Source organism: Hemiscyllium ocellatum, chromosome 18 (assembly GCF_020745735.1).
Source record: "Hemiscyllium ocellatum isolate sHemOce1 chromosome 18, sHemOce1.pat.X.cur, whole genome shotgun sequence".
NCBI lineage: Eukaryota > Metazoa > Chordata > Chondrichthyes > Orectolobiformes > Hemiscylliidae > Hemiscyllium > Hemiscyllium ocellatum.
The window spans coordinates 27,596,912-27,840,704 of NC_083418.1; the positions used below are offsets into that span (position 1 = coordinate 27,596,912).

General features: G+C 40.7%; 2 protein-coding genes across 6 annotated transcripts; both read right to left on the reverse strand.

Annotated features, from left to right (window-relative positions):
* Window positions 1-23,331: 23,331 nt before the first annotated feature.
* On the reverse strand, window positions 23,332-25,438 carry LOC132824163 (achaete-scute homolog 1-like). The gene is made up of 2 exons (XM_060838437.1): window positions 24,526-25,438; window positions 23,332-24,325 (listed from the first exon to the last, which is right to left on the reverse strand). Exon 1 carries the CDS (start codon window positions 25,158-25,160, stop codon window positions 24,531-24,533), a length of 630 nt encoding a protein of 209 aa, XP_060694420.1. The 5' UTR covers window positions 25,161-25,438; the 3' UTR covers window positions 23,332-24,325; window positions 24,526-24,530.
* A 60,821-nt stretch (window positions 25,439-86,259) lies between these two features.
* On the reverse strand, window positions 86,260-240,787 carry zmp:0000001167 (protein phosphatase 1 regulatory subunit 12A). Of its 5 annotated transcripts, none has more exons than XM_060838777.1 (26): window positions 240,370-240,787; window positions 186,443-186,573; window positions 181,569-181,687; window positions 173,786-173,945; window positions 172,240-172,384; window positions 164,850-164,924; window positions 161,721-161,812; window positions 155,803-155,948; window positions 154,444-154,547; window positions 146,597-146,809; window positions 143,718-143,803; window positions 141,592-141,801; window positions 127,248-127,388; window positions 124,682-124,840; window positions 112,745-112,843; window positions 111,662-111,752; window positions 110,970-111,137; window positions 108,556-108,691; window positions 107,391-107,518; window positions 100,913-100,969; window positions 98,843-98,859; window positions 97,624-97,753; window positions 97,394-97,498; window positions 93,538-93,588; window positions 91,747-91,797; window positions 86,260-91,640 (listed from the first exon to the last, which is right to left on the reverse strand). In XM_060838777.1, exons 1-26 carry the CDS (start codon window positions 240,634-240,636, stop codon window positions 91,554-91,556), a joined length of 3,168 nt encoding a protein of 1,055 aa, XP_060694760.1. In that variant the 5' UTR covers window positions 240,637-240,787; the 3' UTR covers window positions 86,260-91,553. The 5 variants fall into 5 exon arrangements, with proteins under 5 accessions (XP_060694760.1, XP_060694761.1, XP_060694759.1 ...); XM_060838778.1 differs by having other exon boundaries at window positions 146,657-146,809; window positions 155,803-155,972; XM_060838776.1 differs by having other exon boundaries at window positions 155,803-155,972.
* Between the last annotated feature and the right edge of the window lie 3,006 nt (window positions 240,788-243,793).

Here is a 243,793-nt window from a genome sequence, read left to right on the forward strand (position 1 = left end):
TTGTACGGAATGTTGGGGAGGCCTCTTCTGGAGGACTGTGTGCAGTTCTAGTCACTCTGCTATCGGAAGGATATTAATAAATTGGAGAAGGTTCAGAAAAGATTTACCAGGATGTTGCTTGGAATGGAAGGTTTGGGATATAAACATAGGCTGGATAAACTGGGACTTTTTTCACTGGAGCTTAGGAGGCTGAGAGATGAGCTCATAGAGGTTTATAAAATCATTAGGGATATAGATAAAGTGAACAGCTAGTGTTTTTTTTTCCCTAGGGTGGGGGAGTTCAAAACTAGAGGGAATATTTTTAAGGTGAGAAGAGAAAGATTTGAAACGGACATGAGGGGCAATTTTTTTTATATACACAGAGTGTTTCATGTGTGGATTGAATTGCCAGAAGAAGTATTGGATGCTAGTACAGTTACAACATTTAAAAAAACATTTGGAAAGTATACGAATGGGAAAAGTTTGGAGGGTTATGGGCCAAATACAGGCACATGGGACTACTTTAGTTTGGGAACATGGTTGGCATGAACTAATTGGACCCAGGGTTTTTTTTTTCCAATGCTATATTATGCTATGATTCTATGATGATTTCAATGAAGGAATTAAATGTAATGTTTCCAAATTTCTTGATGAGACAAACTTAAAGAGGATGTTGGGACATGATGAGGCTGCAAAATGATTTCAAGGCAATTTAGACAAGTGAGTAAATGCATTGCAGATGCAGTATAACACGGATAAACATAATGTTGCCTATTTGATAGGAAAAACAGAATGGTAGAGTATTATTTAAATGGTGTTGGATTGGAAAACGCTGATGTACAAAAGGATTTGGGTGACACTAGAAGCATGCAGGTGCTGCAAGCAGTAAGCAAGGGAAATAATGCTGGCATTCATTACAAGAGGGTTTGAATAGAGGAGGAATGGAGTTTTATTGCAATTGTACAGGGCCTTGGTCAGATCATACCAAGAGTATTATGTGCGTTTAGATCTTTTAACCTAAGAGATTATGTGCTTGTCATAGAAGGAGTGCAGTGGAGATCTATCAGACTAATTCTTTGCTGTGATTGAGCTTGTATTCATTGGAGTTGAGAAGAACAAGAGAGAATTTCATTGAGATGTACAAAATTCTGACAAAATTGGACAGACTGAATGCAAAGATAATATTCTCCCTGTCTAGGAGTCCAGAACAAGCTGTCAGCATCTCAGAATAGGTCATTTTGGACTCAATGTATGACAAACCTATAGAATTTTATACCACAGAAGTTATGGAGGCCACGTCACTGAATATGTTTAAAAAGCAAGTCAATAAATTTCTAGAAGGAGAAAGTGAGGACTGCAGATGCTGGAGATCAGAGCTGAAAAATGTGTTGCTGGAAAAGCGCAGCAGGTCAGGCAGCATCCAAGGAGCAGGAGAATCGACATTTTGGGCATAAGCCCTTCTTCAGTTATGAGGAGAGAGTGGAACTGATGGCATTAAAATAAAGGGTTCAGAAAAGATAGAGATAGAGGGAACAGCCATGACCATGTTGAATGGCACAGTGGTCTCAATGGGCCAAATGACCTACAGCTACCCCCCATTTCAAATATTATAAAGGCAGTGTTCAACTGAGTATGACATCAAGGAAACCAAGTAAAGCATGGCATATTCTCTTTGCTGGTTGATGGTATAACTTACAAAAAGGAAGATGGCTGTGGTGGTCAGAAGTCAGTCATTTCAACTCCAGGACAGCTTTGCAGGAGTTCCTCAGGTTAGTGTCCGAGGCTGCTTCTTCAATGATCTTCCGACCACCATAAAGTCAAACGTGAGAATATTTGCAGATGATTGCATGATGTGCTGCACAGTTTGTGATTCCTCAGACACTGAAGCAGATGGTAAGCAGGAACACTCGCAAATATTCAGGCTTGACCTATCAGCTGGCACATAATTATTGCTCCAAATAAGTGACCATCTCCAACAAGAGAGAATGCAAGCAACTCTCCTTGACGTCCAACAGTCTTTTGAATAAGCTCAACCGGGCACCTGCCCTATTTCGGTGACCCTGTGCTGAAAACACAGTTGGTGGGGTGGGGAAGGGGTGGGGAGGGGATGGGGTGGTGGAGGGAAATGTTAAATCCAGCATGTATCACTGTTCCTCCTCCATCACAGATTCAAGATCCTGAAACTCCCTTCCTAACAGCACTGTGGTTATACTTATGTCCCAGGGACTAGAGTGGATAAAAAAGGTAACTCCCTACCAGCTTCTCAAGGGCAATTCCAGATTGGCAATAATTGTTTGCCTTTCTGATGATGTCCACAAGTGAACAAATAAATGTTTCAAAAGTGGCCTTGGAGCATCCTAAGGATGTCAAAGGGTCTACACAAATATATTTTCTTTTGTCTAAATACAGATGATGTACTGTTGATAAATCCGCTTTTTTTAATACTTGGCAACAACTGGATGAATTTTCAAATTTAGCTTCAGACATGTAGGTCAGACCGCCTTCATCTTATTCCTATGCTAATATGGGAAGCAGTGCTACAATGATTGCCAACATCAAAAGCCACAGTGTGGAAGCAAGCAGCTCCTGTAATATTTCAGAAGTATCTTAGTAAAACAAATGCCAGATACTATAATAGGCTGCCACTTGCAGGAAGCTAGGACAAGGAGTGCTGTCCTGCTGGGCTTTCCAGAGTAGCATGGTGGCTCAGTGGTTAGCACTGTTGCCTCATAGTGCTAAGAATCTCAAGTTTGAGTCTAGCCTCTTGTGACTGTTTGTGTGGAGTTTGCATATTTTCCTCGTGTCTGTGAGGGTTTCCTCCCACAATCCAAAGATGTGCAGTTTAGCTGAATTGATTATGCTAAATTGTTCAAAATGTTCAGGCATGTGTAGGTTAGGTGCATTAATTAGGGGTAAATGTCCAGTAATAGGTTTTGGAAATGGGTCTGAGTGGGTTACTCGTCAGAGGGTTGGTGTGGACGCTTTGGGCCAAAGGGCCTGTTTCCACACTATGGGGATTCTATGATAAGACACACAGCCTAGAGGATAATAGTCAGGCTTCACATTATCACTGTTACCTGTACAGTTTGAAAATAACTTTCAAAGGATTGGCAGAGTTCAAGAAGATAGGATAAGTTCTTCAAGTATTTTTGTGCGAATACAATGGAAAAACAATTTGATTTCATCCTCATAAATCTACTGGCCACAGACACACCTGCGAATGACAGTTTTGGTATGAGTGACCACTACATGATCTTGTTCAAACAATGCCCCAGCTTCACACTAAGGATGCCTTGTACAATGTTCTGTGGCATGAACACATTGCAAAATGGCATAGATTCAAAACATATTCAGCAGTTCAAATTTGAGCACACATGAGGATTTGTGAATCATCTGGATTCAGCCAGAATTTGTAACCTCAAGGCTGAGATATCTCCACTCTACCATTACCATAAAGGTAAGAGACCACCCTTAATGTTTAATGAAGACTGTAAGACAGCACACCAGGAAGAGCACCAGGCATGCCTAAATATATCAGCCAGGTGAAGTGATAACACAAGATGGCATCCACACTAACCAACAGAAACAATACACTACAGATAGGGCTAAGTAATTCTATTACTAAAGGATAAGATCAAATATTAATGGTCCGACTATATCCAGTCATGAATGCTGGTGAAAAATTAATCAACAATCAATTTGGGTCAATTTCATTGTTCCCGTCCATAAGTCTTGGTGACTATCCTTACACAATTCTTCTCTGCTGACTTTATTAAATATGCATAGCACCTCCACTGGGCTAATCTGACGCAATCTGGAAGTCAACAGAGATGGTAGTGCTCATGGGTGCTAGGACTTTATATCAGCTCAACACTGCATTTCAAATGCTGCAAGCCAAGAACTGCACTCTGTGTTACCATGTCATTCCAAATGACATGGTTGAGAGAGGCATGTTGGCACCCTGACTCACAGAAAGGGATATTGCAGGATTTGGCAGATTTAATACTGGACAGCATGACCTTCTTTCCCTAGGACCACTAGATTGATCTACAGTACAGACACTTGTCAGCCTGGTCTGAGGTCGCCAAGTGGATCTGTACAAATGGCCATGGTCCAGAAACTTATAAAACTCTGACAGCATGGACAGACTGCATGCAGTGCTGATAGATCCCCCGGCTCTGTTTCCAGATCAAAGGCTCGTCATGTTGACTTATATCCAAATGCCAAGTGGCCTGCTCCTGTTCCGAGTTTCTATGTGGAGTATGGAGCATATTCCATCAAGATAACTCACCTACTCCATTCCACAAAATTTCTAAAGCTTCATACCTCAGTAAGTCCTACACATGCACTCTGGACACCTCACCATCTCTTCTGTCTGAGGTCCAACTCCTTGATTAATCCTCTTGACTGGACTAAGATATCGCTCCCCTTATAATTTCAAACACGGCCATTTGGTTGAAGTATATGCATTCTGTTTGCTGCATAAGCTGCGGGTACTTGCTGCAGGTGTGACATTGACATAGCACCCTGCTGTACTCAAGTATACTGACCCCTTTGATTCCTCGTGCTAACAAACAGGCAATGCTATCTGGCTTTCTGCCCGTGTAAAAAGGCAAGGCAAGGCCAGTGATGCTGTGAGCGTCCAAGTAAGCATAAGGTGAGTACATAGGAAGAAAATAAACAAGGAACACTGAGATGCACCCTCTTTGATGCAGGATATGGTGCCTGTCAGTCGAAGGTTTTTGACCATGGTCAGTCAGGCACTTGTTCCTACCAGAGTCTGGAGATTTTTGTCCTTGCAGACTAAGATTGGGCCATGGTATGTCCAGCAGATCAAGTGGAAGCCATCTGGTGATGGCAGGCAAGTCAGCAGGGAACTGTGGAGACAATAGTCCAAGGGCTGGGTCATGGTCAGTCATGATTGGCCTATCAAGTCAGGATGTGACCATGTAGTCACTTTATATGATAAAAGTGGAGGCACAACAAGGGCATAGAGAATACATTGGCTCTGAGGGTAAGATGGGGATAATAATTGTTATGTAAAAAGGCTCACAGGAAATAGGGGAGAATGAAGTCTACAGTACAGGAAAAGGCCCATCAAAACACTAACTATTCTCTCATCCCTTTTCCACTTGGTCCATAGCCTTGTATGCCTTGGCATTACAACACACATCTAAATATTTCTTAAACGTCATGAGGGTTTCAACCACCCTTGCAGGCAGAGTTCCAGATTCTCAGTGGCCTTAAGGTGAAAAAGTTTTCCTTCACATCTCCTTCTGTCCCTTACTTTAAATCTATGTCCCCTTTGATGCCCTCCTAGTTGGCAATTGCAGCAATCTTCCCCACACTGATGTAGTGGTACCACCATCTGGCTTCAATTTGCACTTCATCAGTATTGTCCAAGAGTGCAGATTGTTAATTATGGCCTCAGCATTCATGGCCAATACATTGTGTGGTCATACTAATTAACTTCTTGTCACATCAATTAGCAACTGTAAGGAGAACATGGCAGTCAAAAACAGAATCTGACATTTTTATTTTGCATCTACATTCCATAGTAGGCAGTGGAAGACAACACTTTGGGGCTGTCAGATTTGCACACTGTAATTAAGGTATGCAGAATGTAGTCTGTAATGTGGAAGGGATTTCAGCTCATCTTGATGCGTGCAATTTTGTTTGAAAATGCAGCAAGTTGCTCCCATTGTTGAGAAAGGCCTCTCCCAACCTCTCATGTGATTTGTTCCGATTTCTCATCATAGCCCGTGTCGTTCTGGGCCCTGGAAAATTCCACCCAACTTAACTATTACCTGGACTGTTGGCACTAATCTGAACATTACCAGGTTTTAACTCAGTTAAAACCCATCCAGTTATCCAAGGTTAAAATTGTATCTGCCATTTCAGATTTGCACAAGGGCACACTATCCTGACTTAGAACTATACTACCACTGCAGCTGGGTCAAAGTCTTAGAACTCTCTTCTGAACATCATTATAAGTATACCTGCAGCACATAGACTGGAAGGAAGATCACTGTCAACTTCTCAAGAAAAAACTAAAAATGACCAATAAATTCTGGCCTAAACAACAATGCTCACATCCCATGAATGAGCAAAAAAACATGCTTTGTCAATTGACGTTGATTATTCTATTCAACTGCAGTGTGTTGCTAGCTATGAAAGTGGCATTTATGTTTTTCTATTCCTTGGCAAATGTTGTATTATAATTACATTTGGTAACTATCAGGCTGCAGTTACTTTCAATATGAAAAGTGATGCAAAATGTTGGCTTTGTCAAACATTCTGTCAATGTTTTTGTTTGATACAAGTGTAAACGTAACTTTTAGTAAGTATTGCAAATATTTCCTTCACTGATGACCTAGCCCAGTTACATAAATAGTGAGCAGTTTGGTCAAGTTTGTTGCCAGTGGTTGCTCATGTGGTTAAGTTAGCTGCAGGACTAGTTGAAGTAGATGCAATATACAGCAGGTATGAGAACAGCTGATATCCTTTGCTTGCCTCTTTATAGTTCCTCCTTTCTCTGTAATTGGAATTTTTAAAAGTAATTTTCATATCTTTGCTCTGAAATTAACATTTAAAACAAAATGACAGCATAACTGTCTCATCAAGTAGTAATGTCTCCAGCCTTTAACACAATTTAAATAGATGTCAGTACTGGGCAGAGCTATGCTGAAATACAGAAAAAACAAAGCTTCATCACGTATTCTCATTAGCATGAAATGCAAATATTCTTTCTTCTCTATCCAAACAGATTAGCACATTTTCTCTGAATTTTTGTCACCATTTTACAGTGCAATTATTTGTTCCTGTCCAGTTCGCTTCAAACTCAAAACATTTAGATGCCCTTTGAGTGCTAACTAATAAAGCAAACAGCCACCCACAGTGACATTTGTGGGATGTTATGTCATAAACTCTACCCACATTCATTTTTGCTGAGCAGTCAAACATTCGGAGCTCATTTTTCCTACAATCTGGAGTGTTCCAAATTTTTAGGTAAACACTAACAAGACCCTTGCCATTTACTCAATCTTGCTACATTTTTCTCTTCATCTTCATTATGTAAATTATAAAATTGTCTCAGATCAAGGTCCTGGTTATAAATGTAACAAATTACCTCAGAACAAGTAGACTCAATCTTCAGACAATGGTGAAACATCTTACTCCTCTCCAGTAGCGAACATTTCTGGTGCAATATCTCAAAAAGGGTCTGTGGCCAAATAGTGAGTGTAACTTCAGAGAAGGTCAAGGAACTAGTTCAACAATTTCAGGAATAATGTTAAGCACATAATGTGAGCACCTGAGTAATATTTAGAAGCACTATCTTTTGGAGCACTGCTCCTTCATCAGGTGGTTGTGTGAAGGAACAGCGCTCCGAAAGCTAGTGCTTTCAAATAAACCTGTCGGACTATAACCTTGTGTTTTGTGACTTATAACTTTGTACACTCCAGTCCAACACTGGCACCTCCAAATCATAAATAATATTTCCTGATCTGATGAAAACCTTTTGACCCAGTCCACTATGAGGGGCTGTCAAAGGTAATAGAGACATTTAACTGTCCTAACAAATTGTTAACAAAGTTTGAACGGTTCGTTGAAGCATTGTCACACAGGTCCTGGATGATAGTGACTCAGCTGACTATCCTCAGCCAAGTTAAGAAGGGGTACATGTTGGCACCATTCTTCATCAGCCTGTTTTTCTCTGATATGCTGTCTAATATCTTCCATGATGATGATCGTGGCATTGAAATCAGGTAATGCATCAAAGAAAAATTGTTCAGTCTGAGATGATTCCAGTCAAATACCTAATCTCTAATGACATATTTCACACTTTCCTCTTTGCTTATGACTGAATTAACTGAAACTTCAGAATTCATTACACAATGCAGCACAGACTTGTTCCCCAGTGCATGAGACAATTTGACCTTACGATCAGCATTTAGAAAATTGAAGTGATTGCCAGCATGCTCCAAAAGAAACTCTTTCTCAAGTCTACACATTCAATTCATGACTTGAACCTGTCAACAGTGCATAATTTCACTTGTCTTTCCAATACTTCACTTGATATTGACAATGAGACATATGCAAGAATCGCCAAATCAGAGATAGCCTTCAGCATATTTCAGAAATCAATCTTGAAATAAAGAGACTGACAGTCTATACAGCTGTAATCCTGCTAGCTCAATGCTAGCAAGACTTGGGCTAGATAAATTTGAGGTTCTGTATTTTGGGAAAGCAAATCTTACCAGGACTTATACACATAATGATAAGGTCCTGCGGAGTGTTGCTGAACAAAGAGACATTGGAGTGCAGGTTCATAACTCGTTGAAAGTAGAGTCACAGGTAGGATAGTGCTAAAGGTGTTTGGTATGCTTTCCTTTATTGGTCAGAGTATTGAGTACAGGAGTTGGAAGGTCATGTTGCAGATGTGCAGGACATTGGTTAGGCCACTTGTAGAATATTGCATGTAAATCTGGTCTCCTTCCTACTGGAAGGATGTTGTGAAACTTGAAAGGGTTCAGAAAAAGATTTACAAGGATGTTGCCAGCGTTGGAGGATTTGAGCTATAGGGAGAGGTTGAATAGACTGGGACTGTTTTCCCTGGAGCATCAGAGACTGAGGGGTGACCTTATAGAGGTTTATAAAATCATGACTGGCACGGAGACGATTAGTAGACAAAGTCTCTTCCCTGGGGTGGGAGATTCCAGAACTAGAGGGCATAGGTTTAAGGTGGGAGAGGAAAGATATAAAAGAGATCTGAGGGGCAACTTTTTCGTGCAGAGGGTGGTACGTGTATGGAATGAGGAAGTGGTGGAGGCTAGTAAAATTGCAACATTTCAAAAGAAACTGGATGGGTATATGAATAAGAAGGATTTGGAGGGATATGGGCTGGGTGCTGACAGGTAGGACTAGTTTGGGTTGGGATATCTGGTTGACATGGAAGAGTTGGACTGAAGGGTCTGTTTCCATGCTGTACCTATCAATGACTCTATGACTAGTTGCCTTAGGAAGGTTTAAATTGGAATCCACATCTTCAGTAGCTCAATTAATAATTATGCAGATTTATTTTGTAATGGATTTAAATATGTCATGGCAACAAATAATGTTGAAAATGAATCTAGAGTGGCAAAATAGCCTGGGTCTGGGGTGATCCGACGGATGACTGATAACTTCAACCAATATGATGATCAAGCAGGAGTTCTCGTTTTTAATGTTTGTGTCATAATTGCATGAGGTTTATTCAGAACAAATCTGTGCTGGACTGCTGGCAAAATTGTACACTGCTTATCCCTCACTGACAACAGATTTAGATTTCCTGGTCTAAAGCAGAAAAGGCAGAATGTTGGTCTCACTGCATTTATTGCCAAATCTCTAGGTTCACTTTAAAAGGTGCTTATGAATGTTTCTCTTAAACAGCTGAAGTCTATGCACAGTTTTGGAAGTGGGACTGCACAAAACCATTGCGTCTTATGCCATGTTCTATGAGGCATGGGTTGGCATCTCCCCTCTGAGTACAGTTGCAATAAATTTAAAGTTAGAGAACTACACACTAATGGTTTGCCTGTGTTTAATTTTATGACTCCTAGATCTTGCATTAGTTTAATTTTAGCTTTTTTTTATTGCTTTAACTGAAGAAAAATGTCATGTCACGCCCTACCCTTTGACCTGCTGAAACAGATGAATGTTGGCATTATGACATTTATTGCAAAATGACCTAAAGCAAACTGGAAGAAGATCAAAAATAACCTCAAAGACTTTCTTCTAGCAAGGTCATAAGTAGCAAAGAAATCAGATTATTAGTCATAGAAGGAATGAAAGAGAGAAACGTGTTTAATTCCAAGTACACAAACTGTATAAGTCCTTACAGCCAGCCGGTGTGACGTTAATTCAGGGAATCTATTGTGAAGATAATCCATTTGTTGTCCTAATTCAAATAATACAGAACACTTTCAAACTAAACTCCTTATAACTGGTTCTTATTCATTGCTGAAAAAGAGATAGCTTTTCATCTTGTACTCATCAAAACAGATGGAAAAATGTCAACTTTCAAAGGGAGCAACAATTTCTACTGCATCATGAAGGATGCTAATTGGTTGATAAAGACAACTCTCATTGGTCAAGGAATTGCCATAGAAAATGTACCAGAAACCATTGAGACCGGCCTGCACAACTTTAGCAGAACGTCTTAATATCTTCCTTTGTCCTGCAGGACAGATTCCTGTGCATGAATATATGTGAACAGTGAGGGATAATGCAGTTGTGGAGGTTGGAGGAGGTGATTATATAATTAAACTCAGATGACTGGTATACTTCAAAATAGTGGCAATCATTGAACTGAATGCAGACCTCAAGGGGCATGGCTTCAGTTCATGATGTGATAGGGGGCTGCCTTCGATGGAATTGCTCTTCATCATGAGGCCTCCCTGCTCACCTCACCAATAGATTCACTCTACAGATGGGATGGACATCCAGAAGCTCCAGCGTAAAAAGACAAGATCACAGTTTGGAACATTGTCAGTGACTGGAAGGTCTGAGCCAGTATCACAAGCAATGACCTTCCATCAGAACTGAAAAACTCAGAGATGGAGCAGGTTTTTGGCAAGTAGAGAGAATTGGAAATGAGGTGAACACACATTACCACAGATAACCAACCGAGATGCACGCCCCTCCTCTCCCCACACCAAATACCTACTCACTGAGTACCTGACCTGAACCTTCAAATACTTGACGCACTCTTACTCACATACCTACACCTGGAATTCCTTATCCATAATGTCACCTTAGCACCTCCTCATTTGCCACTTGTACCATCTTACAGTCCTGGCACATTACCCTCCCACTGATTGCCCCCCAAATTGCTTCCCCCACTTGCCATTTATAACTTCTACCCACATACTACTCTATCCCTTACCCACCACCATCTGTACCCCCTCACTCACCTGTGACCACACCCTATTTACACACCTGACATCTGAATTCCCTCACCAACCCATCTGTCACCCAATTTGCCACCCATCGACCTCAACCTTAACCCCTCACCTACCCATCTGTTACCCCACATTCTCTCAGTAGCTTTTCAAAGTGGCTTTTAACCTTTAAACTGTATTAGTTATCAGACTATAACAGCTGTTGCCATAGAAACAGGGCATAACTTTTGTAATTTCTGTCTGAAGCTGCTTGTGCAGTGTCCTGGACTGTTTCTGCTGTGATCAAGCCAGCTTACACCTCTAGCTGCAAAATTCTTAAAAAGGTAAATGGGTATTTTTTTGTCTGATCTGGGACAGAAGCAGGGAATCCAACCCAGATTAAAATATTCAGGTCATTATTTCTACTTGTGAAGACGAGCAAAACTAAAGACATTTAATCTCAGGTAATAACCAAGGAATCAAATATGACTTCAGCAGAAATATCCTTACCCAGAACAAGCCAAATGTTAGATAAAGATTTGATTTCAATGAAAGTCTTTTATTCATAAAAGATTATAAAAATTATATTCTATATCATTACAGAAAATGCGATCCAGTTCACAATTTCACCAGACAGCAAGCATTTTAATACAGTTGCAATTACACATGATATTTACAATATACTGAACATTCAATGACAAAGAAATTTTTCAATAGGTTTTGTACTGTGTCCAGCCCTTTGGTGTTCAATGGCAAGTGAGCCTTTCCATACTGAGCCTCTGTTGTCACTGTCTCAAGCTTCAGTATTTTTATATAGTCTCAGACCTCAGAATGTAACAGTGTGCAACAGTTTGTGAAACTCAGTCATGGACTCAAACATGGCTACCCCATTCTTTGCAATACTTGAGACAGATAGAGCTCAGCACATAGTGACACTTAGAATCTGTGTAGGAGGAGAAAGTGAGGTCTGCAGATGCTGGAAATCAGAGCTGAAAATGTGTTGCTGGAAAAGCGCAGCAGGTCAGGCAGCATCCAAGGAACAGGAAATTCGACGTTTCGGGCATGAACCCTTCCTGAAGAAGGGCTCATGCCCAAAACGTCGAATCTCCTGTTCCTTGGATGCTGCCTGACCTGCTGTGCTTTTCCAGCAACACATTTTCAGTTAGAATCTGTGTACACAGGGATTAAAACATTACCTTCACAATGCAAGGCCAAAACAAATAGTTTCATGGAACAATAATAGGAATATTTAGGTACACATGAAGCAAGTGATGACAGACACAACAGGATTGAGCAATATCTATAGCTGTAGATGCAAAAGATAAAAGTAGAAGTTATTTCAATACTGCAATGCCAAGTTAAATTTAAGACCATTAAAAAGTGCAGATGGTTGATATTTGTGAAGAATATAAATAGTAAATATTCTGTTTAATTCATTCTTCAATATATTTACAGATGGTGAAATAAATGTCATGAAAACGCAAGCAAAATGAGGCAAAGAAACTGAGCTTCAGCACAGATAAGATGAATTCCCAGACAAGGTGAAAGGGCTCAAGCAAATATATCCTGGGGCTATATGGTATTTATCCCAGGTTTGACATTAAGTGAGGAAGAGACTCACAAGGCATTCACCACCATTATGAAGAAGTAAGCTGACGTTAGAGATGTACAAGTTGATTGTGGATCAGGCTAGTGTGGTGAAATCTGTTTACAAAACAAAGACAGGTAATTTCAGACCAATTATTTAACTTCGGTTCTTTGTAAAATAACATAATGGATGAACAGCACTAAATGTGCACCTGGTAAATAGCAGTCACAATGCTAGTAACCAAACACTGAATGCATCTGATTTAGACCACTGGAGCATTTGGAGTCCACTGGGCACTGGGGTCTTGAGCTACCAAAGTTCCTGAAATCTAGCACTAAGAGATAAGATAGATATCTCATGCTGGTTTAATATACAAGCAAAGGGGAGGTAGTCATTGTGTCAATTATAAAGACCTTATTTTTATTTTTATAATTTTGATTATTTATCAAAAAAAACTGATGAGGGCAGAGCAGTAGACGTTGTTTACTTGGACTTTAGTGAAGTTTTTGGCAAGATTCTGCAAAGTAGACTAATTAGTAAAGTTAGATCACATGGAATTCAAGGTGAGCTTGCCAATTGGATACAAAATTGCCTTAACAGCACGACTCCACGAGTGGTGGTAGAGGGTTGCTTTTCAGACTGAAGGCCTGTCACCAGCAGTGTTCCACAGAGATTGGTCCTAGGTCCTCTTTTGGTTGTCACCAATATAAATAATTTGAATGAGAATATAGAAGGCATGGTTAGTAAGTTTGCGGAAAACACCAAAATTGAAGGCATAATGGACAGGGAAGAAGGTTTTTGAGGATTTCAAAGGAATCTTGATCAAATTGGTCAATGGGCTGAAAAATGGCAGATGGAGTTCAATTTGAATAAATGTCAGGTATTGCATTTTGATACAGCAAACAACTGTAATGTTTATATAATTAATGGTAAGGCCCTGGGTAGTGTTATACAACAGAGGGACAACAGAGGGAACAGGGGTTCAGCTGCATACTTCTTCCAAGTTTGCATCACATTTAGACAGGATGGTTAAAAAGGTGTTTGGCACCCTTGTTTTTATTGCTCAATCCATAGACTATAGGAATTGGGAAGTCATGTTGAAATTGTATAGGATAATAGTGAGACTTCTTCTGGAATACAATGTCTAGTTCTGGGTGCCCAGTTATAGGAAGGATGTAATTAAGCAGGAGGGGGCTCAGAAGAGATTTACTAGGATGTTACCGAGTATGGAAGATATGAGCTATAAAGAAAAACTGGATAAACTGGGAATTTTCCACTGGAGTTTAGGAGGTTGAGAGGTGATCTTAAAGAAGTTTATAAAATAATGAGTGCTATAGATAGAGTTAATAGTAGTTGTATTTTCCTTAGGATGGGGCTTTCAAGATGAGGGTGCACATTTTTAAGGTGAGAGGAGAGAGATGCAAAGTCACGAGGGGCAACTTTTTACACAATGAGTGGTTTCATATGGAATGAACTTCCTGAGGAAGTGGTAGATGTGGGTATGATTATAATGTTTAAAAGACATTTGGATAAGTACATGAATAAGAAAGGTTTGGATGGAGATGGGCCAGGAGCAGGCAGGTTTAGTTTAGTTTGGGATTATGGACTGGTTGGTCTGACGGGTTTGTTTCTGTGTTGTATTTTTGATTGTGGGCAGAAATGGGAAAATAACTATTTTAAAAACAATGGATGGAGAATTGCTTCACTTTCTTAAAATCAGGTTATCTGATACTCATTATAAGTGCTGTTTGTACAGCTCTTGGTTCAAGAAGCAGGGAAAGCCTAGTGACAGATGAGCTGGAGTCAGATGGCTGTGCATAAGTGGAAATTAGGCTAGCATCAAGTAGCTGATTGGTTGGTGAAATTGTGAGCAGTTATCAGTTACAAAGTCCTTCTGGCAGCCAATAATTATATGAATGGTTCACAAGTATTTGAACAGCTTGCCTCTGAGAATGTTTGGGAAAGAAGACAGTGGGCATCTGGTAGGGTAGGAGCTGTTTTGCTCTGCACTAAAGAGTATCTCAGACCTAAAGATAGCCATCTTATTTCTCTTCATCAGTTGCTGTAAGCTGTGACTTTTAATGAAAAAGTCAGAGACCTTGCACCCTGGCCCTCCTACAAATCATCTCAGCAAACCCTGTGGATTGTGGTCACTCAACTGTCTTCTCAGTCTATCTCTCTGCCCATTGCACCCACATATTATTTCTGTCTTTCTTATGCTTTTGTAGAGAAGGAAGTTTATGTGTGGTTTGGAATTTTAACAAGTAGTTATATTTTGAAAGTTCATAATTGCTTATCTGTAGTTAGAATCTATTTATTCATAATAATTAATTATTGTGTTAAGTACAGAGGCCTGGTCTACACTCTCTGTCAACCTTGGTATAAAAGACATGTAAATTCAGGAATTCTGCAAATGTTTTTAAAATCTTTGAAATTTAAAGAAAATTAAAATTGGAAATAGGGATTTATTTCTAGCATACTACCCCACTGAGGTTTAACACATTGTGCATCAGTGTGCAGGGGAACAGATTTGTTATAATTGTTGATCTTTTTTACCTTGGAGAAATTCTGAGTAAACACTCATGGACAGCACAGTGGCACAATGGCTAGCACTGCTACCTCACAGCACCAGAGACCCGGGTTCAATTCCTACCTCAGGCAACTGACTGTGTGGCTAACCCACCTAGCCTGCATATCACTGGGCACTATGGTGATTTAGCATGACCAATCCACCTAACCTGCACATCTTTGGACTGTGTATGGAAACCTGAACGCCGCCTGAAGGTGAAATCGACCCTAGGTCCCTGCTCGAACCCTGGGGGTACTCTTCTAAAATAATTTGTGGAATGCTCTGAGAGCTAATGTCTACAACGTTGAAAGAGAAGACAATTGGCAATGGAATATTTTAAATAATGACCATATATGCAATCCAAAATGAATGCAAAATATTTTACTTAATGTATTTAGATTTAACTTTTTTTAAAATATCATTTCGTTGCAGAGAAAGTACTTTATTACTATTGTCATCTTTACCAACTACTTCACCCAGCCATCATGTCAAAGCATGCTCCACTCCTGACAGCAGTGACCGGTACCAAATATAAGGCTTCTAGAGGACCATCTGGACTTCAGTAAAGCAGCATTGGACCCCACCTCCACCTCCATCTCTATCTGTGAATGAAGTATGTTGTGGAGATTATTGCAACTGGTCTAATGCCTAGGTCAGTTATAGGACATAAAACAAAATCTGTTTTGTTTTCAGTTTTATTACATTTTCATGGGATCCACCTTACCTTTGGTAAGTGACAAAGTAGCATTAGCACTGGATCTTATTTTAGGCTTTAGATGACAATGTAATCATATGAAAACAACTTTTTTTTTGCATTTAGTCATCTGACTTGGGCATCGCTGTCTGGGCCAACATTTATTGCCTGTCGCTGACTGCGCTTCAGATGGTGACGGTGTTGCAAAAGGCAGTAATAGAAACAAAGTACAAATATTATATAAGCAATAATTAAACTTTATTCTGTTTCTGGAGACAAAATAATAAAAAAGACATAGAATTATTACTATAACTATAACCATGATTATTGTTTAATGTGCTAGTTTTGCTAATCATTTTCTTGTCAGCTATATAATTCATGTGTCTTACCTTGTTCTCATTAGATGTTTCAGTGCAATAGCTTCCTGCTTGAAAGCTCAGATAAACCATGTGTTTTTGAGAAGTAGATTCTGAAACAATGGCCAAGTGTAATTAATTTAATAATTATCTGCAAAGTTCAAAAGGGATCTAATATCTGAAAAAAAATCCTATTGCATCTTTATACTTGAATTGAGTTGCTTAACTCTTCCCTTTGATGAACACCTGGGAAACCATGCAACATTTATATTTTGGTATATATTTGAATAAAATTTATTATTAAAGAAAAAATATATACATTGTCATATAATTAGAAAAGCAGAGCCAAATTAGATTTTAAATGAAAGACCTTATGTGTGGTATTTCTTCTCATTGTAATTTCAGTGTTTAAATAACTTGGTATTTGGGAAGGTGAAGTTAAAATATTTTGGCTTAAATTGAACCCTGTTATTTCGAGGTCCATCAAGCTAAACGAGCTGACTTTAATTTTTAAAAGAATTAGATACCACACTTATAAAATGCTTCAAGAATGGTGGCAGATAATCTGCAAAACGTCATGCTCTTTTTTAATTGCTCGGTCAAGATGAATTTGGTTGGATGCCTGTAAACTCGGATCTATAATTGAATCAAGGACACAGAAGGGACTTTATTAAATTGTCGATTACCAATAAATTGAATTTAGCATCCCTCATTTTAAAGTGCTCTCAGTCGTCATAATCCCATATTAATTAATCTTGTGGAAATTATCCTTTGTGCAGAACAATCTTCTTGGCAGGCCCGAGCGGTGGTACCTTACCTCGAGGTCACGAGCTCTGGGTTCAAGTCATCTCACAACAAGTGTGAACTCAGAATTCAAAACATTGATGAACAACCCGTTTGTCTGAAGGGTTATGTGATCATTCTGTCCAATGGGAAGAAATGAGGAACTCCCCTACTTTGGATCTCAGAGAAGCTGGATATTCAACTCAATTTACGGAGGAAAACGTAACCATTTTGAAAATGATTGTTTAAAACTCCATTCATTTCTAAGCCACATTCAGCCTTTCTTCACTCCAAACAGCTGCTTTCCTTCACTGAATGAATCGACAGTCTATTCTTTATCCTTGTTACAATCTTAGAAGGTGTTTTATTGAGGATTGAACGGTTTATTAAAATAAGGATTGATCGTGGAAATTTAGTTTAAACATTGCTGAACTAATTTAAATAAAACACGATCCACCCTAAATCTTTCATCTTATACATTATCTTATACAACTCTTCTGCCCAGAATAGTATAAGACACCAATCGCAGGCTGTCGAACATTATTTTATTGCAAAAGCAAACTGGGTATTTTTAAAATTGGTTTCATAAACGCAACAAAATGGAATAACGGTTATATCCTTATGCTTTATGTAGAAACACATACACTGTGCTGCGTGTTTTAGAACCGGGTTACATCAGTTGCAACGGAGGCTCGTAATTTAATTGGGGTTATTGGTGAAAGCTGCCTTTTTCAAACTGCCAACTGATATATTATTATATTCTTCGGATCAGAGAACTAGTCCAGAAATTCCTGCCTTTGTCTAACGTGGCAGTGAACGTCCAGAGATTACTTCCCCAAAGTTAGTTTTCCAACATTGTTTCTTGTTGGTGAAATAGATATTTAAATGTCAATTTGACTAACAGTGCCCTATGAAAGCATACATAGTTTGGAGGGAATAGGAGGTATGGTCAGGTATAGAAGAAACTTTGCTCACAATCCTTTCTTCAGCAAGAATTCAACCATAGTCCGTAGAATCATGCAGTGCAGAAGCGACCCTTTCTCCCATCAAGTCTACAGCAATTTAAGAAAAAACTACTCTAAATTTAGCTAGTCCCAGTTTACAGCAATTGGCCCATTGCCCAAAATGGTTAAGTGGTCATCCAAGTATGGTTTCCCACCTCAACTACCCTCCCAGCAGTACTTTCTAGATTCCCACCACCCTCCAGATGCAAAATATTTTCCTGAAATCTACTCTGAACATTAAATTATGCCCTTGTTATTGATCCTTCAACGGTGAGGAACAACTGCTTTCTATCCATAATGTCCTCGCCTCTCATACGCCTCAATCAGGTTCCCCCACCCCTCAGCCCTAATCCCTGATAAGAAAACCATTTTCTTTAAGAATTGGCAACCTCCAGTGTGAATATCTAGAAAGGACCAGGTGCTGAACTGCATCACGTTTCACCCTAAAAGGCACACCGGAAGCGAATGAATTGCATTGGTCTATCGTTTGAAAAGTCAGATCCTAGTCTTAATTAAAACAATTTTGCAGGACGAATTGAGTCCCCGCTGACAATGATCTTTGGCCACAATATGTAATCTGACGTAACAGAAACTCAGGAGGTCTGGCAGCATCTGTGGAGAGAAGGCAGAGTTAACCTTTCGGGTCCAGTTCTTCAGAACAGTAATCCAAAGTGTCCCCACATTCCTTGTCCCAATGATTACCCAATGGCAAAACGAATGCACAAACAAGAGAGTTTACACCTGGTGGTAAATCCCTACCTTAACCCCCTTTTCAATTTCAGCCAAGAAAACACACAGTCTGGCCCAACAACCAACGTTGTGATAATTCCACCCAGCTCTGCACTTTGACAGACAGCACTGGTTATCATTGCTGGGACTTGGTGTTAGCATCGCTCTGGCTGGTGGTTACAGAGTTTCGTTTCTCCTTCTATCCAGCGAGGGCAATAGCCATGTTGCCTACTCAGGGACATGACTGTGTGCGTGTTCATGTGTTTTTTTTAAGCGAAAGCATTGGAAAGGACTCTTTACCCAGCTGTTTGCACCAACTTTTACGCCCTGTTCGTGCTACTGCAGGATGAGTGAAATGTCGCCCTGAATGGGCGGACGGTCGGAATTTCATTCAGAAATGTGTTGGGCAGGTGCATGAAGTCTATAATCTAGTTGGACCTAAAAATGAACCCCCAGCCCGTTAAGTTGGTGCCTGGAGAATATAACACTCCCTGAGGTCAGTGCTGGAAAGTTGGTCGACCTGCTCCCTTATATTTTCTAATTATCTATTTTAAGAGCGTTTTCGGTCACGTTTTGTTTCAAATCCTCTCCCACCCCATTCTCCCCCTCTACCCTTGACAGAAAAGCAACCTTTGTTGACTATTGTTTAAAAAAAAGGACAGAGAGAGAGAAAGATTAACTATAATCAACGCTTGCACAATGAATATGGGAGGCTTTATTATTCAGAAAATGATTGATGGTCATACAAGGATTGTGTTACGCGCTTTACAATCGGATTTTAAAAGTTGAGGGGTGGAATACACTTAAAGGAGCTGGGCAGGGAGTTAAGACCGGGAGAGACTGGGCCCCGAGTAGGTAGGAAGGTTCACAGCATTTGACCCCAGGAAATCACACCGTGTAAACATCAAAACCCGAGAAGTGCTTGCACTACCCAGCAAGACCAAGATTTTTGCTTTGTATGTGAGTGCAGGGCAGCGAAGCAGCGAACGCCTCCCATTCTTTGGAGTGCGCTGCGGGACGCCGGTGGGGCGAAATCACAGGGCCGTTTGTCCCGCGGCAGCCGATGAGTAATTGCCCTCATTAATCACGGCTTTCAGCTCATTGTGGCTCGGGAGGGGGGGGGGGGGGGGGGAGCGGGGAGGGGAGGTGAGGAGAGGCCGAGCGGGCGGACGTGCGCCGCCGGCCAATGCGCTGTCCGGGAGCGGCGTGAGTGACAGCGGACGCGTGGCCGCCCTCCAGCTGCCCCATTGACTCCAGCCAGGGCTCCCAGGGAGACAGATCCTATCCTCCCTCCCCAGACCAGCCAGAGCCTTTCCCGACAGGTGACAGTGAAAGCAGCACTTTGCGTGTGTGTTCCTGTCCCGAGCCTCAATGTTTATTTACAATCATAATGACGATGCCACACAATATGAAGAATGAGATGAAAGAGCCTTTGCAATGGTCCCAGACAATAGCCAACTCCAAACCCTTCTTTTCTCTCTCACTCTCTTTGTCTTGGAGATTTTTTGTCCTAGACCTCGTTCTACTATACAAAGTGTGCCGGAGGTGCAATTCATTAGGGCCACGAAAACACTTTGGAAAGAACGCTGACATTTCAGTAACCAGCGGTTTGGATGGTGTTCTCACATCGTTCAGACGTCTTCACGGATATTATCATTTGTCACCCCCCCCCAAAGCTGTCGTATTTCTATAATGCCATTCTGCCAGCGTTGTGGTACTGTAGATTACCAAATATGCATCATTTTGCCTCTGGCGTCGTTGTTTGTTTAATATTGAAATCAGGACAAGTTGGCAAAAGTTTGCAGTGCTTTGTGGAATGAAATGAGTTTTAGACACAACATTGCGAGTGAATTGGTAAATGAACCCTGCTCGGTCTCGTTGAAATACCAATCCCATTAGAGCTCGGGGCAAGCCATCTATTGATTTGAGGGGTTTTTTTTGCTGAAATATTGCTGAGTTGGTTTACTTTCTGCTGCGTAGCTGATGAGTGCCAAATGTATATGCATTAATTTCATTGGCCCATCTGAACATTGTTTGGATTCCCTCCTCTCGTTATTCATCACGCTCCTCTGAAGCGTCTTGGGAATTTTCCTTCTCTGTGTAAATACTAGTTGTTGAATTATTGCTGTGAATGTTGTCCTCAGCCCGGTGCACGCAGTCCCTAGCGACCCTATGGACAGCCCCATCCCAGAATTCTCACTTTAGACAATCCATGGAGACGTTTGATTTTCACCATTGATTACTCTATTTACTTTGTCTTATCACAAATAAATAAGGAATAGAACAAATTAATTATTAGTGTGTTATGCAAATCTTCCATTACACAGAGATTTATGTCACATCTCTCCCCCCCCCCCTTCACCGATTTGCACATTACCTTGAACTGAAATTAGTTAAATCACTTGTTTACAACTCACTGTGGATGCTGGTTAACACTCAACATGGAAGCTACCTTCAGAAAGAAAACAGAAGATCAACAGTTCTTACCTTCTGATGTTGCATGCCAAATTGAACTTTCGCCCTGAATGGATATTTCCCCCCTATTTTCAAGATAAAATCTGACAGTTTAGTTATCATGAAGCAGACACATTGAGTGTTAAGAACCAATCGTGCGCAATAATTTCAGAATCACAGAATTACTACGGTGCAGAAGGAAGTCATCGGTCTATGGACTCATTAAAGGAACATCTAGTGCCAATCTCTTGTTATTTGCACATATCCTTGCACACTATTTCTATCCAAATAATTGTTCAATGTCCTGTTGAATGTTTCAGTTGAATCTGCCTCCACATTTCCAAGCAGTGCATTCCAGACCCAAGTGTTCGCTGAATGAAAAAGTTTCTCCTCACTTTGTCCTTCCTTTTGAAAATCATTTAAATCTATACCCTCTTATTCTTGAAACTTTTAGGAGCATGAACAGTTTCTCCCTGTCTACCTTATCCAGCCGGTTCATGACTTTGAAAACCTCTACCAGATCTCCTCTTAGCTTTCTTCTCTTCTCTTTGGGCGGCACGGTGGCACAGTGGTTAGCACTGCTGCCTCACAGCGCCTGTAGACCCGGGTGCAGTTCCCGACTCAGGCGACTGACTGTGTGGAGTTTGCACGTTCTCCCCGTGTCTGCGTGGGTTTCCTCCGGGTGCTCCGGTTTCCTCCCACAGTCACAAAGATGTGCGGGTCAGGTGAATTGGCCAAGCTAAATTGCCCGTAGTGTTAGGTAAGGGGTAAATGTAGGGGTATGGGTGGGTTGCGCTTCGGCGGGTCGGTGTGGACTTGTTGGGCCGAAGGGCCTGTTTCCACACTGTAAGTCTAATCTAATCAAAAGAAGAACAGTTCCAACTTCTTCGATCTCCTTTCATAATTGAGGTTCCTCATCCCTGGAACCATTCTTGTAAATCTTCAGTACATTCACATTCTTCCTATAATGTGACACCTAGAAATGTACACTATACTCCAGCTGAGCTCTAAGTGTCATATAAGGTTTGTGTAGGTTTGTAGCTCAGGTTGAGGTTTAGGGTGTAGGTTTGCTCCCTGGGCTGTAGATTTGATATCCATGGTTTGTGAAGGTTTGTAGCTCAGGTTGAGGTTTGGGGAGTAGGTTTGCTCGCTGAGCTGTAGGTTTGATATCCACAATGGATACAGCTCAGCAAGCAAACCTACACCCTAAAGTGTCATATACTTGTTTAAATGGAACTCAATCCACTAATTTAAGTGGACGTGCTCACATTCTCCTTACGGACAAGAATACGTTCAAACTTTTCCCAAACCGCAGTCAGCGCTGAGAGCGAAGTGTGATTCTATCAGTATGTGGTTTAGGCTAATAGGTGTGATCTCTGCACTATAATGCACAAGGGTACACGTTATTTAACGGGGTTCTTAGGCTGCAGTGGTAATATCCCTATCTCCGAGTTAAAACATCTGGGTTCACGTACGACTTCTTCCAGAGGTGTGCCATGGCATGTCTGAGCAGGTTGATTAAACACGAAGTTTAGCGGACATCGTAACAAATGAGCAAAACGTAAACTGCCGTCTGAAAATTGTGAGCTTCAAGACTATAACCTGCATCATTTTTGCTGTTCGTTACATGTAAGAATCAAAGTGCAAAAGCAAGAAATTTGAAAGGATAGCCTGTGTTAACTTGATAAAGTATTCCATTTTGGGTGATCTGACTTAATTCGAAATGCATATTTGCTATCAATACGATGGTGAATGTGTCTGGATCTAATTTGCATATAAGCGATTATGCTTTCAATGAATACATAAGAAGCAAACTCGAAATTAGGTAACAATTTGCATATGTTTAGGCCATTGCCATGGTTGTACTTCTCTCTTGATTGCAAATACGTGAGTTACAAAACATTTAAAAAGAATTGCAATGTGATGATCGCATTGATCACTTGGCCTCTATGCAAATTTTATATTCAAGGTTTATGTTTTTGGCATTAGTTTAACATAGCCGTCAAGGTATGAGCGACCTCGAATACTTTGTTGTACTCCACGCTACTTCCCAAATTATGTCAGAATCACCAACCAGCGTCTGTTAATTTATTCTTTCTACCCACTCATGTTCCATTTGGCATCATTCCCACCTATCAAATTATATACATTGTCTTCCTTCTACCATATAATCTCCCAATGACAACTATTTCACTCATTAGTGCAGTTTTAAATGAAAACAGCAAGTGTTATTTACACCAAACGAAAAACAGCAAATAATGTATAAATAGAAAATCTTTATTTATAGACTATTTCACATAAAATATACTTTTTTAAAAAATTGTTTATATACAAGTTTAGTAAAAACAAACAAGGTAACCACAGCAAGTGCACATACATGGTGTTTCCCATGCATCAAAACAACCTTCAATCAGACCGGAAAGGATTGGAGGAGGGTAACGGATAGGTAACTCTGCAGAACAAGATTACAATAAATGAAATGCAAGGCACACCATAGATAAGCATTATTGACAATGAGATTTCTTTTTTTTAATAAAAGGATTGTTTTGTTCTTGCACTCTTTGACACTGTGCTAGTGGCAGTGTTGGAGTAAGTCATGTTAATGATCTTGATTTTATTGGACTGCTCGTTTTTATTCTGCTTTCATTTATATACAAAAATAAGTCTTCATATAATCCTTGTAGTAAGAATAGATACAAAATAGAAATGTTTACATCAATTGGAATGAAAAAAAAGTATTTCAAAGTATTACGGAAGCATCAAGTAGTTTTCTTCTCCACTCTAAACCCCAGTATAAAGTTAGTTTTCTATAAATTGACTCCCAAAGGCGACAGGGTATATACGTATGTGACAGACGGATGTCTTTTATGCCACTCAGACATTCCCTTTTAATACCACACCCTTTAACAGCTATATTAGCTACACAAAAAATTGTAGAATACCCCTTTCAGACAAGCATCGCAAGGACTGTACCCTGTCAGTCCGCTCTCCATGGTCCCCTCCATTCACGGGGGAGAGCTATTTACATAATTGCACTTCAGTTATAATTGTTCGTGGCTTTCTCTTGGAAGCATCTTCAAAATGTGTGTTCCTGAGTAGTCTGTGGTCCCCGGTGTTCAGCACTCAGGAGGCTGGCAGTGAAACGAAACTCTTGGTAAACAGAAACGCGCCATCCTTCTCTCCTTTGCTCTGATCTCTTGTTAGACAGAAATGGTGACGCAGAGGTATTGGTATGCTTCCCTTCAAACATCTGCAACAGAAAGGCGAGGAAGAGGTGTGTCACTCAACACATGGATGCACAGATTGCACTTTTGTATTTAAAAAAGTAAAATTTTAAAAAGCGATCTACCATTGCAACTCCCTCCCCTATCAAACTCCACTTAAAAAAAGCAATGCAATGTATTGACAAGTCAGCAATCTGGGAAGGGGGTGGTCGAGAATCAGTCTTACCTGCTTCAGTACCTGTCAAACCAGCTGGTGAAGTCGAGAAGTTCCTGCTCCTCGGGGCTCAGGGCCTCGTAACTTCCTTCATCCGAGGAGTAGGTGGAGAGCGGCGACGCGGGGATGGAGTTGAGGTCGGTGGAGTAGCTGGGGGACAGGGTGGGCGAGGGCAGGCCGCACTGGAAGGCGGCCGACACGGCGTCGTGCTCGTCCAGCAGCTGCTGCAGCGCTCGGATGTACTCGACGGCCGAGCGCAGCGTCTCCACCTTGCTCATCTTCTTGTTGGCCGCGCCGTTCGGCACGTGCTGCCGCAGGGTCTGGAAGCCCAGGTTGACCAGCTTGACCCGGTTCCGCTCGCGCTCGTTGCGCCGCGCGACCGCCGCGGGCTGCTGCTGCGGCAGCGAGTAGCCCAGACCCGTGAAGCTCAGGCGCCGCTTGCAGCGCAGCAGCTCGGGCGAGCTCGACCTCGGCCGCTTCACCGGCTTGGCGACGCCTTTCCCCCCGCCTCCGTTTGTGGTGCCGCCGCCGCTGCTGTCCGGGGACGAAGCCGGGGAGCCGCCGTCGCTGTTGTAAGGGAGCGGCCGGCTCTCCAGCAGGTACTGACAGGAGGACGGCATGAGCTGCGAGGCCGCCGTCCGCTCCATGGACCCGCGGGATGAGGTCGAAGTTGGGGGTGGGGGGGGTGGGGGAAGAAGTGGGGCGAGGGGGGGGGAATGTGGGTGGGTTGGGGGGGGCGGGGGAGCGGTGTTCTGGAGGGAATAGTGTGTTAAATGCAAGCGGCAACAACGGCGAAGAGGAAAGGGGAAAGGTGGGCAAGATGTGGTGGTTGGCAGTTGGCGGTGTGCAGCGCTCGTGGCGTTCGCGTGGGGCTCGCGCTTTCCCCGCAAGGAGCAGGTCCTGACCCGCACCTCTCCGGGAGCCGATCTGCTGCAAACTTTGCAGGCACTCGCCCTTTTCAACACGCGCCTCCCTCCCCTCCCGTCCCCCACCCCTCCTGGAGGTGCACGCTCCGGACGAAGCCCCTCCCCTCCCCCAGCAGCAACCCTCTCTCCGATTCGCTGCCTCGCCTCTCGCTCGCGCCCTCTCCCTCCCTCCCTCGCTCTCCCATTGACATTCCACGCGCGTCGCCCCCCTCCATTCGTGCGCCCGGCGCGTGCCGGCCCCGCTCTAAATAAACAAATGGGAGCTTTTCAGCTGCTAGCTGCCGCCGCTGCGGCCGGCCGGCCGGCCCCCGGGAGCACGCGCTGCCCCTCATTTCCATAGCAATAGCTCACCACCGCCACCTCCCTACCTCCCCCACACCCCCACCCCCACCCCGCCTGCCAATGCCTCCCCGCCTCCCCCAGCCCTTCACACTCTCAGCTCAGAGCTGCAGCGATGTTCGCGCACAGCAACCGCGCTCCTTGCATCCGCATCAATGTCACTCGCGGAGGTTTATTTGCAAACGGGTGCGGACATTCGCGCTCTCTTTCAGGGGGTGGCCTCAGATTTAAGCTCGCGCGGATGCCGATCTTAGGTTTATTCTCCCAACTCTTCTTCCACACACAAACACGCACACACACCTCCCCAGCCAAAAAAAATCCATCCATTCCTTTCACTTTCATCACTCTCTCGCACTGGCCAACTTTTCTAGTCGCTTGCAAAGTCTGGCGGCGTTGAGATACCACGCGTACACCTGTTACAGAGAATACGTGTCGATTTTAAACCTCTAATTCGTTATAATTGCATAATTGATTTATCTCTTTTTGGGAGGGAGCAGCTAAGGATCTTCATATTGTACGTCAAGAAGAAAGGAACCCGAAGTGGGGTTGCAGGGGAGTGCTTTTGGGGGAAGGTACAGGAATCCCTAACGTCTGAGCGGTGCAATGTAGCGCCTACATGCAGACAGCAGCTGGAGCAGCGATTTTTTGCACTTTTCGCCGCTCAATGAAGGAGCCAGAATTAAACGTTTGAAAAAGTTCCACTTTGTCTTTTCTCCCCCATCCCGTTGTGGGAGACCCATTTGTGTAAACATAACCGATCCTGGTCTTTTTTTGTGTGTGAGCGCGCACTTGTGTCCCTGTTCTCGAGTAGGAACGCCCCCTGTATTGCTTTCATTGCCCAACACAAATAGCCACTTCTGCAAGTGCCGACTAACCCATGCGAAAGAGAACGGCTAATTCTCTAACAACTTAAATTGTATATTCGGATCGAGCGTGGTAAAACTGCCGAATGGCGGGTTGTGTGTGGTTGTTGGGGGGTGGGGGTGGTGGGGAGGTGGTGGTGTGGGAGGTCTGAAAGTTGAAATGGTCTTGAGTTGGAAACTGAAAACTTCTTTCAAAGTGTACAGTTACTGGAACAGTCCCTGTCTCTAAAAAGAAAGAAGCTAAATAACGTCAATAAATATCACCGAGATGATTTGGGAGCGTGCTCTAAACAACCATTTGCACAAGGAGCGATATTGACTGCACAGAGAGAGAGAGGGAGAGAGAGAGAAAGGAAATCGATGTTGATGCGTGCAGTTTGTCCTTTCAGCGAGACGGTTGCGAAGACAGCAGTATGCAAAGCGATCGATCACTTTCCGACACAAAATGGCAAAATAACATTCAACGCTAGCCTAATTTCTGAAGCTTTAACCAGTCCCTCAATATACAGCCCCGTGACTGTAATGCGTGTCTCAGACCGTACAAAATAGCACTTTTTTTCTGTTTTGAGTTTGTAGCTACAGATTTTTAGTACAAAAGCCTTTAGAATGTGCAACTTGTCCCGCTGCCGAAAATATCAGGCGGCGGAGACCCAGACACTTAGACTTTCAGTGTAGTGTCTACAAGTGGCGGTGGAAGAGAATAGGCAGTCAGTACCATTCATGCGATAGACAGTTAGCCTAAATGGAAAGCTTTAGACTGAACAATTTTGTGGAACAGAGTGACGCCCCATTAAAAAAAAGAAAGCATTTATTTCACTTTGACACTTTGATTTCTCTCTCCCAGTTTTTAGCTCGAACTATTATATAATATATAATACTTTTAAACAGTTCTCTTCGCCAAAATACCTCGACGTATTATTGGGATACAGAAAACAACATTTTTGTTGCAAAGTCCCACAAGTTTACGAGATGACAAAAGCTTTGGGATGTTGGTGTATTACAGTAGTTGGACTCTTTTATTGCGTACGATAAACTACTCCCGAATCTGGGAATAATCATTGCTCATTTATTGTTTTACGCTAGCATTGCAGCCTGAAGCAACATGTAACAAATTCAGAATCTTCATATCATTGTTAGCACTGCGTCGATAAAAGAATTTTTTTTTTAAAAAATGAGTAAAATGAAACCAAGTCCTTGAAAAGGACCGAACAATTTCAGATATATTTAGACTGCAGTCCCGCTAAAGTTCAACTCGAACCAGAGTGTATCTCAGGTGTAAAACAAAAGATGCTTTGTTTATAGTTAACAAAACACGCCAGGTTTCTCCTAAACCGGTCACTTATATTTCTCATACACCTTTGTAACTAAAAACACGATGCTTAAATTGGTTGTCCAACACTGAAATCTGAAAGTTCCCCAAAATAATGTGCGAATGTGCTGCAAAATACTGTTCCAAATCACGGGCAGCACATCAAATCTGGGAGAAAGATCGACAAGGACATCTTTAAAAAGAAACAGCTCTGTTGCAGATGGAAATAATGACACCTAGTGAAGATGTGGTGAAGCACAAGTTTGAGGAGATTTTGCGCAATACATCATCGATTGTTTAATCGTTTTTGGTGTTCTTTCCGTCATCTCCAACTTCGATATCTGAAATATTGGTGCTTTTCATTCTTCTATGAGAGAATTTTATTCCTGTATTATTGGTGATTTGGATTATTCTGACATTGGATATCCTGATACCTTTGTTTTTTTTTAACACGTAGATGTTCCTTGACACTGATACAGCTCCTTCAGAGCCAGCTCTTAGAGTGAACAGAACCTTTAACGCTCCTTTTTTACACCTGATACCTTTGTAATTGATGGTTCTGATTCCTTATTGGTCATTCTGATTCTTCTATTATCAGTGGTTCAGATTCCTCTATTATTCGTTGAGGTTCTGATTCCTCTGTTTTTATTGATAAATATTCCTTTTTTGTGATTTTGATTCCTTCACTTTTGCAAGTTCTGATTACTCCATTCCTAGTAATATTGATCTCTTTATAATTTATGGTTCTGATTAATCTCTGACTTTCGATTCTGAGTTCTCTGCGAATGGAAGTTCTGTCTTTTCTGTTATTATCATATTATTGTTGGGGTTTCTGAATATTAATGTGTGATTAATCACAATGTTAAATTTAGATTTTTATGAACTTATTTAACAGATCAAAACAGATGCTGGCTATGAATTGGTTTAACATATATAAATATGTTACTGAATATAGGGTCAGTCTGAAGAAGTTTCACCACAAATGCAAAGATAAAGGTATATTAATTTCAAGCTCCTTAACTGGCTTGGATTCTACAAAATGTTGTGGTAAAGATGACTACCCAAAGGTGGAGATTTGATGCTAAGACTTTGAGTTGCACTGGGGACATGTTCCTCAAACTAAATGCAAAATGTTGGGATATAATTTTCCATCGATGTTCTGTGGAGCTGATCGTTAAAATCAATGGGAAAATGAAGTGGATATGTGGACTCAGATTGCATCTTCAGCAAGAAAAATCCAAGGTCGCCTTGGCACTGTCATTTCCCACTGGAACCAAGATTCAGTGGTAAGTATTCTTAAAGGTAGGAACTGTAAAATTGGACACCAAGGAAGGTTTGGAATTGCATTAAAATGGTGGACAAAATGTATACACAGATGGTGGCTCAGTGGTTGGCACTGCTGCCTCACAGCACCAAGGACCTGTGTTCAATTCCAGCCTTGGGTTACTGTCTAGGTGGAGTTTGCACATTATTCCAAGTGCTCTGGTTTCCTCCCACAGTCCAGTGATGTGCAGGTTGGGTGGAATAGTGATGCTAAATTGCCCTTAATGTCCAAGGACATGCTGGCTATATGGATTAGCCTTAGGAAGTGCAGGTTTAAGGGATAGAGTAGGATGTGGCTCTAGGTGGGATGCTTTTCAGAGAGTTGATGTGGATTTTGTGGGCCAAATGGCATGTTTCCACACTATGGGAATTTTCTGACCTTTTGAATCCAAATGAGATATAGTTAGACTTTGACATAATTTAGAAAGTCAAATGAATATTCCAATAAAGAATATATAATAGAATTTAGCAAGTTGCAACATTACAAAAAGTTTACTTTGTATTCCTAATTCAGTGTTTGCTGTGAAGTCGATGGACTACTTGTGTTAACTGGATTTAGACATTCAGAAAGAAAATGCTTATGGAACAAGTGTTGGAAGCCTGTAAGATTAAATAGTCATTTCCCACAACTCTCATGGCATAAATGGAAGATTCAGCAGGATTATAAAATGGTGGAATTGATAGTAGCAGTATTTAAAAACTTCCAAAATATAGGGTGCAGTTATCAATTTGAAAAAGGGATCATCATAAAAATGAGTGATGATAGACACCTTCGGTAGTTATGGCAGACAACAGGACTTGGGGAACTGTAACAGAAACGAGGAACATCTGATAAATTGTCAGCAGGTGTTTCAGATGTGACTCTAAATATCATAATGAAATCAGTTGTCCCTAACAGAACATCAAGGTTTTTTTAAATTATGCATAACACTTTAGGCTTGGAAGAGAAGATGGTGACAACTGCAATGAATGTTCCAGCTATAGATGTATTCAATTGTGTTGTTTGATGGTGGAATTGTTTGGTTAAAATGTTGCCTAGATTAGCTACATAATAAGGACTGAATGAAGGCTATGGAGTTTGAGAAATCCATATTTCAGAGTTGTTGGTGACAACACAGTAAAGTCAATGAAAAGCATAATAATTCTATCTAAATTAGAGTTAAACCATATTATTAGAAAGATCTGTATACTTCTACTGTTGAACAGGACATCCCTGTAAAAGGCTCAAGTTAAGCTGGAAATTGAACACCAGAAAAAATGTTCTTTTTGGTAACTTAATATTTTTACAGTTTATACAAGTTGGATATTATTGTATCCCTTTAATGTGACCTAATATCACAAGTAACAAAGTTAAAGAAATCTTAATTACATCAGAAAATAGGAGCTTAAAGGAAAAGCAAATGACTGTGGACAAAATCAAGAAGAAATGTAAAGGGACTGGATTGGGGTGGTGGCTATGTTTCTAGTGAATAATAAGTGGGAGTTTGACAACAATTTAAAGGTATGTGAGAAAATATGAATATGTTGGTAATAAATATGGCAGCAAAAAATCCCCTTAGTAATGGAGTTGTGAAAAGAATCATGCAATATCATATTAGATATTTTATAAAATCTAGTGGACCAACCAAGTTGTAAACTAACATCTGCACCGATGTGCACAGTCCATATGAAAAATCTACTGCTGAATGGTTAAGGGCTGCTGTGGTAATGAGTGACAATTCTGCATCATGGAAAGGGGCTACATTTATCTCACCTTTCTCTAAGCAACTGAATGCTCTGCATGCAGGATGAATGGCATTTATTAATGTTAAGGTTTCACAAATCATTTGGTAAGACTTTATGTTATTTAAGGCTATCAAAAATGAATTTCAATCCACGTAACATGGTATCTTGTAAGAGAAGGGCTCAAAGAGTGGCAAAGACTAAGGTAATAAGTTGTGATGGAAAAGCAGTCATTTTGCAACCTGGCAATTAAAGTGTTCGGCTGCATCCCTTGAGGTTAATTGGCACAGATTACACACTTACAGAATCTGAATCTGAAAGCGATAAGTATTGTGCACTTTGCATAGACACTGTGAACAGTTAACAGGAGCAGATTATGGCAGATGAAGATATTGCTAAATATGGATACCAAGGAGATCTTGCAGCAGCAGTCCAGCCAAGGTAGGTCATAGTTTGACAAGTTCAAGGACCATTGAATTGACTAGTAATAGCAAGAGAAGTAGACATTCTTATGATTGAGAGATTTTGGTAGCTAATAACTTGGAGGTAAGTTAGTGAAGGATGTTAACCAAAAAAAAAGTTTCAAAGAACATAGTAAAGGCATTGAAGAAAGGATTTTAGTACAGATTGATATGCACAGAAAAAGTGCTTCTGATAGCATGTATAAAGGCTAAAGCCAGACCAGTGGCTTCAGAATTTGAAGAGAGACATGTTGATTGAGTATAAGATTCAATCCCTGAAGCATTTCTTTGCTGTTTTAGCAATATAGTCACCAAGATTTCTTCAGCAGTACCATCTAAGCCTCTACCAGTCTTGAGTGATTCAAAAGATATGAAGTTAATTTGTTTTTAGATACATTTTACATGCCAACCAGCCAGATAGGCATTCTATTCAGGCAGGGTTTATCATAATCTTGGTGAGTAAAGATAAGAAATGTCATCCACTTGCTAAGAAAGTCAAGACTTTTTTTTAGAAAATAGTTAATTGAAGATTGGCTGTTGGAGCACTGGCACTAGTATAAGCAATGGATTTGAGAGCCTACTTGTCTAATATTCTGAATGAAACCTTACGTCAGGAACAATCTGAGAAACAAATTACTCATAGAACATTATTTGGATAATGTTCATTCAACAAGCTGTCACAGAGAAAAGTTTGGAATTGACCTTGCTGTGTGAAGGGAAGATTGGAAAGGTTGCCAAAACAAAATGGGTTGACACAAGTTACCAAGTCAGATTCTTTTATAAAAAGAAATACCCTAAAAATGTATTAGATATATTCAAAGAGGGATATCTTGTGGTAAGATGACTATGTGGAGCATCCAGATAAGGTTATGGCATGTTATGCTTTAAGAATATAAATAACTATTTTCTTTAATTGCTCTGTAACTACTTATATATGTGAATTTTTTTAAGGAATGTAAAGTATGGAATTAGTTAATGGTTGTATCATAATGCGCTACTTAAAATATAATGAATTATTTCTGTTGTATAGTTTTGGAAAGATTGTTACCAGCAGTTTGAATTTAATGAGGAGGTAAATTGTTCTTGATTTTCATCTCTATAATGGATTTGAACTCTATTAATACAGACTACTTTGTTATTGGTGGTTCATATTCCCCTATTTCAGGTGGCTCTGTTTCTTCTATTGGTAATTTTGTATTCTCCATTTGAAGCTTTAGTTATCGATATTGCTGTGCTCTGATTTTCCCGTTCTAAATACTTCCGGTGAAGTATTCGTATTCATAGAATCCCTACAGTGTCCAAGCAGGCCATACGACCCATTGAGTCCAGACTGACCTTTAGAAAAGCATCCCATCTAAATCCAGCCCTGTACCCTATCCCTGTAACCCTGCATTTCCCATAGCTAATCCACCTAACCTGCACATCTTTTGATTGTGGGAGGAAACCCACTCAGACACGGGGAGAATGTATAAACTCCACACAGACAGTCGCTTGAGGATGGAATCGAACCCACATCCCTCGTGCTGTGAGGCAGCAGTGCTAACCACTGAGCGACCGTTTTTTGTTTGGATGTTGAAGCTGGTGGGGTAGTCCGTGTGAACCAGAGAGACCCTATTGCAGTTGTGGAAAGGGACCGAGAGAGTGTGAGGGCTGAAGTGCAGGAGACGGGTCAGGCACAACTCTGGGGACATCAACCAAAGTGGTGGGGAAACCTCGGAAGAAGGTGGGCCTTTCAGAGGACCCAAGGTTCGAAGTTGGCAGAAACGGAGCAGATGTGACTGAGACAGAGGAACAGGGAGAGGTGTGCTACATGGAAATAATCCCTGTTCTTTTTTTTATTGGGCCGGAAGAAAACACGTTTTGGAAAAAGACATGACAAGAAATTTAACCATGGTGCAATTTGTACCCATTCGATAATGTGAAGTTTCTTAAATGATTACGTTTCTGTAAAGATGATATGATTAGAAAATATGCTGCAGATGCGGGGGTGAAGAGTGCAAAGTGTAGAGGAAGGAGATCCGCCCTATATTTGCCCATGCCTGTTCTGCCATCATCTATAATTCCGGTTAGGTGTGTCTAAAACTACGTGTCAACTCAATTCCTCCAAATGATTCACACCGACTGAAGTCAATGAGCTGGAGGTCAGTTCGACGAACACGGTGGTATCCCTTAGTTAGAGAGAAAAAAAACTTCAGATGCTGGAATCCAAGGTAAACAAACAGGAGCCTGGAAGAACACAGCAAGAGAGGCAGCATCAGAAGATGAACAAGTCAGCGTTTCAGGCATAACCCTTCTTCAGGATCTCCTGCTTGTAGCCCAGCATCATTCGGTTTGTGCAACTCCGCTGTTCATTAAACTAAACGGCCAAGCACACATTTTCATCGCAGATTATTCCCTGAAATGTATTTCGAACAGCAATTGGTGCAAGTTAAGGTTGCGACCAATTTTTCGTGATCAGACTACATGCAGATTAGTCGTTTTCAAAGCAACAGGAGACAGTTAAAAGTGGTAAATTCATTCAAAAAGAACGTAACGACTATCTGTTACACAACATGATTTACTGTCCCCAAATATTAAATGTGCCTAGTTTTTTTTTAGTAAGAACTGACATTTAGGTACAAAAGGATTAAATATCTGCATTGTAAAGACACTCATTTGTCTTTTTAGAGCGTTGTTGGATGAGTTGTTATCGAGTATCGAATACTTATCACAAGAGTCTCTATTTTGTTCATTCAAAAAAAGTGTAGCTGCATTTCTCATGAAAACGTTCGATATGATCATATATCCGTCATCTACCGAACACGTCCACTTCCCGTAATATTTGAGACAAAAACATTGACTGACTGCCCTCTAGTGTAGTGAGATGTAATACAATTCCGCTGTAAAAATATATTTTATTATCTGAGAGTTAGAATATTGTAATTTTTCTGTTGTACAATAGTGTAAACCAGATATTCCAGAATTTATGATTAGGGAGATGACATGAAACCTGTGCTTTGAGGATAGGCTTTTAGGGAAAACGCTTCCTCCGTGTATATATATTCTTGTGACACCTCTAACGTGCTGTAACACGGTAATAGCTCCTTCTATCACATTGGAGATGGGTTCCATTAAACAGGTTGTTACTGGACCTCGTTTCTATATTCCTCGATTCTTAGGACACTTCTGAAAACTTACCTCTTTGGCTCCTCGTTAACTTTTGGCCGATAACGCTCCTCTGAAGTCGCTTGGGGCTTTTAATATGTAAAGAGGCTCTACAGTTCCTGATGCGCTCAGGGAAATGTAAAGGAATCCATGTGCGGTGATAGCTCCTAACTTGACGCCAGGGGACGTGGGTTCAAGCCCCAGCTGCTTCAGGGATATGTAATAACATCCCTGAACAGGTTGTTTAAAAATGTATATAAAGGGATACATCACTGATATTGGGGGTACTTTAAAGAATATTCTGCGTGTTCATTTTGAAGTAAAAGTGTGAAATGGGTTTGAGAATCCATTAACTTCAGCCCATCAACAAAAGGAATCCTGTTGAGCCGGTCGCTGACAGTTGAGAATAGGAGGGTGTGGAAAAATGGAATGAAAAGTACCCTTTGGTTCTCAAACCAATAGCTATCGGTATGACTGTTGGCAGGTTATTGGGTGAATTTTCCCACAAGGGCTGGGTACCACAAGAGTTTATTCGAAATCGAAAACACCCCGAACACGCTCTTGGTGACTGAGGAGAAAAGCTGGCGTCTCTCGATCAGCATCGGAGCTCAGCGAGGAGTTTCCAACAAGGTTTCACTCTGCTATTAGAAATGGAGCTTTAGGGACTTGGACCCAGTGTCTGTGAAGGGATTGTGATATAGTCCAGAGTGTGTTGCAGGGAAAGCACAACAGGTCCGGCAGCATCCGAGGAAGCAGGTGAATCGACGTTTTGGGCATAAGGCCTATGGACCTGGGAAGCTGAGAGATAAAAGGGACAGGGGTGGGATTGGAGGGAAAGGTAGTTGAGAAAGCAATGAGTGGATGATGGTGAGGGAGAAGGTGATAGGTCAGAGAGGGGAGTGAGGGTCAGGTCAGGAGGGCGAGTTGGAGGCTTGGGACTGGGATAATGTGGGGAGAGGGGAAATGAGGAAGCTGTTGAAATCCACATTTATCCTGTGTGGTTGCAGGGTCCCAAAGGCAGAGTATGAGGCATTCTTCCTCCTGGCATCGGGTGGTAATGGTTTGGCAGTGGAGGAGGCCCAGAACTTGCATGTCCTTGATGGAGTGGGAGGGGGAGATGATGTGTTCAGCCACAGGGTGGTGGATTTGATGGATGTGGGTGTCCCAGAGATGTTCTCTGAAATGATCTGCAAGAAGGCATCTTGTCTCACCGATATAGAGGAGACCACATCAGGTGCAATGGATGCACTGGATGACATTGGTAGAGGTACAGGTAAATTTCAGACAGATGTGCAAGGATCCCTCGGGGCCTTGGACAGAGGTCAGGGAAGTGGTGTGGGCACAGGTTTTGTGCTTCCTGTGGTGGTAGGGAAAGGTGCCAGGAGTGGGTGTGGGTTAGTGGGATTATGGACCTGATGAGGGAGTCGTGGAGGGAATGATCTCTTCAGAACACTGATAGGGGTGGGGAGGGAAATATATCTGGTGGTGGGATGAATTTGGAAGTGGCGAACATGGTGCAGGATGATGTGGTGTATGCAGAGGTTGGTGAGGTGGAAGGTGAGGACCAGTGGGGTTCTGCCCTTGTTGCATTGGGAGGGGTGGGGTTCAAAGCTAGTGGTGCGTGAAGTAGAGGAGTTGCGCTGGAGGGCATCGTCAACCACATAGGAAGGGAACTTGCCATCTTAGAAGAAGGAGGCCATCTGGGACTTTCTGAGGTGGAATTGGTCCTCCTGGGAACAGATGCAGCGGAGACGGAGGAATTGGGAATAAGGGATGGTATTTTTGCAGGAGGTAGGATGGGAGGAGTTGTAGTCTAGGTAGCTGTGGGAGTCGGTGGGCTTGTAACACATGTCTGTGATTAGTCAGTTGCTAGAGATGGTGAAGTAGAGGTCCAGGAAGGGGAGGGAGGTGTCCAAGATGGTCCAGGTGAATTTGGGATCAGGGTGGAAGGTGTTGGTGAAGTTGATGAACTGTTCAACCTCCTCGTGGGAAGATGAGGTGGCGCCAATACAGTGATTGATATAGTGGAGGAACAGGTGAGGGATGGTGCTGGTGTAACTGTGGAAAATGGACTGTTCCATGTACCCAACAAACGGGCAGGCATAGCTGGGTCCCATGCGGGTGCCCATGGCTACCCATTCAGGGAACATCTCTGGGACACCCGCACCCACCAACTGCACCACTGAACACTTCAACTCCCCCTCCCACTCCATCAAGGACATGCAGGTCCTGGGCCTCCTCCACTGCCAAACTATTACCACCCAATGCCCGGAGGAAGAACGCCTCATATTCTATCTTGGGATCTGCAACCACACAGGATAAATGTGGATTTCAATAGCTTCCTCATTTTCCCTCCCCTCACATTATCCCAGTTCCAAGCCTCCAACTTGGCACCACTCTCCTGACCTATCCATCATTCTCCCCTTTGACCTATCACCTTCTCCCTCACCTTCATCCACCTATTGCTTTCTCAGTTACCTTCCTCGCCTCACTCCTGACAAAGGGCTTATGCCCAAAACGTCGATTCTCCTGTTCCTTGGATGTTTCCTGACATGCCGTGCTTTCCCAGCAACACACTCTCGACTCTGATCTCCAGCATTTGCAGTCCTCATTTTTTTCTCTAGGTTGTGACATAGTGCCATATCCATATAATAAAAAGTAATAAATAATAAGTAAGCACCATGTTGCAAATTAGGTTTTAGCAGAGGGAAAAATCAGACAAAAACATCAAGGTTTCATGGCTGGGGACAAGGATTTTGAATTAAATCCATTAGGAAGCTATGGTAGGTCAGTGATAAGGAGGACAATTTATGATCATGGAGGGGTACCTCGTGGTATTTCTGTCATTGTCCTTCCATATGGCTTCCTCTGTGATCTTCTTTACCACATTAACAAAGCCCATTGGCTTATCTTGTTTTACCATATGCTTCTTTAGAATTTTTTTTAAAAAATCACCAACACTGCAACTTGATGTGCCCTAATGTATTACAATAAAAACACCTGAGTGCTTTTCCCCAATTTCTATTCACAGATTGACATTGGTGTCATAAGCTAAACTTTATTTTTTGAACTAACTCATTATCATCTGCCATTTCTGATGCTAATCTTGCAGTTTTAACTCTATGCTCTTCCATATGAGATCATGTTACTTCAGGAAGTTAATTTTTGAACTCCTCCAAAATAAGAGCATCATGTGTCTAATCTATTTGCAACCCCTTTATCCACCTATGAAAATTACTTTAAAATTCCATGTATGTTTGATAAGGTTTCCTCCTTCAATTATTAAAATGTCTGTAGGTTTTTGGCACTAGTTTATATGCACATAAAATGTTTTTTTTACACCACATCATACTCCCCAGACACCTCCTTTGAAAGTGATGCAAACACCTCACTAGCCCTGCCTACCAACTTCATTTGAATCAACAATACCCACATGGTCAGTGGCCATTTCATTTGTTTAGCCACTTTCTGAAATTAAATGAAAAAGGCTTCTACATCATTTTTGTCAAACTATGCAATGCCTGGAATATTTAAACAGATCCTCATCTTTGGCTGGAATGGGTTTGTTCTTCATCACTGTCCTTATCACTACTCCCACACACACACTTTTATTTTCACCTCTGCCATTTTAAGTTGATTTTCATTTTTCAGTTCAAAAGTTCTCTCTTTCTCCATTTCTTCTCGCTTTTTATCCTTTTCTTCTGCTAAGGTTATTCTTTTCTTTTTCCCTTGCCATTGCATTTAATTCAAGTCACTTCTTTTGCAATTGAATTTTAGTTTTTTTTCCAAAGATTCTGACTGCATTCTTGACAATTGTAAATGCTGAGCTATTGCTGCTACTATCTCCCCTTTCTTCATGGACATAGGGTAACCTCAATTTCAGCTTGTCTGCCAATTCTGAAAGCTTTCATCTTCTGTAAACTACTTGAAGTGACTTTTTTCACATCCAGGAAATTTGTAGCCACTGAAAGAGCCATTATTACACAAGGCATACCCTATTTAAACTAACCAAATGCAACACCTGAATAGAGAACACCAACACTCATTACTCACTGAATTTGAGTTCAATAATCCTAAACCCTACTTCGAATTATAGATTTTGATCCTAACTAAGAGCCTGCAATTTATTTTGGACTAGATCAAACTCCTTAAAATACATCAAGGACTTACTCTAAACCCTAATATTTTATTTTATTTTAAGGCAAGTGTAAGGCAATTTGTCCACTGCTAGGCTTTAAACAAAGCACACTTTATTCCTACAACATAGTTAAAATACAAACAAAAAAGAATTGGCATAACTTTAAGTCTATTGAAATACTTAACAAAATAATATATTATTTAACTACTAATCATCAACTGTTCCAATATAGCAGCATTGCATAAACACACCTTTGGCAAAGGCAATTTCAGTAAAACACATCTTCATCATGTGCTAGCTCCTTTCCAGTCTAGGAGAATAAATAAAAACAGAAATAAGTAATCTAGCAACAGAGGCAAAAGCTCAAGGTTTTTCTTTGCTACAGCAGAGAGACAGTTACATCCATCACCTTCAATAGGCAACTCCAAAACCCAACTGAAAGCAAAACTAAAACCTTGGGTCTGTGGGAGCCGGACTCCAACCACCCATGATTCCTTTGTTTAATTTTTAAAAAGTCTCAGTTTAGCCACTGCTTCTGAAGCAGACATTCCATCACCACAGTGGCAAAATCTCTCTCTGCAAGAGAAACAGAACAAATTTCTCTTAAAGGCACAGTACCACCACAGTGGTAAAGGTTACATGCTTGGAAGATGCTGTCAAAGAAGCCCCATTGAGTCACTGCAATATATTTTGCTTATACATTGCTGCCCCTATGCATCAGTGGTGGATGAAGTGCCAGTCAAGTGTGCTACTCAAGATTCATTCAGACAAATGGTTCCATCGTTCAATGGATATGCTTTTGGAGGTGAGAGGTGAGTAACTTGCTTCAAAATCTCCCCTCTTTGATCTGCTTTTGTAGCTGTAGTAGTTACATGGTTCAGTTCAGTTTCTGATCAAAGTTAATTGCTGGGATGTTGATAGTGGGGATTTAGTGATGGTATGTTATTGAATATTAAGAGGGAACAATTAAATTCCCTTTCATTTGAGACACAAACAAGAAGTGTGAGTAGGCCATTCAGTCTTTCCTGCATGCTCCACTATTTTATAAGATCATGGCTGATCTTATTGTAACCTTAAGTTCACATTTCTGCCTAGCCCTAATAACCTTTCACCCTATTTACATATTAAGAACCACCTCTGCCTTAAAAATATTTAAATACTCTGCTTCCATTGCCTTTTCATGAGATTATTCCTAAGACTCTCAATCATCTATGAGAAAATAAATCACCTCATCTGAAAGAGCAGCCCTTTATTTTTAAACAATGATCTCTTGTTATAAATTATTCCATCAGAGAAATTATCCTCTCCACATGTACCCTGTCAAAACCTGTTAGACTCATGTATGTTTCAATCAAGTCACTGCTTACTCTCCTAAATTCCAATAAATTAAAGCCGAGCATATCCAACCTTGCCCTATAAGACAACATGCCCATTTCACACATTAGGCTGGTAAATCTCCTTTAAACTGCTTCCAATACATTTATATACTTAGATTACCACAGTACATTCTCTGACCATTTAAATAATATGTTGTTTTTATTCATTCTGCCAAAAAGAACAACTTTAAACTTATCCACATTGTTCTTCATTTTCAGATCTTCAAACTATCTATATCACTTTGTAGAGTCCTTATGTCGTCTTAAAGTAAAAAATGAGGTCTGCAGATGCTGGAGATCACAGCTGCAAATGTGTTGCTGGTCAAAGCACAGCAGGTTAGGCAGCATCTCAGGAATAGAGAATTTGACGTTTCGAGCATAAGCCCTTCATCAGGAATAAGAGAGAGAGCCAAGCAGGCTAAGATAAAAGGTAGGGAGGAGGGACTAGGGGGAGGGGCGATGGAGGTGGGATAGGTGGAAGGAGGTCAAGGTGAGGGTGATAGGCCGGAGTGGAGTGGGGGCGGAGAGGTCAGGAAGAGGATTGCAGGTTAGGAGGGCGGTGCTGAGTTGAGGGAACCGACTGAGACAAGGTGGGGGGAGGGGAAATGAGGAAACTGGAGAAATCTGAATTCATACCTTGTGGTTGGAGGGTTCCCAGGCGGAAGATGAGGCGCTCCTCCTCCAGCCGTCGTGTTGTTGTGTTCTGCTGGTGGAGGAGTCCAAGGACCTGCATGTCCTCGGTGGAGTGGGAGGGAGAGTTAAAGTGTTGAGCCACGGGGTGATTGGGTTGGTTGGTTCGGGCGGCCCGGAGGTGTTCTCTGAAGCGTTCCGCAAGTAAGCGGCCTGTCTCCCCAATATAGAGGAGGCCACATCGGGTGCAGCGGATGCAATAGATGATGTGTGTGGAGGTACAGGTGAACTTGTGGCGGATATGGAAGGATCCCTTATGTCGTCTTCACAACTCACTTTCTTACTTGTGCCATCAGCAAATTTAGCTACCATACCTCTGACCTCTCCATCCAAATCATTTATATAAATTGTAAACAGTTGAGGCCTCCACACTGACCACTGTGGCACACCACTCAAAATCCTGCAAGCCTGAAAAAAGACTCTCATTCACTCTGTAGCCTCTATTCCCATCCAATGATTAAACTGAAATGGCCTCAACAAAGTGGACAATTGCAAAGGCTGAGGATTCTGCCTTCTGCGTCCCTTTAACTGCCTCATTCACAGTCACACACTCCTAATACTAAACACAGACCAAATCAGAAGACCCTATCCTAAGAGGTGTGACTGCCTTCTGGTATGAAGAATCTCTTTCCCACTTCCTGATGCAATTCAGTGTCCAGATTGAGCCTCCAATTCATTAACTGTGAACCAAAGCTGCTCAAACTTCAAACACTAACTGCAAATGAGTTTCCTTGTATCACATTGGCATCCAGAAACTCCCATATGGTGCATCTGTGACACATCGCCCATCTTACCATCCTTAATTAGTTCTAATTAACTAATCAATTATTTTATTCAATTATATCTTGTTTATATAGTCAGTTGCTGTACTTGCTTGAAGTTTTGGAATAATAGAATAAATTTTAGTCACTTCCTGGATACTCGCCAAATAACTAGCTTCTTCTACTGTAGCACAGTAATTTATAATTCTTCGAGGCTGAAAAGAAATAAAGAATGTCTGGAGACTTTCTGATGCCAGAAGACTGGAGGATAGTATGCATCATGTCCTTGTTCAAAAACAATTGTATGGATAAACCCAGAAATAAACCCACACCAATTAATTTCAGTGGTGATGAAACCTGCAAAAACAATTATTCAGAATAGAATTAGGAGCCACATAGAAAAAGGTGCAATAAAAACATTCAGAATCAATTTCTAAAGGGAAATCATGTTTAACTGATTATTTTTTAAAATTTCTGAAAGAGATAATGCAAAGTATCAGTGAGGGTAATGCTGTTGATGTGATGTACATGGCCTTCCAGAAAGCATTCAATACAATGCCATGTAACAGACTTGACAGAAAACTATAGCTCATAGACCAAAAGGGATAATAGCAATATGCATACAAAGTTTGCTGACTGTTCAGAAACAAAATAACAATCAATAAATATTTTTGAAGCTGGAGGAAGATTTGTAGTGGAGTTCCCCAAGTCTCCATTTCCTGATGTATGTTAATATTCTAGATCTTGGCATGCAAGAGACAATTTCAAACCAGGTGGATATGAAACTTGGAAACATTGTGAATTCAGCTGAAATTTAAAAGGACATTCAGAAGTTGGATTGGTGTCAAATTAAGGTCAATCTGGAGAAGTGTGAAGTGATGTTGGTTAGTAGGTATGACAATACAAAACAAGGGATATAATTCAAAATGGGATTCGGGAACAAAAGGGCTCAGGTGTATCTGTGTACAGGTGGATGTAGCAGGCCAGTTGGAGAGGGTAGCTAATAAAGCACAGAGTTTCATGGGCACTTTTTTTTAAGTACAGAGCAGTACAAGAGCAAGGAGGTTTTCTGAACTTGTAAAAGACAAGTCTAAGATTTCAGCTGGAATATTGTGTTCAGTTCTTGGTGCAGCATAGGAAGGATGTGAATGCATTGAAGAGAATAAATAAGAGATTTATTGTTCTAGGAATGACAAACTTCAGTTTTGAGGAGAGGGCTGGAGAAATTTAAACTGTTTTCCCTTTGGAGAAGAAGGCTAAAAGAAAATATGATAGCAGTTTTCAACATAATAAGGGGACTGGATGGAGTAGATAGGGAGAAAATATTCCTACTTGAAAAAAGGATTAAAAAGAGATTTAAAATGAATTGCAAAAGAAGTAAGTGTGTGAGAAAAATCGACACAAGTGGTTTTGGTCTGGAATCCACTATTTGGAAGTGCTTAGTAAAAGCATTTTCAATTGAGATATTCAAGGGAGTATTGGATGATTGTTCCAATAGAAGCAATGTGCAAGGGTATAGGTATAAGGCAAGAGAACGGCAGTCAGTCATGACTCTTATTTGGACAGCCATACAAACATGATAAATCAAATGGCCTCCATCTGTGCCACTGCAAGATGTTAGAATATTTTCTATGCTCCTAACGCAAAAGGCATATCTGATTAGTTACAGAGGAACTGGTTTCAACTGTTTCTTAACAGAACACAACTGCTCCTGTAATGAAAACCTTCTTCAGGCTGGGAACTTCAGAATTTAAGTGAAAATTAGAAATTAAATTCTAACTACAAACAAAATTGGATTTGTACAAAAATATTAATATTTTCTTACTACTAGCCATCAGCATTTAATTCTAATTGAGGTGATCATTGCCTGGTTCTTGGGTGGTTCATTTGGTATTTGCTAATTATCAAGCCAAAAGCGGTCCAGGTCTTGCTCCATATGAACATGACTGTTTCAGTAATGAAAAGTTGCAAATGGTTTTGAATATTGTGCTATTGTCAGCAAACATAGTCACTTCTGACCTTATGATGGAGAGAAGGTTAATGATGAAGTTGCTGAAGATTGTTGGGCTAAGACACCATCCTGAGCAACTCCCAAAGTGATATCTAAGGTCTGAGATGATTGGCTTTCATTAAACACAATCCAACCATATTCATTTTGCTAGATGTAATTCCAACCAGAGGAGAGCTATCACCCATTTCCCACTGACTTTAGTTTTATAAGGGCTCTTTGATGTCATATTCATTGATGCCAAGGGCAAGCACTCTCACTTCACCTTGGGTTAAGCCCTGTGGGCCAGATCTGAAACATTGACTATGTTTCTTTCTCCACAAATGTTGCAGGAGCTACTGAGTATATCCAATTTCTTCAGTTTCTTTATCAACTCCAACATCCACAGTATGTTGCTTTTGAGCAAGAGGTCAGAGTTTAGCACAGTTGTCAAAGACAATGAGTAGTTTTCTCAGGCTCTGATGAGGCAGGCAATGGTGAGGAAATTAGCAAGACATAGTGAGAATGAAAAAATTAGTTCTTTCTTTTCTTGACCACAAAGAATCTATGTTCCACTTAAAGGTTTAATGGCTAGCTGAGAATCTTACTAGTAAACAGTAAGGGGTTTATTTTCATGTATTACCATTTCATTATTATATAATTTTACCTCTTATATTCAGTTTGTTGTTGCGGAGAGAAACGGGATGGCATCTATTCCCAATTTGAAAATGATAGGAATAATCTGGCAGCTGCAGCTCACCATTGTCTTCTCCAGGCATTCACCTTGGCCAGTATTCCCTAACATATCAGGGCACACACCACGGGCAATGGCCATCAACAACCTCCATCTATTGAAGTTGTCATTGAAAAAGCACCAGCCTCACCACATCATCGTGGGCATTGCACTGATCCATGTGGCCCATTTATACCAAGCTGGCAGCATTTGATATAGTGCACAGTTGGGGTTTAATATGGCACAGGTGGCATGAACACTGTAAGGTCTTGGCATTGGTAAGTATTTCTGCTGCTGCTGCATACAAGATAACATGAGAGCAGTGCCATGGAAATGGAGTGCATACTTAATGATGTGAGCAATGGAGAATTGTATGAGAAATGTTGTCAGGATACACGGATTTAAACATTCTATGAACCTCCCCCCACACTGACGCAGCCAAAATTGAAGAAAATTGAGCCCACCATTTCAGCTTTCCTGATGGTGGAGGAAACTGAAAACAATGTCTTTTGAAATTTTGAGGACTGAGATTGATTTGATAAGCGGGTTATCAAATGCTTTGGCAAATAGGATGGGTTAATTGGAGGTACAGATCACTTGTGGTTTAATTGAATGACAGAATGAGCTCTGGGATTGAAATAGCCTACTTCTGGTCCTATAACTGTGATAAATAGTCTAGTATCATTGATTAATTTGAGAGGAATTGGTGAGACAAAAAAAAGAATTATCTGCATTTTTATAGTCCTATACTCAGGACCTTCCAGGATTTCTTACTTTTTAGTACTTTAATAGAGGGCAAACTGTTATGATGTCAGAAAGATAGCAGTTAATTTCAGCACAGTGAGGCTCCTCAGTTTGCCAATACAATAATGATGTGTTGTTTTGATGTTGGTTGAGAGATGTATCCTTGAAATGTTATTGTGGTTAGGTCTCTGAATTAGAGGTAGAGATGAATATCAGCAATATGCATTTGAAAGCTGTATCTATTTTAACAGTTGACACTCTGCAAGAGGCAACAAATAGATAAGCAGAGGAGAGGTCAAGCACAGATACTTAGAAAACCTGGAGGTAATGGTGTAATGGAGGGATGAAGATTCATTGCTGATGTTCCATTTATAGGTAGGAATATAAGGACATGAAATGAACCATATTTTCCTGAGTTAAAGAAGAGAGAGACATTGGAGGAAGGCATGATCATCATATTGCACATTGCAAAAAAAAATCAAGAGCATTATTGTGGCTATGTGCCTCAGTGCACTAAGTGTTCAAGAAAAGAAAGCAGTTAGGAATATCCAGTAGCATGCAGGTAATGAAAGAGAGTTGAGTCGTCAGGAGTTACATGGAGGAAGGATCAACTTTGGTTTCATTGATAAGATGAGCTTGGAAAAGGCCAAATGCCACTAAAAGACAGACATGTTATTGTAATCTTAGAAGAGACTTTGAGGAATTTTGTTTCTTTTTATTCATTACCAAAATCTGAGTATTACTGACAAGGTCAACACTTGTTGTCCTTAAACTGAGTGGCTTGCTAGACTATTTCAGAGGGTAGTTAAGAGTAAACCTGTTGCTCTGAAGTCACATATAGGTTAGATCAGATTTAGGGTCATAAAGATCTACAGCATGGAAATAGACCCTTCGGTCCAACTCGTTCATGCTGATCAGATGTCTGAACCTTATCTAGACACATTTGCCAGCACTTGGTCCATATCCCTCTAAATCCTTCATGCCATTTCCTACATTAAAGGACATGAATGGACCAGATGGGTCTTTACAGAATTGAGAAGAGCTATCATGGTTGCCATTTTTTATTAAACTAATCAACATGTTCAGAGATGTTGCTACACACCTCAGGAGTAGGTGGGACTTGAACCTAGATGTCTTGATCCAAAGGTAAGGATGCTACCCCTACACCCTTTTGAAGCTAGCCTTGAATGTCAAATGTGTTAACTCAAATAAATTCCACCAGCTGCCATTATAGGGTTTAAATCCATCTTTCTAGAATTAGTTTAGATTGCTGGAATATTAATCTGGTACATTGCCACTGTACCATCATCCCAGAGTCATTGTAAACTCAATTCCAATCAAAACCAGGAGTAGTGTCAAAGTAGACAACTATTTAACAGAAATTACAAATGACAGAATCAATTACACACAATATGTGGAAAAAAATAGAAAAATGGTGCATGAAAGTTTGCACAAATATATATAAATGGAAAATGGACAGTATACTCAAAAACCAAAATAAGTTCTGAATGGTGTTGAAATAGCAGAATATGGAGTCTAGGCATTAGTATACATCATGCTCAACTGAAAGAAATACACGTGAATTTTGTAATCTCATGATGTTCCAAGGTGTTTCTAAGCACTTTTCAAAATGTAGCAACTGTTCTAGTCTAGAGTCATGAACGATGGATAACTATAGGCCAGGACACATAGCTGCTCTTTTTTTCAAAATACTGCTATAGGGTTGTTCGAGTTCACCTGAAATGACAGACTAGGGTCTAGATTTTCACTACAGAGCTCGGAAATAGGAGTTGGGACTGGTTTTGTGTCAGAAATACCTGTGGAAACTGACTGAAGTTGTAAATTGAAATGGAGTCAGGGTTTTTTTGTCTAATTAATGCTAGTAGGCAGGCTTGGTGGTTCAAAACATCCAAGAAAGCTAGCACTGAGATTACAGGTTGACAGTTGCCTCCAAAGTTTTTCTGTGCACCACAGGGACTTGTGATGACACAATGGAACCAGAGGCCTGACAGACATCGAAGCTGTCTTCACAGAAGGTGACAGGAGGAGGCCTCCTAATCCAGCAGTAGGGATACCTGTTAATTCAGCATCACTTCTCTCTACCTCAAAATCCTCCATCTCTCATTTTGTCCCTCTCTCAGAGTTCTCCTCTTCTATAGCATCTCCATTCTCGAGTTTCACATTTTTCTAGATCACCATATTTTTGAAAACAGACCATTGTAGTGACAGGAGATCCTTACAGTAGGTTATTGCAGGGCACCACTGATTGGTCCAGGCACTAGACCTATTGGCTTCTGCAATTGTTCCTTGTGAATTTGATGCATTGCCTAATTTCAGCAAAGATGGCATCTATCACTTGGGTGATGCTTTGATGTGCAGCCAGTTATAAATTACTGCTAAGGTCCACATTGACAAGGACACAGATGTTTGTGACCAGCTGCCTAAAGAGTTGCAGTCTTCTTTGGAAAAGCATCATAATCACTTCTTGGTCTCCTCACCTCTACTTGTGAATCCTATCTTGCAATCACTTTATGTATCATGCCTCTTGTCCCTCTCTTCTGGCCTTCGCTCCAACATCCTGTGCAGACTGCAGCACCTGAACCACAATGGTCTTGATTTCTGAGGGTGGAATGCTCACTTCCAGCTGCAGCCTGCAGCTCAAATGTTGGAGCCCAAGCAAGACTTGCAAGGTGAATTAGCAAAGTTCTCAATGTTGGTTCCTCATCTGACTTGTAATGGGCTGTTGCAAATTTAATCCATAAGCCATAATCCATTTCCCTTTTGAAACTTTTCTGGACTACATGGCTTGCCCCTGACATGGCCCTTACCTGCCTTCAGTGGATGTGAGGCAGACAGCTATTGAATGCCCTGAATGGATTCATTGGCCTGTCTAAGAGCTTAGAAACCCATGCCAACTTGAAAGTTGAATCACTATTCCATTCTTGTTGCTGGATCAAAATCCTGGAACTCCCTACCCTAGAGCATTATTGGTGTACCAATTAAAAGAATGCCACAGAGACTGGTATCCCATCACCAAGTCACCCTTTATTTGCACAGCATCGTCAGAGCCAGCACCCAAAGTGTCAGAATTTCTGTCACTTCTCTTTTCATCTGTCAGCCAGGGCTCCCTGATTGGACCAGATTAACAGTCCTAGGGAACTCTTATCCAATGAGGTCCAGTTGGCTGAACTCACTAATCATTACACCCATAAGGACTACAGCAGTTCAAAGAGGTAGTTCAAAAGCAATAAGGATGGACAATAAATGCTGGCTTTGCTCACAATGACACACACTCTGGTCAAATAAATTGTCTTGAACAACAAAATTCAGCACCAGCAGGTCACCACTCTGCTTTGTATTAGTAGGACTTCAGCAGCAATCTAAACAGTGTTAGGACATCCCTCTCAGATGAGAGGAGTTGGAGGAAGCAGAAATGACGTCACAAATTGTGAAATTGTTTCTGCAAGCTTCATAGTCAGAGGCTTGGAATAATTTGTTTGGCATACATCATGGCCTGAGTCACTCACAAGGATATTCCCCAGAATCAATTAACGGGCAGATTTCTAGAAAATTCCAGCTGCAATAGGGAGCCAGGTTTTGGTACAAATGAATTCAGTGAGATGGGTAGTGTTCTTCATATACATTTACTAAACCATTTCATTTGCAGACAGCTATGAAAGCTAGGTAAATGACAGTGCTTGTACAGTCCACTAGATGGCAAGCTTGTAAATGTATTGTTAATCATTACCATACGAAACTTATCAAACAAGATATGGGTCTAAAATTATATTACGATAAAATAGTACATTGCTAATTGCAGCATATATCAAGATATTGTGTGGTATCTAAATACTTTTTAAAATGTCTTGACGAAATATAGAGAAGCAGCATGTACCACAGAATATGTCCATTGATGCAATGCACCAAGAAAAAGAGAAAGGCACAGTGATACAGAGTGACTATCTGGGGACAGTTGGCACCCAGTGAGTCTCTGGGAAAATATGGATTAAATGAGCGGGACAGTGTCCACTAATTGACTGTCTGAAATCAGTGCGCATTGAATGATTACCCGTGGACAGCATGTCTCCAGTGAGTGCCCCAGGCCAAAGTTCCCCCAGCGAGTATCTGGGGACCATACACCTGAATGAGTGAATGGAGATAGCATTCCTCCAGCTTGCGCAGAGAAGCCATGTGTCCTCAACAACTGTCTGGGGGCAGTGAGCATCCAACGAGTACACAGGGCCAGCATGCAGATTGACTAGCGCTGGCAATCAAACTACACAAAGTTAAACAATTTTGCAAAGTCCCCAGTTTACAAGTATTTCTTGGGAAATAAGGCAGGGCAGGTGACTGAGGTGTCAGTGGGGGAGCACTATGGGGCCAGCGACCATAATTCTATTAGTTTTAAAATAGTGATGGAAAAAGATAGACCGGATCTAAAAGTTGAAGCTCTAAATTGGAGGAAGGTAATGTTGACGATATTAGGCAAGAACTTCTAAAAGCTGATTGGGGGCAGAAGCTCGCAGGTAAAGGGATATCTAGAAAATGGGAAGCTTTCAAAAATGGGTTAACAAGAATCCAAAGACAGTATATTCTTGTTCAGGTGAAAGGTATGGCTGGTAGGTGTAGGGAAAGCTGGACGACTAGAGAATTTGAGGTTTTTTGATTAAGAAAACAGGAAGCATACGTCAGGAGGTAGACAGGAGAGATCGAGTGAATGCTTTGAAGAGTATACAGGCAGTAGGAGTATACTTAAGAAGAAAATCAGGATGGCAGAAAGGGGACATGAGATAGCTTTGGAAAATAGGGTTAAGGAGAATCCAAAACGTTTTTGCAAATACATTAGGGACAAAAGGGTAACTAGGGAGAGAACAGGACCCCTCAAAGATCAGCAAGGCAGCCTATATGTGGAGCTGCAGGAGATGGAGGAGATACTAAATGAGTATTTTGCATCAGTATTTACTGTGGAGAAGGACATGGAAGATATAGAATGTGGGGAAATAGATGGTGACATCTTGAAAAATGTCTCTATTACAGAGGTGCTGATGCTGGCTGTCTTGAAATGCATGAAAGTGGATAAATCCCCAAACACCTGATTTTGTATCCTAGAACTCTGTGGGAAGCTAGGGAAGTGATTGCTGGGTCTCTTGCTAAGATACTTGTATCATCAATAGTCACACGTGAGGTGCAGGAAGACGAGAGGTTGGCTAATGTGGTGTCCCCAATATTTAAGAAAGGTGGTAAGGAAAAGCCAAGGAAGTATACACCAGTGAGCCTGACATTGGTAGTGGGCAAGTTGTTGGAGGGAATCCTGAGGGACAGGATTTACATGCCTTTGGAAAGGCAAGGATTATTAGGGATAATCAGCATGGCTTTGTGCATGGGAAATCATATCTCTCAAACTTGATTGAGTTTATTGAAGAAGTAACAAAAAGGATTGTGGAGGGCAGAGCAGTGGATGTGATCTACATGGAGTAAGGCATCTGACAAGGTCCTTCATGGGAGAACTGGTTAGCAAGGTTAGATCTCATGGAATACAGGGAGAACTAACTCGAACGTAGAGGACAGAGGGTGGTGGTGGGGGGTTGCTTTTCAGACTGAAGGCCTGTGACCAGTGGTGAACCACAAGGAGTGGTGCTGGATCTACTACTTTTCCTCATTTATATAAATGATTTGGATGTGGACATAGGAGGTATAGTTAGTAAGTTTGCAGATAACACCAAAATTGGAGATGTAATGGACAATGAAGAAGACTACCTCAGAGTACAACAGGATCTTGATGAGATGGGACAATGGACTGTGGAGTGGCAGATGGAGTTTAATTTAGATCAATGTGAGGTACTGCATTTTGGAAAAGCAAATCTTAGCAGGACATACACTTAATGGTAAGGTCCTGGGAATGTTGCTGAACAAAGAGACCTTGGATTGCATGTTCTTAGTTCCTTGAAAGCAGAGTCAAAGGTAGATAGGATAGTGAAGAAGGTGTTTAGTATGCTTTCCCTTATTGGTCAGACTACTGAGTTAGGAGGTCATGTTGCGGCTGTACAGGACATTGGTTATGCCACCTTTGGAATATTTCCTGCAATTCTGCTCTCCTTCCTATCAAAAGGATGTTGTGAAACTTGAAAGGGTTCAGAAAAGATTTACATGAATGTTGCCAGGATTGGAGGATTTGAGCTATAGGGAAAGGCTCAATAAGCTGGGGCTGTTTTCTCTGGAGTGTCAGAAGCTGAGGGGTGACCTTGTAGATTTACAAAGTCGTGACAGGCATGTATAGGATAAATAGACAAGGTCTTTTCCCTGGGGTGGGGCAGTTCTGAACTAAAAGGAGTAGATTTAAAGTGAGATGGGAAAGATATAAAAGAGACCTAAAGGGCAACCTTATCATGCAGAGGGTGATGAGTGTATGGAATGAGTTGTCAGATGAAGGGGTGGAGGCGGCACAATTAAACAGCATTTAAAAGGCATCTGAATGGGTATATGGAGAGGAAGAGTTTATAGGGCTATGGGCCAAGTGCTGGCAAATGGGACTAGATTAGTTTAGGATATCTGGTCGGCATGTACAAGTTGGACCAAAGGGTCTGTTTCCATGCTGAACTATGACTCTCTAACACTATTAAAAATAAATACATTCTGACCATGGAGATACAGCTATGAACTGTTGGTACATAATTGTACTAATTAAAACTCTAACTCCTGCCCTTAAGCACATATAAACAGATACTGACAGACAAAGAAAAATCAGTTCTGATGAGTCACCAGGCTTAAAACACTAATTTTGCTTTCTATCCACACATACTGCCAGACCTGCTGAGTTTCTCATTTTTGTTCAGACAAATCTTCAGAATCTGCAGTTCTTTGTTTTATAATACAAAAAATATAATGCTTTGGATGGAGGAAACATCACTGGGGGAAACAGTTCAATAGCATCAGTACTCAGAATTCGATGGGGTGAGTTCTTTTATTTCCCAGTCCTTCTGTTCTCTGATCTGTTCCTTCAGATTCTTTCACTTCTTTATGAGAAGCACAGAGTGACTGGTTCACAAATGGTAACATTTTTGACTTATTTGTTAAAAGCAACAGCTCACAGCATCTGGTGGAAGCAAACAGTCAGCTTTCTTTGGACTTCAGGTATTTTTACTGCTGGGAGAAATACACCATCTCCTCTTCCAGTGATCCAAAGACTCCTCGCTGTATCATTCATACTCACTAGCTGTTCAGCTACCCAGGAACTTGGGATTTGTAGTCAGGCTGACGATATGTGGCATCCATGACTGCCCAAACCAATCAACAAGCTGTTGCTGGCTGAAACACACTTTGCGCACATACTTTGAAGCTATGCAGTTTCCTTTTACACCTTTCCTCACTGCTTGAGAAGCAACAGTGTAAACACATTTTACATTGAGTTCGAGTTACTAGACTTTTGTAAGTGAAGCAATTCCTTCCACATTCCTTGGTTTTATAACTGTTATTTTTACAATTCAGTCTACAATCAGAAATAAAATTTAAATAATATGATGTGGTCTTTACAGTTCCAAAAAGAAAAATGTGTTTTCATATGCTGGGTTTACTGTGCAATAACTGACAGTCTGGAGACTGTGATCACCGAATGAGTATTCTGAAACAACATGCATTAAGTAAGCTTCTTGGCACAGTGTGCAACAAGTGATTGGTCATGGCCAGCATACACCAGGTGGTTTGTCAGCTGTCTATGGACAATGTGCACAGAGTGATTGTCAGGGAACATGATTCATTGAGTGATGTTCCAACCACTGTGTCTCTCCAGTGGTTGCCAAAGAACAGTGTACATGAATGAGTGTCTGAGGAAAGCAACCAGTGAGTGGCCAGGGATGGTGGGCACCCAGTGAATGTCCAGGGATACTGTCCATGACTGAGTGATCAGGGGACAGGGCCACCAAGTCAGCATCCAATGACTGCATGCACTCAAAATCAAATGCCTTTGCTGTAGTGTCCAGGTGGATTCCAAAGATTGGCATAAAAGAAGTAACTCTGGCAGTTGATAAAGCATTTTCATCATCAAGATAATCCATTATTTAATAGCAGTTTTGATGGGTGGCAAAGTTCAATGGATTAGCTGTAAGGATACCTTGATTTTCTAATACTGTCACACTTGTCTTTTACTGGCCTTTTAAGTTCCAAATAAAAGTGCAATATGGAGACTTGTTAAAAATTACACCAGCACTGGGGTGATTGTTGTCAGTTCCAATCATCTTCTACAGTAGTACATCAGTTGTTAGATTACTTATTAGTGTTGTGTAACCTAATCTGGGAAGGGTACTTCTGATTGCAGTGACTGGCTGTATCCTCTATGGCCTTGGAATTGACAAGGATCTCCATACCAGAAGAGCAGTGCAGGAAGAAAGTAAAGATTTTTCAGAGTTAGAGTAATGAATATACAGGGAGATGTTGGGTGATTCTAGCCAAAGTATCCAGAGAAACTTTATTGTTAAAAACTTTCTCCTGAATTAACATTCCAATATAATTGAATATTGGGTGGTCTATAAGGTGCCTATTTCACATCAACTTAATACCTCATTGACAATGTACCCCTGACCATCCGTTCATCGCTTTCTCCCTTTCTCTCAATCTTACTCTGCACTAAAGATATCTCTATAAATTTGACATACAATCCTTTCATCAACAACCCACCTGCTTCAAAACCTTAACCTTCCATCAACATTGAGAACACATGGCACAAAGCATATGTTAAGTATATTTCCACCTTGCTCCTGATATAAATCTACTCACCTTCATACTTCTTAAAATGTGGTTGTCTTCTGTGAAGAATTATTTAGTCTCATAATTTGTCTCAGTGATTTTCTAAAGGCATAAACCAAGAAGGATGATGGCAGCTGATGTGGAACATAAGGTACTTCTTGATCTGTGTGAATTTGCCCAGAGAATGAGCCAGCTCGAAGCTTCACTTCGACCACTTCTTACAAACAGTCATTGTTCATGTTAACGCTTCTTCAGCAACTGATGATGGGTGCAGAGATGAAACTGATAGAGATCTAGTCATTTGACAAGAAAACCAACATTCATTAGTTCTGAGGAAGAGTCACTTGATCTGATTTATTAACTGATTTTTCTCCACAGATACTGCCAGACCTGCTGAGCTTTTTTCAGCAATTTCCGTTTTTGTTACTAACACCTACTACCTTGTCCTGTCTGAACTTCTTGACCATAGATGAGGTTATCAATCCTCATGACGATCCTATTACATCATGGGGACAACAAGAAAACAACATCACAAAATAATTCACGCCCTGGACAGAAGAAAATGGGCATCTGAAAGGGGAGCAAAGACAGACAACATAGCATTAGATATAAGGAATTACACAGAAAACTGCTCCAAATATTTCAATGCACTTTCAACTTTGAATGTCAGAACCTCATACAAGGTTATAACAACCTCTCTACATTTGTCACCACCTTGGCGAACCTGTAACGCACATCACCTAATGGCTGCAACAGTCTATTCTTCTGCGAAATATTCTTATTTTGGAAGCAAGGCCTCAATTGACTGCAAGTGAAGTTGATGGAGGAAAGTGCTATCATGTGCATGACAGAATTCTTTCTCTTCTTATATGCTGTCCTCCTGATCTCCTATGCACCATGATACCATCTTACTATCTAATTTAACCCCATCCCTGTAACAATCAAGATGGAAACCACTGAGTCTTGTAGCCATGCCAAGCTGCCAGGTAAAGTATTGTCTACAGATTTAGTGGAAGTTCCAATGTCTGCCAGTTATGTCAGCCCATTAAGAGGAACAATCATAACAGCTATTAAGTTTAATACGTGCTCCTGATAAATAAATCATTTTTTTTCATAGAAAATGATATTTTAATATCCCACAAAAAGTACTAGAATCAGGAGTGAGCAATAGAAAGAATTGGTTTCACAGCTTGGTGCAACAGAGGACCAAAGGGCCTGTACTGCATTGTAATGTACTATGTTCTAAAGGGAATGAAATAAACTTGTCATTTCGCCCAAGTTTAGTTATCTGCTCCTTTCCTCAAACATGCAGATTCCAGTACAATAGTTCCCGCTTGTGAGCAATAGGTATGCTTTCTGTCAAAGCTACATTCTCCTTCAGAGATACATACAACCTTCATTAGTAACAGCAGTATCTGGGCACCCTACAGTAGGAAGCTGTCATCACCCAATATTAAGAGGGAGCCACAGTGAAGTGGAATTTGCTGCTGCTGATTCTATGCAATAGATATTCTCCAGTATGGAATCTGTGCAGATTGCAACAAGGAAGATATGCCTCAGTGGGTATGAGAGTCAACAGGCATACATTGTACAGTTCAAAGGAGCACACTACAGAGCATGATACAAAACTCTAGATTGTTGCCAAGTTGCTTACAAACAGCTTTATATTTGTATTTTAAAATTCACAATTGCCTACTCTGTTCTGGTGAATTCATTTAACTTGTTTTGGCATAGTTTCCATGTCAGTTGGATATTGCTCTGCTTTTGATAATCTCTGTTGTTCCTTGCCAGCTGCACAGTGCCCTTCCTTCCTTGGTGGCAAAAGAGTTGCCCAGTGACCTCATGACCAAAGTAGGTTGCTATCAGGCTGACTGACTGTCTCAGTGATGGACTGCAATGCAGCCGCATATATCTTCCTCCTTGGCACCTACATGTTAAAAAAAAACTTCTTGGAGGTGCTCCAGGAATACAGATCCAACTGGAGACTTTCTGAATAATCCAGCTATAGTGTATCCCTTATAGATTTGTGCAAGCTACTTAAACTCCTTTAAGTAGCCACAGGCCTTGAAGCAGCACTACACCCAAAGGCCTCAACACCTGAACAAAAATGTCACAAAAATATTCACACCCGGACAGAAAACCTGGAAGACGCCTCTGGTTTTGTGCTGTTCCACTGAACGAGTCTCATTCCACCGATTTTCTGGTGGAAATAGATGGGACAATGTGGAGATACACGGTGAAAATCCAACTCCCACCGGTTTGTGGGATGGCAAACCTAGCAGAGAGACATCATCGCCTTCACTTTGTCACCTCTTTTATTTTGCTGTTTACCTGGAAACAGCTGGAAGGAAAACAACTATAATATCTTTCACAAGAGAGATCTTCCTGGCAATTGACTCTCTCCTGAGTCACTAATACCAAATGTATTTCAGACAAATACATACTCTGGCCATAATACCACTTTATTTCACTAAAAATGAATGAGATGTCTTACAATCAAATCAACAGCTGCCTTTTCTGCTTGCACCTTTCTCATTCTTTAAGCTTGTTTGCCCTATAGGTCCACTGATTATTTGTCACCATGGTGTTTCTGTTTCACCAACTCTGGCCAAGGCAGCTTCTGCAGGCTTTGCGGTGTTGCAGCCACCAAAACAGCAGTAAAAAGACAGTCACAGAAGAGGCACATCAAAATAATTATGAACAGCAGAATCACATTTTCTTCTTCTGGATTAATAGATTATGCATTAGCAGTTGATTATTACATTTAAGCTCCAAAAGCAAATAAATCAATTTCTCTCTCACACAGAACTAAGGCTAGCTCGAGAGAAGAAAACACCGCCAGGAGGTGGCAGCGGAAGCTTTTGAATTATCAAAGAAAGGCTCAGATTGAGAGAGAGAGAGCAAGAAATGAGAGAGAAAACAAGAAGATCAGGGCTATCTCAGAGAGGGAGAGGGAGAGAGGGGTGAACAGGGAATGAAAAGTGAGAGAGAGGCTTGGAAACCAGAGATTGAAAAAGGGAATGGCAGAGATCCGGGTACAGGAGCAGACTAATTGGGCAGGAAGAGAGAGTGAAAGTCAGGGAGAGAGTGAGATGAGTATGTTCATGAGTAATGAGAGAGAGTGATGTGAGGATAGAGGAAGATGGTGGTGGTGGAAGAGAGACTTGAGAGGGATAGGTAGTAAATGTGATAGAAAATGGGGAGTAAGAGATTCAGCAGATCAGGAATGACACCAGGTTGTAATTGTGAATGAGAATGAGACATGGGGAAGAGGGAATCAGAGATAGGGATTGGTACAAGACTAGGGGGACAGCACCAATTGATAGCAGTGTAATAAGGTGTGTCTTATTATTAGAGCACATCAAGAATAAGCACGTTGTCCATGGGAAATGACTGACTCACCACAGATGTGGCTACTGACACCATTTATACCACTAGCCCTAGTTTAGCAGAAAACTGCACAGTCTCATGGTTCCAGGTAACTGCACATGTACGTAAATGACAAATGTCTACCACCTTTCACTTAGCGAACTGGTAAAGCACACAAGATGACCAGAAATCATTTAAACACATATCTACTTTGGGGCAGCATGGTGGCTCAATGGTTAGCTCTATTGCCTCACAGCGCTAGGGACCCAGGTTCGAGTCCCACCTGTTTGGTTGTTTCCTGACAGCAGTGATCCCACACAGGTTACTGATTAAAATTGGAGTGGGTTCTGATCAGGAGATGCTATTGTAATGGAAGTCCTCACAGTGTTTGTTGAGGTCTCTTTGCCAGCTGCATTGTACAGTAGGTTAAAATTGAAACAGAGGGTGCCTTGGCCTTCTGCAGGGTAATGTTGAGCAATGTGGCCATTTTAACCTGATGCCAATTCTGAGATTTATTGCCAAATGCTGCTTGAGTGAATCAGAAGCGAACTTGGCTTTGAGACGAGAATTTTTTTTCTCAAACACAAACATTGCTGGCAAAACCTAGCAGTTCTAGCAGCATTTGCGGAGAGAAAGCAGAATTACTACAGTCCTTGCATCCTCCAGATGTTCACCACTGTTGCTAACATAGTCTTCCTCTGGTGTGTTATAGAATAGAATCCATACAGTGTGGAAACAGGCCCTTCGGCCCAACATGTCCAAATCAACCCTCCAAAAAGTAACCCACCCAGACCTATTCCCCCTACCCTACATTTAACCCTGACTAATGCTGGTCATTGTGTTTCACTTCTACCCCAGCATTCCTTTTTAGGTTTTTTTTTCAAACCAACCTGTCCAGAGATGTTATTACACACCTCTTGAGCAGGTGGGACTTGAAGCCAGGTCTCCTGGCACAGAGGTAGGAATGCTCCCACTTTATTTAACCTGTGGTGAGCTCTGGAACTGATTTTAATCCCAAACTGCGAATCTTCATTCTCAATGTCTTCCCCGACCTCACTGATCCCAGTGCTTATTTCCAATCTCCTTCCACACCGCCCAGTTTCTCTTGGTCTTGCTTGACCCCGGCTGCATTCTCATTTCTGCCCTCAGATAGGATCTCTTCAGCCCGTTGTTAAAGGGGCTGCAATCCCATTCCCACCTTGAATTCCCTTACACAAACATGACGTGCATCGTACTGAAAGTGGAACGCTATTCTCTCACTCCGTATTTTTGACTGCCACGGCTATTCTGTATAATTTTAATGGAATTTAATGCGGGGAAGGGGGGGGGGGTGATCATTTTAATTGGGTTATGCCGTTCAATCACATCAACTTTTCCGACTGACAAACTCTGCCACGGCGGCAGAAACTTCTCAAGAGAATGAGAGGTGTTTTGGAGGCGTGGTTGGATGGGGGGGGTTGTCTAAAAGCACATTCCCTCATGTTAGGCTGTTGAGAAAGAAAGCTCCTTACATAGTACGGAGTGTGTACAAGGAATCGCTGCACATTGCGACCCTGACGCAAGGTGGGGCTCTATTGAAACGAATGGTTCCCTTTCACTGCCGGCCTCCTGATCAATTCCAAGCTTTGTCCGTATATGGCTACCCCCAGCTCTCTCTGCTTTCATAGCGCTTGCAGCTCAGACGCCCTCGGCTGCTCCGGCCACACGAAGCCTTATAAGGCATTTGCCGACTAATATTTACAATATAAAACAAACGGTCCATAACCGCTCGAATGGGTTTGCAGCTGGAGTCAACGACAGTAGCAGGAGGTGGAGGCAACAGGAAGCAACATCCGTACACTTGCAAGCAGCCACTGTACAGCGTCGTGGTGCACTTATGCCTGGCAACAGCAAGCAGCCTGTACTCAAGCACAAAGAAGGCTTCCTTCAATATCGTGCAACGCGGAAAAGCTGCCATTCCTACAACTCAGAAGCCACCAAAGATCCTAAGCAAATCCAACCCGAAGCTAGTCCCTATCCATTCAAATACAACACGCAAAAAGAAACATTTTAAGAATGCAAACGAACTTAACATGTTGATTAAAGAAAAAATAATGGAAACCCAAAAGGCAATGAATCTGAACCATTAATATACAGGGAGAAAGTGAGGCCTGCAAATGCTGGAGGTCAGAGCTGAAAATGTGTTGCTGGAAAAGTGCAGGTCAGGCAGCATTTGAGGAACAGGAGAGTCAACATTATGGGCATCCCGAAGAAGGGCTTCTGCCCAAAACGTCAACTTTCCTGCTCCTTGGATGCTGCCTGGTCTGCTGTGCTTTTCCAGTGTCACACTTTGACACTGTTAGTGGCTAACAATAGGTAGTGCGTAATTGCAAATTGTGATAACAAGGTCTGATGTGTGGGGTAGGACGCTAGGACATGGGGGAATTCAGGCCCTAAAATTATTGAACTTGATATTGAGTCCGGAGTGCTGCAGGGCCCCCAAGTGGAAAATGAGATGTTGTTCTTCCAGCTCACATTGAGCTTCACTGGAACACTGCAGGAAACCTGAAACAAAGATGTTGTCCAGACGGCATGGTAGTGTGTTAAAACGGCAGGCAACTGGAAGCTTAGGGTCGTTTTTGCAGGCAGTATGTAGATGTTCAGCGAAGTGGTCACCCAGTCTGTGCTTTGTTTCCCTAATATAGAGGATACCATATTGTAAGCAGCAAATAAAGTAGACTAGGTGAAGTGCAGATAAAGTGCTGCTTCGCCTGGAAGATATGTTTGAGCCCTTGGGTACTATGGAGGGAGGAGCCAAATGGGCAGGTGTTACACCTCCAGCAATTGTATGGGAAGGTACCATAGGGCTGTGGAGGAGTGTTGGAAGTGAAAGAAGAGTAGACCAGGGTGTCCTGGAGGGAATGGCCCTTGCGGATGGTGGTCAATGGATGGGAGGGGAATTGTGTTTGGTGATAGCATCTCACTGGAGGTGGGAGAAATGGTGGCTGATGATCTTCTGGATGTGGATCCTGGTGGGATGATAGGGAGAGAATAAGGGGAACCCTATCGTTGTTGCGGGAAGGGAGAGAGGAGTCAGGGTGGAATTGCGGGAGATAGATCAGACCCGGTTGAGGACACTGTTGCCAACAGTGCTGGGGAATCTTTGGTTGAGGAAGCTGGTGGACATTACAGAGGTCCCCTTGTGGAAGTTGATCTCATCAAAACATATGCAATGCAGACAGAGGAACTAGGAGAAAGGAATGGAGCCTTTACAGAGAGCAGATGGGTTCAAGATGAACGCACTGTTAATATGAATGACAACTTTCCAATTTTGTGTAAAGATAGGCTCAGTATAAATTTGAGATGTGTCTACGAATTAATATAATGACCAGAACAGGAGAACTGACCTCCTCACCGATCTGTATACTTAATTGAGAGAGGTTTTCTCACTGCACCAGTCCTATCTTAACAATTCAATAGTCTGCAATTTCATTCACCACAGATACCAATTAATAAACATGCTAATACACCATGATTCAGGGGAATAATTTTACATATCCAATAGCGAAACTCTGGTTCCGTACCGGGGAATATTGCACTTGTGCTGTCTGGTTCATATGAAAAACCCAAAGAACTGCAGATGCTGAAAATCAGAAACAAAAATGAATTGCTGGAAAAACTCAGCAGGTCAGGCAGCATCTGTAGAGCGAAAGCAGGAGTTAATTTTTGGGATCTATTCTGAAGAAGGGTCACTGGATCCGAAACATTAACTTAGCATTCTCTCCACAGGTGCTGCATGACATCCTGAGGTTTTTCAGCAATTTCTGTTTTTCTTCTCTGCTACATGCTCTTTGTTCAGTTTTTGCTTTCATTTCATTGATGGAGTGATCATTTTTGGTTATTTGACAACAATTTTGACTCTAAAACCAAAAATAACTATAATATGTTCTTGAATTTTGGAAAAGCAGATTCTGAAGCAATGACAAGACAAGTGAAGTTAACTGGGAAACCTGGTTTAAAATAAAGCAGATAAATAGATGCAATATATACATGGTTCAACTGTGAAGAAATAAAGAATATTCAATGGAAAACAAATTGTTTATTAGAAACATCAGAAGGGCCATTTAAAAAAAATACTTTTTTCCCTGCACTGTCCCATATCATTTTGGAGCCAAACATTGCACGTATCTTGTAGAAGTAATTTAACTTTTATTTTGCGACCTTAAAGCAAAATAGACTGAGATACTTCACAGGATGGCTTTCAAACAAAAATTGACAGAGGCACATAAGACAGGTGACCAAAAGTTTGGTCAAGAAAAGTAGATTTTACAGAGAATCTCACAGGAGGAAGAAAAAATTTGAGAGGCAGTGAGGTGTAGGGAGAGGAATTCCAGAGGTAAAAGCCTTGGTGGTTAAAACCAAGTCTGCCAATGGCGGAGTGATTCCAATTAGATGTGTGGAAGATTAAAATCAGAAGATGCAGATACCTTGCTCCTTACAAAGGAAAGGTAAAGCCGCGGACAGATTTAAATTAAGGATGAAAATGTAATAATCAAAGCATTATTTAACTGGGTGTAAATATTGATCAGTGATTACTTAGTAGGCATAAATATTGATCAGTGACTATTGATGATTGCTAATGCAATTTCATTATTCATGACACCTGATAGTAGAGCTTTGAAAGATTGCAAACGTAAACATTATTAGTGAGGTACAAAGCCAAATCTTTTCATGTTGTACTCATCAGCTCTGAAACACAAGGAAACTTCGAAGGAAAACAACAATTTACATTCCCAGCTGACAGTAACCGTGGACAAGTTATACCCCAGAGTAAAGCATGATCTGATAGACTATAAGATTTACTTTTTGTTTGTTTACTGTGGAGGTCAGTCACTGAACAGACAAGAGGATGCCAATAACTTTTATGTACTTCTGTTAAAAATGTAAGTACAAGAAAAACATGAACAACATTACACTATGCAAGAGTTATTTCAAAAAATCCATTACAAATAATCAAACGAAAGATTTGTCCCTTTTACCTCCAGCAATAAACTTACAGACATGCAAACTTCAATGAACAGTCACCATGTCACTTGAGTATGTCTCCATGCTACAGAATAATGCTCAGCTGAAATGGCTGCAGTCAGTTTCTTTTTTGGAACATTTCTGTACATTTGCTATATTCTTCAGATAATGTCATTCCCCTAGACTTTAAACAAGCTGCTAACTCAGTTCACTATGACTTTGTAACATGCGTTCCTTAATCTCTCACTTTTAAGAGCCTTAAAGGGTGCCTTTCTCCCTGACACCCTATTTGCCCTCCACTTGCCAAGTTTTTTTTGGAGTTCTAAGGCCCTGACTGCTTTAAAGACCGTTATTAACAGCATATCATCTATTATGCATCCCTACTCATTGAAAGAATGCACTTCTGACCCTCCTTTGTTTGGATTGTAAACTCAAGTCAGCAAACATCCATCATCTCCCCTTGTAACTTTTTAGATATTTACCTAAAATCACTTGATTTCTTAAGAATTCTGAATTAACTTGCTGTTCAAAGTAACTTTTTGAACCTGAGAAAAAAAAGGATCTTCACAGCATTGAAAGATAAAATCAATTTCCCTCTACTTTAGATCCTAATTCCCATATAATAAAGGTAATCAGGCTGAGTGAAAGTGTCTTTATGAAAAGGAAATCCTAGTGAACCTACCTGCTGGAGTTCTTTGAGAAGTTCTTTGGACGTACTGTATTTAGATTTCCAGAAGACACTTAGAGTCATATAGATGTACAGCATGGAAACAGACCCCTTGGTCCAACTCGTCAATAATGACCAGATATCCTACCTAATTTAGTTCCACTTGCCAGCATTTGGCCCATGTCCCTCTAAACCCTTCCTATTCATATACCCATCCAGATGCCCAAAAAATGTCATAATTGTACCAGCCTCCACCATTTCCTCTGGTAGTTCATTCCATATACACACCACCCTCTGCATGAAAAAGTTGCCCTTATGTCCCTTTTAAATCTTTCCTGTCTCACCCTAAACCTTTGCTGTCTAGTTCTGGACTCTCCCACCCCAGGGAAAATACCTTGTTTATTTACAATATCCATGCCCCTCATGATTTTATAAACCTCTATAAGGTCACCCCTCGGCCTCAGACGCTCCAGGGAAAACAGCCCCAGCCTGTTCAGTTTCTCCCTATAGCTCAAATCCTCCAAGCCTGGCAACATCCATGTAAATCTTTTCTGAACCCTTTCAAGTTTTACAACATCTTTCCTCTAGGAGGGAGACCAGAATGGCGCACAATATTCCAAAAGTAGCCTAACCAATGCCCTGCACTGAAACTTGAAATCTCAAAGATTATGTGGAGAATTATAGTAATGGATGTAGGATAGAGGCATGCATAGAAGATTGACAGTGTAAAAATAGACAGAGAGTCGGCATAAATAGGTATTTTCTCATTTGGCAAGATGCAACAATTGGTGCATCATAGAAATCAGTGCTGGGACCTCAACATTTCGCAATTTGTATAAATGATGTGGATGAAGGATACAAAATCCAGAGGTGTTTTGACAGGATGAGAGGATGTTACCTCTTTTCGCAGAATCTAGAATTAGAGGTCACTGTTTAAAAATAAAAAAATCACTAATTTAAAACAGCCATCAAGTGATTTTTTTTTGTTCTCTCTCAGTGGGTTGAGTCTTTAGAACTCTCTTCCTAAAATACTCTGCTTCCACTGCCCTTTTTAAGTGCTGGATAGATTCTTGATAAGAGAAGGGATGAAAATTTATCAAGAACAGGCAGGAATGTGTATTTGATATTTTAATTGGATCAGTCATGATCTTAATTTGTAGCAGAGCTGGCATAAGGGGCTGAACAGCCTACACCTACTCCTTATTTGTGTGTTTGTATAAAGCTTTATCACACCTTCACTCTAGAAAAAAAGATATTTTTAAGAGGCAATTTCTATTACCGTTATCATTATATATATTCTACTTTGACAATAAAAGTATATTTATATTAAATATAGAAGGACTTTCCTAACAAAGTCAACACAAGTCCATTTGGATCACAACATTTGTCTTCCTTTAAATTTGCTCTTGATAAAGCATCGGCTATGACTATGTGTCTTTTTGCTTTATGAATGAATTTCAAGTTGTCTAGTTGTAGTCTTAAACTCCACTGAAAAAGTGTCAAATTCTAAGTGTGAGACATTTAGAGTCATAGAGATGTACAGCATGGAAACAGATCCTTTGGTCCAACCCATCCATGCCGACCAGATATCCCAACCCAATCAAGTCCAACCTGCCAGCACCTGACCCATATCCCTCCAAACCCTTCCTATTCATATACCCATCCAAATGCCTCTTAAATGTTGCAATTGTACCAGCCTCCACCACTTCCTCTGGCAGCTCATTTCATACACGTACCACCCTGTGTGTGAAAAAGTTGCCCCTTAGGTCTCTTTTATATCTTTCCCCTCTCACCCTAAACCTATGCCCTCTAGTTCTGGACTCCCCCACCCCAGGGAAAAGACTTTGCCGATTTATCCAATCCATGCTCCTCATAATTTTGTAAACCTCTATAAGGTCACCCCTCAGCCTCTGACTCTCCAGGGAAAACAGCCTTAGCCTGTTCAGTCTCTCTCTATAGCACAAATCCTCCAACCTTGGCAACATCCTTGTAAATCTTTTCTGAACCCTTTCAAGTTTCACAACATCTTTCCGATAGGAAGGACACCAGAATTGCACACAATATGCCAACAGTGGCCTAACCAACGTCCTGTACAGCCGCAACATGACATCCCAACTCCTGTACTCAATATTCTGACTGATAAAGGAAAGCATACCAAATGCCTTCTTCACTACCCTACCTACCTGCGACTCCATTTTCAAGGAGCTATGAACCTGAACTCCAAGATCTCTTTGTTCAGCAACGCTCCCTAGGACCTTACCATGAAGTGTATAAGTCCTGCTAAGATTTGTTTTCCCAAAATGCAGTACCTCGCATTTATCTGAATTAAACTCCATCTGCCACTTCTCAGCCCATTGGCCCATCTGGTCAAGATCCTGTTGTAATCTGAGGTCAAAATAAGGTAAGCATACTTTCAGAATAAATAAGTTTTTACAGTTTTGATGGATATGTAAACTTCAAAATATTGCGAAGTGAATACCAAACTCAATTTTTTTCCCACAAGTGAATATTTCTGTTGGCATGCATTTAACTTGTGTAAAAAATAACTAACTGGCGTTAAGATCCTAGCTCATTATACAACTGGACAAGTTAGATCCCAGAACAAAATCTGCCCTAATAGGACATTTTTCTAATAAAAAGTTAGTGAATATGGTGTTCATTCACTGAAACAAAGTCACAAAATGCTTCAGTTTCTTTAACAACAGAACAGAAGTTCATCAGACAATGGATGAAAATGACAACAAATAATGCAGAACACTATTAGATAAAGCTTTAAAACCCTACTTCAAAACAAATAAGTTACACTTCTCTATCAAATCATGAAGTTTAGCTTAGCTAATTCCACACAATGTCTTTCCTGTGAATTGTAGAACTGTTTTGCATGGAAATCCACAAAACCGAGAGCCTAGATGTTCTTGGCTTCCAATAAGCTACAGATTTCCAACCAAATGTTTCTAGTCTGCAAGTAGTACAAAATAAATGTCTTTTTACTGATGTAGTGCATTTTCTTAAATGCTTTGAAAAAAAAAACATATTTCTAGGCTTCTAACCCTGGTCAGGTCTCCTCTGAACTTCCTAAAACTTCTGTTCTCGAAATTTTCTAATTCAAAAATCAATCCTCATTTATTCAGAACTGAAAACAAGCTAATGGCATTTGATATTTTCTCTACCCATTGTAAATCAACCCACTATAAACAATTCTCCATTAGCACTTCAGAGGATTCTTGCTCTCTTAACACATACTGGTTTAAATCACTACCCAGAAGGAATATCTGATCAAACCCTTTACCAAGGTGACCAACACCAATATGCTGTTATTTTAAAATACAAACACTAAACATGACATAAATATGTATGTAAATTCACACATCTTAATCACACTGGTCGTTCAAACCCTAGCCTATGCTCGTGTGTTAAAATTGCTTTAACACCAACATTCTTAGCATCAACAGGCAAATTAAATAGTGTAGCATAAATTGGTTCTGCTGAAACTGGACAACAGTCAGTGAAAATTTCAAGTTATCAAGAACACTGAGATTACTGGGCTCATTCTAATTTCTTGCCTTTCTTCAACAAATGTATCGAAAGAAACACCATAGTTCTGAGATGTATAACAAACATCTTAATTCATGTAAAATTTTTAGTTTGTCTAGGTAGTCCTTATCTTTGCTTTCCTTGGTTCTACTTGAGCTTGCCCCTACTTGAGTATGGCTGTAATAAGTTATGTTTCTTTTGCAAATTCACTTTTAGCCAAGTTTATGACTAAATTGGCTCTTTATAACTGATCAAACAATTTTTTCAATTATTAATTGGAAATATTCTTGCCAGGCTTTGCTATGCAATACCAAATCATCAATATAGGCATAAACCTTTGATTACATTGTTGGTCAAACAGTGAAAAATTGCTAGTGCATTTTTCATTCCAGATGACATGATTCTACATCAATAAAATTATGAAAATTGTTACTTCTTTGATTGCAGTCAATGAAACATACCAACACCCATCTCATAGATCAATTTTTGTAATAGACCATGCTTGACTAATTCTCTCAATACATAGATTTAGATATGAATCAGCCTGTTACCACTTGATTATGATAATCTATATACAATCATTGTGATCCATCTAGTTTCTGTACCGTCACAACGAGTGATGTTCAATTCCGGCAACTCAGTTCAATTATGTAATTTTCTATCATAAAATTAAGTCTTCCCTAACTTATGTTAATCCTGCTGGGCATTGCTTTATCCATGTCATATTAACTAATGTTAACATGATGTATGGCCAAATTAGCCTACTTAGACAAATTAGTTTGAGTCTGTGATATCTTTCTTAAGTTACCTTCAGAATTTTCTGCGAATTATCTTCTTAAATTTTTATGTATTACTCAATCTGGTTCCTGGAGGGCTAATTTTAGAACTTTACATTTTTAATTCTTAAATTGCATTAACAATTTTATTTCACACCTTACTACTTCAACTACTGTAAATACAGCCCCAACGCTCAATTACTTAGGATACCATATTAAAATGATACTCTGATTCCTCCTCCTATCTGGAATACACACCACATAATTCACATCATTGAGCTTCTTTTGATTTGGTAAGATCCAATGACTCTTAATTATAATGGTTCCCCAGAGAAAGTTAACAATACTTTCTCTCCAGTAAGAAAATTCCAAGTTTTCACTTTTTATTTTTCCCTGCTCTAGTCTTCATTGTTTGTTGAGCTCTCTTCAGAAACTTTTTGAACTCATGCTTCATATTGCCATTCTTGAAAACTTGGCGTGTTAGAAATGCAATTCTGAACTGTAATACATATATCTTTCTTTAATTAATGTAAGGGGTCCTCTCATCTCATGCCAATCTATCAGTTTAAAAGAATAAAACCCTGTATGGGCCATCCATAATGGTAAACAATAACAAGGAAATATGTTTACCTCAATCATTTGCACATTCCTAACAAAAAAAAACTCAAAATATGACCTGTACAATTTTATGGCATTTTTCTATGATTCTTTGTGAATGTGGATGATAAGATAAAAATTTTAATTAATTTATTGCCAAACCATCCATTCTTTCTTTGAAATTTGATCAGTTTTGAACCTTGATCTGATTGCATTTCCTTAGGTAATCCATAGCTCACAAAACCTGAGTTAACTTCTCAGTTTCAATTTTGCTGCAATTTTCCTCAAAGACACTGCTTCAGCTATCATGTTGAAATATCCATAACTGTTAAAAGATGCTGATTCCCACTTATAGTTTTAGGCAGCGGTTCTCCATGATCATTAAGACTCTTCAAAAGCTGGTATTAGAATTAAGGTCACAGGCTTCATTGTATTTTCTCACTACCCGATATGTGTGACATGTCTGGCAAAATTTAATCACATTAATGGCCAATAAATATGATTGAGTGTTTTAGCCTGCATTTTCTTAACCCTTATACCTCAAGTGTACTGCCATTAAAATATCATAATCAACTCAAATGCTCAGGTGGAACCAATGGCCAATGGATGAATACCCATTCCTCATTGTCTGGTATTTGAGGTGATCCCCATTTCTTCATTAAGACGGTCATTTAAACAATAACAATCGGGTATTGGCTCTGAATCATAACACAAGATCTATTTATTGCATTTTATTAAAGATAAGCGAAATATGTCAATCTTATTCACTTTACCTTCTGATTTTTTATTTCAGTCTTCAACAAAATTGTGAGAGAACACAAAATTTTTCATTCATCTTTTTTAAAAACAGACTTGTTCTTTTCCTGTCTAATGCTGAGTCTGAGGTCTACTCACAAGATTAAGCAAATAATCCAGGATGTTTGCCCTGTAGCATCTCAATTCCTTTTACATATACTGATTGTTCCATCACCCTCAGTGAGACCAACATTTTTAACCAGCCAGGTCATCCTCTAAAATAAAATTAATTTCTCCTATCAGGCTTTGTTTCAATACTCCAACTGCAACTTTTCCATTTATTAGGTTACTCTTTAATTCAGCTTTACAGACTATACCATCCCCGAATACCCAAATTACCGTATATTAATGTAATTTGGCAGTGGTGGAATTCAAACCCAATCATCTGAACAGACTAGAGCCTTAATTCAGTGCCTTAGACCGCTCAACCACGCTTCCAAGCATATATGGTAATTCTGAAAATCCGGAGAGGAGCACAACAGCCAGTGAACTGGAAGACAGGGAGAGGAGCAGAACAACCGGTAGATGGGAAAGCTTGAGCAGGACACGAATGCCGGCACATTGACTCATAAATGTTGAGCTGTTATTTGTGAAGAACTAGGGTTCACTTTTACATGAGATATATGGAAAATTCCAGATTATTTGGCCAAAAATAGGGCGTCAACTTTTACGTGAGAGCGACTATTACAGGAGTATGTACTTTGGGGAGACGGTGGCCTAATGGTATTATTGATTGACTGTTAATCCAGAAACCGAGCATTATGCTCTGGGGACTTGGATTTGAATCCTGCCAGCAGATGGAGGAATTTGTCTTCAATAAATAAAATCTGGAATTAAGAGTTAACTGATGACCACAAAACTATTTCAATTGTCAGAAAAACCCATCTGGTTCACTAATATCCTTTAGGGAAGGGATTCTGCCATCCTTACCTGGTCTGGCCTACTTGTGACTCCACAGCCACAGCAATGTGGTTGACTCTCAACTGCCCTCTGAAACGGCCTAGCAAGTCACTCAGTTGTATCAATCACTAGAAAGTCACAACAAAGAAATGAACTGACCACTTGGTATCAACCTTGCAACCAGAAAAGACAACAACAAAAACACAAACAGCCCTGTAGACCAACCAAAGTCCTCCTTAGCAACATCTAGGAGCTGGTGTAGAAATTGGGAAAGCTATCTTACAGACTAATCAAGCAACAGCCTAACAGTCATTCTTCCGGAATCATACCTTACAGATATTACCCCAGATACCATCATTGCCATCCCTGGATATGTCCTATCCCACCAGCAGGACAGACACAGCAGAGGTGGCAGCACAGTGGTAGACAGTCGGGAGGGAGTTGCCCTGAGTCCCTTACATTGACTCAGAAGGACTCATGATCATTAAGCTTCATGGCTTCAGGTTAAACATGGGCAAGGAAACCTCTTACTGGTTACCACATTGTGTCCTCCTTCAGCTGATGAATCATTACTCCTCCATATTGAACAACACTTGAAGGAAGCACGGAGGGTGGCAAAGGCATAAAATGTACTCTGGATTGGGGAATTTCAATGTCCACCACAAAGAGTGGCTCGGCAGCAGCATTACTGATCATAATGGTTGGGTCCTAAAGGATATAACTGCTAGACCAGGTCTGCTGCAGGTGACGGAACCTACAAGAGGCAAAAAACATATTTGACCTCATCATTACTAACCTGCTGGCTGCAGAAGCATCTGTTCATGACAGTATAGTAAAATCAACCACCGCACTGTCCTTGTGGAGACAAAATCCCGCCTGCGCATTGAGAATAACCTTCGTTGTGTTGTGTGGCATGATCACTGTGCTTAATGGGAGAGATTTCAAACTGATCTAGCAGCTCTAGACTGGGCAGCCATGAGTGCTGTGGGCCATTAATAGCAACAGAACTGTAGTTCAGCACAATCTGTAACCCCATGGCCTCGCATATCCCCCACTCAACCATTACCAATCAAGCCAGGGGATCAATGCTGGTTCAATAGAGAGTGTGGGAGGGCATGCCAGGAGTAGCATCAGGCATGCCTTAAAATGAGTTGTCAACCTGATGAAGTTTCCAAACAGGACTACTTGCGTGCCAAATGGCATAAACAGCAAGTGATAGACAGAGCTAAGCGATCTCACTACCAATGGATCAGATCTAAGCTCTGCACTCGTGATTGGTGGTGGACAATTAAACAACTCACTGGAGGAGGAGGCAGCTCCACAATGATGGAGGAGCCCAGCACATCAGTGCAAAATATAGGGCTGATGAATTCACAACAATGTTCAGTCAGTGGATGATCCATCTCGGCTCCTCCAGTGATCCCCAGCATCACAGATACCAGTCTCCGGCCAATTCAATTCACTCCACACGATATCAAGAAACAGCTGGAGGCACTACATACTGCAAAGGCCCTGATAACATTCCAGCAATAGTACTGAAGACGTGTGCTCCAGAACTTGCCACTCCCCGAGCTAAACTCTTTCAGTATAGTTACAACACTGGCATCGACCCGACAATGCGGAAAATTGCCCAAGTATGTCCTGTAAACAAAAAGACAGGACAGATCCAATCTGGTCAATTACCGCCCTATCATCAGTAAAATGATGGAAGGGGTCATCAACAGTGCTGTCAAGCAGCACCTGCTCAGCGACATCCAATTTGGGTTTTGCCAGGGTCATTGAGCTCTTCATCTCATTATAGAGTCATAGAGATGTACTGCACGGAAACAGACCCTTCGGTTCAACCCGTCCATGTCGACTAGATATCCCAACCTAATCTAGACCCACCTGCCAGCACCCGGCCCATATCCCTCCAAACCCTTCCTATTCATATATCCGTCCAAATGCCTCTTAAATATTGCAATTGTACCAGCCTCCACCACATCCTCTGGCAACTCATTCCATACATGTACCACCCTCTGCATGAAAAAGTTGACCCTGAGGTCTCTTTTATATCTTTCCCCTCTCACCCTAAACCTATGCCTTCTAGTTCGGGACTACCGATCCCAGGGAAAAGACTTTGTCTATTTATCCTATCCATGCCCCACATAATTTTGTAAACCTTTATAAGGTCACCCCTCCGCCTCCGATGCTCCAGGGAAAACAGCCCCAGCCTGTTCAGCCTCTCCCTGTAGCTCAGATCCTCCAACCTTGGCAATATCCTTGGAAATCTTTTCTGAACCCTTTCAACATCTTTCCGATAGGAAGGAGACCAAGATTGCATGCAATATTCCAATAGTGGCCTAACCAATGTCCTGTACAGCCGCAACATGACCTCCCAACTCCTATGCTCAATACTCTGACCAATAAAAGAAAGCATACCAAACGCCTTCTTCACTATCCTATCTACCTGCGACTCCACTTTCAAGGAGCTATGAACCTGCAGTCCAAGGTCTCTTTGTTCAGCAAAACTCCCTAGGACCTTACTATTAAGTGTATAAGTCCTGCTAAGATTTGCTTTCCCAAAATGCATCACCTCACATTTATCTAAATTAAACTCCATCTGTCACTTCTCAGTCCATTGGCCCATCTGGTCCAGATCCTGTTGTAATCTGAGGTAACCCTCTTCGCTGTCCACTACACCTCCAATTTTGGTGCCATCTGCAAACTTATTAACTGTATCTCTTATGCTCGCATCCAAATCATTTATGTAAATGACAAAAAGTAGAGGGCCCAGCACCGATCCTTGTGGCACTCCACTGGTCACAGGCCTCCAGTCTGAAAAACAACCCTCCACCACCACCCTCTGTCTTCTACCTTTGAGTCAGTTCTGTTTCCGAATGGCTAGTTCTCCTTGTATTCCATGAGATCTAACCTTGTTAAGCAGTCTCCCATGGGGAACCTGTCGAACACCTTACTGAAGTCCATATAGATCAAATCTACTGCTCTGCCCTTATCTATCTTCTTTGTTACTTCTTCAAAAAACTTAATCAAGTTTGTGAGACATGATTTCTCATGCACAAAGCCATGTTGATTATCCCGAATCAGTCCTTGCCTTTCCAAATACATGTACATCCTCAGGATTCCCTCCAACAACTTGCCCACCACCAAGGGCAGGCTCACCAGTCTATAGTTCCCTGGCTTGTCTTTACCGCCCTTCTTAAACAGTGGCACCACGTTTGCCAACTTTCAGTGTTCCGGCACCTCACCTGTGACTATCGATGATACAAATATCTCAGCAAGAGGCCCAGCAATCACTTCTCTAGTTTCCCACAGAGTTCTCGGGTACACCTGATCAGGTCCTGGGGATTTATCCACTTTTAACTGTCTCAAGACATCCAGCACTTCCGCCTCTGTAATATGCAAGATGTCACCATCTATTTCCCTGCAGACTATATCTTCCATATCCTTTTCCACAGTAAATACTGATGCAAAATGAGTAGTATCTCTCCCATTTTCTGAGGTTTCCCCACAAAGGCCACCTTGCTGATCTTTGAGGGGCCCTGTTCTCTCCCTAGTTACCCTTTTGTCCTTAGTATATTTGTAAAAACCCATTGGATTCTCCTTAATTCTATTTGCCAAAGCTATCTCATGTCCCTGTTTTGACCTCCTGATTTCCCTCTTAAGTATACTCCTACTTTCTTTATGCTCCTCTAAGGATTCACTTGATCTCTCCTATCTATACCTGACATATACTTCCTTCTTTTTCTTAACCAAACCCTCAATTTCTTTAGTCATCCAGCATTCCCTATACCTACCAGCCTTTCCTTTCACCCTGACAGAAATATACTTTCTCTGGATTCTTGTTATCTCATTTCTGAAGGCTTCCCATTTTTCAGCCATCTCTTTACCTGCGAACATCTTCCTGCAATCAGCTTTCAAAAGTTCTTGCCTAATACCATCAAAATTGGCCTTTCTCCAATTTAGAATTTCAACTTTTAGATCTGGTCTATCATTTTCCATCACTATTTTAAAATGAATAGAATTATGGTCACTGGCCCCAAAGTGCTCCCCCACTGTCACCTCAGTCACCTGCCCTGCCTTATTTCCCAAGAATAGGTGAAGCTTTGCACCTTCTCTAGTAGTAAAAAGTGAGGTCTGCAGATGCTGGAGATCAGAGCTGAAAATGTGTTGCTGGTTAAAGCACAGCAGTTCAGGCAGCATCCAAGGAACAGGAAATTCGACGTTTCGGGCCGGAGCCCTTCATCAGGAATCCTGATGAAGGGCTCCGGCCCGAAACGTCGAATTTCCTGTTCCTTGGATGCTGCCTGACCTGCTGTGCTTTAACCAGCAACACATTTTCAGCACCTTCTCTAGTAGGTACATCCACATACTGAATCAGAAGATTGTCTTGTACACACATAAGAAATTCCTCTCCATCTAAACTTTTAACACTATGGCAGTCCCAGTCGATGTTTGGAAAGTTAAAATCCCTTACCATAACTACCCTATTATTCTTACAGATAGCTGAGATCTCCTTACAAGTTTGTTTCTCAATTTCCCTCTGACTATTGGGGGGTCTATAATACAATCCCAATAAGGTGATCATCCCTTTCATATTTCTCAGTTCCACCCAAATAACTTCCCTGGATGTATTTCCGGGAATATCCTCCCTCAGCACAGCTGTAATGCTATCCCTTATCAAAAATGCAACTCCTCCTTCTCTCTTGTCTCCCTTTCTATCCTTCCTGTAGCATTTTATCCTGGAACATCAAGGTGCTAGTCCTGCCCATCCCTGAGCCATGTTTCCATAATTGCTATGATATCCCAGTCCCATGTTGCTAACCATGCCCTGAGTTCATCTGCCTTCCCTGTTAGGCCCCTTGCATTGAAATAAATGCAGTTTAATTTATTAGTCCTACCATGTCCCTGCCTGCCCTGTTTGACTCACTTCTATTCTCAACTGTACCCATCTCAGATCAATCTCTTTCCTTGCTATCTTCCTGGGCCCCAACCCCCCTCAACTTACTAGTTTAAATCCTCCCAAGCAGTTCTAGCAAATTTCCCTGCCAGTATATTAGTCCCCTTCCAATGTAGGTGCAATCCGTCCTTCTTGTACAGGTCATTTCTACCCCAAAAGAGATTCTAATGATCCAAAAAAAAAATAGAAACAGGCCCTTCGGCCCAACCAGTCCACACGGACTCAGACCCATTTCATTCTAACCAATGCACCTAATTAGACTTGGTTCAATCATGGACAAAAGAGCTGAATCCAGCGGTGAGGGGATTGTGACAGCCCTCGACATCAAGGCTGCATTTGACAGAGTATGACATCAAGGAGCCCTGGCAAAACTGGAATCAATTGATATCAGGGGCAAACACTCTGCTGGTTAGAGTCATACCTGGTAGATGGTTGGAAGATGGAGGAAGGTGGTAGTGGTTGTGGAGGGTCAGTCACCTCAGCTCCAGGACATCTCTGCAGGAGTTACTTAGGGTAGTGTCCTCAGCCCAACAATCTTCAGGTGTTTCATCAATGACCTTCTCTCTGTCATTAGGTCAGAAGTGGGGATGTTGGCTGATGATTACACAGTGTTCAGCACCATTTGCAATTCCTCAGATACTGAAGCAATCGGTCCTCAAATGCAAAAAGATCTGGACAATATCCAGGATTGGGCCAACAAGTGCCAAGTAATATTCATGCCACATAAATGCCAGACTATGACCATCACCAATAAGAGGCACTCTAACCACCGTCCCTTGACATTCAACCATATTACCATCACTAAATACTCCAACGTCAACATCCTTGGGGTACCACTGACCAGAAACTCAACTGGACTCAGGTACAAGAGCAGGTCAGAGACTAAGGATAACTCACCTCCTGACACTCCAAAGTAAATTCACCGTCTCCAAGGCACAAGTCAGAAATGTGATGGAATATTCCCCACTTGCCTGGATGGATGCAGCTTCAACAACACTCAAGAATCTTGACACCATCCAGGACAAAGCAACCCGCTCGACTGGCACCACATCTACAAACATTCAATCCCTCTACTACGGCACTCAGTAGCAGCAGTGTACACAATCTTCAAGATGCACTGAAGACATTTACCAAAGATACTTCGACAGTACCTTTCAAACCCACGACCACTTCCAGCTGGAAGGACAAGGCCAGCAAGTACTTGGGAACACTACAACCTGCAAGTTCCCCTCCAAGCCACTCATCAACCTGACTTGAAAATATGCTACTATTCCTTCACAATTGTTGGATCAAAATCCTGGAATTCCCTCCCTACTGGCATTGTGGGTCAACTCACAGCAAGTGGACTGCAGTGATTCAAGAAGGCAGCTCACCACCACCTTCTCAGGGGCAAATAGGGATGGACTATCAATGCTGGCCTGCCAGAGGCACCAAGTCCCACAAATGAATTTAAAAAACTCGAACAAGAGTCAAATTCGTTTGACTACTTAAGATTAAATTTATGAGGTTGACTATTACATGAATACTATTTTTGACGGTCTGAAATTCATGCCGTCAAAATTCATACCATATCATTAGCAGAAGTCCAATTGATCTCTAAACAAATGAAAGAAAAAAAATGAATTACGGTAATTCTGAAAACCTGGAGCAGAGACAACAGCCAGTGGACTAGAGGACTGAGAGTGGAGCGGAGCGACTGGCAGACTGGAAAGCTGGAGCAGAACATGACAGCCAGCACACTGACTCATAAATGTTGATCTGTTATCTGTGAAGAATGAGGGTCGATTTTTACATGAGATATATGGAAAATCCCAGATTATTTGGCCAAAAATAGGAGATCGACTATTACTCAAGTATAGACGGTAATTTTTTTTACTTCATTAGTCTCTCAGGAAGACAAATTGTATGATCAGTGACTGACTTACTCCAGTATTTCTCAAAATAGAGTCATAGAGATGTTCAACACGGAAACAAACCCTTCAGTCCAACTCGTCCATGCCGACCAGATATTCTAACCTAATCTAGTCTCATTCGCCAGCACTTGGCCCGTATCCCAATAAACCTCTCCTATTCATATACCCATCCAAATGCCTTTTAAATGTTGCAATTGTACCAGCCTCCACCACTTCCTCTGGCAGCTCATTCCATACATGCACCACCCTTTGCCTGAAAAAGTTGCCCCTTAGGTCCCTTCCAAATTTTTCATCTCTCACCCTAAACTTATGCTCTCTCGTTCTGGACTCCCCCACTCCAGGGAAAAGACCTTATCTATTTACCCTATCCATGTCCCTCATGATTTTATAAACCTCGATAAGGTCTCCCCTCAGCCTCTGTGAAAAATAGCCCAGCCTCCTCAGTCTCTCGCTGTAGCTCAGACCCTCCAACCCTGGCAACATCCTTGTAAATCTTTTCTGAACCCTTTCAAGTTTCATAACATCCTTCCGATAGGAGGGGACCAGAATTGCAAACAATATTCCAAAAGTGACTGACCCAATGTCCTATACAGCCGCAACATGACTTCCCAACTCCTATAGTTGATGCTCTGACCAATAAAGCACAGCATACCAAACACCTCCTACACTATCCTATCTACCTGCGACTCCATTTTCAAGGAATTATGAACCTGCACTCCAGGGTCTCTTTGTTCAGCAACTCTCCCAGGACCTTAGCATAAAGCGTACAAGTCCTGCACTGATTTACCTTTCCAAAATGCAACGCTTCACATTTATCTAAATTAAACTCCACCTGGCATTCTTCAGCCCATTGGCCCATCTGATCAAGATCCCATTGTACTCAGAGGTAACCTTCTTCGCTGTCCACTGCACCTCCAATTTTGGGGTCATCTGCAAACTTACTAAATATACCTATATTCATATCCAAATCATTTATATAAATGACGAAAAATAGTAGACCCAACACCAATACTCAGGTCTCCAATCTGAAAGGCAATCATCCAACACCACTCTCTGTCTTCTACCTTTGAGCCAGTTCTGTATCCAAATGGGTAGTTCTCCCTGTATTCCAATCTTGCTAACCAATCTACCGCGAGGAAGCTTGTCGAACGCCTTATTGAAGTCCATATAATCACATCCACTGCTCTGCCTTCATCAATCCTCTTTGTTACTTCTTCAACAAACTCAATAAAGTTTGTGAGAGATGATTTCACATGCACAAAGCCACGTTGACTGTCCCTAATCAGTCCTTCCCTTTCCAAATACATGTAAATCCTGTCCCTCAGGGTTCCCTCCAACAACGTGCCCACCACTGATGTCTGACTCACTGCTCTATAGTTCCCTGGCCTTTCCTTACCACCTCTCAAATAGTGCCTCCACATTAGCCAACCTCTAATCTTCCAGCACCTCACCTGTGACTATTGTTGATACAAATATATTAGCAAGGAGACCAGCAATCACTTTCTTAGCTTCCCACAGAGTTCCAGGGTACACCTGATCAGGTCCTGGGAATTTATCCACCTTTGTGTGTTTTAAGACATATAGCACCTCCACCTCTAAAACAGACATTTTTCAAGATGTCACCATCTATTTCCCCACATTCTCTATTTTTCACGTCCTTCTCTCCAGTAAACACTGATGCAAAAAACTCATTTAGTATCTCCCCGATCTCCTGCGATTCCACACATAAGGTGCCTTGCTGTTCTTTGAGGGGCCCTATTTGCTCCCTAATTACCCTTTTGTCCTTAATGTATTTATAGAATCTCTTTGGATTCTCCTTACCTGTATTTGCCAAAGCTGTCTCGTCCCCTTTTTGCCCTCCTGATTTCCATCTTAAGTATATTCCTTCTATTTTTATACTCTTCAAAGAATTTACTCAATCTCTCCTGCCTATACTTGACATATGCTTCCTATTTTTTCTTCACCAAAACCTCAAGTTCTCCAGTCATCCAGCATTCCCTATGCCTACTTATCCCTGCCTTTCATTCTAAGAAGAGCATATGATTCTCCATAGTTCATCTTCCAGTATCTTCTGGACTTTTCAACAAGTTAAGAACTCTCCCCAGCCCTGACCGCTTGGAGACCGCAACTAACAGCAACTCTGCTGATGTGGAATTAACCCTTTGTTTTGTTAATTTTATAGGATGTCACTGGCTAATGCCAGAATTTGTTGTCTATCCCGAATTGCCAAGAGGTAAGTTAAGAGTCAACCATACTGCTGTGAGTCTGGAGTTATATGTAGGCCAGACAAGGATGCCAGTTTCCTTCCGTAAAGAACATTAGTGAACCAGATAGGTTTTTCCTGATCATTGACAATGATCATCATCAGACTCTTAATTCCAGATTTTATTGTATTCAATTCAAATTCTACTATCTACCATGACAGGATTCGAACCTGGGTCTCTGGATTAACAATCCAGCAATAATACCATTGGGCCATAACTTCTCACCTGCTCCTGGCCTCTTTCTCTCTCTCCAGATTGTTAAACTGGTCAGTAAACACATTGGCAACAACCTGCCAGGTGGCTGGCCATTTTTTTTTTTAACTAAAATCATATGACTTCACAAAAATGTTGTTTGTAACTTACCATTCAAAATTACTTCCTGATCTTTGAAAAAAGTTGGATCTTCATTGAATTGAAAATAAAATCCATTTTCCTCTACATAAAAAACTAAGTTCCTAAATATTATATTGTGAATCTTCAACACAACATCTTTTGTTTGTTGATATTTTGAATGTTTGTCAAAGTTCCATGTTCAGTACAAGTTATGCGATGAAGATGAAGGCACATTATATTCTACTCTAATTAGCTGACTGGAAAAGAACCAATGGCAGCTCGAAATCATCAACTTCAAAGCTAATCCAATTTCCAATCTTCTCAATGAACTCATGGTTGTAGAACAATTTTTTTTGTTTTGAGTGAATCTCCATTTTCTTTTCTGTCTTTTCTTCTTTTCACAACTCTTCACTGACCTTACTTATGAGTCATCTACCACTTTATGCCTTAAGAATCCGCATTTCCTTATAAATACATATTTTGCAATTCACCACCTCATTCTCCTTATTGGGCTAATTATTGGCTACTTCTCCATCCTCACCAGGTTCTACTAGTATAATGCTTGCAGGGCCCTTTTGAGTACCTCCCACCTAACAAATCTACACAATTGAGATAAGAATTACTGTTACCAAAGAGTTACCAAAGTAAGAGTTGTTTCAAGTTACAGAATGAAGAGTTCTCAAAAGAGCTGAAGAACATAATATAACTAGGCATGGGTGGGTTTGAACATGAATGATGATATAAAAATCGAGCCATTGGTGAACCAGAAGCCTGTAATATGGGAGTGATTGATAAATTTATTGAGAGTTAGGACATCAGCAGTAAAGATTTGCATGAACTTAATTTTGTAAACTGTCAAAGGATATACAGGAGTAGCTGAAACTGGAGATAATGAAATGGCAATACTACTGTATAACTCACAGGTGCTGTATGTTATAGAGTCTAATACAAACACTTAATAATATGTCATGTGAATTTTCATATTGGTATGATCTATATCTTTAAGCAATTCTTGTCGTGTAGCATCCAGGACTAATATTGTACATAATGTACATCATTGTGCTCTTATCGCGCTATAATGCATATCAAATAAGATTCATTTCTGAATAAATTGCATTGTATGATATTCCGTTTTCAGTAACTGATGCCCTTTGGTTCTTAAAATTGTATGTTGTACATGCATTTCATAATAAATACGAAAAACAGCCTTGTCAATATAAATTTACTTGCCAGCTCAGGGAATGAAAATTCACGTAACCACAAACCCAACAGCTCTGTTGCCAAGTTAAGTAAAAATTAGTGATGAGAATTGTTCTTAAACCCCTCATATGTTGTTTCATGATTGAAGCAATGGCAATGTCAATTTTAAATTCAGATCCCAAATTCACTGGGGGATCCCGATTTAAAGATGTTCATTTATTACTTATCTCTTCACTTTGGGAAACTTGGCTGTCTTAATATCCATTGTGAAAAAAAAGGACATCTTTGTATTCTCATCAAAATACACATACCTCACCATTATCACTTTAATTCCCAAAATTCTCCAGATCATCATTTGGGCCTAGGGTAGAGATAAGGTTAATAGAGACCTGTGTCTTACATTTAGGAATTCAACAAATGAACTAATGTTACATTTCCCTCTAACTACAATTGATAAATTCCCATTGCCAGTTCCGTTTAGCTATGAGTCTAGTTTTCCATAACATTTTAAATTTATGCTGATGTGCTCCTACAACAAAAGCTCAAGATTTTTTCTATGATAAGCACAGTTCATTAAAATTCTCCGTCATTTCCCTACTATATTTTCAACTATTTATGCACACATTTCAATTTCTGATGGTTTGCTTATAACTCACAAAGGCTATAATGCTGCAAATCCTTATTTAAAATTTTGCAGATTATATTTTGGTAAAATTGTTCAGCATATATTTATGGAATGGATGCTCAATTATTGTAGCTGATCGGCCTTCCCCAATCAATTCAAGTGCATGTTAGTGCTGCTTTCCTTTGCTGACTTTCTTTACTTTCACTCTTTTCATCAGTGCCATGTCTATGGCTTCCTCTGCTTGCTTTATCATTGTTATTTGCTTTCCTCATACTTACAATTTGTATCTTTATGCTTTGAGATACTCCTCTGCAGTTGAAGATCCTCTTGTAAAGAACATAACAGGAATAGGAGCAGACCATAAAGCTCCCCTGAACCCATTCTGCAAGTTAATACAACCATGGATGATTTGCTATTTTACCTCCATTTTAACCCTGCTTGTCATATCCCTAAACAAACCAAGGGACCAAAAAAGCTGTCCACCTCAACTTTGAGTATATTCAATGATGGAACATTTACGACTCTCTGGGGTAGACAAATTAATCCCTGTACAAATCTTATTCATTGCCTTTAACCTCTTGCAATAGAAAACAACATGCTATTTGCTTTCCTACATGGAGGTTGGTAACACACTATTGAAGGGCTTATGCTCGAAACGTCGAATTCTCTATTCCTGAGATGCTGCCTAACCTGCTGTGCTTTGACCAGCAACACATTTGCAACACACTATTATGATTGCTAGACTATCTAGACTGATCCAGATACCCAGGTAATATTCTTGGAACACAGTTTCAAAAGAAAACTGGAATTACGAGTTTAATGATGATCATGATGGTATCACTGATTGTCAGGAAAACCCTCTGGTTCTCTAATGTTCTTCAGAGAAGAAAACTGTTGTAACTGCATAACTGCAGATCAGGTAGAGGGAAACTGCACGGTAATGTTGGAAGGGTCAATACTGATGGAGACAAGTGTAAAACTGGCAGGAGGAATGTAGAGAGTAATGGCTTTGAGCACAAACCTACAATAACCATATTTCCCCCAGATGTATGTGCTGTGTCAGGATTGAATTTTGAAGTCATGGAGCCCAGTGTTTGTCGGATAGAGCTTTAATTATGCACAATGGAAGGAGGTGGCATTCTCATTGCTTATCAGTTCTCCAGGTGAAATCCATGAACAAGAAATTCTTATCTCATTTTCAACATAATTTGTTCAGTTTGATAGTTGGAATAACTATGGATCTCGCACAAAGTTTAAAGTTGCAGAGATGTGTGACCAATGATCCATATCATTCCCAGTATTGATTTCTGGTTTAGAAGTTAGTACCACACACATACCTTGGATGTCCACACAGAAGGAAACAAAATTAGAGGGAAGACAGATCTCATATACCCCATATTCATGCAACTACAAGTTAGAATAAAAAGAGAGCTCTTGCTACTCAAAGACAAAGGCTGTCATACCAGCTGCAGGTGAGGCTATCCTCCCAAGCAGCCATCCTGGGAGAATATTGTCGAAGGTGGGTACTGCTGTTTGGTCTTGACATTGTTCACTTGTTGTAGAGTCAGAGAGTCATAGAGATGGACAGCATGGAAACATGCTGACCAGATATCCTGAACTAATCTAGTCCCATTTGCCAGCACTTGCTCCATATCCCTTTAAACCCTTCCTATTCAAATACCCGTCCAGATACCTTCGTCTGGCAGCTCATTCCATAAATGATACTTGTTCTATTTTACCCCATTTTAGGTAATTTTTAGTTCCCTTTGCTAGTTTCCAAAACACACCCTCTATTTGCCTCTTAGGTCCCTTTTACATCTTTCTCTCTCACTCTAAATCTATGCCTTCAAGTTCTGGACTCCCCCACCCCAGGAAGAAGACCTTGTCTCTTTACCCTATCCATTCCCCTCATATTTTATAAACTTCTATAAAGTCTAGAAGGTCACCCCTCAGTCTCTGACGCTACAAGGAAAATAGTCCCGACCTATTCAGTCTCTCCCTACAGCTAAATCCTTTCTGAACCCTTTCAAGTTTCACAACATCCTTTCGATAGGGAAGAGACCAGAATTGCACGCAATATTCCAAAAATGGCCTAACCAACGTCCTGTACAGCCACAACATGATGTCTCAACTCCTACAGTCAATGCTCTGACCAATAAAGCATTCCAAACGCCTTCTTCACTGTCCTATCTACCTGCAACTCCATTTTCAAGGAGTATGAACCTGCACTCCAAAGTCTTTGTTCAGCAATATTCCCAAGGACCTTACCATTAAGTGTATAAGTCCTGCTCTGATTTACTTTTCCAAAATGTGGCACCTTGCATTTATCTAAATTAAACTCCATCTGCCACTCCTCAGGCCATTGGCCCATCTGGTCCAGATCCCATTGTACTCTGAGGTCCTCCTGCTTTTCCATGAGGTCCTATTACAGCTACATGTATCCGATGCATTGTAGGCTGAGGACAGGTTGCACCACTGACACATTTCACCCACTGCATGATCACATTTCTTTCTGCATATTGCTAGGACTTTAATGGAATTAATGTAGGAAGTAAGAAAGAGCAAGAGAGCACAAGCACATTTCTGAGTTAGCTTTCCAGGACACTTTAGCTAAAATATCTGTCTGACATTATATTTAACTCTTTCTTCATTCACTATAATAATTCTCTTTTCTGTTTTTAAGGGACCAATGTCTAGTTTAGCCACTTACCTTTTGTTTATAGATAGTTTTAATCAACCTGTTCAGATGTGTAACAACACTTGCCTGGGGCAACTGACATCACTGACACATTTTGCCCACTGCATGATCACATTTTTTCTCTGCATATTGCTAGGACTTTAATGGAATTACATAGGAAATAAGAAAGAGCAAGACAGCATAAGCACATTTCTGAGTTAGCTCTCCAGGACATTTCACCTAAAATATCTGTCCGACATTACATTTAACCTTTCCTCATTTTCTATAATAATTCTCATTTCTGTCTTTAAGGGACTAATGTCTACTTTAGCTACTTATCTTTTGTTTGTAGATATTTTTAATCAACCTGTTCTGACATGTAACAACACTTGCCTGGGGCAATTGGCACTTGACCCCAGGCTTTCTGGCTACCTCTTGTTCATATACAAGCTCTTACAACTTCTAAAAGTATACATTGCTGGCTAGTTGATACTTGTTCTATTTTACCCCATTTCAGGTAATTTTTAGTTCCCTTTGCTAGTTTCAAAAACACACCCAATCTCAGACTATTATCCTTTGTAACATAAATTTTTCACACAATCTAACACTATCCCTAAATCAATGGATCTTCCTGAGTTTTTGTCGTTTTATTAGAGTAGTTCTACTGAACATGGTTAACCACTTATAGATGAAAATAAACAGATATATTTGATATCTTTCAGTATACAATCAATCTTAGTCAGCTGTCCTCTCATATCTATAGAATTGGTATTTTGAAGTTTAGCATCCTGAAGAAGGGCTTATGCCCGAAACGTCGAATCTCCTGTTCCCTGGATGCTGCCTGACCTACTGCGCTTTTTCAGCAACACATTTTCAGCTCTGATCTCCAGCATCTGCAGACCTCACTTTCTCCTTGAAGTTTAGCATACATGAGTACATTGCTTTCAAACCTATATGGAATTGAATTGCATTATTTCTTTTCCCCCAGTTGATACTTACTACAGTATATTTAATTACTTCTCAAACCTGCCTCAATGTATGTTACAAGATTTAAAGTAGCTTTATCCCTGGTTAGTTCTCCAATATATTGTTCCTGGAAAGCTTCACTGGATCATTCTGTAAACTCATATCTCAGGCCACATTAACAAATTTGGTTTGTTCTGTTCATATGAATTAAAATACCCACAATTATTACATTACCTTTGTTATATGCCTCTGTTTTCTTTAGCATAATACTTTGTGTAACATTTATAACTACTGCCAGGTGACTTAGAAGCCAGTTGCACCAGCATTTCTAATCCTGGAGTGTCCTAGTTTCCATCCATAATAATATTCCCTGATTTCCAGAGAAAATAATCCTTTCTCACGATCAATATGGTGTCTTTTACTAATACTCCTCTACAGCATTGCCTGAAACTTAAGTGGATCGTTCTATGATCTTTTTTATCTCAACATGCCAATTCTCTCAAAATTCTGACTATGCTATATGGAAAACAAACAGCTAGAATAAATGAAATTGCCAACAGCTTGCATAATACATTCCCTCATCATAAAACCTTTGCCTTGAAAACAATTAAACTGGGTCAAATCAAAATCTACTTTTCCAGTAGAACCTCCCAATCTTGCAAATTCTGTCCCATGTTTTACATTCTGCTGGATAGAATACAAAAAGATAGAATACAAATTTTCTGATTTGTTCTCTGTAGCTTCACTGACTCCAACTGAAATGAATAGGCCAAGATAGCCACCATCTTAAAACTAGCGAATTAAAAATCATTTACATTGTTTCTCGATGACATCAGCTATATATAGACAATCTTTGTAATCCATACTATAATTTGCAGCTTCACAGAACACTATACCACCTTAGTGCTAGTAGAGTCAAACATAGGGTTTGTAGACCAGATGGTTCAGTTACATGTTGAGTTACATGCTCTCAGCCATGGGCATTAGGGGCAATATCAGATTTAGATATCATCTTTTCCCCACTGTCAACAATCTGCCAACAGTTGCTGTTTATGTCCATGCTAAGAAATTTGGCAATTTAAACCAATGCATCATGGGATGCTTTTTTGATGAATGATTTCTGAAGGTTAATAACATCAACTACAAACCTCACTCACCTCTACATCAATTTTGTTTTCTTAATACAGTACGAACTGGAAATATTCAAAAATGACAATTTCAACATAATTAACTGAGAAAGGCACTTCCAAATGTTGTTGCGAATCACGATTTGGCAATTATAAATGAAGAATTTCTTTTGTAGCATGTGCAGCGTCAGTGCCACATTTGCTTCTTTTAACCAATGTTGTTACAGTTTCTGAGTGAGACTAACGATGGTTTGTAATGTACAGCATCATCACATAGCTGAATTGAGACTGCACAAACTCAGTTGGCAACATACTCTTATAACAGGGAGCAGAGACCAAATCCATTCTTTAGTATGGTCTGGATTAAAATCTGGAATTATTGGGAGCATCTTGATGGAACCCAATTGTGGAATGCAATAATTAAGTCAAAAAACCATTTGAAATGTCTTAAGAAAATGTGCTACAGCATTCCACAATGAACAGAGTCATGTAACTTACCAGCTTTTGGAAAAACCCAAACATCTTACTTCAGTCAAGGAAATACACTTTTCCTATATTCCAGGTGGGCTCCACTCAATAACAGCACAGGATCCTTAAAGGAGATGCTTCTTTGTAATGAGTTCTGTACCCAAATATCCCTTCAAATATAAAACCCAAAAAAATGTAAATTCAAACTACAGAAGAAAGGAGAAAGAGGGAGTCTAGAAGCAGCAAGACAGGCAATAGGACATGACATGAATCTGTTCCTTTTTTTTGTAAAATATATTTTTTATTTTTGGTGCATATTGTGCTCATCAATACGAAGGATGGCAGTGCTGAGATCTGAATATATTTTCACTTTTATACCCAGAATCAATATTATCTACTCCCAGAAAAACACATGGTATTGTTGAGAAAATATCTTAATTAATGTTTTGAAATTGGGTCTTTCTCCACTCTCAAAATAAAGGCTTTTGACATTTCTATTTTTCATACCAGTCATCTCAAACAGGCAATGCCCTGTGTTAGAATTATGCGATTATGTTTTTTGGATGGCCTCTTCTCATTAAAATAAATTGACTGGATTAATTGAATTGTTCTGGTGTCTTCCTAGAGACTAAACAGGGCCCAGATCTTTTTCTGGGAAGAAGGGGCAAGTTGCTTATACTTGGAGAAAATGGCCACAGAGTGTGTCCGAATAGTGGACAAAATTAGTCTTCAAAGTCCTTGAAAAGTGTGAAGGAAGTCAGGTTGTAAACATCTGTGCTCCAAACTGTCCATTTACTTCCAATCCATTTGGTGCAAAAAAGGTCAGGTCTCAAGGTTGGCTAGTCAACATTTCCACCAGGATGCAAGGCTCATCTGATTCACATTGTCATGGAGATGGGCTAAGAGCAAGAGTCTAAACTAACCCAGGAAACTCTCAGAAAAGGTTAGTTTGAGAGGATCTGGGAGATGCAGCAAGACAACGCATGATTTGTATAGCCTGTACAAGAGAACGAATCTCTGCGGTATTTAAAAGTCATTTTGGACAGGTCCTGGGAGAACTTAATATCTGCTTAAAAGGACAGGCTAAACTACATTTTTTGCAGCATGTTTTTGGTTGTGCTAATAAAAGTGAAGTACTATCACACATTAAATCTTATGTCATCCTTTCAATGTTAACTAGAATTTCAAAACTTCTTTTTTCAGAAGAATTCCAAAAATGAGGGTCAGAACTGAGACGCAGGCCTAAATCCCAGGTTTGAGAGGGAATTCTGGTGAAGACAGTGACATTGTGTGTTAACAAGAATCAAACAAGAGAATTCAGAGGTCTGAGAGTGAAGGCTGGGTACAAAAGTGAAGGGTAAATCAAAATGAAGGCCATGATCAAATCTGATGGTAAAGCTAGAAAGCTAAACAGCTCTGGAAAATACAAAGTCACCACGACACATTATAGCGAAACTTGTCTCACTTCATATTTACCAAGAGCAAATCAAATTTTAACCAGTGGTTGATGTGAGTTGGTGAGCAACAATTTTCTTTTAAATATTAACATACAAATGTACAAGAATATAAAGTTTACATTTGAGAGGAAGGTGAAATATATAGAACTCATTTCAAACACATTTGTGGATTTTATACAATAAGACATTGTGCAATTTGTTGGCAAGCATATAGAAAAGTAACTTATACATTATTGCATAAAAGACAAAACTCAGCATTATTGCACAAGTGATGGAGCACGTGCACTGTGTTCACCCATTAGGTACACAGCATGAAGGAAGCCCCTGCCCCATTCCTGCTCCCTTTTCCTAAATGTACAAATCTATTCTCTGCTTTCAAATTCAAGAGGATAATGGCTATAAACAGGGAAGCACCAATGTATGCACAGATGTGGGAATAAATACTTCCTACTCATTCTTGGGGCATTTCATTCTCATGGCATTTCATTCTCGCAGAGCACCTTTACTGAAATACTGTTAATTTACGCAGTTTCATTCCGATATTTGGCAAGTACATAAGCACAGTCATCCTTTCACCAAATTAAATAAAAGACTAGCAAGATCATTGTTAATATAACCCATTTGCTTTGGCCATCAACATATAACTCTGGAATTTGCTCCTTCATATTGACTCAAAGAAAGACTGAGATATTGAATGGTTCAGTTCATCTCTGTTGCCTCCAAGTGTGCCAAACAATCATCATCCATTCTACCTTTTACTGAACTACTTCCTAAATCTAACTTTACAGAGTCTGGCTGTTCCAACTCTTGTTCATCTTAATGTGTACATGTGTACATGATTTGTACTTGCTGTACAAATCTAAAGACCTCTTGAATGGTGGATGTCTCAATTCTGGTCATCACACTACCAGAAGGACATGGATGCTTTGGAAGAGGTGCAGAGAAGGTTTACCAGGATGCTGCCTGGTCTGGAGAGTTTTAGTGATGAGGAAAGGTTGGATAAACTCAGATTATTTTCACTGGAAAGATGGAGGGGCAACCTGATAGAGATCTACAAAAGTATGAGATGCATATATAGGTTGATAGTCGGAGGCTTTTTCTCAAGGTGAAAAGGTCAACTACAAGTGGGCACAAGTTGAAGAGGGGGAACATTAAGGGGAGAAGTGCGGTGAAAATTTTTCACACAGAGGGTAGTAGGTGCCTAGAATTCAGGCACATTAGCAACATTTAAGGTGTATCTTATAGCCAAATGATTGGGAAGCAAACAGAAGGATAGATATGGGCAATAAGTAGCGGGTCTAAATAAAGGATTAGGAATTAGTGTAAATTTGATGGGCCAAAGGGTCAGCTCCTGTGCTGTATTACATTGTATTGTATCTGACCCTAATCTCTTGCCACTAAAATCTGTCAGCATACCATTCACAGTACAGTAACATAATGAATATTCCAACTTTCTGTGAGATCACCAACCAAGGAACAGACAAAGGATGACAACTTGTTATAGGTGATGTTGGGAAAGTCCACAAGGCTTGAGTGGACAAGTGTAGACATTTCGGTCATGTAAATGTGCTGGTGTTGCCTTGGGGCAGCAATACTCAGTCTTCCAAAGCAAAAGGACAATACTTTCTTGAGACACCCAGCCAATTGCCAAGTTCACAGAAGTGTCACAATATTGCTTGGTCACTACATTTTCAGATCAGTTAGTCACTGTTCTATTTGCAACAGCAGATTCCTCAGTTCAGGAGCAAGTGCTTGCTTGGATCCTCATCAGAAATAGACCAGAGAATCTCCCATTCAGTTGAGGGGAATGTCAGTGACTGCAGACTAAGAGCTTTCAGGTTTTTAAAGTGCAGAGAGTAACAGCAAGCATCTAAACATTTGTTCTCCAGAATCCTTGCACTTATCTACCAAAATGATTTGCTGGCTATGCAATGAGTCTGGGGTTTAGCAATGATGTAACTGTGACTTATGCAACTTCACAAAGAATAATTTAGGAAACAATATCCTTAATCAGATTGATCATCAATCTTTTGACTGGATTCCATGAACATTTTCATCAAATAACTGCATCAATGAGGTTGTGGGTTTTTTTGGCAATAGTGAGGCCTACACCAATATTAAAGAAAATCACCTAGTGGAGGCAGGTAACCAATTTGGGCAAGAGGCCACCATACTCATATCACAGATATTTGTGCATTTTAAAAAAAATGTCTCTTGCTTATATTCCAATTCATTGATTTGATCAGTAGCATTGCTGTCCAAGTCTGGAGGCTTGGGCTTCAAGCCCCACTCTAGGACTTCAGAATATGGGCTTACAATAGTGGGGGAATACTGCACTGACAAGGAGCCACCCTGAGCATGAAATACTGAACCAAGTATGTAGTCACCTATGTTGGTGGAGATTAAGATCCCAGATTCACTTTTAAAGAGGAGCAATATACTTCGCTCTGGTGCCCTGATTTGCACCCTTTCCTTAGTCAACACCAAAAGCAGAATAACCAACTAATTCTCTTGTTAATGCTTTTACTATCTCACGCTTTCAATAATAACCACAGGAATTTGAGATGTTCTGAGGGAAGTGGAAAGAGTTGTAGTTGCCTTACAAGTGGAGCAATGTAAGAGTCCAGACTGTAGCCATTTGCTCTTCAATAGCACCACAAGGAAGGGCTTTTTATCAGCACCAGTATGAAAGGCTGTATTATAAAAGGATCTGCAAATTATATACTGTTGTAAACACACATACTTCTTTGGTACCATGGTACTTTAGATTCTGACTACTTTGTTTATATTGCTCATTCTGTGTTTCTTTCTTTTGGCAAAGAAAGTGGAAAGTGCTGATTGTTCAGAATAGCTGATATTTTGGTACAGGATACAGGAAAGACCTGAGAAGATTTATTTTTGGCAAGAGAGGGGCAGGAGAGAGATTTTAAAATTGGGGGTAGTTTTTTTTCTGTTTTAGAAATGGGGAGAGATCAAAACCAACTAGTTAGCAGGCAGAAAAATATAGTGCAATTCAAACTCTGAGTGCTCACACTGAGAAACATTTCTGTGCACAGATGTAGGTGCAGCTTTTTACCCTTTCTACATCCCCCTGATAAAAAAGGAAAGCCTTGACAATTAGCAGCAGCAGCAGCAGCAGCAGCATTAACTGCTCCAGTGATAGTATCACATCTTTCACAATCTATCCATGTTAGGATGAATCCTTCAACTGTTGCTGCTCTTATGCTATTGCAGTTTCAAACCCACATACCAGAGTCTAAACAATGACTCTGACGTTCAAGCTATTTTTAAACTATACTCGATTACGTATGGTGCCACTGCCTGGGTTCAACCCCTCATGTTAAAAAGTAACCCTCAATGGCTGTCTCTTCTTCTCTTTTTCTTTTTTTGTTGCTTCTCTTATAGTTAGCAGGGCTAATGATCAACTAAGGTGGATCACAAATCTAAGTGCAGCTTATTTTTGGGAGGCAAAGGGTTCTTGACGAGGGTGTAAGGGCATCTTAACCACCTCTTCTAAGTCCACGTCTGCAGAGCATTTCATCAATGAAAGACTGTGCATGCCAGGAAAGTTACGTTTTGTGTATTAGGTCGGAAGCTTTGGTGAAGATGAATTTTTGGTAAACGTGTTCTTGGTCCAAAAAATACTGCAGGAATTTTTTAAAAATGGCTTTAAGTCTTGTTCTGTTCTATTCCCTTATAAAACAATGCAAAAAGAAGAGTCAGTCAAGCAGACCTGCCTTGCTCTGAATCTGATCCATGAACATCCATTTCTTCAACTGTTCACAAACAATGAGCAAAGTAAAGCGCCCTTTTTATAATCTCATCAGCAAAGTCAGGCAAATGTAGAATGTCCTTGTGTGGGGAGTGGGACAGTTGTATTTATCATGGGCTCCCGAAATAACCATTCCTCACTGTCCTTCAGCAGCTTGTCGATACATGTACCAGTTATGAGCATCATTTATAGACTTCATTGAACATGCCTTTCAAAACTATCCAGGGCAGTAGTCCAGGTGCTATTGTAACAGCAATAGGCGTGGCTTGATTAGCATTCCCTCCAGGTAAAGGAGGTGAGGCAAGCATCTAGACATGGAGACCTGTGGAGTACATCCCACCACTCTGGAAAGCTTTGTGCAAGTGTTGACGTGAACGCCAATTACTTGGAGAGTTTGCTGATGACACGAATCAGTGCACCATTTTCATCTTTCAGTCTTTGATTGTCAGCCCTCAAATCTGTTAAAACCTGGAAAAATATTTTTTAAAAAGCTCATGTTTAGGGTATTGACCATTAACCAAGAACCATTTGTTTCAAAATAAATGTGCAACGGTGGGGGGGGAAAACCTCAAACCTTTAATTCTTCCTCAAGTTCTGAAATTCTTCTTTCTAAAGCCTTCCGCTCCTGTTAAAAGAAGTCTGAATCAATGCAGAGGCATGAATAGCATTAAGTCAATAAATAGTCTTGTAGAAATAAAGACTTTCCAGCCCATTGTGTCTGTGTGTGGTGCTAGCTCATCAAATGGAACTCTCTATTCTAATGTCATTTCTATGCCCATGCACCATAAATTTTATATATTAGTTATGACGAATGTTTATCCAATTCCCATTTAACTTGCCTGCCAGTTTCTGTCTTGACAGCCACTTGTGGTAAAATACTATCTATTTCTAATAACCCCCCCCCATGATGATTCCATATGTTATAATGCACCAACCAATGGAATTCAAATTCATCCTTTTGTAGTTTTTCAATATTGTCAAAGGCAAACAAGATCCACCTTAGCATGTCTGCTACTGAAAAAGCAGAAAAACATCACCACCTCCCTGAATCCTGGAGCAACTCCGTTCCCTTCCCCAAACACACACACTTTTACAACAAACACGACTTTGGTGAATTTTTGGTGTACCTTTTCTATGACTCCTTTCTAAGACAGATTGTCCAGAACTGTACATATTACATTTAAACATGGCCTTACTCAATTTCTTGCACAAATTCAGCATCAATTCCCTGCTTTGACATTTAGATTTTCTATGATTTTTACATAAATGTACGGGTATTACAATGGGCCTGAGTTCAAGTCTCATCTGCTCTAGAGGCATACAATAACATCATTGAATAGGTTAGTTAGAAAATATCCATAAATACTAAATCCTATTTCTTGTTTTTCAATTAATTTTTTTTGTTTTCCAACTTTTAAAGATCAACATGTCTAATTAACTGTTTCGTGCTCTTAGAACATAATTTAAGGTATATTTATTCACTCAAAATGTGCTGCTTTTTATTTCTCCATTGCGAACTATATTTGTCATGCACCTTCTTAAATGTCTGTATCTTCAACATTTCCTTAAAGTCTGCCATGTCCCCTAACTTCTAGTAATTTGCCCAAATGATTTATGCAGATGAGATTGAGGTACTCCACTCATAACATCCTGCTAATCTAAAAATAAAATTTACTTCTGCCCTTCAATTTCCTTTAACAAGATACATGCAAATAAATTTTGAGCTGGAATCAGTTATTTGGCCCCTCAATTAAACCCCTGGGTGACTGTCTGTGTGGAATGTGCATGACCTCTCCATGTCTGTGCAGGAGTCTTCCAGTTTCATCCCACAATCCAAATGATTTACAGCTTAAATGGACTGGCCATGCTAAATTGCCCATGGTGCTCAGGAATATGTAGGATAGGTAGATTAGCCATGGTTACAGGATAGGGTGGGCCTTTTTAGAATGCTCTTTGGAGGGTTGAAGAAGACATGATTGGCCGAGTGGCTTCTATCTGCACAGTGAGGATTCTCTGATTCTATTCTAGGATTCTAGATCAGCTTCTGATGTGGATTGGAAGTGGATTCAGAGACAATTCAGCTAACAGTTCTAACAAAGTTATCAGTCTGAATGTTAATTCTGTTGGTCTTGACAGAGACTGTCTGATCTGATGAGTATTTCAAGCATTTTCTGTTTTAGATTTTCTTATTTTGAATAATCTAGTATTTTGTTTTTGTTTCTTCATGTACATGTGCAGCATCATCTCTTAGTTTATAACATTCTCAGGATCACTAATTGCCATCAGCCAGCATCCCATACCCATTCTTGTAATTACAGGTATTCCGTATCTGTTCCCAGTATTACTTTGGGGATCCTCTACTCACTTTCTTTTCCATTTCCAAGTGGACAGTTCTGTCTGCGAACCTTTCTTGCATCTATAAACCCAACAAATAAATAGACAGATTAAAAAAAGTCAGAGTGTAAGTGTGAGAACAGGGTCATCTCTACTTAACACAGACTGAGCAATAATGAGGACATAGTGTGTTTATTTAATATTATTTTTAGATTTAGTGTTCTGGATAGTAAAACTTTTGGCAAGGGAGAACATCAATGGCAGAAGCCATTAACAGCTCAGTTTGCCATTGCTGTTTTCTGCCGCTATCTTCTAGCATCATGCCATTTGCTTCTCTTCATGGGTGGCATCTACTTATAAGCAAAGAACCCATGTGAATAAGATACTGTTTGCCTTCAAAATATTTTTGAAGGAGGATAAAGATTTACACAAAGTCTTGGAGAAAAAGCGCCTTCTATTTAGTGCCTTTTATAACCTCAGGCCATCCCAAGTCAATTAAGAAGCTCTGAAATATAGTAACCCCTGTATTGCGGGCAATACAGCAACCACTTTGCAAACACAAAGCTGTAACAAAGCAACAGGTTGGTGACCAGACAGTCTTGTTTCATTGATTTGGATGAATAACAAATATTGTCTAAGCCAACAAGGAGAATTTGTCAATTCTTGTGCAAAAGTACCAAGGCAACTTGCATGTCTGCCTGGAGCTGATAGGCAGGGCTTGTTTAATGAACCATTCAAACGATAGCACTGCCAAAAGTGCAACCTCGATTGTGTTCAAGTCTCTGGAATGGGACCTGAACCAATAACCTTTTGGCTCAGAGATAAGAATGCAAACAAATAAATTATGGCTGATACCTAAAGGACTTCTGTTTCTTTCCTCTAAAGTAGTAGATTCTCAAAAATGCAAGGATTCCACCCATATGAACTCTTTTCAACAGTACCATAGTTTGTGAAAACAAAAATATTTCATTCGTTAACTTGGCAGCACCATAGGCCATCACAACTGTGTCATGTAGGTGGATGTTAAGAGGCCTGGAAGTTGGCACTGCAGGCCAGCCTTATTTCCAAGATAACTAAAAAAAAAAGGAAATGTTGGAAACAGTCAGCCAGTTAGGCAGCATCCACAAAGAAAACAAAAAGAGTCAACATTTCAGTCATTGATTTGACTTAGGTTTATCACAACTTGGACAAATTGTCAAAAACCTGTATTGGTTTCTCTATCCATATCATGCTGCCTATGCTGAGTACTTCCAGCATTTTGCTTTATTTAATATTTCTAGCATCTACAATATTTTGTTATCCCTTCAATGGCTTAGTTCTGGCTAGTCTGACAGATAGACCCAGAGCAACTGGCCCTGAATAACTAGATGAATAGATTGAGGGCAACCAAGGACACTGGTGCCATCAGTCAAGGATCACAAAATGTGTCATGTCAGAACAGCACCTAAGGAGAAAATATAATAGACGTGCAGCACTGCATGGTACTGAATAAAACACACTGCTGGATTGTTCAAATCAATTAATCAAATATCTTCTAGGAGTCTGAGAAGGGCTGCAATTCTGTACAACCCCACAAAGTTTCTACAATGGTAATTTCCTGCACGGTAAGTCAAAAGAGGTCAGAAGCATAAGGTGGAGCCTGTAAATGCACCAATTTCAATCGACAAATGGTAGATTTTATTTAAAATTTGCAAGTTTCCTACCTGCCCCTTTGAACTTTCATAAGTGGCTCTACAATTACTGTGATGCCTTACTGTATCCACCATCACAGCACATCCAGTCATCAGCTTAAATGAAAATCCAACACCAGGTTCATTGATCAGCAAATGAGTTTAAGAAGAAACAAAAAAGAGAAAATGCTGGAAAATCTCAAAGGGTCAGTTAGACTCAAAACATCAGCTTTTTTCTTTCCTTACAAATGCTGCAAGACTTGCTGAGATTTTCCAGCATTTTCTCTTTTTTTGGTTTCAGATTCCAGCATCTGCAGTATGCTGTTTTAAGAAGAAACAAGATGGGATTAGACGAGCCAGCCCTTGAGAATGCTCTGCCAACTAATAGGATTCACAACTTTAACCTCAACTCTACAATCAATCCCACGTTCCTTATTTTCCATAAATACACTGACCTCACCTGTGAGGTATATTCAATGATTGAATATCCTCTACACTTTGAGATACAGAATTCCAAAGATTCTCATAATCCTATGAGGAATTAAATTCTCCCTAACCTCAGTCTTGAACCCTGAATGTGGGGCTCCAATTTCTGAACTCTCCAGCAAGGAAACCAGTTTTTCTGTATCTACCCTGTCTAAGATGCACAGAATCTTAGAGGTTTCAATGAGGTCACTTCTCATTTCTCTCAACTTTAAAAGGTATGAGCCTCTTTTACTCTTGTATGGGTCTAGAATTGTATTTTATTCCAGTGTATTCTCTTAGTTACAATATTTCTCAACAATATCTTACTTCTCCTTCAAACGGTTGGACTTTATATACCCTCACAGTATGTGCTTTTGGCATGGGAGACATGTGATACAGGACAGGTGCCCAGCCCACCAGCTTCCTAACCACTTTTGAGCTCAGTCTCATAACAGAAGATGGTGGGCTCCAAAATCAGTACCTGCCCACTACAGGTAAACAAACAATTATTTATATATTAATCTCTATCTCACGCTCATCCATGATACAGTCGGCATGGACAGGTGGCTGGAAGTGGGGTTTCCTCTTGTTTTTACACAGTATTTAAAATCAAAGGATGGAGATACCATCCTCTAGGTGAGGGGCTGTGTGCCCTTTGTATAGTGGGGGCACAGTGACCCACACTGATGGAAATAAACCCCTTCTTTCCTTCCAACATGCAATTTAAAACCCAAAATCCCACCTCCCTCGTTCTTATATGCCAAACACCCCCCAGCGCAAACCACCCCCTAACCGACATCAGTGTAGCATCCATTGGGCCTCCATTGTTGGCCTGCCTGCCTACATCCCTGCAGTGCCCATTATGGGCATTGCTGGGCTTTCAAGAGCTGCCGGCCAATCTGATTGACCGGCAGCTCCATACAATGGGCCTTTCTCCAGCAAGGGGCAGATGTCCAACTCTGCTTCAATTGAGCATGCCTACAGCACTTTTATGGCCATGGAGAAGGCTTTTTGTTGGCCTGTCAACTTGCCAACCATTCTTCCCAGGATGGGGGTGAGTGAGCTGTCTGCTTCTGTTATTTTTTGCCCAAGGTTTTGGGGTGACAACCTGCTGCCTTTTCTTAAAGATTTCTGGATTTGTTTCCTCCTTCAGAAGGATTGAAAGTGCATGTTTTTTTGGAAACTGCGACCTCCCCTGAGTAGGATGGTTATGGGGTAAGGATGAAGTATGTCTTTTAAGAACCTGCTCTGTACTTGCCACGTCCCTGCAGATGCTTTAAATCAAATTGCTGTCAAATCCACCCTCCGTATGAGAATCAAAGAAATTGGAGCCCAACGTCTCCAAGACAGCATCTGTATCAATTGTGGCAGTACCTAAAGACTTCTTTAACCCTAGAAATTCCATATGTTCCAAAGTAGAAAGTAATTCTGTGATCACTGCACATAAAAAGGAAGTACATTCCCTCACTTTAGTATGATTCTGGGCTCAGAAAAGGAAGCTGTTTAAGTGCACAAATTAATCGGCGAGGTTGGACATGTTTCAAGCACACGCAAGTTATCAAAACTGTGTGTTGACAGTTAATAAAAAATTGGAAATACTGGTGCAAAATGACCCCCACCAATTCTGAAGATGTACATTGAAAACACAGCATTCATTAATCTCGTCCTGATTTGATTGACGATGCATTAATCACACTGACCCTTAACAATTAATTCTATCCACGAGTACATTTTAAGGGGATTGTTTCATACCTGCGTGGCCTTCTCTAGCTCCAGCTTTGTCTGTGCGATCTGCATCTGCACCTCCTGCAGTTGGTCCCGAAGTTGGACATTCTTTCTTTGAAGCTCTTCATACAGCTGTTACATAGAAAAAAACAGAGACGAGGTTTTCCAAACAACATTTTTGATCAGCAACACAGTACAACATTACATCAGGGATGCTACTTAAGCAGAATCAGATTTAGTCAAAGCTCCAGATTTACCTTTCTGTAGCCTCTTTTATCGATCTCAATCTCCCCTTGACCTATTTGAGTAGGTTGCAAGCTAGTATCCGAGTATGAAGACCCCTCTTTGTTTGCAAGATGCCCTTGGCTGCTTCCTGAGGTATATCCCCTATAAATGAAGGCAGGAGAGACAGAAATAAAGTAACAACTTCTTAAATATGCTTTCTCAACCCACATTTATATGTGTTGAGACGACTGACAGTGGATCTGGTCACCAGATTATAAAAACTGCAACAGAATCAAAGAACATTTAAGTCGCAGTCAGTCAATCGTACTTCCACTTGTTCTTCAAACAGGTATCATTACTAAGTGCCAATCTCCTGCTTTTTCTTCATTGTAGAGCTCCAAACTTTGACAACAGCAGGAATCAAAAGTTCCAATGCCAGGTGCAAACTTCAAAACTATTTATATATTTCCTACTAAAACGGGCCGTCTAAAATTGTACCATTTATTTTATTGCCATTTACATATCACCTCGGAATGTTGTAATCTGTCAATACGTGTGATATGTGCTAGAATGAACTAACTCCTAAACCTATGATCTCATTATTGACATGGCTGCTCTATTTGTTAGTTTTGTATAATGAGGGGAACTATCTGGTTCAGATCATGCTGCAGTTCCTCTATTATAAAGACTAGTCACAACAAGATAACCAAGCTCGTTGAACTTCTCATCAGGATTCAAACAACCAATGTATAAATCCCAACCATTTCAGAAACCATCAGAACTCTCACAAATCTTCAACCAAGATTTCTGTAGGCCTTCAACTCTTTGATTAATGGTCACCAAAATGGAGGTCTTCAAAGATTTGCCATCATAGACACTGAAAATATCTCCCCCCCCCCCCCTCAAGAGCTCATAGTTAAATGTACTACCCAATGTGATATTGAAATACACAAGCAGAGCAACCTATTTCAGGATAATGGACTATGTGAAAGACCACTCAGTCTACATTAGCTCATCAATGCTGAAGACCCCAAAGGCTCGCTGCTATTCAGTCCAGGTTCTCTGATGAGCCTGAGGAATCTCATCTAGCACGGCAATTGGGATTCTATAGTTAACCTGGGCTAACCTTCACTTGGAGGTGGAAACATGAGCCAGTGATCTCAACTTGATAGAATATCTGTCAGTGTTAAGTGAGGATAGAATATATCTTGGCTAAAGCAGGGTGAGGAATGAAGGAGATGGAATCCTTACCTGGTTAGATAATCAATCTGCAAAAGAAAAAGAGAATATAAACTGAGAATAAGAAAAGAAATAAAGTGTGAACAATAATTTAAGAGCAAGAAACAATCCCTCTTGAAACCCCCATTTGAATTGATACAATTTATTAAGTATCTCTCACTGTTACTGGGGTGCTATAGTTTCCAGTTCTTTAACAATTTCTTTCCTACAAATCCTCAGGAGGCCTTTGCCTAAGACTGGTTGCTGAAAATGTTACGTATTCCGAATGCACCACTGCCAATCTACATCCTGATCTGCCTGAACTGCCAAATATATGCTCATTCAGGTTGGACTCACCTTCAAACTACATTATTGCAACACTCTGTCAAAAATCCACCCTCCATATACTTCAAATGATTCAAATAAAATGCCTCTATCCTATCGTACACACTGCTATTAACTCCCATCCTAACAATTTAGCAACAATACAAAAGTAAAACACTGTGCATCTGAAATCTGAAAAACAGAAAATGATGGAAATGCATCTAGTCAGGCAGCATCTGTGGATGTTTCAAAAACCAGAGTTAACAATAATACCAAGGTGACACTCAATGCCCTTGGTAATGAGGTGGTGAGTGGATCAAGTATCAGTGGAGGAGTATTTAGAGTCAACGATCATTGTATCATCAGGTTCAGGATGGTGTTGGGGAATGACACACAATAATCCAGAGTAAGAGAAATCAATTTTGAGAGAGCTTTTGAAGTTATGCACTGTCCTTCAAAGTTTAGCATCATCTGCAAACTGAAATGTTGTCACCACAAGAATTATGCAGTGATTAACCCTGCCAATATTGTATGGACAGATGAATCTAATGCAGTAGAATGGTGAGGTTGAGGTCAATGAGTTTCTTCCCACTGATTGCTTCCTCCACCACTGCATTACACAAGCAGTAATGGCTTTCATAACTCTGCCAGCTCAGTCAGTAGCAGTGTTGCAAGGCCAGTCTTGGTGATGGGAATTGAAGTCTGTACCCTTGCTACAATCAGGGTTTCTTCCAAGTGATGTTCAGCACAGAGGACTACCTCAGCTGAAAGTTATAGGAGGTGATCAGTAGATTCCCTTGTCCACATTTGAGCTGATGCCATGAGATTTAATGGAATCCAGAATCGATATTGAAAATTCCGGAGGCCATTCCCTGCTCACCAACATTCTCTCAAAATTATGAAGCCAATAGGAAGATCCACACATACTGATCAACACACATACAGCTTTTGCTTGCTGGAACTATTGTTGAGCCCAAACGTCGGAGGTCTGCACAGCAACAGAAGACATGATTGGGAAAGTTCCTCCTGACTAGTCATCACTGTGCTGCTATCTCCGATGAGTCTGTCCTGTTGGTGAGACAGAACACAGCAAGGGTTGGTGACGTTTGGGATGTTGTGTGTAAAGTATGACTCGGTAAATATGATTATGTCAGACTGTTGCTTGAATAGTCTGGGGGACAGCACTCCCAATTTTAGCACACGTCTCCAGATGTTAGTGATAAGAACTTTGCCAGGTTGACTGGGCTTGTTTCAAAGTAATGTCTCGTATTTCAGTTGGAAAAGCAATCTGGTTTTATTCTTATGGTTCTTTAGTGGTTTGAAAAATGGAATAGCTTGCTCAGCCTGGTCAGAGGGCAGTTATTGCATAGCTGATTTAAAATCACATGTCTAATTACACCAGATAACAGACTAGACGAAATTTTATCACAATTGGATATTTCACAGACACCGTTACAGATACTAATATGAAAACAGATTTGTTTTCAACTAACTGAATTTAAAATTTCTTATGGAGACCTATACTAAGATTTGAACTCATGTCCGTGTATCATTTGTCTGTAGATTGGTCAGTCCCGTAATAATCACTGTGGTGGACAGGCTGAGCAGGGAGCCTATCAGCCATGAAATAAGACAGCATAAGATAGCGCGCGATCTTTAACACACCTCCCTATAGAGCACTAATATATCAAAGAATGGTCCAACACACAGCAGTAGCAGCTACTTTAAGTTAGTCTTGTATTGCAGTGTTAGCAGCCTGAATGGGTGCCTGATCCATACCTGCCTCTTTTCAGATTCCACCACATCGTCACCAGAGTTATCCTGGTCATTGTCATCCTAGAGAGACAGAGCATTTATATAAACATATCATCAGATCCTTGGAAACAGCATCAAGTGATTGGCCAAGTCCACTTTCAAATTCAAAACTCCTTATGTGAACAGCACTAGTGTTCCAGTACAGATATGGTGAGACATTTCAAATTTCTTCCACTCACTGAGCTCAATAGCCCAGGCAATTTTTACTCCCTTCAGTATCTCAGCAAAGTGAGGAATGATTGCCCACACAGTGGCGAAAGAATTCCAATGCTGACTCTGTTAAAATAATTTTCAAACAGGACTGAGTGTACCCTATCATTCTGCACAAAGTCACAGTAATGAGGAGTTAACACAGTACTGTTGGAATCTATGTGCGTTGGCACAGAAATCAATCATCTCCATTTTCAGAGAAGTTAACAGTATTATGAATTTTAAAGATTACATTTATCCACAGTTCAGAAACATACCATGCAGCACAGGTATCTATGCCAGCTTTCCTGCTCCACAAGAGTCAACCTTCGGAATATGTTATCTAATTCTAATACTAACCCATTCAATTATTTTGCATCTCCGTAAGTACGTTGATGCTATTTGCCTCAGTGGCTCCACATTACAGCAAGTTCCTTATTCTTAAAGCTGCAGATAGAGATGTTTCTCCTGAATTCCCTATTGGCTGCTATGTTTATGGCCTATAATCTTGATCTCTCCCACAATCTCGAACACATTCTCCACATTTGACCTATACAACCCTTAAGTTCTGACAAAGGCCTCTCCCCTGGGTCTTCTCTTTTCCCAAGCTGCATAGTCTTTCCTGATAATTATAATTTCATACTTACGAATTTGTGAACTTGCTCTATTGCCCACATATCCTTTAAGGATAGAATGGGTGTTTAATTAGTAAAATTTAACCTGTTTGAAATAAATCATTTCTCCTCTCACATGACATTTTCCAAAATTTATTCATGAATAAAGCTTTCAAACTTTGCAATCCACACTTCCTTCAAATAATTTTGAAAAATAGCTAAATACCTAAAACAAAACTGTGAGTGAATGAGGCTACAATGGTCACATAGTGGTTCTTATATTTGCAGTAAAATTAAAGAGCAGAACCTTGTACTGATGAACCTTGTGCACTTTAGAGCAGTCAAAAGGAATCTGTATGAACAAATTAGCGTTGACAAAATATTTGAACAAAGGCCTTGGAGTTAGAAGCAATTTAGAGACAAGGAGGAGATGGACTCTAATAAGGAATGGGGAAAAACAGTACCAGACCAAATGATCCTTGACTGGGTGAAGAAAACATTAATGATATTTATATCTGACCTCAAATGGGCATCTGTTTCTTGTGTTTGTATGGTGCAAAATTGGAATTTGAATAATGAGATGCCCATGTGGTAAACAAATGGTATGAATATATTGCATCTCCTGGATTCCTCTGAATTGTTCGAGCTACCCCTTCTCCCAGTGTAGGTTTGAATAAACAATTGAAAACCTGTACTCAAGACAGATTACTTGAAATAAGCACAACAAAGAAACAAAAGAGAATAATTTAATCCATTCAGCTCACGAAGTACTATTGACACACCCACGTAATTCTAAGCACTCTATCAGACCATCAGATCTGTCTCCAACTAAATAAGTTCTCAGCAAAAGTACTGAAGTGCAAGACCAGAACATCTGAAGGGGCTTGGACTTTTAGGTAAAGACAGAGAGAAAAAAGAATTGTATTTACAAAGAACCTAAGCAAGCCTTATGACATTTCAAGCAAAATATTTTTAACGTGGCCTGCTGTTAGGTTGGTGAACGCGGCAGTGATTCTAAATTGTACAAAAAGGAACCAAATCAATTACTAGAACAGCTGGTTCTGATAGGAGAGCGCGGCTACCCAGAGCATAGGCAATAGTGCAACTGAACCCTAATGTCCATATGAACATACAGGCAGAGTCTCACTTTAATATCACATCCCAAACATGATAATCAAAACTCCTTTGTGTTGCACCAAAATGGCTCTCAACCTCAACTTTCTTACTTAGAGATGACGGTGCACTGATATTGGCGTTTTGACCAAATAGGTATTAAAATGAAGAAAGGAGGGATAGAGAAAAGAGAGAACTATAGACCAGTTAGTCTGACCTCAGTGGTGGGAAAAATGCTGGAGTCAATTATAAAGAACGAAATTAAAACACACCTGGATAGCAGTAACAGGATAGGTCAGAGTCAGCATGGATTTATGAAGGGGAAATCATGCTCGACTAATCTTCTGGAATTTTTTGAGGATGCAACTCTGAAGGTGGACAAGGGAGATCCAATGGATGTAGTATACCTGGACTTTCAGAAAGCCTTTGATAAAGTCCCACATAGGAGATTAGTGAGCAAAATTAGGGCACATGGTATTAGGGGCAAAATACTGACATGGATTGAAAATTGGTTGGCTGACAGGAAACAAAGAGTAGTGATGAACGGCTCCCTTTCGGAACGACAGGCGGTGACCAGTAGTGTGCCGCAGGGATCAGTGCTGGGACCGCAGCTTTTTACAATGTACATTAATGATATAGATGAAGGTATTAAAAGTAATATTAGCAAATTTGCTGATGACACAAAGCTGCGTGGCAGGGTGAAATGTGAGGAGGATGTCAGGAGAATACAGGGTGACCTAGACAGGCTAGTTGAGTGGATGGATGCATGGCAGATGCAGCTTAAAGTGGATAAATGCGTGGTTATCCACTTTGGTGGCAAGAACAGGAAGGCAGATTACTACCTAAATGGTGTCAAGTTAGGTAAATGGGCAGTACAACAAGAGCTAGGTGTTCTTATACATAAGTCAATGAAATCAAGCACGCAGGTACAGGAGGCAGTGAAGAAAGCTAATAGCATGCTGGCCGTCATAACAAGAGGAATTGAGTACAGAAGCAAAGTAGTCCTTCTGCAGCTGTACAGGCCCCTGGTGAGACCGCACCTGGAATATTGTGCACAGTTTAGTCTCCAAATTTGAGGAAAGACATTCTAGCTATTGAGGGAGTGCAGCATATGTTCACGAGGTCACTTCCCAGAATGACGGGACTATCTTACGCTGAAAGTTTTGAGCGACTGGGCTTATATACACTTGAGCTTAGAAGGCTGAGAGGGGATCTGATTGAGAGGTACAAGATTATTCAAGGATTGGACATTCTGGAGACAGGAAGCATGTTTCTGCTGATGGGTGAGTCCCGAACAAGAGGACACAGTTTAACAATAAGGGGTAGGCCATTTAGAACAGAGTTGAGGAGAAACTACTTCACCCAGAGAGTGGTGAGTGTATGGAATGCTCTACCCCAGAAGGCTGTGGAGGCCAAGTCTCTGGATACTTTCAAGAAAGAGTTGGACAGAGCTCTTACGGACAGTGGAATCAAGGGTTATGGGGATAAGGCAAGAACAGGATACTGATTGAGGATGATCAGCCATGAACATAATGAATGGTGGTGCTGGCTCGAAGGGCAGAATGGCCTACTCCTGCACCTATTGTCTGTCTGGCTAAATGTTACTGCAAAACTTGTAATTTTAACGTTCAAAAACTTCTTTTGCATCTTAGAAATTTCAATATTGATCGAATAATGTTTGAATGATTTAATTAAGTTCATCTTTAGATTCTTTTTGCCGTAGTTATATTCTCTTGAGTGGTCATTCAGAAATGGCGGTTTTCCCCTCAGTACTCAGCAGACTTTCCAGCTGCTTACTTTGACTTTTGTTTGAGTCTGGGTTAGAGATGTACAGCAAGGAAACGGACTCTTCAATCCAACTCGACTATGCTGACCAGATATCCCAATCCAATCTAGTCCCACCTGCCAGCACCCAGCCCATATTCCTCCAAACCTTTCCTATTCATATGCCAATCCAGATGCCTTTTAAATATTGCAATTGTACTAGCCTTTGCCACTTTCTCTGGCAGCCCATTCCACACACGCAACACCCTCTGCATGAAAACGTTGCCCCTTAGGTCTCTCTTTGATCTTCCCCTCTCACCCTAAACCTATGCTCTCTAGTTCAGAACACCCCCCCACCCCAGGGAAAAGACCTTGTCTACTTAACCTAACTATGCCCCTCACGGTTTTATAAACCTCTATAAGGTCACCTCTCAGCCTCTGATGCTCCAGGGAAAACAGCCCTAGCCTATTCAACCAGTCTTGATAGCTCAAATCCTCCAGCCCTGGCAACATCCTTGCAAATCTTTTCTGAACCCTTTCAGGTTTCACAACATCCTTCCACTGGGAAAGAGACCAGAATTGCACGCAATATTCCAATAGTGGCCTAACCATTGCCCTGTACAGCCATAACATGACCTCCCAACTCCTGTACTCAATACTCTGACCAATAAAGGAAAGCATACCAAACACCACCTTCACTATCTTATGTACCTACGACTCCACTTTCAAGCAGCAATGCATCTGCACTCCAAGGTGTTTTTTGTTTAGCAACATTCCTTAGGACCTTACCATTAATTGCATAAGTCCTGCTAAGATTTGCTTTCCCAAAATGCAGCACCTCGCATTTATCTAAATTAAACTCCACCTGGCACTCCTCAGCCCATTGGCTCATCTGATCAAAATCCCATTGTACTCAGAGGTAACCTTCTTCGCTGTCTACTACACCTCCAATTGTGGTGTCATCTGCAAAATTACTAACCATACCTCTTATGTTCGCATCCAAATCATTTATATAAATGACAAAAAGCAGTGGACCCAGCACTGATCTTTGTGGCACTTCACTGGTCACAGGCCTCCTCTCTGAAAATCAACCCTCTACCACCACCCTCTGTCTTCTACCTTTGAGCCAGTTCTGTATCCAAATGGCGAGTTCTCCCTGTAGTCTGTGAGATCTAACCTTGCTAACCAGACTACCATGAGTAACCTTGAGAACACCTTACTGAAGTCCATATAGATCACATCCACCGCTCTGCCCTCATCAATCCTCTTTGTTACTTCTTCAAAAAACTCAATTAACTTTGTGAGACATGATTTCCCACGCACAAAACCATGTTGACTATCCCTAATCAGTCCTTGCCTTTCCAAATACATGTACATCCTTTCCCTCAGGATTCCCTCCAACAACTTGCCCACTACTGACATCAGCTGACTGGACTCTAGTACCCTGGCTTGTCCTTACTACCTTTATTAAATAGTGGCATCACATTAGCCAATGTCCAGTCTTCTCGCACCTCTAGCATGATTTTGAAGGCATTGGCCATTCTTTGGTCTTTCCCTTTTCGCTGTGCATTCTTTCTACTGAATTGGACAAAATAGTTATTCAGATACCTCAACTGGCAGACTCTTTTACTTACTGTTTTTCCGTTGATATTAATCCTGTTACTCTTTGTGCACTCCGGTGGCACCAGGGTTTAAATGGAAATATTTATAAGATTGCTTATCAAAACACATGTCTGAAATAAAAAGAGCACTGAAAATCTCATCAGGTGTGGAGAGAAAAACAAAGAAATGTTTCAAGCCCATTGAGATCTTCTTCAGAAATGAAGAGAGGTAGAAATCTGATTGGTTTTATGTTTTTGAAAAGAGGTGAAGAGGGTTACGTAGAATAAATAGGAAGATCAGAGTTAGAGGGCAGGTGAGTTTAAATATCATAGTTATAATGGATTTAGTAAAGAAACAAAACATTGATCCGCAGTTAAATGTTAATAGTCAAATAAAGGGCAGCTGTGAAAGCATAAATATAAGAACGTTACACATTTGCACTTGGCAAGTAAAATCAAATCAAATCAAATGGAGGACAGAGTACACAAGTCTGAAGTTGTTGAATTCAATGTTAAGTTCAGAAATTTAATAAGTGCCAATCTGGAAGATGAGGTGTTGTTCCTCATGTTTGCATTAGCTTTCACTGGAGCACAGTAGCAAACTGAGAAAAGAAACGTGACATGAGAGCAAGATGGAATTAAAATGGCAAGCAACCTGAAAACTGGGGAAGCACTTGTGTACTGAATGAAGATGTCGTGCATAGCAGCAGACACCAAATCTGCATTTGATCTCCCTAGCACAAAGCAGAATGATTATGAGCAGGAAGTATAATAAAAGGTAAAATTGCCACCATCTTACCAGACCATAGTACTGTTCTCTTGTTAGAGAGAGAGATGACCATGTCTCAGGTGAGGGGAGAGGTTGAGAAGAAGAATCCTTCAAGGAGCCTTAACTAGTGCAGGAATTGAACCCAAGTTGTTGGCATCACCCTGCATTGCAAACTAATCATCCAGCCAACTGAGCTAACTGACCACTGAGAGAATACAATAGGCAAATTGCAAGTAAGTGTTGACACCTTGAGATTTAAGGAGATAGGAAGTAAAAGGCATATTTGATTTCAGCGCGAAGAATTGCAGTGGCCTGTATTGATCTATTAGCAATATTTCTTTTGAACAGCATACCTGAATAGCTTAGGATTCTTGAGTACTCTGAATACTTACATCTTGCGATATGGAATGCACACCTGTTGATCTTCTTTTTCCCCTTGGCCGTCTCCGGTCCCTGGTACCAGATCTCTTGAATGATGAGTCATCCGATTCCTTCTCCTCCTCTTTAGCTTTCTCCAATTCTGTGGGAGTGATACGAACCATTCATTCACAAACAACTCAGGAACTTCATTTGGATGCCAGTGTCAGCACTCAATCCCCAGCTCCTTTCAGGGAGAACACATGTTGACTGGAGACAAACAGCAAACACCAATGTCACTCATTCCCAGAGACAAACTGTACCTTTTGTGGTGATAGCTGAAAAATGTGTTGCTGGAAAAGTGCAGCAGGTCAGGCAGCATCCAAGGAGCAGGAGAATCGATGTTTCGGGCAAAAGCCTTTCTCCTGATCCTTGGATGCTGCCTGACCTGTTGCGCTTTTCTAGCAACACATTTTTCAGCTCTGATCTCCAGCATCTGCAGTCCTCACTTTCTTTTTTTGTGGTGATAATCAGGATACAGAAAAATAAAGCAAATCCTAGTTACTATATGCCACCCAGAAGTAAAGTAGCACACAACAATGACTAGCAGAATCCTGAGACAAAAATCAGTAATCACATGTGGCGCCAAATCTATACTAGTGCAAATTCAGTAATGACAACCCATACTTGAAGTTAATGGCTTTGGCTCTGGTGCAGATGCATTGGTATTCTCTGGTGATCTGACCCAAATGGCCAGCCTTCATATATGAACCTTGACAGTTACTATCAAATGACTATTCACTATTCATTGGGAAATGCAGATGAATTTGTTAAAACCTAACATCACACCATAGCCTTTTAGTCATACATGTTTTCACAGTTAGTTTTATTCAATTATAGCCAACATGGAAGATGTGGAGATAACTCTACATGCAATCGGGATACAACTGTCTGGATTAGCAAAAAGGTTTTCTCCTGTTTCAGACTGTGTTCACAGATCTGAGAATGTTGGAAGAAAGCAGAGTGTTTTCCTAATATACTATCAATGGCCTTAAGTACTGCAAGACTTTTTGAGCCCTTTTCTGAATTCTCTCTTTCTCTTGCTGCAGCAATGACAATTTGGTGAGGCATTTTGGCATTTTGACATTTTGGACCGGCATCAAGCTCAGAAATTAACACACTTGAGAAGTTTGGAGATACCTTTGTTGTCCAGTGGCTCCACAGCATTGTGGCAGGTGTAGGCAGGAACACTGGAACGATTGGAATCTGTAGAGGAGGTGAGGCCCAGCAGATCTGCTTTTTGTAAGTTGGCTAATCTTGACCGCCAGTTCTTCTCCTGCATTGGGAAAGGAACACTGGGTGATTAATCACTAGCATTTTGAGGCATGACCTGTATTTTACAACACTAAATGCTGAGGAAGGGAAATTAACCAGCACAGAAAAAATACATGTAAGATAAGAAAGGAACAGTGACAGACAAGAGTCAATGTTCTCACAAACTTTGAACAGACAAGAGTGAGTGCATGGGAGAGATGAGGATCAAATTCCTGTGACAAAGATGGATTTAATCAGTTTCTTATAGATGGAAATTAGCTGTTAATGAGAAACTTGTCTGAGATAGGGCTTTGAGAATTCAGTTTTTAATTTATTTTGAACCCATCTGAAAAAAAGAGAGGGATGGGCTTAGCTCACTGTCATTCTCCAAGTGTTTTGCCACTCTTGCAGATCATGGCTGAGCTACACCTGAATCCCAGCTGCAATGATCCATATAACTCTATACTTTCACCTCTCAAAACAATAACACGGATGTGGAAAAACAACAGAAGAGAAAACAATAGACTGAATTACATAACATGGTGTCAGAAATAAAGATCTGTAGGGATGGGCAACACAAGAAGTACAAAGTAGGGACAGAGAAGAAATTTAAATGCTATAGATAAACAAACATCTTTAAAAAATAATTTCCCATTGCAAATCCGGAGTTTATAAACTTAGTAGAGTCATAGATATGTGGACATGGAAACACCCTTCGGTCCAACCTGTCCATGCCGACCAGATATCCCAACCCAATCTAGACCCACCTGCCAGTACCCGGACCATATCCCTCCAAACCCTTCCCATTCATATACCCATCCAAATGCCTCTTAAAAGTTGCAATTGTACTCGCCTCCACCACTTCCTCTGACAGCTCATTCCATACACGTACCACCCTCTGCGTGAAAAATTGCCCCTTAGGTCTCTTTTATATCTTTCCCCTCTCAACCTACACCTATGCCACCTAGTTCTGGACTCCCCAACCCCAGGGAAAAGGCTTTGTCTATTTATCCTATCCATGCCCCTCATAGTTTTGTAAATCTCTACAAAGTCACCTCTCAGCCTCTGACACTCCAGGGAAAACAGCCCCAGCCTGTTCAGCCTCTCCCTATAGCTCAAATCCTCCAACCCTGGCAACATCCTTGTAAATCTTTTCTGAACCCTTTCAAGTTTCACAACATGTTTCCGATAGGAAGGACACCAGAATTGCACGCAATATTCCAACAGTGGCCTAACCAATGTCGTGTACAGCCGCAACATGACCTCCTGACTCCTGTACTCAATACTCTGACCAATAAAGGGAAGCATACCAAACGTCTTCTTCACTATCCCATCTACCTGCGACTCCACTTTCAAGGAGCTATGAACCTGCACTTCAAGGTCTCTTTGTACAGTAAAACTCCCTAGGACCTTGCCATTAAGTGTATAAGTCCTCCTAAGATTTGCATTCCCAAAATGCAGCACCTTGCATTTATCTGAATTAAACTCCATCTGCCACTTCTCAGCCCATTGGCCCATCTGGTCCAGATCCTGTTGTAATCTGAGGTAATCCTCTTCACTGTCCACTACACCTCCAATTGTGGTGTCATCTGCCAACTTACTAACTGTACCTCTTATGCTCGCATCCAAATCGTTTATGTAAATGAGAAAAAGTAGAGGACCCAGCACCAATCCTTGTGACACTCCACTGGTCACAGGCCTCCAGTCTGAAAAACAATCCTCCACCACCAGCCTCTGTCTTCTACCTTTGAGCCAGTTCTGTATCCAAATCATAAATCATTACAAAATAAATAATGAAACATTGGCAATAACTTGCATTAATCTAAGGTGTTGATTGTGAAATATCCCTCGGTCCTTCACTGGGGAATTATGAAAGAACATTTCACATCAAGCTACATAGCAAAATAGGTACGAGGCAGATTTTAAGGTATAGCTTAAGGAAGAAAGAGAAGTTCAGAGTTAAAGGAGATAATTCTTGAGCTTCGGGTTAAGGTAGCTGAAAACATGGGCACCAAAAATGGAGCAATTTAATTCAAGGATGCTCAAAGAGCTAAAATTGGGAGGTCAGATACCTCAGTGTGCTGTGGGGCCAGAGAAAGTGGTCAATAACGGGCAAGGATAACAATTTGATACCAGAGACATTGCCAGACAGAAGCTAATTAGGCCAGTAAGTACAGTGACGATAGGATTTAAGTGAATGTAGTTCAGACCGTTATGAAATACTGACGTCTATAGCAATGAAGGAGGTTTTAGGAGAATTTTAGCAGCATGTACAGCCATCTGACAGCAATTGATCTTACCTCATCTTGACTGGTCCTACTATATCTATATTTGGATGCTGCATCTTTTGCTTCTGCTTCCTTCTCTTCCTTTTCTTTTTCTTTGTCTTTCTCCTGCTCTGCAGTTTTCTTGTCACGCCGCAATCCAATTGTTTTTTCAGCCTCTTGCAGGTCTGTCAGTGTCACACCCTGTACCACAGAAATCGGGAATAAAGAAGAGCTACTTGATACGGCACAGCAAGATATGTATCGAGAAGGACTTTGACACTGTCTGTGAAATGCTATCGTGCTGTTGAAGTGAGATTGAACACATACAGCCATCTGCATCTGCCATAAGGCTCAAAGGGCAACCGAAAACATCTGAAGGCAATGTTATTCCAACACTTCTTCAGGTGTAAAAAAATAACCTTTTATTTTAGTGATATCAATAGCTGGCGAGACTCAGCAGGTCTGGCAGCATCTGTGGGGGATGTTGAATGTGTTCCGATGAAGAGTAATCTGACTCAAATGTTAACTCTGCTTCCTCCCCATGGATGTTGTTTCAGATCCAGAGTTATTTGTTTTTCGTTTTGTTAAATATCCTGCTTTTTGGCAACCAAATGGCATTTTAAAAATTGCTGGATCTGTCACTGAATATCAGGACAACAGGAGTTGGGGAGTAAGGAAGTGGAAACTTTACCAGTGCTGGAAAATGTGAACCGTCTCATGCTCACCTGCGTTGATCTGCGAGATTGGCGGGCGTGTCGCGAGCGTGCCTTTCTTTGTGCTTCAGCTTCCTCATCACGGACTGGAGTGAGGTAGGATCTGGAAACAGTAAAACATGGCATAACACTAATCACTCCAAGGCCGACACTGCAATGTTCACAAGAACACCACCCCCAGGGAGAGAAGCCACAGCCTTGAAATTATCATACCTGATTTGAAACATTAACTCAGTCTCTCTCTCTCTCACAGATGCAATCAGATCTACTGAGGTTTTCCAGCAGTATGTGTTTGATTCAGATTCTAGCATGTGCAATGTGTGCCTTTATTCATATAATATCTCCCTATCTATTTTCCTGCTCATTCATATGTCATTCCTGATGAAGGGTTTATGTCTGAAACATCGATTCTCCGGCTTCTCAGATATTGCCTGACCTGCTGTGCTTTCCCAGCAACACACTCTATATGTCTCTCTCACACACCACACACGCATGAACCATACGTTGCAAAAAATGAGATCAAAAATGTTAAACATCCCTTGGTCTGTCAGTCGCCAAGGAGAGGCAAAGGGCACAGAACTATTGCAGTGGGTTGCACTCTTCCTACGCATGACGCACTATTTCATGGGCTAGGAACTCCAAACAGAAACTTGACAGCATTTAAATAGAATCCACAATTATTTACTTGGGATTCTACCCAGGCAAAAGCCAATGATGGTGGTAGCAAGAACTGCCTTTCAAATCGGAGCATTTGAGACAGCGTTCCAGTGGCTCGCAACTTCTTGGATTACTGGCCAACATTCCACAGACCAGTGATATGCCACTGTGGGTCTATAAGCTCAAAATCTCACCTCAATGTGTATTCTTGCAGGTCTGTAACTGGGAAATACTTCACTGTTGCTTCACTGTCACTGCATTAAACTTTTGGAACTCCCTCCCTAACTGTACTGTGGGTGTACCTATGGCAATTCAGGAACAGTTTGGGAAGGCAGCTCCTTACATCCTCAAGAGGAATAATAGGTGGGCAAGAAATGCTGTCCCAGCTAGCAAAGCCCACATCCCAAAAAGGAACAAAAATAACTTGGTAACTGGTACCTGCGTCTCTCACGGGTTTCTGTGCCAGAGCCATTGCTTTGTGTGGTCGGATTACTTTCTTTGTCTGTTCCATGTCCAACTTGGTTTCGAGTCATGGAGCTGAGGGTACAAAGGAACAAAGTAAGGCATATGAATGAATCTTTTCCTGCACCATGTACACGGTGCCACTCCAACTCTAATCAAATGTCCGTGACACACCAGTATGATCTGCTCAATATCATATACTGAACAAACTTGACAAAGCGTTCACATCTCATTTTAAATTGCAGTATTAACTGTAAGTAAAGCTCCAAGCTGCAAATCTAATTTTGCCTTCCTGCTGGCTCAGTCTTAAATTGTGCAGTACCTTTACATGCCGACCATAACTTATGGCCTCCATTTGAACCTTCCACAACATTGAACATTCTGCCTTAACAAATTTTATTGATTGACTTTATTTTCAAATGAATCACCTGAAAAGTACCTTTTTTTTAAGAAAAACAATATGGAAGAAATATGGCAGCAATGTTTACAGCCTCAAAATCTCAGAACACCAGGCACTTTTTTCAGCCAAAATTCTAATTTCAAATATCTTTGCCTCCCATCTCTGTAATTGCCCAAAGGTAATTACAAAATATACATTACAAAGTCCTACCCATATCCCTTGTTTTGCTGGCTCCTATAATTTATTATCATGGCCTCTAGTTCTTTAGTTCTTTGAGTGATCACATAATTTTTGCATGAATTACCTCACCAGGAGATACATTCCATGCTTGATCAATTGATGCCTCAAGAACTTCTCATACTCATTCTGAATTTACCTATTAACAGTTTGATCCAACAGTTCCTTTGTAGCCCTATCATTCTTTGGTTTGTGACAGCATTCCAGATTAAATCAATTCCACTCATTTTATTCAAATATTTCACTGAGGTTCCCTATTGCTGCTAGTCTTCTATTCATAATCCTGATGCAATGATTAGAAGTGAATAGTATGTTTCAGAAAAGAGCTGGCACTATTTATACAGCCAAGATGCACGATATACACTCTGTCCATTTGCTGTTGCAACTGCAACATTATACATTGTACTGATGGTTTCTTAATTAATCCAGTGTCATTACAATTCTTTCCTATTCTTTGTGCTGTACTACTCAATTTAACAATAACTTATTCTTTCAGTCTGTTGCTTCCTTAACAATTATTTTACATTCGTTTACATTGCACTCCAACTGCTTTCTCCTGTTCCCCAGTACATAACAAGATTTCAAACACTTCTGAATTTAGCGATCATTGGCCGTTAATTACTCAGCGTCCTCAAAAATCACTGACATTGCATGTCAGCAGCCCAGAAACACAAATGCCACAAAGGATGGTGATGGATTCTTCCCATTAATATTGTGCCATGACCAGACAGAAAAAGTTGCAAACAAAAACAACAGGATAGTTGTAACACCAAAAACTTGCACTTATAAAGTATTTTTAACTTAATATAATGTTCTAAGATGTTTCACAGGAATGTTACGAGACTAATTTGACACGATACCACTTGAGGTAAAAGTAGGAAAAATGGCCAAAAACTGTGTTAATGAGGAACGGTTTGAAGAATTTCTTAAAAGGAACAGAAAGAGAAGTAGAGAGATTTAAGGAGAGAATTTCACAGTTCAGACTGTGGGGTTACATGAGGGATGCAAAAGAGGTTAAAGTCAAGGAAGGTAGATACTGAAGGATTAAGAGTCTGGACGAGATTACATGAATAGTGAAGGGTGAGACCACAGAGATTTGAAAGCAAAGTTGAGAACTTTGAAACACCGATGCTGCTTGACCAGAAGTCGACGTAGTTTAGCGAGCACATGAGTAAAGTGTGGAAAGGACTTGGTGTGAATAAGAAAACTGACTGCAGATTTTTGAAATGACCTTAATTTTCTGGAAGGTTTAATGTAGGAGGGCTGGATAGAAGGGCAGAGTAGTGGAGTGTGGAGATAACAAGGACATAGTTGAGGGTTTCGGTAGTAGATGGGGAAGTTAAAGAACAAACATAAGAAACAGGGAAAGGAATATGTCATTTAGTCCCTCATTCCTGCTCCACTACACGATAAGATTCTGGCTCATTCTTGTTCAAATGGGACTGTCTGTTCTTTGTATTTTGGCAGTTAGACACACCATTGTTCTACCATTCTCACATTCCGAACACAATCTGCACAGCCTCTCTCCCCAGCACTCCAGCCCCCTCGTCCTCCTCCAACTATTGCATAAATGCTGTCTCTCACCCTCTCACTTCAGCTCTGATGGCAAGTCGTCTAGATTCGAAATGTTAGCTTGCTCTCTTCTCCACGGATGCTGCCTGATGTGCTGTGATTTCCAGCATTTCCTGTTTTTGGCACAGATTCCAGCAGCTGCAGTAATTTGCTCTTCCAAGATTCTAGCTGACCTCAACTTGGCCTAAGTTGCACTTTCCTACCTGTACTTCATAATACTCGGTTCCCTAAACTTAAAAAAACTAGCGATCAAAGCCTTCAATACATACAAGAACTCAACCTCCACTACTCTTGGGAATAGAGAATTACAGATATTTATAATTCTCCGACCAAATTCCTACTCATCTTCAAATTATGTAAGATCCCTTTTAACTATGCTGCTTAGTTTTCACTCCTTCACAAGAAGAAACAGTCTGTCAGCATCCACCTCACCAAGGAGGTGGCACGGTGGCTCAGTGGTTAGTACTGCTGCCTCACAGCGCCAGGGACCCGGCATTTGATTCCCGCCTCAGGCAACTGTCTGTGTGGAATTTGCACTCGCTCCCTGCATCTGCGTGGATTTCGTCTGGGTGCTCTGGTTTCCTCCCACAGTCCAAAGATGTGCAGTTTAGATGAATTGGCCATGCTAAATTGTCCATATTGTTAAAGGGAGTGTGTAGGTTAGGTGCATTCATCTGGTAAATGTAGAGTAGTAGGGGAATGGGTGTGGGTGGGTTACTCTCGGAGGGTCAGTGTGGACTTGTTGGGCCGAAGGGCCTGTTTCCACATTGTAGGGGTTCTGTGATTTCCCTCTCAGAATCTTATATGTCAATAAAATCACCTTTCATTCTTCTAAATGAAGATGGACAGATTTGTTCAAAATCACTGATACTTCCTCATTTCTATTATTAGTGTCAATGTTTATTTGAGCAACTCGCTTTTTCATACATCTGTTCTGAGGAAGGGTCCCTTGTCCCAAAATGTTAATCAATTTCTCTCCACAGATGCTGCCAGACTGACTGAGCTTCTCCAGCAATTTCTGTTTCAATCTCTTTTTAATATAAATTATAGAAGCTGTTTCTGTCTATTCTTGAACACCTTTTCTAGTTTACTCTCCTACACCATCTTTGTTACTTTATTTAAGGCACCTGTTGCTGGTTTTTAAAATTTTCCCACTCTTCTGACTTACTACTAATCTTGAATATACCTTTTTGACTTTCCCCATTGGCCACAGATGCTTCATTCTTTTGTTGAGTCTTTGTTTCTCAATGGAAAATATTTACGTTGTGAATTCTAAAATATCCTCTTTAATACCAGCCACTGCTTATTGACCATATTAATCTATTTCTCAAGTATATTTTAACTAATTCTGTCTTCATAAACATAATTAAAAATAATTACAATCATTAATTAAAAGCTTTAGACCCAAGTTTCCAACTCGCAAAGTGATAATCTAATACTTTGATTAACCTTTCCCAGATGATCATTTTGCATGGAGTTCATTATGAAACATTAAGCAACTTATTCATATCGGTTTGACTGCATATTATTCTAGGAAACTGTCTCAAATATAGACTATAAGATCAACTTTTAGGTTAACTTTACTGAATTGATTTCTCCAATCTGTGAGAATGTCAGTAATCCATAACTTTTGTATTGTCTTTTTTACAGGTCTCTATTTCTTGATTTATAGTGCATCCATTCCATTTACTGCTCTGTAGAATATTCCCTCACTATTTCTTATCCCCAAATAAACTAATTCTACATCTCAATCTCTCAGAGCAAATTAATTTCTCACCAGTGAACAGATTCATCCTAATTAACAAAGCTACCCCATTTCCTGTTCCTTTATGTCTTTCCTCGTGAAATGTCAAATATCCTTGAATATTCACTTCCCAGTCTTGGTCACCTGGCAATCATGTCCTTTCTTCCTATTTGTACCATCATCTTGTTATTATGAGTGTTGTGTTCTTTAATTTTGCCCTTTGAACATTTTTCTTACTCTGACCTTAGTTGCTGACGCACTTTCACGGATTATACTCTGATCTCTCCTGTCACACTTTAGTTATGATTACTTATGTCACTACGCTGCAATATTGCCTTGTCTTTTCTCTTTTTTTTAATAGATATTTTTATTGAAAATTTAACATGTTTTTACAAACTTACAAATAAAAAAAACACAATAGCCAAAATCTATCAAACAAAAAGAGGAGATACAGAGGAAAAAAAAAGAAAAAGACAAAACTCAACTAACTACTAATCTAATCTATAACTAACCAGAGTGTATGATCAAATATCTTACATTACTCAAGAGAAAAAAAAAGGATAACATAATAATTAAATAGTGAAGGCATGCTCGGAATGAATTAACATCAAATCATAATAAAACCCGTATTAATGCGGAATTCCTCCTCCAAGGGGCCCTGGTCCAGCCAGAACCGCTACCTCAACTAGATGAAAGTTTTTGACAAAATGGCTGAAATATCTGTACCTATGTAATTCAAGAAGGGCTGCCATATTTTATAGAATAATTCAGTTTTTTGATGCACCATATTTGTAAGGAAGTCCAGGGGAATACATTCCATGATCAATCTGTGCCAATTCAGAAGTCCTGGAGGGCCCTCAGCCACCCAGTTCACTAAGATATTTTTTCTTGCACCAAAGGAGAGAATGGAAAATAATTTCCTCCTGTGTACATCCAGAGAAGGTAAACTCGAGAAGCCCAGGAGAAGAGATACTGAATCCGCTCTAATTTCTGTTCCCAAGATTTCTGTCAAGGCATTTGCTACTTTGGTCCAGTATTTGTGGATCTTATGGCATGTCCATAAGTAGTGTGTAAGAGTGCCTACCTCTGTTTTGCATTTGGGACATACTGGAGATGCTCCTGGCCTAAATTTTGCCAATCGTTCCGGTGCTACATGAGCCCTATGGAGTATCTTTAACTGAATGGTCTGGGTTGTTACAAATGGAGATTTTTCTGGCATTTTCTCAGGTGTCATCCTACATTTCTATAGAAATTTCTAGCCCCAATTCCTGATCCCATGTTCTAAGTAGATGGTCCATTTCTTCCGACACTTCATTATGTAATAAATGATAAAGAGTGCTGACCGAGGGTACACCCATTGGCCACAACACTCTACGTTCTTGATCAGATTTATAAAGGCTATCTAATAGCGTAGTCTTCTTCTGTATGCAGTCTCAAATTTGGAAGTATCGAAAGATGTCTCTATTAGGTAGTCCAAATTTCTGATGCAGCTCTTCAAAAGACATCAGGGCCCCCTCCGCAAACAGATCCCCTAAGCAGGAGATCCCCCTGGACCTCCAGAATTTGAATGTGGCATCAATGAGCCCTGGTTGAAAACCCCATGCCCCCACTATAGGAGTATAGGGGGATGTTTTATGTGAATTACCCTTGTTTTACTGCATTATATTCCAGGCTTAAATTGTGTTTAATCCTATAGGGTTTTTACAGTGGTCCATAATGATTTTCATCTTATTTAAAAATAAGAGGTTAATAAGAGGGCACTTTACTTGAGAAGCCTCGATATCCAGCCAGATTGATTGCGGGTCAGAAGACCCAATCGGCTATGTAGCTTAATAGTGAACTCAGCTGATACTTCCTGAAGTCTGGAAAATCCAGCCCTCCCCTTGCCTGTGGAAGCTGTGGCTTCCTTAACTTAATGAGGGGCCGTCTATGATTCCAGATGAAAGAACCAAGCCAACTATACAATTTGCGCAGTGCTGGCCTTGGCAACATCACTGGGAGCATTCTCATCGGGTATAAGAGATGGGCAAGACATTCATTTTAATTTGAGCTATTCTACCTTGCCAGGAAATTGGAAGATCTCCCCAACGTTGAAGGTCCTGCCTTATCCTTTCCAGTAGATACACAAAATTGACCTTGTATAGCTGGCCAAATACTGGGGTGATAAAAATGCCTAAATATCAGAAACCCTCTAGAGACCACCAAAGGGAAAGTGAGATCCATCCAATAAGTGGGACATACTAGCGAGGCCATCCATTAACATGATTTTGAAAAACTAATTTTGTAGCCTAAGAATGCACTAATTATATTAATAACTTGGATTAAACGAGGCATGGACATCAGAGGATCACTAAGAAAAAGGAGAACATCATCTGCATAAAGGGTAATTTTATATTTACTTGTACCAACCCTCGGGGCCGTTATATTAGAATCAGCCCGTATAAGCTTCAGCTAGTGGCTCAATTATCAGCGTGAATAGCAACGGTGAGAGAGGACATCCCTGACAGCAGCCCCTACCCACACTGAAGCTATCAGAGCCTAATCCATTGGTGATCACAACTGCTTTGGGATCATTACACAATGTTGAGATCCATTTAGCAAATACCTTTCCAACGCTAAACCTTTCCAATGTATAGAACAGGTATGACCATTCAACCCAGTCGAATGCCTTCTCCGCATCCAATGAGACCACTATTCCCAGTATTTTTTCCTGATGACAGACTTGAATCACATTCAAAACCTTTCTAATATTATTAGATGATCTACGGCCTTTGATAAAACCCGTCTAATCCTCTTTTATGATATATGGCAACACCGTCTCCAGCCTCAATGCTCATGTTTTAGAAAGAATTTTAAAATCTACATTTAGCAAGGACATTGGTCTGTATGATGCGCAATCTTCTGGGTCCTTTCCTTTTTTTGAGAATAAGGGAGATATTCTCCTCTTCCAGCAAAGGCGGGAGGCAGCCCTGACTATATATGAGTAATTGTACATGTCCATAAGTGGACCAGCTAATATTCCTGTAAACACTTTGTAGAATTCAACCTGAAATCCATCTGGGCCAGGTGCCTTACCATTCCGAAGCTGCCTGATTGCGTCAAGTATTTCCTGGTTTGTTAGGGGAGCAGTCAGGACCGATATCTGTTCCCAAGTTAAGTCCAGAAAGGCCAGGCTTTTAAAATAGAACTGCATCCTCCTGGCTCTATCTTTACAACAGCGATTTATACAAATCAGAATAAAACTTTCTGAAGACTGTGTTGATCCTGTTATGATCATGAGTCAGAGTACTAGCACTTTCCCTGATGGACTTGATAACTTGAGGGGCCTTTTTTTTGCCTTGTGAGAAATGCTAAGTATCTACAAGGTTTATCGCCAAATTCATATAATCTTTGCTTTGCAAATAATATTTCCGTCTTTGCTGTTTGGGTAAGCGCGGTATTCAGGGCTGTCATAAAGGGCCGTAATCCTTTGTAATTTAGCAATAGAAGGTCTATCAACATACGCTGTTTCAGCTGCTTTTAAGCAAGCCTCAAGTAGACGCTATTGTTCTTCCTTTAGTTTTTTCTGGGTTGCTGAATATAAAATGATCAGAACTCGCGCATAAGCCTTAATGGTCTCCCATATCACTGACGGGTTACTAGCCGTACCTGAATTAATTTCCAAAAAAGTTTTAAATTCTTGAGAAAAATATTTTACAAATTTACTATCCTTCATTAAGAAGGAATCCGTACACCAATGTCGGGGGGGGGGGGGGTTGCCTCATTGATTTCCACATACACAGTAGTGTGATCAGAACTTATTACATTTCCTATTTTGCAGGATGATATGGAATTCAGAAAGGTTGAGGGAGCAAAAAACATATCGATTCTAGTGTGACATTTATGTGGATTAGAGTAAAAAGAGAAATCTCTGTCTTGTGGGTGAAGGTACCTCCACACATCTACTAATCCTAATTCTTTATTCAAATCTGCCAATTGTCTGGATCTGGGGGATACACCCGCAGTACTCTTGGGTATCCTGTCTATCTCCGGGTCCATAATGCAATTAAAGTCTCCCATTATAATTGTATGACGAGCCCCGAGAGCCATCGGTTCGGAGAAGACTTCCATTATAAATTTGAAAGGATGTGCCGGGGGACAATACAGATTTAAAATCCCATATTCCTCTCCATTTAAGAACTTTAATCAGTATATATTGTGCAGATTCATCTTTATCTGACTTAGGATTTTGAAAGGGAGATTCTTCCGAATAAGAATGAAAAACCCCTAATTTTTTTGAGCTGAAAAAAGAGGGCCTGATCAAATCCACCCTGTTGTAATTCCAAGTGTTCTTTATCCAATAAATGCGTCTCCTGTAGGAGAGCTATATCAACCCTTTCTTTTTTGAGATTTGATAGTATTTTCTTCCTTTTGACTGGCAAATTACTCCCCTTGACATTCCAGGTGCACCATTTAATAGAATGACTAACCATAATCATCCAGGCAAGTCCAAGACCCCCCGGGAGGAGAAACCCCATCCAAAACTTCCTGAGCATACACCACAGAAAATTCACAAAAATAGAGATTCTTTATTACACTCACACCAGTACAATAAAAAACCATATCTAAATAGAAAAAATATAAAACATATTTAAATAGAGATTTTCCCCTTGTATCCAGGGGGCATCACCTCCTTTCCAAAAACCCATCATATCCTCTCCCAACCCTCAACCCAGGCATCCCATAATAAAATAAAGAAAATTCAAGTGTACTATAAAGCTAAAGATAACAGTGAGTACCCTACCCCCTGCCCCATCCACACCTAGATATATTTGGTAATGTTAATACCACGTATAAACTTATAAACTATAAAATGACAATCTCAGTGGGTAATAATTAAGTATAGTAACACAAAATAATAGGGGGAAACAACCCCGCTCTAAAAGAAAGAGATAAGGTAAGACAAGGCAGACACTTCTCCTCACCTGAATCAACTAGACCACCTGGCCTATATATATATATATATATATATAAAACAAAAAGGAAAATCGCAAAGTGGAAAACAAATAAGCCTCCCTCCCTATCCCCCAGAGATAATATTAAACATTAAAAGCAATAAGAGAAGAAAAAAAAAAGAGTAAACCGGGGAAGGGGGAGGGAGAGAACAACATCACTCACCACACGAATTAACTCTTACAATTTATTTGAGAGAGTCCAAAAATTCCTTAGCCTTCTCCGGTGATCCGAAGTTTTAGATGGACCCTTCGTGGCTAAAACGTAGCATTGCTGGATAGCACAGGGAGTATTGAATGCTTAAATCCCTTAAATGTTTCTTTGTTTCATCAAACGCCCTCCTCTTGCGGACCAAAGCTGGGGAAAAGCCTGAAACAGCATAATCTTGGATCCTTTGTAAGTCATGGCTTGGGGATCTTTCCCGAGATTTCTGAAGGCTTCCAGGAGCATTTGCTTCTCTCTGTAGAACTGCAGCCGAAACAGGACTGGACGGGGGCACTGGTCCGACCCGGGCCTGCGCATTGCAACACGGTGGGCCCATTCTACCCTAACCTGGCCTGATCCAGCCTCCAGCTTCAACATCTGAGGAAGCCACTGCTCCAGAAACACTGCAAGCTGGCCTTCCTCTTCTCATTCAGGAAGGCCCAGCAAACAATTTTTTTTCGACAAACTCAAGAATTGAGATCATCGAGGTGATCTCCTAATGTCCGGACTCGCTGTCCGAGAGTCCGGACCCAACCCACAGCCGATTCTGCAGTAGCCTCAGAGGTTGCGGCCTTTAGCTCTGCCCCTCTGACTTGAAGTTCGATTTTATTCAATATCTTGGTTGTGCTTTTGCAGCGCGACCGTTAACTATTCCCACCTGTTCCTGGACTCTTCGATAAAGGTGTCGATCTTCTCTTCAAGCTTGGAAATCATTGCAACAAGGCTCGCCACCATAGGTAAGTCCTCCGGGGCAGCTGCAGATGCCTCTGCTGCAGCTGGGGAGGGTGGGGGAGAGGTTCCTGTGTGCTGCGAGCATTCTTTCCCTTAGTCATTTTAACAGAGCACCAAACTACTCAAGTTTGGTGTAAAATGACTAGCTGTATTAAATAAAAGTTATTTTAAATGATTTACTAGGTGTGGTGGAGGTGGGCAGCCCACTTTGCCTGAGTCTTGGGCAAAGCACTACAGACTCAGACTTGCTGGGTTGCCGCCATCTTGGATCTCCCCTGTCTTTTCTCTTTAACTTTCTAAATTTTCCCTCACTTGAATTCTTGGTGCTTTGATTTAATTTAAAACCCTCTCGAAAGCTGTATGTATTCAATTTGACAGACACTGATTCAAATGAAGCCAGATCCAACAGAACAACTCCCCTTCACCAGAACTGGTGCAAGAGCCAATGAATTGAAACCTATTTCTTCATCACCAATCTGAGTCATACATTCAACTCTCTGATCTTCTGACAATTTACTCCTGGCCCAGGAAGTAATTTAGAGATTATTCACGTGTGGATCTACTTTTTGAATTTAACCATTAGTTTCTCATACTCCCCTCAGCAGAACCTCTTAACCCCACCTACATCTTTCATAACCATGTGAACAATGACAAATGTATCCTTCACCCCTTCAACTTCAATTTCTCACTAGACTTGATAAATTGTCCTTAAACCTTAACAGGGGCCAGGCAACACAATCATCGGGACTCTCAGTTGAGGAGAAAAGTATTTATTCTCTGGACTATGCTGTCTCCTTTTCACTAGCCCACTTGACTGGTCGTCAGCAGCACAGGATTGTGGTCAGTTTGTTCATCCCCCTGGCTTTCACCCACTCAAGCTGCAAATTAACCTCTGGATAATTGAAAGATGTGAGGCTCCTCCTGTGTTACCTTCTGGATCCTCATCCTCACTTTTAGTCACACTTTCCTGTCCCTGACTGTGAACCATATCTGAGGTATCTAACTTAAGAGGTGCAACTACCTCCTGGAACAAAGCTTTCAGGTATCTTTTCACTTGCACTTTAATGTCTGAGCTCATTACCCAGCTCAGCAACTCTGAGCTGAAGTTTCTCAAACTCTAAATATTTACTGCAGATGTGGTTATTGTTGATAACATGTGATTCTAAGTCACTTTGTTGCGGTGGAAATAGAAGATCATAGCGATGACCCACACCTGATCAGAAACTCATCTCAGGGACAAACATGATAGCAAACAGTCTTGCACAAACTCAGTCCTTTGTTAGGCAAAGAGGTGGAGCTGGAGACCAGGAAATGAAGTGGGCAATGTGTGGAAAAAACAATGACTTAGGTCTTACCAATAAGGAGGAATTTCTCAAAACAATAAGACAATAACATCGTAAAAGATTTGAGTTTTTTTGTGGAAGGCGAGCAAGAGGTAGGTGGAGAAAAGATTGATGTAAAAAGTGAGGTCTGCAGATGCTGGAGATCAGAGCTGAAAATGTGTTGCTGGTTAAAGCACAGCAGGTCAGGCAGCATCCAAGGAACAGGAAATTCGACGTTTCGGGCCAGAGCTCTTCATCAGGAATGAGGAGAGGGTGCCAGGCAGGCTAAGATAAAAGGTAAGGAGGAGGGACTTGGGGGAGGGGCGATGGAGATGTGATAGGTGGAAGGAGGTCAAGGTGAGGGTGATAGGCCGGAGAGGGGTGGGGGCGGAGAGGTCAGGAAGAAGATTGCAGGTTAGGAGGGCGGTGCTGAGTTCGAGGGAATCGACTGAGACAAGGTGGGGGGAGGGGAAATGAGGAAACTGGAGAAATCTGAGTTCAAAAGATTGGAGAAAAGATTGGTGCAAATTTTCAGTGCTTGCTATACACATCAGTGTTAACTCTGATAGAAACAATAATCAAACACAGAACAAAAGTGAGGAAGCTTTGCAGGAGTAATGTAGACATTCTTCCAGGGGTCACATGAAGCATGGCTAACAGACAGCAAAAGGGGAAAGGTTGACGTTAACATACTGATGAGTCAATCTTACCGGCTTGTGTCACTGGTGGCTGTAGATGCTGCCGAGGAACCCATGGTCAGGGCCCGGCTATTGGCAGGGTTGGTGGAAAAACCTGAGCTTGAAACAGTGGTGACAGAACCAGGGGCTGAACTGCTGACAAGACTTTCCTGTCTCCTCCCAAAGGATGAGCTGTATGAGAAGTAAATGATGGGAAGAGGATTCTCTTAGAAAGAGAAAAATCAGACAGGGAGCACACATCAGATATTCAATAATGAACCATCAATTAAACTCACTGGGAAAGTAGAAAAAGGTTGACTGGAACAACTGATTAGACACTACACTTTCATCTGTGGGGTCTGAGCTCAAATCCAACTGAAACTGGCAGGAGCTTGATAGAAAACAATGTACCAATTACTTGTCCTACTTGAATTTCTTAGTCAAGTTTAATCTTGGGCTCCAGTCTCCTCAACTTGCGAGTTTACCACATGGATGAAGGTTGTGAAATCAATGTTCCCATTCTCTCTCTCACATTTACCTCTTATCCTACTCATCTTGTGATCTCTCGATTGTAAAGGGATTTGCTTGTGTTTTTTTTTTAAAATCCTTCAGGTCATAGCTGAAAAGTAGGAGCTTTCAAGGTGCAGTATGTGTCACAAAACAACATCTAGATATTCCTACAATTCCAATAGCTCATATTGTACAAAGAAACAGATTAAATTATTTAACTATTATCTCCTTATCAAGTTTTAAAATAACCCACTAGGTTCTGAGCTACAGCCTAAAGTAAAAGCAAAAAAGTATTCCAATTGATGGAGAACATTAACTCAGTTTCTCCCTCCACAGCTACTACTGAATCTTTTTTATTTCTGAGCTAAGGTCCGAGTTTAAGGCTAGGAATATTACTGTTTTGGGTAAAAAGTGAGGTCTGCAGATGCTGGAGATCACAGTTGAAAATGTGTTGCTGGTTAAAGCACAGCAGGTTAGGAGCATCCAAGGAATAGGAAATTCGACGTTTCGGGCATAAGCCCTTCATCAGGAATAAGGAGATGGTGCCAGGCAGGCTAAGATAAAAGGTAGGGAGGAGGGACTTGGGGGAGGGGCGATGGAGATGTGATAGGTGGAAGGAGGTCAAGGTGAGGGTGATAGGCCGGAGTGGGGTGGGGGCGGAGAGGTCAGGAAGAAGATTGCAGGTTAGGAGGGCGGTGCTGAGTTGAGGGAACCTTGTGGTTGGAGGGTTCCCAGGCGGAAGATGAGGCGTTCTTCCTCCAACCGTCGTTTTGTTATGTTTTGCCGGTGGAGGAGTCCAAGGACCTGCATGTCCTCGGTGGAATGGGAGGGAGAGTTAAAGTGTTGAGCCACGGGGTGGTTGGGTTGGTTGGTCCGGGCGTCCCTGAGGTGTTCTCTGAAGCGTTCCGCAAGTAAGCGGCCCGTCTCCCCAATGTAGAGGAGGCCACATCGGGTGCAGCGGATGCAATAGATGGATGTGTGTGGAGGTAAGGTGAACTTGTGGCGGATATGGAAGGATCCCTTGGGGCCTTGGAGGGAAGTGAGGGAGGAGGTGTGGGCGCAAGTTTTACATTTCCTGCGGTTGCAGGGGAAGGTGCCGGGAGTGGAGGTTGGGTTGGTGGGGGGTGTGGACCTGACGAGGGAGTCACGAAGGGAGTGGTCTTTGCGGAACGCTGATAGGGGAGGGGAGGGAAATATATCCCTGGTGGTGGGGTCCGTTTGGAGGTGGCGGAAATGACGGCGGATGATACGTTGTATACGGAGGTTGGTGGGGTGGTAGGTGAGAACCAGTGGGGTTCTGTCTTGGTGGCGGTTGGAGGAGCGGGGCTCAAGGGCGGAGGAGTGGGAAGTGGAGGAGATGCGGTGGAGGGCATCGTCGATCACGTTTGGGGGCAATCTGCAGTCCTTGAAGAAGGAGGCCTTCTGGGCTGTGCGGTGTTGGAACTGGTCCTCCTGGGAGCAGATGCAGCGGAGACGAAGGAATTGGTAATATGGGATGGAGTTTTTACAGGGGGCAGGGTGGGAGGAGGTGTAGTCCAGATAGCTGTGGGAGTCAGTCGGTTTATAGTAGATGTCTGTGTTGAGTCGGTCGCCTGAGATAGAAATGGAAAGGTCTAGGAAGGGGAGGGAAGAGTCTGAGACAGTCCAGGTGAATTTGAGGTCAGGATGGAAGGTGTTAGTAAAGTTGATGAACTGTTCAACCTCCTCATGGGAGCACGAGGCAGCGCCGATATAGTCATCGATGTAGCGGAGGAAAAGGTGGGGGGTGGTGCCAGTGTAGTTGCGGAAGATGGACTGTTCCACATATCCTACGAAGAGAATATTGCTGTTTTCCTGACTTCAGCTAATGTGTACTATCCAGTAGATATGATTTTTGTCTAACCATCGAATCATAAGCGTAATGATGATCCCACAATGAGGGTGACTTCCTCTTCTCATAAGTATTGATTCATTTTGGCACACTGCGTCAAAAAAGATCTGACCAGAAATTTAAACTATAGCTAATTTCAGTAGCATGTCCTGTTGGCAATGTGGTAGTTCATTTTCTAACACAGTACAAAATGTGGACAGAAACCAAAGTGACAAGTACCTTTTAAATATGATGATGTTGGTAGAAGCAGAGTCAGAGTTAGTAACATTATGGTTTGAAGCCACACTTGACAGGGTTCTGGAACGAGCTGTGAAGTCTTGTGCACTATAACTGCGGCCTATTGTTCTCAGGAAGAAGTGACTAGTGAAGCGGCAGAAGAGTGTACATACATGCAGGAAGAGAACAGCATCATAAGTACATGATCTCACAAGTTGTATGCATGGATTTAGACAGATCACAAGAACAGAAGCACAAGCCTGTGATACGTGGACTGACAGGCAGAGAATACACAGGTCTATCAGTACGCACACAAATTGAATACTGAAGCACTAGGTCTGGCAAGTTCCATATAATCAGATGCCCAGAAAAGCCATGCTATACATGCAAAGACCACTTTGCTCAGTAAAAGAAAAATAGCATATATTCAGAAATTTTACAAGACAGGCTGTTATGGAATGACTGGCATATACATCAAACGCACAGGCTCACACAGAAACAAGTTAAATTGTAATAAAAAGAATAACACCATCAATACAGAGTAAAGAGATGATCACTGAATGAGACTGGTAAATTACAATCAAACACATTAGTTTTGAATCTACTATACAATACGATAAAGAACTCTGAGAAAGAACATGGTAATGAGACATAACAAGATGTGAATGGCTCAAGTATGTTCCAGAATAGCCTGTATTCAACCAGAGGGAAGTACAGGCAAGTCAGCAACATGGGGCAGGCACCTATCAGGTAACTGCTCCTGAAGAACATGCAACATCAGACCAGCTATTTGGAAAAACAGTGCGAGATGCTTTTGTCCAAAATACACCTCAGCAGAAACAGCAACTTCCAACTTCAGAGAATTGTCACCAAGGCATTAAAACATCAATGACAGGAAGACGTAATGTGGACATTCACATCACAGCCAATATCCATCAATATACTGACTGCTTTGTTTTCAACATGATACTGTCACTGTTTTGGTTACACAAAAACAAACAACTCAACTGATAAATAAACATAAAACAGACTAATAGGGTATTGTTAGGAAAAATATATAATTTTACGTTCAATTTATTTTTCCCATTTTGTGGGTTAAGAAGGGAGAGACATGGTTTTAGTTTCATTTAAAATGTTGTCCCTGCAATCTTGCTGCTGATAATTCTGGGGACCAATTTGTTTATATGCATTTTTAAATTTTCAAACCTTGAAGTGAAGAGATGGAGGTTAGCAGTTGGATGGAATAAAAGGTAAGAACAAAAAAAAAGACTGTGCTATTGTCTAGTGGCAGAGGTTCAGGAACACAGACAGATCCACAAGAGAGTAAGTCAATGTATGTGCATGTGTGCAAGTAGGTGGAGAAACGAGTATTAAACTCTCCAGTAAGACTGGTATAACTAAGTTTTGGGAACTCTTGTGTTTGTGCGGAGTTACAATAATATTAAGTTTAGTTTATAATTTGTTTTAGGCATCTCAGGAAAAGCCATCAGCTGGAGGAAGAAAGTATCTAATGAAGGCATAGGAATTCAGTGGAATGAAACCAGGTATAGTTGTGCCAGGCTGAGAAAGAAATGTTAGTGTGGAGATTGGGTAAATCTCTGTTGGGGCTATGGATTCTGCAAAGGATATTGTTTGGATAAAAGGGATAGTGAGAGTCATAGGGTCACAGAGATGTACAGTACAGAAACAGACCTTTTGGTCCAACTTGTCCATGTCGACTAGATATCCCAACCTAATTTAGTTTCATTTGTTAACACTTGGCCCACATCCCTCTAAACCCTTCCTATTCATATACCCATTCAGATGCCTTTTAAATGTTGTAATTGTACCAGCCTCCACCACTTCCTCTGGCACCCCTTTCCATATATCACCCTCGGCAAGAAAAAGTTGCCCTTTGGGTCCCTTTTAAATTTCTCCCTTCTCTCTGGAACCTATGCCCTCTAGTTCTGGACTCCCCCATTCCAGGGAAAAGACCTAGTCTATTTACCCTGTCTATGCCCCTATGATTTTATAAACATCTTGAAGGTCACCCCTCAGCCTCTGACGCTCCAGGGAAAACAGCGCCAGCCTATTCAGCCTCTCCCAATAGCTCAAATCCTTCAACCCTGGCAACATCCTTGTAAATTCTTTCTGAGCCCTTTCAAGTTTCACAACATCTTTCCGATAGGAGGGAGACCAGAACCACACACAATTTTCCAAAAGTGGCCTAACCAATGCCCTGTGCAACTGTAACATGACCTCCCAACTCCTATAGTTGATGTTCTGATTAATAAAGGAAAACATACCAAATGCCTTCTTCACTATCTTCTCTACCTTAGACTCTACTTTCAAGGAACTATGAACCTGCACTCCAAAGTCTCTTCATTCAGCAATACTACCCAAGCCCCTACCATTAAGTGGATAAGTCCTGCTCTGACAGTTTGAACCTATTTTTCATCTGTTCAATGAAACATTTCCAACGTTTTTGTTTTGTACAATATAAAGTATGTTTTTTTTGTTTAATAAACATTTTATTCTGTGTTACAAAGGCACATCAGAATCTTAAGATTGTATTCCGTGACTGACCATCATGATTAAGGGGAAAAAAGTAGGGCTTATCAAGCCAGATTTCACTCTGAGATCTGACTTGTTAAGTATTAACATCAGCTGAGATAATAATAGTATCACGTGCAAGGTGCTGACATTGGAAATGAGTGGGACTGCATAATTAAATATTCAGTCAATATAACAAAGTAAGAACTAGAGACAGGAGCCAGAAGTTTCTGAATTAACTTCAAATTACAATAATGGAGTGAAAATGAAGAGAAATTTCGCACGACTGTTTAAAAAATATTGCAAGTTCACACTCCTCTTTCATGCAACATCACAAAAGACTAAACAGATTATTTAGTCATTCATCTGCTCGATGTTTGAGAGACTCCTGCATGCAAATTGATCATTGTATTCAATGAGATAACAAACAGTCAGTAAAACTCAAAACTAACTCATTATTTGGAAAGTGCCTTGGGGTGCACTGAGGATATAGCAAAACACCATATAAATGCAAGCTTCTTTATTTCACTCTGACAAATGCAAGTGAGGTGATAACCAGAGTGAATGACAGCTCATGGCCTCTTCAATACAGAAACATCAGGAGTATCTCAAAACTCTGATGGAGAATGCTGCTTTCTGCTATATTATAGAAAATGTATTACAATGAAAATTGCAGATGTAAGCAACCATCTGGAAATAATACAGGGGGAAAAATAATAATGTTTTACTCAAAATGTCTTACAAATGGGGATAAGGCAGATATGGAAGCTAAATGAGAGAAAAGGGTAAATAAAATGAGAGAAGAGTATAAAGAGCACTGTAAGCTTAACCCTGCATGGATTTTATGAAAAAGCATTTGGGTACCATTTAAAAATCACTATGGGTAAAGAGAAAATTTTTGTAATGAGCTTTAAAAATAATTGACTGCTGTTGGTCTTTTGGGACTGGTCCAAGATTGAGAATGTAAAGATTCATTGGATGCATGGGAGGAACAATTATAGGTAAACAAAATTACAACCATAATGATTCTGAGCGTGACTATTGAAAGATGGCTGAAGAGATATCATCTCATTGTACAAGCATGAAAGGTTGTTGATGTGGACAGAGTTTAAAATAGGTGCAAAAATGGGACATTGAGTTCGTGCCTCTCTCCGGGTGATTAGGCATCCACTGAAGAACATTAAACTCTGTCGCATAAGCAAACTGTAGGAACTCTGGGGTAAAGTATATAACCTTCGAATTAATAAAAGATGGAGCAGGCTTGTATATACTGGAAGAAATGAAAGCATAATTAATTAGAGTCATAGAAGTGTACAGCATGGAAACAGACCCTTCAGTCCAACCAGTCCATACCAACCAGAAATCCCAACCCAATCTAGTCCTACATGTCAGCACCTGGCCCATATCCCTCCAAACCCTTCCTACTCATATACCCATCCAAATTCCTCTTAAATGTTGCAATTGTACCAACCTCCACCACATCCTCTGGCAGCTCATTCTATAAATGTATCACTCTCTGCGTGAAAAAGTTGCCCCTTAGGTCTCTTTTATATCTTTCCCCTCTCACCCTAAATCTACGTCCTCTAATTCTGGACTCGCTGACCCCAGGGAAAAGACTTTGTCTATTTATCCTATTCATGCCCCTCATAATTTTGTAAACCTCTATAAGGTCACCCCTCAACCTCCAACAGTCCAGGGAAAACAGCCCCAGCCTGTTCAGCCTCTCCATATAGCTCAAATCCTCCAACTCTGGCAAGATCCTTGTAAATCTTTTCTGAACACTTTCAGGTTTTACAATATCTTTCCGATAGGAAGGAGACCAGAATTGAACGCAATATTCCAACAGTGGCCTAACCAATGTCCTGTACAGCCACAACATGACCTCCCAACTCCTGTACTCAATACTCTGACCATTAAAGGAAAGCATAACAAACATCTTCACTATTCTATCTACCTGCGACTCCACCTTCAAGGAGCTATGAACCTGCACTCCAAGGTCTCTTTGTACAGTAACACTCCCTTGGACCTTACCATTAAGTTTATAAGTCCAGCTCAGATTTGCTTTCCCAAAATGCAGCACCTCACATTTATCTGAATTAAACTCCATCTGCTACTTCTCAGCCTATTGGCTCATCTGGTCAAGATCTTGTTGTAATCTGAGATAACCTTCTTCGCTGTGCATTACATGTCCAATTTTGGTGTCATCTGCAAACTTACTAACAGTTCGCATCCAAATCATTTATATAAATGACATAAAGTAGAGGGCCCAACACTGATCCTTGTGGCACTCTACTGGTCACAAGCCTCCAGTCTGAAAAACAACCCTCCACCACCAGCCTCTGTCTTCTACCTTTGAGCCAGTTCTGTATCCAAATGGCTAGTTCTCCAAGTATTCTGTGAGATCTAAGCTTGCTCACCAGTCTCCCATTGGGAACCTTGTCGAATGCCTTACTGAAGTCCAAAAAGATCACATTTTAAAGGAATAATGTTGAACTAGCTGAGACAAAAGGCTGACTGCGATCTGGGAGTGGACATAAACTCAACATTGATCATATTCAGTAATTACAGAACTGTGCTGAACAAAATAAACAGTTTATTCAACCATGTGCCTCGAATATGGCGTTCAGTTCTGGACACCAAATCACAAGGGAAGTATCCAATTCCTAGAGAAAAGGCTTATTGTTGGGACACTTGTTACTATAGGCAACAATTAAAAAAAAACTTGGATCATTCTTGGTAAAGTAAAGATATTTACTTTACTAAGCTGACTGAATAAAGTTAATACTAAGCATTATTTCTAGTTTAATTACAGAACAAGAATACACAGGGGCTAACCAAGAAAAGGTAAAATAAGGACTGTTGCAGAAATTTACTGCAAAGTTCTCATTATCCAGATCCCAATCATCCAGAATTCTCATGCAACCAGCATCCAAGATTCAAAAGGAGCATTCTGGAGACGGTATGTGCAACTGAGAAAATAATTGATCAAATGCTTCACTACAGTTAGTTCAAGACTTAGCTTATTAATAAAGACAGAATCACTGATCATGGCCAGGTCTATCGGTATTTTGGAATGGTCCTGGCCACATGTTTTTAAAGTACATTCAGCACATGGCAGTGACAGTTCAGTGCTCCCAGCTGCCACTAGTATTTCTCATGCAACTGGCAGATTCAGCTAACTGCTTCCTCCATTCCCAGAATGCACCAGATATTGGAGAAATTACTGTACTCTGAAGGGAAATGATTTCATTGTTACCAGAAATCATGTTCATCAATACCCATCATCTTGACAGCCATCACTCTGCACCAGTCCACAGTAGTATCAGCTTTAATGCCACCAGGAAGGGGTAGAGCATTACTTCCCAAATGAACAATCTCTCACTGTGACCCCATCTTGACATTTGAAAATTGTCATGCTTCCCACAGTGAGACCGTAGTGAGTGGGGTGATAGGGGAGACTGTCTGTTAGAGCAGGAGGGTAGCTGTCACAACAAAGTCAGCCATTGCTGCCTTGAAGCACACCATACATTTGGGGTCCTAACACCCACATTGGGAAACCCTCGACTTGAGAGAGATTATTGGGCAGCAAGGGTCATCTGCTGACCAGTTGGCTCAGGACTCCAGTGCATTCACATATAATGAGAGCCATGCAGCCACAGAAAGTATCAGACAGGCCTTGGAGATCCTCAAGCTGCCTAGATCATTTTAGAGAAGCCCTGTGGTACTGTCTATACCATTTGCCAACATTTCTCTTACTCTGCTGCATCTTGCACAGTCTTACCATCATAATGGAATTTCCCTTGCCACCAGGCCTATGGGGAGCAGTTAAGGAGAAGGAGACCACTAATGCACCCACTTTCCCAGTATTCTGTCAATGATTGGCTTGCCCATTTGGTACACCATTGAATGCAACTCCAATCGCTATTTTAACATCAGCTCCACACCTTAATCTTTCATCTGTTATTGACCACTATAATGTCCACTTGAGTCACAATAATGAACCAAAGCCAACAGACACACACAATGAAACAACTTAAACATATGAAACATCATTATTTCCAATCATTGTCAAACTAATTCTCTATTTGCTTTCCCTTAGTTCCTAGCTTCTTGGAGTCTTTACCTAGCCTACCACTGCTTTGCAGTGTTATATCAGTCGATGTAATATGGTATCCAAAGGCATGCTGCTGACTTTTAACAAAAGGCTGCATTCCGACAAGCTCGCACACTTCTAGCTCTAAAAGGCTCAATTTAGATGACACTGGCATGACTGGCAGCAATCTGAGCTGGCTAACTGACAGGCAACAGTGAGGACATTTAACAAAGCAGCAGTGGTGGGAGGACTAGTGTTGAGACAGGACAGCAGGTACATACTTAACTGAGCCACTGCCAGCATCCACAAGTATGAGAGAAGCAGACTGAACCTACACAGCAGCAAGTACTGTTGCAATGCTATTAGCCAAAACTGCATGACTTCTCTCAGATTTCAGTTCAGCATTCAGATGCTGTGTGCCATCTGCATGCGCTGTCATGAAAGGTGAGGAGTCAGTACGCATGTGTTTTCTGGGAATTGGCTAGCATGCCCCCAATATGATGCTTCCCAGTTCTCACCTAAACTCTATGCAGGATTGATGACAGACTCCTCCATGTTTATTTACAATAGCAACACGTTTTCCAGCAAGGCAGCCAATGCACCAAAGAGCTCCGAGTGAATATCTACCAGCCTTTCCCCATCAGCAACCACATCAGAGCCTTCCACAGCAGTGCTTATGTGTGACCTTGCAAGAAAGTTAGTTGTGTGAATGGACATAGTGCAAGGTTTCTGGTGATATGGCTACCAGGTTTATGTAACTTTCTGTGAGATTTGCAGTGTTGCTAAGGGGGTGAGGCTGAGACAAAACCGTAAATAGGAGATATAAGCAATGGTTATAGAAACCACTTGTAGGAGAATGAAAGGGCTTTTGGTGAATGAAGCAATGCATGAAATTAATGGTTCTACTCTACAGATATGGTAATTCACAATTAATTTACTTACCTTGAGCATTTGCAAGAAATCATTAAACTTCTTCTTTCACTACATCATGGTCCTCAGTACATTGCAAAAACTCAGAACAAATCTCTATCATCTTTTGATGCAGGCAAAGTCTATGGATGAATTTTCTTATTTGTAAACTTCTCTCATGAACGAAGACCTCCAGTGCTGTGTCAGAACACCAATGGAGTCTGCATCACATTCACTCTCCTGCAGGTCAAATTCTCCACAACCACTTTTAGCAATTGCTACAACTACAATACGTTCCCACTTTAAGAGGTACAGGTCAGGTTTAAATGGTGCTAGCTTTGCATTAACCTGGGTCCTCCACTGTCTGCATTCAGCGCTAGGCACTGCACCACTAACATTTAAAAAGGCAGAGAAGTCACAATTTTTGTTCATTCAAAGAAAAAAGGTCATTAATTAATTCCTTCCGACACTCCCCATTTCAATTTTCTGAGGTAACTGAATTTAGACATGCCGCCTTTTAAAAAGACGAACGAACAGTTTGACAAAAGCTTGCCCCCCTTAAGTTAGGCTGTTTACTCTATGGCTTTGTCTGGTGTACAGAAATCTCTGTTTTTGTTTCAGATGTCCAGCATTTTTTTCCCCACTCCAAAGGATTTTTTTACTTTGATTTTCAAAAGATATAACAGCAATTGGCATCAGTACAGAGGGACTATTCATCCTTCTCATATATAAAACTTCCTCTTTTATCATGAAAGGAACTTGATTTTCTGATGACGAATGGCTTAATGACTTTAAGACATATTGGAAAATTGTGGGCTTGAATTCTGGCTTAATGGAATAAACCTGATAAGGACCAACTGTGACACTGACTTTTTTCGAACATTCAAAACCTCAGTTCAATTTTTAAGAAAATAACTTATTGATTAAAATTATTTTAACTTAATTGGACTCATCTGAAAATATCCAAGAGCCAAGTTTGTGCCAAGTTGCCTGTGTTTGGACGCATGAATAGCATTGCCTTATGGGTATTTGTTACTTGAGGTACATGTCACCACGCAACTGATTAGATTAGATTAGATTAGATTCCCTACAGTGTGGAAACAAGAGTACAGAGGTACAAAATAAACTGCAAATCATATACTTTTAGATTGCTCCTTTTTGAAGAAGGTAACCCAGAAAGTGCTGTATTTAATTTGCATAAATTAATAGGAGTTAGCTGAGCAGAAAGTGAAACATTTGATTCCGAGTTAAAGTTGGATGGGATTCTGTAAGAACAGCTCCTCAATCCAGTAAGTGGACTCATATCTAAATCCCTGAAGCCAATTAAACTCCAAGCCAGAATTCCTACTGCATGTCTGTTACATTAATGCTCTGCCAGTAACAATAATCAATAAAATCAATCCTTTCATTTCGAGATTGCACGATGCAGTGATGGATCAGGGCATAGAGCGGAATCTAGGATTTTATTTTATTGGGCACACAAATAAGGAACTGGAAAGTGGGATATGATAGGTCTCCGGAAGAATGATTGTGGAAATTATTTGTCAGTGTTTAAACAAAAACAGCACATGTTCTCCTTGACTGGATCTTGGTTAGTTAAGACTTTGTACGATGATGGTTTGCTTGTTTTTGTTCTTATTTCAGAAAGCAAAAATGCAAGGTCACTTAGCACATGATACGTTGTCATGTACATACTATTCAAAGCAATTTCAAGGAGGTAGCATTCTAGCATATGCTGCTTCTCCAATTTCGGTAGATGCCTACATGTACCAGGCAATGCTCTCAGTGCCAGGCGAGGGGCTTGCATCTCACTAAAACCTGATACAGTTACATTCAGCTAGTTTGAGAAGGAGCAACTCATGACACACAGAATAACGTGAGAAGCAGCACTGGTGGTAATGAAAGAGATCAGCACAGCTCAGCTTCTTCCAGAGCCAAATAATCCACACAGACTCTATATGTCTGCTACTCGAAAACTTACTAGACCATAATCGTATTCTGTCATCACCTGACAATGGGCTCAACGCTCTGTTGGGTCAGCCAAGGTTTGTAGATTCTAGGGCCATTTGACTTGTATCTGGTTGGGGGTAGAGAGTACCTTATGACGTGAATCAGGATCAGAGCAATCTCCTGGCTTAGTGCTGCTGATCATCTAAACAGGTGGGAGAGCATTTTCCAAACTGTCCCCCTTGAATTGGCCACAAATGATTTTTCTTCATCTGTCCTGGAGATTGTGTCGCCCCATTAGCACTCAAGTAAACAAGTTTCAACCGCAGCTACCTTTTACAAATCCATAATCTGTGGCTACAGATGCTAAACTGACAGAAAGCTGGCTTGCTCAGTTTTATGAACTGAGGAAATAGACGGAGGCAACTATTGCCCAGGCTTCCTGGAACTCACTGCTGCCATTAGGTCTGTCTTGCCACCAATCAGTGATAACACTGAGGCAATGTGTAGCAGTAAGGGAGTACATGAAGTAAATATAGATACAGCTGCTGTTTTTGGAGGCACATCTACTCATCCAACTTCCAAATGGACTAACAGAACAAGATGGGCCTCAAGGAAAAATGGGCAAGCCAGCCAACTTAGATAAGGCAACAGTAATCTGGCTCTCTCTTGACTCAGCATAAGCAATTACAGAACTACCTCAGTCCCAAGAGACTTTGTGTGACATTCAGAGACACTGTTTAATTTTCCCATTAAGGAAACACTAAAAATGCATTTGAATGCCAGGAGATTGCATATATAATCAGAGAAAATAATAAAAACAATGCTAAGCACACGATTTGCATTTATAGGGAGTTGACATTAGACGCCAAATTTGTCCACCTAATGTACTTCTGATGGTGAATAACAAAGCGACAGACTAACAGATGGACATCTACGGTGGTCTGGAAGAAAATCGTGCTGAGCAGTATTCAGCCACTACATGCTATACATGAACAGGGGTTTTCAGAAAACAAATCAAAGGCGTGCATTCTGGTAATTTGCCCTTTCAAGTCTTCTAGACTTTAACTGTGCGACAATTGAAGATTACATTCAGTGTCCTGATCTAACTGAAGATAAACCTCCTCCTCCTCCATGTTCTATAAACTGTGGAACAAGCAGCAGATTGCAATGGATGTCACAGGCCAGTAAAGGTGCCCTGAATTTGTCAAGGCACCTCAAAAATTATTGCAAGATGTGAACTGTTTGGTAATGACATTGGCCAATCCACAAGTTACGTTATTTTGGTGCTCAGATCCTGCCTCTGATGAGGCAGTCGGTGGCTACAACTGCACAGACGGGTATTGGTCTCCTCAAAATCTCTTTCTAGCTGCTTTCTCCTTTACTTCAGAACATTTCTTTAAAATAGAAAGAACTGTGACCACTGTCAGGCAAGTGCAAACTAATCTTCAAAATGGAGTTTTGCTCGTCACACAAACATATAAAATAGGCATAGAAGTAGACACTTCTAACCCTTGAGCCCGCTCCACCATTCAATAAAATCATGTCTGACTTGTTTGTGTTTCAAATTCCACATTCCCATCAAGACCAATACCTTTGCTTCTAAGTTCTTCTCATCTCTGTCATAAAAAACATTCTCTAAATTTTAAAACAATTCCATCTTGTACTGGACTGATCCACAAAAGCAAACATCCTTTCCACATCCACCTTGTCAAGACCATTTAGGATCTTATACACTTAATTAAGTCGCGTTCACCCTTCCAAACTCCAATGGAAGCAAGCCCAGACTGTCCAACCTATTGTCAGAAGACAAACCACTCATTCCAGATATTAACCCAGTAAACTTCCTCTGAACTGCATCAATTGCATTTACAGAGGAACCTCGATTATCTGAATATCAACTATCCAAATATCGGACTATCTGAAGATCTCAAGATCTCAACAGAAACATTACATCAAAGAGCGTTTTCAGCCCTAATCACGTCTTTTATTTACAGTGATTAAAAATGATCTTGGGTCACTGAAATGCTGCCAAGAACAGTCCTGGACATCGATGGGAGCCCAGGCACCGTCTCCAAATGACTGACCTCCTGCCCTCTTTCTCTCTTCACACTTTTCCTGGAGTTCTACATAAGGGTGTACCCTAAACCTCCCTTCCCCAGTTATTCTCTCTAACATTGTCCTGTAGAGGGCAGAGGTGAAACTTGTCAAAAGGTTGCAGTAAATGGGTGTGTGTGTGTGTGTATGTGTGTGTGTGAGAGAAAGAGAGAGAGTGAGACAGAGACAGAGAGAGAGAGAGAGATTTGGAGACTTACCCCACAGAGGTAGCAGCAATCTGTTCGTGTCTAGTCCAGCTGCTTCAGAGGGGTGGGGGGCTGACGGGGGCAGGGGGACATGGAGGGCAGGGTGGCCAGGGGGAGGGAGAGCAGACAAGTGTTGGATGGAGTTTTGGGGGCAAGCAGGGGCGGTGTTCGATGGGGTTTTGGGGTGGGCCAGGGTTGGTGGTGGATGGGAAATGGGGGCAGTGTTGGGGGACAGTGTTGGATGGGTTTTGGGGGGGGGGGGGCAGTACCAGCCGGTTTTTGGGGGTGGTGTTGGACGGGTTTTGGGAGGGCGGTGTTGGGGGGCAGTTTTGGGAGGGCATGCAGGGGTTGGTGTTTGAGGGGCGGGCAAGGAGTGGTGTTGGGGCAGACGAGGTTGGGAGGCAGGGTGGGGCCTTGCTGCCTAGTCTCCTGAACAGGGAGCAGACTTAGTAGAAAACTCCCGAGCCCCAGAGGAAAGACAATGAATCAATTAACTGAATAATCAATTATCCAAACAAAATAGTGCCCGCCCATCTCGTTCAAATAATCGAGGTTCCTCTGCACATCATTCCTTTATTGAGACCAATACTGCACACAGTACTGGAAGTGTGGCCTCACCAATGCCTTGTATAACCAAAGCATAGGGTTCTTATTTTCATGTCCAGTTTCTCTCATAGTATACTATTCATTGGCTTTCTTGATTACCTGATATAACCGTATACTAATATTTGTCCTTCATGCACCAGAACATCTAAGTCTCTTTGCAGCTTGGAACTCTACGTTTGATTATACTCTGCATTTTAATTCTTACTACTAAAGTGAACAACTTGACATTTTCCCAAATTACGCTACATCTCCAAGACTTTTGCCCACTCATCTCAACCTAACTATACCTGTCCGCAACTTCCTAATATCTTCCCAAATACATTACATACCTCCTTACAATATCTGTTCCCACCTACCTTGGTATCATAGGTGAATTTAGTAAGCATGTCTCACTCTCCTCATCTAAGTGATTGATGTAAATTGCAAAAGGTTGAGGCCCAAGCGCAGAACTCTGCCGAACTCCAGTTGTATAACTCAATCACAAATCACCCATGTTTGAAGCATTTGAATACAGGCTCAGATGTAGCCATAAGGTCATCAAGAATCCCCTGAACATGTTGACAGTTTAGCCTCAAGAAGTGAAGTTTCCTCTCATTGTACATTCATTATATCCTCGAGGTAAAGAAACCGTCTATGGTCTGGTTGAGGGAAATGTACACGCTAAATGCTGCTGCAGATGATCTGTGCAGTAGTCTGAAAGAAGTCAAAGGTTCAAAAGTTCAGAATGGTGACTATTACTGGCAATGCTTGTACCCAAAGGTTTCAGCAGATGCACAATGCAGCCACTACCTCCCTGGTGAAGCTTTCCACCAAAGGCAGTTACCTTCAGACACGCCCAGGAAGGAATGTTACTGTCTATGTGTGCAAATGAGATGTGAGCAATTTACCTCTGACGTAAACATGCCTCCTGACCACGACTTCTTTTATCTTTTTGTTCCACCTCCAAAAATCTCAAGCAGGAGAGGAGCACTGTGGAATGCAGTGGTCATTGCCACAATTTTCAATCCAGCATTTCCTCCATGAAGAAGCTGTTTTCTAGGAGATCCTCTTACGCATGGTGAGACCACTTAGCAAACAACTAGGATTTAGTAGCTAATGCAAGTGATACAAGACTGATAAAATAATGGCCAATTTTGATGGAATGGATGCTCATCTCTCTGTCCCCGCCCCCTACTGACCCAAAAAACATTTCCACAGAGCAGAGTTCCGAGCTGCTTTTTCAGAAATTCATGTTGGTTGTACAGTCATTTGGTGTTGTTGCAGTATAGCGCATTTTGAACTATGGATCCAGTATGGCAGTGGCCCCATGTGTGTTCCTCAGTCTTATTTTCCTAGTTTTACATATCTAAGGCACTCTAGAAAAAAAATCCTACTTAATCCCACTGTGTACTACACAGCACTTCAACATACCCCATGTTAATCCATTGTCTGAGAAACATGGTGAAAGACACACTTACAGCACATCAGAGTATTAACCCATGTACATTCCTCTACACTTTCATGTTGTGCCTGTCATTCGTGAAAGAAAAAAAATCTTTTATTATAAGTTATTCAGGACATCCCAAATGCTCATATACAATAAATATTTAGTATAGTCACTGTTCTTTTGGAAGGCATTTGCAAGATCACATTTGCAAACTCCTTCACAGAGTATGGAGTTGAATGACCAGTTAACCAATATCATCAAATGAAATGAACAAATAAATGAACCGTCACATCCCAGTAGTTCATTAAAGCTAGCAAGAATATTTCAGTAAGTGAGAACAGTGTGCTCAAGTGGTAAAGAGGATATAAGGAAATGAAACATCATTGCTCAACGTAAACCAAACGTAGGGAAAAAAAACCTCATTAAAAGGATTAAGATCAGCACCAGAGTTCAATCTCTTTTAAAGAAAGGTAAGGAATAAGCTCATTATGACCAAGCAGCTAAAAAACACGCTACAAACTAGTCACAAACCTTTTTGGATAACCAGACACTGCAGCCGTGGAGATACCTGCGCTGCTCGGTATTGTGTTATTCAAGTCTTTATCTCTTTTGCTGCTCTCCAATTCTGTCTGTCTACGTGTGTAGGATGAACCCCGGGTCAGGCTGGTCAATGGATTGCCAGAGTCATCCTCTCGCTGCCCTTTGTAAGAGGTACTTCGAGACAAAGGGACTGTGGAGTCACTGCATTGTAAAACAAAATTACAAATAGCACAAAACAGGCAACGACTAATAGTCTAATGGCTAGATTAATATTTCTACATATATCTTTTGATTTGCTATCATTTTTTTCCAACATTTCCAGCTAAAGAACAGGCCGGTCAGGGCAAACAAACATGTTCAGTAGTGCAGATTCCATCAGTCTTAGTAAACCACCTGAATGCTACCGTGAGCACAGTAACCTATGGTTGAGTCCAAGTCAGAGAGGGAAGGTGAGATGTTTAGATTACACAACTTCACAAGAAGAATGATGAATATATAGAACTGACTTCTCATAGAAGTAGTAAGGTATTCTGAGGGAGATAATTTACAAGTTTGCATGCACTTGTTTGCAAAGAAATGTGCATACGTGAGTAAGGCAGAATATATTTTCTATCCCCACCCAGTCCTGTAATTTTCTTAATTGTACTATTGCTTCGGTTTCTTATTTCCCAAACTAAAGTTCAGGTCTCTGTTCGGATACAACTCCATTCTCATCTCTCGTCATTCAGATACCTTAAGCCAAGACTAGTCAGTGAGCGTTTCCAGATTATTTAGCTATCATGGCAATCTTTGGGCTTTCTTGTATGGAGGCTGGAGTATAACAGAAAGGAAGTTTTGCGAAAATCATACAAAACTTTGGTGAGGCCATGCCTGGATTACGTGAACAGTTTTGATCATCGTATCAAATTATTGAGATGCTTATCTTGGAAGGACCACAACAAAGGTTCACTAGATTAGTGAAACTGATGAAGGGATGTGTCACAGTGACAGGTTGAACAAATTGGGCCCACAATCTTTGGGAGTTTAAGAAAAATCAAGAAGCAATCTCATTAAAAACAACAAGTTTTTGAGGAGCTTGAAGAGGATAGATGTTGACAACATGTTTCCTGACTGGAGGGTTCAGAGTTAAGATGGCATGGTTTCAGCAAAAGGGGGAGAGTCTGGAATTCTCTACCCCAGATGGCTGTGACTACTCAGTCACTGAGTAGTTTTAAGTTTGAAATTAAGAAATTTTTAAGCTCTAACCTAAATTACATCTTCCAACCTGATCACCATCTTCCATAGTTCACCTAAACGTCAGCCATGATCTAACTGAATGGCAAAAAGGCTCATAGGACATTGTGGCCTATGCTTAGGTTTCTTGGTGCTTAATTCCCAAGCATGTTCTCAGTAAACCTTCACAGGTTTGGACATCCACAACAACCACCCTCCTTATCCCATTGGATCAAAATCAATTGCAACATTCCAACTCATGTCCTGACACTGAAGCTCAATGAAGCACAGAATCAGATCTGGAGAGTCTGTTCAAGTGTTGAAATCAGAAGTCCATTCAGGCCCAAATTCCAGTTTGCATGAGTATATAAAGTAGGTGAAGTGGAGAAGAACTTGGTGCAGTTATGTATACCCCAGTAAATACATTTTTTATACTGTTTTAGTAACATTTCACTGAAATAGATATCCTGACTAACCAGTGAACATTTGGACTTCAGAATTTTGCTTGATTTTTAAATTTTGCTTGACTCATATTTGCAATTTCACAGAGCCTTCCCAGTCATATGCAGTCAGCTGAACACAGAGGAGGAGGAGAAGGAGTCACTGAGCTAATGCAGTATCACTAGATACAGCTACCCATTCTTCAGTGTCAATGGCTCCAGGTAAAATATAACTCCATTTGATTACTTTATTGCAAAACCATATCTGGCAATGTATGGGAAGTAGAGTCAAATTAGACTAATTTTTATATTAACTCTTAATTCAGATCTTTGTGGTGCTAACATGGTTGAGATCATTACATGGATATTTATATATTGACTGGCAATATTTGACAATACAGCAGTTCAAAAATCAAGCAAGGCATGCTGGTCTAATGAACTGCTTCCCTCAGCTTATTTGCCCACCTAGTTTTATCTTCATTGGTATCTCCAATAGTGAAGAGCTTCCTTGTTGGAGTGGGTGGCACTCGGGCTAATCGGGGTTCCTTCTCCTGAAACACAGGAACAAAGGGTAAACTCTAATCCAACATTGTTGCATCCAGCACAGAACATTGGACCACGTTCCCATTTAGATTATATACAACATGTTAGATAAAGGAAAGCTTCTCCCCTATCCATTATGTTTCCATGTCAAAAATACATGCTAAATTTGCCTATATGGTTCATTGAACATCAATGTATCACATACATGGTTGGTTAGATACAGGTAAAGCATCAATGAAGCATTTTCAGATCACAGACAGTAGCAGAACAATCTCACTATTGATTTATTAAGCATATCTTAGCAGAACTCTTTCCACATGCACTATCATGCACTTCCAGATTTGGTTCAGATGGCATTTAATATGTAGATTTTTTTCCCCATTATCCTATAAACCTATGCAAGATTAGGAATAGTTTCAATCCAGTTTAAAGGTCCCTCTGATCCATCCAGCAATTTCAATTAGTGACACTTCAGGATTCCTCTATTCCATCCTAGAAAGCACTCTGACAATTTCTAGTAAGAACTAGCTGAATGGTGAAATGCATTCTGTGCTGGAATCAAGCAATCTCATAGCTGAAGAGAGGTTGGATGCAGGATATTTAAAAAAACGTTTTGGTAATATTTATACTCTCTTAACCATAATTTAATAACCCTGTTTAACTTTAATGTAAAATAAAACAGTTCTATTGCCCATTGAGCACTTCTCAAAGTCCAACATAACTTTGATTTATACAAAATCCCTTATTGCCTGCAGCATGTCATGCTTTATATTGTCCCATCAAAAATTCAGCATTCAGTGCAAATACAGACAGAAGCTCCTTTAAGCAATCCCAAGTCAAAAAAACACAAATAATTGGAAAAAGAGTAAAGTTCCTTTGGGATTACTCCATCAAATGTTCTGAGATCAGGTATAACACAGATTATATGCAATGTAAAGCTTGCTTTATGGGGTCCACAAAGCAACTGAGAACCGGGTGGCACAGAGACACACAGTAATGTTTCTTGTACGGCATCTTATCATAAAGTTCTAGATAAGTCCAGCATGGGTCAGATGGGGAGAATATGCCATACACACTGATCTATCCTGTTTTATGAAATAATCCCAAGATCAGGTAATCCACAGGTTAGACAGACAGATGTTTCTTCGACAAAGCCACATCAAACACTTGCAGGATACACACAAAGTATGTTACATGCACAGATCGATACAGAATTGTACTCCATGTTAATGCCAGTTGAGTCAGCTGTAATACAGTTTAAATCCAGAGTAAAGACAATGTGAAAATTCTCAGCAAATTCAATATTATCTGCGAGGAGGGAAACAGAGTTAACATTGTAGGTCAAAGGTTATCAGTGATAACACTGTACTGTTTTGAATCACTAGCTCTATTTCCACAGATGTTGCACAAACTGCTGTGTGTTCTCAGCATTTTCTGTTCTTATTTCACACCTCTAGAGCTGCAACAAAGCAGATTTGCTTTGTGAAGGACTTTGACTTGAGGTAAAGCTTGCATTGACAATGCCTGTTTGATGTTGTCAGGCAAGGTGTAGCTTTCAATTTACTCGTGCTGCATTAAGTATACCCAGAACAAGTAGAGCAGGGAAAATGGTGCACAGTTACCACTCTGCATACTGCCATATCCAACACTACTGTTTTAAATAGTGCAGCAGTTATTAACTTTGATAAGTGTTGCATGGACTATCCTCAAAATTTAAAGCAAATTGGAGATAGAAGCGTCTTAACTTCAACTTCCTTTTCCATAAATATGACTGATCCAGTTCCAACACAAGTTATCCTCTGTCTTGAGAGGGGCTGGGATTGTCAACTAATGATTATCTAGGTGACTTCTGACGTGGGGTAGTCAACTCAAGAACACATTTAGGTTGTGAGAAACTTGGGAGTTCTCACTTTCTGCAGGGTTGCAGTGTGAAGCCTGTTTCTCCCTCTAAACACTGACAGATGCTTACCTTCTTACTATCTGTTGAGGAGGATGTAGCTGACTTCCCAGTGCATTGCTGTTTCTACCTTCCTTTCTATCTCTTTCCCATACACCCAGACAGATGCATTTGTACAGAGTTGCCCTTGCACACACACACTCAATAGGAGCCTTTTCTTTCTTTCCTGTAGAAAGGGTGAGGCTGGTCTTTGCTCTGTTTTGTGAAACAGCTGAAACAACCCCCCTGTGAGGGAGTGGTTGGCCTTTGTCCCTCCCTTCTGTTCAGAGGTTGCTTTTCACTGTGTGGGCCCCTGAGCATGGTTTCTCCTAGTGGAGAAGGGTTAGGTATCTTTTTCCCTCTCTCACAATTAGGATTTCGTTGTGCCCAGCATGGTAAATCAGCTAATGGCTACTCCAGTGACAGTAGCAATACCACTTTGGTGTCCTGGATTTCTTTTTGGGGAAGCCAGGGATGGTCAAAGGAGGTATTTCTCTGGTTTTTGTACCTGAAATGATTTAGAGGCTTATCCTTAATGCACCAAAGAATAAGCAGCAGTGAACTGTAAGAGGAGCCAAAAGACTTTATTTTGTAGTATGCAGTCACCTGACAGCTCACTGAAGAATCCAGCCAATTAACCCTACACTCCTGCTTTTTCTTCTCATATTACCTTTTCAAATGTAATCTATTTCCTTTTAGAAAGGTATTCCTGAATTAAACTTCTATCACTCTTTCAGGCCACGTATTCCAGATTAAACCAATTCTTTGCATAAAAAGATTCTCAAACAGTTCTTTTACCAACATTAAGAAATAGATGGACTAAAATCTCCCTCAAGTGTTGGCTCCAACAGTTCCTCCCACATACCTTTTCCTTGGTTTCAGCCAGAGTCAGTTTGGGACTACTTGCTGATCGGATAATGCCCACCTCTTTTCCTTTCTGCTCCTCTTGTGGTGGTTGCAAGTTGTTGAGGGCTCCATAGCTGCCCGTTTTGCGGAGGGCAGTGCGCCACGCTGCAGGAGACTGCTGCTCCTTCTTCTCCTCATCCTGGGCAGCCGTTTTGGCAGGGGGGCCTGTAAACTGGGTGCACAAGTGTGACAGTTTAAGCAACAAAGCAGTCAGTCAGAAGTAAACCAAAGTTGAGTTTAAGGAATGACCAATGGAAGTGGCAAACAAACTGAAGCACAGGCAGAAAAGAAAATATGCCATTAAAGGTCGACTACTTACCTCAAATTGGGATTGGGGCTTGGGAGAAACTGAACTGCTTCTGACAAGAGGAGGAGGAACTGACCATTTTAACAATTAGGGTAATAGGGGCATGCTCATTTTCTACAAGGAAGTATGCATCCCTTTGTCTTTTGGTTGTCTCCTGTGTCGCATACCCAACCAAACTATTTCATGGTAAGTAGAGGCAAAATGCAGCCTAGTTGACCAAGTGCAGCCAAAAAATAAGTAATAGTTGAAAGAGGCACAAGCCCCTCCCACTAACACCAGAGGTAGCAGTTGTCAACATTTGTTGCCTACCCCGTCCACCTTCCAGTAGCAGAGAAATGGAAAGCAACCCTTCGATGTCTGGTAACGTCCAAGAAAATAAGCATTTCTAAGGTCAACAATCTTGACAACGTAGATGGGAAAGGATGCTTCCTCTTGTGGATCAGTGCAGAATTAGCAAGCACGGCTTTAATGTAAGGGATCACCCTTTTAGGGCAGATGCAAGGATTTCTTTCTCTCAGAAGGTTGTGCAACTCTGGAACTCTGTCAGTGATGGAGGCAGGGTTATTTTTTGTAAGGCGGGGTAGAGTGATTCCTCTTAGACAATGGGATATCAAGGGTCATTGGAGAGAGATGGAATTGTGAAATTCAGATTACAAACACATCAGCAAGATCTTATCAAATTGTGCAGCAGGCTTGAGAGGCTGAATATTCTTTTCTCCTCTTGTATCTATTGTTTATTTATTCATAACAGGCTGCAGCAATCTTCCCAAACGAAAACGCATTCTGAACTACGAGATAAAACACTAACAATATTGGAGCAGACTTCCACTGGTCAACACCATTGTAGCAAAGATATCTTCAAATAGCTCTCTTGAAATACTTTTGGAGAAACTTGCAATTTTGTTCATAGTAGTGGCTAAAGGATGCTTTCTTCCAGTGACCAGCATTTATTCTTCAGTGGCTTCCTCTGTCTAAACTGTTTTGTATACAGTTACTACTCATGCTTTGAACATGGCCATAGCTGAGCCCCAGGGATGTGTACACATTGTTAACAGCCTTTTAGTGACGGGAGCAGTCAGTCAGAGCTAAACTAAATTTTAGGCAAAAGAATGACTGATGGAAGTGGAAAACAAACTGAAGAACAGGCAGCAAATAAAATATGCCAGTAAAGGTCAGGGACTTACCTCCCATTGGCATCATGGGATAGGAGGGGCTCAGTGAAAATCTGTGCAAATGTTTGAGTATAAGCAGGATTTGAATAGCAATGCAAAGTGAATTCATAACAATCAGGGAACTGATCGGGAATCCACACCGATCATGGGACCAAAAGGCATGTAAAAAAAATCTTGTTAAATCTGGTACATTTGAATTACAGTCAGAGACCACAGCTACTAAAGCTTGCATGATATTTGTGAGAAAGCTGTAGCGTCCTGCTTCCCTGATCTTTGATGCCTATGTATTGTTAGCTTTCATTGCCTCGGATTGTTTCTATACATGGACCAATCATGATGCAGTTTAGGGATAAGGGTTTGGGTCAGTGCTACTCTGTGTGCATGAAGAGTTTGAAACTTGGAATAGAATCAAAGCTGTATAGGTTTATTGATACCACCAAATTTGGGGGAGCTAGAGCAACAAATAACTATATAAAAGGTAAAATACAGAGCAATTTACAACCTGTGAAGTTGAGCCAAATAATGGAGGTGGTCTAAAATTGGTGAGTGCAAAATAATGAGATCGTGTAAGAAGAATAAACAGTGGAAGTATATCCACTGCAGTACCTATGGAGAGTACTTGATTGCAGTACCTAATGGGATGCAGATTCAGGTGGGAGGAGGACTGGTATTCTGATAATAGTTTGTTTACACTGTTGTGCACACAAAGTAACAATGAACTCTGACAAACAACCTGCCTGGCCTTATCAAAAGCTCCACACTATCCTATCTGTCACATTACAGGAGGGACATCTTAATATAGAAACAACTGATTCTTTGGATGAGACCCTTGGGAATGGAGAAATCATTGGTAATATCCACACTGGAGAGGAAAGTGATTGGTGAAGAGATTCTAAAGCATTCAAACAAATTGAAGCTTTTAAAACTCTTTGGAAATCACTAACTTTACAATAAAGGGACAGCAAAACATTCTTGAAATTTCAACTTAACAGTGAACAGTTTCGATTGAACTACTTTTTGCAGGAAAGTGCTGAATTATATGGACCAGAGAGAGAAAACAGTTGAGGTGAATAGTGGAGAGATTCAAGATGAACTGGCACAGAGACTTCACAGAGAAAGTGTGCAGGAGGCACGAAAGATAAATCGTATTTTGGTAATTTCAGAATCTTAAGAGTAGCCAGATGGATTGTAATGTTTATCAGCCTATCCATTTCCATGTTCCTATGCAACATACCACTTTCCAATCTATTTTTAAAAGGCAATTGGCATGACAACTCTTTCACTGCAGTCTGCAATGTAAAGAATTGCTTTCAATAAAGTCCCACTTCCTTTTTCTCCAAACATCCATATCTGTCCACAGGGAGGTAAATAGGGGAGATAGAAGGGAAACACTTAATGAGTAACACAGATCTGCCACACACTCAACTCAGAGTTAGTGAACAATTGTGTGCTCCAGAGCAATTCCCAGATTCTTAGTTGCAGAAATATGTGGAGATGGGAAACTGTATCCAGAGAAAAAGAAAAGGCGTGGATTAAATGAAAATGTACAAGAGATTAGCTTGTAGAGTTCCCGAGTTTCTGTTGCTCTAATCTGGAAATCAGAAGTCAGCTTGGCTCCATTTGCAGGAATAAGTTGGCCTGAAATCTAGTAGGTTTAAAAGAAAGAGGAATACCAAGAGAAATAGAAATGCAGGACAATAACATAATCATGCAGCAAACCAAAATCTCGGAGATGAGAAACCTCAACATGCAAGAAGCTCACCGCTGCTCTTTGACCTCTCTGGGGCACCAAGACAATGCCAGTTTTGCGCAGGCTCTGTCGCCATGACGTTGGGTCACTTGGCTGACAAAAAGGTAGCAAAGGAGTAATGAAGTCAAACTGCAGTCAGAGGAAGAGCAAAGGGAGAGAAAGAGAAAGGTAGGTGAAGTATGGATGAGAGTGTGTGAGAGAGAGAGAAAGATAGAGATAGAGAGAGAGTGATAGTGTCAAGGAGACAAGAAAATGCACACAGGAGGATCACACCCGCATTCTGTAGATAGCATTAAACCCTCTTAATATAAACACATAACTTGATCAATTCAAACCCAAAATAACAAATCATGCAATCCATTCAATGAATTAAACATTATGTATCTCTGAATCATTCACCAGACATTAAATATGTCAAGGTGCATTTATCAATGGAATAAAACCTGCTAACGATTTTACTCCTTTTATGAAAACCAATTCCTTGCTTTTCTTTTAATCAAACATTTATTAGAAGTTGCACATGTTTTGTGGGGGGAAGGGGTGGTGGTAGGTTTGGTGGGAATATACTGAAGAAAATTGGGATAGAAAGAGCTGGGGTCCATGTGCAAAGTGGAGAGGGGTATCCGGTGCAAAGAAACACAATGAGCATGCTCTTCCCATCAGAACAATACTGGGTGTGTCACACCATTTAACCAGCTCACTAGCAAAAATAAAGACAAATCACTCTCACTACACAAAGCAAAGCATCACACTTGAACATTTGTTATGTTATACTCACAAAGGGGAAAAATGTAGCATCCCTCACTGGTAGCAATGCACCACATGAGGAACTCCTGAAAAATTTTGCAACAAGCAATATGTTTGCACCCCACAGAAAAGTAAATAGAACATCAAATGCAACAGCAAAGACTGAAGTTTTCTTTCTAACGACAGGAATATTTTAACTCATTCTCAAAAGGCACCTCTGGAAAGGAATCAATCTAAAATTCCTTGCAAGAGGAAACATGTAGTATCTGCCCTTGAATGTGATGGTTTCTTATTCCAATGAATGAGGCAATAACTCTAAAAGGATTAACTACTAAACCTTTCAAATAACAGAACTGTTATATACTTATTTTGTCTGCCTTCATATGAAATTCCTGTTCAAACCACACCATTGTTTTCACATTTTATGAGTATTTCCATCAGAGTTTGAGTTCAGAAAAGTATTAACTTGATTTAAAAACCATCTTATTATGACTTCATCTTGCTATAAGGAGGCAAGTAGGCAAGATCATATGATGTGACATGAATTCCAATGATGATGCAAGCACATAAATCAGATACATTCCCTACCATCTGGGAAAATGGAGGTAGCCTTGCATTCTACAGGCTCCTTGAAATGCAACATGGTTGGTATTTATCTGAGCTTACTAACTGTTGAGTATTGGAATGGCAAGGTAAATATCTGCCATTTGAGGCAAGGAGTGGAGTTGACTGACAGATTGGTAAACCAAGCCCGAAACTTGCAGTTAAAGTTAAATCTTAGTAATACACCAACAAGACACAGTATCCACAGAGTAATGCAATGTCACATGATCTTGGCCTCTCGCAGCCTTGTGGCAGGATGAAGTGAAATATTTCTGAAATAATTTTTTCTTTAACACAGAATACATTAAATGTTCCTCAGCAGCATGAGATAGATAATATCAAAAATAGGATTAAGAGTTAAAGGTCAAGCCTTTCCTTCCTAGGTTTACAAATCAGAAAAAACATACAAGAAACTTGGTCAGTCAGTTTCAACAAAATCTCAATCGATAGATGTTGGACAGACCTGGACACCGAACACTTATCTGATTGGTGCTTACTTCTAAATAGTCACCAAAATAAAGGAAAAATCATTTGGGAGTACATAAAACACATTTGTTGTTTTATATTATATCAGAGGCATAAATGTTAACAATTTAAAAATGCTACTTATCTAGTTCAGTATGTTGGGTAAGTTATACCAACTTGATTTCACTCTGTCTGAGCGTTCATTAAGTTCATAAATCATAGGAAGGTCTATTTCTATATCCCTCATTGATGTCAACATATAAATTGAATATCACATGGCCTATAATATGTCACTGTACTAAGACCCTCTAAGCTAGATCTATAAATTTGTATCACACAATAGTTGCTAGAGGCAGTAACGAACTCATCCTGCTGCTGTTTCACTTGCTGCAGAAATTAATGCAGCAACCCAAAAAGAGGAAATAAAACAGCATTTCACACACACAGAAAAAAACAAAATTGCATCCCTCAACTGGGATCAAGTATCTCCGAAATTATAAATAATGATGCATTCTTCATGAGTTAAAATCTCATGCCTCACACACCTTACATGGAGGCATTGCACCATCTGCAAATGGAAACCATGCAGAGTGTCACAATGAAACCATGCACAGCATCTTGCAACAGTCCATCACAACAAGAACGAAAAATGCCTTGTAAGAGAATGGAATACCTCATTCGGCAGAAGAAACAACACAGTATTCACTACAATGTGTAATAATGAAATGCTGTGAAAGAAATAATGCAGCCCTTTTCCCCAATGACACAGGGGAGAGAGAGCAGCATTAATCACAGCTTAAACAATAACATCAGATTGCAAGAGGAAACAACCTAGAATACAGTGATAGAAAAGGAGCAGTTCTGTAAAAAATATTGGCCACTGAGTCATCTGTCACAAAAGGACAAAATGCACTATGCCTCTGGAGCGAGACTGAGGGAGAGTGCCAAATGAAGTAGTGAAGACACCCTTTGGAGAAAGGCAACATGCCTGACAATAGGGAATAATGCAGGGTTGATTGCAGCAGGAAGGTTGGGGTGGCACGGTGGCTCAGTGGTTAGCATTGCTCCCTCACAGCTTCAATAACCTGGGTTTGATTGCACCCTCGGGTGATCGTGTGGAATTTGCACATTTTTCCCATGTCTTTGTGGGTTTCCTTTGGTGCTTTGGTTTCCTCCCACAGTCTAAAGATATTCAAGTTAGCTGGATTAGCCAAGTTAAATTGCCTACAGTGTTCAGGGATGTATGGGTTAGATAATTAAGCCATGGGAAATGCAGAGTTAAAGGGATGGTAGGGATGGGTCTGGATGGGATGCTCTTTAGAGGGCCGTAATGGACCTGATGGCTGAATGGCTTTCTTCCATAATGTAGGGATTCTATGATTTCTACGAAAATTGACATTATTCTTTGTCTCTGCATGCTTGCGGCATTACTCACCACATAAACAATTAAAGAACTTTTACAACGCAAAAGCAAACTAAGCACTGTCCCTAACAATAAGAATCACATCACAATAACTCTTAAAAAAAGAACTATCACTAGAGAGTAGAGGACTTGAATTTTGCTGAAAAGGAAGACATATTGTTGAAGCTTTTTATCTTGTACTTATCAAGACAAATTTCAAACAAAAACAGAGAGGGGAAAGGGTTGCTGACTGGTTGCCATGTTGACAAAGAATGATTACATGCAACACAATTGAGCAATGGCAATGGATTTTAGTATCAGTGAGATGCCTACTACATAAACCACACATCCCAACAATTGAATGATGGGATCAAACAAGAAATCCTCTGGCAATTTATAATAGGCAGAGTACAGATTCTGCTCAACCAACTGACTTGTGAAACACTAAACAAAATGCCTGTCACTGGATATGATTTGGCAATTGGATATCACTCATTGCACACTCCTGAGTGTGCTTCTAACAACCAAGTTAAAGTAATTAATCAACCTTGCACTGATTGCTACCAAAGACATACATGCATTGGCGGGGAGCTATCCTCTGCAAACAAAAGGAATATGTTTAAGCCTTGCATCGGTTTTCAAATGCTTAGGTGCATGGGAACCTTTTGATACTTGTTGATTTCTGCCTCAACAAATCAACTTGGCAACCAATCAGCATTTCTCCTGTAGTATAAATTGCTTGAAATTTAGCATTTTTGCCATTATCCTGATGTGTTCAAGACCAAAGGCTCCCAAAAAAATGTCTCTTATCATATCCGATGTAGCATAACATATCATTTAACATTATTTGCAAATGCAAACAATTCAGCACAGCTCACTCAAAACAATGCAGTCTCTTTTACAAAAACAATTTGTAGCAGCACAACACAATGCAAAACACTCCTCTTAGCATTTAGATGCAATGGATCACACCTCACATGAAACTGCACAGGTACAACAAACAATGCAGCATTTCCTGCAACGAAATGCTGTAACTCTCAAAAGAGGAGCATAGCATGATCCAACAGAACAGAAACCAGTGCAACTTTCATTGCTTTAAGCAACTATGGAGTATCCTTCTCAAAGTAAGCAAGCAGCATTTATCGTAGGTTGCAGTAAAGCATTTTCAGTAGTGCTAGATTTTCTGTTTGATAATTAATTAAAAGATAGGAGAAAATGTCAAACCATAAGCAAACAGTGACAAACTAGTTTCAACCCCAAGATCCTGGATCTAGTCATGTAAACAGTAAGCTAAACATTAAGATAGCACTTCAGAATCTAAACTCAAAACTGCCAACATTTCTTTTTGCATGTCACATACCCTCTTGTTGATTCCACTGGGTACAGTGGAGGATGGAAGGATGGAGTCTGTCATGCCCAGTTTGGTGCTAAGGTTGTTCATGTTGAGTCGGGCTTTTGTTTTCTCTAGCAAACCAAAAAATGACAAATAATAATCAACAACTGGCAGCATGAGAAGGCAAGGATGAATTTAGCTTCCCATCCCACATATACAATTATATCAATAAGTGGAGTTCTGTAGGATTGAGTGTCTCCATTATCAATTGCATCCTTAACACAGCAAACTAATTGTATATTAGTACTCATTATCCAAACTTAACTTTAATTCAATACCATCTGCTCCATTACCAGTATTTTTGTCAATGGTGGCAATTTTAAGTATTCCACAAGTGTTTAGGGGTTCTCATTCATTTTGAGAGCAGTAACATGGACAAAGATAGATTTATAATGCCACCTTGTAAAAAGCTGGTGTTGAAGAGAGCAGCTGTTTCCTTAAGAATTCCTTGAAAGAACAAACCAATGTCCACATTTCAGGGAGCTTACCCCTTGGAGGAATGACTGGAACAGGTGACAGAGGCAGTGACTTAGTGGAGGTTGAAAATAGGGGCAAGACCTACTGTTGACTGTTCAGGCTACTGTGTTTGTAGTAGGTCAGTACATGTTAGCTCCTTCCTGCTGATGCGTCTGTGCTTGCTGACATTTTTTCTGCTGATTGATCATCTACATAGAATGGGTGACCCTTCATGTTTTGAGTGAAGATAGCCAAATATCATTGCTTTCCATAGTCCCTTCCCCCAATGTGTCTTGTAGGCTAGTTTGGTGAATGAAATAAATTTAGATTTGGACCATTGGATATTGTGGTTATTAAGGTGAGTGTATTTGACATAGCTGACCCATTCACCATGTTTGAAGTCGCTCTGATGTTCCTTGAGTCTTATTTAGGCTGTAGCCTGGCTCTCCAATACATACATGACCTTAAGCTCTGAATTTGATATGTCACTGATAGAACCATCATGTTTGGATCCTGAGGTCAATGAGCAGATTCAATTTTGAGAATGGGCTTTTGGCTAGTCAGGCAAGCAACAGAAATTAAGATAGGGTGGGAAAGTGGAATTGATGCAGAATTTCAGTGCAGCAAGCCTTTTATTTTAATGTTCTTAGTCTTTTAATTTTACTTGTAAGCTCTATTCCACTAAGTCCCTTCTTCAGAGAAGCTAATGGGTACAGAATTCCAGCTTGGATGAGATCTTGGGATTGAAGATCACGTGCATGACATTGTAACAGGAAAAAATAAACACACCAGCCGCCATGCTCATCTACAAAGAGAGATATTTGAATCCCTATCCCAAGCAATAGAAAATGTCACTGGCCTTGGACTTACCAGCTTCTGATTTAGCTTCATTTGGCATCTCCTCCTCAGAACTTGAGCCATTCAACTTTTTCCTATCTTCGTCATCATTGACATGTTCCAGCATCACAGACTCTAAGGTCTTGCGCTCCTTCTCATGCATTGAGATTTTATCTTTGCTGCTCATACGGGAAATAGAAGTCCTGGTGGGATAACGGATTAGCTCTGGTTGGCTGTTAGTGTGATGCGTGCAGCCCAGGACAAGGTCAGCAAGTTTCATCTTTCAGGGTTAGACACAAAAACTCAAACAGGGTATAAAGGAGCCATTCTCCAGCAGGCACTGCAAATAAGGGGGTGCTGATTTCAATAGCTGACCAACTTAACACAGAGTCCCAATATTGCATCCATCTTTCAAATAATTTGCTCCCAGCTCTCTACTTCCTCATGGAACAGATTTCATTTTCCTGTGCAAGCTCTTTTTCCAACTCTGTGAGAGATAATGCATTCCTACCTCCATCAACTGGTGCATGGCAATTGTAGAAATACTGTCCTTCCTGCAACATATTGGGGGTGGTATGGTGGCTCAGTGGTTAGCACTGCAGCCTCACAGTGCCAGACACCCGGGTTCAATTCCAGCCTCGGGCGAGTGTCTGCGTGGGTTTCCTCCCACAGTCCAAAGATGTGTAGGTCAGGTGAATTGGCCAAGCTAAATTGCCCATTGTGTTAGGGGGAATAGTCTGAGTCAGAGGGAAATGAGTCTGGGTGGGTTACTCTTTGGAGGATCGGTGTGGACTTGTTGGCCTGAAGGGCCTGTTTCCACACTGGAGGGAATCTAATCTAATGTTCCCAGAACACATTATGTGTAATTTGTCCTCAGCTCACCTGTAAACCATGCTCTTGGTTTTCTGCCATACGTTGAGAACATTGCTACCCTTTGTCATCCCCAGCTCTCCATCATTAAGTGTGACACACTTCTGGTTCCCTGTTAGACTGCATAGCATACTCAGCTCTTAACTCCTACGTAATATACTCAGAATTTCTTCTGTTGTCTTATAAGACTTTTACAGCTCCCTCTGAATAACAGTATTCTTTTATGCTGTCTTTCATTCTCGGCCCTAACTCGTTCTTTAGTCACATTTTATTGTGATTTTTCAAAACGTGACTTTCTTTGCAAGGTCAAGTGGGCACCACACAACTGTCGCAGTGCTGCAGCCTATATCTGAAGGAATGCTGGAGTTGTTCTTTTGTACCCTGTTGGATCTCAAAGCACAAACCAATCAGTGAACCCCTGGCAGGAGCCCAGAGGCCTTCCTCACACAGCATTTTACTGGGCGAGGCATCACTCTCATTGTCCAGTGATGAAGCTGATACAGTGCAGCCGACTTCCAGTTAACTTGCACAAGGTCAGGCCTCAGCACACAGTGAATCCCTCTTTATTTCATGGTACTGCAACACTCCCTGCTGTCCAGCATTTGCCCCACTCAGCATATTCCTTGATATCAAAATATTCTGAGCATAAATTAAGCAGTCTTAATTTAAGGAAAAATCACTTTTAACACAGATTTGGAGCACATCAACTACTGGGCAATAAATGTTCAAGGTTCATGTAGTTTGCCTTCTGTCACGCTGGTTGGTAGTCACAAGATACAATGATAGAATATGCAATGCGCTTTGAAAGATACACAAAAACAGATAGCAAAGAGATTTAGGATTCTTTTCAACAGTCAAGAGCAGGAGGTTACAACTAGATGGGCTCAGGGATGATGAAAATATGAATCACTCTTTGAACGAGTGCATTAGAAACATCAGAATCATAGAGAGAAAGATCAAATAAGCAGGCTAAAGCCATGAGCAGCAAGAATACTGAAGGAAGAGTCACATCTCAAACATTCCAAATAGGTTTATACAGCTAAGTAACTGGGAATTGCAGATATTTTCTCATCAACCTCTGGGTAAGTGCAACTTGAAGGTGTATTTCCTGGCTCAGAGGTACTGTACCACAAGAGCCCTTAGCTAGAAGACATCTGACAAAGTTTTACACTTGTAGATGTTGAAATGTTTAAGCCTCATTGGTGGGTAAATTAGTTAGATTTGAAACAGAGACAAGTAGAAGAACAGGGGTGTTAAATGGAAAATACCTCGAGAGCATTCATGATAGGAGTTATGCGCTCTCTGCTTTAGATTCCCAGTTCTCTATTGAACAGGATTTATAAATAACATTGTGCTACTTTTTAAACTGATAAATTAATGAATAGTACTAAATGCCTCAGTGATTATCAAGGTGAATATTAATGAAATTATGTTAATCTGAGTAGAATTTAGTCAATTATTTTTCATGTTAAGTAAATTTAACGATGTACATTGGAACAGTGATGTGAAGCATGAACAAAATGGAGGCATATCCATTTGAAAAAATCTGTGAGATTATTAGCTATTAATCACCTTTAGAATAAACTTCCTAATTCCTCGATTCCATTCAGCCATATTAGTCACTCACTTTAACCTGAGTTTATCAATTAGGATCACCTCATCTTACAGTCCAATAAGACCTTTGGTCTTGCTGTAATCTGTCCCATCATCTGCAAATTGTGTTTAGTGTTAAATCATCTTTATAATTCGTTATTCTCCTCGTACTGCTTACCCAGGGGTTCATATGTTCACTAAACTGCTAAGAAAAAGTAAGTGTTCCTATACTTTAAAATTGCCATCTCTATTACTTTGGAAACTGTGAATAAAATCATCTGTTACATTTAAAGTTTTAATTCAACACAAACTCACTGGTATGTTTAATGGCAGGATTATTCCATTATTCTTGTCATACTTAGATGTCTCTGTCTGAGCATACTTCTTTTGTCCGGCTATGACCCTGTACAGTTTTGAACAAATCAATGTGGAGTTCTCGACATCATCCCACTATTCATGACCACCTAGTTTACAGCCATAATCATTCCAATTGTTGGCAACTTCTCCTTTGATATATTTCCATTCCCCTGGATCTCAGTCCTTTCTTCTTCCACTTTTTATCTAGCCCAATCTTTGCTAATTATCCTACTCTACAGTAATCAGTTTCATTCAGATTGCATTCTCTCAGTTCTGATGATCTCTTCTCCTTGTGTAAACACCATCACAACATCTATTTCTCCTATTTACTGAAGGAGGCTCAAGAACGGCTGGTTTGGAAAGACTGCATCTTGTTTTGCTGGTATTTAAACTTTCTCCCTCAAATTGGTGACATGATCTTTTTATCTTTACAGTATTTAACAACTGAGCTGTGGGATCCTCTCAACTCTCCACTTCTATTCTTTGTACTTCAACATAGTAGAGCTGCAACGAAAAGACAGAGAGCACACAGTGTTTAAATGAAGACACACTGCATGATCTCCTATAATAATTATTTTACAAAACTTCTAAGCTATGGAGACCTTATTGTTTTACACTTGGCAGCCTTTTACAGGCTTTGATCTTTAAAAGAAAACATTTGCAACATTTAACCATAAACTTTCAGTATCTTTGAGCTAACTCTTTTCAACACACTTCCCAAATCTTTTCCATCCAGCTCTCAAAATCTTAAAACAGACTGAATGTGTGCTGGAATTTATTGCAAAGATATAGGATTTCAGGTTTAAGTAGGTTATTCTGACTATGTAAGGATACTTGTGAGCTGATATTTTGACTGTTTTCCAGTTTAAACAACATCTTCAAAATAACACATAAATACGAAAAATCATTAACGGACTCAGGGCCCTTACACTTCAACTAGTTTTCACCAGAGAAAAACTGAATGACTCAAAAATCATTTTTCAAAAACACAGTGATGGATAATGCAGATGTAATCAGATCATGTAACACGCTCTGAGAAAACAGAACAAGGAGTATAATAATTAAGCAAGGATAAGCATATTTCTAGATTAGAAGGGCTCTTCCTTTTCATCAGAGAGTTATGGAGATGTAGAATTGACTCCCAGCTATGAGAGTTTCAGTAAATATTCATAGCAAAGAATAGAAAAGTTTCCTTCCAATAGCTCAGTTAAGAAAATAAATAGTTGAGGAGAGGTTATTACAAACAGGATTGAGGATCAAAGGACATAGAATGTAATGGGAACATTAGCATAGAGATCTCACATGTCATGTGTAATAGCGGACAGAAGCATTGGGAAGGCCATTCTGGTGTTTTGGCAAGCTTTTGACAGTGCAAGACGGAAATAATGGGCAAAATATTTCTTTTAGATGTTCAAATACTTGTGAAGAGAATATGGTCAAAGGAAATGGGTTTGCACTTTTGGTTCTCAAATTTTCTCCATGAGCATCATATGCAATTAATCACCGTGAAATTAAATGAAGAAAATTTGGCTAAGTATTAGTGTGATTAACAGAAAGGAACTCTGTTTAAAATACTATCAGGACGGACAATAATTCATACAATGCAGGACTTCCTCAATAACGCACTTTGGTGTCAGCAGAGATTAAGCATTCAAGTCCTAGAGTGGGGTTTGAACACACAACCTTCGGACCCAATACTAAGCATTCACTGAGACAGCTGACTGTACATGATCTATCTTAGCATGGATTTGCTGGCACAATGTCTGCTTTCACACAGAGCTGGACTGAGATTGATGCAGTACTTGAAGCGACCACTGGAGGTTATTAGCACACTTTTTTAAAAACTGCAGTTAAAGTATTATCTTCTGAAAGGAAAGGAGAACTGCAGCATTTCAGTTTCTGTGCATTTTTAGTATTGCAGCAATGAACTGCTTTCTATTCATAAAAAAAGTTGTACAAACTCAATTGAAAGAGGGCTGCACTGTACTCCAGATATTAGAACAGCAAGACATTCACACACAAGATTCCCAGTACATCTTCAACTCCTCACTCTTGCAGCACCTTTTACAGAGATCACAGGAAACTACGTTCCATTTGTACAGATCAGAGAAAAAATATTGATAATTGATAGGTGAACCACAATTTTCTGTAAAGTGCAATTTTACCCCTTTATTTTCTTTGCTTTGCAAACTCCCCCCATCCCTACCCTCAAGCAATAACACAAGCCACTTATGAACAGAGGGGCAAGATGGAAACATATCCTCCCAGGCTACTGACATTGCTGCAGTATAACTGGTTATTATATAGTAAATGAAAAGGGCCTAAGATGGTGATCTTTCAGGTCCACTTCAAGATGCGGACAGGAAAGATGGTTAACTACATGTTCAAATTAAATTAAGACAATGACCCATAGGCGAGTGAGATTGTGCAAGTGTAAGTGTGTGTCCTTAATTCATTTGTTTCAATACCTCCCTTGCTGTAATTAGTGATGGAAGTGGTCTTAAGCACCCCCTGGAAAACTGCAAATCATCTTTAAAATCTCAATCAAATAAAAGTTATTTTAAAATGAGTGGAAGTAATTAGAATAGAAGTATTAGAATACTGTAAAACAATAGCAAAATTGCTTACAACTACAGAAACAGCCTGTGAGCATTCAATATCTGTGACCATCATGATGTCTGCACTTTCCTATAGCTTAAAATCCAACATCATCAGCAGGTCTAAATTATTTTCCCTGCCCCTTAGGTCAAAGGTGTTAAACATCAGCTCTATTTGATGTGATTTCATTCAGGATCCTATCACACAGAGCTTTAGTACATTTGGACATTCCTCTCTGACAAGCAGTCAGAGTTTAAAATTTTGTTCCACAAAACACTGGTTATTAATTGAATTGAACTTCCACTTTCAGAAGAAGGAGAGAAGAGGGGAAGGTGACAAGAGAAAGGTGGGGTGGGGGGAGGGGGGGAAACATGAGTGTTTATAAGCATTAGCTCAGTACTTTTATCAGTGAATATTGTGCCCACAGTTTTAAAAAAACTCCAGTGGTGTTATGGTGAGTAATGGCACACCACTCAGTAAACAGTGAGTCTACATGCTGTCAAATCATAAATACAGATTGAGCATGAACTAACCTCCTGGTCCTGGTCGGAAGTTGCTGTGAGGCATTCGACAATTCAATCAGGGAGGCATCCATCTTGGCTTGTTTTTCCTTCTCCATTTTCATCTGCAGTTTTGCATAGAGTCAAAAGAATATAATGTACAACTTAATTCATATGCTTCTGCATTCCTAACTCAGCAGAGTAGCTACACAAAGGACATGGATTTAAGAAGGCCTCAAAAGGTTCAACACAACAGCCTTCATTTGCACAATTCAGAATCAAAGAATATTGATCACCAAACTCAAAATAAGGGTGTCAGAATCTAATCTGAACCATAAATAAAATCACGACAATTGTCACTAAGAAAACAATGATAAACCCCAACAATTACAGCGTCTAAGAAAAACCTATGCAAGTTGGACATGTTTGCATTAAAATAAAGAATGAAGGGTCATGGAGGAACATGGAAGTGAATGAAGCAGTGCCACATTAATTGATCTCCTGAGATCTTCTGATAATGCTAAAGAGCACTTCGCTGTGAGGCTTCTTTTCCACTGCCAAACCATTTAGACAAATCTCAGTTTCTCATGCCCAGGATGGACCTGAGTCTTCCCGACATTTTGGAATCACAATATCTCTTCTTGTTGATGGATACTTGTATAGGTGATGAAAAAAATCTGTTTTCTGGTGCTGTTGAAGAAGAGGATTGGAGGGAGAAAAGGGGCGGTGTCGCTCCTAATTTTCTTTAATTAAATTGAAGGGCCTGTGGTCACACCCACCAATACCTGTACCTAAAGGGGCATTACTCTCTCATATACAATAAATCACTGCCTCCCAAATAGAGGACTCTGGTTGATTGCAGGTTACAGCAGGTAAATTCTGTTGCAGGATAGGCACTTAGGTTTTATACCACCTTAGTGCGCTGAGGCTAGAGTTATAGTTCTTCAGCCGATAATCAAGGCATGATGCCCCCTTACCAAATAACTGTTATCAGTATCTTGCGCAATACTAAATACTTATTGACATATTGAGAGAGCAATAGGGAAACCAGGATGTAGGCAAGAAAGAATAGTGTTAATTATTTTAATGTGAGATCTGGATCTGTGCCTTATAACCAGATAATTGAAAATTAATGGCAGAATCGCCATTGTCCACCCAATCCTTCAAAATTTCTTTTTATAGGTCGGGTTATACCCCACTTTGTTTGCTCTAAATATCCTCCCTTTCAAATACTTTATATTTGGCTTGGCCTTTGTTCTTGAGCAGCTAAAGCTACAAGATGACTTAGCTTGCACGCAACCACATGTCTGATCATCAGGAACAGGTCCCTCCAGTGGAATGAGGGAGACAAAATTAACAGCTCCAATCTAGCATTAACATGGTGTATTACACTCCCTATCACTTGCCATCTTCTCTTGCAAACCAAGAGGTGACACTAAGCAATAGGTGATTTCCTCATTGTGAAGGCTGGAAAGATCTGCCTGTGACATTGCACTTCCCAGTGCCTGTTTAACAAACTACATTGCATTGAGTATGCTTTCAGTTGCCAGAATTCTGTCAATGTCAGCTGGCAAGTATAATTCTGATCTAGTCAAATGCAGTGTTCTTCCTGTCAGGAGGAAGTGAATGAACTTGGATTATCAATGGAACTTCTTCAACGTGGACCGATGCAATGCATTTGCCATTTTCTCAATGCATTATTCGGTAACCTAACCAACAAGCAGTCCTCTCTTTCACATCAACAGTTTTCCGAGTTTTATCAGAAATATAGCTTCAGGTTTATCAGTAAAAAAAATTCAACCTTAATTCTTGATCCATCTTTTGCCGCTGGTGTTTCTAGAATTATAACACTGGATCATCAAGCCAGTCTTACAATTCACTTGGCAAATCCTATCCTGTGCTACTTACCATGACGGTATGTGTATGTACTATCAACTTTCAACAACGTGGAAACAAAATGATGTTGAGCCAAATAAGCTGAACAAAAGAAAGATGACTGCATTCATTCATACAGCCCTTTTCATTACTTCAAGTTGTCCAAAAGCTCTTTACAACTAATTAAATATTTTTGAAGTATAGGCTTTGTAGTGTTGGAAATATATCAGCCTGTCTGTACACAATAATGCCCCACAAAGAAAAACAAGATAACAATGAAATTATCTATCTTAGGCACTGGTTGAGGCACATGTGTCAGCACGACCCCCCTGCTGTCCTTCAAATAATGCCACACAATCTTTGATAACTCCCCATACAACAGGTATATAAACAGCTTTCATATCATCTAAAGAGCAGCACCTCAGACAGTGCAGTACTCTGTTAGTACTGCATCCAAGTGTCAGGTTGGATTGTGTTTAAATCTCTGGAGAAGACTTAAATGCACAAATGTCTGACTCAGAGGTGAGAGGTACAGATGATATAATACCGAATGTGCCTGACTATCATGCTGAGAGAGTGTCTAACTAAAGTCAAATATAGTCCATAATATCAAAGTAACTAAACTGTACAATCTTAAAATTAATAACGTGAAAAAATCTTGATCCAGAAGTAACATTGAAAGTTTCTGCTCTCCGCACTTGACAACTAATGTCTTAATTTGACAGGAGAGATGACAAACCTATCACGATTGAGTGAATGAGTATAAATGAGGAATTGAACAAGATTGAAGAGGACCTCTCAAAAGAAATGAACAATTAAAAGACCAACCCAAAAGACATTGTAAAATCCCTTTAACTGGTATGAACTAAAAATGAAACTTTATATTCAACAACGAGCTGCTTAATGTTGGGCTACTATACAAATGTACGATTTTAAAGTAATTCCTAGCAGGTTTCAGAACTACATTGAGGGCACATAGACTTTTCCAAAGTTGTTTTCAGGTAACGATATTCCTTGAAATGAGATTTCCTATGGTACCATTTGTGATTTTAGTAAAAGTTTTTGTCTATTAATTATAGATTTCTGGCAGCGGTTGGAAGCAGTTCATCAAATAGGGACCTCGACGATGATACCCTCTTGGCTCCCAGCCAAACTAGATCAACAGTTGAAGGGATATTAGCTGCCTTTTTAGCCTTGTAATGAAATCTACCCTAAGACTAGTCCCTACTGTATGTGAGCAGGATGGCCTGAAATGGCTGTCAGGACAACAATCTGTCAGATACTTACAACGGCTTGTTTCTTCTGAAGCTCCTCCAACATCTCCAAGAGGTTTTCATCTGCAACATCAAATGCTGTTTGACCCTGAGATTCAGGAAAAATCTGTCAATCTTCTGACAATTGCTAGTCTCCACTTAACTTTTGATACAGTAAAACAAACATGTAACCTTCCCCGCTCCCCCCTCCCCCAACCCATCTATATAATGCAAGCAAATGAGTACAATGCCTGTCATTGTCAAATTATTACCACCTTAATTTGAACTCCAAGCCCTCTATTGCTTGACCCACTAAGCATTGGAAAGGTCAAGTATCCACTCAACAAGCATTTCAACTACACTTTAAAAATGGCATCTTTATGACTATATTTCTTTTTAAGAAGCTTTCACTCAGTTTTATGGACAGGAAATTGCCTTTCTCGAATTGAAGTATGTCAGTCTTCCAGACAGTTTTAGAAATAATATCGTCAGGCTCAGTTCTCAGGAAACAGAGATCAGACAGCATCTGTAGCCCTGCAGCTGGTTTCAGGTTTAGCTCTAGCTTTCCAGTTATTGACTACTTACTGCTTTTGAAACGGTTTTACCAGTGTCTAACCTCCTGATAGGCAGCATTTGCATCAGCATTAAATTGCAACTAGGTTCCATTGTAAAACAGTCGATGACACCTGTCTTAATGCGTGATGTGCCCATGTAAAATCATTGTATTTATATTAGCCCAAGAGTGGAGTCATCCAAGGTAGTAACCAGTCTATATAAATACGTTGCTTATGGTTCCTCATAAGGAGATTGGATTCAGCTTCATCAATTCCCTACAGTTTATTCATCCAAAAAGAAATATAGTATTTCTGTAGAGTGAAGCTGCTCGTGCAAACTCAAACTGATAGAACATCTCACATTATGCACAATTTTCAAACTGTGAAGTAGAAATCTAAAATGCAAGTTGAACAGGAAACAATTATTTACAAGTGTGAAAACAATTGAGCATCGGTTTTACACAATACCTTAATTTTTATTTCCTATTTGAGTAATGCAAAGGAAAGCACAACAATATGGTACAGTACAGAAATCTAATGTAATATAAAATACCAATTTACAGAAACAAACTCCAAGAAAGCTGCACAGTAGAAAACAGAGGAGCATGGTGCACTATGAAGCAGCATCAACAGTTTGGAACAACAGAGCACTAAATAGCATGCAGTAAAAAAATACAAAGTTCAGTGTAACAGAGCAGCATAGTCTCTTAAACACACAACTGAACAAATGGCTGAATATTACACTGGAGTAGACAATATTTCAAATGTATTGCAAAACAGAGCAAATAAGCTGTGAGAAATGAAATCCAATAAAGCCAATAAAAAGGAACACACTGCAAAACTGAATATTCAATATAGATCAACCTTGAAATAGAGATGAATAGTGCAATTTAGCCCAATACATAACATTGTGATAATCAAGAGCAACATTAATATTATGCAATATTCAACAATGCAAAGCATAGTGCATGTACAACAATATGGAGTACAAAGTCAAGTGCAGAGCAAAAGCTCAAAACACTGTAACACAATTCGCTATGTTGGTGGAGTGAGACCTTTGGCAAGTAAACAACCATGAGGCTGTTTGTACATTGCAGGATACAAACCGTAAGGTGGAATATCACTGATGAATCTCATTAGTGCTTTTGGCTCAGAGAGCACACAGAAATAAACAACAACCACTAGTTGTTGATGAAACATTTTAACACAGTAAAAGGTGCATTCCTTTTTATAAGAACAATACAACACAAAATTTGCTACATGAGGAGATATAGGAAGGCAGGATCAATATCAGAGGGGGAGTGGTGGGGGGAAGCAAAACAACAGTGTTTACGCAAAACAACAAATGGAGAAAGAGAAGAAAATACAGAGCTAGAGAGAGTATTCCCAATGTTAAAGTCTTGACATGAAGCGATTAAAGTTGGGAATCCACATCAAGCTAAATTTAAAATGAGTGCAGATACCCACAACCACTTCCATATAGAAGGACATGGGCAGCTAATACATGGGATTAAGACCACCTGCAAATTCCCCTCCAAGCCATTCCTCATCCTGAATTGGAAATATAATCTCCCTTCCTTCAGTATCGCTGGGTTTAAAATTCTGGAATTTTATTGACATTCCTAATTACTATGGCCAATTCACCTAACCTCCACATATTTGGTTTGTGGGTGGAAACCCACGCAGACACAGGAGAATGTGGAAATTCCACACAGACAGTCGCCCGAGGCTGGAATCAAACTTGGGTCCTTGGCACTGTGAGGCAGCAGTGCTAACCACTGAGCCACAGTACTGCCATGTAACATCACAAAATACACTTAGGCATCAGATCCTGTCATGCTGCATTGGTGAAGGTGCCTGTCCCTCGATTTGAGAATGATGTCTATTCACGGCTGTGAGTTTCTGCCCTGGCATTCCATGCTGTAAACCAGAGATCTTAGGGTGCTTGGGGCAGGAGATTCCATCAGATAGTAGGATCTAGTGTACAGAATCTGCTTCCCTTTCTTTCCTTCTTCACTCATTAGGATACTGTGATTCAAAGTGTAATGCATAGATGGTCAGCTTGTCACTGTTCTGACCATTATAAATAGATATCGTTACCGTGCCTCAAAGAGAGGCCGAGACTGTCCTTAAAGCATTCCATTGACCTCCCCGGAACACTGGCTATTTAATTGTTGAAGAAACAGGACATGATGATTTTCAGCTTACTAGACATAAGGCCCAGTTCAGTGAAGTTGGTTTTTCATGAGTTTTACCTGAATGTTTGTGGAGTTGACTTCAAGGAGGACACAAGTGTTTATTCAACACTTCTCCCATTTGAATCCAGAGAGAGTCCAGTGTCCACGACATTGTACTGAACAGGATGCCAAATTAATCTAACTCCTTCTCTCTTCCCTTGGTCCATATCCCTAAAGTCACTGTATATTCATCTTCTTACCTAAAAAGTCTCGTAAACGCCCCTACCGTATCTGCCTCCACCACCATGCCTGGCAGCACATTCCAGACTCCTTACCATTCTTTGTGTAAAATAATTGCCCCTTACAATTCCTTTGAACTTTCCTCCTCTCACCTTAAATGCATGCACCCTACTTTAAGACATTTTAACTCTGGGGAAAAGATTCTGACCGTCAACTGGATCTATGCATCTCAAAATTATAGACTTCTATCAAGTTTCCTGTCAGCCTGTATCACTCCAGAGAAAACAGCCAGAGTTTTTCAAGCTTCTCCTTATAGCTCATACCCTCTAATCCAGGCAGCATCCTGGTTAACACCTCTCCAAAACTTATACACCCTTCCTGTAATATGGCGACCAGAATTGAATGCAATACTTTTAAGTGTGGCCTAACCAAAGTCTTATAAAGCTGCATTAACATATCCCGTCTCTTACAATCACAGAGTCATAGAGATGTACAGCATGGAAACAGACCCTTCGGTCCAACCTGTCCATGCCAATCAGATATCCCAACCCAAACTAGTCCCACCTGCCAGCACCTGGCCCATATCCCTCCAAACCCTTCCTATTCATATACCCATCCAAACGCCTTTTAAATATTGCAATTGTACTAGCCTCCACCACTTCTTCTGGCAGCTCATTCCATATACATACCACCCTCTGAGTGAAAAAGTTGCCCCTTAGGTCTCATATCTTTCCCCTCTCCCCCGAAACCTATGCCCTCTAGTTCTGTACTCCCCACCCCAGGGAAAAAAGTCTATTTATCCTATCCATGCCCCTCATGATTTTATAAACCTCTATAAGGTCACCCCTCAGTCTCTGAAATTCCAGTGAAAATAGCCCTAGCTTATTCATCCTCTCCCTATAGCTCAAATCCTCCATCCCGGCACCATCCTTGTAAATCTTTTCTTAACCCTTTCACAACATCTTTCCAATAGGAAGGAGACCAGAATTGCATGCAATATTCCAACAGTGGTCTATACAGGTGCAACACGACCTCCCAACTCCTGTACTCAATACTTTGACCAATAAAGGCAAGCATGCCATATGCATTCCTGAAGAAGGGTTCATGCCCAAAACATCGACTCTCCTGCTCCTTGGATGCTGCCTGACCTGCTGCGCTTTTCCAGCAACACATTTTCAGCATATGCATTCTTTACCAGCAAATCTACCAGTGAGGCTACTTTCATGGAGCTATGGACTTGAAACCCAGGATCCTGCTATTAACGGTGTACTTTTCCTGAAAATTTGATCTCTCAAAACTGCAGCACTCACACCTATCCCAGATTAAACTCCATCTGCCATTTCTCCACCCATGTCTGCAACTGATCGATAACCCACTGTATCCTTTGAAACTCTTCTATACAATTCACAACTCCATTGATCTTTGTACTATCTGCAAACTTTCTCACCCATTCACATTTTCATCCAAGTCATTTATATAAATCACAAACAGGAGAGGTCCCAGTATGGATCCCTGCAGAACACAACTAGTCATGGACCTTCAGCCTGAAAAACACCCTTCTAAAACTATCTTCTACCTTCTGTGGGCAAGCCAATTCTGAATCCATGCAGCCAAGTTACTATGGGTCCCATGCATCTTAAATCTTCAGAATGACCCTACCATGAGGGGCCTTGTTGAAAGCCTTACTAAAATCCATGTCGACAATATCCACTGTTTTATCCTCATCGATCAACTTTGTCACCTCCTCGAAAAATTCAAACAAATTAATAAGACATGACCTGTCCTGCACAAATCTATCTTCTCTGCTTCCTTTCCTGCACCTTATTTGATTTCAATTCACATTCCTTTTTCTTTTTTTCGTTCTTAAGTCTACTGGTTAAGGTGATAATGTTGGCCCCATCATTCATCAAGTCCCAAGTGCCCTGTCACCTCACCATGTTGTAGTCTGCTCACACGTTCAGCAGTTTATAGGGCAAAAAGAAGACTGCATAAAAAAGATCCATCACCGTATGCCATTAAATGCTCCATTGACACAATGATAAAAAGTGCAGTGAGTTTTGAGAAGATTTGAAGCTCAGGTTGAGGTTTTGGATGTAGGTTTGCGCCCTGAGCTTGAAGGTTAATTTCCAGATGTTTCGTCGCCCTACTAGGTAACATCTTCAGTGAGTCTCAGGCACTGCTGAAAATTCCTGATTTCTATTTATATGTTTGGGTTTCTTTGGGTTGTTCATGTCATTTCCTGTAGTGATGTTATTTCCTGTGGTGAAGTCACTTCCTGTTTCTTTTCTCGGGGGTGGTAGATGGGGTCTAACTCGATGTGTTTGTTGATCGAGTTCTAGTTGGAATGCCATGCTCCTAGGAATTCTCGTGCGTGTCTTTGTTTGGCTTGTCCTAGAAGGATGTGTTGTCCCAGTCGAAGTGGTGTCCTTCCTCATCCGTATGTAAGGAGACTAATGAGAGAGGGTCATGTCTTTTTGTGGAGAATTCCTAGAAGCATGGCATTCCAACCTGAACTCTTACAACAAACACATCGAGTTAGACTCCATCTACCAACCCCTTGAGAAAAGGAACAGGAAGTGACTTCACCACAGGAAATAACATCACAGGAAATGACACAAAGAAACCCAAACATATAAATAGAAAATGTGAATTTTCAGCAGTGCTTCACCTGAGGCCCACTGAAGATATTACCTAAGAGGGTGACGAAACACCTGGAAATGAACCTTCAAGCTCAGCGAGCAAACCTACATCCGATAAAAAGTGCAATCTGGAGTTAATGTTTAATGAATTGCAAAGAAGTGAAATATAGTGCATAACTCATTTGATCATCCATGGCAAGAGACAGTGAAACACTGTCTGAGAAGAGACTCTGTAAGGGAACTGAATTAACATTAACACTGTTACAATCAATAAGATAAAAATGGTCACAAGACTGGAAAAGGTAAAGTGTTATAGAGTCAGAGATGTACAACTCAGAAACAGATCCTGGTCTAACTTGTACATGCCAACTAGATATCCCAAATTAATCTAGTCCCATTTGCCAGCACTTGGCTCATATCCCTCTAAACACTTCCTATTCATATACCCATCCAGATGCCTTTTAAATGTTGTAATTGTACCAGCCGCCACCACTTCCTCTGGTAGCTTATTCCATACACACACTTCTGTAAGGTCACCCTTCAGTTTCCAATGTTTTAGGGAAAAGAGCCCCAGCCTATTCAGCCTCTCTCTATTGCTCAAACTCTCCAACCCTGGCAACGTCATTGTAAATCTTTGCTAAACCCTTTCAAGTTTAACAACATCTTTTCTACAGCATGGAGACCGGAATTGAATGCTGTATTCCAAAAGTGGCCTAACCAGTGCCCTGTACAGCCACAACTTCTATACTCAACACACTGAACAATAAAGACAAGCATACCAAATGCCTTCCTTATTATCCTATCTACCTGTGACTCCACTTTCAAGGATCTATGAACCTGTACTCCAATGATTTTGTTCAGCAACACTCCCTGGGACCTTACCATTAAGTATATAATTCCTACCCTGATTTGCCTTTCCAAAATGCAGAACCTCACATTTATCTAAACTAAATTCCATTTGCCAGTCCACTGGCCCATCTGATCAAGATCCCGTTATACTCTGAGGTAATCTTCGCTGCTGTCCACTACACCACCATACCTTGCATGTTCACATCCAATCATTTATGCCAGTGGTGTATCCACCAATGCAAGGCAGCTCAAAGCAGCCACATTTGCCACATTGTCTCCTGGAGGGTGTTCCAACTTGTAATTATATGCACTCAGAAAAAGAACCCACCTCTGAATTCGATCTGAAGTTAGTTGAGTTGTTATAATTCAAGATACACTCAGAAACACAGAATGTTAAAGAATTATTGAGCCTCACAACAGAAGGGAACTAGGTTCACATGTAGTGTGCCTATTAGAGTCAGACAGCATAAAACCAGACTCTTCAGTCCAATGAGTCCATGCCAACCATGTTCTCAACTAAACTAGTCCTACCTGCCTGAGTCTGGCACATATTCCTCCAAACCTTTCCTATTCATAAACATATCCAAATGTCTTTTAAACAGCATAACTGTACTTGCATCACCAGTCCCTCATGTTTTTAAATCTTTCTTCTGATGTGTCCAAGAGTGACTGGTTGAGGAGCAAAAATGGGAACCCAGTTTGAATGGGAACCCTTTCTCTATCCTAGAGGCCCTTAAGTTATCTGAAATAGTTTAGCTGTTGTGTCAAGGTAGATTTAGATGAAATCCAGGATCTTCCTAATTTGCAAAGGTATTGATGCCGTATCAGGGGCATGTCAATCAACTGCACAGAGAAGAGCCTGAAACAATGACTTCAGCCTCAATATTGGACACCCACTCTTACCAAAAACTCAGCAGCATTAATGCAGGAATGCCAAACCCATCATTAAATAATACCAGACTCACCACTTTATTGATGGCCTGCATGTTGCACAGGTTCTCCACTAGCAGTTTGCACACCTCCTCTTTGCCCCAGTGCGATGCTGCATGCAATGGAGTCCAACCGTCATTGTCTAGGCTGTTCACATCGAAGCCAGCCTGGATTAACAACCTGCAACCACAGAAACGTGTTATAAAAAAAACTTTGTTCAGGAAAGGCTAGCACAGAAGAAACCACTTTTTTTTTTGCAGAGCCCACTGCTCTCTTCAGGCATGTATCCTTTATATTTTGTGAGTCAGCTAGCTCAGCGGACCGGACAGCTGGTTTGTAACTAGATTGACAGTAGATTTGATTCCCACACCAGCTGAGGTTATTACGGAGGTTCCACTTTCTCAACCTCACCCCTTGCCTGAGGCGTAGTGACCCTCATGTTAAACCACGGCTGGTGGTCTCTCGCTAATGTGAGCGCAGCCCTCTGGAACTATGGCAACATAACCTGTTCAGTGAATTTTCTGAGCAGAAACATCACCGTGTCTTGCCAAGGAGGGAGTGAACAATGAAGAATTACAAGATATAATGAATTTTTTTTTTGAAACATTTTGGTAAGTTTGGACTTCATATCAGCACTTTTCCTCGTTTTACATTCAGTGCCACATCAAGTATTCCCCAGCCAGGTCCATGACAGACAATGCAAACAGGTCATCCCCTTTACACAGTCCCAAAGATGTATATTAACCAAATCAGCAACCGTCCTTATTTTGTGAGTGAGAGTGACTGTGGAATACCAATTAGCACAAGCAGTTCCAAGCTTTGTATCCATCAGAAGGTCAGTGAAGACTGAAATTCTCAGGATCCTTTTAGCAATGAGTGGGCAGACTGCTATGCTGTCAGTGTGGGCTAGATTGGAACCTACATTTCACAGGCCAGCTCCCAAGAGACACACATTATTATAGGCGCCAAGAAAAATCCAACTCAAGGTTACAGCTGGAGGTCATCCACCCATTCCATTTCACTTTCTGATTTCGAATAATACTGCAAAGGACAATCCATCCCCAGAGATCTCAGGAAAATGCCTCTGACTGAGGGATGATTGCATTAGGATCTAAATATCAGAGATTATCTCCTTACTTTGGCACTCTTATCTCACTCACCTTGGCTATTCTGGAGATATTACATTTAACACTGAAGTGATAAGCTCTCACAACTGCCCTGTTTTACAGTCTCAACTAAAAACCTGCACCCACAAACATACTGTTGTTACCAAGGTATTATTTGGCTTGAAGATTCCATAAATTATTAATTTGACCCATACTTTGAGCCACACAAGCCTGAGGAATCACCAATAGCATAGCCTGACACTGCTCCTGATTTTGGATCAAGTAAAATCTGTTCCTAATGGCATGAAGTAGGAAAATTATCTTATACAAAAAGTCAACAAAACTCCAAATATTAAAGACTTTATATCATTCTAAAAGAAACACGTTCATAAAACAGGGTAAACAGGCAGTTAGTGAAAATCTGTTCACTAACACGGGGAATTCAATGTCTTCTGTGTAATCATGATACACTCACTTTATAACCTCTAAGTAGCCTTTGGCTGCAGCAACATGAAGGGCACTGGCTCCAGTTTTTGGATGTCGAATATCTTCTATTTTCCCTCGATTTAGCCATTGCCTGGCATCCTGGACCATTCGCTGCTCTTCCTCCCTCCTGGCTACCTCCACATCAATCCCTGAAGTCAAGAAACACAAAACATGTCACTGTCAACATAAGACTTGGCATCTCATCAGTGTATCTGCAAATGCATTTTATTCTCTATATCAACCAGTTTTGTGGTGTGTGCTGCCAGTTTAACAACTTTTGTTCTGTTCACTCCAACATTGCCTTCCATTCTTCCCAGTTGTTGTTGCTATTTGGATTGCCACTCATACACAGCAGCCAGGAAAAGAATTCCTTTCGAACTTCCGAAAGCATTCCATAACAATAATTTCCACACGTGGTCAGCCTCAAAGAGCTGGTTGGCAGAGATCTTATGATGTTTTGAGCTGACTTACAACATATCAATTGCCCCTGCTGCTCCTTACATTATTTCATCTCTTCTGTTCCTGTTTCATTTGCTTCTCTCTGACTTTTTATTTTGTTTCTCAGCCCTGATCTACATTTTTCTCTATGCTTATGTTTTCTTTTTATCTGTCCTACATCTCCAAAGTGATGGGCGGGATTGGACTGACAGTTGAAGGAGTGATCTCTGACTATGCCCTTCACAATGCAATAGAAAGTAGAGTCAACTGAACCGCATAACCACACCAGTTTCCCATGCAGCACACCAAAGACGTTTGAAATTTTACTCAAAAATGTATAGAAAAGGACAAATAAAAAAAAGAGTGGAAATGGCATACATTCCTTTTCAACTGTTGGGAATGATGCATCACAGCTAAAGCTGTACTATATCAATGCAGTTGTACCTCAATTAGAGTATTTCATTCCTAAAAGGAAAGTTGTGAAATTATAACACAAGAGTTAGGTTGATTATCTAGTGCAGTTTTGAAGGAGTGTTGTGCTGTCTGAAGTGTTGTATTAGAACATAGAACATAGAACAGTACAGCACAGAACAGGCCCTTCAGCCCACGATGTTGTGCCGACCACTAATCCTCATGTATGCACCCTCAAATTTCTGTGACCATTTTGTATTATGGAAGGGAAATTAACTCAAAGATCCTTCTGCCTTCTTAAGGCTGAAAAGGGTGGTGCATTTAGTTGTTCTCCCTCAAGCCCCCCCAGATAAGATCTATAATTTAGCCAAGATTAAAACCAACTAATTGTTATTAACTCATTGATTTGTTGTGGAAATATTCTGTACATTTCCTCAACAAAAACAGTGAACATAATTCATTATTACTTCAGTGGCTGTTGGACTCAGAGGTACGGGGAGGTTGTGAAAGGCACTATATAAAAATAAGCCAGTCAGTCTGTGGGTGAGGATGGGAATGGAATGAGTGTATTAGGGCCACTAACTGCAAAAGCTGTTTCCCATTCTTACACTATTAACTCTCCTAGCCATTAAAGATCACGGATGGCACTGCATATGGCAAGTCAAATTTTGTTCCTTTTCTCTCATCTGTTTCCATTATTCTTCGCTGCTCCTTACATTATTTCACCTCTTCTGTTCCTGTGTCATTTGCTTCTCTCTGACTTTTTAATTTTGTTTCTCAGTCCTATCTACATTTCACTCTGCACATATGTTTTATTTTTACCTGTCCTAAGTTTCGGAAGTGATTGGCAGGATTGGACTCTCAGTTGAAGAAGCAGCAGCCACCAATGACCCAAGCTAACTTTTTCTGATGAGGATTTGCTTGGGTAATGTGGTGTCCAGCCAGGTTTTAATGGCTGCTTCCCTGTCTGCCTCCCACAATTCTTATGGTTCTGAAGTCTCTCATGCCTACCATGGGGTCCTACCTACACGCACACACACAAACACTTCTATATTAGTATCTGAGCTGAGTTAGCTACTGCTGAGCCAAGAAGCTTATTTGTTTTTCTTCTCCATTCCAGGACTGGAGATGGTGACACTAATATAACAAAACAAATAATATTCTGGGTTTTATACAGGAGTGAATCAAATATAAAACAGCAAAGTTAATGTTGAATTTCTCTAAACAGAGCAGTTGGGTCATGCTACAATATTTGCAGTTCTGATCAACCCATTATCTAAAGAAAAGCAGAAATTGCTAACAAAAAAATGCTCAGCAGATTTGTCAGCATCTGTGGAGAAAAATCAGAGTTAATGTTTCGAGTCCAGTGACCTTTCCTCAGAACTGATGGTAGCTCAGGCTTGCAGTTCTGAGCAAGAGTCACTGGACCTGAGATGTCAACTCTGATTTCTCTCCATAGATGCTTCCGGACCTGCTGAGCTTTTCCAGCAACCTCTGTTTTTGTTGCTGATTTCCAACATCTGCAATCATGAAAGAAGTACTGACACACGCTTATGACTGAAGTTCTAGTTCTGAAAAGGAATCACACAACATATTTATCAACGAGAATGAAGTAGATTGAAAATGAGTGGAAGGCTGGGGACAATTTTACAACTTGCTGGCGTAGCATGCAGAACATTTGGAAGACCATAATCTAATCAAGCAGAATCAGCATGGCTAATTATTAGAGTTTTTCTAAGAATTGTCAACTAGAATAGATAGAGGGGAAGGTGTAGACATGTTTTGTTTGGACATCCAGAAGACGTTCGACAAGATGCTGAAGTTAGTACATTGGCATGGATAGAGAATTAGCTCATGGGCAGGAAACAGCGAGTGAGAATAAGTGCTTCTTTTACAGGTTGGAAACCAACGGGGTTCCACAGAGATCAGTGCCGGGTTTGTGACTGCTTACAAAATAAATTAACAACTTGGAGGAACAAAGTGCATGTACGAGAGGCAAATTTGCAGGTTACACTAAAATAGGTAGAAAGGCAGATTGTGAGAGTGACACCGATATTTTACAGAGAGATACTAATAGGTTATTAGGCAAAAAATTGGAAAATGGAGTATAATATGAAAATGTAAAGTTGTTCACTTTGGAGTGGAGAACAAAAGAGCAGAGTATTATTTAAATGGAGAAAAATTGTAGAAAGAAGGACAAAGGGACTTTGTGCATGACAATCAGAAAGCTACAACAGGCACAAAGGATAGTTAGGAAGGCTAGTGGAATATTGGTTCTTATTCCAAGGGGATCGGGGTATAAGAACAGCAAAGTCTTACTGCAACTGTACAAAGTGCTATTGAGACCACATGTGATGTCATTTAAACCTATGGGATTCTTAAGGGGCTCACAGGGCAAATGCTGAGAGGATGTATCCCCGTCATGGGAGAGTCTAGGATCAGAGGGCGTAGTTTCAAAACAAAGAGGTCCAATTTAAGACTGAAATGAAGAAAAATTTCTTCTGAGGGTTGACGGTCATTGGAATTCCTTGCTACAAAGAGCTCTGGGGACAGAGTCCTTGTGTATATTTAAGGCTGAGATAGATTCTGAATCAGTGGGGAATCAAGAGTTGCAAGGAAAGGGAAGGAAAGTAGAGTGAGGATTCTACTGGATGGCAGAGCAAGCTCGAATAAACCAAATGTTTATTCCTATTTCTTTTGGTCTTATTATCTTATTACACCATCCGTCTTTTAACCATCACTTTCTCAGCTCAATCATGACCACTGCTCACTTCTATTGCTACATCCCTTTGAAGTACTACTCAACCCCTAAATCCTTGCCATTCCATTATTCCAGTTTGGCCTCAACTTCCATTCCTCTGTCACACAACAGCGGCTTTCAGATTCAGCAGCCTTTCTGTACAATGAAAGAACTCAACGTCAGATAATGAAAGTCATCATTTGCCTAATGCCCTTTCATGCACTCTCACTGTGTGTCTCAGGTGTCAGAATGTTTACATTTCCTAACCATTAATCTTTCTTCCCAGGTGTCATGAACAAGAAAGATTATATTTTCTAACTGTGAACACAATCTGGAGGACAAAAACTCTTTCAGAAGTTCAAACAATTTTTTTTTAAAGAAACAAGCTTGTGAACACAGGAATTGCAATCTGTCTCAACTCTGAAGTTTATATTTACAAAAGGTTTGTGATGAGAACATCCCATTCTCTTTATTCTCTCACTGGAATGTGCAGGCTCGTGGTTCATGCAGCCTCTCTGCATGATTTTTAAACACAATGTAAACATTTCCTAAAAAAGCTTTTTGATACTGTCTTCTAGCTTTTCCTTCAAATAATTTTGAAGACGAACTCATCAATAACTGTAGGCAAACTGAAAAAACATTCCAGTCAATCAGCTGACTAAATGCTATTGATGCAGATTGGGAGCCAGTGGACGTGTTCGGTGCTTCATTTTCTACATTTAACCAATATCCAATATTTGTTCAATATCCAGCCAAAAAATATTGTTCTAGTTCAGGACTCGGGAGAAACTGGGATCTTGAAACAAAGCAGAATAAAAAAGACAAAAATACCGAATGATAATATTTTATCAAGCAGTTTTTTTCTAGATATATTATGCAAATAGCCTAGCTACGTTTGTAACACTGCGTTCAATTCTGTATCCACAATGAAGTGATGCCAATAAATCTCAGTTTTTTTTCCATGAGAGGAGAGACGAATGTGTTGCCGAAACAGGGACTCCTTCCTATCTATATAAAATTGGGTCCCAGCCTCAATCACTATCATGCACTATTAATAATGCACTGTATTTGGTGGTAATTAGGAGGAGGTGAGAATAATCAAGATCAGCCAGTCAGGGTGTCAACTGCATATCAACTGAATTCAAGTTATCTCCAGCTGATGAGTATCATTTGGGGATTTATGTGTATACATCTCAGTGAAGGGATTGTGGGGCACACTGATAGTGACAATTAAGAGGCCCATGTCCAAATCCTAGATACCTCCAGAGATGTGTGATAATATTGCTGAACAGGTTGTTTAGAAAATGCTTGAAAATAAAATCTTGTGACTAAAAACTAGACTCCAACACTCCTTTACTGTTTGGCTTTCTGAGTTGGACACATAGGGATCATCTCTCCTTGCTCTGTGCTCAATGAGGCAGTGGGTAGCTTTGTAATAGGATTGGTAAACTGATTGTTCAAAGACAAATTATCCATTTTAGTATCTGCTCAGTGGAGATACACATGTTCAACACCAATGATTTCTTTGTTTTCAATGATTCTTATGTAGCAAGCTCAAAGTAGCTTTACCAAAAAGAGAGAACACTGATATTTGAAGTTCGGCTCAAAGAGTGCCATGCAATTCACCCGCACAAGCATGTACCAATCCTGAGAAGGAAGCTCGTACAAGACCAAATGCTTCACCATGGTTCTACATTGTCGTGGAAGGCATTGGCAAGTGGTGGACTCTCCATCATAAGTATTCAGCAATATATAAGTTTATTCATACAAAAAGACCACCACATGCTCACATAAAGGATTCAACAATAGCAACTGGAAATATTTCCCACACAGAGTTTGATGAGTGATCACTGTCAAGGTTTAAAATTGGACACATTGCCATCATGAATAATCAGTGCCTTTGCGCCTCATTATCCAGTCATGGACAGTTCTCATGTGCCTGATAAAAAATTGACAATGGCACAGACTTTCACCATGGACTCCATGCTGAAAGAAAAAAGAATTCAGATCTGGATACTTGGGCAAATGTGATTGTTCTGAATCTACCAGTAAGTTAACACAAAACCAATACAGAAAATGGAGAAGCTCAGCAGGTCTGGCAGCATCTGCGGAGACAGAGTTTGTTTTTCTCTCTCCACAAGTGCCACCCAACCTGCTGAATTTCTTCAGAATTCACTGTGCTTGTTTCAGATTTCCAGCATTCACAGAAACTTCGGTGAATGGAACATTCAACTCCAACATGAGGGAGTGTGACGTTTCCTTGAAGGTAGCACAGAAATCTGGTCCGAGCAGTGTAACTGGCATACTGTCTGCAATCATAATGGGTTGCAAAATGCTTATTATCATTGGAAGATGAATCACTCTCAAGGGGTACAAATTTACTCTTCCATCCATGCAATCCATGATATCGGTGGAACATATACACTGACTATCAGGAACTGAGTGTGAATAACGGACCACATAATTCTATTTATGGAACCAACTGTTGGTCACATCCATTCAGATGCAAAGATGACACTGACCCTTACTTCTCGATATTAGATTAATTTACAACTCGCTTGGACCATAGATTGTGGAACGTCTGAAATTAATAGTTTACTCTAAGTATATATAGCGTCAACAGTTTGGGCCTGAAAGTGTGGCAGAGGCAGGTTCAATTGAAGCACTCAAAATGCAATTAGATTGTTATCTAAGAAGGAAACATATGCAGGATTACAAGGAGAAGGCTCCTGAGAGCTGGAGCAGGCACAATGGCCCAAATGACCTAGCCCGGCATCCTGACAGTTGTGAGCTGGAAAAATAATGGTAACCCTCTTGGCAAAGTGACACTCCATACTTAGGTCTCCTAACTAACTTCCTACTGAGAAAAAAGTTATAGCCTTTCATAACTGCTAACAGGATTGTGAATGAACAAATCGGTTAAGAAGGACAATCAGGAATTCCACAAAATCCTCAGGAAATAATAAGTAGCAAGACCACCAGGTTGTAGACAGGGATTTACCAGGACATAACTAAGTCTGAATAGGAGGCATTAGTTGTATAGTTGCAGTGATACAGAATACATTCACACATTGAAAATCATTCCTGAGCTGAGACACTTAGAGTTGAAATAAAATTTGGAATCATTGGAAATTAAAACAGTTAGATATTCTCAAGTCACTCTGACAGCCACCAAAACATCTGACTGAATTTTACAGTGGCTCACTGCATACAAAGCACTCTGAGAGTACAGAACGATAGACTGAAGATTTAATTCAATTCAAGCATATATTTCTTCCACTCACTTTGTATAAAGCTGCCCCCTCAATCAGAAGCATTAGTCATTATCAGCACAGAGGAATTGTGGGTTAACTTACCCAGAACTGGACTTACAGATGACATTGAGTGAATTATTAATGTATTCAGGTGAGGGCTATCATAGAGGTAAAGGCGTAGCCTTAAAACTACAGAATCCAACAGCAGTGATGGTTTGGATGAATACCAGCTGACTGCTCGCTCAAAACCTCAGCTGGCGAAACACAATTATTAGCTGAATCATAGAGACCAAAGGTAGTTCTGGTTTCAATCCTGACCTTGTAGCTGAGATCAATAACTCAACACACTAGACACAGGGATGCTACCAAGGACTCAATAACCTTGCCTGGGAGGAGAAAACCTATTTAACTGCAAGTTGGGCAAGAACTTAATAAAACTCTGATGCTCTGTCACAACTGAAATCTCAAGAACACTCATTCGAGGCTTATACCCAAATGGAGGGTAGCCATTTGGTCAAGTTACTGAAGGACACTTGCCATCATGTAATCACATCTCAGCAAGGATCAGTGCTGTTAAGAGGGAAGAGGAGAAAATAGAATAAATAAATAAATATAATAATGGCAGCAGATCTGCAGGCTACTAATTTTCTATTTTTGAAATCAATATCCTGGCAGGATCAGTTATTCCCCCCCTCGCTATCAACCCGTTACTACCAAATGATCCCAATTATTTGACTTTCTCATTATAATGCTACTGTAATCTTGGGTCCAATTATGATGAAGAACTTAAGATTGTTTCTTCACAGCGCCAACTTAAAGGATTTTCTGCTGTCCAATTGGGAATGTGTGATTCCAAGTTGCAGTAGATTCTTTACTTGTGAGGCAGATATTTTTCATTCCAGAATTAACTGCTTAGTCAGAGCCCTTACCTTGCTTCTTTATGACATCTTTGAGCAGTTTCTCCATAGCTTCACCCTGAGCAATGTCAATTGGCAGTTCCCCTTCACTGTTCACAGCTGCAACATTCGCCCTCTGTTTAATTAAATACCTAACAAGGAGAAAGCAGATACTTTAACTGGGCACTTGGGCACTTCCCAGTGTTGATTTGAACTGAATCTTGGCCAAGTTCAATCACATCACTCACTGATCACTATCAACCATTCTGAATTCTTGGTTAAGCTGCTGTTAGATGAAAATCAACAAAAGGAAAGATGAAATATTTTAGTCAGATCTTACACTTATCAAGAGCTTTATTTAGCGAGTAATTAATATCACTAAATTCCAGTTCTGGCAGTTCAGTTAGAGGGTCCTTAAAGCAATCCATCTCTTTATTGAAGTCCAACTGGCTGGTGAATATTTAAAAGGGTTGTGGCATTATCAGTTCCCTTTTTACTGGCTGCACAGTACTTATACTTGACTGAGATTTGAATATTCTTAATACTGACATCAGTGGTGATATAAAACATAGGGCATGTGCAAGGAAAACCACAAAGCGGAGCTTATCTGAATTTTCTCGCAAAATATATTGATAAGGTGATGAGCACTGACAGAAAAAGCACCAAACATACTGTTGCTTTAGTTTTCATTATTCCAGTTTGATTCTGTTCCTGTGATGGATGCAGGAGTCTGAATTCAAATCTGAAGCATCACTGAGAAACATCTTTTTTTAATGAAGCAACAGGGAAGATGCCTCACACAGCAGCATCATAGAGGCGAGATGCATAATTAGAGTTTATAGAGATATACTGCATGGAAACAGACCCTTCGGTCCAACTTGTCCATGCCGACTAGATATCCTAAATTAATCTAATCACATTTGCCAGCATTTGGCCCATATCTCTCCAAACCCTTCTAACTCATATACCCATCCAAATGTCTTTCAAATATTGTAATGGCACCATTCCCACCTCTTCCTCTGGTAGTTCATTCCATACACACACCACCCTCTGCATATAAAGGTTGCCCTCAGCTCCTTTTCAAATCTTTCCCCTCCCACCTTAAACCTATGTATTCTAGTTTTGGACTCCCCTACCCTGGGGAAAAGTCTTTGCCTATTTACCCTATCCATACCACTCATAATTTTATAAACCTCCATAGGTCACCCCTCAGCCTCCTACAGTCCAAGAAAAATAGCCCTAGCCAACTGAAGCCTTTCCCAATAGTTCAAACCCTCCAACCCTGGCAATATTCTTGCACATCTTATCTGAACCCTTTCAAGTATAACAACATCTTTCCTACAGCAGGGAGACCAGAATTTAATGTAGTATTCCAAAAGCAGCCTAACCAATATCCTATTTGGCTACTAAAACCCCATGTAATTGCTCAGTCGTGTGGGAGCCCCTTTTTGATATTCCTACTTTACATTGCCTTATCAAGCAATGGCAGCTCATAACAGTTTGAGAGGTGTAGATAACAAAGCTAAGAGCAGAGTAATTAAAGTATTGAATAAGAATATACAAGGTTAAAATTAGCAAGCCTAAGGAAGACTTAATATTAGAAGCATATTTTCTTCCCCCTCATGCATTAATGGATTAAAGATAGAGGGACACAAACTAACAGCAATGAAATTATGAATATGGGAGTTGTGATGGAAAGCTCCGCCTAATCCTTAAGGTCTCACTAACCCTCAAAAAATAAATTTGAACTTCCAATTAATATCTAAATTGACCTGTAAACATTGTATCTTTTTATGTTGACATATTTTTGATTGTTGTGGTTCTGTTCGCCGAGCTGGAAGTTTTTGCTGCAAACGTTTCGTTCCCTGGCTAGGGAACATCATCAGTGCTATTGGAGCCTCCTGTGAAGCGCTGCTTTGATGTTTCTTCCGGTATTTATAGTGGTTTGTTCTTGCCGCTTCCGGGTGTCAGTTTCAGCTGTAGTAGTTTGTATGTGGGGTCCAGGTCGATGTGTCTGTTGATGGATGTTCTTGACGTTTCTGGGTGTCAGTTTCAGCTGTAGTGGTTTGTATATGGGGTCCAGGTATATGTGTCTGTTAATGGAGTTTGTGGATGAATGCCATGCCTCTAGGAATTCCCTAGAGGAAGTCCTAAACTATGAAAGTAACCACCCCAACACACACAAACGAAGCTGCATCAGGACACTATTCAAAAGAGCCACAACACACTGCAGTACACCAGAACTGCGAAAAGAGGAGGAGAAACACCTATACAAGGTATTCGCCAAAAATGGATACCCACGCAACTTTATCACCAGATGCCTAAGAGATAGACCACGGAACGAGGACATGCCACAACCAAAAGGACTAGCCACACTACCATACGTCAGGAGCGTCTCAGAACTGACAGTCAGACTACTGCGACCCTTAGGACTCATAACAGCACACAAGCCAACTTCCACACTCAGACAACAACTCACTAGAACAAAGGACCCAATAGCCAGCACGAGCCAAACTAACGTAGTTTACAAAATACCATGCAAGGACTGCACAAAACACTATATAGGACAAACAGGAAGACAGCTAACAATCCGCATCCATGAACATCAGCTAGCCACAAAACGACACGACCAGCTATCCCTAGTAGCCATACACTCAGACAACCAGGAACATGAATTTGACTGGGAAAACACTACCATCATAGGACAAGCCAGACAGAGAACAGCCAGGGAATTCCTAGAGGCATGGCATTCATCCACAAACTCCATTAACAGACACATAGACCTGGACCCCATATACAAACCACTACAGCTGAAACTGACACCCGGAAACGGCAAGAACATCCATCAACAGACACATCGACCTGGACCCCACATACAAACTACTACAGCTGAAACTGACACCCGGAAGCGGCAAGAACAAATCACTATAAATACCGGAAGAAACATCAAAGCAGCGCTTCACAGGAGGCTCCAATAGCACTGATGATGTTCCCTAGCCAGGGAACGAAACGTTTGCAGCAAAAACTTCCAGCTCGGCGAACAGAACCACAACAACGGACACCCGAGCTACAAATCTTCAACCAGACTTTAAATATTTTTGATTCTGAACTGAAATCAGCAAGTGACTGTTTTAAAGCCAAGAATTGTGAATGGAATGGCACTTTTAAAAAGCGCAATACTGAAACTCATTGTAGGTCAAGTTTACCCTGCTGTTTTTTTTCAGCAGTGGAAGAGGCTGTTTGCAGATGGGCAAAATTATGCCAGAGCTGTAGACAGCAAGTCCCTGGTAGTTACAATTAATTTGGTCTGACCCATTTGTATCCTACCATATTCGAAACAATACTCTAAATATTGCAATATTCCAAATATTTGTTCAGTGAGAAATCCTGGCACTGGAAATTGGTCACCTACATTAAGAAATATTGCAAAGGAAACTAAAGCTGTAGTACTGGTGAACTGTTGTCATAAGGTTATTATGGCTCAAAAGGAATTCAGTTTCTCCAAACTAACATTGTAGCTAAATTCCCATCTCTCAAAGCATTCCTCTACACCTTCTCAAGGACACTAGCATCCTTCCTGAGGTATGGTGACCAGAACTGAACACAATATTTTATATCACATTATATGATTTAACATTATTTCCTTGCTTTTATATCGAATGCGTCCAATTATGAAACATAAGATCCCTCATGCTTTGCTCACCATTCCATCAAAACACATTGTATGGGGAGTCAGATCAGATTTCATTTAGGCTTTTAAGATTCTAAGAGGTGTACGTATAAACTGATTCCTAATAACATCTGGCAAAACCACAATATGCAAGTTGCTCAAGGGAGAGAGAAGGTGAACAGCTAACTTAAATGGAGTTAGTTTATATAAAGGGAGATGACTATAGGCTCAAATGAAAGTGGAGAGTGGAGCAAATTGATGAGGGAGATAGTCGGCAGATAAAGTGACTAAGTGGCATGAAAGATTTCGTAGCAATGGGGGTTAGTTTGATACATTTGAGGGACTGTAGATGGCCTTTCTCATATTTCCCCATTGTAGTGTTCCTATGGTGTGAAAACAGGCCAAGTAATTCTCAATATTGTTGTTTCTAGGGTAACCAGTTAGTGGAACATTTCAAATTTTGTTGGTGAATTCGCCCTTGTACCAAGTCAATGTGGCCTTGACCACATTGATCTAACTTCAGCTCTGTTGCTTCTGTAAACTGAATTCACTAATTATTCCTGCTTGGAACTGAAAGCCTTGATTGATTGCTTCAATTTACAGGAACAGCCTAAAAACTTGAGTCTAAGACTCAGAGCAGCCCTGAGCAGGGACAAACAGGTGATAGTTAATCGCCATTTTACATTCAAAATAGATCACCCAATATGCCTGGAAGAATCATTTTGAACTGCAGACAAAATAATTCCCAAACAAGGGACAGTAATTTTTAATACCAATTTCCATTCATTCAATTGGATTAAAAACTGCAATCAACTTTACTGTCTATTTCTAGATACTGTTTACTGAGTGTCTGGCTCTGGACAATTACAAAAAGTAAATTCTCCACCTCAAATCAATTAATTTCTCCCAAACATTCGTATATAGTGCTTTTAACACTGATAATATGACTGAAGGAATATTAGATCATCTACATTACAAATCTTTTGTCCCTTTGCATTTTCAAGGCAATGTCTTCTTTAGGAGTAGTCAGAATTTCAGGAGCTACTAGTTATCTACTGCTCAGGTTTTAAGCTTCAGACTATGTGAGCCAAGTTTGAATAGGAGACAGGTGGTGAAATTAATACCAATGCTGAAAAGGGTACACCCCACCCCCCCCCCCCCCCCCCCCCCGCACCCCCAACAATGATTTATCAGTGAGAGTGAATTGTTCCTAGCAATTTGCTGCATCTCCACTCACTCTGCAATCTCCATGAAACCACACGAGGCAGCAGCGTGTAATGCTGTCCAACCTTCATTGTCGGGCTGATTAATGTTAGCTCCATGCTCCACCAGAAAAGTGACCATGTCTAGGTTTTCATCGATGCAGGCCTGTCAAAAAGAAGGCAATAATCAGTTAACGGACTCATGAAGCTGCTCCACTACACGTTGCTCTCAACCACTATTTTAAGTGGAACCACAGGGTCAATTTATTAAAACTAGTTACTAAAGAATCTCCTGAAACATCATTCATAGTGATCCACAGGATATGCAACAAAAAAATCTGTTACAGGAAGGAACTGTGCACAATATGGAAAACTCAACAAAAGTAAATAAGGCTGAAAACACTGGAAATAGTGAGCAGCCCATGCAGCATCTGCAGCGCAAGAAATGAGGTTACTGTTCCTCCTCTCCCAATTTGTGTTTCTCTTCTGTTCTTCCCTTAGTGGGTTATTTTCACCCTTTCTTGTATGTTTCTCTGCTTCCCTGACCATGTTGCTATATGGCTCCATTGAGCTTCCAGCCAGGAGATGGTCACTGTTCCCATTACCCTCATTCCCATGAACTGCAATGGAGTGGTGAGTTCCTAATGCTGGAGAGATCAGCAAGGCTTACACTGCACCACTTGGTTGTAAGCCACAATACTACAGCTTTGCATAGGGCAGCTTGTCACATCAGTTATTAGCTCTGCTTCCTCACAGTGTCAGAGATCCAGGTTCAATTCCACCCTTGGGCAACTTTCTGCACAATCTGCGTGGCTTTCGTCATGATCCAATTTTCTCCCACAGACCAAAGATGTACAGGTTAGGTGGACTGGCCATGCTAAATTGGCCATGGTTTTCAGGGATGTGCCATGGAATTACTGTTAGGTGGTAGATAGATCCAGGTTAGATGGAATGGCCATGGAAAATGCAGGGTTGTAGGTTTAGAGTAGGAGGGTGGGATGTTCTTTGGGGAGTCAGAGTGGACTTGATGGGCTAAAGGACCTGCTTCCACACTGTAGGGATTCAATGATTCTATGAATAAGCCATACATACAAGTTTACAGATTTCCCAACTACCACTACTATCATCAAATTGTCAGCAGCACTCTGAGGTGGAAAAAAAATCCACTGTAATACAAACATGCTTGGGCACTCAACAGGGCCAAAGGGCCATTTAATTTTAGGTTGGAAGCTTTTAAAATTGAGGTAAGAGATGAGAGGAGTTTTGAATAAACATTTTACAAGTTTACAGTTTATAGTTTTACTGACAGCAGGAATATGTAGAGCAGCTGGAGCCAAGTCAACATGTGATGAGTTCTCCAGGAATATATTTACACATTCACGTTTTGGAATGTTCCTGCATAGTCACTGGATTAACATCTTGGAACTCCCATCTGAATAGGATTATGAGTGTACCTACACCCTCATGGATTGCATCAGCTCAAGAATCCAGTTCAACACCACCTTCTCAAATGCAACAGGTAATAAATGTTAGTCTGCAATACTCTCATCCCATGAATGAATAAAGGCAAGAAATTAACTAACGTTGACAATCTTATTCCTGCTAGACAGAGACTGTGAAAATGCGGAAAGCAGCTTAATATCATTACCATTAGTGACAAGGAGCCAGTAATTTCAAAGTGACAAGCAACATAGACTTGCTGTATTATCTTTATATAAAAGCTATATCTAAAATTAAAGATATTATCAAATCACAAGGTTTCTAATACAGTGTAAGCACACAAAGCAACTTTATTATCCTCACCTGCTGAAAGTGCTAAGTTTTGCTGCAATAAAGCTTCAGCTTGTTTTCACACACAAGTTGATAATATTCACTCATGATTCAGTGTGGTATAAGAGGAATTCAGGTTTTCTGTAGTTTGTGCAATTCAGCACGGAACTGTTGGCTGTATTTTTTAAAAGGTATGGAAACAGTTAAGGAAGAAAAGCTGTTAAAAAAGAAAACTAAAGGATATGATTGCTTTGTGTGATAGGGAGTTTAGAAGGGATGGCTTGATGAGGGGAAGTATGCTGTGGAGGAAGAAGGGAGGCCTGAGTCAGAGAAACTCCTATTGAATTGTAAAAACAAGAAGCAAGTTCACAAATTATAAGCAGTAACCCAGGCAATCAACAAAACAAAACAATATAAATTCCCTTGTATCAGGAAGCTCCATCGGAACAGGATCCCTGAAATAGATACGCATCTGGAAAAATCTCAGCAAGCTAATTTCTTAAAGTGGCTGTGAGAATGCCCTTATTTGTTTGGTTTTTGATGGCTGGTTCGGATGGTGGCATGGTTACAGGAAACAGCACCAGTGTCCTTACTCTAAGAATGGCAACAGCAGCAACAGGCTCACTAAAACACTGTTCTCTGTGCAGCCGGGAACACAGTGCCAAGACAAAGGGAAAAAAATAGGGATGCACAGAAAGGGATGATGACAGCAAACTGGGAGAGAAGTAAATATTGATTGGGCGCTGATTAAAAATGAGTGCATTTGAAAATGGGTTGGCTGGAGAGAATAGAAAATATGGCCAGTGTGGAGGTGGGTTACGAACATGCAAGACAGTGTTCATGCTCTGAAATAGTTAAACTCTGTCGGGTTCTGAGGGTTATAAGGTATTAGACAGAAGTTGAGGTAGATAAGAGGTGTTCCAGAAAATGGTCACCCAGTCTACAAAGCAACAGTCCTAGCTTTATTTGTACAATTGAAGAGAAAAAGCAAGTCCTACAACAAATCTCATGCAGCTCAGTTCTGCCCTCTCTCCAGGACAGGCAGACAGAATAATCATCATATTTACAAAACAGAGACGCATTTTCCTATTTCACCAATCTGTCTAAATTCTCGTAAAATTCACATTCTCTTCTTTCTTTACTCAATTTCTGAATTTTGTTCTCACTGCAAACTCTGAAATCGTGCCCTTTAATCCAAGTTCAGGTCACTGCTGTACATATAGAGGTGAAATGGGCTTAACAACGCTGTATATTTCCAACCAGTTTGAAAAACAACCATTAAACACTATTTGCAGTTTACTGTCTCTCATCCCAGCTTCTAAATTTTCACGGCTGTGTGCTTTACTGCTTTTAACACTTCTTCTTGTAGTCAACAAGTCTATTATGTGACACTTAATCAAAGGCCATTTATATGATGTCAATTGAAGACATGTCATGGTGCAGTGATAGTGCCCCAATTCTGGGTCAGAAGGTCCAGATTCAACTCCCAAGTGCCCTGGAGGTGTGTCATAACATGTACAAAGAGGTTGATTATTTTTTATACATAACATCAATGATACAACTCATGCATTTTAATCAAATTGTGGGGATCAAGATCAGAAGGAATGATAAATGGACAGGAAACAGTTCAGTATTTTTAAGACTTTTCAGGGCAGAGAGAAAGGAGCAACAGGGCAAAGGAATTTCAGACAGCAAGTAGTCACTGAATCATCATACTGTGATAGCACAGTTGTGAAAGTAGCAAATAGATGGGGAATCCAGAATCAGAAAGTACTGGAGAAGTTCATTCATACAACATGGACTGAGTCCACAGAGAGACGCAAGGGCACAGACAACCAGTGGGGCTTAGGAAAAGACATAGGTAATTGTTGTACAAATGAACTTTGTAGAAGGAATTAACTGAGCTCTGTGAAAGATGCAGATGATAAGAGGAATGGGGGAAAATCATCCTCAAAACAACGAGCGCATGGACAGGAAAGGCAGGGCACAGGCAGAAGTTTCAGAACATGAAGAAGGTCCAGGAGATGAGGGAGCATGTGCTATACATCATCCCTCAATGCAATCCCTACCTTGAATAATCCACTAGACAGGTCCACAAAGAGGACAAGAATGGAGGTTTAAGTGTGAAGGGAGTGAGCTAAAGGGAAAGATTTGAGAAAATCAAGCTCAATAGAAAGATTGCACTTTAGTAAAGAGGAGATTAATGTATGTAAACCCAGAATATTATTTCATTATTTCAGTGGTTAGCACTACTGTCTCATAGCGCCAGAGACCTGGGTTCATTTCCCGCCTCAGTCGACTGACTGAGTGGAGTTTGCACATTCTCCCCGTGTCTGCGTGGGTTTCCTCTGGGTGCTCCGGTTTCCTCCCACAGTCCAAAGATGTGCAGGTTAGGTGAATTGGCCATGCTAAATTGCCCGTAGCGTTAGGTGAAGGGGTAAATGTAGGGGTATGGGTGGGTTGCACTTCGGCGGGTTGGTGTGGGCTTGTTGGGCCGAAGGGCCTGTTTCCACACTAAGTAATCTAAAATCTAAATCTAAATCATTTATATCTGTATCACTTTGTAAAGTAAGTTCAAAATGGTTCTTGGTTAAAAAAAATCTTCACCCAATACAGTTGAAGTAGGAAATGATTGGTGAATTATTTGGTAAATTAAACCAAAATTAAAAGCAATGGAGGATTACAAAATACCATTAAATGTTCAGCCGAGCAGGACAAACTTAATGAGACGATGATCCTTCCTCATTTTGCTCTCTGACATTCCAACATCCTATCTGCTGTAAAATACAAACACTTGTCCAAACAAGGTAGAGGTGTTGAAATGAAACAAAAATGATGGACTGGTGCCATTTTTCTCAAATGCCCTCACTGCCATGGAGGATTTTCCCAGTACCCAATAAAGCTACAGTCAGGCAAGGCATATTAAAACTGTAATGGCCAATCACAGAGACTGAGTTAACCATGAGGGAATTGATTTATAGTCCCTTAATGGTATTTTGTGTGTGTTTAGTCAGAGAAAGACCATGCTGTTTTATTCCTGACCGTACACCTTTCGGTAGCTGCAAGTGCTGAAGTAGAGCAGCATAGAGTCTCTGCACTCTCCACTAATTAGAGTTTTACTTCTGGCAATTCTGTCAGAAGCAAAACTAAAAACACTGACACGAAACTCACCCAGGAAATGGTGGTGAATTATATATTTGTCAGATGAACAGAATTTCTATTTAATGCCTGGGTAGCCTTCACACTTGAAAGTCTTTGCAGACTGGCATCTTGGAATCTTGCATATATTAGTATCTCAGAAGAGGCAGATGTCACATAATCATTTCACATGTTGTTACAGGCAATGGCACTGATGTGTTTTTTGTTAACCTCCAGCAGAACATTTATGCCCGACTTAGCAATACTTATGTTTTCCCTTATAACATAAGAACTAAACATGAGTGAAATAACTATACAGAGGCGAGTGAGGTCATCCTCTATTTAGTTGTGGCCAACGAGCTCGCTCAGAGTCAGTCCCCTGAATTGAAGAGATTCTAATTCTCCTGGTTATATTGGTCAGCCAGGGCTTTCCTGATCAGGGTTGTTAATCTGGGCCAATCAAGGATCTTACAGTTAACAAGACCCAGCTGGTTCCAATCACTACAATGAGTTCTGTGGGAATGAAAGATCCAACAAATGTTTATTACACTCTCTACATATTCAAGTAAGAGAGTGACAGAGACGTATTCTGCTATTCAGTTATAAAGGGAAGAGTCTGGGACAAAAATAAAGGATCCAGTACTGCTCCTGGACTTGATGCACGGTTCCAGCCTCTGACATGAACACAATGGCCTCACCACTCAAACTTGACCACCCACCCTAACTGAGCACAGTAGCATTCTTCCATCAGTGTTGTGCTTCAAGTGATCAGAGTTAAGATGGCGTCTGAAACCTTGATACCCTTAGGTCACATGCTATGATACTGTGATGATGTCATAAGCATGTCAATCACCAGAAAGAGGTATACTGATAATGAGCCACAATCAATTGATACCAGTAATTAAAACCCTCAAAGTTCATGATCACGATTGACAAATAGGTATCATTGGAGAGTTTAATACACTGTACCTCCTTGACCAACAAGACAAAGAAATTTATCTCCAAAAGAACAGCTAAACTAAGTGACTGGAAATGTCAAACTCCTTAACAAACCTGAAAAAACTACCAATGTTTTAAATCAGAAACAAAAATAAAACTTGCTGGAAAAACTCAGCAAGTCTGGCAGCACCTGTGGAGAGAAATCAGAGTTAACATTTTGTGTCCACAGAAGATTCTTTCCACAGAGGCTGCTTAGTTTTTGCTTTTGTTTCAAAATCCTTCACGCCTAATGTTGCCAAATTAAGTAAAAAGCACTATGATATTGAATTTGCTATTCAGATTAAAATTTACACAAATTGATCAAAAAAAAATACTAATTAATCTCTTTAACACTGGATGACAGCCAGGGATAAATTAACGCTTCAGTTCGGAGGCTGAAAGTCAGTCATTCTCTCGCTGCACATCAATGGAATGTGGCAATACAGAGAAAATCCTGGCCAGGCCAACATTAGGGAGTCATGATTTAGAGATGCCGGTATTGGACTGGGGTGTACAAAGTTAAAAATCACACAACACCAGCACTCCGAAAGCTAGTGCTTCCAATTAAACCTGTTGGACTATAACTGGTGTTGTGGGATTTTTTAATATTAGAGGGGGAATGGAACACTTCAGCATATATACCTTTACAGCAATTGACAAAAGCAGTAAAACATTAATAACTAAAACAGCACAAATTTGTTATATATAGTACAGAGGGGTCGTGGGATCTAGCATTTTTCCCACAAGTGCCCTCTGGCCCATTAAATCAAGAATAACAAATGCTTTTGGCAAGGTTTCCATCAGTCACTGGCGCAGCAAGAAAATCCCTTTGCTGACTTGTTCTGACATTATTAAACTACATTTCTTCAATTCTGAGGCACCCACTTCTCATTAAGCTACCACGACTTGTCCCCTGTTGGTTGTTAGTGGCTGCAACATTCTGCTTTCTTGACAACTAAAGGACAGGACAGTATCAAATTTCCAGAGTTAACTACAAGCTTACAGCCCAAGAAGGAAAAACCTTGAAAGAAATACAAGCTTGGAGCAGCTGAGTTAAACACTTTAGGGGATACTGTTATCTTAAAAGGCACTCTATGTACACAAATTGTTCTTATAAATAGCTTTGTCCACCTCTAACTCTTCAAAGATTAAAAAACAAAACAAGTTTGATGTCTCCACGAGGTTGTTCCAGTAGAAAATAACATTGTCTTTTGTATTTATGAGGGAACTCTGCTGTCACTACACTCCTCTGGCCCTGGACTGCCACCATCAGTATTCGATCTCACAGCAAGTCAATGCAACATAAATAGCACAGAATGAGCACAAAGTCTCGGCAATGCGAGAGGTTTAAACAAAGCAAGATAAAACAGTCTGGGAGGGGGAAGGGAAAGGGAAGATGAACATGTTCAATCTGTCACCCATGGCTCCTGTTCAAATCAGAAAATCAATGTGAAAGCACCCATCACTGGGAGCACTCCTTCTGCTGACTCTAATTCAGAAGATAGAAATTGAACAGACTTCTCTCTAGTGTACAGTAAATGATTTTGAACTTGATGTGACCTGTGCAGCTCAACACTGGTCTCAATGTAGGCCCCAAGCAGGCAAGAGCCCACCTCCAAAAAAAACCCCTCAACCAATAGGAAAGAAGCTAATTCCTTTTAGCTGACGGCTGCAGTGACTTGGAAAGTGTTCAGATCAGACTGAAAAGGAATGCATTGCGGGGAAAATTAGACATTGTGCACCAGCTGGGATACAAACACTGCCAACCAGCATTAACATCCTTTCTCGAGTCATCAGTTCCAGCCAATCACCTCTGGAAAACACAAACACAATCTCTCTTACTCTCTTCCCCCTGCAGTTCTTTTTCCACATTAAACACAGATTCCCAACACCCTCATCCCTGCTCCCCATGCTTCAATCAGCGCACAAGCTTGCTCAGGAAACGTTTTTCAACATGGGCCACTCAGCTAATGCTCTACAATTGACTGCCTCTCTCCAGTGGTCCACATGTCAATCCTCCTTCATTTGTACCAACCTCTCCTGCTCTCCAACCCATTGGATTCAGCGAGGTCAACATACCCTCAGTTCCCCAACCTTGCACACCTCCAGCTATCATTAAGCCCAGTAGCATCATAATACCCTGTTGTGCCTGGAAAGCTGCCAAAATGGGAGTCCGCAATAAGTGACCAGTGACTGGATTCTGTAACTGGTGGAATAGCATAATCCCTGGCAGCCCCCTTTATTTACTGTAATTGAACTCTTTTTGAATTTGTGAGCCAAAACCTAAGTGACCATATCAGCTTCAAGCTCATCCCAGCTAATGTCAAAAGTAAAACTGAAATTATTCATAATAGGACAAAATGTACTGAACCATCCAAAAAAAATTTTGGAAGACACAAACCTGAATCCTTGGAAAGTACTTAAACCTTTCTGAAGACAGATGGATTCATTTGAAGTACGATTGATACATATCAGAGACCACACCCATTGCATTTTAACAATTAAGGAACCTCCTTAAGCTGCACGGACATGCTACAGGTGACTCAAGGGCTGCCCTATGCCAAACCAGAGGGAAACACAAGTAAAAGCAAATGCACTGGATGCACTTGCCATATTTTGAAGTACACACGGATCAATATGTCCCATTCTGGGGGAAGCAATGGCATAGTGGGAGTATTACTAGATTGTCAATCCAGAGACCCAGGTAATGTTCTGGGTGTCCAGGTTCAAATCCCACCTGGCAGATGGTGGAATTTGAATTCAATAAAAGCTGGAATTAAGAATTCTAATGACTACAAAACCATTGCTAATTGTTGGGAAAAACCCATGCGATTCTCTAATGTCCTTTAGGAAAGGAAACTGCTATCCTTATGTGGTCTGACCTATATATGACTCCAAACTCACAACATTGTGACTGACTCTTAAGTGCCCTCTGGGCACTGAGGGATAGGCAATAAATGCTGGCCTAGCCAGCAACGTCTTCATCCTGCAAATGAATTTTAAAAAACACTGGTTTCATTGTGTTTTTTTAATCATAAAGCATTCCTGTCATCAAAATGAAAGACAGCAATGAGAGTGTCAAGTCAGAAATGTAGCTCATAGACATTGAGAGATCCCAGTTATCACTGAAACAAGCAACAAATGAAAATTTTAATTACAGTCAATATCCTGAACAGGTATACCAGGAGCTGATTCTTTTAAATACAATTCTAACTCACCAGACACTGAACAAGGCAACTCCCCAATCCAGAAAAGGAGAAGAATTAGTTTGTTCACATTCCTAACTACTCAGGATATGACACTGAAGTTCCTTGTTCCACAACCTTACCACTCCCTTCACCCTGCCCAACTTGATTCATTCTTGATTCGCTGCCCAACACCAGAAGGGTCTGCTCTGCTTCCTGAATCCAATAGAAATCTCAGCCCTCCACTCAAAATCTGGCCATCTCGAGTGCATCATCAAACCCTCTTTAGTATTTGAAGCTCGACCTTTGGCTGAACACAGTAACTTTGGACCACTCAGGTCAGTGAGAAGGGAGTGCTGAGGCTTCACTAGATAATCCTTCCTGAGAGAGTGCCAGACCCTTATATGGACAACTCGAAAAAATGAAAGGCAATACTGGATGTTGAAAATCTAAGTGCAGATTAATAAAGAACATGCTGTCACTTAGCATCTTGGAAAGAAAGTGGAAGGGATGACAGGGGTTGGTCTCATCCAAGTTGCATAGTTGTTTGCTCTTGCCACAAATGCTAAAATGGTTCCTGCATTTTCCATTTGTACTACCCACACTGATAATCCAGGACAGATTACTTTGCGTATGTTATAAAGGAAGCAATTGTAAAAATGAGTGGATGGCTGTTTAGCTGTTGCCCGCAGAAAACCGCATTGTCCATTATTACATCCTGCATTCCCAGCTCGTAGACAGGAAAGCAATAATGACCAAGGTCAAAGTGCTCAATGCTCGAGACTAGGTCAAGAATTTGGGAATGTTCCAAGAGCTGAATTTATTGTCTCTGTTTGCCAGATACACCATAAAAGAGACAGCATTCTTCCTCTGTACAGCTGGGCCAACTGCTGTCATACAAAAATCTAGAGCTGCATCGACAGAGAAGATTCATCTAAATTCGAAACACAGGCCAAATCTCTCTGAAAATTCAGCTTACCGTCAACTGTGAGTTATTGCTAGTTATAGTCCCAATTTAGGAGCAGGTTCCTAGCGTCCTCGCTTTTGTGACAAATTAAGCATTGCACTTAATTTTGCATTAATGACTAATTGTATGTCATATTTTATGTGGCTGGGGACAACTGAACTCTTTTCGATTATGTATCTGAAACAAAATATTGAAACAAGAGTTTGATGAGGGAGGGTGAGGCATTGACTTCAGAGTCATGCAGGATGGAAAAGACCCCTTCAGTTGAACTCATCTGTGCTGACCAGACATCCCAATCTGACCTAGCCCCAGTTGCCAGTACTTGGCCCACGTCCCTCTAAATCCTTCCTTTTGACATACCCATGCCTTTTAAATGTTCTAATTGTACCAACTCCAAACACTTTCTCTGGCAGCTTGTACGAGACATACCTGAAAAGCAACACCCTCTGCTTGAAAAAGTTAACCCTCAAGTCCTTGTTTTTAAGGAAGGAAATCAAGGAAGATCTCCTGTGTTGCTGGAGTAAGTGCATTAGATTCTCAACTTGAAGGCTAGGCATGAACCTGGAATTATGGACCATCTGTGCACATTAGAAACTGTGGTAAATTGTTAGACTAACAAAGCTCAGTTGCAGGCAACCATTGTTGAAATGTCTTTATTTACACTTCCCCAGAGAGCAGCAAAGATGACAGTGTGACAAATTGCTCAGATCTTGCAACACGCCACACTCCCTCCCTGCTTAAAAAGACATGTATATTTAAACTTAAAATCATGCACAAACATAAGATTCCAGAGTACAAAATGAATAAACCAACATCAATAAAATTTAACAGTTTGGGTTGCATTCTACTATATTTAAGATAGTAGACCTTGCATGACCATTACTCGGGTAGAATTGGGCATATAAAAAGATTCTTAATACCAGGGTACATACAACAAAAATTATTATGATTGGATGAGATATAATGAAAACAACAACTTGTTTACTTTTACCTTTCCAAATACATCCAATTAAAAGTATCTAACTTTTTTTCTATCCTTGCCTGGATATTTTCTGCTAGACTGGACATGCCCTCTCCACACCTTAGTCTATATCCAACAAGAACTTTGACAGCAGACTCCAGTTAATAGCTAGGACTATGACACTGATTGATCTGTTTTAATTAAAAACCCTGACTCATTTTATACTTTTGTGGGAGAGTGGACTCTGAGGTTTATTGTGCTCTCTCTTTCAGCATTGCCCTCTTTCAAGCAAATTATCTACAAATCATTTACATGATCACTGACACTCTCTCTAATCTTTACTAAACACGTGAATGCACGTACTCTCTATCAAACTAATCCAATCAAATACTTCTCCTTATTTCCCTGATGTTTCAACATGACCTTCTGACTAGACCTGAACACTGTTTCAGGCCTTGTAATGCAAGTGCATCTTAACTTTGCATTTTTTTTCCTTTTACTTTGCTATGGATGAGAGGTTTAAGCAAACTAAACTGTGTTGTAGTTATCACTAACTTGCAAGGTGAGGAACCTATTGCACACTATGGTGTTATTCCTTACGGTGAGATAAAATTGTCCAGGTTGTGTTGAAGAGAAGCATAGAAATTACAGTCTGGCTCATCACGTAGCAAACATTTTTCTGTAGCACCATTTGTTGTCAGAAGGTACTAGAATGTGTTTGACTCCATTCTGGCTCAAATTTTTTAAACTGTTTGAAAATATATCATGAAGTATTACCTTACAACAGTCCTAATAACCCACAAATTGTACCAAATTCTCAAAATTGCAATAGCTTTGGGAACTACGGCACATACTCTACATTAGTTTGCTTACGATAGCTCTCATCCAAAACTAAATATCTTAGCTTTCCACTTCAAAGAAATCAGCATGAACTCATTTCAATGGTGTTCTTGTATTGGTTAGGGAATGAAAACAAACTTTGAATCATCTCTCAATCTGAGACACATTTTACAATTTTTCTTCAACTTTTCAGTATCACTATCCACCTTCAAATACCAAAAGGAAGCTTTCACTACTGTTTTCATGGATAAAATCTTGGTGTGCTTTTGACAATGTTTCTCTCACAATCTCTCTTTCTACCTTGGAGAATAAAGACTCAAACCCCAACACTCAGTCCATTTCTAGGTTTGAGTCATAGAGATGTACAGCACGGAAACAGACCCTTTGGTCCAACCGGTCCATGATCCTAACCCATCTAATCCCACCTGCCAGCACCAGGCCCATATCCCTCCAAACCCTTCTTATTCATATAAACATCCAAAAGCCTTTTAAATGTTGCAATTGTACCAGCCTCCACTACTTCCTCTGGCAGCTCATTCCATATATGTACCACCCTCTGGTGTGATAAAAGTTGCCCTGTAGGTCTCTTTTATATCTTTCTCCTCTCACCCTAAACCTATGCCCTCTAGTTCTGGACTCCCCGACCCCAGGGAAAAGACTTTGTCTATTTATCCTATCCATGCCCTCATGATTTTATAAACCTCTATAAGGTCACCCCTCAACCTCCGATCCTCCAGGGAAAACAGCCGCAGTCTCCCTATAGCTCAAATCCTCCAACCCTGGCAACATCCTTGTCAATCGTTTCTGAACCCTTTCAAGTTTCACAACATCTTTCCGATAGGAAGGACACCAGAATTGCAAGCAATATTCCAACAGTGGCCTCACCAATGACCTCCTAACTCCTGTACTCAATACTCTGACCAATAAAAGAATGCATACAAAAGCTTTCTTCACTATCCTATCTACCTGCGACTCCACCTTCAAGGAGCTATGAATCTGCGCTTCAAGGTCTCTTTGTTCAGCAACACTCCCTTTGCTTTCCGAAAATGCAGCACCTTGCATTTATCTAAATTAAACTCCATCTGCCACTTTTCAGCCCAATGGCCAACTGGTTCAGATCCTGTTGTAATCTGAGGTAACCCCCTTCGCTGTCCACTACGCCTCCAATTTTGGTGTCATCTGCAAACTTACTAACTGTACATCTTATGTTCACATCCAAATCATCTATGTAAATGGCAAAACGTAGTGGACCCAGCACCGATCCTTGTGGCACTCCACTGGTCATAGGCCTCCTGTCTGAAAAACAACTCTCCACCATCAGCCTCTGTCTTCTACCTTTGAGCTTTGCAATTGCTTCTAATCACTTGTTTTTGGATATTAGGTCATTTAGGACATAATTGAGCACTTTACTAAGGAGCACTTGCTAATGAGTTTCTTCATTAATTTCTCTGGCAAGTCATTTATGTATGTAAGATAATTCACAAGTCACTCAGTGGTTAGAAATGAATCAGTCTTTATGTAAGATCACAGAAGGCCAAATATCATACTGATGGGACATCAAAATTAATATTCATTTCAAAGTGCTGCTGCTGCTAGACATGTAAAATCCCTTCCTTGAATTGAATATGCAATCTCCCACTGTGATCCTTCTCCCAAAGTCATTTGCTACATGTAACCCACTGTTCCAGTGTCATACACACACACTGTAACCCACATTTTACGTGACTCATTAATACTGTAATCTACTGTCTCAGCAACACATACATCCCTGTTACCAACATTGTTCCAGACACACACAGTTCAATTGACAGATTTACTGGGTAACATCTGTTCTAATGGTAATTTCATACTCTTTGACACTGAAGCCCACACTGTGGTATGACCATATTCACAATGTAATCCACTACCTCAGCTGCACTCCCATACAGTAACCTACACTGTTCTAGAAACACATTCACAATGTAAACAACATTGTTCAATTAGACTCTCATGATAAAATCTGCAATGTCCCAAAGAAATGGTTACGTTGCGATTGATGTTGTCATCCATATGGTCCCTGTGATAGTTTCTCGATATCCCACACTGTCCCACTGCATTGTAACACTGGAACCACTACTGTCCATTACAACAGGCTATGAAACTGTACAAAGTTAGTGAGAGAAGATGCAGCCAACTGTACACAGCAAGACAACTCTTGTCTGCCTGTATGTGGACTTGAAGGGTTTCCCAATGGGAGTTGACAGATAATGGAAGGTTGCCCAGGCTCAAACTAGTATTGTTTTCATAAACTCCTTAAACTCAATCCCAGAATTAATGGTTATTGGAACAAAACAAAATTTCAAAAATAAAAGTGCCAGATCCACATTCAGACAGAGCAAAATATCCAGACTTTGGGATAATAACGGAGACCACTGATTCACTGAGTGAAACATAGTGTACATATGGTCGATTTAGAACATGAGGAGTTTTAGTTTTGGTTCAAGCCATGTTATGTCAAGACAACCAATAACAGGACCGCCTGTTAAAAATCCTGCCGATACTTTGATGTTAAGAATAGCAGCTTGAGTGAGGTCTCAGGAGAGAGATAACACCCATTGAGCTGAATCAAGCAGCAATAGGGACCCACCAAGAGTGCAGGAGGGAAGAAAGTTGTAGACTCAACGTCCTACTCTGACCTGAAGTATTAAATGTAATGTCTCAACTCTCTACTGATTGTAGAAATGCAGATAATTCTTTCTGATGGGGTTACAGAAGCATGTTCACATCTAAAAGTATCCAGTAGCTATTTCATTCTGACACAGATGGACTATCAAAACTCAATGTATATCTTCAACACATGGGGATATAAATAAGTGTTTAGGGGGATATGGCCAAATACTGGCAATTTGGACTAGATCAGTTTAGGATATATGGTTGGCGCAGACAATTTGGACCAAAGAATTTGTTTGCATGCCGTATAACGCTATGACTCTGACCAATTTCCTTCCAGCTAACAGGCTTGCAGTGGAGCAAAATCTTCCCATCACTTCCCTCTCTGACATCGCCTGAACCATCAGAAAGAGGTTGACTGTTTTGGAAACATTCAAAGGAAGCTGAAACATTACACTTTCGAGGCACGCTGCACAGTGCCAGAAAAGTATCAGCTCTGGAACTGGCTGTTTGTTTGCTGGGAACGGTCTGGAAGTTGTTGCCAGTGCTGTCAGTCTTATAAAAGAGGCGACTCTTTGTTCCATGTTTAGAAGGATTTTTGATGTAAAGCAGAGTCGTGAGGTGCTGCAGGATGGTCTGGTGATGGGAGGGAGAGAGAGAGAGAGAAAGAGTAAAAGAGAGAGAGAATGAAAAAGAGAGAGAGTGAAAAAGAGAGAGAGAGTGAAAAAAAGCAAGAAAAAAGAGAGAGAAAGAGAGAGAGAAAAAGAGAGAAAGAGAGAGAGAGTCAGACAGATAATAAAAGAGCAATCATATTCAAATTGACAACAGAAAAGGAAGCAGAAGCAGAAAAGACCAGAGTGAGAAAGAGAGCTCCGAAGATACGGAGGGTGCTTTGAGGCAGATGGTTGCAGAGGAACGTCACAATGGGGTTAGACACAATGAAGGATTTTTTAAAGTGGGAGACCAAAAGTCAGCATAGATCAACTGGGAAAGGTTTGACAAACGAGTCGGACTATGTGCTCTACACAATATGGCAACAGAAATGGTGCGTACTCATAAAAGGCCATAAAATGGTATTGAATTAGTTGAGTTTAGAGGTAATAACAGCCTGGAGGTTAATTTCAACAGGAGAAGGGTTGATATAGGGGCACAATCTGGCAGCAGTATGGAGGTAGAAGTCGGTTTTCTTTGTGTTAAAGAAACGGGCTCAGAACAGCAAGGTTACAAATAGTCTGGTTCAGTGCACAGTGGTGCCTTGGAGGGAAATGGATCCAACGGCCAAAGCAAATTGTTCATTGCAGGAATTGGAGACAATGGGTTCAGTCTTCTCAATAATTAACTGGAGGAAATTGCAACTCTTAAGATTATATATCATAAACAAGAAGCACAAATGAAAGGGAAGGCCAGAGAGAGAGGAAGCAGTGAAGTAAAGGTGTTGTCAAAATAAAAATTAAAGCTGACCCCCATGTCTGCCAATGATTTAACCATAGAGATGAATAAGTATTGGAAGTCGAGAATAGACACTTGGGTCATTGCTAAGGTAAAAGTATCAGAAAAGAATGAGAAAGTAGTTGCCATGGACACTCTAGCTACAATCAAAAAGATGGTGAAACCAACTCATGGCGGTCACAATGAGCTGGACAATGGAGGTAAAGAAAGATCTCTCTCCATGAGAAAAGAAGAAATTGAGAAGGATAAGGAGGGATAGTGCAGCACATTCACAGAGACTGTAACTTGTGTATCTGATTAGTTCCGTTTGTTGCTGCGCTAGAAAATTGATCAGCAAGATTTAAACAGGAAATCTGGGGCATGCTAGCAGAACCTGAAGAGGCAACGAGATGAAATAGTGCTGGAATAATAGAACATAAAAGACTGGGAGACGGAAAGGGGGAATTAAATGGAAACTGAAGACAGAGAGGCAATCAGAGCAGGGACACAGAAGCAGAGGCAAGGTTTAGCTGGGAGTCTGATGGGGAGACAAGCTTCAATAACCTAATGATGAGTTGAAGAGTCAAAGTCTCTTTCACCATCACATCAGAGCAAACTAATGAGGGCTTATGACTAAAGGTCAGGATGACATTAGGAAAACAAAGGCAGGGAGGATCCTCCTGCCTGGTGAAATACTGTAGTAATTTCAACATCTTACTTAAAAAAGAGAGATATTTCCATTTTCCACTTTGGAACAAAGCACAAAGAAGAGGAGAAAGGGCATGAGGGAGATGACAGGGGAAAGACAAAACAGGAAGCGACTTCTCCCTTTCCCACATCAGATGCTCCCTTATCCACAGAGAACACAAAAAAGGTAAGGCATGTGTGTCCCTTGTGACTGGTATAGAAGTCCTTATTATTGGATAACAATGTCAGTGCAATGTAAACCTGTAGAAAAAAAGCACTCGAGTTTCAGTTGAGGCACATCCAATATCCCTATAAAGGGATGTGAAATTTTCTTGCCAGCAGACAGTTTATTAGCCCATCATTCACACACACAAGAACCACAACATCTGACAGATTAGATACATGCAAGGGAGACCATTATAATCCCAGCAGCCACTGTTACAACTAGTAAGGAAAATCTTTGTGGTGAAAAGTAACACTACCCAACTTGTTTTTTTTTAAATCAACAAAACAATATATTATTATGCCCAAGTCACTTAAAACTTACATTGAACTAGTGCTGATCAAAGCTGGGAATGGGCACTGCCTCCTCAATCACAGTAATGACAGTGCAGGCCAAGATCAGACGCAGCATCAAGCCTGTGCAGCGCTAGCTCTTCAACTAGATTGGTTTATCCAAATCCCTTTGATGTTGTCATTTATAGTCTCTCTTAAACAATAAAATCTCTGTTGCAATAGCCACTTAATAAAAAATATTCTGCTTTCCTGTGAGAGAGAAATATTTCTTGTGACTTTCCCCTCTCTTGTGATAACATTCATTTAAGATTTCCTCATTACTAACTGAACAATTTGTGGAAATACGCTTCATTATTTACTCTCAGGAAAACAGTTGTATCTTTAAAAATATCCATTTGCATTGTAAGGTTTTTTTTTAAAAGCTGAGGATAGAAATGACAAGGAGCTTTATTTTTGAAAACGTGATTGCAAAGATGGCTGTATGTTTTGAAACCTAACAACCCAAACCCATTGCAAGTATCTTTTAAACAACTGTTTGAACCAGGAGTAATTGAAGTTTGACCTGCAAAAATTTGGAGCCCATGGTGTAGAGATGCAGCTTTCGCTGGCAACAAGAAGTTGATGAATGACCAGTTATTAATGATAAGACCTTTGTGCCTGCCAACATCTGTGAGACTGCTTCCCGGGTAACTGAGCAACTTGGAGCCAGGAACAGGTTAGAGAGAGACAGAAATGTTCAGCTCTTCCCCCGCTCAAGAGTGGTCTCTCTGTTCTCTGCAGTCAAAACTTATAGTGAACCTGAAGAAAACCAAGGTATCATCCCTGCAACAATTACTGTAAGGTGCAACTTCTAACTAATAAGTCAGAGACTTTTATGAGTGAACCAGCCACCTTCTGCCTCTTATCAACCTGTGAAAGTATCCAAAGAAAGACGACTGATGCAATGCGCTGTCCAGCAGAAGGATCATTTCAACAACAGAATCTGGGAACAAAGCCTACTGAACTGTCTTTTCTATTTTTCTCCACTCTTCATAACCTATCGGGGTATTACAGTGGCTCAGTGATTAGCATTGCTCCCTCACAGCGCCAGGGACCCAGATTCAATTCCTACTTAAGGAGACTGTGTGTGTGTCTGCATGGGTTTCTTTGAGGTACTCTAGTTTCCTCCCACAATCCAAAGATTTGCAGGTAAGGTGAATTGGCCATGCCAAATTGCCCAGTATTAGGTGCATTAGTCAAGGGTAAATATAGGGTAGGGGAATGGGTCTGGGTGGGTTACTCTTCAGAGAGTCGGTGTGGACTTGCTGGGCCGAACAGTCTGTTTCCATTCTGCAAGGAATCTAATCTAATCTACTCTATTTCACCCTGTTTGTATTTGACAGGGAGTTTATAAGAGGATTAGAGTTTTAAATCAGTATTATTATTTGCCAATGGTTTATAACCATTTCCCTGTAGCTCAAGTCCACTTACTGGTATTAAATAGCAATTCTTGTTCAGTACAGAAACCTGGCTTGTGCCTTCCATCAACTTGTGTTTAAAGGTCAGGTGATAATTCCGAGAATAGTGGTGCTCGATTTCTAGTACACTAGCCCAACAAGTTGTAACAATGTCCCCCAATCCACCACTCCCTTTCTATCTACTTCACTCTCGTAGATAGATACAGTTTGTGTTTCCTTTTCAGAGCTACTTCAGTCCTATCACTGTACTTGTACTTTTTCCACATCTGCAGTATTCTTTCAATAATGGATTGTCTAGAACTACAACTATTGTCGCATGACCCAATTTGTCATATTAGAGAAATTCAACATTACTTTGCTGTTCTTTATTCGATTCAATCATATATAAACCACAGAATTTTGTATGTTTTATGTTATGTTACTGTCAGTATCTCCAACTCTGGAATGGAGAAAAAAAATGTAGGTTCCTTGGCTCAGGAGTAACTAATTCAGTTTAGACACTTATATAGAACAAATGCATACAAAGACACACACACACACACACACACCTAGGCAGTTCCTCTGAATCGAGAGTGACCTCCTTCCATTTGGTTTCAATTGGTCCTCAAAAAAGTCGCTAGTGGGGCAGGTGATGGTTGAAGGGCCAGGTGAATAGTTTGATCAGAGGTTTGCCTCCTCTCTCACACACTTTTACTTCACCATTGTGTTCCTAATGAAATCTCTCGACATGTTTTGAGTCTTCCTGAATGAACCTTCTCCAGTTGAGTCAGTCACATGCTGGGGATGCCAATGATTTAGTGGGGATGCTCAAGTTCTTTAGGGATGTTCAAAAGTATCGTGGAAGTGGTTCTGCTTTAGTGCTGGGGGCTTCCAATGCAATCAGTTCTGAGTAGAACTGTTGCTACAGGAATGCAGTGTTAGGCATATGAAAGGCTCATCTTACCCAGCCAAGCTGGCTCTGAGTGATTAGTATCTTGATGCTGGCCATAATAAAACACACACATGGTAAATGCATGGAATAAACTGCCCAGTGCCCACCATTACAATAAACTGAACAAAGAACAAAACAGTAAAAAAAAGGCTTTCAGCTCTCCAGGTCTGTGCTGACACATTTTTCCCTTCCATACTAAAATGGTCTTCACTTATAGGAATAATCTGTCTAATCACTTCCTATTCATGCATTCATCCAGGTTTTTCTTAAATGTTGCGATTGTGACTTCTTCCACCACCTCCACTGACAGCGCATTCCAGGCACTCACCTCAGTTTGAGAGAAAAACTTGCTTTGCAAATCTCTTTTAAACATCCCTGTATCACACCTTGAACCTGTGTCCCCTAGTAATTGAGCCCTCCACCCTGGAAAAAAGACTCATGCTTTCCACTCTATCCATGTCATTCACAATCTTACAAACTTGTATTAGGTCGCCCCTCATTCTTCTGAGATCCAGTGAAAACAAACCCAGTCTATTCAACCTTTCTTCATAACTAAAATCCCCCATACCAGGCAACATTTTGGTAAACCTTTTCTGCACCCTTTCCAAAGCATCCACATCCTTCTGGTAGTGTGCTGACCAGAGCTGTACACAATATTCCAAGTGTGGCCTAACTAAAGTTCTATAAAGCTGCAGCATAACTTACCTGTCTTTATACTCAATGCCCCTTCCAATGAAGGCAAGCATGCCATAAGCCTTTTTTAATTCCTGATCTACCTGCGCTGGCACCTGCAGCGTTCTGTGGACGTGCACACCAGATTCCTTTGCATATCATTACTCAAAGGTTCTGCCATTCACTGCATAATTTCCACCTGTACTTGATCTTCCAAAATGCATCACCTCACATTTGTCCAGATTAAACTCCATCCACTACTTTTGTGCCCATGCATCCAACTGATCTATATCCTGCTGTATTCTCTGACAACCCTCCTCACTATCCACAACTCCACCAACCTTTGTATACTGTGTGGCATTTTTCAATGTTTGTGATCAGGCAACTGAGCAGTCATTGCCCGCTCCAGCCCTATACATTCTTCTATTCACCTTCAAGTAATATAAATGAATTCTACACTTCACACATTCTCAAGAGCAATTAGGGATGGGTAATGCTGGCCCAGCGAAAGGCCATATTTTGTAAGAGAAAAATGAAACAAAGGACCAGACATAAAACAGTTGGTAGAGTGATATTTTATGGAGAATAGATATATTGATGGGAAGGATTAAAATTAGCTTCAGATTTTTTCCAACATCTCTGTCTGCGTACCAAGTTGGGGGAGACAGGCAAAGAACCAATGGGCTTCCAGAACTATTTTGTGATTGGTTGTCCAAGGTTTAGGCTACAACTCAATGTCTGACAGAAATTCCAACCCAAAAACCAAAAAAAAAGCAAGACCTCACCATCCTTACGATTCAACCTTTACTTAATGAATCCCAACCATTTTCAACAAAGAGGCTATCTCACCCATTACAACTGCCTCTGTTCTCTGAAAGAGTTATCACTTCATCCTAGTTTACTCCTGTTTTATTCTGGAGCCCACCTCCACCACTGGTTCTGATCGGACTTTTAATGTCCTAACAACCTGCTTTACAAAAATCTGGTTGCTCTTTGATCTTAAATCTATTGTTTCTAAATATTTTCTCACCAAGAGGAAAGGTTTTTCCCAACTTAGTGCGTCAAACACATCATAACAGTGAGCACCACAAATTAGATAGTCTCTTGATATTCCTTGGCTTTAACAGGAGAGCCTAATTTCTTTTAGTTCAAAGAATTTTAACTTTAAACAGGGCACCATTCAGTACTGTGACCTAAAAATTAATTATCTGGGTTTAGTAATAAACCTTTTGTGTTTTTGTATTACAGATAGAAGATCCTTTATCCGAAATGTTTGGGACCAGCTGTTTTTCAGAATTCAGAATTTTTCAGTTTTCAGAATTAGTGACAATTTAATGGTGAGACTTCTTAAAATCTTACTGGAGGAGCAGAGTTCGAAGTAAGAATGTGATTGGCTACGCCTCCCTCATGTCGCATCTGAGTGACACGCATTGAGTCGGTGTTGACTTGGTTAACTGTTTGCTTGCTAAACAACCTTGTTAATGAGGAAAAAAACTTCACAAAAAACCTTCGGATTTTGGAGCTTTTCGGTTTTTGGATTTTCAGATAAAGGATCTTCTACCTGTATATAGCCCTGTTTATAACTTGACTTTTATGATTCGTTGTGATTTTTTCTTTAATTTTAATTATTTATTTTCCCACTTTGAGAGATGTGTGGACCTCATCTCTCTCAAGTTATTTTACTCTGCTAATATCTTTCAAGTTCAATATTTGTGTTATCTTTATTTCACCTTCCAAAATACATCACTTATATTGAATAGGGTTATTAAACAATCTAAAGCTCAGTTGGATCGTTCCCACATATCTGCTGCCCTTCCCCTTATGATGGAAGTGGTCATGGGTTTGGAAGGTGCTGTCTGAGGACCTTTGGTGAACTTTTGCAATGCATCTTGTAGATAGTACACACTGCTGCTACTCAGCATCTGTGGTGGATTGAGTGGATGCAGTGCCAATCAAGCGGGCTGCTTTGCTCATGACATTGTCAGCTCCTAGACTGTTATTGGGGCTACACTCCTCCAGGCAAATGGAGAGTACTCCATCACACTCCTGACTTGTGCCTTGTAGATAGTGGACATGCTTTGAGAAGTCAGGAGGCAAGTTACTCACTGAAGTATTCTTAGACTCTGACCTGCTCTTGTAGCCACTGTGTTTATGTGGCCAGTCCAGTGGAGTTTCTGATCAATGATAACTCCCAGGATGTTGATAGTGGGGGATTTAGTGATGGTAACACCATTGAATGTTAAGGGGCAGTGAGAAGATTGTCTCTTGTTGGTGATGATCATAGCATGACATTCGTGTGGCACGAATGTTACTTGCTACTGGTCAGCCCAAGCCTGGATATTGTCCAGATCTTTTTGCATTTGGACACAGATTGTTTCAATGTCTGAGCAGTTGCAAATGGTGCTGAACATTGTGCAATTATCGGCGAACATCCCCACTTCTGACTTTATGATAGAGGGAAGGTCATCGATAAAGCAGCTGACTATGATTGGGCCTAGGAGACTACCCTGAGAAACTCCTGCAGTGATGTCCTGGAGCTGAGATGACTGACCTCCATAACCATGTTCCAATGTGTCAGGTATGGCTGCAACCATTGGAAAGTTTTCACCCCTGATACCCATTGATTCTCGTTTTGCTCGGGCTCTCTGAATAAGAAATGTGTGGAGAGATATGGCCAAGCACGGGCAGGTGGGACTAGTTTAATCTGGGATTATGTTTGGCATAGACTAGTTGGACCTAAGAGTCTGTTTCTGTGCTTATGACTCTAGGAGTTTATTAAAAATTCAATTAGTCTCAATGTTACACTGCATTTACCAAAAAACAGTTGGCATGGGCAGTCAGGCAGAAGTGGACAGCCTGTTTTCTTTTTTAAAGGAGTGTTTTGTAAAATAGATGCTATGTTTGGAAGGTGCCCTACACCCACTGAGAACACACCCATCTTGATAGTATTCACCTTCCTTCTAATCCAACACTCCTTGCTACCCACTCTGCCAAGTCCAAGTTCTGTGGATCTGGTGTTCCATCAGGTCTCCTGGTCTTGACAGTGCCAGCTGCACAGCTGATCAGCTGACACCTCCTGCCACTGATGGACAGCAATTCCACACTGCAGTAAAGTTAGCCCAATCCTTGGCTCGGGGGGAAGGTTATTCTCTAGCTTTCTACCTGCCACCAACTTATCACCCACCTATCCATCCCAGTAAGTTACTGCCCAGTTTTTCAAATAGTGAAATCGTTTTTATGACAGCTTTATCATCTTGTAAGCTAGATAAATATTAGTGTTTATTATGTTATCTGAAGCTCACACATGTGCGAAAGAGAGAACACATGTGTGGTGTTCACTCAGAGGATGACTCTTGTCCATGGCAAGAAGTTGCACATAGAGTTATATAATGTGGCAAGGCTGGCACATGGCAGCTACTTCATGCTTCTGGCTGACCAGGAGGACCATCCTCTATTACTGTCTAGCAGAAGCATGTTAAGATTTTACAGATTGATAACCAGCTTGTTTGAGCATGTTCATGACACATGCTCCATGATCATCATGCCTTGTGGTGGGACTTGAACCTGCAGCTTTGGCTCAATTGAAGAGATGTGTCACATGACTTCCCCCTTACACACAGGTGGCTAGGTACTCAAATGTCTTGCTATAATCCAGAAATAACTTGGTTCCACATGTGCCAGACCGAAGAGGTTATAATGTACTTCTGAAACAAAAGATTGAGAGGGGTTAATACTTCAACATATTTAATCATTATTGCCTAACAATAAATGTATTCCAATTGCAGACTTGATATATTGCTCTCAATGATCAAGTTAGGCAACCTTTGTACCTTGCAAGTGGAGTCTGAGATAAATAATATAGGTACCAAACTTGGGTGGAACATTGAGATTAGCCCAACAATGAGCATTCTAGCACCAGACATTTTCTCTGCTCTGTGCAGAAATGCAAAATATCCTGCGTTATACGGTTGATAGAAAAATCCCTCACATTCAGCACAAATCCAGGCCAAGGTACAGTCAGAAACTAGGAGGGCAAGCATCTAAAATTCTGATACTAATCCTTCTAAACAGATTAAAACACAGCCACATGCTCTTCAGCTCCATAGTTTTTTTTAAACCCATTTTATAAACAGTTCACCTCCCACAGTCCTGAAGCATCATGTCTTCCAACAAAAGCAGCATTCCTCCAAGCAGGGCCATGGGTTAGGGAGTCACACCACATCAATGAATGATAAAATAACATGTTGCAGTCACTTCAAGAATGGACAGTACTTCAACGACAGCTGACAAACTTTTCTCCAGGGTCTCAGTATCACATTCATTAGGAAATTCAGCAGGGAAAGCTAATTTCTGAGGACTCCCACCCCCAGGTCACTTGTACATTATTGTTCACTCCCAGAAAAACTCTGTAACATTCAAAGGGGAATCCTACAAGAAAGACCTGTCTATGCGACATGAAAAGACAGTTTCAGCTAACAGAGAAAATAGTTTTAAATTTACTTTATTAACATATGTTCCACTCTTAATCAGTGTACATGGCAGACATTAATTCAGTTACAGGATTAGAGTTTTAACATTCCTCTCAACCCCATCGTGCTGTAATTACAGATTAAAATAGTTGATTTTCACCTTGGCATGTGGTACAGAGGCAAATATTCCTTTCTAAATGCAGCGTACTGTAATTACAGACAAATATTCTCTTTCTAACCCCAAGCATGTAACTACAGGATAAAGCATTCTGTTTAACGCTAGTAAGCTCTCATTACAAGATCAAATATCTCATTCTAAGCTCAGTATACTGTAACTACAGGTAAAAGCAAACTATTTAAATCCAGCATACTCTCACTACACCATCAATAGTCAAACACGTTCTAATTACACCATCAAGAATCCAGTCTAAATCTAGTGTGCCCTTGCACCATAAACAATCTTGTCAAAATCCAGTATGCTCTCAACACAGCAGCAACACTCTTGTCAAAATCTATGAACTCTAATTACACCATCAACAAACCAGTTTCAATCCAGTGAGCTCTAAGTACAGCATCAACAATCCTGTCAAAATTCAGTGTGTTCTCATTGTACAGTCAACAGATATTGGATGATTGGTGTAAAGTTAAAAGATTAGATTAGATTCCCTACAATATGGAAACAGGCCCTTCGGCTCAACAAGTCCATACCAACCCTCTGAAGAGTAACCCACCCAGACCCATTCCCCCAACCTCTATTTACCCCTAACTAATGCATCGAACACTATGGGGCAATTTAGCATGGCCAATTCACCTGACCTGCACATCTTTGGACTGTGGGAGGAAATCGGAGCACCCGGAGGAAACCCACACACACACGGGGAAAATGTGCAAACTCCACAAAGACAGGTGCCAGAGGTGGGAATTGAACCCAGGTCCCTGGCGCTGTGAAGCAGCAGTGCTAACCACTGAGCCACTGTGCTGCCAGGCACAAAATCACAACACCAGGTTAGAGCCCAACAGGTTGGTTTGGAAGCACTAGCTTTTGGAACATTGCTCCTTCATCTGGAATTTTAACTTTGAACACCCCAGTCCAACACTGGCATCTCCAAATCAGTTGACTGTAGATCATGATAACTAATCTATTCAGTTTGGCCCATCCATTATTACTAATCTGAGTTTCTGTTTAATCAAGTTGACAAGCATTCCTATTTGACTATTATTCAGCTCAGTAATGTCAGTGATAGAAAGTGGGCAGTTACACTCAAATTTTATTCAAATTACTTGCTTTCTTCTCTGATAGATAGATCTTAAAACTGTTATTTGAGAAGTTCGTTTCTAACTACTAAAAATATATACAATTTATACTTCTATCTTTTCAGGAATATAAATTCAAATAATTCTTGACTGCACACTGAAATTATCATGTGACATTATACAAAATTATGACAGTCAGTGGGGTATCTCCAATTCAAGTTCACTAGAATTCATCTCAGCTTCAAGCTTGATCTTAGGTTGCATTTGTGGCCCAAGTATCTCAGGTTCTGTGTTAAGGTTCTACTGTAAAGGCTTAAAACTTTCAGACGTGGAATGAAATCTCATCTGCAACTTCTTGCTGGTTAATCACTTGCTGTTATAAAATGCATTTTACTTTCTATTCCAATATACCACACTGGCTGGATTCTGAGCCAACTGCAAGCAATGTCTTGGTACTTCCCAGTAACAGGTAGTTATGTGAAAAGGTCAAAATTCTTTGTCCAATTATATGTTTTGCTTATTTTCTGTTTTATATCAACTGTTGGTGTTTAATGCTTTGCGTCGAGAGTGTGACGCTGGAAAAGCACAACAGGTCAGGGTGCATCCGAGGAGCAGGAAGGTGAAGGGCTTTTAACCGAAACATGAATTTTCCTGCTCCTCAGCTGCTGCCTGACCTGCTGTACTTTTCCAGCACCACACCCTCGACTCTGATCTCCAGCATCTGCAGTCCTCACTTTCGCCAAGTTTACTGATTTGTGCAATTTTTTTTGGGGGGGGTGGGGAGGAGTAATGCTCACATTCAAAAGTACATCACCAATAGCATTGACAATACGGTCTCATTTTCCAACATTTCAACAACTCAAGCTAGATGTTTGCAAACTTCACCAAGGATGTCAGATTGCAGACCACACTTGCATTTAATTTACTGCTTTTCTTTGACTGAGTTTTAAAAAATAGGGTATGTATTGTTCAATGACGATTGTTTTTCTGATTACTAAATAAAAATGAGAAGTCATTTTGTGCATAGTTCGAAGCTCAACTGCACAGGTTAGCATGTGGTCTTGAACCTTATTGCAGGCTTGAAAATAGGAACTTGAAAAGCAGGAAGTGTAAGGTCCCTTGAATGGTGGAGTACCATCGAACATTTCACTGATGTTAAAATCGCTGTATATATTTGCATGTCGTTGTTGCAAGTTTGGACACAGAAGTTGTTTATATCGTCTATACTTTTCAGATAAAAAGTTATACTCAGTTCCATATATGTTCAGCTCAGAACATCTCGTATTTTACGATCAAATAGCACTCTTGCATCCTTCAAATGGAGTTCATTTAGGACTTCATGAAGTTCTACAATATTAATATCATGGTCAGACTCCCAGTCACTACAAAAATGTTTTTGCTTGACACACTGGGGGAACTTTCTACACTTAAAAGTTGCAGCTCTTTCTCTACTTGAGCATATTTTTACAGATTTGCTTACAAGGGTAAAATCTCCCGTTGTAACTCTGCACTTATTTCTAAACTGCTAATCCTCACTGTTTTGATCCACATCTTGGTACTTCCAAAGTGGACTATGTAAATGTTCCCTGGGCTGACCTACCCTCTAATTTCGAATTCCCCTCTAAACTTATTCATTCCTTCATTACCTTTACTCAGTTTTATAGATTCTACTTTGAACAAGCTCATATTCATCTAATATCTCATGTGCTTTGATGTAAGGATTTGTTGTATAACATTCTCCTGAAGAACCTTAGGACATTTTGTGATATTAAATACAAGTTACTATTGCTGTTTTATTTAGTTCTATCATTTCAGTCCCAAGGATTTTATCACGAGGTGAGGCAGTTCTTTCAAAACTTTCATCATGCCCAGTCCAATCTCGTGAAATGCTCTTGAAGCAGCTTTTTAAACCAGTGAAGATCTGTGAATTATTGTTTCATTTCTATAATCACATGTCTGATCCCTCCCACCTTTTTTTGTTGCTTTTAAGTTTGTGGCTGGTTAAGCTACCTTCTTATGATTTGATGTTACACATGCCGTGAGGTAATTTTACACCGTGCTCCTTGATGTAAGGACTCTGACCTTTAACCATAGTTAGGTTCACTCCTCCCCAAACCACTATGCAACTTCCACTCCTTCAAGATCAGCTTACACTCTGATAAGGGACACTACAACATTTCAGGAGCTAAGCTGACAACAAACCTGGCTGTCACATATCTGCCTAAACATGCGTAACTTTAACAGGTTTTATTAGATTGAGTTTAGCACTTTCCTTGAGTTATAACAATTTGGAATTTGAAAACGTTTCCTCGGGCTTCTGAATTGGGTAATTTTCTCTTTCTGTCACTTTATTTAAATTTCTAGGAACACTGTGCATTGCTAAATTAGAGCTTGGCTCAATGACCGCCATTCTAACCTCGAATTTATTACATCAAAATTTTCCATTCCCTCCATCATCACAATGTGTAATGACAGTCTCCTAAATAGAGGCAAGAATAGTTCAAAAGTTGATATTATATCCTCCTTTCCTGCTATGCATCTGAACTTTCAAATACATCTCAGTCAGGCATACACTTCAAATGACTACATTAATTACATGATCAACCCTCACTGTTGGAACATTTATGCTGAAGGAATGGCTGCTTGCAGTACACTGTTCCATAAACTGCAGTTCCAGACTTCGCTATTTGCTTCTCATGTAACATTTTCCATCCAGCTTGATGCTATGGCCACAATGCATCACCAAACTTAAGTTTGCTGAACTATGTACTCAGTTTCGTGTAAACCAGCTGAAGTTCAACAATTTGTTGAGCACCGGAGTCTAGTCTAAATGAAGCAATTTGTCACCTGTATCCAGGTTGACTGCCCATTCACTATTATCTCCAACTAGCCAAAAGAAATTCATTTGCCTCCCCAGATTCTTATGAACTTTTCATTTGTTTTTGCTTCTGTGACAAGAATAGCTTTCTGAACTGAAGCTATTTCTTTTCTCAACACCACATATAGATTAGATTGTACATTGGATTTTATTTCCTCCTGAGTTTCTATAGCATTGCCATTTTTGACCGTGGTTTACCTGAATCATACTAATCTTGTTATCTAAATGTGTGCAATGATAATCTCCTTACATTACTTACACCATGGCTAGTACTGTATGGCTATACTGGTTGAATTTTGTTAAATTCAGTTGCCTGGGAATATTAATTGGTTTCAGTCTATTTGGACTCATCTCAGGGAACATTTGAGAACAAATTGGTTAGGTTACTCGATTGGACATCAAGATACCTAGGCTAATGATCTGAACAGATAGTTCAAATTGCATTATGGCAATTAAGAATTTAAATTTAGTCAACAATTTGTTCGAAGAATCTAGTATCAGTAAAAGGTGTATATGTAATAAGCACAGAATGTGGTAATAATCCATAGAGTTCATTAACATCTTCAATAAATCTACCTCTCTTATTTGCAAATCTGCAAACCCACAACCATAGAAATGCCTTTTGCCGCTCTATGAAGTGGTGTAAGAAGCTACTGAGTTTCACTAAACTGCAGCAAAAACGTCTCGTGAGAATAAAGTGGATAGACTACCCAGCAATAGCCTAAGCACTGGAGCGGACAACAGCACTCAGAGATGGGATAAGCCAGTACAGATGTCCTTACTAACAGCTGGGACTTGTGCTAAATTTAGGAGAGCTACCTCACAAGCTAGTCAGACAACTGCCTGAAATATTCATAATTACTGAATCATAGCTTCCAGTAAACTCCCTGACCCTTCCCAACATCCCTGGTTAGGTCCTGTCCCATTTCCAATAGAAGACGGAACAATTATAGAAAGAATGGCCAAGAGAACTGACTCTGAACTAGATGTTGCCTCATATTATCAGATCAAACATGGATAAGGAAAGGAAATCAACTCGAAGAGTGTAGTGCTGGAAAAGCACAGCCAGTCAGGCAGCATTCGAGGAGCAGGAGAGTCGACGTTTCAAGCATAAGCTCTTCATCAGGAAACCGACTGTTGATCACTATTAAATGTTCACCGTCAGCTAATTAATCAGTACATATCCATTTCGGGCACAATAGAATGCGTTCTTGCTAGGAGACATTAATGGTTCTACCAAGTCAATGTTGGTGATAGGCAAAAGACAGCTGGCTGAGTCCTGAAGGACAGGTCTGCAGACTGAGCCTGCAGCATCTGATGAGAAAAACAATGCAAGGTGACAGTGCCTTGTCTTTGCCCTTACCAATCTGCTTGTGGTATCTGTCGATGACAGCATGGTCAAGAGTAGCAAAGTTCATTCCTTGTCGAGGGAAAAAAAACATACTTAGGCTGAGGACATCTTGCAACATCTGTGGTGCTATCACTTTGCTAAATGGGATAGTTTCAGGACAGCTCAAAACTGGACATCCACAAAGTGCTGAGGACCATCAGCACAGCAGAGTTGTACCTCAGATAGTCTGTAAACTCAGGGTGAGGCACATTGCTCACTTTACCACAAGTTTCAAGCCAAAGGACCCAACCAATGAGTGCAAAAAAGTGTGTGCTAGAAGCAGCACCAGGCATACTTGAAATTGAGATATCAATCTTTAAATCTTTAACACAGGAGTACATGCAGTGCTAAACATCAAAGCTGCGTGCAATAGACAGATTTTGGCAATTCCACAACCTACAGATCAGAGCAAAACTCAGCCATGAATGCTGGCTGACAAGTTAATAACTAATTAGAGGAAGAGAAGATCTCAAACATGCCTGCACTCAATAACTGGGATAATCCAAAACATCAGTGCAAAAGACAAGGCTAAAACATTTGCAAGGCTCTTCAGTAATAAGTGCCAACTGGTTAAGACATGTCCACCTCCTCCTTAGTTCTGCAACACCATAGATGCCAACTTGATTCACACCACTTGACATCAAGGAAATACCGGAGTCAGTAGATACTGCAAAACTTATGAGTCTTGATAATGTCATGTATGTAGTGTTGAGGTTTGTGCTCCAAACTAGCTGTTTTACTCTCACGCAGCTACCTGACAAATTAGATACTGCCCAATCCTGCTTGCGAAAAAGGACAAATTAAATTTCCCAACTAATGCCGTATCCTTTTACTTTCAACTGAAGTGATGAAAGGTGACATTGATAATGTAATAAAGGGGCATGTACGGGGCTCTTGTAGTGCAGTGGTTGTGTCCCTATCTCTGGACAGGAGACCCATTCACATTGCATCTCCAGAGGTGCATCATTGCAACTTTGAACAGTTTAATTAGAACTAAAGTAAGGTATAAAAGATAAAAACAAAAGTATCTAATTTATCAACTCTTAGGGACGAATCTCTCAGTAAGCTTCTATACGGACTACAAGTCTGCTTTTCCTGAACTCGATCAAGAGTCGATCAGAATTCCTGAACTCTATTCAAGAATTGTTTTTTTTGTTGCATATCAATCAATTAATCTAAATGAGTTTAAGAATTGATGTTCAACACATCCTTTGTACACAAAATAACTTTTTGAGGTCTAACCCCTCACAAGCTTATCGGTAATACCTTTGAAGTCTTTTTTTCCATCGCCTTTGCACGTGTAAATGCATGAAGAAAGAAAACACTACAGCTCCCTCATCAACTTACAGATATTAAACTACTGCCTCCATTTTTTTTCTCAGAGACCTACTGCTTCAAACAAACAGAAAATACATTTAGTCGTTATGTCCATGGATCTGCAAGGTAATTTGATTTTAACCTCAAAGACTTCAGGTTTTTCACTGCAATCCCAGTTGTTCCCTCAAACAGTGGTGTATAAAAAAATGCAACAACAACTCTCAGGGGACTGTTTGCAGCAAGTACCAAGCTTAATACAAAATGGCTGCTTCCTTCCCTGAAAGCATGGTATTTATATAATCAGCCCTATCTTGGACAAGAATTGTTACACAACTTCAAACATATTTCCTGTACAAATTTATACAACCATTCAAAAATAACTTGCATTTATATAGTGTCATCAACATAATGACATTTTCCAAGACACTTCATGGGAGCCTACTCAAAGAAAAACTGACACCAAGCGTTGGTCCAGTTGTTAAGATACTAAAAACAAAAACAGTCTTATTGGATGAGAGAAGGAGATGCAGTGAGTTAGACAGACAATTGCAGAGCTTAGCCAGGTGGTTTGAAAGATTGTAGCTCCTCTTCAAACACTGGATCACACTCACCACTTGTTTTGCTCTCAACATTAACTGTGGATCTTGTGGGAGAGAAAGATTCAGCTTCTGGACATTTAGAGTCAGAGATGTACACAAGGAAACAGAGCCTTCGGTCCAACTGGCCCATGCCAACCAGATATCCCAACCTAATTCAGTTCCACTTGACAGCACCTGGCCCATATCCCTTCAAACCTTTCCTATTCATATACCTATCCAAATGCCTTTTAAATTTGGCAATTGTACCAGCCTCCTCCACTTCCTCTGACAGATCATTCCATATACACATCACCCTTTACGTGAAAACATTGCCCCTTAGGTCCCTTTTATATCTTTCCCCTCTCACACTAAATCTATGCCCTCTAATTCTGGATTCCCCCACCCCAGGGAAGAGACTTTATCTGTTTATCCTACCCATGCCCTTCATGATTTTATAAACTTCTGTAAGGTCACTCCCCAACCTCTGATGCTCCAGGGAAAACAGGCCCAGCCTATTCAGACTCTCCCTATATCTCAAATCCTCCAACACTGGCAACATTCTTGTAAATCTTTTCTGAATCCTTACAAGTTTCACAACATCCTTCCGATAGGAAGGAGACCAGAACTGCACACAATAGTCCAACAGTTGCCAAACCAAAGTCCTGCACAGCCGCAACATGACCTCCCAACTCCTGTACTCAGTACTCTGACCAATAAAGGAAAGCATACCAAACGCCTTCTTCACTATCCTATTTACCTGTGATTGCACTTTCAAGGAGCTATGAACTTGCAATCCAAGCACTCTTGGTTCAGCAACACTCCCGAGGACCTTACCATTAAGTATATAAGTCCTGCTAAGATTTGCTTTCCGAAAATGCAGCACCCTGCATTTAGTTAATTTAAGCTCCATCTGCCACTCCTCAGCCCATTGGCCCATCTGATCAAGGTCCCATTGTCATCTGAGGTAACCTTTTTCATTGTCCACTACACCTCCAATTTTGCTGTCATCTATAAACTGACTAACTATGTCTCTTACGCTCACATCCAATTCATTTATATAAAATGACAAAAAGTAATGGACCCAACACCAATCCTTGTGACACTCCACTGATCACAGGCCTCCTCTCTGAAAAACTACCCTCCACCACCACCCTCTGTCTTCTACCTTTGAGCCAGTTCTGTATTCGAATGGCTAGTTCTCCCTGTATTCCATGAGATCTAACCTTGCTAACCAGTGTCCCATGGGGAACCTTGTCGAATGCCTTACTGAAGTCCATATAGGTTATGTCCACTGCTCTGCCCTTACCAATCCTCTTTGTTACTTCTTCAAAAAACTCAATCAAGTTTGTGAGACATGATTTCCCACACACAAAACCTTGTTGGTCAGATCTTGTCTTTCCAAATAAGTCTAAATCCTGTCTTTCAGAACTCCCTCCAACAACTTGCCCACCAATGACGTCAGGCTCACCGGTCCATTTTTGCACAAGTGAAGAGTGTCATGGAGGATCATTGGGAATTTGATGTCTTCTACTCAGCACTGACACAGTGCATCACAGCAGCACCATAAAAGATGTGTATACACCAGTCAGTATGTTGTATGGAGCAATAATCATTCCTGTACAAAAAGGGATCAGCTCATGTTTCAAAAGCATCATCACTCAAGCCCAAGTTCTGCAGTCTTGACAAATGATAGTTCACAAAGACCTCATTCAAGTACTTAAAATATTAATTAGCTCCTGTATTCTGGAATATTATTTGTTAGTAAGACAAGAATGTTGTACAAGAGGACATGAAATCAATACAAAATACTCTTTTGAAAGTAGAAACTTATTTGTTAAAAACTGCAAAGGAGCTTCACATACTGGGTGGGGTAGTTAGAATGTTAAGAGGCACATTGCTTGATAAATTAGTTGGGCTTTCTCCACTTTTACACGTAATCACTGCAAGCTTCAAAGGTAGTCGTCAGCAGTTCCAGTAACTGTCAAGTGCCTCCTGTGCCTATAAATGTTTTCCAAGGAGGACTTTGCTAAAGTACAAATCTTTGGATGCTTTAGTCCAACAGTCCACATTTTAGTCCCACTGGGAGACAGAACCTTGGCTGATAAAAGGGATGCAGTTGAGACAGAAAAAAATTAGAAGAAACTTAATCTTATGTTTTTGACTATTTGACCACTGTTTGAACTTATTATTCTATTCACTCTCAAATTTCTGTCCCTGAGGCTGCTGCTACATTAGACTTGACTCATCTGCCTAAATTGCCATCTCAGTACTGATGATGGTCCACCATTTTCAGTAGCACTGCTTTGCAGTGGGTTACTGCTAAAATGTTGGAATCCTAATCCCTTGGTGGGGCGTTAACAAGTTGTTAAGAGTACATATTAGAAATTTACACTGATATCACCATAATTACAGATGACCAACATTTTGTAGAAATCTGTCACAGTAAATCAATCCTCAAAGTCATTCTCCAATTCATTGGTTGCTCTACCAATCAACTCCAATGCATTAAAATTCCTGGTATGTCCTTTAACATGTTCTCCATGACCACACTTTCCCACTAGCAAGAAGTACGGGTAAATAACTTGTGCTTGTACTCTACTTCATTTCTTCCAGAGATATTCCAGGTCACTCCAAACATCAATCAATCACTTTGAAGTGCCCTTGCAGTTGTATCATACAATACGAAAAACTCAGGTTCAAGTCCTCCCTGCCCAGAGGTAAAAATCACCCAACACCAGGTTACAGTCCAAGAGGTTTATTTGGAAGCACTAGCTTTTGGAACATTGTTCCTTCATCAGGTGATTGTGAGTATAAGATCGTAAGACACAATTTATAGCAAAAGTTTATAGTGTGATGTAACTTTGCCACCTACCCAGAGGTGTCATCACGTGCCCAGATTGACTTCACTTTTAAAAAAGGCAAACAGAAGAGACAATAGACATAGCCTGCAGCATTAACACGGTTTATGTTACAAAGCACAGCACATCAAGACAAAATACATTTGATTACATTAGAAAAGATTAATGGCATAAACCAAAAAACAATTACTGGTTACAGCTGTAAATTAGTGAACAGTGCTTCCTAACTGGCATATACTGGGTACCAGACTAGCATAAGCTACTGTCACAGCCTTACACTGCACTGCCTTTTATAGAAATCAATTATCCTTTTATAACATATACAAAGCATGCGAGATAACCTGTTCAGGGTTGCCAAATATCAACCCTCTGATGCACCCCATGCACATAATTACGTATGGAATCTCTGCTTATTCATTTTCCAGAAGTCCTTATCCAGCAACAATGTAGCCGATGACCTTGGAGAATGGCCATCGCTCAATGGCAGCTCAGCAAATTTACTCTGAAACTGTCACAACACCACCACAAACAGTATATTCATTACGCATTATAGAAAATAACTTGAGGCCAAGGAAAGTGGAACAGAATCTACTTCTAATTAAATATTAATTACAAAAATTGGGACAAGGACATCAAAAGACTGTCCTGATATTCAATCCATCAGTCCCTATCATATATTCGACAGTCTTGGAGGCTCATTAATAGCCACCTCACCTTCATTATTGCTCCTTCATTTTGTTGCCCTAGTCATTATGTGTCCCAGTCCTCAGTTTGTGCATCTATCTTTTCCCCACATTTCCTGGTGTGGGTATCAGCCTTGTAATTTCATCACCTTAGTTATGAGTACGGTCATTTGTTTCTCATGACTTTCTGCAGCATAACTTCAAGGTATGAACATCATGTGGATTCTTCCATTTGGCTCAAGGTCCCTCAATTTTCTCATCAAACCTCAAAACTGCATCTCTTCATTTCTGGCTTCAGACATACACAGACTGCTCTTTCCCCTTGTGTGCTCCCACGTCTTCTGTCCTGCTCCTTGCAAACTAAATACTCAAGCTAACAGTTATCAGATACAAGGCTCTGTGAAGACAAGTGTAGGTTTCTTCCACTGGCTACAACCAAGAACAAGATCTTCCAGCTGCTTGTGCCTGCACAAAACCCAAACTGAGCAGCTTCCCTCTGTCAAGAAACATGTCAAGATAAACACAAGAATCTTCTAACCAAAGCTCCAACCAAATCAATTTTTAATGACACTGTTGCACACTTCAGGACATGCACAAACAAAATTGTGAATTCATTATTTCACTTTCAACACAACCCTTTAATTCTTTAACTGATATGAATAATTTATATTTTTAAGGGACATAACTACACTTGTTCTGAACTCTCTTGCTTCATTCCAAGCTTGAGGACAGATCATCATTGTTCAAGTTTTTCCACTGTCACCTCTGACCTTAAACCGGAAATAAAACCAAACTTGTTTGAATTTCTCTTATTTCAGGATTGTTCAACAGTTTCTAAATCAAATTACTCCATGTCTTACAGTCAAGTTTCTCAATTCTTAAAACTAAAAATTACATTCTAAAACACAAACTCTGAATGACAGTCACAATACCAGACTCGACCGTGGGACTAACTTAGTGTGACCATCTGATCTCGCTGATGTGTCAATGGCATTTCGGTTGTTATCAGCCATCGAGGATTTTGGGTGAAACTTTTGCTCTCGCTAGAGGTGGCGAAAGGGGACACAATCACAGACATATTTGGTCCCTCTCACCAGGCAAGATCCACTGTTACCAGTGAATCAGAAAAGTCAACAAAGGCCATTAGGAGGTTAATTAAAAGGCCTCATTTCTCTGGTGCCCAATTACCTGACTTCAGTGGGTGAACAAAGTGGCTGGGTAATCAAGGTGACCGAACAGAAAGGGGGAGGAGGGCTCCATTTGCCCCAAACTGGAGGCAGAGATGGGGAAAAGGGGTGGTCTCCCACCGGCCTCTGTTCATCTTAACTCCCCTCTTCTTATGGCCACCATCCTGTGAGAAGCAAAAGGAAAACAGTTTACAGAACAACCTTGATTATCTGAACGATACAGGCAGGGAGTATTTTGTTCTGATAACAGAGTTCAGATAACGGATAGTGTTTTACAGGATTCTGTTCGGATAATTGAAGATTTGGATAACTTATGTTCGGCTAATCGAGGTTGCTCTGTACATTCTCACTACTGGATTCCCCTGAAGATGAGGCCTCAAGCAACAGTTGCCATGGCATAACTTCAACAGCAAGATGCTCACCTGTCAGCTGTTAAACTAGCTCATAAGCTGGCATGCTTTCTCAGTGGTGGGAATGAATCAGCTGGCACAGTTGCCTGCTTCCACAGACAGCTTGCACATCAGAGAGTCATAGCGTTTGTCACTGATGCATGAGATCATAGTATGGGCAATGTGCCAGAATAAGCAAGCTGTTGCCCAAACTCACCAAGGTGAAAAGCCAAGCACAATAGCCAGGATCCACAGAAACCAGCCCCCATACTGACATTTCACATCAGCAACTGCAGACATTAACAACGCATTTCAACCTTTATTTTTGTTAGCATCCTCAAGTTAATGTGGACTGAATGCAGACAGGTGGGGTTGTCCCTGTCTTTGCTCACTGGATGGATGATACATCAAGTTCCAACTTTCAGATATACCAAACTGGTGAACAACCATCCTATAAAATTAACAGCAAACTATATCACTTAAAGGAAATGCAGATTCTTGAGAATACCCTTTGCTTCAATAAGCATTTCCAGGATTTGTATAGTATTCCCCAGGTTATTTTCCCTCAAATCTTAGTCCGTAGTTTACAGCCAACAGAAAAACCGGGGCTTTTTAAAAATTAATTCTTAGAATGTGGGCACTGCCGATTGGTCCGGCATTTATTGCTCGTGCCTGGCCGTCCTCAAGAAAAAGACGATGAGCTGTCATCTTGAACTGCTGTAGTTAATTCAGTGTAGACAGACCCACAGTACTGCTGGGCTGGGAACTTTATGATTTTGATTAGAGTGGTGCTGGAAAAGCACAGCAGTTCAGGCATCATCCCAGGAGCAGGAAAATCGACATTTCGGGCAGGACTCCTTCATCAGGAATGAGACTGGGATCCTCCGAGCTGGAGAGATAAACGGGAGGGGGGGTGGGGCTGGGGAGAAGGTAGCTAAGAGTGCAATAGGTGGAGGGAAGTGGGGATGAAGGGGATAGATCTGAGACGAGGATGGAGCGGATAGGTGGAAAGGAAGATTGGCAGGTAGGACAGGTCAGGAGAATGGTGCTGAGGTGGCAGGTTGGAACTGGGGTAAGGTGGGGGAGGGGAAATGAGGAAACTGGTGAAATCCACATTGATGCCCTGGGGTTGAAGTGTTCCAAGGTGGAAGATGAGGCGTTCTGCCTCCATGCATCAGGCGAAGAGGGAGTGGCGGTGGAGGAGGCCCAAGACCTGCATGTCCTCAGCAGAGTGGGAGAGGGAGTTGAAATGTTCAGCCACGGGGTGATGGGATTGGTTGGTGCAGGTGTCCTGGAGATGTTCCATAAAGTGCTCTGTGATAAAGCATCCAATATCCTCAATGTAAAGGAGACTGCATCAGGAGCAATGGATTCAATAAATGGCATTTGTGGAAGTGCAGGTGAATCTTTGAAGGCTCCTTTGGGGCCTTGGATGGATTTGAGGGTGGAGTGGGGGCGCAGATTTTGCAATTCTTATGGTGGTTGGGGAAGGTGCCAGGAGGGGAGGGTGTTTTTGGGGGGCACGGACCTAACCAGGTAGTCACGGAGGGAACGGTCTTTGCGGAAAGTGGATAGGGGTGGGAGGGAAATATATCCCTGGTGGTGGGGTCCATTTGGAGGTGGCGGAAACGTCAGCGGATAATGCAGTTTACGCGGAGGTTGGTAGGGTGGAAGGTGAGGACCAGGGGGTTCTGTCCTTGTTGCGGTTGGAGAGGTGGGGTTTGAGGGCAGTGGTGTGGGACATGGATGAGATGTATTGGAGGGCATCGTTAACTACCTGGGAGGGAAAATTATGGTCTTTAAAAGAAGGAGGCCATCTGGTGTGTTCTGTGATCAAACTGGTCCTCTTGGGAACAGACAAGGTGGAGGTGACTGGCATCTAACAATAACATCAATCTTCCTTTGTGCTAAGTGTGACCGTCAAGTGGAGCTTCATCCTAGCTAATTCCCATCAACTTCAATTGGGAATACGGGATAGCATTTTTGCAGATGAAGCGTAATTTAAACAAACCCACCGACTCCCACAGCTACCTGGATTACATCTCAATTTTATTAGAGTCTCTTGATGCCATCAGCTCTTTTGTTCATGCTTGGATACGGCTGTGACAAGTTGAAAAATGAAGCTGTTCAGGAAAAATAATTCTGAGCATCAATAAGCAGGTTATTGAGAAGTAAGTGCTATTTGACAGAACTGTTAATGATACTGTCCAGCACATCGCTGATTGACAGTCGACCTGAAGAGGAGGTATTTGATCAGATTGGATTTGTCCTGGTCTATGTGAATAGGACATACCAAAGCAATTTTTCACATTGTTGGTACAATGTAGTAGCTGCACTGGAAGAGCTTGACTAGGTTGCATATTTAGTTTTGGAACATATGTCTTTAATACTACTATAAAAATGTTGTCAAGGTGTCCCATATCTTTAGTCATCTCTTGATATGTGTGGTGAAATGTATGGCTTGTGGCTATCTGATATGGTAGGCCTCTAGGAGGAGGCTGAGATGTAACATCCACATTGTACTTCTCACCTAAGATGGCTACAACTGGTTCAACATTGCCTTTTGCACTGTGCACTGGGCCCTGACATCATTGAAATTATTGATATTTTTGAAGCCTCCTCTTCTGGCCAATTGTTTAATTTCCCACTGAACTCACAACTGGAGATCCAAGATAACAGAACTTTGGTTGATCTGTTGGCTGTGGGGTTGATGAGCTTAGAATATTGTCACTCTTTCTTCTGATGGACACAAAATGTAGTCCTGTGCTGTAGATTCACTAGGTACATTTACAGGTCTACCTGCAGCTGTTCTTGATAGGCCTTCTTACATGTCTCATTAAACCAGGTTTATTCCTGGCAAAGATGAAATGACATACTGAGAGATATGCTCAGCCATGAGTTTATAGACTGGGGTGGGATTCAATCCTGCTGACCAACATGGCCTTGTGGATATCCAGATTTGAGATGCCAAATCTTTCTGATATCTATCCCATTTAGAATCTCTTTGGTATCTATCCCATTTAGCACGAGGATAGCTCCCATATATCAGAGGATATCCTCAGCACAAAAGTAGGGCTTCATTTCGGCAAGCACTGTCCTTTGCCATTCTGAACCCAAATTTTCACTTATAGATACCATAGACAGATTGGTGAAGATGAAGTCATCACTTCCAGCTTGCAATGGTTCTCTCACCAGATGGGAGAAAGTGAGGACAGCAGATGCTGGAGATCAGAGTCAAAAAGCGTGGCATTGGAAAAGCAGAAACGGCCAGGCAGGATTCAAAGAGGAGAGCCAACATTTCGAGCTCCAAAGTCTGACATTCCTGATGAAGAGTTTATGCTTGAATTGTCAACTCGCCTGCTCCCTGGATGCTGCCTGTCCGGCTGTGCTTTTCCAGTGCCACACTTTTTGACTTCTCTCACCGTATGTTGCTGGACATTCAAGACTCAACCAGGTCTGTCCGTAATGGTTCTACCAAGTTACTCTTGGTGCTGGGCACTGATGATCTTAGCCAGAACAGCTTCTTCCAAGTTGTGTTCAACATAGAGAAGCACCTATTGATTAGTTAAAGTGGACAAGCAAGAGATTTTGTTGCTCAAATTTATCTGATATTGAGGCTTCATGTGGTTCGTGTCAATGTGAAGCACTCTTGGCCCTTCCCTGCATTATTGCGCCATCACCTTTGCTGATTTGTCTAGCAGTGGGACAGGACGTAGCAGTAATGATTTTCAAAGTGTTTGGCTAAAAGACATGCGCCTAGGAGTATGACAATGTAAGTCTCTTGCTTGACTAGTTTGTAGGAAGACTCTCTCTATTTTGGCATAACTGGGGAGGGTGATATAATGATAATCATGACATGCCCTTGTCCAAAAAGAACTATATCACTTGCTCTTTAACTGCTGTTGGGTTAAGATCAGAGAACTCCTTTCCTAACAGGCTGCATTTATCCTTATGCCATGAGGTAGCAGTTCAAATAGACAGCTCACCACCACCTTCTCAAAATCAATTAAGAATGGATAATAAATGATGCCCCAACCAGTGATACTCATATTCCAAGAATAAAGAAAATGAGGGAAGATGTCCACAGCCTGAAAGTCGAACTTCATCTGTGAGCATTGTGGTTGTAATTACTCCTACAAATAGGATTGTATCTCAAGCTAATAGACAAGTGAGGATGAGGTCAGGTGGGTCAATCACATTATTTCATAATTGGTGACTTCTAAGATCTCATCACTTCTCCCTAATTTCATACTAAAGTTTTAGCCAATACCTTCTCGAGGAGCCATCAACATATGAACTTGCCCACAAGTGAAACACTTCTTCATTTCGCCTAGTGAGTCCCTTCACTAATTCAAATGTCTCTCTCAGCTTTTTCATACAATAAAGAGAACCAGTCATTCTGTCTGTCTGTCCAACATATGGCATTATCTTTGCAAAGTGACAAACGTGGCTATATTTCCCCCCTCCCCTATTTCAGTATTTTTCCAAGTCTGGCATCAGACATGCATTTGTTGCATCCCACTATTCTACTGAAAATGCTAAATCGCTGAAAAAAGTTACTGATAGTAAAAACAATTTCAGTTTAACCGTAAAACATTCAACAGAAATACGAACCAATGCAACCAATGCAACTGTTAGATTTCCTTCATTAAAAACAAAGAACAGATGGTTGCGCAGCTGAATTAATCCTTCTGTTTAAAGATAAGCTGCCAATTTTTAATCAAGTGATCAATCAATTCACTTCAAAATCTCCTACTTATTTAGTGTGGGCCATCATGTATTTTCTTCCACCTTTCACATTAAAGCTACAGAATTGGAGACATTTGTAACAAATTAAGAGCAACAATATTGTTTTGAATTGCTATTTGAAATCCCTTGAAACATTTTTTCTCTCTCTCTGGGAAAGCCCAAAGATTAATTTGGAGTTCTTAGCTGCAAGTTCAATTAATAGATTGAACTTTGTTGACTGTTATTAGGCAAATGCTTTGTTCCTGCAGATTAATGAATTCTCTGTTGATCACAGAATGCCCCTCCTCATATCATTTTGTCTCAAATGTAAATTTTGACACTAAAACAGAGTTTAAGAGCCCTCCCCTCTGAACCTACCGAATGCCACTTCTGACAAGTTTCAGTCAAATACTACACTGACATTTCCACTTTAAGACAGGATCAGGTGACTGACATTGGAATGTCTACCATTTACTTGAGAACTTTGCTGGATTGTCGGCCAAACTTTATGCTGTCAAAGTAAACTGAAAAGCTCTTTATTTTGTTCTCATAAATAATTCTGTTTAAAAACTTAGACAAGCCACAGCCTAGCTGTAACGACCCGGTGTCAGAAGTGAAGTAAACTGTACTGCGATCTGTAGCAGAGTTTCTCGGTTTGATCTCTCGAAATTTGAATTTCTGCCAATTCTGGCTGTAAGCTAGGAAAAGAGGATTTTCACCTTCCTGGCTGCATCAAAGCTTCACAAAGACTCAGTGATCTGCAAATCAGGACAGTTGTTTGCAATAATGAGGCAAGAATCAGAGCAAATTCAAAACATCATTTGGACCAATATAATCTGATGATGTACTGAGGGGGCACTGCAGTATGGGCGTATTATATTTAAAATTCCATTTATCTATTCAGACATCCCAAGGCACTTGAAAAACTTCAGAAAAAGGTTTACAAGGATGTTGCCAGTTGGTGGGTTTGAGTTATAGGGAGAGGTTGAATAGGCTGGGGCTGTTTTCCCTGGAGCATCAGAGGCTAAGCAGTGACCTTATAGAGGTTTATAAAATCATGAGGGGCATGGACAGGGTGAATAGCCAAGGTAATTTTTTTCCCCCAGGATAGGAGAGTTCAAAGCTAAAGGGAACAGGTTTAAGGTGAGAAGGGAAAGATTTAAAAAGGACCCAAGGGGCAACCTTTTCACAGAGGGTGGCGTGTGTATGGAATGAGCTGCCAGAGGAAGTGGAGGAGATGGGTACAATATTTAAAAGGCTTCTGGATGAATATATGGGTAGGAAGGGCTTAGAGGGATATGGGCCAAATGCTGGCAAATGGAACTAGATCAGTTTAGGATATCTGGTCGGCTTCGACAAATTGGATGAAGGGTCTGCTTTTGTGCTGTATATCCCAACAACAGTATTTTAGAAAGCGAGGAGGCAAAGTCTCCATCAATGTTTATTCCTTAACTAATCTCAGGAAAACACAATTTGTTTGTGAACTCAATCTGTTTCGGAAAACTTGCCATATGCCAATTGGCTGCCATAGTTTCCACATTAAAAAAAATGTGACTAAACCTCAAAAATGTTTTGTGGGATGGAAAGCATTTTGGTGAGTCCTGATATTCTGAAAGGCACTATGCAAATGCAAGTTCATTTTTACTTTCTGAAAAGATATGAACTTTACACTTCACTGCAAGTTGATTTACAAAAGGATAGCTCTTCTGCCCTTGTGCAACACACCGACCCTCAACACAGACAGAAACTCAGGAATCATTTTTTTGAAGTCTCAATAAATTGGCTGAATGCTAACTGTTGACCAATTTCAACACGGAATAGTGATGGACTCACTGGCTTAGACTGGTCATAGAGGTTGCGATCGAGGTCAGATGCAGTATTATACTTGAACAAACTATTCAAAGGGTATGATGCCCAAAGCTGGTAAAATACTGGGTGGCAGGCCATTCTTGAATTGTGAAAAAGTAGTTGCTCAAAAATAATGATTTTGTTAAGAGAAATTTTAAAATGCACTAATTCTTAAAAGCCAGGTTCACACTAAATCAGAAAGTTCATTTAGAGTGCAACTGGTGCTGTACTGTTAACTTAAGAGTTCATAGTGATGTTGGGTTACTGACATGTGAGCCTAATAAAGTCGTGTTGACGACAACAGTGAATTTAGTGCATGAATACATCATTCTCATTCCATTCCTCTTACTACCTGAAGTGGAAGAGGAACTAAAAAATGAAACAAGCAGCTCAATCTGAAAATGGTCATTTTTGAGAAATAGGTTGTTAACCAAATATTATAGCTGCATGTGGCAGTTATGGAGCTATAATATGAATTCTTAAGATCTTATTAGATCTTAACTAAGACAAAACTAACAAAATTGATTGACTAAAGAAAGCAATGAAACAGAAAAGATGCACATTATCTATACAGTAATGTTTGGTACAAATACTGGTTGGCCCACATCATTTTCTTCCTTGGATGGTTCATCAAGAATAAGCGAAAGAGCAAAGAGCAAGAAAGGCTTCTGTAACCTAGTTGAGAGAGAAACCGAGTGATAGGAGAGAAACTGAGCAGAGAGAAAAGGGGAAAGTGAGGGAGATAGAGGAGAAAGTAAGAGAGGAGAAAATGAGATAGAGGAGACAGTGAAAGTGAGAGAAAATTCAAATGTGAGAGAAGAAGGGTGCAAGTGAGGATTCAAACATTGACAGAGGTTCAAACTTTGAGATTCAACCTACAAATACAGGGAAACTCTACTACAGATCACAGTACACTGTAGTACTTACTCCACTTCTGAGAAGTGGGAAAGGAGGAACAACAACCATGATAGTAAGAGAAGGTGAGAAAAAGAAAGAGATGGTGTGAGTATAGGAGAAAGGGAAAGTGAGAGAGAAATAGAGAAATGAGAGTAGAGACAGCAAAATCTAAGAGAGAAAATGGGATGAGAAACAATAGAATGAAAGTAGTCCATTTTACATTTTAAAGCACCTTGCGCAGCATGACCACAACTCGCTCTCAGAATTAACACTGGCAATAAGGAGAGCTCGACCTATCTGGAGTTGCTTCTGAAGGAATGTTCTTCCTCACTGACTCACAAATCTTGCGTTTCATTATAAACACACTCCAGAGTTACTAATAAGACCTTAATAACTCACATTATGGCTCCATAACTGCCACATATATTTATAATATTTGGTTAAGTTAGCAAAATAAGAATGATCACCATGGACTGAAGTCAGGAGGTGTGTCAAGACCATGGGACCTGGATTTGAAACACTACCGCCACAGTGACCGAGTTCAAAACATTTCAATGAGAATATAATGCCTGACCTGAGCTTCCGACATATAACGTTCTCTTTTGACGTGATCTATTAGAAGATTCCTATTGTGTATGGGCTCCAGACTAAATAGATAAATAAAACTAAAAAGATACTGTACATTAAGTATTTTCAAAAACAAGTTAATGCACATTTAAAGCTGAGGAGGTGGGGGTTGGGGTATGGTGGTGGTGGTGGGTAGGGGCATTGGTACCAGGGCTGTAGTTACTTTTGGGAATCTGTGAGGCTAACAAGTAGAAAATAATCACCAGGTATTCAGGAGCTGCTTTGTTCAGGAAGGTTGTTTGGGGAGGTGAACCCTAGTCAATTATCCCACTGCTTGAACCACAAATGACTGCCCATTCTCTTCCTGGAGATGGAAAATGCTCTCACAGTATCTTATTTCCTGGGATCAAAGTGAAAAAAAAGCTCCTAACACTTCAGCAAAGTCTTGTCTTTCAGAATTATCCAAAGACCAACTAAGATTCAGCCTCTATCCAAGTATGATTTGAACATTCCAGCTCCCTCCCAGACACAGAAGAGCTAAAAATCGAGAATGTAAACCCAGTAGAAATGTCTGAGGGAAACAGCACATCTCAGGGAACATTTTCCATGGACCCCGTTGCAACTTACATTCAGCAGCTACCAACAAAACATAGGAAATGCATGTACTGTGACCCCTGATCCCAGTGACATCAGGGGTCACAGATCACTCAAATTGACCAGTGACAACAAATCAAGATAAATTGCTTCCAATTGAATTACGTTTCCATTAAAATGAGAGAAGATATTTTTATTGTTTCAACACCAGAACATAGGAGATGGAAGAAATAAGCCTATAAAGAAAGCTCTCAGCATCCCAATACAACCCATTGCACTGATCCCACAATAGCCCTCCCAGCTGCCGTGTTGACCCCGCAACAGCACTGCAACCTGCCACGTTGACCCCGCAATGCCCCTGCGACATGCCACACTGGCCCTGCAATGGCCCCACGACCTGGCGCATTGGCCCCACAATAACTTCATGATCAGCCACATTGGCCCCACGACAGGCCCATGATCTGCCACACTAGCCCCTATTACTGATCACGCTGACCCTACAATAACCCTGTGATCTATCATGCTGACCCATCAATAGTCCCATGATCTATCACGTTGATTGTGCAATAGGCTTGTTATCCATTCATGCTGACCCTGTAATAACCCCATAATCTATTATGATGTCCCCACAATAACCTCATGATCCATCATGCTGACCCTATAATAGCCCTGTGATCCTGTATTAATCCCTGATCTGACAGGTGGACCCTGCAAAGACTGTGACCCTGTTTTAATCCTGGGACCCTGCAATAACCATGATTCCACAATAATCTTGCGACACATTGCATTAACTCCACAATAACCCTTGACCCATACCAGGCAGAAGTGGGTACAGCATCCAGGATGCTGCCTGACCTGTTGTGCTTTTCCAACACCACTCTAATCCTGACCTTGACCCATGCTGCTGACCCCATAACAATTCTGCAACTTTGTAATAAGCCCATGACCTGTCAAACTGATTCTCCAATGATCTTAATTCTGCAAGAATCCTGTGATCCATTACACTGACCCCACAAAACTTCTGTGGCCTGTCATGTTGACCCTACAATAGCCCAATGACCCAGATACTGACCACATAAAAATCATGTGAGCCTGGTGTGCTCTCCCCAGCAATATAAATCTCTAATCCCTGGCTTCATCAGTAAGTCATTCAACAGAGGCGGATAACCTTCTCTCGGTTGGGGGGAAATGCAAAAAGTGGCCAATTATCCATGAATTACATGCGCACTAAATAAGAGAGAAGGATGTTGTTTCACTGGATGGGTCCAGTACTAGCTGCAGAAATTTTACCATATTTCTGGTAATATGGTAAACTACACTGTCATTTACAGAGCCTTTCAGAGCCAAACTTCAAAAGCCAACTGTACAGTTTGGCCTTGAATGCAATGTGCATTTGGGGTCCTTCTATAATGTGCTACACTCCTGACTCAGGGTCTGCCTGTAACTTTCCACATTTATGGTTCATAAAAACAAGGAAGTTGCAAGCATATCTACTGTGCCCCCAAACAAACCACTCAACATGGTCAGTATAAGTCTAAAATTAAATTTGATGGGATTGGAATGTGGTCTTCTTTTAATGAAGGGCTACAGTTTACAAATACAAAGAACTTATATTAGACCTCTGTATTAAAAATAAACCTGCTCAGTACCCCAGTGAGGGACTGTAGCCAATTCTGGGCATTACTTTAGGAAGGATGGTAAGGCCCTGCAGACTGCGCATAAGGTTCACAAGAATGAATCCAAAGATGTGAGACTTCAGTTATGAAGGAAAACTGGAAACTATGGCATACTCTCCTCACAACCGAGAAGAAAGAAGTGAAATTTGGTGCGTATTCAAAATTGAGACATATCGATGAGTTAATAAGGGGCAAAGGGTCACCAACTGAAAGTAATTGGCAAAACAACAAGACTGAGAAAAGGTTACATTCTTTTGAAATGTAGACTTGTTATGATTTGCAGTGTGTAGCTGAAAAGGCCATTTAAAATACTTTCAATAATAACTTTCAAAAAGTAATATTTATAGAGGCATAGAGCTGTACAGCACAGAAACAGACCCTTTGGTCCAACCTGTCCATGCCAACCTGATATCCTGCATAACCTAGTCCCATCTGCCAACATTTGGCCCATATCCCACTAAACCTTTTCTATTCATATATCCATTACAATGCCATTTAAATAGTGTAATTGTACCAGCCTCCACCACACCTTTTGGCAGCTTGTTCCATGCATGCACCACCCTCTGCATGGAAAAAGTTATGTACCCTTTAAATCTTCCCTCTCTCAACCTAAACCTATGCCATCTAGTTTTGGACTCCCCAACCCTGGGGAAAAGACCTTGACTATGTGAAAAAGAAAGACTTTCAAAATTCTGGGGAAAGAGCAAGGGAATGCAGTGAACGAGTGGAATATCTTTCAATGATTTGGTACAACACCAAAGACCTAAAGGAGTGCTCTACCACTGCCAGATTGCTCAACCCCATTTAGCAGTACAGTGTTTATAATATATTATTAACAACTTGGAGAAAGAAAATGAATGCACTATCACCAGATTTGCAGATGGCACTAAAACAGGTAGAAAGGCAAGTCACGAGATGAATACAAACAGTTTGCAGACACACTGATAGGTTAAGTGGGCCAAAAATGGTGTACAATGTGGGAAAACGTGAAACTTATTTTGGAAGGGAGAGCAAAAGAATAGTGTTTTAGTTAAATGGAGAAAAACTGCAGGAAGCAGCAAGGGACTTTAAGGTACTGTGCATGAACCACAGAAAGCTAGCACAAAATGCAGCACGTAATCAGAAAGACTAATGAAACGTTGGCCCTTATTTCAAGAGGGTTGGAGTATAAGAGTAGGGGTGCCTTATGCCAAGTGACAAGGTCTTGTTGAGACCACATCTAGAGTACTGTGAGCAGTTTTGCTTCGCTCATTTCAGGCAAGATATTATTTCAGTGCAGATAGTTCAAAGAACTTTTAGTAGGATAATGCCCGGAATGTCTGAGAAGCAAAGGCTAAATGGGTTGGAACTCAACTCATTGGAGTTTAGAAAAACAAGAAGTGACACGTAAGATTTTTAAGGGGCTCAGCAGAATAAATACTGAGAGGATGTTTTCCCTTTTGGGACAGTCTAGCACCAAAGGGTAAAGTTTCAGAATAAAGAGTGATAATTTAAGATCGTTGAAGAGAAATTTTCTCTCTCAGAAGAATGGGCGTCTTTGAAACTTCTTGCCAAGAGAACTATGGAGGAAGAAGCGCTATGTAAATGTAAGACAAAGATAGAGAGAGTCTGGATCAGTAGGGGAAGAGTTGGAAAAAGGGCAGGAAAGTAAATGCAAGGAATTTCGGATCAGCCATGATCCTAATGAATGGCAAAGCAAACTCAAGGGGCTGAATGGCCTAATCCTCTTCCTATTCCCTATGGCTTTAATCAAACACGAAACCAAATTCCCTATCATTAGATCGCAATTCAAAAATCAGCGAACAGAAGCAAAGATCTCAGCACAGTGAAAATTATTCAAAGTCGTTGTAGAGTTATCACTGAGTTGAATTCACCTTCCAGTCAGTCAAGCTTCACGGGCTCATAGGAAGTAAAGCCACAAAAACAAAAAGCACCTACATGGCTCACCTCTGCTCTTGGAGCTGGAGGTTGTGTGGGTAGGGGTTCAGGAAGTGAAATTAGGAAGACCTCAGTCTAGGTATGGAGGCCACAAATAATGTCATCTTATCACTGACATCAGGATTACAAAAAAAGCAAGATCACCAAGCAGCTACAAGTCTGTTAGTGGTACACGAGAGACGAAAAGTAATCGGGGGTAGATTAAATGTTTCACTGAAATCAAACTATAATTTAAACAGAACAAGCAATTAGTTTAAAAAAACTAAACTAGACTGATTAAGTAGATAGCTTTAATCAATAAAAAGGAAGTTAGATAAGGATAGCAATGCATGCAGTGTGCGTGCAGACATTGTCATCCCTATCTAATCTCCTATTCCTGAAGAAGGGTTACACTCGAAATGCCAAGTTCTCCATCTCCTGACGCTGCCCAGACTACTATGCTCTTCCAGCCTCCTGCTTGTGTGTCTTAACTGCAGCATGAGTGAGTTTGTGGAGTGTTTCGGGGCATCATGCCTACAGTAGGTGCCTGCATCTCCAGGAAGGTTAGCTTGGGTTCAGAGCTGAAATTGGAGGTTACAATATCATAAGGACAGAAGGGAGGGGACTAAATCTTTCCCAAATACTTTGATCCAGGAGGTAATATATGCCTCAGGATAGATAGCATCACAATTCTGATTACTGTGTGAATTACATCCATGAATTAATATTATAGATGCTCCTCTGGCAAATTGAGCCAAAGCTCTGGGTTCAAGTCCCATGTCAGACCTCATTGGCCATGAAGACATACAAGTAACATAAACAAACAGATCAATTGTCAGCTTGTACATCTTTCAAATATGAGCAATTTTTCAGAAGATTTGTAGCTCAGGTTGATGATAAGTATGTAAGTTAGCTCTCTGAGCTTGCAGGTTTGTTTTCAGATGTTTCATCACCATACTAGGTAACACATCAGGGAGCATCTCCAGTGAAGCGCTGGTGCTATGTCTATTTACTGGTCTTCGTTTCTTAGGTTGGGTGATGTCATTTCCAGTTATTTTCTTCAAGGGAAGGTAGAAAGAGTCTAGATTTATTGATAGAATTCTGATTACAATACAATGCCTTTAAGAATTCTCGTGTGTGTCTTAGTTCACCTGTCCTAGGATGTGTGTGTTGTCCCAGTCAAAGCGGTGACTTTCTTTGTCTGAAACTAGTGATAGTGGGTCATGTCTTTTGGTGGCAAGTTTTCTGCTAGTATGTCCAATGTAGTGGGTTTTTTTTTGCATGAAATCTTGTAAATGACATTAGTTTTGCTGGTCGTATCTAATGGATCCTTTAGGTTCATTAGTCGCTGTTTAAGTGTGTTGGTAGGTTTGTGGGCTACCATGATGCCAAGGGGTCCGGATGGTCTGGAAGTCACTTCTGATAGGTTTTTGATGTAAGGTAATGTGGCTATATTGTGGTTACGTTGTGTCTGCTTGTTTGGGTTTGTTTCTGAGGAATCAGCAGATTGGGTTTAATGGTTACCAGTTTTTCTTGAAAACATTGTATAGATATTTTTGTTCCACTTTTTGTAGTTCTCAGGTGCTGCAGTGTGATGTGGTACATAGAAATAATGTCTTGATGCATTGGGTATTGGGATGATTGCTTCTGACATACTACCAGTGCTTCACTGGAGACTTTCATTGATGATGTTACCAAGTATGGTGATGAAACATCTGAAAACAAACCTTCAAGCTCAGTGAGCTAACTTACATACTTATATTTCAATTATGCCTGATGATAGGAAGTAAGAACTGAAGAGTTTCCTAATCAGCCATCCTGCTGAGCTAATGCACTTTAGCACTTTGCCCAGAGGCCCAGAGACTAATCTAATGGATATCCATGACCTCAACCCTCACAAATGAGGACAGGAGAGTAAGAAAGTAATAATGAGTAGTGAATTAAAAACCCCAATTGCAAAAAAGATCCAATCCTCGCTCACCACAGAAATTAACCAAGATACAATCTGCTTAGAGAATGGTGTTCATAATGGTGGCAATAAGAGGAGTGTACATGTCTGATACAGGCATATTTGAGATAATTGATAATAGGGAATAACAAAATGGCAGGCACATTAAACAAATCCTTTGTATTTATTTTCACAGTAACATAATCTAGAATTAATGGGGAATCAATGAGAAACATGGAACTTGTTAGTAAAGAATTGGCAGTGGAGACATTATTGTGATGAAACACCAACAAATCCCTGGACCAGATGACATGCATTTAAGTTTTTGAAAAAGCTAAGTAAAATGAAAGTAGTAAAATATTTGTAAAGTGCTGGTTGAATATCAACATTTCAAAATCAGTGACCTAGGTGTTTGTGTACACAAATCACAAATGCTACCATGAAAGAATAGCAAGCAATGAGTAATGTAAATTGTACATTCACCGTTATGACAAAAGAAATGAAGAGATAAGAATATCAGAGTCTAATGATATACGCCATTAGTAAGACCACACCTGTAGTATTGACTATAGTTTTGGTTTCACTATCCAAAGAAGGATATATTGCCAAGGCAGCAAGGCAAGTCATTGGGCTGATTCCAGATATGGGAACATTGTTCCAAAGGAGAGATTGAGCAGACTAGGCCCTCAATCCCTAAAGTTTCCAAAAGAACTAAATATATTAAACTCTGAAGGCATTTGATAGGATGAAGAAAATCTGAAATAGGGTGTCACAGTCTCAGAATAAGGGGTCAGCCTGTGATGAGGATAAATTTCCTCACTCAGAGGATTGTAAATCAATGGAATTCTCTCCTACTGAATGCAGATGATGTTTAGTTTGAATATAAACAAGGCAGAGAAATTTTTTTGGATACAATGGAATTAAGTGACATGATAAGCTGGAGGTGAGGTAGCAAATCAGCCACGATTGAATCTCGCTGTTACCCCATTTAAGACGGGTCAAATGACTGAGTCCAATTCCTATTTCTTGTGTTATGACATTAGTAACTATTCTTTCAAATTATTTAATTGGTTGCAGAAGGTTTTTGGACATCCTGAAGTCATTGCAGACTTGAAATTAATGTGACGTATCTGTTTATTATATTGTGCAATAGTAGAAAAGACTAACATTTGGGATTTGTAATCTTAACTAGCATGCTCTTAAAGAGTAAAGACAGAGTTCAAATTCAGGAGGTTTCTCAAGACACAGTCAACAGTTTAATTACAAAGTTCCATGATCAACTACTGATCTGATCTATTATCCATTGCCTTATATTGGAGAACCAGGGAATAGAAACTTGACCAATGAAAGACTAAGTGAAAGGCATTACATTTAAATAAACAGAAATGGCAAGGATATGGGTTATTTCACATTGACAGAACATGGTATCCTTCACATCAGCAGCTGCTGTTCTCACACCTCATTATTCCCTCTATTCTTCAACATTGCAAACCATCCTCTCCCAATCCCTTCTGTAAACATCCTTATTCCAGAGGTATTTGCCCCCTTAATGGCTTAGAAACCGACTTCTTTGACGCTACTTCGCCTCACTAGCTCCTATCAATTCAAAACATCAATATCAGTCAATTCTAATCATCTCTCTTCCAACAGAAACACTCCAATTTTCCTTCCTATTTGTTAAAATAAATTTGCAGAGTAAACAACAAACACAAGAGAGGACTCTGACACAAGGAGTGGGTTCAGGCAGAGAAGTCTCATCGTTTTACGAATAAATTGGATAAACGTTCAAGGAAAATGAGGATATAAGAGTGTGTGCTGCGGGCGATTAGTTTGTCGATAGCACGTCCTGAACGGACTGACTGGTCTCAGATGCTGTCAGCTTCCATGGTGACAAACTGCTGATGTCTACCAAGACCTAGCGCGTACAAATCTGAGGAGCAAGGGGTCTCTCTGCCCTGCTGTAACCTTGTCACCTGCTGACTGACTCTTTGCCTTATTAAGCTGTCTCTGGTCTGATCCGTGCTGGAGTCCCAGTCTGACTGGGGGAGGGGGCGGAGGCGGCAGGAGCACTTGCCCCGTGTTCTCCCCGGGGGTGGTCCGGATCGTTTTGGGAGGGCTGCAGAGACAGCGGAGAGAAACCAGACCGCGCCCCGTCCCCGAGAGTGGAGCCACAGGGAAGAAGGGGGGCACGATGTCGACCCCCGCAGCCGGACTCAAGCCCCCCCCCCCCCCCCTCCTCAAAAGCGGCGGTCCGTGAGGAGGACCGAGAGCTAGGATGTCACTCTCTGCTGCAGCAATCGAGAGAGAGGAGGGGAAAAACCCAGACACAGACGAAAAAGTTGTCGCCGGCTCATTTCCCCTTGCAGACCATCTCAATAACACTTATTCATAACCATTTATTTGTTGTAGTGGTCTTTCTCCATATTTGTTAAAACCTGTAACAATGTCAGAGAGATTGTGAGTGAGTTTCTCCTGCAGGTTTAGAAGCAGCTCTAACCCAGTCCAGCTACAGTTCCCACACTGACTCTAGTTTGGGGAGTGGGTTTAGCCTGTCTCTGTCTCTCTCCCCTGGGAAGTTGAAGCCGGTGTGCGTGTGTCTGTGTACCTGGTGCAGGGCGGTCAGACCGTCCACATTGGTGTAGTTGATGTCAGCTCCTTGCAGCAGCAGCTTCTCCACCTCCTCCCGGTCCCCGCTCGAACAGGCGGCCAGGAACACTGCGCCCTCGGCGAACTTGACCCGCAGCTGCTTGGTGCGGGGCCGCTCCGACTCGCGGTCGGTATCCGAGCCCAGCCAGCGCTTCAGCTGCTCCTTCCTCTTGTGCCTGGCGTTGTCACTGCGGGCCTGGTCCCTCTCCCGATCCTCAGCCGCCATCTTCCACTCAACTCAACCGGGAGTGCCCCGAAATCCCAGCTCCAGTCTCCGCCACACAGCCCTGCGCCATCTACACACCCTCTGTATACATTACAGCCCGAGGAGCAGCCAACCTACAGCATCCGCGCTGAGCCACACCATATACATCTCAGCTCTCTCTCACACACACACATACACACACAAACCTGCGCCATCTAGTCACATCCCTAATACACTGCAGCTTGACTTCCATCCCTTACCCAGTGCTCTTCCAAACCCTACACCACAGAGATCATCAGATCCACATACCCGATCCAATGTCACACTCAGATCCCTTCCCCACACAGATTACCAGATCCATAAACCTAACTCAATATCACATTCAGATCCCTTTCCAAAGAGATTACCAAAACCACAACCCAACCTGATATCATAAAGATCCCATTCCCCAAAGATACCACCAGATCCATAAACCCAACCCAATATCACATTCAGATCCCTTCCCCACATGGATGACCAGATCCATAAAGCCAACATCACAATCAGATGTCTTTGCCACAGAAGTTACCAGATCCATTTACCAAAAGCCATCTAAAATAAAACAGAGCTGTCAATGCTGAGATTTGAAACAAACAAAAATAAATTGCTGGAGAAACTCAGTATGTCTGGTAACATCTGTGGAGAGAAAGCAGAGGTGATATTCCAACTCCAGTGATTGGGCTGGAATTTGTCCAGCAATTTCTGTTTTCGTATCACATGCAGATCCGTCCAATTGTTCAGTTTCAATTATTGTCACAAACCTTACATTCAATTATCTATTCAGTGTGAATTATAGGTGATACAGATCAACAAGGCCCAACACATCAACACAATTATACCACACAGAAAAAGGCCCTTCAGCCCATCATGTTTGCAGTCATCCACACCATCCACCTAAATGTTCTAATTCCATTTTCTAGTACTTACCTCATACCCTTGTATGCTTTGGCAATGCAATTACACATTTAAAAGTTTCTGCCTCTGCCACTCTCTATATGTCCTTCTGACATGACCATCCTTGGCTTCCTCCTTTGCCACAACAAACCAAAGGGCAAATTAGTGGGACGACACCTCATCTTCTGCCTGGGCAGTCTCCAGCCCGGAGGACTCAACATTGAGTTCTCCAATTTCAAATAAATCTCTCTTCCCTTCCCAGACCCTCCCCTCCCTTACATTTCTCGTTGAATTCATTCCTCCCTTGACCACCCAGGTATACCCTCTGCCTGTCTTCACCTATCCTGACTTCACCACCCTGTATCCCCACCCCCTTTATCTACAGCTACTCCCACACTGACCCCCAGTCCTTATGAAAGGTTATAGTTGAAACATCACCTTCTCCACCTCCTGATGCTGCTTGGCTTGCTGTGTTCTTCCAGCCTCCTGCCTGTCTACTCTGCCACTCTTACAGGTAGCTTCCAAACACTTGTATATAGATACATTTTATATCACTCATTCAGAAATATTAATACACAGTTTGGAATGAGTGAGATTTACAAACAAATGAACAAGAAACCACAGGCCACTCTGCCCCTTAAGCCTCCTCCATCACTCCATAAGATCATAGCTAACTTGAACCTCGGCCACTGGTTCAGAGGTAGGGACAGTATCATTGCACATCAAGTGCCCTTTCAGCATTTATATGTCCATTCTTATTCATGGGGTGTGGATATTGATGGCAAGACCTGCATTTATACCCCATCACAAATTCCCCTTGAGAAGGTGGTAATGAGCTGCCTGCTTCATTGCTGTACCCAGAGTGTTGTTGGGAAAGGGTACAGGATTCTGGCCAAGTGGTGGCAAGGAGATGCAATAAAGTTTGAAGTCAGGTCAGTGTGTGACTCAGAAGGGAACTTGTAGGTGATGATCCTCCCATGCATCTGCTATCCTAGTCTGTTGAAGTGGTAGACATCCAGATTTGGAAGACACTGTCAAAACAGCCTTGGTGAGTTGCTACAATCCACCTTGTATATGTTACACATTGCTGCCAGTTGCATTGGTGGCAGTGATAATAAATATTTAAGATGATGATGTGGTGCAAATCAAATAGACAGTTTCGCACGACATGATGTCAATGTCCATGAGCATTGTTGGAGCAGTACTCATTCAGGCAAGTGGAGACAATCTCAGGACAGTGAAGAAGGCGCTTGGTATGCTTTCCTTTATTGGTCAGAGTATTGAGTACAGGAATTGGGAGATCATGTTGCAGCTGTACAGGACATTGGTTAGGCCACTGTTGGAATATTGCGTGCAGTTCTGGTCTCCTTCCTATCGGAAAGATGTTGTGAACCTTGGAAGGGTTCAGAAAAGATTTACAAGGATGTTGCCAGGGTTGGAGGATCTGAGCTACAGGGAGAGGCTGAACAGGCTGGGGCTGTTTTCCCTGGAGCGTCAGAGGCTGAGGGGTGACCTTATAGAGGTTTACAAAATTATGAGGGGCATGGATAGGATAAATAGGCAAAGTCTTTTCCCTGGGGTTGGGGAGTCCAGAACTAGAGGGCATAGGTTTAGGGTGAGAGGGGAAAGATATAGAAGTGACCTAAGGGGCAACTTTTTCACGCAGAGGGTGGTACGTGTATGGAATGAGCTGCCAGAGGATGTAGTGGAGGCTGGTACAATTGCAACATTTAAGAGGCATTTGGATGGGTATATGAATAGGAAGGGTTTGGAAGGATATGGACCGGGTGCTGGTAGGTGGGACTAGATTGGGTTGGGATATCTGGTCGGCATGGATAAGTTGGACCGAAGGGTCTGTTGCCATGCTGTACATCTCTATGACTCTAAAAGTGTCTTGTAGATGTGGACCAGCCTTTGAGATGTCAAGTGGTGACTTACCCACCATAGAACTTCCAGCTCAACCTGCTCTTTTAGCTACAATACATCTTTATACGTTTGATCCAGTTCTCAATCCAACTCCCAGGAAGTTGATGCTGGGGGTTTCACCTGTGGCGATTCCATTGGACTTTGACAGGAGATGGTTCTCTGATTAGATGTTGCCATTACCTATCATTTGTGTGGCATAAATGTTGTCTACCTCCTTTTGTATGTAAACACAGATTGCATCAGTATCTTAGAAGCTGTAAATGGTACTGAGCATTGTGGAATCATCAGCAATCATCCCCACTTCTGACCTTAGAATGAA

Bases quoted from the DNA above. Each gene is read 5' to 3' on its own strand.
- LOC132824163 (XM_060838437.1), bottom strand. From the start codon at position 25,160: ATGGAGCGGACGGCGGCCTCGCAGCTCATGCCGTCCTCCTGTCAGTAC.
- zmp:0000001167 (XM_060838776.1), bottom strand. From the start codon at position 240,636: ATGGCGGCTGAGGATCGGGAGAGGGACCAGGCCCGCAGTGACAACGCC. The intron at 108,692-110,969 runs GTAAGATCAATT...TTCCCAATGCAG, and splicing joins GTAGGACCAGTCAAGATGAG to GAGAAGAACTGGCGGTCAAG. The intron at 107,519-108,555 runs GTATCTCCAAAC...TCACTCCCACAG, and splicing joins GGAGCCACTGGACAACAAAG to AATTGGAGAAAGCTAAAGAG.